At 44.2% G+C, this 283,369-nt stretch overlaps 2 protein-coding genes, 5 long non-coding RNA genes and 2 pseudogenes across 10 annotated transcripts; 4 read left to right on the top strand and 5 right to left on the bottom strand.

Moving 5' to 3' along the window:
- Positions 1 to 19,756: 19,756 nt before the first annotated feature.
- On the bottom strand, positions 19,757 to 22,452 carry LOC114231332 (uncharacterized). The gene is made up of 2 exons (XR_003617277.2): positions 22,207 to 22,452; positions 19,757 to 19,954 (listed from the first exon to the last, which is right to left on the bottom strand). It is a non-coding gene; the product is annotated as an uncharacterized LOC114231332 (long non-coding RNA).
- Positions 22,453 to 38,640: 16,188 nt separating this feature from the next.
- PROKR2 (prokineticin receptor 2) lies at positions 38,641 to 42,380 on the bottom strand. The gene is made up of 2 exons (XM_054724335.1): positions 41,887 to 42,380; positions 38,641 to 39,337 (listed from the first exon to the last, which is right to left on the bottom strand). Exons 1-2 carry the CDS (start codon positions 42,342 to 42,344, stop codon positions 38,641 to 38,643), a joined length of 1,155 nt encoding a protein of 384 aa, XP_054580310.1. The 5' UTR covers positions 42,345 to 42,380.
- A 7,421-nt stretch (positions 42,381 to 49,801) lies between these two features.
- LOC129150924 (uncharacterized) lies at positions 49,802 to 50,585 on the bottom strand. Its single transcript, XR_008557736.1, has 2 exons — positions 49,991 to 50,585; positions 49,802 to 49,950 (listed from the first exon to the last, which is right to left on the bottom strand). It is a non-coding gene; the product is annotated as an uncharacterized LOC129150924 (long non-coding RNA).
- A 22,510-nt stretch (positions 50,586 to 73,095) lies between these two features.
- LOC114231333 (uncharacterized) lies at positions 73,096 to 73,817 on the top strand. The gene is made up of 2 exons (XR_003617278.2): positions 73,096 to 73,146; positions 73,658 to 73,817. It is a non-coding gene; the product is annotated as an uncharacterized LOC114231333 (long non-coding RNA).
- Positions 73,818 to 131,802: 57,985 nt separating this feature from the next.
- Positions 131,803 to 134,568, top strand: LOC114231383 (uncharacterized). Its single transcript, XR_008557773.1, has 3 exons — positions 131,803 to 131,878; positions 133,052 to 133,346; positions 134,393 to 134,568. It is a non-coding gene; the product is annotated as an uncharacterized LOC114231383 (long non-coding RNA).
- A 1,587-nt stretch (positions 134,569 to 136,155) lies between these two features.
- On the bottom strand, positions 136,156 to 158,085 carry LOC114231382 (uncharacterized). 2 transcript variants are annotated; one of them, XR_008557772.1, is made up of 4 exons: positions 157,885 to 158,085; positions 146,053 to 146,351; positions 144,853 to 145,015; positions 136,156 to 136,192 (listed from the first exon to the last, which is right to left on the bottom strand). It is a non-coding gene; the product is annotated as an uncharacterized LOC114231382 (long non-coding RNA). The 2 variants fall into 2 exon arrangements; XR_008557771.1 differs by lacking the exon at positions 136,156 to 136,192 and having other exon boundaries at positions 144,028 to 145,015.
- Positions 158,086 to 178,005: 19,920 nt separating this feature from the next.
- GPCPD1 (glycerophosphocholine phosphodiesterase 1) lies at positions 178,006 to 240,593 on the bottom strand. Of its 3 annotated transcripts, XM_054724490.1 has the most exons (21): positions 240,406 to 240,444; positions 239,495 to 239,710; positions 233,031 to 233,107; positions 230,635 to 230,731; positions 226,514 to 226,598; positions 218,473 to 218,548; positions 216,454 to 216,495; positions 209,438 to 209,561; positions 205,055 to 205,286; positions 200,283 to 200,445; positions 199,833 to 199,965; positions 198,776 to 198,830; positions 198,072 to 198,164; positions 195,357 to 195,434; positions 194,328 to 194,367; positions 192,980 to 193,041; positions 187,692 to 187,757; positions 186,309 to 186,445; positions 185,673 to 185,808; positions 185,086 to 185,246; positions 178,006 to 179,251 (listed from the first exon to the last, which is right to left on the bottom strand). In XM_054724490.1, the coding sequence occupies exons 3-21, from the start codon at positions 233,077 to 233,079 to the stop codon at positions 179,062 to 179,064; spliced, it is 2,019 nt and encodes a 672-aa protein (XP_054580465.1). In that variant the 5' UTR covers positions 233,080 to 233,107; positions 239,495 to 239,710; positions 240,406 to 240,444; the 3' UTR covers positions 178,006 to 179,061. The 3 variants fall into 3 exon arrangements, with proteins under 3 accessions (XP_054580465.1, XP_054580467.1, XP_054580466.1); XM_054724492.1 differs by lacking the exon at positions 239,495 to 239,710 and having other exon boundaries at positions 240,406 to 240,593; XM_054724491.1 differs by lacking the exon at positions 195,357 to 195,434 and having other exon boundaries at positions 240,406 to 240,446.
- Positions 240,594 to 253,130: 12,537 nt separating this feature from the next.
- LOC103285850 (mediator of RNA polymerase II transcription subunit 27-like) lies at positions 253,131 to 253,843 on the top strand (annotated as a pseudogene).
- A 4,555-nt stretch (positions 253,844 to 258,398) lies between these two features.
- LOC114231468 (small nucleolar RNA SNORA26) lies at positions 258,399 to 258,511 on the top strand (annotated as a pseudogene).
- The last annotated feature ends 24,858 nt before the right edge of the window (positions 258,512 to 283,369 follow it).

Raw genomic sequence — 283,369 nt, 5'->3', positions numbered from 1 at the left:
ACCCGGGCCTAGGTGCACGAGGCCTCACCCGGATCCAGGGACACATGGTCTCACCCGGACCCAGGGATGCTTGGCCTCTCCCCGACCCAGGGCCACTTGGGCTCACCCGGGCCTAGGTGCACGAGGCCTCAACCAGATCCAGGGACACAAGGTCTCACCCAGACCCAGGAACGTTTGGCCACTCCCAGACCCAGGGCCACTTGGGCTCACCCGGGCCTAGGTGCACGAGGCCTCACCCGGATCCAGGGACACATGGTCACACGCGGACCCAGGGACGCTTTGCCTCTCCCAGACCCAGGGGCACGTGGCCTCACCCGGGCCTAGGTGCACGAGGCCTCATCTGGATCCAGGGACACATGGTCTCACTCGGACCCAGGGACGCTTGGCCTCTCCCAGACCCAGGGCCAACTTGGGCTCACCCGGGCCTAGGTGCACGAGGCCTCATCCGGATCCAAGGACGCATGGTCTCACCCGGACCCAGGGACGCTTGGCCTCTCCCAGACCCAGGGCCACTTGGGCTCACCCGGGCCTAGGTGCACGAGGCCTCACCCGGATCCAGGGACGCATGGTCTCACCCAGACCCAGGGATGCTTGGCCTCTCCCAGACCCAGGGCCACTTGGGCTCACCCGGGCCTAGGTGCACGAGGCCTCACCCGGATCCAGGGACACATGGTCTCACCCGGACCCAGGGGCGCTTGGCCTCTCCCCGACCCAGGGCCACTTGGGCTCACCCGGGCCTAGGTGCACGAGGCCTCACCCGGATCCAGGGACACATGGTCTCACCCGGACCCAGGGACGCTTGGCCTCTCCCCGACCCAGGGCCACTTGGGCTCACCCGGGCCTAGGTGCACGAGGCCTCACCCGGATCCTGGGACACATGGTCTCACCCGGATCCAGGGATGCTTGGCCTCTCCCAGACCCAGGGCCACTTGGGCTCACCCGGGCCTAGGTGCACGAGGCCTCACCCGGATCCAGGGACACATGGTCTCACCCGGACCCAGGGACGCTTGGCCTCTCCCCGACCCAGGGCCACTTGGGCTCACCCGGGCCTAGGTGCACGAGGCCTCATCCGGATCCAGGGACGCATGGTCTCCCCCGGACCCAGGGACGCTTGGCCTCTCCCAGACCCAGGGCCACTTGGGCTCACCCGGGCCTAGGTGCACGAGGCCTCATCCGGATCCAGGGACGCATGGTCTCACCCGGACCCAGGGACACTTGGCCTCTCCCAGACCCAGGGCCACTTGGGCTCACCCGGGCCTAGGTGCACGAGGCCTCATCCGGATCCAGGGACGCATGGTCTCACCCGGACCCAGGGATGCTTGGCCTCTCCCAGACCCAGGGCCACTTGGGCTCACCCGGGCCTAGGTGCACGAGGCCTCATCCGGATCCAGGGACGCATGGTCTCGCCCGGACCCAGGGACGCTTGGCCTCTCCCAGACCCAGGGGCACGTGGCCTCACCCGGGCCTAGGTGCACGAGGCCTCATCCGGATCCAGGGACACATGCTCTCACCCGGACCCAGGGACGCTTGGCCTCTCCCAGACCCAGGGCCACTTGGGCTCACCCGGGCCTAGGTGCACGCGGCCTCACCCAGATCCAGGGACACATGGTCTCACCTGGACCCAGGGGTGTGTGGGCTCTCCCAGACCCAGGGGCGCTTGGCCTCACCCGGACCCGGAGTCCGGCCTCACCTGGACCCAGGGGCATGTGGCCTCACCTAGACCCAGGGACATGAGGCCTCACTTATACCCAGAGGCGTGTGACCACACCCGAGCCCAGAGGCGCGCAACCCCGCCCGCACCCGGGTCTCAGCGGGGCCCCGTCTTCCCGATCCCAATTCCTGCCGGTCAATCCCCCCTCAGCAATTCCCCTGGCCATCCTTCCAGAGCTCCAGTATGGCTGCTGCAGAACTCGTCGGGCGGCGGCTCGGCGAAGCTCCGGTGCACCCGGTGCATGGTGGTGGGCCAGTCTGGCGTCGCTGCGTCGGCCCTTGGGTCTGCATCGGTGGCCGGTCGCCGAGCATGCGCACCTGGCCGCTTCCGGGGCGTTGAGATTCTTGACGGACTCGGAGGTCAGCAAGCGTGGAGTCTCCCACCCCATGTCTCATAGGGGCTCGTCTGTCCGTGCTTGGCTGCCAGTGGAGCCGTCCCCTCAGCCGGAGACCGCCGGGGGAACTGTGCCGAGCACGTTCTAGGCCGCTGTTGTATCGCCTGAGCCATAGTTCTTAAAGTGTGGTCTTTGGGTCACCGGCATCAGCATCATCCCACATACCCCTCTTTTATTCTAGTTGTAGAGCATCTACTCAGCCAGCCCTATGGTGGTCTTGGATGGTGTCTGCTCTGCTCTCTTGTCGTAGTCTCAAAGTTGTTGTGGTAGGCAACTATCAGGCTTCCGCCCTATGCCTCCATCTTGGTCCTCCTTTGTATAGTTAAGTCTTGATTGTTGTTGGTGTCACTGGGGGGGGGCTCTCTTTGTCTATAAAGGAAGAGTTGCTGTGCAGGAGACACGTTTATGGGCCGGGTCTTGGTGCAGCAAAGCTTTGGCGCTCACTGAATATTCCCGTTGAGTGTGTCCCTTATGCACATGGTTGAAATCTGGTGTCATCTCCCACAGACCACTAGATGCCCTCGTTTCTGGGTCTCCAATGGGGTGTAGATCAGCTACTGCCTTAGGCTCTCAGCAAGGATTACAGCAAAAACTGTAGTTTCTTCCTCCTGTCTGAGTGGCCCTGGAGCAGTCCGACTAGATCAGCAGATCATCTGGTCCGCTGCCAGAGGGCAGGCCACCCACATGCATAAGCCGTTGCTTGGGGCGCAGGTGTGCCTGCAAGACTTGCGGGGCAGGTCTTCAAAACGTGCGGGGCGGGTCCCAGGGCGGGGCGGGGTCTCAGGGCGCCAACAGGCCATGGTGCGGCGAGCCGCGATGGCTGTGAGTCTGGTCCTTCTGCCTTCCACGTATCTAAGTCCCCTCGTTCCGCACTCCAGCGCAGCAAACACTGATTGCTGGGCGCACCTCCGCAAGAGTCCCGCCTCTCCCCGCAGGCATCTGGGTCTCCCGGGGTTCGCCAGAAGATGGGTTTCAGGGTGATGGAGAGCTAATCTCCCTTAGGTTTGGAACAAAAGCCCCTTTCCCCCGCCACCAGCCAGACCCACGCACCTCCACACCTCATCCCCTCCTATTTCGCTGGGTGCGAGGCAACAGAACAGCCTTTAACCTCCACCACCATCTTTTTCAAACTTCTCAATTTGTACTTCTTAATCCCTTCATTTCAGTCAACTCTACTGAAGTCTAGCGCCGCCGGGAGGTGCACGGAAAGGGCGCCCGGGCCTCTGTCCGGTGCGCGGTGCGCGCGTCCCGCGGAACCAGGCGCGCGAGGGCCGCGCGGCTGGGACGGGCGCTGGGCGGCCGCCGAGCTCCAGGCACCGCCATCGCCGCGTTCCGGACGTCGCCGCCGCGGCGTCCCCCCAATTTATACTTCTTAATCCCTTGAATTCAGTCAACTCTACTGAAGTCTAGCGCCGCCGGGAGGTGCACGGAGAGGGCGCCCGGGCCTCCGTCCGGTGTGCGGGGCGCGCGGCCCGCGGCACCAGGCGCGCGGGGGGCTGCGCGGCGGGGACGGGTGCTGGGAGGCCGCCGGGCTCCGGGCGCCGCCGCTGCGGCGGCGTCCCCAGCGTCCCGGGCCGGGCGGTCTGCAGGGGCGGCGGAGTTGCGAAAGTGAGTGAGTTTCCCAGGGTTTCGCCCGGAATGGGGTTCAGTGCAATCGGAGCCAGTGCTCAGCGCACTCCGGAGCCTTTATCTCCTTCCTGCCAGTGAACTCCGGCCAGGTCATCAGCCGCCCCCTCCTCTCCGGTTCCATCCTCCCCGCAGGCGCGTGTGCTCGTGTCTCCGCCCGTTTCTCCATACCTCAGGCTTTTACGGCTTCCCCGACTGTTCCCGTGGCCTTCTCCTTCCCCCCAGCTGTGGGCATTTCAGTCCACCAACTTTCCTGTGGTTCTGGACGATGTCCGTTCTGACCTCTAGTTGTATTTTTGAAATTGTTGTGCCCGGCTGCAGGTTAGGTGTTTAACCTATGCCGCCATCTTGGTTTCTCCGAGTTTATCTCCCTTGTGCACTAAAGCTGGAACTAAAAGTCATACTGAGATGCTGCTGAGCACTTATTTCACGGCATTGTCCAGATCCCCACCTGATGCTGGAATCGTCCTCCACAGTTATCCTTAACACATTCAGGAAGGAGGAATGGTTTGTCTTCTTTCCATTTTGATTGGGAGAGCAGCTGAGTTCTACTCCTACTATCATTCCTGGCTGCGTGACCTTGTGGCTTTGGGCCAGTGGTTTAACGTCTCTGAGTTTGTTTCCTTATCTGCAAAGTGAGGATGACAGCAGTGCCCACCCTGTGATATTGTTGGGAGGACTGAATGAGTTGGTACTTGTGAAGAGCTTAGATGAGCTTCTGGAACAAAGTAAAATTTCATAAATACTAGCTATTATTACTTCCTGTCTCCTGCCCCCTTTTCTTCCTGGTCCGTGTGCTTGGCCTTTTCATCACCCCTGAGATGGTCCCACTGCAGGTGTGGAGTTGCTCTTGACTTTGGCCTTCCCTTCCCTGGACATATCTGTTGTCCATAAGTGGCTGCCCACACTGAATTCTCGTAGTCACCAGTCAACCTTGTGGAAATTTCATCTGACCAAGGGCTTTCTACCTGTTATCTACTGTTGCAAACACACGAGAGAGCAAGAGAGTTACAAAAACAGTAGGATCATATCGAAATGCCTCAGAGCCAAAAAGAGGCTCCCCAAGATGGGATGTTTTGAACATCAATAAAGATAACTGCGGTTGATTGCAACATATCAATTAAATTTATATATATATATTTTATTGATTTTTTACAGAGAGGAAGGGAGAGGGATAGAGAGCCAGAAACATCGACCAGCTGCCTCCTGCACACCCCCTACCGGGGATGTGCCCGCAACCAATGTACATGCCCTTGACTGGAATCGAACCTGGGATCCTTGAGTCCGCAGGCCGACACTCTATCCACTGAGCCAAACCGGTTTCGGCATATCAATTAAATTTAAATACATGAATTCATAATGATACTTAAAAACTCAATTGATCACCATTGGAGGAAGCTAGTAAGCCATGTCTATTTCTAAAACTAGTAAACAAAGAGAAAGAATCAAGCATTTATCCTGTTTTTTCTAAGTAAGCTGTACCATTGGTATTAAACACCAGTTGCAGAAAGATGAACCAACTAGCAACGCAGGAAGTAATCTTGAAAGTGGTAAATAAAGTGAAAGAATTAAGAGTGGGGAAACAGACCTGCCATATCTGGTCACTTGATTTATGATAAAGGTGATATCACAGTGGGGGAAAGGTTAGTGTTTTCAATAAATGTGCCGCATTAATTGAATATCAATGTGAAAAACCTATCTCACACCGTACCAAGAAAATCAATTCCAGGTGGATGAATGAAATGAACAAATTTCTAGAAAGACACAAATTACCCAAACTGACCCCCGGTAAGAGGCTACTGCAGCATCCATGTGTGGGTGCTGATGGCAGCTTGGATGAGGTGGGTGGGCTGTAAGGGAGAGGCATGGGGCCCTTGGGATATATTTTAGAAGGAGGAGCAATGGGGTTTGCTGATGAACTGGATATGGGGTGGTGAGGGAAAGAGGAATCAAGAACCAGTGTTAGATGTGAGCCTTGCCCCACAGGTGGACAGGATGCCATTGTTTCCTTGTAGGAATCTCATTACTTAGTATAGGACAGAGGTTGTTAGGAGACGTGGAGAGATTCCAGGGAGTGGGAACATAACTGGGTGCTTCAGAGAGGAAACATCTCCCCATTTCCCTCTCCCCATTTTGGAAATCAGAACTTCTCAGCAAAGTCTTATTCACCTGGGAGCTGACAGCGCTGGCCAGGGCTGTGCTGCTTGCCTTGCTGCGTTTGTTTCTGTTATCTTTGTTTTGACAGTCTCTCTTTTTCTGGCATTCGGTGGGCGTCAGCGTAATTAGGTTTGCAGAAATAACCATCGTTCTTAGTCTGCCCACCGAGTGGGATTGATTTGAATGTCATTTGCATATGTTAAATTCCTCTGTGAAAACTACTTCCTGTCTACACTGGAGTCTGAAGAACTAGACTTGAAGGAAAAATCAACTTAACTAAGTCCTTTAAACAGCTGCTTCGGTTTGGTTGGGCTTCTCTAGAAGCAGACCCTGAGAAAAAGAAGTTTATTTGGAAGTGCGTTCAGGACAAACCTGCAATGCTGTGAAGAGGTGAGACAGAGAAGTGTGTATTAATGACCAGGTTGTTTCTGGGGGCGACTGGGGCTTAATCCCCTGCAGAAACTTGGGAGACTATGAAGAGCACATTTCTCAGAGTCGTCATCACTGAGGTGACAAAGTTCCTCCCACCTGCTTGGCCAGCGGTTGAGGAGAGCTGCTGGGGCATCAGATCCTCCAGCCCACCCTACCCATTGCGCCAGAGAACACGTCTGCAGCCAGAGGTAGCTCTCAAGCAATGAGTCGCAAGCTTAGAAAGACATAGCATGCACGGGAATGGGAGGGGCCAAGGGGATATGGGTGGGCACTGACATTATCTTCTACAATAGCTTTTGGGGAAGACAGGGGTCCCTGGATCTGAGGCAGTGACTGGTTAGGCACGCAGGCTGCCTCTAAGCATGACACCAAGGATGCCGTTGTTGCCTGTGGCAGTTTCATGGTTTCAGATTCTCACAACTTATGAACAATAGCAAAATAATTTCCATGATAGTCCCAGCTCCAAAATATTTCACTAATATTTCATTCAAGTATATATTCTTACTGATTTTGGAGAGGAAGGGAGAGAGAGATAGGAACATCAATGATGAGAGAGAATCATTGATTGGCTGCCTCCTGCATACCCCACACTGAGGATTGAGCCCACCACCTGGGCATGTGCCCTTGACCAGGAATCAAACCGTGACCTCCTGGTTCATAGGTTGATGCTCAACCACTAATGACTAAGCCATGGTGGCCGGGCTAGTATTCTGTTCTTTTAAACAGCCAGCTGGTACTAGCCCATGCAGCTCCTGCAGGAAATCTGTGCCGGGGGTGGCAGATCTCCTCCAGGAATTCATGCAGACGGCATGGAGATGGTTGGCCGGCTTTCATTTATTAATACCGGGCTCATGTGGCTCAGCCTGCCAGATACTGTGACACAGATCGCCTGTTACACAAGGAAGCTGTGTGATGGGGCCAGCATGCAAAACAGCTCTGCTCACCTGGTCCTACATCCAGCAGGAGCTGTACCCAGTGTGGATCCATCCAGACATGAGGGGTCTACACCCAGTCTAGAGAATGCGTCTTTTCCCCATTTGCACAAAGTTGCCATTTGAGTTGATGGACGCACTAAGTAGGAAAACGAGTTTAGGAAAAACTGATTTATATCTGCAGTGTGTTGTTAGGTCCCATCTATGAAACCTTTCTTCCACCATTTTGCTAGGATCCCCTTTGTCTCACTGCCTCTTCCACAATCTCCACTGCTTTTTTTCCAGGTGCCAGCGGGCAACTGTCAAATGATTCTGCAGGGTGATTTAATTGGTCTTTATCCTCAGCTCTCTCATCTAAGCTATGCCCACTGTAATCTTTACTTTCTCTACCAACCCCGCCTATCAAGACGCTTGGCTAAACAAAACAACAGGTCTCACCCTGCACCTTGTGCTTGCTTCTCTGAGTTTGAGCTGCTGCTCAAAGTGCAAGCAGTTAAAATGTGTTTTCCTCATCCATCTGATACTATGGGATAAAGTGAGTTCATGGTATATTAAGAAGGCTTACAGCCACAGCTGGAAAGCGTGGTTCATTCACAGAGCGTTTGGGGTGAGACACACTCTGTTGGCCACATGAATGACAAGCAGAGATACAGACCGATTGTACAAGAAAATGTGTCCCTTCTTCCTGGAACTTCCCTAAAAGAGAAAGGATGAGAACTCTAGATCTTATTTTAAAAATTGGCATATAGCCTCAGGTTGCCAATCAGCCTCAAGCATACACTTGAAGTTATACTTTTTCTTGACTAGCATACAAATATGAGTCTCCCTGTCCTTAGCTAGATTAGCAGCATGGACAGACTGTGGAAACGCTGAACTGCCTGCTTGGAGGTGAGGTAGATTTGAAAATAAATGATGCAGCCCTGGCTGGTGTGACTCAGTGGTTAGAGTGTTGGTTTCCCTCCCACCCACCCCCACACCCCCACTGAAGGGTTGAGGATTCGATTCCAGGTCAAGGGCATGTACCTGGGTTGCGGTTTGCATAAGCCCCGGTTGGGGTGCATGCAAGAGGCAACCAATAGATGTGTCTCTCTCACATTGATGCCTCTCTCTCTCCCTCTTCCTCTCTCTCTCTCTCTCTCTCTCTCTCTCTCTCTCTCTCTCTCTCTCTCTCTCTCTTCATCCCCTCATCCCCTCCCTCCTTTCCTTCTACTCTCTATCTGAAAAGTAATGGAAAAAAATATTTTCAGGTGAGGATTAACAAAATAAAAAAAATGATTCCACAATCCCACACAACATCACACTCCAGGGGGCCTTGGGAGTTGCAATGTGTGACCATTACTCTCTTTTCCCCCAAGCATCTCTAACTCAAGGACAGTGGGACCCTGTGCCCGTAGAAGGAGAAGGTGTGGGGAGGGGGCAGAAACCAGAGAGGCTTTGCCTTCCTCCTTAGCCCTCATCTCCATTTGGCCACTCCAGACCAACTTTTTGCCTCAATGATAAGAGGAATGCACCCTCCACCCCCACTACCCTCACTCTGCAAGTCTGTCCACCTAAACACCCAACCAACCCTGGGATCCAGCTAGATGACCAAGATACAACAACATGATGGATTATGTCACAGCTCTTACAGTCGTGCTCTGGAGAATATTGACTGACAAGGAGGGGCAAACGCTGACAATAGATTGCAGACTGCAAAGAAAAAGGAAGTCCTTATTTTGATAAATTACATAGGCAGATATAAATTCCTTTGTAAATTCTCCCATATACATGACACATGCTTGTATTATACATACATATAAATCACATACACACATAAATCATGTACAAAAACACAGGGAGTGCAGACATGAGCATATTCATAACAGGTACATTGGAAGTAGGGGTGACTGGAATTTTTGGAAAGATACTATTTTCTCAGTGTTTTACATCGTTCATATTCTTTTTGTAAATAGAAAACTATATTGAGAAAAAGAATATTCTCTTTCCTACTGTTTCTGAGTGTTGACATGGATAGCAAAACAACTCTTTCTCCCAGCTGCTTCCCCTTCCACCCCGGATGCAGCTGATCATTCATACTGCATACTCACCTAAGATCCATACCGGTCAAAGGCTGAGCTGTTCTTAAAAGGTCAGCAGAGTCTGGTCAGTGTGGCTCAGTGTTTGAGCATTGACCTATGAACTGGGAGGTCACGGTTTGATTCCAGATCAGGGCACATGCCCGGATTGCGGGCTCGATCCCCAGGAGGGGGCGTACAGGAGGCATCTGGTCAATGATTCTCTCTCATCATTGATGTTTCTATCTCTCTCTTTCTCCCCTCCTCTCTGAAATCAATAAAAATATATTTAAAAAGATAAAAAGGTCAGCAGACCCGAGACCTAGGCTCCTCACCCTGAGCCTCCATCCCCACGAAGAAACTCTGTAAGTGCTGTCAGACCACAATGTTGCTCTGTAAGTCCTGTCAGAACACATCACTGGCCGTGGTTGTGGTGGACATTGCTCTTCGTTATCCTGTGTATCAGCTTAGTTGGTGGAGAAAATTGCTTTCAGTTCAGAAATGGTCTCCACTAAGTACAGCATTGTCCTACCAAATCACAAAGATGGGGCCACCTAATGCTCCAGCAAGAGCTCAGCCTGCTTTTACAACAACCCTGTTACATTGAGAGGCTTCTTGGAATCAGAAAAATCTGGATTTAAGTGCTAGGTTAGAGCCTCAGCCCTATGTGCTGTGTGACTTTGAGAAAGTTAGTTAACCTCTCTGAGATTCACCTTACCCATCTGTAAAATAGTTTCCATGAGAGGGTTGTTTTGAGAATTAAGAAAATTCATAGCCCAGTACCTGACATCTGGTCATCACTCACATATGATGATCATTATTAAGGACTACTTCTGTCACTTACTAGCTTTTGGCCTTGGGCTATCACTATCTTACTGAGCGTCAAGTTTTACATTTATAAAGTAAAACAACAACAATAACAAAAACCCAAACTTGTCCTGGCTGGTTTGGCTCAGTGGATAGAGCATCGGCCTACAGACTGAAGGGTCCTGGCTTTGATTCCAGTCAAGGGCACATGCCTGGGTTGTGGGCTTGATCCCCAGTAGGGGGTGTGCAGGAGGCAGCTGATCAATGATTCCCTCTCATCATTGATTTTTCTATCTCTCCCTCTCCCTTCCTCTCTGAAATCAATAAAAAAAAAAATGTTTAAAAACAAACAAAAAACCCAACTTACTTGGTTGAACCACCTGGGATTGGAGTGAGGTTTAAGTAAGGTGAAAGTGAGAAAATGTTTTTAACCAAACCGATGGGAATAATCCAGTATTTGGTCTGGAAGAGGAACCAGAAAGAAGATTAATAAGTCACTCTCTGTGGATTGATTGCAAAAATAGCTCCAGCCTGGCCAGTGTGGCTCAGTGGTTGAGCATCAACCTGTGAACCAGGAAGTCACAGTTTGATTCCTTGTCAGGGCACATGCCCAGATTGCTGGCTTGATCCCCAGTGTGAGTGCATCAGGCAGCCAATCAGTGGTTCTCTCTCATCATTGATGTTTCTATTTCTGTCCTCTCTCCTCTCTGAAATCAATCAAAAAATATTTTAAAAAAATAGCTCCAATTTTTCTTCTCCTTGGAGCCTGCCCCTTGGCAATGTGACTCTGTAGCTCCTCCCATTAAGAGGTGGAGGTTATTTCTCAACTCCTGAAATTGGGCTTGGCCATACGACTTGCCTTGCGTTGCAAACAGCCTTGAAAAGTGCTTGCACAATGAAGCTCTCCCTTTCATGGTGCTCTTGGGAACCCTACAACCACCACTAAGTGAATGAGCTCCCTGAAGGATGAGCAACACACGCTCTGAAAAAAGGGCCTTTATTGTCCCAGGCAACAGCCAGCCATCTGGCAGACATGCGAGGGAGGCTGTGGATCATGAGTTCCCTGCAGTGCAGGAGGGAGCCCAGCCAACACCATGGTGAGCAGCCATCCACTAGCCCAGTCCATCCACACACAGCATTGCCTCCATATCTACAAGGGAAATCTACTCTCCGAATTAGTGCTTTCATTAGTGACCAATCTACACTTTAAAACCTTATCATTTTATCTGATGTGTGTTTAAAAGCAAATGGTATAGTTTCAAGCACAGATAAGGTGCTTGGCGAGTATTTATCGACCGGATGGGTAGATGCATAGGCGAATGTAGGTCAAGGCGGGATAAAATGCTGGAGCAGGGAGTTTCTCATGAAGAACAGTTGGAAAAGGGTTTTTCATCTTCAACTCTATTGACATTTTGGTCCAGATAATTCTTTGTTTTGTGTGTAGGGGGCTGTCCTGTGCATTGTATTTAGCAGCACCCCTGGCCTCTGTACACTGGTTACCAGTAGTAAATCACACCACACCACAGTAGTGACGGCTGATAATGGCTCCATACACTGTCAGATGTACCCTGGGGAGCAAAATGGTCTCCCAAATCCCCACTGAGTGAAGGGAGACGGTTCTGAGCAGTTGTAGGGGTTACATCTGGGTAATGGTGAGCAGCTGCTCAGATAGAGAGCTTCAGAAAGGACCATGAGCAGGACTGGAAGAGTAGGAAGACTCTTTTGCTGATGCTTCTGAGGGCTGAATGCCAGAGTCATTGAGCCACTTGCCCTGATCAAGCTGGAAGCTCAGACTTAGGCTGGGACGAGCATCGAATTATCTAGTTTGTGATACACATCTCCCCTTTCTCTCCTGTCTCCTCTGGAGCCTGCCACCTCACCTCTTCATAGGCATTTCCACCCGTCAACAGACAGAGGACACAAACATGGAAGAAACTCTGGGAGCCAACATTGCTATGTGATTTAAGGGTCTGGGGAAGGGAGAGGGAGGAAATTGAAATGATACCTATGGGAATTTCAGTCTTCTCACTCCTTTGTTCCCATTATGAAAAGGGTAATTAAGAATTAGCTTTATTTCCATGAACAGTGACCTGTACCCAAACCTACAGCAGTTCCTTGACAAACGGCAACTCATTGCCAATTGTTTAGAAGATGATGGTAAAATTAGAGCAATATATGTTTTTCCTCACACAACATAGCAGAAATCAATAACTATTTGAGTACTTCATCGTAATCCAACCATCTATGAAACTCTGAGTAACATTGTGTTGTTATAAAGTCTTTTTTTCATCAGACACTTTAATATCCCTGGACACCATTACATTGTGAAGATGTTCTATAGATAAAAGATAATAAGCACGCCTCGCCTAATAGCTTTTCTCTCCCACTGTTATTCTAACCACCCTAATGCAGGAACTCTCACATTCATAATTCTTAGCAAAACAAAGTCTGCTTCCCGACTGTATAAACCACCCCATATGGGCGTGTGAAATACACTAATGAGATGCCCGAATGTAAGCATGTTTCCACAGATGTAGAGCATTAGTTGGATTTGTTTTTATTAGTGGTCTCTGGACCTTGGGGATAATAAAACACTATAGTCAAAGTTTTCTAGCAGGATTACAAGATGAAGTTTCCAGGCTAACCAAACATCCTGGCCTTGGGAGAGCTAACAAATATAGGTGACTATTAAGTCTGTCATATTAGACTATCAGTTTGCCATACGAAAGTACAACAGGCTGGGTGGCTTGAAGAACAGAAATGTATTTTCTCTCCGTTCTGGAGGCTAGAAGTTCAAAATCAAAGTGTCAGCAGGGTTGATTTATTCCAAGGCCTCTCTCCTTGGCTTGTAGATGGCCATCTTCTCCCCGTGTCTTCACATGGCCTTCCCTCTGTATCTGTGCCTAATCTCCTCTTATAAGGACACCAGTTGTATTGGATTAAACCTCACCCAATGACCTCATTTAACCATAATTACTTCTTAAACGACTCTGTCAAATAGTCATATTCTGAGGCATGGGGGTTTAAGACTTCACCATGTGAATTTGGTGATGGTTGGGGAGACAGTTCAGCCCATCAGTGACTACAGCAGGCACACCTCCTTTCTCTTCCATCACACTTCACCCACTGCAGAATGCCAGCTCCCCTTTATCAGCCATGTACCCATCCTAAGCCTCTGAGTATTAGTGGCTAATGGCTCAGAGTTGCCCCCTTCTGGGCAGAATTTTCCTTGTCCAGAAGCTTCCTTGCTGGGGAAGTTATGCCCTCTCTCCTCTGGCAGCCCACAGCTAATGACTGACTGCTATGGGGGTAAAGAGGGCCAGCCCCTTGCCTAAGGTAGGACCAACCAGGTGGTGCAGTTCACGCTTCAGAGCTTCCTGTCAACCAGGCTGATGCTAGACTCCAGCTGTGACCACATCTTTGTTCAGCTTCTTCCTCTACCTTCTGCTTTCTCACTTCCCTCCTCCTGATAATCACTCACAAAAAATAACCATGTGCACCCAAATCCTGTCTCAGCCTCTGCTTTGTTGTTGTTGTTGTTTGTTGTTAATCCTCACCTGAGGATATTTTTTCCATTGATTTTTAGAGAGTGGAAGGGAGGGGGGAGACATACAGAGAGAAACATCGATGTGAGAGAGACACATTGACTGGTTGCCTCCTGTACGTGCCCCTCGAACCTGCAACTGTGGTATGTGACCTTGACCAGAATTGAACCAGGGACCCTTCAGTCCACAGGCTGACACTCTATCCACTGAGCCAAACTGGTTAGGGCTCAGCCTCTGCTTTTAAGGGACTTACCCTGAGATGGTGAATTTCAAAGAAATCGCTCACATGCACTTAACTGGAACACTCTTCAGAAGATAATCTAATTGTTTCTTTTTTTTTAAAAAAAGAAATATTTTATTGATTTTTTACAGAGAGGAAGGGAGAGGGATAGAGAGTTAGAACATCGATGAGAGAGAAACATTGATCAGCTGCCTCCTGCACACCTCCTACTGGGGATGTGCCCGCACCCAAGGTACATGCCCTTGACTGGAATCGAACCTGGGACCCTTCAGTCCGCAGGCTGACGCTCTATCCACTGAGCTAAACCAGTTAGGGCAATCTAGTTGTTTCTTGATGATTCAGAAGGTATTCCCTGACTGTGCAGTGTCACTGGGCTCTTATAAACATCAGTTCTTTCTGCAGGTGGCAAGAATACCCTAGAACAGAGCACTCTATGGCTAGAGGCCAAAATTACACGTTTTGATTTAACAGTAGCCAAAACCCAATCTGTTGGGTCCAAATGAAGGCAAATCTGAAGGCAGAGCCAGAGGTCGGAACATCTCCAGTCAACACTGTCCACACCAATGACCACAGGGCATAACCACTGTGCTCTTACGTGTGAGCTTCTTGCTTTGGTAGCATTTTACATCGTCCATCTCATGTATAGACACATAGGATGTTGCTGCTGGGCGGGCCTGTAGTCATTCCTCCAACAATCATTTAGAGCTCTGTGATAGGTTGAACTTTGTCCCCCCAAAAAATATGTTGAAGTTCTCACTCCTGGAACCTAGGAGATGAGTGTACTTCAAAATAGGCTTGTTGTAGCTATGATTATGGTGAGGTTCTACTGAAGTAGGTGGGCCCTAATCCAAAACCCTGCACTTTTTCATTTTTTGTTTTGTTTTGTTGTTGTTGTTGCTGTTGTTAATCCTCACCTGAGGATATTTTTCCATTGATTTTAAGAGTGGAAGGGAGAGGGAGAGACAGAGAGAACCATTGATGTGAGAGAGACACATTGATTGGTTGCCTCCTGCATGCACCCTGACTAGGGCCGGGGAACCTGCAACCAAGGAATGTGCCCTTGACCTGAATCGAACCTGGGACCTTTCAGTCCGTGGGCTGACACTCTATCCACTGAACCAAACCGGCTAGGGCAAGCATGTCAAACTTGCGGCCCGCAGGCTGCATGTGGCCCACAACGAATATTTTTGTGGCCCAGCCAATATAACGGTATGTAAGAAACGTTTAAATGAAATTTTCGTAACTTAATTTTTACAATATCCTGTAATACATAATTATTAATAATGAACTACAACATTCGCTAATGACTGATTACTGTAATTGTAATGCTTTCATTTCCCTTATGCGCCTTACATGCAGGTGCACCATTTCTCTCCACTAATACTGGCAGCGAATATTTTGGCAGCCCATTGCCACATCATTAGTCTTGGACTGACTTGTTTGGTGTGCGCAACAGGAAATATTTCGCTTTCGGAGAACAAGAAAAATAGGTTTATTTGTGTTATGCTTATTAATTTGTGCAGTTATTCAGTGTCTGGTAAGTTAATGTTCAAGAAAAAAATTTAATTTTTATTAAAATGTTCTATTACTTTATGTTAACGATGACTCATTCATTTCAGCCCTTTGTATTCAGCACGTCTCTATCGAAATAAACCCACGTTTCTATGAAAATCGGAGCTTTTGTTTTTTTGCGGCCCACATACACTTAAACCTTGTTTATTTGGCCCGTGTTAGCCTTTGAGTTTGGCATGCTCGGGCTAGGGCTTCATTGTTTTGCTTTTGAAGTCATGGGAAACCTGATCCAAAACTTGACAAAATTTCATTAAACTTAATGACAAATACTTAGGATGCCTCCTTTGGTATTTCCTATTTAAGGGTAAAAGATAAAACACTCCATGCCATTGTATAATACATTGTCTCATCCTATTGGAGTAAAGACCATTAGGAGAATATATGCAAAAATAAGGTAGCAAAATTAAAATGCAGTCGTTGGCCAGAAAATATGTGGAAGATACCTAGAAAATATTTCTAAAGATGTTGAAAATTTTAAAGCAAGTTACACAGGTGGGAAATTTGCAATAGTTTGACAAAAGTACAGATGGATTTTCCTATTATGTTCCCCTTACAGTTCTTGTTAGACTCTGTCAGAAATAAAATGCAAGAGCTATTTAAAAATTTTTTTTTATTGGTTTCAGAGAGGTAGAGGGAGAGATAGAAACATAAATGATGAGAGAGAATCATTGACTGCCTCCTGCATGTCCCCCACGGAGGATCGAGCTGCAACCCGGGCATGTGCCCTGACTGGGAATCGAACTGTGATCTCCTGGTTCATAGGTCAGCACTCTATCACTGAGCCATGCTGGCCAGGCACAAGAGCTATTTATAATGAGCCATGAAAAAAGATGAACTGATGGTAGTCTCAATGCTAATGACTCTTTGAATAAAACCAGTGTTTAATGAAAATAAAAAGTAAAAAATCTGTAGTCACCAAGAATCATCCACTTTGACTTGAGAGGGGAAAGAAAGGGGTTTGGGGTGAGGATATTGAGCATCCCATAAAAAATGCATCCACCATTGTTTCAGAAGCTAGGTGCTGCAGCAGAGAGGGGAAAGCCGGAATCCTTCATTGATGTAGCTCAGTGCATAAGGACATTTTTAAAAAGATGTCTGACTCCTCCTCTCCTCCCTTTTAATCCTCCTGGGGATATGTTTTTATTGATTTTAGAGATAGAGGGAGAGAGAGAGAGAGAAACATTGATCCGTTGCCTCCTATATGCACTCTGACCAGGGATCAAACCTGCAACTTAGTATGTGTTCTGTCCAGGAACTGAACCCATAACCCTTTGGTGTATGAGACGATGCTCAACCAACTGAGCCACACTGGCCAGGGGTGCATAAGGACATTTTTAAAAGGATGAGCAGGAAAATAATTAGACTACACTAGAGTTGACTGGTTGTTTGGTGGCAAAGTTTGTAAAAGAGCTTCTAACTTAAAGATAAATTACACAATTGTTTTTTTTTTTTTTAAACAAGACAAATGTTTCAAATCTGGGAGCCTGCTCTGGAAAGACTGTGACAATGAGTAGAATTGAAATATGACACGAGAGGGCTCAGATTGGCAGAAAGCCAAGAAACAAACATGGATGGGTAATTCAACAAGGCTCACTTATCTCATGGATGGGGAGGGAAGTTGGCCCGGTCAGAACTCACTGCACAGAGATTAGGAGCATTGACCGAGCCACAAAGAGGTGGAACTTGTGCATCAAGACTTCTCCCAGAGCTACAGCATCAGGTGATATCTGACTGAGGATTCCGAAATCTTCTCCTGCTAGAGCTACAGCGTCAGATGACAACACCTGACGGAGTGAGGGTTCCTAGACCTTCTGGAAGCCGGTGTCTCTGGCTCCAGACAGACAGACAGACAGACAGACAGACAGACATAGCTCTGCACTGGAGCCAGGAACACCTCATCACTCTCGGAGTTTATGACATGCAGGACTATTACAGGTCCCTGCACGCTCAGCCATGGACACGGACTTCTGTGTCCCTCTGCTCTGCCTCCCCAGGCTAGCGCAGTCTTGTCCAGACACATTCCTGAACTCAGAGCTATCCAGCTGTCTTCGGATTGAGAGGGAGTCGAGAGACCGAATAACCAAATGCAGTCAATGTGTGGTCCTGGTGTGATCTTGGCTCAGACGGACCCACTGCAAAAGACATTTGGGGAAATCTGAATATGGAGTGGGTACTAGGTGATATAAAGGAATTATTGTTTATTTTTTTTAGGTATAATAATTATATAATGGGCAGGGAGGAAAAGTCCTCGTTATTAGAGATGAATAAGAAAGTATATGAGGTAAAATGTCATTTTCTGGAATGTGTTATAAATACTTTGGCAAAAAAGTTAAATGAAGCAAATTTGACAAAATTTTAAGAATGAGAACTACCCTATATAATAATAGCCTAATATGCACATTGTCCTCTTAACCGGGAGTTCGACCACTCATTTGCTGACCACCAGGGGGCAGCATGGAACTTGGCAGGCGTCAGCGCTGCAACGCTGCAGTGGGCGGCAGTGGAGGCGCTGCTGGCCCCGATGGGACCACGGTGGGATGGTGGAGCAGGTGAGTGGGCAGCGCCAGGCCAACGTTAGTGCAAGCAAGGCTCAATCCGTCCCGCAGACAACGACCAGCGGCGGTGGTGGAGGTTGGGGCTGCTGCCTGGCTCCCGGGCGCTGAGGGAGCCGGGTGGGGGGCCTGGCCTTGACCTATCACCCTGCAGACAGCGACCAGCAGCGGGCAGGCCCTGATTGCCTGATTGGGGCTGGGCCCCAGACTAGGACGGGGAACTGGGGGTGGGTGGTGGCGACCACCCTCCAGTGGCGCCTGGGTAGGGGGCTGTGACCTCTTGCTGGCTATCTGGGAGCAGGGGTGATGGGGACAGAGGTGCAGTGAGAATGTGGGGGTATCTCCTGAGCTTGCTCTCATTCCCCCTGCTACCCTCCACCAGGACACCAGGGCTCGCACTCCAGGGAAGCCCTCAAGCTCAGGTGCCAGGCACCCATGAGGAGCTTGCCCCGGACCCATGCGGCCTCCTCCGGGTGAGCCGGGCCACAGCCACCAGGACTCCAGGGGCCGGTTGGGCTTCCCGTGGGTTCACGCAGGAGCCGGTCTCCGAGGCTGGCTGGGAGAGAGCGCGCTGCCCAACCGGCTTCCGTGTGGCACCGCTGGGTGGCCCAGAAGCCCATGCTGCTCCCAAGCCCTTGGCATCCGGCCACACTCACTACATCTCTACGTGGGGACTTCGGTGCCGTGACTCAGGCAGAGGGGGGGCACGCGGGGGTCCGGGGGTCCAGGTGCTGCCCAGGGCCAGAGGTCAGCTGGGACCTGCCCTTCCATGCCAGACACTCACACTTTGATTGCCAGCCAAGCCTAGGGACTGCACCCATGCACAAATTTTGTGCACTGGGCCTCTAGTGTATATATATATAAAAGCCTAAGGACCATGACGCACACTGACTATGAGGGGGCAGATGCTCCATGCAGGAGCTGCTCCCTAGTGGTCAGTGTGCATAGCAGGAGCACCGCTCACCGAGCTCATGGCTGGCAAATGCTGCTGAGGCGGTGGGAGCCTCTCTCGCCGCCACAGCAGCGCTACCGACAGCAGTGCTGCAGGTGCAGTGGGGCCAGAATGCACGGGAGTGGTGCCTGGCCCTGGCTCGGGCTTCTCCCCTGCCACCTGCCACCTGCCACTTCGCGCATTGCTACATCCCTTGGGGATGTTGGACTGCCAGTTTCACCTGGCCTGCGGGGATCAGGCCAAAACTGGAGTCCAACATCCCCTGAGGGGTCCCAGATTGAGAGAGGGCACAGGCCAGGCTGAGGGACCCCACCCGTGCATGAATCCATTCATTATAATAAACTAGTAGCCCATTTGCACGAAGATTCGTGCAATAGACCTTCATTCACCTGGCTGCCTGCACCAGTTTTCTGCCGGCACTGGGGACCCAGGCCTTGGCTGTGGCCACCGCCTTCTGCCTTCTTTCAGGGTCGGGGCTTGGCCCTGGGCGGTGGCCTTGGGCTCGGCCGCACCCAGCATCCCTGCTAGGGATCGCAGGAGCTGACCCCCAGTGGTTTCCTGCGATCGGTGCAGGCTCCCCGCTGGTGCCCAAGGCTGGGAAAGCCTCGGGCGGCTTTCCCGGCCTTGGGCTCTGCCACACCCCAATGTCCCTGCAACGGTTTCCTGGTGGGCGTGGCTTGGTTGGTGGGCGTGGCTTGGGCGTAGCGAAGGTGCGGTCAATTTGCATATTTGTCTATTATAAGGTAAGATGGTTGTCCTATTAATTAATACACTTATAAAATATTTATTAAATAGTTTCTATTTAATTCATCCTCTTGAAATTTCTTTTGATTACAGCGGAAGTCTTTTCACTGGTGAGGTACTTGTAAAACAAGTTTTTGGCCATCGCTGCCATGTTCAGGAGTTTCTTCGCACTCATAGTCCCTGGAGAATCCTGTTCAGTCTCTTCCAGGAATTCTGAACCAGATGTAAGGAAAGGCTGTGATAAAAAGGGAAGGAGGGAGGAGGAAGAAAGAAAGAAAAAATCAGGGAGAGGAAAAAAAGGTATTTTTTTTCTAATTTGATTTTCCAATTATGAAGAATAACACTGTACAGCAGAGCTTTCTGTATGAAGGAAATGTTCTATATCTGTGCTGGCAGTAGCCGCTAGTCACATATAGCTACTGAGCACTTAAAGTCTGGCTAAATTTTAAATTTTGTTTAATTTAAATTAATGTGCTAATGGTTACTATATTGGACAGCTACTATAAAGAAACCACAGCCATCCTGGCCAGCATGGCTCAGTGGATGAGCATTGACCTATGAACCAGGAGGTCATAGTTTGATTCCCTGTCATGGTACATGCCTGGATTGCAGCTTGTTTTCCAGTAGGAGGAATGCAGGAGGCAGCAGAGCAATGATTCTCTCTCATCATTGATGTTTCTATCTCTCCCTCTCTCTTTCTCTCTGAAAAAAAAAAAAAGAAAAGAAAAGAAAAAGAAACCACAGCCAAACATGGCTAAAATTTCTAGTGACTGAAGGGAAATATCAGAGGTGTGAACCTTGTCACAGAGAAAGAACTGCACAAGTGTCAACATGAAGAAGTTGGTGAGGGATGTAGAGATGGCATAACTGAATGATGCAGGTAGCTGCCTTATACCAAAATGCTCTTACATTTTCTTTCTTACCTTGATGGAAGATTTACAATTCCTGTTTTGTTGCAGAATGGAAATTTAACTTGTTTCACAATTTACCTGCCCACAAAAGGTGTATGCAATATAGTTTTTGTCAGTTTAATTATATATTACTAGAGGCCTGTTGCATGATATTCATGCAAGAATAGGCCTTCCTTCCCCTGGCATCACTCCTGGCCGCCCGGGAGCCTGCAAGTCCTCGCTCCCGGCCAGAGCACTGCTCCTGTAGCTCCCTCTGCCACCTCCTCTCCCCCTCATAGCAGGCGTCCTGCCCTTCCCAGCCGCTCCACGCCTGCATATGCAAATTAACCCTCCATCTTTGTCAGGTTAATTTGCATACTCACTCCTGATTGGCTGTGGGCATAGTGGAGGTAGGGTCAATTTACATGTTTGTCTATTATTAGGTAAGATAGTTTCAAATTATTTTTCCTCTGGGAAGTTGCAGGCAGAGGTATATGCACCCCTCTTTCTTTATCCCATACTCTAGGCTTATTATTTTACTAGAGGCCCAATGTGCAAAATTTGTGCAAGGGGCTCGGCCCTTGCAGCCCTGGCTGCCTCGGCCCTCGCAGCCATGGCTTCTTCCGGACGGTCATTCCACTGTTCGGCTGTCTGGTCTAATTAGCATATTATGTTTTTATTATTATAGACTAGATGCCCGGTACACAAAATTCGTGCACGGGAGAGGGGGGTCCTTTTAGCCCAGCCTGCACCCTCTCCAATCCAGGACCCCTCGGGGGATGTCCGACTGCTGGTTTAGGCCCAATCCTGGGGATCATGCCTAAACCAGCAGTCAGACATCCCTCTCACAATCTGGGATCACTGGCTCCTAATTGCTCACCTGCCTGTCTGCCTGATTACTCCTAATTGCCCCCTGCCAGTCTGATCACCCTTAACCGCCTCTGCCTGCCAGCCTGGTTGCCCCCAACTGTCCCCCTCTGCTGGCCTGGTTGCCCCTAACTGCCCCCTGCCAGCCTGGTCACCCCTTACTGCCCTCCCACTGGCCTGGTCACCCCCAACTGTCCCCCCCATGCCGGCCTGGTTGCCCCCAACTGCCCTCCCCCGCCGGCCTGGTCGCCCCCAACTGCCCCCTGCCAGCCTGGTCACCCCCAACTGCCCTCCCCTGCCACCTGGTCGCCCCACACAGCCTGCTGTTCAGTTGTTTGGTCGTTCCTCACTAAGCCCCCTGCCAGCCTGGTCACTCCACACAGCCTGCTGTTCAGTCGTTTGATCGTCCCTCACTAACCCCCCTGCCGGCCTTGTTGCCGCACACAGACTGCTATTCGGTCGTCTGTCTGGTTGTTTTGGTCATGACGGCCCCTGGCTTTTTATATATTAGGATTAGAGTCAAAATGGGGCAACTTTAGTCTTATCTACTCAGGGTTGTACATGGCCACTAGATTTTAAGTTCTCTCTTCCCCTTTGTTAAGCCCCCTCCTCCAAAAACTATTTCCTCAAATACTGACACAAAATTCCTTTAGCAGTAAGCAAAGACTTTTGTTCTCCAATTAGAGATAAAAGCTTATGATAGGAATACTTTATAATACAAGAAACTCACGCAAGTGGATTGAATTGACGAAGCCCTCAGATTCTTTCCCTTGAAGGCGAGGATGATTGAAGAAGAGAAACCATTGGTCCCATAAAGAGGGTTGTAGGTGGCAATTTTTTTTGAAGGTACATTGTGGGGATATAGAAGACCCATATTTTCAGTCACTGTCATCACTTTGCCTTGGGCCAAATGGGAAGAACAAATTGAAATCAGTGGTGGGTATGCTTGAAGCCCTGGGCTGTGGAATTTAGAATGACTCAGTAATGACTTGTCTCTATGGAGACATTGAAAACTCTAGAACACAGACCAACTACAATATATTTCCCACCTGCTCCCTGGTAGCCTCCAGCATAGTGCCACATACATGGAGTTTAAGTGTCTGTTGGAAAAGTGAAAGAATATCACTTTTGAAAACCTATTTAAATCCTGAGCACTGCCTAAGCAGTTAGCATTTCTTTTCCCTTTAAACAAGTGAATGAGAAAATTAACTCATTAAAAACCTCCTGGGAATGAGGGAAGTGGGGGTGGGTGGCGGGGACCAACCTCCAGCGGTGCCCGGACGGGGGGCTGCGACCTCTCCCCAGCTACCTGGGGGCAGGGGTGATGGGGGTGATGAGTCACGGTGCCCAAGTCCCCATGCGGAGATGCAGTGAGTGCAGCCGGACACCGCGGGGTCAGGGCGCAGCGTGGGCCTCTGGGCCACCCAGTGGTGCCGCACGAAAGCTGGGTGGGCAGCGTGCTCTCTCCCAGCCAGCCTTGCAGACTGGCTCCTGAGTGAACCCACGGGAGCCCCACCGGCCCCTGGGGTCCTGGAGGCTGAGGCCCGGCTCACCCGGAAGAGGCCGCGTGGGTGCGGGGCAGTCTTTGCTCTTCGCTGATGAGAACTTAGTCTGAACAGCTCTTCTTGAAGTCCTATAGCAAAAGCCAATTACTAATGAAAATCAATGTGAACTATATGAGCACTTTGGAAATTAACGTAAGGAGGCTTTTCACTTGTCAAAGCAAGACATTTCGAAAAAAATAATATTTTATTGAAAGATATGAGAGAAAATCTAAATAAATGCAGAGAAATGCCATATTTATGACTAGGGAGATGCAATGTCATCAAGATGTCAATTTGCCCAGAATCGAGCTATAAAAACAATATGATTCTGGACAAAGTTCTAATAAAGTTATCCTGGAACCCAACAAGCTGTTTTGAAAATTTACATGGAAGAGTAAAGAGCCAAGAAGAGCCACAGCACTCCCGACAGCAGAACAAGGTAGTGGTGAGGTCTTTCAGGCCTATGAGAAGGTTGGAGTCATGCAGGCAGTGCGATATGGCCACAAGGAGAGAAAACAGACGACGGAACCTAATGGAAGGGCTGGAAACAGAAGCACAGGTCCATGGAAAGTTAGGATGTGTTTGGGGGTCATCGCACAAGGAAGGGATGGGATGGTTGATAAATAGCTCCTTGGCCTCATAATAGACGTTGTGCTCTATGCTTTCACTTCCAATTACCCTCACTTTGGATGATCACGGATTTGCTCTTTTTGTCTCTTCCACAAACTTGTCACACTGAGGATGTCTTAGTCCCACTCTTTGCATCACCCAATACAATATCCAGCACGCAGAATCCAGTTCAGTTTTTAACAAAATTTGGCATCTACTCCATGGGGCCACTGTGAGAATTAAAAGACTTAATTTAAGAAAATCTGCTAGAACTGTGTGTTGCATAGATTGAGCACCCCGAACTGGTCATTGTAACAGTCAGTTTATTGAGTCCTACTCTGTGCCAGGCACTGCACTAAGCTCTTTATAAGAATTATCCCAGTTTACTCCTTGCAGCAATCCCATGAGCCATGGGGAAACAGAGGCACTGAGAGGCTAGGTACTTTGTCCAAGGCCATATGCTAGAAGGTGACCATCAAGGCTTTAACCTAAGCAGTATGGCCTCCATTGGCATTCTAATGTTTTCTTAACCATCTATTACTCCACGCTTCATCCCAGTGCCTCTGTTTTGTATAAAAGACCACAACAAATATTTGTGGTGTGGATAAGCTCATCAGTGATCCCGAGTCCTCAATAAAATGTTGAAAAGCAGGAAATGTGTAACACGTCTTTGACATTTCCTTTTCATTTACTCTTTTATAAAAAATATATATATTTTATTGATTTTCCACAGAGAGGAAGGAAGAGGGACAGAGAGCTAGAAACATTGATGAGAGAGAAACATCGACCAGCTGCCTCCTGCACACCTCCCACTGGGGATGTGCCCGCAACCAAGGTACATGCCCTTGACCGGAATCGAACCTGGGACCCTTCAGTCCGCAGGCCGACACTCCATCCACTGAGCCAAACCGGTTTTGGCCCTTTTCATTTACTCTTGAAGGAGCTCTGGTGCTGGAAATGTAACCAGTGTGATCCACCTCATCTCCAAGGTGCAGGAGAAAGAAGGTGTTAAGGAAGGACAGCAGCCCCCAGTCCCCAGGAGAGACAAGACAGGCACCTGCAATCCTGTGCTGTACGGAGCAGAGTGTGTCCCTGGCCTGGCTGGGGCCTGTGTGAGTGCTGGGTTGAGTGGGCAGGCTGGCTGGCGGCTGAGCTGCATGAGCCCAGGACAGCTGGGATTCCCACTCCTAAATGATGCCTAAGCCACAATGTGATGTCACTATACACCTATCAGGAGGCTTCAATAAACTGTGATAACACCCAATGCTGGCGAGCATTCAGAACATTTAGACCATGCGGACACTGTTATTGGGAACGTAAAATGTCACAACCACTCTGAAAACGTTTGGCAGTTTCTTAAAACGTAAATAGGCAACTACGATATGACCCAGCAATTGCACTCCTGGGCATGTGGCTCAGAGAAATGAAAACAGGTTCACACAAGGACCTGGACACAAATGTTCATAGCAGCTCTATTTGTAATAGACCCAAACTGGAAACAACCCGGGAAGCCGTCAGTGGGTGAAAGGTTAAACAAGCCACGGTGCGTCCATACCACGGAGCACTAACTCCTCAGCACAGAAACGGATGACCACTCACGCAGCAACCGGGACAAAGTCCCAGAAATGTATGCCAAGTGCAAATGCTCAAACTTGAAAATTTACATACTATGCAATTTCATTTATAAACATTAAAGTGAGTATCACTTTATACCCAACCAATTGGGAAGAAAAATCCCTGGCAGAGATGTGAAGGCATCTCTCACACTCATTGTGGTGGAACTGTAAATGATAAACAGCAATCTGGCAATAGCTATCACAATTTAAAAACATATAACTGTACCCTTTAAAAATTCATTGAGCCATGCACTTAAGAATTGTGTATTTTACTGTTATACTTGAATAAAACGATACAAAAAATTTTAAATGCATCTACCTTTGCCCCAGTACCCGCCTTCTGGAAATCTATCCCGTGACTTAAAACCACCAGTTTGTACAAAAAGATTAGAACAGAGATGCTTATTACAACCTTGTTTGTTGTGCCAAAAGAGAACCTGGAGTAAAAATACCACAAGTGGAGGCATGCTTGGACGTGGCATAGTCACACTGTGGAGCACTATGCACTCAGTAAAGGGAGCATGTCAGAGTTGTACAGACAACTTGGAGATATTTTCCCAAGCAGTGAGTGAGAAAAGCTAGATGTAGAAATGCATGTATAGTGAGATCCTATTTCCATAAAGTAATTGCCTGGGAACCCTGTATATGTGTCTGTTTGTATATACATATCCATGTATATATCCTTGAATCTCTTTTTTTTGGTTAATCCTCACCCGAGGATATTTTCCTATTTATTATTTATTTATTTATTTATTTATTTATTTATTTATTTATTTTAAATTTCTTTATTGACCCATTGATTTTTAGAGAGAGTGGAAGGAAGGGGGAGCGACACAGAGGGAGAGAAACATCAATGTGAGAGAGACTCACTGATTGGTTGCCTCCTGCAGGCGCCCAATCGGGCCCAGGGATCAAGCCTGCAATCAAGGTATGTGACCTTGATTGGAATCGAACCAGGAACCCTTCACTACTCGGGCTGATGCTCTATCCACTGAGCCAAACTGGCTAGGGCTATCCTTGAGTCTCTTTACACTCATTTTTATTTATTTATTTATTATTTTTAAAGTATATTTTTATTGGTTTCAGAGAGGAAGGGAGAGGGAGAGAGAAACATCAATGATGAGAAAGAATAATTGATTGGTTGCCTCCTGCACACCCTCCTACTGAGGATCGAGCCCGCAACCCCAGCATGTGCCCTTGACCAGAATCCAACCCGGGACACTTTAGCCCACAGGCTGACGTTCTATCCACTGAGCCAAACTGGATAGGGCTACACTCATTTTTAAAGTTGAGAGGGTTAACAAGTTGAATATTAATCTGAGCTTGCTCCCATTCCCCATACTGTGCACATTCACACCCAACTTCCTTTGGGGAGCTGGTGAATTAGTCACACTGACCCCACACTGAATTCTCCAGGCTTTTGGGGTTCACAAGCCAGGAAAACTCCCTTGGCAGCACATGATTGTCTGTGTGAACACTGCTCACTTCCTAGTGGGTCAGGTTCAGCAGTTTCGGTGACTTAATGTTGCCCACGAGCAGCAGAGGCTTCTGGAATGGAATCGAGTTGCTAAATTGTCTACCCTGCCCTCGCTCCCCATGGCATTTGTCTCCACAGGCTCCTTATAGAGACACCCCCTTTCCCAGTTCCACTTAAAATACATTAAGTTTCTATTTAAAGCTGTTTTCAAACATTTTGGGATGTTCTGGGGTAAAATATAATCATGATAGTGAAAATCTGTTGAGTGTGGCACAGGGTATGCATTCTACAACCACTAGCCTCTGAGTGGCAGTGGGAGGAGGGAAGGACAGAGGAGAGGACAAAGGGGGAGTGAGGCCAAAGATGGAGCCAGTTGCTGTGGAAGAAGGGGGTGCTTCCTGACCCTATCCACTGACCCCTCAGGCTGAAGGTGCCTTTAAAAATTATATATGTAGCCCTGACTGGTTTGGCTCAGTGGATAGAGCGTCAGCCTGCGGACTCAAGGGTCCCAGGTTCGATTCTGGTCAAGGGCATGTACCTTGGTTGCGGGCACATCCCCAGTAGGGGGTGTGCAGGAGGCAGCTGATCGATGTTTCTCTCTCATCGATGTTTCTGACTCTCTATCCCTCTCTCTATCCCTCTCTCTCCCTCTCTGTAAAAAATCAATAAAATATAAAAAAAAAAAAGAGAAAAAAAAATTATATATGTATATGTGTGTATATAATAATAATAAAAGGCTAATATGCAAATTATCCCCTCAGGAGTTCAACTGATTGCTATGATGTGCACTGACCACCAGGGGGTGGTGTGGAATGAAGGAAGGCCCCAATCGGCCCTGATTGCTGGCCAGGCCTAGGGACCCTATCAGTGCATGAATTTCATGCACCGGGCCTCTAGTGTGTGTGTGTGTGTGTGTGTGTGTGTGTGTGTATATATATATAATATATAATTGATATATATATCAATATATAATTGATTTCAAAGAGGAAGGGAGAGGAAGAAAGAGATAGACACATCAATGATGAGAGAGAATCATTGATCGGCTGCCTCCTGCAGGTCCCCTCCCAGGGATCATATAACCTGGGCATGTCCCCTGACCTGGAGTTGAACCGTGACTTTCTGGTTCATAGGTCAACGTTCAACCACTGAGCCATGCTGGCTGGGATTAAGGTGCCTTTCTTACATTTAATTCCTTTGTGAAGGCCAACTTTCTCTTTTTCTTAGGGAGGACATTTAATGTCAAAAACATTTCTTTTAGAGTTGTAACTGAGTTAAAATGTAATTGAAAAATTTACTATAAAATTAATTAAAATGCAACTACACATCTATTAGAATGGCCAAAAATCTAGAACACTAGATGCTGGAAAGGATGTGGAGCAATAGGAACTTTCATTCATTGCTGATGGGAATGCAAAATGGTACAGCTATTTTGGAAGGTGGCTTGGCAGTTCCTTATAAAACTAAACATAGTCTTAGCATACAACCCAGCAGTTGTGCTCCTTGGTGTTTACCCAAAGGAGTTGAAAAGTTATGTCTCAAAAAAAAAATATGCACATGAATGTTTAACAGCTTTATTCATAATTGCCAAAATTTGGAAGCAACCAAGATATCCCTGAGTAGGTGAGTGAGTAAACAAACTATGGTACATCCAGACAATGGAATATTATTCAGCCCTAAAAGATGATGAGCTACCAAGTCACAAAAAGACATGCATATTACTAAGTGAAAGAAGTCGATCTGAAAGCTACATACATACTGTTTAATTCCAACTATATGACAACCTGGAAAAGGCAAAACTATGGAGACAGTAAAAAGATCAGTGGTTGCCCTGACTAGTTTGGCTCGGTGGTTAGAGCGTCAGCCTGTGGTCTGTGGTCTGAAAGGTCCCAGGTTCGATTCCAGTCAAGGGCATGTACCTTGGTTGTGGGCACATCCCCAGTAGGGAGTGTGCAGGAGGCAGCTGATCGATGTTTTGCTCTCATAGATGTTTCTAACCCTCTATCCCTCTCCCTTCCTCTCTGTAAAAAAATCAATAAAATGTATTAAAAAAAAAAAAAAAGATCAGTGGTTGCCAGAGGTTGGAGGGAGGAAGAGGTGAACAGGCGGAGCACAGAGAGATTTTAGGGCAGTGAACCTGTTCTGTATGATACCGCCATGATGGATACATGTCATTATACATTTGCTCAAACCCATAGCATATACAACACCAAGAGTGACCCTAATGTGACCTTTGGGCTTTGGGTAATAATGATGTGTCAATATTGGTTCATCAATTGTAACAAATGCACTGCTCTGGTGAGGGTGTTGATAATGGCAGAGGCAGGGGGCATGTGGAAATGGTATTTTCTGCTCAACTTTGTGTGACCCTAAAACCATATTTCAAGGCCACAAGACTCAGGAGTGCAAAACTGAAATTTTCTGTTTTCTAAAAATGAACTTAGACATCTTGAGTCTCCGTAGCAGACACTTGATGGCTCCATGTATTCCCTAGGCATTCCTTATATCAGTGCAGGCTAATCCTGTGGCTTCTGAACGCACCTCTTTCCCTGGGGCTTTCTTGGTTCACCCCTGATGGAGAGGGCAGGCTGGAAGTGCAGCAGGATAGTAAGTAGCTAGGAAAATTCCTGGGCAAGTGGGTTAGGGAAACTGAGACAAGAAAATGAAATAAGGCCAAATAATTTGAACAACATACAGCCAGTTAGTGAATCTCAAGACCTTTCCTGACCAAGGACACTTGAGAGCAAACGGTTTATACTTCTTCTCCCTAACCAGAGAATACATAGCTCAAATCACCCTGCCATTTGTACCAGCCAAACCCAATGGCAGATGAAGTCAGGGTTACAAATAACAAAAGCCCCATTAAAGCCATACACACCCAAGATAAAACTAAAACAGTAAAGCCCACTAAAGAATAATCCCAACTCCCCGCCCCCACTGCATTACCCTCATTTTGAGGTATCAGCATATTAAAAACATACCTGGAAAACTAATGAATATTTTGCTGAAACCCTCCCCTAAGATTCTTGCTTGCAGAAGAGAGATAAAAACCGTCAAGAGAAAGACCTGGTGTGTCTAGCTTTGACGTAGGCCCTGGGGTTCCTAAACGAGTGAACCAGATCCCTGACATCCAAGAACTTGCTTTGCTCTTGGAGGAGGAGGGGATTCCATTGAGCCCTGAAAGATGGCTCTGGCCTGGGAGAAAAGGGGGAGTATCAGTTCAAGATGGGAACACTGTCTCTTAGAGACCAGGTTTCCCGACACTCCACTCTGGCCCTGGCTTGCTCATTCATTCACTTAGGAAATATGTGTGGAGCATCTACTTATTAGAGTAATTTTCTTGGCATCATTCTTACAGGGGTATCCCTGATGGGTAGATATTTCAGCATGACAAGTCTATTTCTCACTTGAGGAATTTAGACAGCAAAGAGGTGGAGCAGGTTCAATGCTTTGGAATCTGTCTTTTCTTTTCTTTTTTTTTTAAATTTTATTTTATTGTTTAAGGTATTACAAATAGTAGTACATATGTCTCCTTCCCCCCCCCCCCCCCCACTGACCTCCCCGCAGCCTCCCCTACCCACCGGCACTTGCTCTCGTCCCCCCGCCCCCAGTGTCTTGCGTCTGTTGGTTGTGCTTATATGCATGCATACAAGTCCTTCGGTTGATCTCTTAGGAATCTGTCTTTTCTAACTGATAACTTTCTGACTTCCCCAGTTGCTCTCTAGTGCTCTGTTGACTTCAGACCAGAACTGAATCATATCTAATTTGCTGGAGTCAGAGCACTGAGGGCTTGAAAGCCCCCAGGGAAGTGAGGAAGGGTCCTTGGCAGTCCTTGGCAGTATGGGTTCCCACTCCCCCTGCAAATTTCAGGAATAGGGTTGCCGGATAGAGTTGCAGTGTTATTCCGAAACATTGTTCATTGCTTATCTGAAATTTAAATTTCACTGAACAGCTTCTATTTTAATTTGTAAGTCTGGCAGCCCCACCTGGGCAGAGCTCTGGCCTGAGAAAGACCTGGAGAGTCAGTTTCTCAGGTTTTCAAGAGCTTCTTCTCCTACAAATCTCCTCACCCTGCTGGGCCCTGCTGTTGACTCTCCACAACTAGCCCTCACGGTGGGGTGGAGTGTTGGTGGCCCAATGTGAGGATCTTAGACTGGGGACCAGCAGAGCTGGGTTCTAGACCAGGGTCTGCCACCAACAGGTTCAGTGACCTTGCACACCACAGTGTGCTTCTCTAGGCCTGATTTCCTTATTTGGAAAATGAGAGCGCTGGGGGTTGGTTCTATAGGTCATTCAAACTTCACACATGGATTTAGCTTCAGAGTGTGACTGGGACAGGAGCATTTGGTCCCTTGCCCACTCTGTACCTAGTCAGGACTGTGTGTGTGTGGTTGCCATAACAACACACACACACACATACACACACACACACACACACACACACACAGCAGGCGCGCCACACTGAAGGGTGGATGAGAGACCCAGAACTGCTCTAGATATTGCAGGAAATGGCTTAGTACGTGCTAACTGCCGTGGGTTTTGATTTTGTAGAAATGACTCCTGTACTGCAATGACAGGGGTGGGTGAGAAGCAGTTAGAGGCCCTGCCCCATTTCTCTCTGTTGGCCTCTCTTGGAATGACCCTGTCCCTATGCCTCCTCACTCCCTGGAGAAAACAAAAGTTCTTTGTTTTGTTCCTGGAACACGCAGGCTGGCAAAAGGGAACAAAAGACACAATGGCACACCATTGAGTTGAGAGGGCCCCGTTCCTGCCCCAGCAGCCCGGGTCTTAGGTCGCCTCATCTGGGAGGCCGTTCCCGACAGTCCTGGCTGTTCATTCGTTCAGTCTTGTTCTGAATCATCGGGTAAAGAGGAGGGGCAGATCTACTCAGAAAAAGGGCTGCAATGGGAGGAGAGAACAGTGCATCCCTGAAATGCCGCTTTTGTCCCTCACTCTAGGATCACGAACATGAGCAGGACAAAGAGAAACTAACTGAGAGGGGTGGACAAAGCTTGGGTGGACATATGCCGTTAAGTCTTTTCCTGTTGTGCCAGGGCTGGAAAACAAAAACGTGCATCCTCAGAGTTGCCTGGAAGACAGCGACAGCACCAGAAGGGTCGAGCTATCTGTCACCTGAAGTAGAACACTGCTGGCTTTAGAGAGGAGCTGGTGTGAGTTGTGGACACAGATGTGCTGCCCAGATCCCTGGGGATCCCTCTGCCCGGCTCTCCATATGCATGCCCAGCTGCTGTGCCCTTGGCTGTGAACACTGGCACCTGTACCTTCTGGAAAATTGTCTTGGGCAGTGGAGCCACCTTGCCCCCAAAAGAGCTACAGGGCTCAGGGAGTTCTCTGCCCTTTCCCCACGCTGCTCCTTCCCAAGGACAGTCCTGGGAGTACAGAGGCTCGACTCCCCAAGGTGGACAAAATCTGAGGTGTGATATATACCTCTGAGCTCTCCAGGGGATCAGCTAAGCCTGGGGCCCCACCTGAAATGCCCCCACTTGGCTTCTTCCCTTTCCATATCCTGCTTCTCCCACTCTCTTATTGGTTTCTCCCTAATGAATTAATTATCTAATTCGTTAAGGAACTTCTTTCTTAATCACTTACACCTGAACTCCAGTCTCAGGGTCAGATTCTGTTCTGATTGAGAAGGTGGACAAACCAGTGTTTTAAGTAGGCCAGTGGTCGGCAAACTCATTAGTCAACAGAGCCAAATATCAACAGTACAACGATTGAAATTTCTTTTGAGAGCCAAATTTTTAAACTTAAACTTCTTCTAACGCCACTTCTTCAAAATAGACTCGCCCAGGCCATGGTATTTTGTGGAAGAGCCACACTCAAGGGGCCAAAGAGCCGCATGTGGCTCGCGAGCCGCAGTTTGCCGACCATGGAACTAGGACATTCTCGTTAACACTCCAGGTTCTCAGGAAGGAAGATTATCAGGGGAGCATCAGGGTCACCAGAAGCAGAATTATCATGTGGAGAAGGCTTCTCATGAAGAAAGAAGGGTGGATGCCAGTAGATCCTGGAGGTCTGCATGACAACCTCCCACGGTTGTGTCCTCACCTGGGGACCTTTGAAGTGATTTACATGGGGACTCTTGATTTACTAGTTCAGAGCATGTGTTTTAGACTCAGCCAGATCTGGATTCCTGGCCCACCTCTGACCCTCAACAGCAGCATAAACTGGAGCAAATTATTCAGGCTCTCTGAGCCTTAGTTTCTTCACCTATAAAATGATACTAGTCATGCTTCATACCTCAGAGAGTAGCTGAAGGGTTAGATGAGTTAATGTGTGTGCCTGCCTGCTAGTGGTGACTGTGTTGATTCTGGTCGTCCCTAAATCTCAGTGTTACCATAAAACAGAAGCACACACCCTCTGTTTTACTAGAATGTTGTTCCAAGGTGGGACATGCCAACTGCTAAATAATGCAGCCAGCCTGTGATTTTTACAAGAGTTGTTAGGGCAACCATATTTTAAAAAGTCCCTAAAACGTGGCAAAGAACTTGAAATTAGGACTAAGTGACAACGAAAAGTGATGGGATGACATAAATAAACCTAGAAAGAAAGGAGAAGAAGGAACTAAGAATACAAGAAGCAGGTAGGGAAACATACTAAGTCAGGGCAGGGTATTTCTAAGTGTCCAAGTCAGGGGTGGAATCTGTCCCAAGTCTGGACAGAATGAAGGGCGTGAACTTGGAATGGGCATTGTTGCATGGTCTTGGCGGTAGCCCTTACCAAGGCTGCCTGAGCTGTTCTGTTCTTTGCTGGCACCTCCTGGAAGGAGAGGAGGAGCCATTTCCCTCCACGGAGGCCCGGCTTGGGCTTTTTAATCCTGTGGTCTTTCTCCCTTTTGCTTCCATCCCACCTGCCTGCACCTCCTCTGAGAGGGTGGGAGACATGCCTTCCTGTCCTTTCTTCGTAAGTTCACAGTATTCCTGACACCAGGAGTGGGAGAAAGTCAGAGTTGTGGTCTCACTGATAGCTGGGTGGTTGGAATAGTATGGTGGGAGCCATGATGCCATGTCCACTGCCGAGTGGACACCTTGTGATGGACTTAAGAGAAACCCCCCTGTCAGGAGGCCAGGAGAGTCCAAGTCTGGCTAGTGATAGAGCAGAAGCTACCATGGTTGCAGGAGACATGAAGGGTCTGACATTCACGTGGCTAAATTAGACTTACTATTTGAACCCAATCCTGTGTGATTGAGTTCCAGGCTCTTCCAATCCACCCCCACATCCTGCCTCTTTCTTCACCCTGATCTTCAGTCTGCTGCCTGAATCTGTTCCTTCCCTAAAAACTCTGCATCCTATGGACCCATCAGATAAGATGATTTGCTGTCCCACTTATATTCCATCTCATTTCCCCTCTTCTATGAGTTTGCTTATTTGATTCCCTAGGCCTGATACCTTCTCTCCACCATTAACTATCTTCCAGGGGTCTGCCTAACTATCCCATCCTAAACCTCTGTTCCCCATGGCTGAAAGGAATCCGTCTTCTAAATTCCTTCCATTTTTGTGCATACAGTGCCTCAATTTCAAATATATTATTTTGAGAGTCACCTTGAGATTCAAGCTTGCATCTTCATTATCTTTGTCCCTCCACAGCAGCCAGCACAGAGACCAGGTGAGTGGGTGGGAGGCCCTTTACTGCACACACTGGACCATCCCTGCAGCAGAGTTTGGTCAAAGGATTATGTCAGGATCTTGCCTAGGAGCTGGATCCAGAGCTGGGAACCCAAGGTCAGCATTAAATGAGATTCCTAGAGGTGACCTCTTTCATCCCAGCCTGTGACACAGGTCATAAAGGGATACCAACAAAGGCATACAAGGACTTTGTGCCCACATGGCCTTCTGTTCCAGGGGCTGACCTCCCTGCTTCTTCGAGGCAACCCCCTGCCTACTTTCCTGTTTAGTGATTATTTATTCTTTCTAAGTTCCAATGAATGCCTCACTTCTCACCAATTTGTTATATCTGAAGAAAGTGCCACATTTTTCCCCATACTAGTTTATCTCTGGGATAAACTGTACTGTTTCTGGAGTCCTTTAAATATCTGTAAAGGAGTAAGTGGTTCAAGCAACCATAGGAGGTAATGTGTTTGGTGGACCTCTGGAGAGAGGCTGACCAAGTGACCAGAGGCATTTAGCTCTTGTGAGGCATGAAGAATGACCTGTAGTCAGGTCAGCAGTAGTAATGTGTGTGAAGAATGCACTCTGTATCTTTTGTGGTCCCAGGCTTGCTTTGTCTTTAAATGTGAGCAAACCCTTCTCTCACCACTTGCTTTTCCTGGGGCCACTGTTGCCTGTCATCACAATATGGCATCCCACATGGCTCCAGAATCACTTTCAAATAGCTCCCTCTACAGAACATAAAATGTGTTTAGACCTCCACCAAACGGACATTTCTCTCCAGGAAAAAGAAAGGCAGAAACACTGGATTGGTCCTGATATAATTCTCGCTCGTTTCTCTGGAATCCTGGAGTCTGGGTTATGAAGTCTCTTAACCCAGATGGAATGCACTCTTTGCTTGCCAGAGGGAGGGGAGCTATCTTCTGTGCAGCTTAAGATTCTCCCATGAGGTCAGAAACAGCTTAAATGGCCCTTTAAGCATTCTTAGAGAGGGACCCCTCCTTTGGACTCAAATGGAGGCAGGCAGTTCCTGAGTTCAGTTCACTGAACCAGAGTGAGATCTTGGGCCAATGTTATGGTTCCAGCAAGGATTAGCTGTGCATCATTAAGTAAGTCATTCCCTCATTTGGAATGCAGATCTTCTTGCCTAAGAAAGAAGTGAATTGAGTTATATGCCGTTAAGTCTTTTCCTGTTCTGGTATCCTATTGGTGTGTGTGTGTGTGTGTGTGTGTGTGTGTGTGTGTGTGTGTGTGTTCTGCAGCCCAGTGGAGAAATAATCGTTAAATTGAAGAGATCAGTTTCAAAGCTATCATTTCCTCCTAGAAACAGAACTCACTTTAAGTTTTCCAATCACCTCCCATATGTCACATTCTCCCTTGTAAGTCTCAAATTGAATTTTATGCCTGAAGGGCTTAAAGCCATTTTTTGATTTCTTCAACGTGAGAATCAACTTATTTTAGATGTTGGATGCTGAAAGAAAAATCTCTAATAGCTTCATCATAAAGACATCTTTTCTTTTATTCTGACTGAGAAAATAAACGCTTTTTGCAAAATGAGATTAAATTTCCAAAATATAATAATACGTATAAGTGTTTATATATCTTAGCATATTAAAAGTATCTTAGGCTTATCATTAATTAGTCTTGAGAAGAAAAGGTTAAACACAAGTGTAATTAATTTATTACCTTAACACCAGTTAGATGAATGAACAGTTTCCATGCAAACAGCAATTTTCATTAAACAAACGAGATAATTTTAAAATGAAAGGGTAAAATGGGCACGGAGTAGCTGTTTTCTGCTTATTTGCATGCATGAATATACTTTTGGGCTGTAAACTGGAAGGAGGTACCCAAGATGAGGCTGGTGCTGATATGAGTTGCCACTGTTCTAAAATACCTTCAAGAATTCCCTTTCTGTTTCAGTGTTGAACTGTTTAGATGGCTATTACTTCATTTATATCTAAATATCTAACATATATTAAAGATTAGTGGGGCAAATGCTCAAACTCTGTGGTTAAGATTCCATATGTTAATTATTTCATTTGATAATAACATAGTACTCTTATTCACTGGAAAATCACAAATAAACACACTGACGTTTACAAAAATTGTTTCAGTTACATTTAAATGAAGAAAGGATGGTACATTTTGGGTCAAAGGAAAAAGAGATGAATTCTATTAACAGACACAATTTGTACACAGTCTACTCTTTTTTTTTTTTTTTTTTTACACAGTCTACTCTTAAAGAATCTTCTTATTAGAAGAAGAGTCACAAAGGCGGTAATAAATACAATTATTATTATATTTTTAACAATGCAGATAACCCCAAATAATTATTTGCTTGGCTTTAGAATGCAATGTGTAATTTTGTAAAATTAAAACTTACAAGTTATTTGGCTTTGGCTAAAAGGAAAATGAGTTTCCATTTTCTGAGGGTATAGTGATTGGACTTGCAGGTGTCTGCTGGGAAGTGATGGAAGAAAATGTTGATGGAGACTTCACTGTTTAGTGAAGAAACAAAAAATAATTTTACAAAACCACACAAACAACTAAATAACACTTTCTCTATAGAAAAAATAGTTTTCCAAATGGGAATGGGCCAATCCAAAACCAGGTACCATTTGTATAGTCTTTGTCTCAAATGAATCAGGAAGAAATTAGGACAAATACACACAATCACCACAGATGTATAATAATACCACCAATTATGCAGTGTTGGGGTGTGAAACATGCAGGGAAGGTTTTCAACACTTCTAGGGCCATGGGTTGCTGAAAGCCTGGTGATCACTGAGACTCTGAAGTTGAATCTTCCAGATTGTAACCCAGGACAGGGGTTCCTTTTTTGCCCCAGTGTAGACAGGCTACATTGTGAAGAGTTCAGGGTACTTTGTTCCAAACAGGGATGAAAAAGTGGGAGTGTTTCTCCATAATAAGCCAGTGAATGGTTTCCCTTGTCCAGACACACCATTCAATATCACTTATCCCATGTGCCCTGACTGGGAATTGAACCTTGACCTCCTGGTTCATAGGTCGGCGCTCAACCACTGAGCCATGCTGGCTGGGCGATCCGATCTTATTACTCATAGAGTTGAAAAGCACTTTCCAAGTATAGCTCATTTTGTAAAAGAGGATTTATTTTAGAAAAGTGGTCCAGGCCTTAGCAAAACAGCCACACAGATTATGTTCGTTGCCAGTGGCAAATTCTACCCTTTTCTCTGTCCCCTTCCTCCCTGACACTAGAGCCCTGAAATACTTTTACACTAAGGTATCAGGAACTGGATGTGGTCCTTGTTTCAGGATTATCTGTCTTCACACAAAAGAATGATGAGCTTTCAAGTATCAGTGGAAAATATTTTTTGGTTCTTTCCTTGGAAATCACACCCCAGTAGATAACCAATGGGCTGGCTATGGGGAGAATTCTTTTCTGGAAGCCAGGATCCTAGAGAATGTCCTAGGAAGGTAGTAAGAGCTGAGTGGGAAAGCCCAATGTGATGGCATGAACTCTCTTCTGAAGAGGCTGTAAGCCCCATACTCTGACAAACTTATTTTTACATTTCCACCAAGTCTAGGTGCCTTATTTTATTGACATTCCTGCACTCATGAGATGCAGAATGAGGGGAGATGGAGAGTGAGTCCAGATAATCCAGAGCATCTATATATCCAGATATAACTTGGTGATTCCAATAGCTTCTGCCATTTTGTTATTTATTTTTAAAATAGATTTTTATTGATTTCAGAGAGGAAAGGAGAGGGAAAGAGAGATAGAAACATCAATGATGAGAGAGAATCATTGATCGGCTGCCTCCTGCATGCCCCCCAACAGGGACAAGCCAGCAACCCAGACATATGCCCTGACAGGGAATCGAACCATGACCTCCTGATTCACAGGTGGATGCTCAACCACTGAGTCACACCGGCTGGGCTTGTTTTGTTATTTAAATATTTTTTTTTGCACAGGGCAGGTGATCAATAAAGGTCAGCTCCTGTTGCTCTAATCTAATCTCCTGGGTGTAGCTAGCACACAGAAGTTCAATGTCAGTAGCTGTTACTTCTGTCTAGTCTTACTGGTGTGCTTGTGCATACAGTAGGTGCTGAGCAGGTATCAGTCAAGGTCAGCTGCTGTGATTTGTGTATGGTCTCCTTCCATGTTATGGCTGAGGAGCATCCAGTAACTTGAGGGCAGAGAGGCATGAACACAGTTGCCCTTTCGCACGCAGCCTATGCACTTGGCTATCCATAAATTTTACTCTAAGTACTGGCTTTTGGATGTTCCATTGTGAAAAACCAGAGGGTCACTTCAGCCTGATACAGTCCACCTCCTCCGTGGCCGGCACGACGCTGGTTTTGAGGTCGAGTTCTGTGCTGGACTTGCTTCCGTGGTGGGAGGGGCGCCACTGGAGCCACATCATCCTCTTGAAGTACTTCATGGTGTTGTTCTTGACCGTCACGAAGCACACGGTGTTGATGATGCTGTTGCTCATGGCGATGCACTCCACGATGTAGAAGGCCGTGAGGTAGTGCTTCTCCTTAATAAACACGGCGGGGAAAAAGTCACGCACGATGGTGAGGCCGTAGAAGGGCGCCCAGCACAGCACGTAGGCGGTGAGGATACACACGAGCACCAGGACCGTCTTCCGGCGACAGCGCAGCCGCTTCCGGATCTGCTCCGTCTGGAAACCAGGGACCGCCTTGAACCAGAGTTCCTGCGAGATCCTGGCGTAGCACAGGGTCATGGTGACCACGGGGCACACAAACTCGACGCCGAAGATGAAGAGGAAGTAGGACTTGTAGTAGAACTGCTGGTCCACCGGCCAGATCTGGCCGCAGAAGATCTTTTTCTGGTTTTTGACGATAAAGAGGACCGTTTCTGTTGCAAAGTAGGCAGATGGGATGGCGATGAGAATGGACACCATCCAGACCAAAGCGATGAGGAAGGAGGCCGTTTGATAATCCATCCGTGGTTTCAAGGGGTGAACGATAGCGAGATATCTGGTGAGGGAGGGAAGCCATCAATAATAATATGTAGAACATTTTATTGAGAACATTTATTAGTTTCTTACTAACCCCAAACACACACAAAAGCGGGCAAAGTGTCTCAATAAGATCCCATGCACCTATAAATCCAGCTTCAACAAGCTTTGTCTTATTAACAACATCATTTGGCATTTGGCGAAGTGAGTGGTGTAGAGGAAACAACATAGAACTTGTGTCAAACAGATGGAATAAATCCCAGCTTTTCCTTTGATTGGCTTTGGGGTATGGGGTGAATCATTCAGTCTCTCTGAGATGTATTTCCTCAACTGCAACATGGGATAAAATGACAACCACCTTGCAGGGCTGCTGTGAACATTAAATACAATAATGTTAGCAAAATGCTTGGCATGTAGTAGGTGTTCAATAAGTACATATGGCCTATTATTATTATGTCCTAGTGGTTTTCAATCTTGCCATTTTGACCAAGAACACAATATTTTTGAAAACTTTTCATTACAAATATCTCATGCTATAAAGGGGTGGGGCCCTTTTCAAGGCAGTGGACTAGGGCTTTCTCTCTCCTCCCCTGCTGGTATCATCTTGCATTACTGAACAGGAGAGTAGGGTGGTCTGATGTGGAATCCAAGGAATCTAATGAGAAGTAAATGACTTGCCCATACTCACTTGGTACTGGGACCAGAATCCAGGTTTCTGACACAAAACTTTTACACCCATCTCCTTGGGCTTTCTCAAGCTCAGATGAGAAGGTGGGTGAAGTCACCTTGACACCCTAAAGCAAGGTGTTTGTTACCATCTATTTGCTTGGATGTGTTTCTTGAGGTCAACACTCTCCTTCTAGGATTTCTATGACTTGACATAGCATCTCTTCCAGGCCCTCTACACATGAATCTTATGCTTTTTGGCAGTAGGTAGTCCTTCTGATATTTATATGTAGTAGAACAGGCATATTTACCTGGTTGCTTTTAAGAAACTCCTGTTACATTAAAAAACATACCCTATATTATAAAGACAAAAAGATTTTAGTGGGACAAAGGGGATGAGGAAAGTAATAATTTTCACCTGAGTAAACATCAGAATCACTCAGGGAATTAGATGTAAATGTAGACCTAGCCCAGGAATTCCCATTCAGCAGGGCTGGGGTGGGGCCCAGGAATCTTTGTTTCACTGTATTAAATGGTAGCCTAGGGAATTTTGTAGTTGGTTGATGGTACATTTCATAAACCTTAGTTTTAGGGAGAACCCCAGAGTTGCAATAACAAAATTGTTTTTCCTGCAGGAATCTATATATGTAAAAGCCCAGCGACCGAATGGCAGAACAACTAGAATGACTGATCGACCATTCGCTATGACATGCACTGACCACCAGGAGGAAGATGCTCAATGCAAGAGCTGCTCCCTGGTGGTCAGTGCACTCCTGCAGCGGGAACAGCTGCTGGGCTGACTGGGATGAGCGATGCTCCCACAGAAGGCTGATACCTGCAGGCCATGCCCCCCACCAGTGCATGAATCCATGCACCAGGCCTCTAGTTTTGTTATAAAAAAAGATGCCTCTTATGTATGTGCATTTTATTATCATAAACAATAATCAACTGGTTGATAAAAAGGACAACAAACAAAAATAGCACTGAGAACTAGAGAAAAATGAAAGGGTTGAAAGGAGACAAAAGGGAAAAAAGATGATTAAAAACACATTATCAAGACAAGTCTCAGCACAGCTCACAATGATGGACCAAGAGAATGTGACACCAACTGCTCCCCTCAAACAGCCCCTGCTGGCCTACAACACTTTGCAGAAATAAAACATGTGTCTGATTTATCATAAGCTGCTATTAGAAATTTTACTTTACAAATCTATAACAGAGCAATGACTTCCAGAACATCTCATGCAAATATATTCAAATGAGCATATAAATGTATACAAAAAAAGCAAAGGAAGCTTTTCCTTCCTTTTCTGCAAACAAGCCCTGTTGTTGATTTTATAGTCGCCAGAAACAAGAGTACACCCTGTATGATTCCATTTTTATGAAGTTAAATAACAGGCTTGTGTGTGGTCGGAGGATTGCCAGGTGAGGGGCATCAGGAAGTTTTCTAGGTGATGAAAATGTTCTATATCTTGATCTGGGTAGTGGTTACAGAATAACTGGGTACAATCTATCTTGACTGAAAACTGCCCTGGTTAACTCTCACGTGACTTCTAAGTATTATGCTGCCTAAACTTTCTGCTTTTGCTTTGTGTTTGATACAACTCATGGTCATGTAACATGCATATACATCTGAAGCAACTGTGGTATCCGGGGACATAGTCCAGAGCAGTGTGTGTGTGTGTGTGTGGGGGGGGGGGGTAGGGGTGGGGGAGGGCTCAGGAGCCTCACTCTTGCTCCCATTTTGGAGCAAGAGCCACAATGGGAAAAACCAGGTCTCCTCTTGCCCCGTGATAGCTCAGCGAGCATTCACATATGAAGCAATGCGAACAGTCAGAGCTGAAGTGAGGAAAGGGGAAGCCTGGTCCAACCCCCATCTTTACCCCTGCCCAACATCCTCACCTGTCAATAGCGATGGCCAGCAGAGCATTCGTGGAGACGTAGAGCGATACTGTACGCAGGTAGTTGACAGAGGCACAGAGCACATGGCCATGCTCCCAGGAGAGCTGCCGCACCACATAGTAGTCCATCTCGAAGGGGCAACAGACTATGGCCACTAGGAAGTCAGAGACGGCCAGGTTAGCAATGAGCAGATTGGTGAGGTTCCGTAGCTTCTTATAGCGGGCGAGAGCAGCAATGAAGACAAAGTTGCCAATGCCGCAAACCAACATGATGCCAGCCAGTGCTATACCGATGACTATCTTGGCTGCGAAGAAGGTCCGAGTCTTGGTCATGTCCTCATCCTCATCCAGAGGGAGGTCATAATCATCATAAGTGAAATTGAAGGGACGGGAGGAGACATGGTCTTGGAATAGATTGAAGTTGGGTGCAAAACTAATGTTTACATTCTGGGTGGCCATGTTGAAGTTTGCAGGTGGAGTGGTGGGTGGAGGTCTCAGGATCTGAGTATGCTGAGCTTGGGGTCCAGATCTTCTGCTCTCATGAGGCCGGTGAGCCTAGCACCCTGCCCACATCTTTGGGAGAGTCAACATGCCATCCTGGATCCTGGAAGGAGACACAACCAGTGCACAACATACAGGAGAACATCTGTAGCAGTCCCCAGGTAAGGCCAACTGGACCTGGTGTCCACCCACAGACAGAACTACCCAGGGTGCAGGGGAGAGGAGACATGAGATCTAGAAACTGGGAAATCCTCCACTGGCTGTTGGGCTGTCAGGAGGGACAGGGCATAGGATGGGCTGGACTCTCCAAAGACATGCAAGAAGAATGGGTATCTTGGCCTTTTTCCCCCGCCAGGGGCAGGGACCCCTTTGACTGCCCAGTCACCACTCTCCCCTTCCCCAACAGCCTTCCAGGGGTCCTGGAAGTTTTCCAGGGCTGCTCCAGGCAGCTAGCCCAGGCACCTACGGCAGTCACAATGTGGTGCCATCCGTTAGCCAGGGACAATGAAGCCGAAGGACTGGGATATAACAGGGTCTTTCCTCTACAGCAGGGCACTGTTCCTTCTTTCCTGGCCAAACCACAGACTTGGAAATGACCAAATCTGTCTTCACATGGACAGGCTGAGTCATCTTGGGGCAGTGATTTATGCTCTCTGCGTGCCAGTCTTCTTGTAAACCAAACTCCTGCTGCCTACCCAGGGCCTGGCACATAGTGGGAGACCCATAGGAATCTGTTGAATGAATGAATGAGGATCCTAACCAGGATCCACAGGTGGAGGGGGCTGTGGGTGGAAAGGCAATCTTCAACGGCTACTCTACATTCTGGGAACCAGCTTTAGAAAGAAATCCTTTGTCTGCTTTCCCTCCCTCCTTTGTCCCCAGTTCCTCTCCCAGAATCAGCCCTGACTGGGAAGCACCACGGCCTGTCACCAAGGTGTGTGGCCTCTGAAAGTGGTAGCTGCCCCAAGACTGGGCCTAACTGAAAACAGCTCTGCTAGGGGCGGGCAAGTGTCAGCGAGGACCCAGGAGGGCCTGAGGACTGGGCTGTCCTTTATAGCCTCAAGATGCCCACGGGAGAGGAAATAAAATCTCTGAGGTGCTGAGCCTTCAGGAGGTAGAGTGTCATTGAGTTCAAGACCGCGGAAGGGTCGGAAAAAGAACGCGGACCCCCAACACCCGAAATGGGGGCTCCAGTGACCGCCTGCACCGCTTCCCCTTAGCACACCTGGAAAGACTCCAAGTGTGGGGGCCGCGGGATGCTGGTAGCAAGAAGTGGACCCAACTGGACAGGCGGTATGGCCCCGCCCTCGGAGAGGAGGGGGAGAGCTAGGGAACTTCCCCGGGGAAGGGAGGAACGGACGGCGGCGGGAGCACTACCATCTGCGGTAAACCTTCGGAGAGGTGAAGTCCAGGTCCCAGTGGCATTCGCAGACGGGGTGTCCTTCCTCCCGGTCGCCTCTAGGACTTATGGGAGGCCCCACGCCCGACAGTACAGCCCCAGATGGAGAAGCAGGAGTCACGCCCTCTTGGCTACTACGCTCGGGCGCCTCTCCAGTCCCGGGACCCCAGAGGAAGGGGGTGCACCTGGAGTGGGCAGACCCCCGTCCCATTCCACGGGATGCATCCTGTCCTTGACCAACTCGCCCAGGATCCCTCTCCTCTCCTTTCCCGATTAAACCATCCAGCGTGGCCGCGCGGTCCCCAGAGGAGCCGCCTAGGCAGAGGCGAGAATCAGGTCAGAAATTCGGGCTCCAAAAAGCAAAGCGTGCGGGGCCTCAGGGCGAGAAGGAAACTGCGGATGGGGATAGATACGGAGAGAGGGAACTTCCCCCAAAATCTTCCCCTTTCTGATCTTCTTTCAAGAAGGTGCATCCCTCCCCACGCCATTACCTGCAAATTGGCGCTCGCCCGCCAGCATCCTTCACGCCCGCCCACACTCCCTAGTCTCATTGTCCATCCTCCGTCCGGTCTCAGCGGGTTGGTGGCGAGGGGCGCTCTTCCCGCACCAACTCCTCTACTTTGAGCCATTCCGGGTGCGTCCCGAGGAAGGCTGGAGGCAAAGCAGCCTCAATCCCTCCGAGAAGAAGTGGGCGTCGGCTACCGATGGAGCTTTGGTCCGCCGTCCTCAGCGCTTACCTGCTTCCGTGCCTCCTTCCCGCGCGCTCCGTGGCCCGGTCCGATCGGTTCCCGCTCTGGGGACACGGACTTGCACTTGCAAAGGCGCAGCGTTGTGTGTGTGTGTGTGTGTGTGTGTGTGTGTGTGTGTGTGTGTGTGTGTGTGTTGGGGGTGGGGGTGTGGGGGGGTGTCTCTCTTTCTTAATTGCCCCAGCGCGCTTCCCGGGAGCGTAGCGGTCTGGTCTGGCAGCGGGGTTTGGCGCTTGCCTCTGCAGCTCTTGGAACCGCGGACCCAGCCCGAAGCGCCCCGCCCCGCGCCCAACTCCGCCCCGGGTGTCCCCGCCCGCTTCTCAGCCGAGGCAGAAGAAGGGCGCTGGGCTCCCCCTCACCTGGGGCGCCCCTGGGAGCAGGACGCACGGAGCTCTGGCCACGCTGGCGGGCATTCCCAGTCCGCGGTGTCGGCCCCTTTCCACCCTAGTGTCATAGGGTTTAGCTGATGCGATTTGGAGCAACCTGCAAGGCTCTCTGCGCCCCACACGGGCGCCCCGCGGACAGTGGCGGTGCAGGAGCTGAGCGTCGGGTCTTCAGCAGGATCCCAGCGCCAGAGTCCGCTCCCGCCGCACGGTGACTTCTTCAAGAGGAGTTCGGGGTGCAGTCCATCGTGCCCGAGAGCTGGTGCTGGGGAGACTCCTGCGAGCGCAGAGAGAGCTCTATGGGTTGGTGGTGGAAGAGGCACCTTCCGAGGAAGCTGGGGGTCGAGGGCAGAGCGAATGCTCCAAGCTCTGACCCTGAAGACCTCACCAAAACCCTGCGATGCCCACTGCCAGATTCCTCGGCCATTCAAAGGCCATCCCAGCTGGACTTCTGCCTGTCTGCTGGGAGACTCCGGAGTTCATTCATTTTAGGCAATTTTCGTGACCTCCCTGGTCCTTGATTTCCTTACACACTGAGCAAGGGGATTAAACTCTACAAAGAGCTGCTATTTCTAATGACTCCTCCCCGCGCCCTCGGAAAGCGCAGAGGGAAGTGCTTTGAACTGGGAGTTGTGACAGGAGACTGAACCCTCCACTGATATATCCCATTATTGTCCGCTTGGAATATGGACTCTGCTTTGTCAGATCTTCCCATTTTCTCAGAGAGTCTGGAATCTCTGAGATTTATACTCTGTCGGCTAAAACAAAACCTATGCTGGCCAAAGACAGCATATCTCAAAATGAACGCAGTTCTTTTGGGCACCAACTTAAAATTCCTGAAATCCTTTGAGTGGTGACATTCTGTGATTTTTGCCTTTCCCACCTTGTGTGGAATTAACCCTGCCCTCCTTCTCCCCTTTCAAAAAATATTTTCCAACTTCATTGAGATATAAATGACATACAACATTGCGTAAGTTTAAGGTATACAATTTGATGACTTGATACATGTATATACTGCGAAATGATTACCATAATAAGGTTAGTCAACACATCCATCACCAAGCATAATTATAATGTGCGCGTGTGTGGTGAGAACTTTTAAGATCGGATTTCTTAGCAACTTTCAAGTATTCCATATCAAAGTATGGAGCACTTCTTCATTCTTTCTTTTATAATTGTAAATGGCTCATTGTGTGAATATACTACAGGTTTTAAAAAATGTTTCTGTTGCTAGACACATTGGTTTAATATTTTCAAAAAATGCCTGTTAAATTATGAATTGGATTATATCCCAAATTTTAGCAGAGTGCTATACATAGTGCTATAATATAAAATTAATAGTTCTTCAATGAATAAATATACATAACATCTTTTTGTATATATGCAAATGTATTTGAATGACAATTTCCTAGAAGTGGCATTGCTCAAGACATAAAAGCATTTTAAAATTTTGTAGAGATTGCCACATTGAACTTCATAGTGGTCTAACCATTTTTCACTTTTGTAGTAAGAAGTAGTTGGTAGAGGTGACTGACGGGACTGCATTTGAATCATTAATCAAATGTCTGTCGAGATCAAAGAAGGCGATATTAAAAAGCATGATTTCTCAGGAATGTAGTTCTCTCATATCTGTCCTCAGTTCTGAATGTAGGGTGCCTTCTCAGTAATTTAAAGTATGGTAGGGAAGGGCACTGTTTCTGAGAACATTACCTCAAGGTACTTTTTTTGTGGTCTGTGTGTCTCTCTTGTAATAATCTATACTAATAAAAGGGTAATATGATAATTAGACCAGATGTCTTCCGGACGTCCTTCCTGACAAAGCTGGGCCCAGGCAAAGCCCGCCTGCGGTCCCGGGTGCCAGTGGCTGGCCAGAAGGAGGGAATCCTGGGTCCTGGGTGCGGGGCAGAGGCAGATAGGGGTGTTCAGGCCAGCAGGGGAGCAGTTAGGGGCGAACAGGCAGGCAGGAAGAGGTGGTTAGGGGCAATTAGGCAGGCAGGCAAAGGTAGTTAGGGGTGATCAGGCAGGCAGGCAGGCAGTCAGGCAGGCGAGTGGTTAGGATCCAGTGGTCCTGAATTGTGAGAGGCATGTCTGACTGCAGGTTTAGGCCTGATCCATAGGGATTGGACATCCCCCAAGGGGTCCCAGATTGGAGAGGGTGCAGGCCGGGTCAAGGGACACCCCCCCATGCACTAATTTCATGCACCGGGCCTCTAGTTAATTATAAAATTAAAAATGTACCCTTGTTGCCTAGCTGACATGGCTCTGGGGTTGAGCATCAACCTATGAACCAGGAGGTCACAGTTTGATTCCAGGTCAGGGCATATGCCTGGGTTGCAGGCTTGATCCCCAGTAGCGGGCATGTAGTAGGCAGCCAATCAATGATTCTCTTTCATCATTGATGTTTCTATCTCTCTTTCCCTCTCCCTTCCTCCCTGAAATAAATAAAAACATATTTTTAAAAAATGTACTCTTGTAGACACTTTGTTAGGTAAGCTCTTTAATTACTTTAAATATAAATGTAATTAAGCTTTATAAATTATAGTTGGAAGAGGTAGAGCATAATTAAATGGTTCTAGGTGCATTGACACTGGCTCCTCTCTTTCATTCAATCCAGCTGGCTTCCACAGGGTTCCGGAAGAGTGGCTCTGTAAGACACTCTGGTTGGCTCACTTGATCCAGGCAAAGTATTTTTTCTTTTCAGGTTTCCTGGTGCCTCCAGGGGAGAACCAGGAAGATGACAGTCCAGAGGGAGATGAGGCATCAGATAGGTGCCTGCCAGTCACACTTTCTGCCTATGGCATCCAAATTGGAAAGGAGAAAGTAAAACTGTCATTATTCACAGATCACATGATATTGTACATAGAAAACCCTAAAGATTCCACCAAAAACTCCTAGATCTAATAAATGAATTCAGCAAGGTAGCAGGATACAAAAATTAATAATCATAAATTGGTGGAATTTTTATACACCAATAATGAACTGTCAGAATGAGAAATTAAGAAAACAATCCTATTTGCTATTTACAATGAAAAAATAAAAAAAGGTACCTAGGAATAAATTTAACCAGAGGTATAAAACCTGTACTTGGAAAATTATAGGATGCTGAAGAAAGAAAGTGAGGAAGATGCGAAAAAGTGGAAAGCATATGCTGCGTTCATGGATTGAGGAAGTAACATTATTAAAATGTCCATACTACTCAGAGCAAATAAATTAAATACCATTCCTACTAAAATACCAATGGCATATTTCACAGATCTAGAACAAATACTCCAAAAATTTATACGGAACCTAAAAAACCCTGAGTAGCTGCAGCAATCTTGAGTAAGAGGGACAAAGCTGGAGGGATCACAATACCTGATATCAAACTATACTACAACTCCATTGCAATCAAAACAGCCTGGTTCTGGCTAAGAACATATAGATCAGTGGAACCAAACAAAGAGCCCAGAAATCAACCCATGCCCTTATGGTCAATTAATATTTGACAGGAGGCAAGAGCATACAATGGAGTAAAGACAGTCTCTTCAATAAATGGTGTTGAGAAAATTGGACACGTGTAAGCAAAAAAAAAAAAAAAAAAAAAAAAGAAAAAGAAAAAAAAAAAGAAAAAATAAAAGAAACTAGACCACCAACTAACACCTATACATAAGAATAAATTCAAAATGGATAAAAGAATTAAATGTAAGTCTTTGAGTCTGTCATCTTTGCATCTATCTCAAATGCCAAAGCAGTACCCTCATTGTGCCTGATGGTAGCTCAATAGGTTACTCCAGTTATGATTTTTCTCTAAGCCCTTTTAGCCTCACCTTAAAAACTATTATTAATGAAACTGGCACACCAAGCCAGGCTGGCCCTATAAGAAGTTAATGTTCTGTAATAGAAAGTTATTATACTTCAGATACTTTATACATGTGGAAAAAAATCTCAGAAAAAGATACAGCAACATGTTAACAGTGATTATCTGTAGATGGTAAAATTATGAATGAACTTTTTTTTTGTTAATATTTATTTATTTAAAAAAATATTTTTATTGATTTTTTTTTTTTACAGAGAGGAAGGTAGAGGGATAGAGAATTAGAAACATCAATGAGAGAGAAACATTGATCAGCTGCTTCCTACACACCCCCTACTGGGGATGTGTCTGCAACCAAAGTATATGCCCTTGACCGGAATCAAACCTGGGACCCTTTAGTCCGCAGGCTGACACTCTATCCACTGAGCCAAAAATATTTTTATTTTTTAATTTTTATTGATTACGGTACTACATATGTGTCCTTATCACCCCATTCCCCCCGATCCCCCATCATGCCCTCACCCCCCTGGTGTCTGTGTCCATTGGTTATGCTTATATGCATGCATATGAGTCCTTTGGTTGATCTCTCCCCCTTACCCCCACCCTCCCCTACCTTCCCTCTGAGGTTTGATGGTCTGATCGATGCTTCTCTGTCTCTGGATCTGTTTTTGTTCATCAGTTTATGTTGTTTATTACATTCAACAAATGGTGAAATCATGTGATATTTATCTTTCTCTGACTGACTTATTTTGCTTAGCATAATTCTCTCCAGGTCCATCCATGCTGTTGCGTATGGTAAGAGTTCTTTCTTTTTTATTGCAGAGTAGTATTCCATTGTGTAGATGTACCACAGTTTTTTAATCCACTCATCTGCCGGAGCCTGCCGGCACTGCAGTTCAACGGTACCTGAAAAGGGGGGTGAGGATTAAGGAACACAGACACATTAGTTTCCGGGAGGGCGTGCAGCTTGATTCTGCCGCCGCCCCGAGTTTACTTTCTCAGCTCTTTATATAAGCAGAAGCAGCGTATGCAAGCATAGAGGTCAAGGCACGGGCAGCGTGTTTTTTCCACCTCAACAGAACCCTGAGTACATACGGAACTTCTCACTCCGCTAACTTTCTCATCTTTGTTCCTGTTATGGAAAACATACTGCATTCTTGACCCTGCCACATTGTTCAAACCTAGATACGTGAAACAAAAGGTTTCAGCTAAGTGGGGAAAACAAGGTTGCTGGATTATACACCTGATTGCCTCTCACGAAACAAGGTTGCTGGATTATACACCTGATTGCCTCTCACGGTTTCCCACATCTCCCCCTTTCCTTTATAATAAAGGAACCAGGGTGGGCCTTAACTGGCTAGGGAAGTAGAGGTCTGATTCCTCCCGTGGCTCATCAGCCACTCCTTAGGCTCTTGGTATCTTTTGGGGAGGAGAGGCAGAGCCCTTTTTATATTTTCATTAGATGATACCAACCTCTATGCAAATCAGACATACCTTCAGAGGAAGTCAGAGGCGGCCAATTATTATAAGGCCTTCCCTAGCAGATGCTTTGCTCTGCACCTAGCCAGTACCCAGTCTCGCCCTGCGGCGAGATGCAGCACTCTGACTACCTGTCTGCTTCCCATGGAGGCAATCAAGCTTAAAAATATGATTCTATACAACATGTAGAGGCCCTTGTGGGCCGGCCTTGAGCTTGACCTCATGTAGGTCTGCTTGGAGAAGCGTCAAAGCGCTGATTCCTCTGCGCACCAGAAAAGGCAAAAGGCACGCTAGCCCTACTACCACGGCCCCTACTAGGGCTACGGTAAGGGCCACATGTTGAAGGTCAGAGGTGGAAGGGACCATGCGCATAAGCTGATTTAAAAAGTCCTTGGCAGTATCCGCTGTATCCACCTTAAGGGGGTCTGCGCTTTGCAGACCTAAAATCTCCTCATGTAATTTTAGTAAGTCTATGGAATCATTAGCACTGTGCCAGATTCCTGATAAGTGAGCCTTTACCTTATTCCAGCCATGAACAGACTGATTGTATGGCTGAGGTGTAACACATATCCATTGATAGTTAGCATGGCATTGTAGCTTGTTTCTTACTTTTAACCCATCTACTTCTTCCCCTAGGTACATAACCATGTCATACAAAGCATTGAGCTTCTCCTCAATCTTTTTATCAATTACCTCTTGTGTCCCTAAGGCTGTGCTAACATTTTTGGATAAGTCATTGACAAAATGAGCTGTCTGTACCTCTTGAGTAAGGGCCACAGTAGCAGCTGCAGCTGTGGCAATGAGGGTTATCAAGGCTGTGACACCGGCTATCAGCAACCCAATGAACCTCCGGGGTCTGCTGAGGACTGAGGTAATTTCTCTCCACACCTGGAGAGAATGGTCACTATACCAAGGCTCAGAGAGATTTACCGGGACCATTACAAAGGCAGGCTGGTGAAGAACAACCACCTGTTCTCCCCAAGGTATGTTAGCAATACAATTGGTTAACAGACAATTTACCTAAGTAGCATTAAAGGTCTGACCTTGATGGGAAATATTCACCTTCCCCACCAGCAAGGCATAAGGCTCTGGCACACAGGCAGTCACATTAACTGTCCAGCTAATCGCGGTCCCATTCTTGGGTGTCATTACGGTTGTGACCAGATTCTGGGCGGCAGCCAGTTTCCAGAGTAGTAGCTGGATTGGACCGCCAGCCACGCTCCAGAGTCCCTCATAGAGTCCTTGAGTCCAACTGGTCTTATTAAAGACGGACCAACTGATGATGGACGAGTTGGTGCCCTGGATCGGGAAGGCAACAGCTTGATTGGTGTAGCACCGCTCCCAAGGTACTGAATGCTCTCGTAAATCAGATGGTTTTTCACATGGCAAGATGTCTCGAGGGAGTGAGGCATTCAGTCCTGTTCCTGAGCCCCCGAGGCTCATTACGTTGATGTTCCATCCGACGGTGGAGCTGTTGACCTTAAAAGTGACCCCCTGGAGGGTGACACAGCCTGTTGCACTCACGTTCTTGGAAAAACAGATAGGAGTGCCTTCTCCTACAGCGGAAAAATTGTATGGCACTGGGCTGTGCGCCTGGAGGTGACCATTCGAAGGCCTCCCAAGAAGCTTGGTATTGTTAACATAAACCGGGACGTTGCGCCCTTCCCACACGGACACGTACAGCATCGGGGGATCAGGCACGTATGCCCAATATTCCCTTGCTTCTGTTCCGGAGCACCAGGCCAGCAGAACGAGCAGCATCACCCCACGCTTCATTCTGGAGCAGTATCGTTATCTGACCCTCCTGTCGGGTCCTGGTCCTCCCTCTCGGATGTCTGGACTGTTGCGTGGCGAACCAGCCTCTCTGGTAACCAGCGCGGCCCCTCGGCGTCCTGTGGGAAAACACAGACATGGCCTCGCCCCCAGATTAATACGGGATCGGGCCCATACCACTGTCCTGTTAGGGGATCTTTCCAGCGCACCTGAGCATAAGTGCGGGAACTACTGGCTCCCCACAATCTCTGAGCAGCTGATTGTCCATGAGCATCAAAAGTTAAAAAATTAAGGATAAAGAGAGCATGATGTAAATAGTTATGTGCTGACCTAGGGTATAACTCCCCCTCTTTTATTTTTAGCAATTGAGTTTTAAGAGTCCCATTGGCTCTCTCTACTATTCCCTGTCCTTGAGGGTTATAGGGAATTCCTGTTTTAAGACTGATTCTTAGTTGACTGCAAAATACCTGGAAATTTTTACCTGTGTATCCTGGTCCATTATCTGTTTTGATACATTTGGGCTGCCCCATGGTGGCAAAGCATTTCAAGCAATGGGCAATACAATGCTTACTGGCTTCTCCAGTTTGGGCAGTTGCCATGATAAATCCAGAAAATGTATCTATAGTGACATGTACATATTTTAATTTCCCAAAAGGGGCAACATGAGTAACATCCATCTGCCATAGCTGATTGGGCATTAACCCTCTGGGGTTTACGCCATAGGAGGGTACAGTAGTGGTAGTGGGGCAAGTACCGCATTGTTTAACTATCTGCCGCGCTGCTTCTCTAGTGATTTTAAACTGTAAGCGCAGGCTGTTGCTATTTTGATGATGAATGGCATGTGACTGCCGAGCTAATTGTTCTGGGGTAGGCTGTGTTTGGACTAGCATTGCCACTCGGGTGGCCATGTCAGCTAGGTCATTACCTTCAGAAAGGGGACCAGGGAGGCCTGTGTGAGCTCGGAGGTGGCCAAAGTAGCAAGAAACTTGCTGTCTCTGTATCTGGCCCTGGATGCTTGCAAACAATTGTTGGACTACAAGGTTAGAGGTTTCTATGGTTGGTACAGTCTCTATTAATTCTAAAGCTTTTACAACATAATGGCTATCAGAATATAGATTAAATGCTTGAGTAGGCAGCTGTTCCAGAACTACCAGAACGGCCTGTAACTCTACTACTTGAGCGGAGTTATGACCCATCTGAAAAGAGGTTACTTTGCCTGATATGTTAGTGGTATAAAAAACAGTAACTGTTAGATTTCTCTTATTAGACCCTCACAAAGTACCTTGGCATAACTATTTACCCTCTGTTTAGGGAGGCAGAATGCAAATTATTTACTCTTCCTGGCTTACTGGCCTGTATTATTTGCTTTCTTTACAATATATTTCTTCTCCTTCTTACACCTACATAACCTTTTATTGAGACATTTTTAAATTAGCCTTTAAACCTTTTTTCTATGTCTTTTAAAAATGTATAACTATGCCTAGATCTTCTACTTAGTATTCTTTATTCTTTGAAACTTCAATCCTTTAATGAATCCTAAAAACTAAATAGCCAGAATTTCTTAGATTAATATTTATGACCATACTTAAAATGTACTTTTTCAAGAAAATATAACTAGACCTTCAGTGATAAAACCAAGAGTAGGTAAAAATATTTCCTTTTGAGAGACAGATATTTTAAAACTTAAATATTAAAGATATTATATCTTAAAGTTCCTTTGCTGAATATTCTACCACTGCCCAAGAAGTACCCAGTAACCCCTCCCTGCAAGGCTCAGTCTTCATGCAAGAAACCAAGGACACCAGCAGAGCTGGTTGTACCCAGCAAAATCAACAAAAACCTATCTCTCCCTGCTCTCCCTCCCAGATTTTCCTTCTTTACTCTAAGGTCCCAGAGGATCTCAACCTTCACCACTTCTGATGTCTCTAAACATTCTCTGTCCCCTAGCCTCGGACTTCTCTATTTCAGCAGGCTAAGAGTGAATTCTACCGCCTCTATCCTTTCTACACCTGCTCCGGAGAAGTTTTAACCCAATAAGTTCCCTCTTGCTTCTCTGGATTGGCAACCTTCACAAATTAACCCTAGAATTCTAAAATTTTAATTTAATACAGTAAATTTATAAAGCAGAGCAAACTGAAACGCTTAATTATACAAACATAGACAGAAATTTTTATTACTAAGTGGGCTGATTCCCTCTCTGACAGAGAACAAAAGACTCTGAGAAAAAAGGTGTCTCAGCAGCTGCTAAAGACTTTTGCATTCTGTCACAGCAGGTCCGCCCTATCTTTAAAATTAAACAACAGAAAGAGATAACAAATACTTTTATATTTACATTTATACATCAGACAGTCTGAGTTTTTGACCTAGGGGAGGTGATCAAGCTCTCCCTTCCACTCACTGGGATATGGGAAAGTTGGCTATTCCTGCTCACAAAATTTCTGTAAATCAAAAGCATTAACGGAGGCTCCGTAATCATCTGCTCGCCGCTTGAATTCCTGAAAACTTTTCAAAAAACAATGCAGGGGAGTACAGACAGAAGAACATGAAGCAGACTGACCCATTCTAATGATAAAGACAATTAGACCACAATAACACAGAATAACAAAGACAAAGACAACCAACAGGATCTCCGGGCACCGTCGTGCACCGGGATCTGGTCTCGGAAGTAGCGCTGCGTCTAGCCTTCCAGAGACCCCAGATGAGCGCCAACAGAACAGAACCAGAAATAAGTTTCTTACCGGTAAGAACCAGATCCAGGTGGCTCCTTTCCCTCTTCTTTTAGGGTCGCCGTCTAACCCACTTCTCTCCATTTTTGTCCCTCATGCTGTTCTGCTAAACTGTCCCTCACCAGGCTCCACAAAGAGAAAGCATCCACCGGTGTTCGGCGGGGACCGTGAGCCTGGAAATGCCCTTGAATTCTCTTCCCTACCTGTTCCCAAGTTTCTAAACACACAGTTCCCTCTTCAGGAAACCATGGGCACACTTCTTTAATAAATATAATGAAGCGCTTTATTTTCTTTTGACTCGTATCAATACCTCGAGCCCTGAGCATTCCCTTAAGCATGTGCACATATAGTAAGCTACTGCTAGTCTGTCCCATTTTCACTAGCTTCTCCCGCTTCACTAGCTTCTCCCGCCGTCTGCTCTGTCACCGCGTCCCACTACTTCTTCGGACGTCCTCTTACCTTGATTACCGCGGTGCTCCTTCACCGAATCCCCTGTGTTCAGTGCCCCACGTTGGGCGCCACCTGCCGGAGCCTGCCGGCACTGCAGTTCAACGGTACCTGAAAAGGGGGGTGAGGATTAAGGAACACAGACACATTAGTTTCCGGGAGGGCGTGCAGCTTGATTCTGCCGCCGCCCCGAGTTTACTTTCTCAGCTCTTTATATAAGCAGAAGCAGCGTATGCAAGCATAGAGGTCAAGGCACGGGCAGCGTGTTTTTTCCACCTCAACAGAACCCTGAGTACATACGGAACTTCTCACTCCGCTAACTTTCTCATCTTTGTTCCTGTTATGGAAAACATACTGCATTCTTGACCCTGCCACATTGTTCAAACCTAGATACGTGAAACAAAAGGTTTCAGCTAAGTGGGGAAAACAAGGTTGCTGGATTATACACCTGATTGCCTCTCACGAAACAAGGTTGCTGGATTATACACCTGATTGCCTCTCACGGTTTCCCACACTCATCTGCTGATGGGCACTTAGGCTGTTTCCAACTCTTAGCTATTGTAAATTGTGCTGCTATGAACATAGGGGTGCATATATCCTTTGTGATTGGTGTTCCTAGTTTCTTAGGATATATTCCTAGAAGTGGGATAACTGGGTCAAATGGGAGTTCCATTTTTAGTTTTTTTTTTTTTTTTGGAAACTCCATATTGTTCTCCACAGTGGCTGCACCAGTCTGCATTCCCACCAGCAGTGCATGAGGGTTCCTTTTTCTCTTCATCCTCGCCAGCACTTGTAATTTGTTGATTTGTTGATGATAGCTATTCTGACAGGTGTGGATGGTACCTCATTGTTGTTTTGATTTGCATCTCTTGGATGATTAGTGACTTTGAGTATGTTTTCATATGTCCCTTGGCCTTCTGTATGTCCTCTTTTGATAAATATCTATTTAGGTCTGTTGCCCATTTTTTGATTGGGTTGTTTATCTTCCTTTTGTTAAGTTGTATGAGTTCCCTGTAAATATTGGAGATTAAACCCTTATCAGAGATAACATTGGCAAATATGTTCTCCCATGCAGTGGGCTGTGAATGAAATAAATTGATGCACAGAAAACTTGGATTACTTGTCTAATACAGAATCTTTATATATAAAGAGCCAGGGTCTGTAATGTCCAAAACTATTGAACGGATGACCGAACACTGGAAGTCAGTCCTGCAGTCAGTGCTCGGTGACCCAGCACTGACTGCCGAGGGGGCTGCAGATCAGGCCTGGAGAGAGGCCCAGAGAGAGAAGCAGGGTCTGATCCGCAGCCTCCATGGCAGCTGTTGATCAGCCCTTGCCACTCTTTCTCTCCAGGCCTCTCCAGCAGCCGTGGGGGCTGCTGATCAGCCCCGCCTCTCTGATCAGGCCCAGAGATAAGCCTGGATATGCTGACTGGCATAGAAACCAACCAATCAGAACCAAATCTGGGTGAACTGCGAGGAGCCAATGCTTGCCTAGGAGGTGGAGATTTTGACGCTGACTGACATAGAAGCCGACCAATCAGAACCTAATCTGGGTGAACTTTGAAGGCAGAACCTAAGGTGGGGGCTGAGGAGGGGTTTTAAGGGCAACAGCTGTTTGGTGTAAGATGTAAGAAAGCAGTTCAATTTTTAATGACCGGTTTGGTGCATATGGCTGGCTATCAGTCTAGATATAGGGATTATATATTTTTGTCTGCCAAGAGCATCTCCTCCTGCTGAAAAAGGCTCCTCCCACCCCATTTAAGCAATCCTATCCTATATAATCTACCTATACTACTAAAAGGATAATATGCTAATTAGACCAGGTCGACCAGCCATCTTCTGGATGTCCGACTTCCTTCCGGACAAAGCCATGGTGGTGGAGGTCGAGGCAGAGGCAGTTAGGGGTGATCAGGCTAGCAGGGGAGGGCAGTTGGGGGGGGGGGCGAGATCAGGCTGGCAGAGGATTAGGGGCAATCAGGTCAGCAGGGGAAGGCCATTGGTGACGAGATCAGGCCTGCAGGGGAGGGCAGTTGGGGGCAAGATCAGGCCAGCAGGGGAGGGAAGTTGGGGGCAAGATCAGGCCGGCAGGGGAGGGCAGTTAAGGGTGAGATCAGGCAGGCAGGTAGAGGCAGTTAGGGGCGATCAGGCAGGCAGACAGGTGAGCGGTTAGGAGCTAACTGTCCCAGATTGCTAGAGGGATGTCCGACTGCTAGTTTAGGCCCACAGGGATTGGGCCTAAACCAGCAGTCAGACATCCCCCAAGAGGTCCCCGATTGGAGAGGGTGCAGGCTGGGCTGAGGGGAACCCCCCGAACCCTCCTGTAGATAGGCCACTAGTAGATATATACAAAACAAAAGCAATAAATTATCCAGATATTTGGTACCATGTAAATAACATTTCTTTTTGATACTTTCAATGTTTTTAAAAAGATAATTGGGGAATGAATTAAACCAATCAGATAGTTTTGCACAAATGTTTTCTAATAGCCAAACAATTGGTTAAGAACCATCTGCTCAAATGGTTAAGTAGTGAAGAGGCTTCCCATTTGAGCAGATGGCTCTTAGCCAATTGTTTGCTATTAGAAAGGTGGACACATTGGTGAACCTTCCTTAGTCAGGGGGCTCCATCTACAGAGAAATATTAGGGGAAGTTATTCTGACTGGGCATAGGACTCACATGATTCAACTCAAAGTCACCTGAGGAGCAACTTCTCACAGGCCTTTGCCTCAGTCAAGCATCACTGGTTGCAACTTGAACCAGCCCATGCTGAGAGGGTAACCAGGAGCAGAGAGCCAGGCACATGTCATGAAACCCAAGTCAGAGCTCTCAGCTGCAGGATCATCACAGGCTTGTGTCTCCACACTCTGGGGGCTCCACCTGGTTTTCTGCATCCTCCTCTGTGTGTGTTTGCCTCTCTCCCTGTCTCAGACCCAGCACAGTCTCACTTCTCACTTTCCAAGCCCAGGAATCCTACATGCTTAGGAGAGAAAGAGGACTTAACTGACTCAGCGTGGGTTGGGCATCTGCCCAGGTGGCCCCTAGCCCACAGGGTGCATTACACAATTTGGAGAAAGCATCCTTCCTCCAGGCAGATGCAGCTCACCCACCCCTTTCCTTGTACAGGACACAACCCACACAACAGTGCATGCCTTGTCCACTGCTGGTTCACTCAGCTGTGGCTGGGATGTGAGCAGGCAGAATCACATGGTCTCCCTAAGCATGTGGGTGGGGAGATGCCCCACACCAGGAACAAAAACAGCTGTAGGGCTTTCTACCCCACTACTTTCAGGCAAATCTGGTTACAGGGGGGCTAACCAGTTTTGTGCTGGCATGTTCCATGAAGCAACTTAAGCTTGTAAGCATAGAGAACACGATTAAATTAAAGTTGATAAACGTGCTAAGGAAAAATAAAATAGAGATCACCTGGCCTCAACTTGTATCATTAAATGACAGTGAAGTATGAGATAATTTTTGAGACTTACCACCAACAAACAAATGATTTATTAAAGAAAGGAAGAGATGCTCTTCAGGTTTTCATTTTAGACATTTAGACACCTGGAATGGTTTGGGATTGTGTCTGGGGGGTGAGGTGGGGAGGGAGCAGGCATGAGACGAGGTCTCCAATAGGTCTTCTGGTCCCAGGATATCTGGCTCAGAGAAAGCAATCTGATTTTTCCTTTTTGAACTTTCTTTGAACCCACTCCCACAAACTGGCTCATGGTTTTCTGAAATCTGTTTGTAATTGTCCACCTTGTTCCCACGTTAGACATAAAAACCCACATGTATTTCAGGAAAGTGGCTGGTCTCTTCTGTATGTGTTTTCCTCCCTACTCCCCGCCCTCTCCTATGTTTGACAAGACTGGGCTGCGCCAGGAGTTCCCCGGTCCCCCTTTCTCCCTGCAGAGCAGACTCTCCTGCTGGGCCATCACTCACTCAGCTTCCCCTCTCTGCCCTTCTGGTGACACGAAATTTTCTTTGACCCCGACTGCCACTGATGGCCCTTGCCCAGCTCTTCACCATCCCTTTAGACCCAAGATAGCTGGACACATTTTAAAATGTCATTCCATTGGCCTTTGTGAAACGACAAGGCATTTTCTTCTCTTATAGTTGGAGGTCAACATATTTATAATTGACCTTAGAATATTCTTTGAGACATTGGGACTGTTCCTAGATTTTCTGTTTCAGAGTTTGCTGCCTATTTTCTGCCTCCAAATAACCCCAACTTGATTCAATTCAAGGCGATCAATACCAACTCTGGGCTGGATGGGCCAGTGGTGGCAGGAGACCAGGATGGTCACATTTACACCTTGGGTGTAATTGGGTTGATTAGTCCTGTCTGCGCAGCAGGTTTGTGGAGTTTCTGTATCTCTTCTAACCCCATCATCCTGGTGTGTTATCTTCTTGTTTGGAGAATATTGAGTTATACAACATGTCTTATGATGTACGTGTGACGTGACTTAAGGTTTTAAAAGCCTAGGGAGATAACAGTTTGGCTCATTCTAGAGGTCTTGGCTTAAAAGCTGAAGAGGATTTGTAGGAGCCAGGTTATAAAACGTCGACAAATCTCTCAGCAACAGAGGACCCTTATGGGAAAGGCACAGTGTAGATGCAATGGCTTTCTGTGTGCATGGTTTAGGAATCCCGTGGTCGAGCCATAAAATTGTTAGGATGTAGGGGCCAAGGAACTCAGAGTAGCAAGAATAGTCTCCAAATGAGATTTTTTTTTTTTTAAATTTCTTTATTGATTAAGGTGTCACATATTTGTCCTCATCCCCCCATTCCCATCCCACCCCTCTCCCCACGCATGCCCCAATCCCCTGTTGAACTTAACCGTTGGATAGGCTTATATGCATGCATACAGGTCCTTTGGTTGAACTCTCCCCCTCCCCCCACCCTCCCCCTACCCTCCCCTATCCTCCCTCTGAGGCCCGATAGTCCGATCGATGCCTCCTTGCTTCTGGTTCTGTTCTTGTTCCTCAGTCTATGTTGTTCATCATTTCCTCTAGATGAACGAGATCATATGTCACTAGATATATACTAATAAGAACTGAATGTGAGACGAGCAATAATATTTATGCTGACAGGCAAATGAATCAATCTGTAGCGAGCTTCCCCCTGGACCAACAGTTCTTTTGAGACCCAATTTCGATGTCCAGTAGTTCCTTATGTGTACATGTCAGCACTGACCCCTCAGCTCTGGATGGTGGACAAATGGTGGTAATGGAGGTCCAACTCCCTCTGGTTTGGTCTCGGCCGAACCCAGGGGCACGGCGTCACCCGGACTAAGGGCACGTGGCCTCACCCATACCCAAGGGGCGCGTGGTCTCACCCGGGCCTGGGACCCAGCCTCACCCGGATGGATCCAGGGGCGCACGGCCTCACCCGGACCCAGGATCTGGCTTCATCCAAATGAGATTTAAAAGTGTTTTCTGCCAGGCAGGCAGAGACAGAAAAGGGGATCCTTAGAGCAAAGGAGGCCATTGAGAAAACCATCACAGAGTTAATCCTCTAATTAAATAGCTGGACACCTTTTGGGGCATTTTGATAACTTTCCAGAGTTCAGGAGATGCTCATGAAGAGAAAATTTTAATTAAGCACGATTGGATAATTGTGAAGTGTGGGTGTCAGAGAACTCATTTTGCATTACCCTACTTAGACTATGAAATCGTTAGGAGTAGAAACTGGAGATGAATGAACATGCCTTCTGATGCTTTTGTAAAGGCTGTCACAGAACATGTGTTAGTGAGCGTATTCTCCTCCATCACCCAGACTGAAGAATGACTTACATCTGCTGATACACTTAGAAACAGGCACATTCAGTGGGTCTGGTTCTCTGGTGTGGCTGTACACCGAAATCACCCAAAGGAGTTATAAAAAACCCTGATCCCGAGTGTCTGCTCCTAGGGATTCTGACTTCATTGGTCTGAAGTGTGGCCTGGGGATCAGCCCTCAGACTACTTGTTATTATAAAGGAGGAAAGGTAGCTTTACAACTGTTACCCAGAGGTCAAGGGGTCAATCTTAACATTCTAAACCATGGGACGAGATGGCAGCAGGTGACCTCTGATGTGGTGCACTGAGATGGGCAGAACTTCATTTCTGTGGTTGTGCCAAAAATGCATAAGCTGAATCTTGTTATGAGGAAAAAGCCACACACATGCAGGTGAAGGGCATTGTATCAAATAAATGTTTCGGACACTTCAAAATGTCAACATTATGCCAGACAAAAAGTGGCAGGAGAATGCTCCTAGATGGAAGAAAATGAAAGAGACATGAGAATCAAATGCAGTGTGTGATCCTAGAATGGATTCAAGATCGAAAAAGAAGCTGTTAGGGGCAGGAGGGAGAAAAAGAATAGCGGGACTAGCCATAGTTGTAAGAAATATTAATCATGCTCCGTGATTGTTTTGTTCTGATTAAAGAAAGCACATTCTGTCCTGGCTGGGAGTTGTATGTCCTAGGACCTGGGAATTAACCTCAAAATGTGATCCATTCTCTTTACCTGAGAACTGCCTATCATCATGGAAAGATCAACAACCTTGTTGTTAAAACAATGGAGTCCTGGAGGTGCCCCGCCCTTTGCACCTCCCAGCCCACATTGCCTAGAATCTGTAACGATTATACCCATTCTTATTCCTTCTGTCTACTTTCCCGTGCCTTTTACTTACTTCCCCATGTAATCTTTGTCCTTTTTCTCAATATAAGCAGCTGGTTTATGAGGGAGGGGGGTTAGAGCAGATTTTTGTGGATGACCTGCTGCTCTCCCATGCGCTGACAATATTGGAGAATAAACACTCATAAAGGATTCAACCCTGTCTCTGCTTAATTGGCTCAAGTAGTGACAGGCAGCCCGGACCCATTTGTTGTCCAGCTTCAAAGCTATAAGGATATTGGTGGGGCAGTCTTGGAAAATTTAGATATGGGCTATGTATTAGATGTTATTAAACTGAAAATAACTTTCTAAGGTGTGCTAATGGTATTGTTGCTGTGTAGGAGACTACTCTTAGAAGAGACAAACTTAAATATTTCAGGGTTAACTGTCATAATATCTGCAACTTGCTTTCAATTAGTTTCAGTAGAAAACAAGCATATGTGACATGATGTTAACGACTGGTGATTCTGGGTAAATGGTATATGGATTGTGGACGAAAGGGGCCACATGCTAACCTGACAAGCTCAGGGGAGGCCTGCATGGCATCTTGCAAACTCAGAGACCTAAAGTAACCACAAAGAATGGTCTGAAATTAAACTTTAACTAAAAGCAGTTAAGGTGGGCAGTTAAGTCCTAGGCCGGTATCTTCACTGACAAGGTCAACTTTACCTTAACTGAGCCTATCTGTCTTTTTGCATCTATGATAACATATCCTTGAAAAGTCTGGGTAACTTGTAACTTCCCTTTCTCTGGACCCCCTGGGGCACAACCAAATGTGTTGGGTGCCAGGACAGATACCACAAATTCCTTCATTATCATGTTAATTGTTCCTGCACGCACCTAAGTATGTGTTCATCATTTTACTTTTTATCCAATCCCAGGGGTTTCCACGATTTGCTTTATCCCACCTCCTTAATCTATCACCAATGGTTTTCATGTAACCCACCTACGTCCCTCCTTTGATTGCAATGTATAAATACAGATGTAACCTGCCATTCTCCGGAGCATTATCTCAATTTGTTGAGGTTCTGCTTCCTGGCACATGATGACAGTTTGGCTCAAATAAACTCACAAGAATTCTTTACAGGTTTCAATGGTTTTTTACGTTAACAGGGTGTTCATATTCTAGTAGGTTTAAACTTTCAAGATAAAAAAGATTGGAGAAAACGTTTTGTACATTTGCACTAAAACTGAAATGACAAGCTTTCATTCTCTATCACGGTCTGAAATTTTCAAGTTTGCTTTTAGGCCAGCAAACAAGAACGAGAGCAAAAACCTCCGAGGTTCTCTTTTACTTCGGGCCAGGAAATCCTTGGACACGAGTCCCTGGGGAGGCTGGGGCGGGGAGAGCCCAGGAAGCATGCCTGTCCTGCCCAGGGGCATCTTCCTGCTGAAAGCCAGGCCTTCCCTGCCACCTGCTCACCGGCAGGTCTAAGAGCTCAGTTTGGCTTTTGAAATCAGTTTAGCCACAGAAAGTGCCCTACTCTTCCTTCTGCTGCCCTCGCTGGAGGGTTCTGGTTTCTCACCGCCTTGGCTCACTGTGTGTTCCCTGAGGAAGCCACAGGGAACAGAGAACTGTCATTATCACTCATCAGCCCTCCACTTCCAAAATTACTCATCCCAGATGCAGTTGGGAAACCGGAAATGGGTACTGTTCTATGAAATTTTGGTTGTCTCCATGTGGGATGGACTCCAGGCTCATGTATTCCTGTTGACTCGGCATGCACCACTTTTACATATTACTCCTAAAGAAAGACCCGAAATTGAGAATTTAAGATTTTCCTGTCTCCCACAGCTCCTTACAAGGGAAGTGCCAGCTGGGCCTCTGAGCCCCGGTTGGAGAATTTTTCCTCTCCCCATACTTTGTAGGGTCTCACAAAGACTTTCCATACTGGGCAGCTACCTCCCATTGGCGCCCACAGCTCCTAGTCTGAACAGCAGTGGCCTTGAACTGACAGAATCCGTTTTTTCCACTTTTTTTTTGGTTTTGTTTGTTAATTCCTACCTGAGGATATTTTTTCATTGATTTTTAGAGAGAGTGGAAGGGAGGGGGAGAGACAGAGAGAGAGAGAGAGAGAGAGAGAGAAAACATTGATGTGAGAGAGGCATGTTGATTGGTTGCTTCCCGCACATGCTAGACCAGGTCTGGGGATTGAGCCTGCAACCAAGGTATGTGCCCTTGACAGGACCCTTTAGTCCAAGGGCCGACACTCTCTCCACTGAGCCAAACCGGCTAGGGCTCCAGTTCTGAATTCAGTTCCAGAATATTCCTCCTATTCTATTGTAACATTTGGGTGTGGGTTTAAAATGCAGATAACAGTATGCCCTTTCTTTCTCTGACAAGAAAAGAAAATCATCAGGTTTTCATGTTAGCAAAACTAGGTAAGGGAGGTGACTCTGAGCTGGTTTTGGATGATGAGCTGGTAGCCCCGGGGAGGGCATACAATGGTAGGAAAGGAGAAGACAGTTCAGGCTGGTGGCCATTGGTATGGAGGTGTGAGGCTGCATGGAGCATTCTGGAAACCACCGGCCATCCAGTGAGGCTGGAGAGTAGGGTGAGGCAGGGGGTCACAGTGAAAGGTAACTCTGAAGAAGTGGACAAGGAATAGACCACAGGCAGTCTCACTTCCTGATACATTGAAGACTGTGGATTTCATTCTTATGGTCTTTGGTTTTCCATTTTTGCCATTTGTGAGTTGTTTCTTGGATGCTGTTACTGAAAAGGATCACTGACTATAGGCAAATTAAGAAGAAACAATTCAACATAATGTTAAAAAACACTGAAGCATGTTTTAAAAAAAGAAATGAAATAATCTACACTAATAAAAGAGTAAGATGCAAATTGACCATACCTTCACAACGCCCACCAGCCAATCCGGGGTGAGTATGCAAATTAACCCAAGAAAGATGGCGGGTTAATTTGCATACACAAGTACCGAGCGGCCGGGGTGTATCATCACCATGGTGATGATGCAGGTGTTCCACAGCACCACAGCCACTCCAGGCTTCTGGGCAGCGTGGGAAGGCAGAAAGGTGGCTCCAGGAGCGAAAAGGCGGCTCCGGCTGGAGCTAAGGCAGTGCTGGCAGCCAGGGGAAGGAAGGCCCATTCTTGCATGAATCTTCGTGCCTCGGGCCTCTAGTTGTTTCATATCAGTGAGATGGTATTTTCTTCACTTTTATCAAAGCTCAAGGGTAGAAAAGCTGTGTCACCATATCGCATCAATTTATTTTCCTAGTCTTTCTAAATTCAGAAATTCCTGACTCACAGTACATACTGGGTATGGCAGCCAACGTTTGGCAGCTCTTTCAGACAGATCTGCATATATGGACTGAACAGAGACAGGCATTCTGGAGGATTCTCCTGGAAGACCACATCCAGCACTTTGTTGGATGAAAGTCAATAGGAACGCGGTCCTTGAGGCTGGAGAGTCAAGTGTTTCCACCTGGGAGCGAGCTGTGAATGGATTTGTATCTACTCTTTGGTTGAATTTAGCTACAAAGCATTTTTCATAGACTATTTGTAACCTTTGGATGTGGTTTTAAAATACAAATGATAGTATGTTGCTGATTTCTTTCTCTGACACTAAAGGAAAAACATCAAGAATTGGCAAAGAATCAAATGCACAAGGATTGAGCCATTTGTACAATTTGTTTTAAAGTTATTTTTCTTCAACACTCAGAAGATATGTGTTACTCATGTGACTTCTGCAGCCAAGTTGCTAAAGACAAACGTGTGTCCTTTGTAGCAAACCTGCTTTCCACTCTGATTGATTTTGAGTTTTGTGTTTATCTTATATTTTCTTTTTCTTTTAATAAGCCCTGGGAGGAGCCCAGGGCTACAAATACCTTCCCAGTGTCGATGATTGATTGGAGTGGACATGCTCATAGCCAGCCCATTCTTCGTCCTTCATTGACACACAAGCCAAGTGACCCACCACTCAGCTAACCTTTTGTTTTGAAGTTTCACCATATGTGCATGTATGAATTAAAAAAAATTCTATACGCTGAGAGTCTTTACTCAATGCTGAGAAATTCTTCAGCAGTATTTTTGCACGTTTTCTCTGTTTTTTTTTTTTTTTGTGTGTGTGTGTGTATGTGTGTGTTTTTTTTAATCTTCCTTCTTTGGGTTCATGTTGTTGTTTCTGCTTTCTATAATCTGGGCCTTTGCTTATGCTGTTTCCTCTCTCTGGAATGCACTTGCCACCAAACCCTCTACCAATTTCCTTCAAGGTTCAGTTTAAATAATTCCTCTTCCATGAAACTTCTTTTGACCCCTAACTGGATACACCCCGTTCTCTGGTCATGCAATATCTTTTGAGTCTCTATTGTGTGACAGCCTCTGTGCTAAGCACTTTAACGTGTTGTTTTGGTTTATCCTCAAAACAATACATTGAGGGAGGTAGTATGATTCTCACTTTCCAGTGAGGACACCGAGGCTGCACACAGCCGTAAGCTAAGCTGGGATGGGACCCAGGTCTGGCTGACTGCAGGGCATGCTCGGCTAACCACCCTGTTCCAAGGTCTCGGGAAAGGCGATGTCCGAGTACACCAGACCAGGTCGCTTAGTGACCGTTAAACATTTGGAGAGTGTTGTTTGGCCAGTGCCACAGCTAAAAGTTGCTTCTGTCCTGAAACTGTGATTTCTGTGGCAACTGGGAAGTCTTGTGGCCCTGGCGACTCTCAACCCAAATCACTCTTAGGCTTTTGGAATGAGCGCTGGGCCAGTACTTACATAACTGAAGAGTAGTAAGATTGGGAGGCAGCAACTGTATTTACATTTGAAGGATTATTCATGCAGTTCTCAGGGAATATTGGAACAGTTTTACACTTCTCAGATAATTTACAAATGTCTTAAATGTCAATATGCAAAAAAGTCGGTGACATTTGAAGAAGCTCTCCTTGTTTATATCTTTACTAGAGGCCTGGGGCACGAAATTCATGCACTGAGTGGGAGTGGGGGTGGGGGGAGGTCCCTCAGCCTGGCCTGCACCCTCTTGCATTCTGGGAGCCCTCAGGGGATGTCCAACTGACAGCTTCGGCCTGTCCCCCTTGTGGAGCGGGCCTAAGCCAGCAGTAGGATATCCTTAGCACTGCCTCGGAGGTGGGAGAGGCTCCCACCACTGCTGCTGCTCTTGCTAGCCATGAGCCCGGCTTCTGGCTGAGCGGTGCTCCCACTGTGGGAGCGCACTGACCATGAGGGGGCAGCTCCTGCATTAAGTGACTTCCCCATGGTGGGCAGTGCACGTCATAGCGACCAGTCATTCTGCTGTTCAGTCAATTTGCATATTACTCTTTAATTATATAGGATATAAATAGAGAGAGCCCATAATTCCTTCGAAATTGTCAAACCCATCATTTATGGAACAAGGCTTGACAAAACAGCTGGATTTTGCTAGGATGAACATTTTGTGTTAGCTTGATCTACTTTGGTATTTTGAAGAGTTGTGATATTTTTACAAGATCTGTGATGCTGATTATATGATAACAAAATGCTCTCTCTCTCTGCGATTTTGTAAACAGGTCTGAGAATAAATTAGGGGGTAACCACCTTCCAAATGCAGACATCAAGGGTATGGCTTTTGTTTCCTTTGGTGTTGAGGTCAAGGTGGGCTTTCTCAAGACTGGGTGGAAAAATGGAAATGATTAATTTCCAAGGTGGCTTTGTTTTGGGTGGGTGGGAGGGGATGTGAGAAGGACAGGCCATGCAAGGGGACAGTCACCTGTACTACCTCCTTAAGAACACGCTCAGCCTGTCTGCCTAAGCTGCAACCCCCTTCTGAAAGGTTCCTATATAGGAGTCAGTGTTATGTTGTCCCCCAAAAGATATGTTGAAGTCCTAATATCTGATACTTGGGAATGTAACCTTATTTGGAAATAGAATCTTTACTGACATACCAGTAATCAAGTTAAGATTAAGTCATTAGAGTGGCCCCTCATCCAATATAACTGGTGCTCTTATAAGAAGAGAGAAATTTGGATATGGACACATACAGCGTGTAGACAGTCATGTGAAGATGGAGGCAGTGGTTGGAGTGGTGCTGCCACAAGCCAAGGAATGCCTGGGGCTACCAGAAGCTGGATTAGGCAAGGAAGGATCCTGCCCTAAAGGCTTCAGAGGGAGCCTGGCCTTGTCAAGACCTTGATGTAAATCTTCTAGCTTCCAGAACTGTGAGAGAATACATTTCTGCTCTTTTAAGCCAGATAGTGGTTGCTTTGTTACAGCAGGCTTAGGGACATAATATAGTCAGAGACTCTCAACACTGGCTGGTATTTAGAAATACCCGGGGAGCTCATAGACAATACCAATGCCTGGTCCCCCCCTTTCCTAGACCAATAGAATTTCCATGGTATTAGCTTTGGGCTGGATATTTTTTTAAACGTCTCCTCCTTTTGGGTAGGTAATTCTAATGTGCAGCTAAGGCTGAGAACCACCATAAGGTAATCATTCTTTGTACCCCAGGCCCCTACTAATGAGGCCAATGACTGGCACCTCTGACCCACAGGTAGGTACGCTCTGGCCTTTGAAGTGGAAGAACTCTGCCCAACAGGAGCATCCTATGCAGAAAAGGCTGTGTTCTGACCCAGTCAGATCTTCTCTGTTGGGGAATTAGAATGTAAGGTATAGAAACAGTATCAGCAGATAGTTGAGAGGCACCCAATTGGAGAGAAGGCAGTGAGCACACACTCAAGGCAGGAGAAACCACTGGCACGGACATGGGGGAGTAGGAGAGAAGCTACAGAGAAAAGTAGAAGTGGAGGTGTTGAGTCTGAGCTTAGAAGACTTCCCGAGTTGGTAGAGGGTCCCCAGAGCTGCCCTGGGATAAGCAGCTCAGCCGCAGTGTCTGCACCGGGATGAAAGGGGCTCCATTCTCCGCAATCTTGTCTCTCTGTGGACCAGAAGCAACAGCATCCTCTGGGAGCTCGTTAGAAACACAGGATATTGGGCCTTATCCTTGACCTCCTTTCCACAAGATCTCCGGGTGATTCATTTGCTCCATAAGTTCGTTAATCTCAGGTTCGCAAGGCCTAGCGGAGTGGCTCCTGTTAGTATTTCCTGAGCTTCCTTCCTCCCTTCCTATTTCTCCTTATAAAAACCGAATCACCTGAGGGAACCTGAGTGGGTCTCTGTTTTTGTTATAACCTGAAAGGTCTCCTTTTCCCCATGAAAGGAAGAAATACTTTTCTGTGTAAGAGATGTATAAAGTTGGAGCGATTTTGAAGATGTGTCTGGGTGTTAGGGATTGCTGCCGACTGCCTGTGCCCTTTGTCTGGCACTGGTCCCGCAGAGGCAAAGCTTTCCAATATCTCTAGTTCAGTGGTTCTCAAAGTGTGGTCCCTGGACCAGTTTCAGCATCACTCAGGAATGTGTTAGGAACACGAATTCCCAGGGTTCACCCAAGACCTACTGAATCAGACACCATGGGGGTGGGATCCAGCGATCTGCACTTTAAGGAGCCATCAGGGGATGCTGGTGCAGCGTGGCACTTGAGAACCATTTTTCTGGTTCATCGTTTCATTCCACTGACTTATCTTCACAACAACTGGACAAATGACCTGGGAATGTCACATCTAAGCCGTTGATAGAAATACTGGTGGGAGCCTGGCTGGTGTGGCTCAGTGATTGAGCATCGACCTATGAACTAGGAGGTCCTGGTTTAATTCCTGGTCAGAGCAAGGTACTTGAGAGAAACCAGTTAGAAAATTATGGCAGTGGTGATGGGACTGGAAAGAGAAAGGTGGTTTTAAAAGCTATTTAAGAAACAGAGGCCCTAGCCGGTTTGGCTCAGTGGATAGAGCATTGGCCTGCAGACTGAAGGGTCCTGGGTTCGATTCCGGTCAAGGGCACATGCCTGGGTTGTGGGTTCGGTCCCCTGCAGGGGGCGTGCAGGAGGCAGCCTATCAATGATTCTCATTGATGTTTCTATCCCTCTCTCCCTTCCTTTCTGAAATGAATAGAAATATACATTAAAAAATGCTGTTGATAATCCTAAACTGAAAAGGACCCAAATGCCCACAACAGCAAAATGAATAAGCAAATGGATGTATATTCTCAACCCTAGAATATAGTGATGAGAATGAATGATTTATAGCTACAGATGTAAAATGTTGAATGGAAGAAGCCAGGAACAAAAGAGCACATATTATAAGATTCCATTTACATAAAGTACCAGGCAAAAGTCATCTTCGTTATGAGGAGTCAGGCTTTGCACATGGGGCTCCACCTCCCTGGGACACTGTCCCCACCCCAGCCTGTCTCCTCGCTCTTTCTGGTCCAAATCCTACTCATCCTGCCATTCTTGACTTAGATGCACCTTCTCAGGTGCCTTGCTCTCTCACCTCAGTCAGAAGTCACCTGGGAGGGAGAAGTGCCTGGAAGGAGGCACAGGGGGGCTGGTAAGGTTCTGTTTCTTGCTCTGAGTGCTCAGGACACCTGTGTGTTCATTTTGCAAAACTGCATCCCGCTGTACAGTTACCATCTGTGCACTTTTCTGTATCTATGTTATTATACATCCACAAAAAAATTTAAAAATACTGGTGGTTGTTGTAAATGTTTGAGTCCTGATGTAATTTTTCTACTGCATATTTTTTACAGCCTATAATTTGGGGTTTTGGTCCAATTTCTTGTTTCCAATGCATGGGATCAGAAACCACATGGTTGTGTGAATTAATTTCCAAAACCTCACTTGGAACAGAGTGTTGACATTGGAAAAATATGTTCTAAAATATATCTGCCTAATGTTTCTGAGTAAAGTTTTGCAATAAAATTTATTTTTCAATCCACAAACAATTTCACCAGATTGTTTTTTCTGAAATAGTGGTCTTACCATGTTTTTTGCTTGCGGGCCCTCTTAGATCACCTTTGGAATTCTGTGGAAGAGAAAATGTGTGATTATTTGTTCTCCATAAGCCCACTCAGTAAACACATGGGCAAAGCGTTTTGAGGAAGCAATTGTATTGAGTTAGAGGAACATCTAAAGGATGTTATAAACTCAAAATGAAGACATTTACAAATCATTACAGCCTCTTTCCAAAAAAACACACAAATACTCATTGCATATGCATGACCTAACCTGCATTTTAGATAAGTAATCAGAAAAGAAGGTGAAACAGGAAAACATACCGACATAATCAGCATTTATTCGAACCCAAACTGTCATGGTGCAGCCCCTCTGTGTTATAATTTACAAGGTATTTGAAGAAAGAACAATGACCCCTTTTGTTCTTGCGAGTTGCAAGGCTTGGTTTCATTTCTATTAACCAGATTGAGGTTTAATGGAAAATCCTGCCACCACTCTGTCCAAATTAGACTCGTGTGGTTTGAGATTGAAGGAACATTCCAGGTCCTTTTGTGTGAGCTGCTTCTTGGACAGGTAAAGGGAAGCCCACAGAGGCTGCGGGGCCTCCCCACGCCTTGCACCCGGTTAATAAAAGAGCTTGGCTGGACTCAGTCTGTGCACTGGCTGCCTGGGCTTTTCCCGGGGACAAGCTGAAAACTCAGCACGAAGTGGGCCCCGGAGGGGAGGGAATGGAAGTGATGAGAGCCCCAGGTGCCTAAAGAAGAGCAGGCTACTGTCTGAACCCGGATGGGCTCAAAGTGGAAGATTGGGGCATTCCAATCCTGCCTCCTGAACTGGTGTGTGTGTGTGTGTGTGTGTGTGTGTGTGTGTGTGTGTGTGTGTTTTCAGGTGCATATTCAGACTGGACCCCTTTCTATCCACTGCGAATTTTCTTCCTCTTTCCAATTTTCTCTACTTATGCAATTCAGAGCATGAGATTTTGACAGCTATGTGCCTGCCAGGCACTTAGCTAGATGTTGGGGATTTGCCAGTAAACAACGCTCGCTGCCACTACCCTCATGGTGTTGAAGAACAGATGTTAAATAAATCATAACGAGGGGGAAATGCAGGGTGATGAGAGATGTAAAACAAGGTTTTGAAGCTGGTCCAGGGTGACAGAGAAAAGCTCTTCAGGTTTTCTCTAAGCTAGGAAGGGCAGGATGAGTTGGCGTAAGGCAGAGAAGACCAGGGGCAGCCGGGCTGGGGACAATGCCCCCGTCAGATGGAGCATCACGAGTAAAGCCTGGACTCAAGAGACAGTGTCACCTCCAAGGAGACCTCTGAGTCTCTGTCCCTCAAGCCTGGACTATGTGACACCAGCTTTAGGGGAAGCAGTTCTCTCTTCTGAGAGATTTTTTAAAAAGATGTATATTTTTTTATTTTATTGATTGCAGAGAGAGGAAGAGAGAGGGATGGAAACATCAATGATGAGAGAGAATCATTGATCAGCTGCCTCCCACATGCCCACCCTCATGTGAAAGCTGAGAATGAAGCTGACACGGAAGAAGGCAGGACTGAGAGAAAGGGGAAGTCCTGACCTGGGTGTGCTTGAAGCCAAATCCACCCTGAATCTTTATAACATAAATCTTTGGGTTGGGTTTTCTGTTAGTTGTAAAAAACGAATCCCAAATGTTACAAGTGCCAATTCTGATCAATTGCTAGAGACCACCCGTAACAATGTGCTGGAGGAGGATCCGGAGGCCAAATCCTGGTAGAGTGGAAAAAGTAGGGCTGGTGAGTGTTTTCATAGGAGTGGGAAGGGGAGTGGTTCATGCATGCTATGTGTTTGCTATCAATGATGATTTAAGGTGGGCCGTGCATGTAATTTAAAATTTTCTAGTAACCATATAAAAAAAAAAAGAAACTGGCCCTAGCTGGTTTGGCTCAGTGGATAGAGCGTTGGCCTTGGGACTGAAGGGTCCCAAGTTTGATTCTGGTCAAGGTACATGCCTGGGTTATGGGCTCGATCCCCAGTAAGGAGTGTGCAGGAGGCAGCCGATCAATGATTCTCTCTCATCATTGATGTTTCTATCTCTCTCGCCTTCTCCCTTCCTCTCTGAAATCAATAAAAATATATTTTAAAAAAAGTAACTGAAGTTAATAATATCTCTTATTTAACCTAATATATCAAAAATATTATCATTTCAACACATGACAAAAGGACATGTTTTCATTGATTTTTTAGAGAGAGGAAGGGAAAGAGAGAGAGAAACATTGATGTGAGAGAGAAACATCGATTGGTTGCCTCCTGAGCCCACCCTGACAGGGAATCGAGCCCACAACCTAGGTATGTGCCCTGACTGGGTGAACCTGAAACATTTTGGTGTACAGGATGACACTCTGACCAACTGAGCCCCCACCCAGGGGGACACTTAGCCATATTTCAATTTCTCATTAGCTGTATGTGGCTACTGTTGCAACAGCACAGTTCTAGAACCACAGAATGTTGAAATTAGAAGAGACTTAGAAACAGCTTCTACCACCACCTCATTGTACAGCTGGGCAAATGGGAGCTGAGAGAGAAGTAAGTTTTTAAAGCACATGAGTAGTTGTAATGACTGTCTGTGGAATAGTTCCTTCCCCTCTAAACATTAAATCTATGTAGTGGGTGTGGTAGACAGAATAATCCAGCTTTCCTCCCCAAAGATGTTCATGTCCTAATTCCTGGCTATGGATGTGTTACCTTACATGACAAAAAAGACTTTGCTGGTGTGATTAAGTTAAAGGTCTTGAGATGGAGATATTATCCTGGATCATTCAGGTGGATCCAGTGTAATCACAAGAGGGAGGGAGGAGGCCAAAGTTAGAAAAAGATTGGATGATGGAAGCAAAGGTTGGAGTGATGCACTTTGGAGAGCCAGCGGGAACACAACCCTACCTACACCTTGATTTTAGACACCTCACTTCTGACCCCCAGAACCGTAAAAGAATAAATGTGGGCTGTTGTAAGCCACTTAGTTTGTGGTCATTTGTTATGAAGAATACATTGGCTCTGCTCAGTGAATTGAAGAAATTTGTTCCCTTGATGGTTTTAGAAGGAAGTCAGTGTCCCCTGCAATAGGACTACTCAACTTCACTCTGGAACATTCAGAAGCAAGCACAGGGGGCCAGTTCCTGCACACGACTCCCCATTCCCCTGGGGTACAGCTCTCACATCCCAGCGAAGCTTCCACCAGTAAAAGGTGACAAGATGGATCTTTCCACTCTAACTTTGCCTTTGGCAAATGGTTTGCAACCTTTTGGTGGGTTCCAAGTCTGGGCTGGGGAAGGGTCTCTATTTCTTGCCTTTGTCTAGGAGTTACTATGGAGGACAAAAAGCAAATGCTCTCTGGCATTCCTGAATAAACACACACACACACACACACACACACACACACACACACACACACACACGACAAAAAACCAACATAATTCCCATCTTTCTTTCCTTTTATTAAATGCCAAAGCACAGCTAGAGAACTTTAAATGTGACATTTTCATCATCCAATTTACCCATTTGGAAAATGCAGTTTAATAAAGCCAGCTGGATTATTTGTGAGAGCACGAGGCAGAGAGTCAAAGGACTTAGAATCAACCAAGAATTAGCTCAGAATGACTCCTGGTCTGTGTTTCTTCATTATCAAAAAGAAAAGATGAATTGGGAGTTCCTTTTTGGCTCCCAGATTTTACTATTTTAATTGTATCTAGGAGGTTTATTGCTGGTTGGAGGAACAGTCATCATCGAAACTCTATGCCTTGATTTTAGACACCTCACTTAAGACTTGGGGTGCCCCCAAAGCCTAATTTCTACTTTAGAAACACTTGTCAACATGCTTGACTTCAGTATTGTTTCACAGAATCATACAATATTTAAGGGGCCATTGAGACTGCCCATCCCAACCCCCCCCCCCCCCCCCCCCCGTGTCACAGTTAAGAAAACCAAAGCTCAGAGAGGTTAAGTGACTTGCCCAGGTCTTGGAACTAAGAATGAGGGCTCCTGATTCACAAGCCAGAGCCCCTCCTACTCTCTCATCGACTCCCTAATATTGTGCTATGTATAAGTCTATAGTTCCTCTTCAGAATAGCCAGGGGGCGCATGCACCCCTCCAGTCCATGCCAATGCAATGGCGAGGAAGGAGGGAGAACGGTGCTGGGTGAATTGTTGAGATGACAGGTCTGTGAGGCTTGGCTGTCTGCATAGAAATAAATTGGAGTGGAGGCTTGGCCACCTTTGCTGCACTGGTCATTGATGGTCACAAAAGGGGACTGCCTCCAAAGGGGACTGCTCTTACTAATTTTGAAGCTTAAATTCACAGATTGGGGGCAACCAGCTGGGGAGAGGTTGAGTTCTTCTCTGAAGGGTTTTTTCTTTTTTGGCTCTTATGTTCACACTAGGGACCCAGTGCGCGAAATTGCGCGAGACCTAGACCTGGCGCTTCACAGGACGCAGCGTCAAGGCACCTCCTGGTGACAGGTCTTTAGTCGTTACAGCATTACGACCACCGGGGTTTTATTATGTAGATAACACTCAGGTTTCCCTATAAGAAACTGGCAAATAAAGACAAATAAATCAGCCCTGGCCAGTTTGGCTCAGTGGATAGAGCGTCGGCCTGTGGATTGAGCGGTCCCGGGTTCATTTCTGGCCAGGGGCACATGCCTGGGGTTGCGGGCTTGATCCCCAGTGGGGGGCGTGGGGGAGGCAGCTGGTCGGTAATTCTCTCTCATCATTGGAGTTTCTCTCTCTCTCTCCCTCTCCCTTCTTTTCTAAAATCAATAAAAATATATTTTAAAAAAAGACAAATAAATCAGTTCCAAAATATCAATTTTCCTCTAAGAAATTGGCAAATAGAGAAAAACTCAGGGAGTCTCTCTATGCTTGCTCTAGCTCTGAAGCACCCAGGTTACCTGATGACTCAAGGGAGGGCCAGAATGCCACGTCCATCCAGGCTTATTGCTGGCAGTCACAGGTAGCAGGAGGCATTGACTTACAACCACCACCCACAGGTGCCAGGAAATTGTATTTCACCTTTCCTGCCTTACACAAAAATCAATTTTAGGTGGATGTTGATCTACTAGTAAATGTGAAAAGTAAAACAATACAGTTTCTAGAAAAAAAAAAGAGAATATTTTTTATATCCTTGGGATTAGAAAAGCTTTCTTAAACAGGTTACATATAGAAAAATTGGACTACATCAAAATCCAGAATATTTGTTCACAAAAAGGCTATTCAAAGAATAAAAAAGCAAGCCACAGAGTGGGAAAAGGTGCATGTAATATTTATATCCACTAAAGGACTCATATCCAGAATGCATAAAGAACTTCTGCAAATTGATAAGAAAAAGTTGGACACCCAAACAGAAAAGTAGGCAAAGAATTGAGTGGGCACTTCATGCCACGGTGACCAAGGCCAGGTCTTGTGTTGGGGTTTCATCTACATAACAGTTTTGGGCTAGCATCAGTGGGAACACGTCATCCATTTCTACTGAGTGTGAGTCAAGATCAGTGGATCAGTTAGAAACAAAGTCTGGCAGCAGAAAAAGAAAGGATAAACAAATGTTCACTCAAGTGTTTAGTTATTTCTAAAAAGAGCTGAGTGGTTTTAAAGGTGGCGAGTGATGTTTTATTCAGAGGACAGACTGGGAGGGAGAAGCAGAGATGACAAGTGTGCTCTGGATGGATTAAGGTTATTGGTTACAAAGGGAGGCAACATTGTTATTTAACTATCAATTTTTCCCAATATGCCAGAAATTATCTTGCTTTTTGACCATTTAAAGTCACGATGAAAATATTTAGATGTCAACTTAATAGTGTTTGGGTGGGGGAGATAGAGTTTTAAAGAATTGTTTAATAGGTTTACAATAAAAAAATTGAAGACCAGCCTTGGCCTGTGTGCTCAGTGGTTAGAGCGCCATTCTTCGCACCAAAAGGTCATGGGTTTGATCCCCAGCCACAGCCTGGGCATGTGTGGGAGGCAACAAATCTATGTGTCTCCTCACATTGATGTTTCTCTCTCTCTCTCCCTCCTTTCCACTCTCTCTAAAAAGATAAATGAAAAAATATCCTCTAGTGAGGATTAATAACAACAACAACAAATTGAAGACCAGGGACCTAAAACTGGTCTAGAGTCCAGAGTGGGTGCATGTGGGGTCTGGCACATGCATGGTAAGTGCAACCCAGATGTTTCTGACTGATGAACAAGTTCATCTTCCTCCCTCACCACACATTTTGTTGTAACTTCCAGAGTTTATCAAATTGGATGATAACTCAGTTGCTTTCATTTTCTGACTCATCACCCTCTAGAGGGCAATTGTCTTTATAAATTTACCTTTTGAATAAAAATTAAAGGAATCAGATGAAAAGGTCAAATGTTAGGAGGTATATGGTAAAAAAACCCAAACAATGAAAGCAATAAATTTAGTATTTAAAATTGTGCTTTGAGAAAGTGGCTTGGGGATGAGAGAGTCACTTAAATTTTACTCTTTATTAATACAATCTTAATTCTCCCCTTAAACATTAAATTTGCCATTATCCTGCCTAGCTAATGAATGGACATTTGGATCAATTAAACAGTTACTAAGTAATTATTATCATATATATTATTTTTCAAAATACATCAAAGTACACTTTTCTTTTGACAAATCAGAAGATACTCCAAGATTTTGTGTGCTTTGGGACCTTTGTTATGAATGCAAATTATCGTTGTCTTGTAGAGCTATGCAAAAATGTTCATCCAGATAAATAGAGTGGCAGAAAAATTCATTTTTTTGTCAAAATGGAGACCAGAAAAGGTTAGCGGAAGCAACCAAAGGCATACAAACCATTACATGAAGTATTTACACCAAAATCAGGGAGCATTTTATAAGGTTTTGAGTTTTAATGAATAAAATGGGCTTCTTGCCCTTGCCAGTGTGCTCAAGGGTTAGAACATTGGCCCACACACTAAAGGGTCATGGGTTCAATTCCCATTAAAGCACATAACTGATTGCAGGTTTGATTCCCAGCCCTGGTTGGGGCGCATTTGGGAGGCAACCAATCAATATGTGTCCCTCACATTGATGTCTCTCTCTTTCTCTTTTCTCTCTCTCTCTCTCTCTCTCTCTCTCTCTCTCTCTCTCTCTCTCTCTCTCTCTCCCCCTCTCCTGCCCTCCCTTCCACTCTAAAAGTAAGTAAGTAAGTAAATAAATAAATGACCTTCCCCCGCTGCTGGCACCGGCTTCCCTCTGGCACCCGGGGCCCGGCTTCCCTCGCAGCCCTGGTTTCATCTGGAAGGTCATCCAGAAGGATGTCCGGAAGGACGTCCAGTCTAATTAGCATGTTACGCTTTTATTATTGTAGACTCTTTACATAAAGAAACAATAGATGTGTGAGGATTTAACAAGACAAAGGAGCCTAGGTTTGGGGGGCACATGGTTCATGAGGAATTGAAGTAGAATGTAGGCTTAGGGCAGTAAATTGGCAAATTAACAAGCATTTGTGCACATGGGCTTCTCAGCTCTGATTCTCTCTGGCAATGAGGCTGCATCTTCATTAATTAGTTTGCTTGTTAACCCTTCTGTAGCAGGAGGGCAGCTCTCTCCTAGAGATTTATTTTCTGCAGTTAGAGAGACAGGAGCGTGAGAGAGAAACACCACTCCTGCTGCTTCTCAAGTGATTTTAATTCTAAATAATCAATATGCCATCGTGGGATATTTTCAGGCCACTGCCCTGAACCCCAACAATGGCAATGGTATGGTGAGGGGGAAATAACATGCAAATGAAGTGAACAGTGCACCCAGCCTGTGGAAGGGCTGGGGAGGAACTGGGACGGGTGTACTTCAGGAACAAACAGGAAGAATACGCTAGGGCAGTGGTCGGCAAACTGCGGCTCATGAGCCGCGGTTTGCCGCTCTGTTGACTAATGAGTTTGCCGACCACTGAGCTAGGGGCTTAATCACAAGGAACAACAACAGCCTGTAATTATTGGAATCGAGAGTTTTCAGTGGTCGGCAAACTCATTAGTCAACAGAGCGGCAAACCGCGGCTCGTGAGCCGCATGTGGCTCGCGAGCTGCAGTTTGCTGACCACTGCGCTAAGTATTCAAGGGTTATTTTGAGTCCGCGTGCTCAAGGGGAAGCTGATCTTGCTTTCCAGTTGAATGTATTCTTAGAGAATATAGCTATAGGTCTGGACCCACTTGGTAGAGACTGGTCTACTCCAGCCCTGTGCTTGAAAGGAAACTCTGGAAGTCGGGAATGCAGACCTGACACTGACCTCGTGCTCTGAGGCAGGGTTCTTGCCTGACCTGGAGGGCTGGATCCACCCAGAACAGGAAGTAGGAGAGGGAGTCAAAACAGCAGGTCTAGATCATTAAACAAGACTCAGGTGGCCGTTGCATCCAGATGGCCTTTAGGGTTTAAAGATGCAGCTGGGGCTGTCCGTGGCTGCCCACAGCCCATCAGCACTCGCCCTTGCTTCGCTCCAGGGGTTTCCTCCTCAAGCCCCCTGGCTCTCCATTTGCTAGCATGCTTGGCGCATGGCAGGGCCGGTCATAGTCGCGGTGGTCGGTCCTCAGTGGAATGATGGACAACTCCGGCGTGGGTTGTGCAGTCTCCCAGAGGCCCCAGCAGGGCTGAGCGCCAGTTGCGCACAGTGAACACCTTCATACTCCCTGTGCTGGCTTCCTCTCCTGGGTCTCACTTCCTCACGTCCTGGGACCACTTCCCACATGAGCTATTTGCACTCGAATCTCCATCTCAGGGTCAGCAGAAGAGGATAAGCTCCTACATGGGGGTCCAGGGTATTGTGGCTTCAGAGCCTCCTTTGTCTCACAGGCACATGTCGGCTCGGATGGACTCTCCTGGTAAGAACTCCCTTCGCAGCGCTGTGCCCGCTGTTTGCTTGGGCTTCAGCTCCTAAGTGCACAGTTGAGGAGATACTCGGCTCTCAGTCTTTATTTATTTATTTTTAAACACAAGTCAAATTCCTGGCCCATAGACTCCAGGTCATTGCTGTTATTGTTGAAGGTGAAATGGTGCTATAGAAACTAGGAATGTGTGACCTGTGTCTGAAGATGAACCAGAGAGGGAGGAAGAAGCCACCCGGCTCTTAGTGGTCTCAGGATGTGCCTTGGAAGTTTGGTTTCCTAGTATTTTTTCCTCCTTCGGTGAGTCGTGGGGCTTTTTCTGAGCTGGGTGGGAAGAGATAGGGTTGTGAGTGTGGGCATCTGCCTGAATACTCTCTAGGTCATTTAACCTACTAGTATTTGTCTTTTGTCTCATTTTTACCAAAAGTCACCTTGGAGAAAGGAGAGGGAATGTTCTGGTAAATCAAAGGCTCCAGTGTGGAGGGCCCAGTTACCTGACATCTCCCGCTGCCCCTCCTGACCAACTTATTACCTGCTTCGTGGTGCTCCATCACTCTGTACCAGACTCCCCTCCTGCCTGTGGACTGGCTGCCCGCACTGCCTGCCTGCATTCCTCACGCCACACGCAGAGGGGCAGTAAGAGCCTGGAGTCCATCGGGAGACTGGCTTCCAATTCCAGCTGAACTTTTTATTTTATTTTTTAAATCTTTATTATTGAGCCGAAACCGGTTTGGCTCAGTGGAGAGAGCGTTAGCCTGCGGACTGAAGCGTCTCAGGTTCGATTCCGGTCAAGGGCATGTACCTTGGTTGTGGGCACATCCCAGGTAGGGAGTGTGCAGGAGGCAACTGGTCTATGTTTCTCTCTCATCGATGTTTCTAGCTCCCTCTCCCTTCCTCTCTGTAAAAAATCAATAAAATATATTAAAAAAATCTTTATTATTGAAAGTATTACATATGTCCCCCTTTTCCCCCCATCGACCCCCTCCAGTCCCCCAGCTGAACTATTTTGAGCTATGTGACCAAAAGCAGGTTCTAGGCCTCAGTCTTCCCGTCTGTAAAAGGGGTAAAAATAGTACCTACTACCCTGCAATTCTTGTTTTAATTCTTTTGAAGAATAACATACATAAGCATGTAACACAATAAGTGTATAGTCAGCACATTTTCGCCACCTGAGCACACCCAGGTAACCAGCATCTCTAGATCAACAACCAGAACGTTCCAGAGACCCTCACTCCCTCCTCCCTGCAGTACAGGGCTTCATTGAGATTAAATGAGCTAATGTTTGTAAAGTCCTTAGAACAGTGCCTGGCATATAGGAGTTTGTCAGAAAATAAGTTAATTAGAAGGGAACTGTGGCTTCCTGAAGCTGCCGCTTACTCCATTTTAGTGAGAGTAGAGCTATCGTGCAAGTAGGTCCCTCTCTCTTCATTCAGTGCCGCGGGTATGATGAGTTAAGAGTCTTCAGAAAAAAAAAAAAAAGGCTTTAGAATAATCAATTATTTCCTTATCACAGAGGACCAGATGGCATAGTACATAGCCAACAGCTCCTGTGGAATGCCAACAATTTTGCTTCAATGAGAAAAGAGATATGCAATTAGGTTGCTGTCACCCTAACAAAGGGCCAGATGCACGGCAGCCAGAGCCTCCCAGGAGGAGCCTGCGCAGCCTGGGCCAGGTTAGGGGCCAGAGTCAGCGGTCTACGGTCAAGGTGGGGTGGGTGTCCTGAATGTGGCTTCTTTTGTCCCCTGCACATCCCCTGAGACACACGAGGAACACTGGCCTGGGGAAGTGTCTGTAGAAAAGGCCAAAGTGAGTTGAAGCAGGGTTGGGAGGGTTAGCACATGCACAGCCAACTTCACACACAGTGTTTTAAAGCTTACAAACAGAAGAAGTGGTTCCACCACTTATGGTGACTGTATTGTACTTCTAGTTCACCTCAGAATGCATCTATGTTCCTTCTCTTGTCCTTGTGACGCAAAGACACACAAAAAGGACAAAAACAGCAAATAAATTAAGCCATTTAAAAGAGGGGAAATGAGCGCCAAACAATCTATTTCCTGGAACACATTAAATTCAGGGGAAATAGTAGGTATTCTGTCCTACCATGGCTTGGAGCCACCTATAGCGATCTAAAGACACCGGGGAGGAAAGTAGGAGGTGACCAAAGATATTTCCTGATTTGAGGGGAAGGTGGGGGGGGAGGGAGGGGGCGGGCGGGCGGGGAGAACCAGTGGGCAGGAGGCAGCCAGCTCCTGCAGTTGTTGGTACATCCTTTTTTTCTGGAAGGCATGTAAATATTTCAGAGGGAGATATCCTAGTAGGATCTACACAGTAACAGCCACAATTTCAGAAAATTTGTAGCATTCTTTGGGTTGCAAAGATATCCTTTTTTTCATTCCTAAAACCTGCTGATTTCTTCAGACAAGGGTAGGTAAGATTTTTTAGAAATTAATGAATAATTTTGCTTTTGAAGTTGTAGGTCCATGGTTTATCCTCTGGAAATCAAGACAGTTTTTATTAGAGTCAGAGTCCTCTCTGGGTGTGTTTCAGAGGCCAGAGCCACTTCCGTGCTGCAGCGCGCCATCACCACCCTGCGCAGGGCCTGTGTGTGTCCCTGTTGGAGGAACTCAGTGCAGAGAGAGGCCCAAACGGGAAACCAATTGGGAACATCATAGCTGCTCCAGGCCTTTCGTCTGTCAGCCATAAAGAACCTGAATGCAGTCCCCTTACCTCTTTCAGAATTTTTTCTCATCAAAAAGAAATGTATCTTGCCTTTAGTGTGTGTGTGTGCTTGTATGTGTATGTGTGTGTATATGCGTAAATGTTTGTGTATGTATGTGTGTTTATGTGTGTGTGTGTGTGAGTAAAGGGAGAGGAGCTAGAGAGAGTGCTTCATTAAATTCCCGTGTATGCCTAAATTTTAATAACTTGGGCTTGCAGGTTCCACAGAAACAACCCATACATAATGTCCAAAACCAATTTCGTTAAAATGCGTGCCTTATACTGCACACGAGTTATTCTAATTTCAGATCCTGTGCAAATGAACAGTGGCAGCTGTGGGCCGGAGGGGAGTTTATGTCATATAGCTAGTGGAGCTGAAGTCCTTATTGGATTGATAAAGATAATTCTCAGGTTTCTATTATAGCTACATTCTATGTTAGTGAAAATATTAAACCATTAGCTTATCAAATTTGTAAAATTCCACAAGGATTTTGTGATCTCCTTGCATGAGTTCACTGGTTGTTCCAAGTTTCTTATATGATGTGTTCAGTTTAGATTAGTTCCTCTTACCCCTTTGGCATTAGGCCCTTAAAAGGTAGGTAGATGAAAATACAGTTTATAAAGATTTGTAAGGCTATGAGGACAGTGCCTAGACACAGCTCAAATGATCAAATGGTGAACATGGGTTTCCAAGTCTGTCTGCATCCGTATCATCATCCAGTGTGCTCTCCTAACCGAGTGAGCACGGCTGTCTACTGCTAAGCACCAAGACACACAGCTTAGATGCACCGAGGCTTCCTCAGGGAAGACTACACAGCCAGATGCAGGTCCCACCAGTGGCAGGTGAATCCTCCCATGCCTCCCAGTGGGAGGTGGCTGCCAATCCTCCTCCCCTGATTCTGAGCTGGACTTAGTGACTGGCTTGTCCTAGAGATTGCTGTGATGTTCTGGAACTCCTGAGACTAGGTCATAGGAAAGCCTTTGGCCGCTCAGAACACTCACTCTTAGACCCAGATGCCATGGAGGAAGCTCAAGAAGACCTTTAGAGTCGCTCACGTGGAAAGGAACTGGAGCCCCAGGATGCCAACTCAGGCTGAGCTCCCAGCTGACAGCTAGTGCCATCCTGACAGCCACCTGAGTGAGCCATCTGAAAGTGGATACTCAGCCCGTCTAGTGGCTGATATCCCATTAAGAAGAGATGAACTTCGCCCTAGCTAGTTTGGCTCAGTGGATAGAGCATCAGCCTATGGATCAAAGGGTCCCGGGTTCGATTCCGGTGAAGGGCATTTCCTCAGTTGCAGGCTCCTCCCTGGCCTGGGCCCTGGTCAGGGTACGTTCAGGAGGCAACCATTCGATGTGTTTCTCTCACATCGATATTTCTCTCTGTCTTTCCCTCTCCCTCTCTCTAAAAATCAATGAAAAAATATCCTCGGGTGAGGATTAAAAAAAAGAAGAAGAGATGAACTGCACCTGCCAAGCCCTGTCCAAATTGCAGATTCCTGAGCAAAATGTCAGTTGCTATTTTAAACTATTGTGGTGTTTTTTTAAATATAGCAAGAGAGGACTGGAACATCACCCAACAAGTCTGGCCCACAGTGTGTTAGAATTTGGTTGCCACGATTGGTCTTTAGGGGCATTTAGGCTTTATGTCCATGGGGCTCACCAGCTTCTTGTTCTGCTTCACTCCATGGAAAGAGGTCCACTTTGTCAGGCAGCTTGGAGCATGCTGGTGAGTGGGTTTAAGCACCTTCATCTTTTGGATCAGGAGGTAGAGGCTAGAATTGCTGTCTGGAGCAGCCAAACTCCTCCCACAGTTGTGCTTCTATGGCCTACTCAGCCTTCTCGGGGAGCGCATAGCTGCTGAGCAGTCCCTCCTGGGGTGGAGGGTTCTTCTCTGAGAGCTGTTGTTGAGAGCTCCTCCTCTGCCCTTGCCAGCTTGCCCTCCACTCTCTGGCTAGAATGAACTACTTGTCCAGACCCTTGTGCCCGCTGTGTGTCCTTCAGAATTAGACACCGCTCTGCACTGGGTAAAGTGTCTGACTGGCCTACATTGTTGAAGCGCTTGTTTGCTGGAATCCTGGAGAAAACTGAATGCATTGTCTAGACCAGTGATGGGCAACCTTTTGAGCTTGGTGTGTCAAACTTCGCCAAAAAACTGAGCATAACTCGGGTAGTGTGTCACTTTGAGGAAAAAACTAACTCCAAGACTCTAGTCGCAAATGTTTCATCCTCAGGAGCAGCAAATGTTTCATCCTCGGCATGCGGCCGCGTGTCATCAGAAATGGCTACGCGTGTCAGTGCTGACACGCGTGTCATAGGTTCGCCATCACTGGAGACTGAAGGTGCATCTTAGAAGCTCTAGACATCACTGAATTGCTCAGGGTAGAATCTGTAGCCAAAATGTCTACTTTCATAGGATTACTTTTTAGGATTCATCATCACCACTGAATTGAGTTGTGACTTATTCTGTTCCACCTGGTCCTGAGTTCCATACTCTGCCGAGTGAGACCATACTGAATTTGCCTGCATGTGGGGAGATGCAGGTCTGGGAATAAGGTCCTTCTGTGCAAGGTCCCGGCTGGGGTGGCCCTGTCTGTGTGTCCACTTACTGTACTTTTGCATGATGTGATGGGACTCTGGGAGCCATGTCTGCAGAAGGTCAGAGGAACTGCTGACATGTTGGGAATGACCACTCTGTCACCTCTCAGTGGACAGGGTAAACCAATATACTTAAAATGAAAAGTACACATGCGCTTCACACTAGAAACTCCACTCCTGGGATATTTTTTTACTGGTTATATACTGTAACTTTTTTTTTTTTACTGGAAAAATGTTTGAAACATCATGAATTAATAGGTGATTTATAGAATCTATAATATAACTATATCAATAAAAATAAAAAACAAATGGATTAAGTAGTCAAGTTTAAAAAAGCAGAAAAAGAACAAAAATAAGCCAGAAAAAGCAGAAGGAAGAAATTAATAAGGATGAAAGCAAAAGTTAATAAGAAAAATGTTTTCTTAAAAAAAGATCAGTAAAACAAACTGCTAACCTAAATAGTAAAAAGAGAAAGCAAACAAACATATACCATTAATGTCAAAGGGAAAAACCATCAAAGCAGGAAATTAAAAAAAAATCATTAAGAGGCTTCTTTGCACAACTCTGCAAAAGCATTTGAAAATCTTGATGAAATTAATACATTTCTAGAAAAATACAATTTACCAAGTGACACAAATGGGGAGGTATAAAAAGCGTGCCACACAATCTTCTATGAGAGATAGTACATAGAAAAAATAATCCAAATAAATTGCCTTTTCCCCTCAACTCTGCAAAGGGAAGAATCGCAACTGCCAACACCTCTTCTCAATTGTTTAGCAAGTATTGGGGTGAGTCAATGAAAGGGAACCTGCTCATAAACTTCCGAACTCCATCATAGTGAGAGGACAAAGAGCTAAAAATATGGCAGTTTTATCATTCCCCAAAGAACCCTAAAACTAGAGCCTCATCCCCCCACTTTCTCCTAGGGAAGAGTCTTTCACACTGGGAGGACACTAAGTTGATCTACATAAATGAATAGAAAGAGAGAGGAGACGGAAGAGAGGAGTCAAATGGTGTGGAGACTGGGGTACAAGGAGATGCCTCCAAACAGTGGTCATGTAAAGGAAGTGAGTAAGGAGAAGCAATACTTTTCTGGAGGTGTGGCTTGTTTGTTTATTTATTTATATCCTCACATGAAGATATTTTTCCAGATTTTTTTTTTTAAGAGAGAGTAGAAGAGAGAGAGGGAAAGACAAAGAGAAATATTGATGTGAAGAAACACATCGATTGGCTGCTTCCTGCAGGGCCTGACTAGGCTCGGGATCCAGCCTGCAACCAAGGTACATGCCCTTGACTGGAATTAAACCCAGGACCCTTTGGTCCACAGGCCAGTGCTCTATCCCCAGAGCCAAACTGGTTAGGGCCTGGAGGTGTGGTATATTTATATCTCTTTCACACAGATTGGATTTTGTTGTTGTTGTTGTTACTAGACTCTAATTCCTGGAATGGGACATTACTCAGAGATTTGACTACAAGAGTCCCACAGTTAAAGGGATTCATACAACAACCTCTGTGAGTACCCACCAGGCAAAGATGACCAGATATAAGTTTTCTCTCTTTACCGCGACCAGCACTGCTTGAGAGCGGATGAGTTCCTGAGTAGGGGTGGCTGGGATTGAGAAAAGGAAAAGACAGACAAAGAGACAGTAGGGAAAGCTGAGACTGTGTGGGACAGCTGTCCTCGGATGGAGAGACAGTGACCCAGAGCTGGTGCAGTGCGTTTATTATATACAATATGATTCCAGGAAGTTTTACTAGAGTTTAAGACAAAGGAAATTATGTGAAATCATTGTTAAAGATCAAGCTGCAATTCTTCATTCTTGTGGCTTCTTTGTAATTGTCACTCCTGGCTGAGCCTGGATAATTGTGTCTGTTCCTTGCGCCTGGCTGAACTTAAATAATGAAACCCACCCCCTGGTGCCTGAGCTAAGGGTCAGGCTGACAACATACATGCATCTGGCATGGTATGTTTCCAGGATGTGGCTCTGCCGATGTCACTCGACTCAGCCAAAAATCAGCTCGGGTGCCTTCCCAGGCGCTCTCTACAACCAGGTACACTTCTGTAGTCAAAGATAGGTTAGGTTTACTAAGGTTAGTACAGCAAAAAAGGACTTACACCGAGGCTTCATTCAGGAATCATGGGGCACCCAGGCAGGAGGGAGCTGGGAGGAGCTTGAGCTGGGGGTTTACTAGTATAAGAAGGACTTAAGAAAGCAGGACCAAATAAATGGCAAGTAGGCTGTTTTTCACTTTCTGAGGAGGTTATGGACTTTGCTACTTCTCAGTAGCAAATTCTTGTTCTAGCTCATGTTCATTCCAGGCTGAGTTCATCCATCAAAATAAAATTGTTTCATGGAATATAAGTGCAACATCATCAGCTTTTCTTTTTTAATTTGTTATGATAGCCTGTGCCAGGCTAAGGCTAGGTGCTTCTTGCCAGCTCTTCTCAAACTGGGATATGCACACTGATCACCTGGGAATCTTGTCAGCAGGTCTGGATGGGGCCTGGGAGTTTGAATTTCTAATAAATAAGTTCTCTGTCAATGCTGATGCTGCAGGTCCACAGAACACACTTTGAGTAGCAATGCTTTATAAGCACCACCTTGATTCAGCCTCACAATAAACTCACATGACAGAGCCTCTCACTCCTGGCTGCGCCTGGTGGTGGGGGGTGTAAAGCCTTCTAATCCTCCAATGCAGCCCATACCAATCATGTCAGTACCCCTGGGGGTGAGACCCAGGTGGCTCTAGTACAGGCTAACGTTGAGAACTGCTGTATGCACTAGGTAAGACTACTCTCACTTTACAGCTGAAGAAATGAAAACTTGGGGAGAGTAATTACTTTATCTTGAATCCTATACAATCAGTGATGGAGATAGGATTGGAACCCAGGGCTGCCTGTCTCTTAACCACTGCTCTCTCTGGCCTCCCACGGAGATACACCAGCTTGCAATCTATTCTTGTGTTAACACACATTAAACCTTCAGAAAACAGCCGGAGCTCACAGATGCCTCAGCACTTAGATTCTAAGGATGATTTATGACCCGCTAGCACTAGGAGGGTAGAAAGCTCTCCCCGGGGCTGAAGGTGACTACTGCTCCCTCTGACCTAGCATATGCCATGAAATGGACTATGCACCTTTGGTTTCCTGGCTCCCTAATAAATGCCGATCAAACAGAGTATTTTCTCTTCCATTGAGGTTTTAAGTGTAAGAGAAAGCCAGGTGCATTAAGTCAGTGTAATTAGCCCTGAAATGCTTGTGATTGAGGAAGTGGGTTGAGAGAGAGAGAGAAGAGAGAGAGAGAGAGAGAGAGGCCCTCGAGACCCTCCAAGGCTTTATCAAACTGGAATTGTAAAGCCCTAGGCTGAACAGCAGCCAAAGTCTGCCCCTTTTCTGATGGGAAGCAAAGGATTCCCGAGGGATGGATTATGCTGGCAATGGCTGGGCGTATTCTCCCATCCAGGAATTCATTAATGAGGGCTTAGCTTCAAACGCAGATAACAGGAATTCATTAATAGGGCTTAGCTTCAAAAGCAGATAACAAGCTCATCGAAAGGGGAAGGGAAGCCCTGAAGATCATGCTGCCTAATGAGTAATGCTGGGGAGAGCAGGTGAGAAGTAGAAGAGTCGGAGTGATGGGTGTCTTGGACACCATGGTGCTGGCAGACCACTGGCTTTGAATCAGAGTCAATAAAGAAATCCCAGGATAAGGGCATAATTGAAAGTCAGTAATGGCACAAGTCTCTCATGCCAGCCACCTCTCTCAACCTTCTTTGCCTCATCGTCATCTCGTCATCCCAGAGACGGAGGCCCTGCCCACCAAGAATGCCACCAGGGCCCAAGGCCAAGCCAGCTGGCTGAGCAGGGCAGGGATAAGGGGCTTGTATGAGAGGCCTCCCCTGGCCCACATGCTCTCTCAGAGAGAACACGAAGATGCATTTTTACACTCGAGAATCACACTTTCACTCTATGTGTGAAAATAGGTATTTGGGGCATTATAAGATGAAATTTTGTCCTGTTTGGCCTCATAAGCTCTGCAGGTTGGGAAGAAAGAGTGAATATAATCATGTCAGGTTTTCTTTCTCCCCATGTGAAATCCTGCTGCTTTCTGATGTCCAAGTGCTGGCTCAAACATTTTCCTTTGCTCACTATGTCTTCAGGGCTTCGATTCTATTCAAAAAAGAAGGAGGCCTAAAAGACTTGTCCCGAATGTCACCTTTGTGGCTCTTCGGTTGTGACTCTCCTGTGAGTAACAGAGTTTGGAAGCAATTTAAATAATGATATGTCACCAAGGTGATCACCCACCTGTCTTCTCAATTCTCAGGTGTCCAACCGCGATGGACCCTTTCTTTTGGCAGTTCCTCTCTCTTCCACCCTTCTCTATCTTTTCATCCTTCCAAAGATTCAAACTCATCTCTCCCTTCCAGTATAAAGAACCATTAAGTTCCTACTCCAACGTGGGTCTTACTAATTCTGCAGCTTCTGGTGGCCTCTGATATGAATCTGAGGTACCTGGTCTCTGTCAGGTACAGGAACTCAAAGTCCCGAGGTGGGAAGGAGAGGTTGTGAGGTGTGTGTCACCTCCACTCCAGGTAGAAAGCTTTCCCTTTTTCCTGAGAGCCTAAAACTCATATATAGCCTACGTTGCTAGAGGCAGCTTCTTGTTGGAAACCCTTATCAGATGTACATAGTAGAGTTATCTACCCACCTGCCCCATTACATTACAAAGTCCTCTCTCAGGAGCTTGATAAGGAAACGCTTTATGCAAGATTAGGCCTTCCTAATGCATAGACATGTTCCCCTGGCTGGGAGAAAGGGTGATGAATAAGATAGACGAGAAGGTGTTCTCACTACAGATAGAACGTCTTTTATTTTATACAGACACTGCATTGCTCCCTCATCTCTAAGCCTGGCTACCCCACTGAAATCACCTGGGGAGCTAGTAGGAATTCTAGTGCCCAGGCTGGACCCCAGATCTTTTGCATCTGGATGCTTGTGATGGGACCCAGGAATTAGTGGCTTTTTGGACAGTGGTTTTCAAATTTGGCTGTGCATTTAGAATCTTTTGGGAGGCCTTAAAAAATACGAATGCCTGGTCCCACCCACAGAGATTCTGATTAATGGATCTGGGATGCAGCCTGGGCACAGGGGATTTAAACACTTCTCCAAGTGAATCTAATACACGGCCAAGGTTAAAAACCAATGCTCTAATGGTTAGTAACCATTTTCTTCTTCCAGTATTTCCAGCCTAGGAGCCAGCTGAGAGAAAACTTTTTGCTCGTAACTCAAAACAAAACAAAATACCAGTCATCTACTGGTTGATATATTCACACTACTCTTTTTCCCCCCACAATAATTCACACCCCGAGTCTACAGGCAATATGGAGTTGTTGGGCAGAAAGCCTGCATTTAGTGACTTTATTCTACCAGCCCCTCCTCTCCTTGAGCTCCAGCCTCCTGCTCTGAGCCACAATAAAACCATGAACAGCAAATAAGAACAACCTGGGTCCTGAGTCACTCTTACTAGACTTTCATTTTTAATTGAGTTCTAATAACTGGGTTGCTGGAAGAACTCAGATAATGCAACCTGTCTGGACTTCCACGAAAGGACCCTATCACTCTTGAAGATGCTTATGAAAAAAAATCGATCTTGTTTATGGGATCACATGAGTTGGTAATGGGACAGCAGGCTGAAGAAAAGGACTTTAGAGGTCCGTAAGCTCAGTATATTGACTAACTTTACTGTCTCCACATCCAGGAAAGATGAAGGTTTGTTAAAAATCATAGGGGAAATTTCTTAAAAATCATCTTAGAATTCTTAACTAGGTAACTTATTGAAAATAGAAGGTGAGACTAGAGATCCATTCTAGTCCTAGGATTCTCTGTGTCTGCATAACATTTGCTCTAATCATATCCATGGTGGGAGAAAATATATTTAAGGAAAACATAAGACTTAGGAAGTTTACATAGTTAATCTAATGAGACACTTATGTAAATAATACAATTATTCAAGGAGGCATGTGTATGTAGAAAAATATATTGAGAAATAGGAGTATGGGTTTATTTAGACAAATATATAGGCAGAGTCAATAGAAAGGGTCTTTTAAATTTGAAGTGGTAGATTAGATATCAGATTGCTGATTCCTAAATCCTGTAATTTGCTCATACAATTCTGACTAGGTGTCCTCATCACTTTGTCATTATTACTAAAAAAATTTTTATTGACTAGCCCTGGCCAGTGTTCCTCAGTGGATAGAATGTCAGCCCACACACTGAAGGGTCACAGGTTTGATTCCTGGTCAAGTTTCGATCCCTGGTCCTGATCGAGGTGCATTCAGGAGGCAACCAGTCCATGTGTCTATCTCACCTCTCTCTCTCTCTTTACCCCTTCCTTCCACTCTCTAAAATAAACAATGGAAAAACTATTCTCATTTGAAGATTAACAAAAATTAAATATTTACTGACTAATGAAGCAAGATATTGGTTCTGGAGTAAGCAAGACGATAAGACATGATTTCTGCCTTAATATCTTCCCCGACTAAAAATCATTTTAAGAAATCACATAGCAAACAGGTCTGCCCATGCCTTGTGATGAAAAGGATTTGGTGGTGGTGCTGTCAAAACTTGTGCTGAAATGGATCACATGGCTTCCTTCCCTTTATTAACCTTGACTACTCTTAAATGATAGTACTAATTAAGTGGCTAAAAAAGCAAGCAGTGGAAAATAGGACTGAGTTACAAAAGCATGGAGAATCCTGAGGGATCAATTACATCTCCTGCATAATCACCAATTGACTCTAGACCTAAAAGAAGGGAATCCCTTATGTCCAACCTTCTTTAAACATGACATCAATTCACTTGGGGAACAGATCTCTTTAGATGTCTACATGGTGGATCAAGCCAATTAGAGTGTAAGGTTTGAGACCTCCTCTGGGGAGGTCTCTCCAAATTGGCTTATTGCAAATTGCCTAGCAGGAAAGAGGTGGGCATCAGCTTCTGTTACTGTCCCACATCCCAGCACTCCCACCATGTAGAACACATGTGCCAGCTTTTGCAAGAGTCTAACACTGTCTGGATCAACAATTAAGACAGAGTCCTAAGTTAGGCTAAAGTCTAAGCAAAACTCTATGGTGTCAGGACCATGGCTCCTTACAGCTGAATTCCATACCTCCTAGCAGAATAGGCACCTATTGGTGACCTATTGGTGTTCAGTAGACACAATTTCTTACTCTCTTTGTTGTCCATTACTCTCTAGAAAGGTTCGGGGTTGCTTGTGAAATTTGGGGTATATCTACCCTAGTGGGGGCGGGGGAAAGACTCAGATGATGGTATTGACTTTGTCCCTAAATAACCTCATGACCTTAGTCAAGCCATCTGAACTCTCTGTAGTTAGCTTTCTCCTCTGGACCTTGTACACACCTTCTCCTTTCTGTCTACCTTACAAAGGTATTTTGGTAATCAAGTGGATCAAAACATATGAAGGTACTCAATTACATTTATTTTTGTGTACATGGAGTCTTTTTCATAGCAGTTCCTCATAATATTTTTAACAATGAATAAAGTGATCTCAAAATTTCTGTCTTGCCCTAGCTGGTTTGGCTTAGTGGATAGAGTATCTGCCTACGGACTGAAGGGTCCCAGGTTCGGTTCCCGGCCAAGGGCACATGCCTGGGTTGCAGGCTGGATCCCCAGCAGGAGGCAGTTGATCAATGATTCTATCTCATCATTGATGTTCCTATTTCTCTCTCCCTTCATCTCTGAAATAAAAAATATATATATGTATATATATATATATATAAAAATATATATAATAAATATTTTAAAAAAATTTCTGTCTTAAGCTCTTTCATTTCTAGGCTTATTGTGTGGTGTGTGTGTGTGTGTGTGTGTGTGTGTGTGTGTGTGTGTGTTTTCTTGGAACCAGATTTAGGGTGAGAGAAACCAAAGTCCATGGACATCCTTAAGTTTTGATTCTTAGAGTTACCATACCTACTCAATGATCTAATTATAGATGCCTACTCACTGACACTGCCCACCTTCCCATAACTCAACACATGGAACATCTCTCTTTTCATCCTTTTGTCAAGGCTCTTCCTTTTATCTGGAGTGCCCCTCAATCCCTTCCCAGCATAACTGAATTCTACGTCCTACAAGCATCTTCTTTTAAGCCATCCCACAGATGGTCTCTCTCTCCTCAGAACATCAATGTTGCTTAATCTATATATATAAAAGCCTAAGCGACCATTATGACCGGTTAACCGAATGACTGGTCACTATGATGCGCACTGACCACCAGGGTGCAGATGCTCAATGCAGGAACTGCCCCCTGGTGACCAGTGCGCTCCCACAGTCAACCTCCCGCGGCCAGCCAACCTCCTATGGTCCCTCTCCCCCAGCTGGCCGGCCCCGATTGGCCCTGATCAGCCCCCTCGGGAGTGGGTAAGATGGCCTCAATCGCTGGCCAGACTGAGAAACCCCACCTGTGCATGAATTCATGTACTGGGCCTCTAGTATAATTATAACTTCAGTATGTGAATGTCTTGTCCATCCAATGATATTGTAGTAGGCTCCATGAAGATGAAGAACATAACTGACCCTTCTTTGGGGCCTGCCTAGTGAGAATCACATACTCACATATGTGGAAATTATAAAATTCCCAGTTTCCAATGGACCTTAGTTGGCATATTTGGATAATCATAGGACATCCAAGATAATTTTGCATATAAAAAGGAGTGATAAGCTGTATAAGTCAGTGCAGTTGAACAAGTACCTCAAGGACATGGATAAGGTCCCCCAAACAGTTGTCAAGCACCTTGACTGCCAGGGGGAGACTCAGTGAGAACCCAGAGCTATCCCCAGGCATGGTGCTGAAAGATTAACTTTGAACTTGCACTAACAAGAGATTTTGGAAACAGAATCTAAACAATGAATAAGAATCATTTTTGAGAAGGTTCTTTTGGGTTGTCCTTCAGGCCTCTCAAACTTTACCCTCCATAACAAAATTCATTTTCTTCTAGACATCCTGTTCTCCCTCTTATGCTTCTAAGTCCTGGCAGCCCTGTTTCTTTCTTTTCTTTTTTAAAAATATTTTTTTTATTGATTTCAGAGAGGAAAGGAGAGGGAGAGAGATGGAAACATCAGTCATGAGAGAGAATCATTGATTGGCTGCCTCCTGCATGCCCCCTACTGGGGACCAAGCTCACAACCCAGACATTTGCCCTTGACCAGAATTGAACCAGGGACCCTTGAATCTGATGGTTGACACTCTATCCACTGAGCCAAACCGGTGAGGGCCCCTGTTTCTTAAATAGCTTTTAAAACCACCTTTCTCTTTCCAGTCCCATCACCATTGAGTAAACAAAACCTGTCTATATTAGCTAGACCAAACCCAGGCAGAGTGAAGGTCATGTCCATGTTTAAAGAAGGTTTAGGAAGAAAACATGTTATTCACAAGGCAGGGAGGGTGGGGAGGTACCATCTGCAGATGATAGAAAATTGAGTTTTTTATAAAAAATGACAAAGAACATTGCTCAGAATGCCTACTTGTCACAGATGCATCTCTGTGGGTAAATAGGATGTTCTGGTTATTTTCAGTTGGCTTCTCTACCCAGCTGTGGCCTTGGGAGGCTGGCCTGAATGGACCGGATCCATGGGTTCCCTGGCCCTCTGACTACACCTTGGGGTTAGATAATAGAGAATATAGGCAGGAGATCAGAGGGAGAGAGGAGAGTGAGGTTGGATTATTGATTCCTCCAGCTCCTCCCATGCTCAGGGACCTGATGTAAGGCTACAGTTTCTGCACTGCGGCTTTGCCACTCCCCTCCCTCATTCCGTCTGGGCTGCAGGTAGTAGCAGTGATACTGCTCTGTTCCCCAAGTTACCCAATTTGAGTGTGCCATCTGTTTCCTGCTGAGTCCCTGAACAGAGCTGATATCATTAAGTATTCAAATCACAACCCCCTCGCCCCAATCTCATCTTCAGCAAAATTATTTTGTTTATAAATTGGCTTCACATGTGAATCCATCTATACGGAGAGAATGTACTGGTCATGTTGACACAAGCATTCTGTTCTAACTGGCATTTATACTCCTTGTTGTTAATTAAGAAATTGGTATTCTGATTTTATACCTTTTCATTAAATTAGTTTTGTTAGTGCAATTCAGCCTGCCTGGGATTAATCAGTCTTAGGTGCTGCCAAAACCAAAGGTCTGGGCTCAGTCCACCCAGAGGATAGTACCCTTGGAAGCCTCTGGTGACCATCCACTTCCACCCCCATCCCCTTCCGCACCCCCAAGCCACTTAGCACTTACAGTCCTCAATCATGTCATGCTTCATGCCTCTGGGGTTTTCTCCAGGCTGTCCTCTCTTTCTCTGAAATTCACCATTTCATCTCCCGCACCACTCCTACACATCCTCCAAAGCACTGTTCAGGCAACACTTCCTCTGTGGAGCCTGCCTTCTTAACCTTTTCTGGAAACAATCTGTTTAGCTGCTATTTACTGAGTACCTTTGTACCGGGAACTCTGAGATGACATAAAAGTGACTCAGACAGTTCATGCTTTGCAGTTTCATAGGTGAGATGAAACGATGTAAAAAAAAAAAAATCCTATCTAAATGACAGGTAAGACATCTGACAGAAACGTGCATAGAACGCTGTGGAGACTTGAAGCGGGGAGGGGAGGGGCAATGGTGGGCAGGTATCAGGGGAAAAAGCTAACTGTAAGAGGTGGCATCTGACTTTGTTCATGAGTGAATGGAACAGGCAAAGATCATAAGGAATACAAAGCCTTCAGGGATTTCAGAGCAAAGAGTCTGGGGTCTGTCAAGCTTGTAATTGGCTTTTTTAAAAAAATGTATTTTATTGATTTTTTACAGAGAGGAAGGGAGAGGGATAGAGAGTTAGAAACATCAATGAGAGAGAAACATCGACCAGCTGTCTCCTGCACACCCCCTACTGGGGATGTGCCCTCATCCAAGGTACATGCCCTTGACCGGAATTGAACCTGGGACCCTTCAGTCTGCAGGCCTGATGCTCTATCCACTGAGCCAAACTGGCTAGAGCTATAATTGCTTTGTGAGTGGCTGCTTAAGTATAGTAACAGATGTCACATCCAGGACATCAGCTCTCCCACTTCGATCTCAGTTGATTAGAGCAGCACTGGGTATGAGACCAAAGGGAAACCATGCTACAGGTTGACCAGAGACATGGGAGAGGCCTGGCGTGAAAGCAGCCCTGTCGTATAATGAGCCAGAGATGGCCTCTGTGTATTAACCCTCATATTGTATATATCTTCACAGCAGGCTGAGCCTCCTTAGCTCAAAAGCCTACAGGCACTAAACTCGAAATTTTGCATATCCAATTATTTTTAAAATAGCCAAACAAGCAGATGTTTAGCTCTCCTGCTTTGCATACCCCATGAAACCACAACCAGCATCTGCTGGCCATTGATAAGACAGAGCCTTAGGGCTGTAAGACCCCAAGCTGCTCCTGCCCCTCAGAGCTCTCTGACCCAGAGATTCCCACTATGCTGCTGGGTGACATCACCCAGACAAGTAAGCCCCCTCGACATTCCCCCTCTCCCTTGAAACTTTCCTTACCCTCCTCTCTTTCCAAATGGTGGTCCCTGAGCCATAAGCCTCTGGACAGTCTCATGACATAAGGGACTTCTGCTCTCGTGCAAACCTACCCAAGACCTGCCGATAAAGCTCTATGTGTTTACTGCCTCTTGTACTTAGATCTTCTTCCTTTACCAGCCTCCAAATTTCTCAAACCTCCTAAAAGCCCACACTAGATCCTGACTGGCCCAACTCATCAGAGCCTTTTTGGGGGGAATTTTAATCTGATGGGGAGAGGCAATGAGCAGCTGACAGCAGGGAGCAGAAGCAGAAAGTCATGCAGAGAAAAGGAGGCAGGAAGCAGGAGCCATGAGGCAGTAGGAACCATAAAGCAGAGGGAAGGGGCAGAGCACTCAGTGTCAGCAAAAGACAAAATGCAGACGGACTAGGATGGAATGATTGTAACGGTGAAACACCCAGGTAGAAAGCTATGGGTACGTATAGCCAGCTAGAGAGGAACAAAATAGTATAGGAGTATCCAAATGGCATTTCAGTTCCTGAACCACATTTTGGTCTTCTCAAGGTCAGGCAGTGTCCTAGTTCCAGTCCTGCCATGAGGACATGCCATTCCATGTAAATTCCATTCTAATAGACAATAACACCTTTCCCAAGGCAACCTAGTATGTCTTTATTCTTCAGATCCAAAAGAGCCAGCTCCCACATAGACTATTGGAAGAACATGGACAAAGTCTGGAGTGGGGAACTGCATGGTGTTTTGGGAAATCTCAAACAATTTGGTATTTCTAGATAAGACAGTGCAAATTGGAGAATTAATGGAAATGAGATTGGAGAGGTGAGTGAGTTCAGGTCATGGAGTCCTTGTGTGTGCTCTTTGAGGGTCCTTGGCATCTTCCTTCAAAGAGCCAGTGGACTTTTAAAGGCAGTAGTAATGGATCAGATTCGAGTTTTCATTGGGTCACTCTGGCAACAGTGTAGGAGGAGTTTGAGATAGGCAAGGCCAGAGGCAACTAATCATCTGGACAGGAAATGATGAGAGAATGCATAGCAGGGATAGAGAGGAGGGAACATATTCAATAAATACTCAAGATGTTAAAGCAATAAGAGTTGGTGAACTATTAGGGTGAAAGAAAGATAAATCTGTGATGGATGATTCCCATTTTTCAGATTTTGGTACTGGATGAATGGTATGCCATTGACTAAGAAGAAAGAGCAACTTGGGGTGGGGAAGGGAGGAAGAAGAGGAAAAAGATGTGTTTGAGGACGTTCAGATGTGCATAGGACATTCAGATGGAGGAAGCTCAATGCATCTGGGCTTCAGGGCGAGTCCTAAGTCACATCTCAGCAGTAACACCATCACTCAGACTCATTCGTGTACTATTGAGTCTGTTCCCTAATATGGGCCCATCACCCAAACCTCCTCCCTCTCCCAAAGCCTTCCTCTGTCCTCTGGTATGCCAGCAAAGTTTTCTGTCATCAAGACCATCTCAAACCATTACTTCTTCCTAGACTTAAATAGGCTCTCCCCCAAGGATTCTCTTTCCCTCTCTTCTCAAGAGGAGGCTGGGTTTTATTTCTTATTTTTCTCTCACACAGCACTAGTTCTTCAGGGCCAGGAAATGAAATTGTTCTTCTCCATTCCCATTTCCACATACCGACAATTTCTTCTGGAAAGTTCTTGTTTCTTTGAGGACCACTCAATTTTCTCTCACCTCTTCTTCATTTTTATAATTCACTAACATCCTTTTTACTTTCTCTCATTTGCCAAAGAAGTTGAGTTTTGTTTTCATGGTATCCCTTTATTATGGATGATTTCCACTCCCATATGAATGAAAAATCTGCCACCCTGGATCCTCCTTTTCTTGACCTAATCACCCCCAAAGACTTCTCTATTTCAACTTGGACATCCATTCCTAGGGTCAAACCCTGCATCATGACTTCTGGAATGACAACTTCAAACATTCTATTCTATAACCACCGCTTCCCAGCAAAGACTCTACTGAAACTATCTTTTGACCTTATTAAAAGCTTTCAACTTTTGACCTTCACCTTTTATTTCTATCCAGGGCTATTGCATAGAATGCTAGGTTAATTTGTGGGAAAAGCTAAAAGTATGGGGTTGTATTAATTTAAAAAAAAATGAATCCATATTCCAGAGTTCATCTTGGTTGTTGGGAAAGGGAAGTGTGGGCACTGCAGGGAGATGGACATCACAAATAGGTGGTTTCCACCATAGCCATGGCAGGAAAGCAGGACAAATAGTGAAATCCCTCACCACTTATTGTCGGCCTGCCTGCAATGTTTTTTGGCTCAATCACTTGGCACTCAACTATACGCTCTTTAATTTTTTACATCTGTTTGTCTGGAGTCTGGTCATAGAAAGCCTCATGGGCCTGTACTACAAACAATGGATTCCGGATACAACCTCTTTCTGCAAGGTCTTGAGAGAATTATTTAACTGCTCCTGAAAATGTAAATAATAGTACTGACCTCGTCAAGTTGTTATAAAGATTAATGAGATAATAGATATAACACATTTGGTAAAACTTTAAAATGTTTTAAGAATGTATGGCTACTGTTTCCCAATTACATTTGAGAATAGAAATTGTGTTTTGCTTGTGTGATTCATCAAGCATGGTGTTCAAATAATATTTGTTAAATGAATGAGTGACCGAATTAATGAATGGATGAGTGAGTGAATCAATAAATGTTTAAGAGCAAGTTGAGTCTCAAGGCTTTTGATTACAGTCCCAAAAGAAGAATTGGCTGTCTTATCTGGTTAACACCATTAATACTATTCATTCATTCGCTTATTTGACAAATACATTCACTGCATATCACATGTCTGCTAGCATGTGTTCCTTGTTACTACCTCATTCAAAACTGTGTTTGAGGAAGTTCTTTTGAACTCCATCTTACAGATGAGGAATCTGAAGTACAGAGAAGTTAATAACTTGGCTCAAGGTCATATAAGTAGGCAGTGATAGCACTTGATATACAGATAGGGGTCCTAGACATATGCAGGAGCCAACATTGAGGAGTGCACTCCAAAGGGTATGAAAAGAGGGAACAACAGTTTCTAACAACAGTTTCTAAATGCACACATGCTGACCAAGTGAGGGCATAGGACAGTCAACTTATAGTCCATTAGGCTTGGAATCAGAACGACAGTTATCTTAGGTCATGTTTTTCAGGAAGCAGACACTAAGACAAGAATTTGTGTGCTGGAAGATTGACGCCTATGAAGGAGTGAAGAGGACAGGGTGGAGCAATTGGGTAGAAACACAGCTTAATAAAGGCCTCAGCCAATCTCATGGCTGGCTCTGGAGCCAGAAGGCCCTTGAGTTGAGATGAGGGGTAGGGCTTTTATACTTCTGCTTGGACCAGTCATTGGGTGATTGATGTCTCTAGGGAGGGAGTATGACCTTGGGCAAAGCAGCTTCCCAGGGAGGGACTGAGCTGTGAGCCCTCAGCAGGAGACACTTCAGCAGCTTGGGGATTAAGTGCCTTGATTCTGTGGTGGATTCTGGGCAGTGAATCACAGCATCCACTGCAATATACAGATAGGGCTCCTGCATATGTCTAGATAGGGCCCTATCTGTCTATCAAGTGCTATCACTCTCTACTTACTAGTATATGACCTTGGGCCAAGTTAAGAACCACAATGTTATTAACATTTCTAAAGCATAAGTGTAGTAACCAGCCTGGGTTGAAGAATTTGGATAGAGATGGGAGCATGGAAAAAAGCAGAGCTCCAGGGACAAGGGCTGGCACTATCCATAGAAGACTTGTACCATGCATTCCCAGGATTCTCTTCCAGAGATAGCTGAGAGGGCCATCCCAGCTTTCCTGTTATCCAGACCAAGCTCCTTGCTCTAGGCCCAAGCTCCCCAGGAGGCATTTGGGCTTCCCATGTTGCTAGGCTGCAAAGACCAAACGAACGTGGTGGCGTTCTGCCCTGAGAGGTCAGCTCCTCTGACTGTGCAGGCATAAGTCCCATTTCTGAGTCTGAGACAATGAGAAGATCAAATTTCTGAGCTGGCAGCCACATCAAGGAGATGACCCCTTTGTGGGGAGCTATGTGAGAGGTCAACATGCTTTTCCTAGGCCTTTAGCACAGATATGGTCACTCTTAAGTGACTCTGGACCCTGCAGAGCCTGGTGGCATTCTGGTGAAGCCAACCAGGCAGGTAACAGGGATTATAGTGAATACATGGGGTAAAGGAGTCCAGATAAATAGAGATACAGCCGAGCGATGACCATGGAAATCCACATGTGTGCCAGTGGTTGAGGTTAGCATGGAACCACTGAGTTTGTCAATGTGGGACTGAGCATTAAAAATATGAAGGAGCTGAAACCGGTTTGGCTCAGTGGATGGAGCATCGGCCTGCGGACTCAGGGGTCCCAGGTTCGATTCCGGTCGGGGGCGTGTGCCTTGGTTGCGGGCGCATCCCCAGTTAGGGATGTGCAGGAGGCAGCTGATTGATGTTTCTCTCCCATCGATGTTTCTGACTCTCTATCCCTCTCTCTTCCTCTCTGTAAAAAAATCAATAAAATATATTTTTTTTTAAAAAAGAAAAAATATGAAGGAGCTTGAGTTTTATTTTTTTATTTTTACATTTTTTTATTGATTTAACAGAGAGGAAGGAAGAGGGATAGAGAGTTAGAAACATCGATTAGAGAGAAACATTGATCAGCTGCCTCCTGCACACCTCCTACTGGGCATGTGCCCGCAACCAAGGTACATGCCCTTGACTGGAATCGAACCTGGGACCTTTCAGTCCGCAGGCCAATGCTCTATCCACTGAGCAAAACCAGTTAGGGTGGAACTTGAGTTTTAAATGGGCAGGACCAAATTACTTAATTTAAAGGTTAAGTAAGTTCACTTTGTGCAAAAACCCCAAACCTAGCCCTGCTCATTTAATTCCAGGGGTGTCCTTGCAGGGGACAAGGGCATCTCACAAAGTTCACAGCAAGAAGATAGTCCATGAGGACAGAGAAAGGGATATGAGATACCCTGAAATGGAAGGAGGAAGGAGGCTCTGTAAACACATCAAAGCCATTTCTTCCTAAGTGATTTTGAACTCAGTGCTTTTGCTAATACTTGTGGGGACATGATGAAGCAATAGAAATAACTCATTGATATTCAATGACTCCTTACTAAAGCTGAATCTTATACACATTTTTGAAAGAATCATGAACATTATTCAAAGACCTCTAGAGAGCACATTAGGATATTTGGAAATGTAACAGGAAGCAGAAAAAAAAGTTTAACTGAAACATGCAAACTTCAGATGCATTAGTGTTATGGCAAGCAGCCAGATTATCCCAATTACGTCCCTAATTGGGTCCATCAATAATTTATAACCCACCATTTGTGTCTGGGGCAAAGGATTTCTAACAGCAAATGCTTAAGTAGCTGTTAAGGTCCTAATGACTTCCAACTCTGAGTTCATCAGAACTCCTGTAGGCTATGATTCCAAGGCCCTTCTTGAAATAATTTGGTGGGAATTACTCAAGAATGGAGAGGAACCGTTTTCAGTGTCTCATTGGAACAGATTGTTAGCGAAGAAATGAGCTCACCTCTCTTTGCTTTTAAGTTTGCCATTGGCTTCAGTTAAGGTTGAAAACCAAATCCATGAAAATCAGAAATAAAACCGAAAGCAAAGCTTTGAGTTCCTCTGATTAGCACTCAGACTTCTGAAGCAGAAGCTAATTTCCCCTTTCTGATAGTCTGCACTTGTTTCAGGTGTTTTTATGCTGCCTGGTGATTTTTTCACAGCTTTTTTTGGTCTTCTTTAACTTTTTTAGTTTGAGTATATTAACATATGTATAGTACAGTGGATGAAGGGCACACTTCTTAAATACAGAGCTCAATAAATGATTTTGCAAATGGATCTCCCATGTGATCACCACCCAGATTGAGAAATGGAACATTCCAGCTCCCCAAAGGCTCCCTTACTGCTTCCCAGGGTGCTTGGTGCCTCCGTGGAGTCAGCTGGGGAATGAAACCCAGATGCTTGGATGCCATAGGATTCATGTGGAGTCCACCGCAAGGATCCACTGAGGATGCTTCCTCCTTGAGATCAACAGCCCAGCAACTATGGGCAGACCATTTTAGAATTCAGGTGCCCCGCGGGGCATTTGATGGTGAGGTGCGTGTTGGCCCAGCCATGGGGGAAAGGCCTTCTTTGCTTCCTGCCAAAAAACGATGGAGTCCCTTCTCCTGGGGCCCCGTCCAGGGAAGCCACAGCTCCTCTGTCCAGAAGCCTATTAAATGTCCTGTAATCCCCGGGAGGCACTTGCAATCGCCGGAAGGCACTTGCATGACCACAAAGGACAAGTGGCAGCCTAGATGTTTGGTTTGGCCAAGGGACACCTTCTGCCACTGGTCACTTCTGGAGAAGAACAAGGCTAGGGGTCCTACTTTGTCAAGACCTGTGATGCAAGATTTCAGTTCTATGAATGAAGACCTGTGACGCAAGATTTCAGTTCTATGAATGAGTATTAGTACAGGGTTGTGCTTGGCAGGGGGAAACCTCCGTTTTCTCTTTTACACATGGCTTTTGACCCTCGGGGAAGGGGTGGCTAATAGCTCATATTTACTGTACATTTTTTAAGTGCCTGGCACTGTGATGAACACTTCACATCAATAATCTCATTACTCTGTAACTGCATTGACCAATATCTTCATTTTAGACATAATGAAAGAGAGGGAAGACACAGCTACTAAAAAGGTTATTGGGGTGATCTCTTAGTAAGTTATATAATGTCTAATCACTGGGTTATTCCCCTGAAACTAACACAATATTGTATGTCAACTGTAATGGAAAAATAAAAATTATTTAAAGTTAAAAAAAAGTGGCCTCAGACTCCAGAACTTGCAATCCTGCCCCAGGGCCTTAGCGTTTCCCCAAATGGCCCACTGCTTCCCACACAGAGTTCCCAGGGAGCACCATTCATTCTCAGTGCCTTCACACAGACAGGGGGACTGGCTCTGGGCAAGGAGAGGAAATACGCTTCACCTGACTTATGAGTTAATTAAATTCCTGAACCTGGGCTGCAAAACCAACACTTCATAAATCAAACCTTTACTTCCCAGAGGCACAAAGTTTTATAAATGGGAGTTCTGTTTCTGGAAAACCATTGATTTCACAAAAATATAAAAATTGATGATAAAAATAAAACAAAAAATGCAACACACACACGACAAATATTTATTTATTTTTAAAATATATTTTTATTGATTTCAGAGAGGAAGGGAAAGGGAGAGAGGGACAGAAACATCCATGATGAGAGAGAATCATTGATCGGCTGCCTCCTGCATGCCCCCTACTGGGAATTGAGCCTGCAACCTGGGCATGTGCCCTTGACCGGAATCGAACCTGGGACCCCCCAGCACACAGGTTGACACTATCCACTGAGCCAAACCGGCTAGGGCACGACAAAGATTTCTTAATTAGAATAAAGCAAATAATAGAAAACATGTTATAAACGTTAAATTGGGTGGCCTTTTCTGCAAGGGCTGGATTAACTAGGGTAACTTAAAACATGAGCTAAATGAGATTTAGAATAGAGATGTCTTCTACCTTTTCAAGTAGAATCTCCCTGGAGCAAAATTAGGCATTCTTTATTGTTCCAAGGACTTTTGAACTGAGCTCAAATCAGGGGCGTCTTTCTTAAAACTTGCCATGGCGTGAAGGCACCTGAATCTTTGGACAGTATTACTGCTGCTTCGGTCATCTCTTCTGCTTTGTTAGAAGTTGTTGGGTGACGAAACCAAGATGGCGGCATAGGTTAAACACCTAACCTGCAGCCGGGCACAACAATTTCAAAAATACAACTAGAGGTCAGAACGGACATCGTCCAGAACCACAGGAAAGTTGGTGGACTGAAATACCCACAGCTGGGGGGAAGGAGAAGGCCACGGGGACAGTCGGGGAAGCCGTAAAAGCCTGAGGTATGGAGAAACGGGCGGAGACACGAGCACACGCGCCTGCGGGGAGGATGGAACCGGAGAGGAGGGGGCGGCTGATGACCTGGCCGGAGTTCACTGGCAGGAAGGAGATAAAGGCTCCGGAGTGCGCTGAGCACCGGCTCCGATTGCACTGAACCCCATTCTGGGCGAAACCCTGGGAAACTCACTCACTTTCGCAACTCCGCCGCCCCCGCAGGCCGCCCGGCCCGGGACGCTGGGGACGCCGCCGCAGCGGCGGCGCCCGGAGCCCGGCGGCCTCCCAGCACCCGTCCCCGCCGCGCAGCCCCCGCGCGCCTGGTGCCGCGGGCCGTGCGCCCCGCACACCGGACGGAGGCCCGGGCGCCCTCTCCGTGCACCTCCCGGCGGCGCTAGACTTCAGTAGAGTTGACTGAATTCAAGGGATTAAGAAGCACAAATTGGGGGGACGCCGCGGCGGCGACGTCCGGAACGCGGCGATGGCGGTGCCTGGAGCTCGGCGGCCGCCCAGCGCCCGTCCCAGCCGCGCGGCCCTCGCGCGCCTGGTTCCGCGGGACGCGCGCACCGCGCACTGGACGGAGGCCCAGGCGCCCTTTCCGTGCACCTCCCGGCGGCGCTAGACTTCAGTAGAGTTGACTGAAATGAAGGGATTAAGAGGTACGGATTGAGAAGTTTGAAAAAGATGGCGGCGGAGGTTAGGGGCTGTTCTGTTGCCTCGCACCCAGCGAAATCGGAGGGGATGAGGTGTGGAGGTGCGTGGGTCTGGCTGGTGGCGGGGGAGAGGGGCTTTTGTTCCAAACCTAGGGGAGATTGGCTCCCCATCACCCTGAAACCCATCTTCTGGCGAACCCCGGGAGACCCAGATGCCTGCGGGGAGAGGCGGGACTCTTGCGGAGGTGCGCCCAGCAATCAGTGTTTGCTGCGCTGGAGTGCGGAACGAGGGGACTTAGATACGTGGAAGGCAGAACGACCAGACTCACAGCCATCTCGGCTCGCCGCACCATGGCCTGTGGGCGCCCTGAGACCCCGCCCCGCCCTGGGACCCGCCCCGCACGTTTTGAAGACCTGCCCCGCAAGTCTTGCAGGCACACCTGCGCCCCAAGCAACGGCTTATGCATGTGGGTGGCCTGCCCTCTGGCAGCGGACCAGATGATCTGCTGTTCTAGTCGGACTGCTCCAGGGCCACTCAGACAGGAGGAAGAAACTACAATTTTTGCTGTAATCCTTGCTGAGTGCCTAAGGCAGTAGCTGATCTACACCCCATTGGAGACCCAGAAACGAGGGCATCTAGTGGTCTGTGGGAGATGACACCAGATTTCAACCACATGCATAAGGGACACATTCAACGGGAATATTCAGTGAGCGCCAAAGCTTTGCTGCACCAAGACCCGGCCCATAAACGTGTCTCCTGCACAGCAACTCTTCCTTTATAGACAAAGAGAGCCCCCCCAGTGACACCAACAAAAATCAAGACTTAACTATACAAAGGAGGACCAAGATGGAGGCATAGGGTGGAAGCCTGATTGTTGCCTACCACAACAACTTTGAGACTACGACAAGAGAGCAGAGCAGACACCATCCAAGACCACCATAGGGCTGGCTGAGTAGATGCTCTACAACTAGAATAAAAGAGGGGTATGTGGGATGATGCTGATGCCGGTGACCCAAAGACCACACTTTAAGAACTACGGCTCAGGCGACACAAAAGAACTATGGCTCAGGCGATACAACAGCGGCCTGGAACGTGCTCGGCGCAGTTCCCCCGGCGGTCTCCGGCTGAGGGGACGGCTCCACTGGCAGCCAAGCACGGACAGACGAGCCCCTATGAGACATGGGATGGGAGACTCCGCGCTTGCTGACCTCTGAGTCCGTCAAGAATCTCAACGCCCCGGAAGCGGCCAGGTGCGCATGCTCGGCGACCGGCCACCGATGCAGACCCAAGGGCCGACGCAGCGACGCCAGACTGGCCCACCGCCATGCACCGGGTGCACCGGAGCTTCGCCGAGCCGCCGCCCGACGAGTTCTGCAGCAGCCATACTGGAGCTCTGGAAGGATGGCCAGGGGAATTGCTGAGGGGGGATTGACCGGCAGGAATTGGGATCGGGAAGACGGGGCCCCGCTGAGACCCGGGTGCGGGCGGGGTTGCGCACCTCTGGGCTCGGGTGTGGTCACACGCCTCTGGGTATAAGTGAGGCCTCAAGTCCCTGGGTCTAGGTGAGGCCACATGCCCCTGGGTCCAGGTGAGGCCGGACTCCGGGTCCGGGTGAGGCCAAGTGCCCCTGGACCCGGATGACGCTGGATCCCGTGCCCGGGCGAGGCCAAGCGCCCCTGGGTCTGGGAGAGCCCACACACCCCTGGGTCCAGGCGAGACCATGTGTCCCTGGATCCGGGTGAGGCCGCGTGCACCTAGGCCCGGGTGAGCCCAAGTGGCCCTGGGTCTGGGAGAGGCCAAGCGTCCCTGGGTCCGGGTGAGAGCATGTATCCCTGGATCCGGGGGAGGCCTCGTGCACCTAGGCCCGGGTGAGGCCACGTACCCCTGGGTCTGGGAGAGGCCAAGCGTCCCTGGGTCCGGGCGAGACCATGCGTCCCTGGATCCGGATGAGGCCTCGTGCACCTAGGCCCGGGTGAGCCCAAGTGGCCCTGGGTCTGGGAGAGGCCAAGCGTCCCTGGGTCCGGGTGAGACCATGTGTCCCTGGATCCGGATGAGGCCTCGTGCACCTAGGCCCGGGTGAGCCCAAGTGGCCCTGGGTCTGGGAGAGGCCAAGCATCCCTGGGTCCGGGTGAGACCATGTGTCCCAGGATCCGGGTGAGGCCTCGTGCACCTAGGCCCGGGTGAGCCCAAGTGGCCCTGGGTCTGGGAGAGGCCAAGCATCCCTGAGTCCGGGTGAGACCATGTGTCCCTGGATCCGGGTGAGGCCTCGTGCACCTAGGCCCGGTTGAGCCCAAGTGGCCCTGGGTCGGGGAGAGGCCAAGCGTCCCTGGGTCCGGGTGAGACCATGTGTCCCTGGATCCGGGTGAGGCCTCGTGCACCTAGGCCCGGGTGAGCCCAAGTGGCCCTGGGTCTGGGAGAGGCCAAGCATCCCTGGGTCCGGGTGAGACCATGTGTCCCAGGATCCGGGTGAGGCCTCGTGCACCTAGGCCCGGGTGAGCCCAAGTGGCCCTGGGTTTGGGGGAGGCCAAGCGCCCCTGGGTCCGGGTGAGACCATGCGTCCCTGGATCCGGATGAGGCCTCGTGCACCTAGGCCCGGGTGAGCCCAAGTGGCCCTGGGTCTGGGAGAGGCCAAGCGTCCCTGGGTCCGGGTGAGACCATGTGTCCCTGGATCCGGATGAGGCATCGTGCACCTAGGCCCGGGTGAGGCCACGTGCCCCTGGGTCTGGGAGAGGCTAAGTGTCCCTGGGTCCGGGTGAGACCATGTTTCCCTGGATCTGGGTGAGGCCTCGTGCACCTAGGCCCGGGTGAGCCCAAGTGGCCCTGGGTCTGGGAGTGGCCAAACGTTCCTGGGTCTGGGTGAGACCGTGTGTCCCTGGATCCGGGTGAGGCCTCGTGCACCTAGGCCCGGGTGAGCCCAAGTGGCCCTGGGTCGGGGAGAGGCCAAGCGTCCCTGGGTCCGGGTGAGACCATGCGTCCCTGGATCCGGGTGAGGCCTCGTGCACCTAGGCCCGGGTGAGCCCAAGTGGCCCTGGGTCTGGGAGAGGCCAAGCATCCCTGGGTCCGGGTGAGACCATGTGTCCCTGGATCTGGGTGAGGCCTCGTGCACCTAGGCCCGGGTGAGCCCAAGTGGCCCTGGGTCTGGGAGAGGCCAAGCGTCCCTGGGTCCGGGTGAGACCATGCGTCCCTGGATCCGGGTGAGGCCTCGTGAACCTAGGCCCGGGTGAGCCCAAGTGGCCCTGGGTCTGGGAGAGGCCAAGCATCCCTGGGTCCGGGTGAGACCATGTGTCCCTGGATCCGGATGAGGCCTCGTGCACCTAGGCCCGGGTGAGCCCAAGTGGCCCTGGGTCTGGGAGAGGCCAAGCATCCCTGGGTCCGGGTGAGACCATGTGTCCCTGGATCCGGATGAGGCCTCGTGCACCTAGGCCCGGGTGAGGCCACGTGCCCCTGGGTCTGGGAGAGGCTACGCGTCCCTGGGTCCGGGTGAGACCATGTGTCCCTGGATCTGGGTGAGGCCTCGTGCACCTAGGCCCGGGTGAGCCCAAGTGGCCCTGGGTCGGGGAGAGGCCATGCGTCCCTGCGTCCGGGTGAGACCATGTGTCCCAGGATCCGGGTGAGGCCTCGTGCACCTAGGCCCGGGTGAGCCCAAGTGGCCCTGGGTCTGGGAGAGGCCAAGCGTCCCTGGGTCCGGGTGAGACCATGCGTCCCTGGATCCGGGTGAGGCCTCGTGAACCTAGGCCCGGGTGAGGCCACGTGCCCCTGGGTCTGGGAGAGGCCAAGCGTCCCTGGGTCCGGGTGAGACCATGCGTCCCTGGATCTGGATGAGGCCTCGTGCACCTAGGCCCGGGTGAGCCCAAGTGGCCCTGGGTCTGGGAGAGGCCAAGCGTCCCTGGGTCCGGGAGAGACCATGTGTCCCTGGATCCAGGTGAGGCCTTGTGCAACTAAGCCCGGGTGAGGCCACGTGCCCCTGGGTCTGGGAGAGGCCAAGCGTCCCTAGGTACGGGTGAAGCCAGATCCTGGGTCCGGGTGAGGCCGTGCGCCCCTGGATCCATCCGGGTGAGGCTGGGTCCCAGGCCCGGGTGAGACCACGCGCCCCTTGGGTATGGGTGAGGCCACGTGCCCCTTAGTCCGGGTGACGCCGTGCCCCTGGGTTCGGCCGAGACCAAACCAGAGGGAGTCGGACCTCCGTTACCACCATTTGTCCACCATCCAGAGCTGAGGGGTCAGTGCTGACATGTACACATAAGGAACTACTGGACATCGAAATTGGGTCTCAAAAGAACTGTTGGTCCAGGGGGAAGCTCGCTACAGATTGATTCATTTGCCTGTCAGCATAAATATTATTGCTCGTCTCACATTCAGTTCTTATTAGTATATATCTAGTGACATATGATCTCGTTCATCTAGAGGAAATGATGAACAACATAGACTGAGGAACAAGAACAGAACCAGAAGCAAGGAGGCATCGATCGGACTATCGGGCCTCAGAGGGAGGATAGAAGAGGGTAGGGGGAGGGTGGGGGGGAGGGGGAGAGTTCAACCAAAGGACCTGTATGCATGCATATAAGCCTATCCAACGGTTAAGTTCAACAGGGGATTGGGGCATGCGTGGGGAGAGGGGTGGGATGGGAATGGGGGGATGAGGACAAATATGTGACACCTTAATCAATAAAGAAATTTAAAAAAAAAAAAAAAAAAAGAAGTTGTTGGGTGACTGCCATGTGAGATTTCGTCATTACAGTGGGGGGTCTTAGGATGAGAAAGGATATAATGATGGGAGTGCCAGTTCCTGTGATGGAGAGTCAGGGATCAGCCCGATGCTCACAAAGCCTCCAGGGCAGCGCCCCCCCCCCCCCCACCACACACACACACACTTGGTCTCTGTACCTCTGCCTGGCTGCCTGGGAGTCCAGGATCCTAGGCAATAGGGTTAGAGGTGCAGTAAAGATACTTATAGGATTAGGGGCAAATGAGTGAGGGAAGTGGAAGGGGTGGTTACAGCCAATGGCTATCTTATTTTTACTGTCTGTCCAAGGCAGTCAGAGTTGAAAAACAAGTGCTTCAAAGGATTGACGGCCGCCCTGCTCGTATTTGTAAGTGTACGGAATCACTGTGGGTCTTGTTAGAGGGCTGATTCTGATTTGGCTGGTCTGAGGTGGGGCTTGAGACTCTGCATTTCTAATAGGCTCTCAACGGATGCCAGTGCTGCGGGGCTGAGGCCTACACCTTGAGTAGCAAGATTCCCAGACAGATGGAGCAGTTGTTCGTGTCTTGCCTTTACTTTGTGCAAAGGTGTCTCTGCCCTAGGCAATACTTCCCTTGGGTCCCTATCCAGAATCACTTAATCTCAGATCATCAGTGTTTTTACTCTTGGTAGCTTTATATTTGGTCATATTAATTAGCCCATTCAATATTTAAGCCTTCTCTGAGTCAGAATAGAATACGGCTTTTTTAAGGGGCTCTGTTGAAATTTTTTAGGCTTCTCCTGCAGTATGGCCTTTTCCAGACTTGCCCCCTCCTCCTCTTATCCCCAGAAATTTCACTCTGATCATTTTCATCCTTTGTTCTTTGACTAAAGGCTTCCCCTGTCTGATAAATCTGTGCTTCAATTTGCCTCTTCTCCGGTTGTTGATAAAAAACTGACCCATGTTGGTGATTTTGTGTCATTTTGGGCGTATAGGAAATTTGAAGTAAATGAGTGAGGTACACAGTATATTTCAGATGAAATTCTGGGGCTGCAAAACCATGCTTATAAAAAGTAAATGAGTGAATATGATTCGGGCTGGATGAAGCATTGGAAGATTAATCACAAGGTGGCAGCTGGCTAAAATCTGACGCAGAGTTAACAAGCCAGATCTAAAATGCCTGCTGCTTTGGGAGATGCCCCTGTGATTTCTCATCACAGATGCCTGAGGGGACATCCAAGTGGGCACTGACCTCCTCCTCTGTGTCCCTAGCATAATTACAGGCCTACCTTGGACGTTTGTGAGGGTTGGAGAAAGAATGCAAATAGAGGCCCTCAAACCATTTGTCTAAATATTTAAAATTATAAATCAAGCTAACATACTGTAAATAAAATGGTCTATCTTCTATGTATCTCTATAGTCACTTGAAAGGCCAAGTTTAATGTCAGAATTCTTGGATTCCTTGGATTTCTGAACCCAAACATGGTGGTGCCAAGGTAACTGACCCCTTGCTTGTGGCTCCCGCCTATTCCCCTTTTCTCCACTCTCAGCTGCATCCCACACAAAGGGGGACCTGCTCGCATGTGTCTGGACATTCCCGCCTTGGGTCCAAGCTCCTTCCACACCCCTCCTAGCAGCAGCCCTTGGCTACTCCTCAAGCCCAGGGGAGTGCACACCGAGGGTGTGGTCTTGCCCTGGAAGGAGGCCCTCAGGACCCGCTCAGCTCCCTGGGGGATCAGGTTATACTGGAAGGTGAAGGAGGAAGGAATTGTCTAGTTCAGGGTCACTATGAAGGGACACATCTCCAAGGATTCGGGGCTGAGACATGCTTCTCCTGGGACATCCACAGGCCCTGCTCTGAGTTGGGTTCTGCTCTGTGAAGCAGGCCAGGCCCCATCTCTTGGGCAAATCCATACAAAGATTTTCGAGTTTGCTCTGTTAAAATTGGCAATTAGCTCTTTAGAGAAATCACTGCTGCATTTCTGGCATGGATAACAGTGCAGGGCTGGGGGGGGGGGGGGGGCAGGAACCTTCCCTGTAATTTGATTCATTTTCTGTTGGAGAGAAGCACAACCTTCTACAGTGGCTGATGGCTTAATTGCCACATGCATCTCGTGGGGAGCCCTTACTTGGCACCTCTAGGCTTGGTTCCCTGGCCCTGGGAAGCAGCTGACACCTGGAGGGGCCGGAAGTGTTGGTGGCTGCCACCCAGCAGTGAAGGATGAATTGGAAACATTCCTCTCTTGCTCCCATTTAAATCACCTCTTTGTTTTTAAGGACCATGTGATTTGGTGATATTTTAGCCACCAGGGACTACACCTTAATTGTTCATATATTGTATCCCCTGTACCAAGTGCAGTGTCTGGCACAGGCCAGGGGCTTAACAATGTCTTTTTGGTAAAAACACACAGTTCTCCTGCTAGCCGATTTGGTTCAGTGGATAGAGCGTTGGGCTGCTGACTGAAAGGTCCTGGCTTCAATTCCGGTCAAGGACATGTACCTCGGTTGCAGGCTTGATCCCCAGCCCCGGGTCGGGAGGCAACTAATTGATGTGTCTCTCTCGCATCGATGTTTCTCTCTCTGTGTCTCTCCCTCTCCCTTCCACTGACTCTGAAAAATCAATGGAAAAATATCCTTGGGTGACAAACAAACAAAGAAACAAAACACACCGCTCTGGGCTGGTCCTTTGAGAATGTCTTCAGAATATTCCTAGTCTCCACACTCTACACTTTTCCATCTTGGTAGACTGCATCATTTGTCAACAAAGATTCCTCTTCCCCGCCCCTGTCTGAGGTGGAATGCACTTCTGCACCACACTGATGTTGGAATCGGCCTACTGACTTGCTTTGGCTAATGGCCTGTGAACTGACGTGATGCAAGCAGAGGCTTTAGCAGTGATTATATGATCTTACTTATTACACTTTAAATGCAGTGATATAAAAGACAATGTTATGGTCTGTCAGTTTCCTTTTTTCACGGCCAAATAATTCTACAGAGATAGTGGAAATAGTGTCTGTTTATCGGCCATATGTGCCGAGTGGAACATGCTGTAAGAGCAATGCTTTGGAAATTGCCTGGTGAACCACTTGGCCTTGACGCTATTAAGAAGACAGGACAGTGTGTGGTGAGGTGTACGGCTGGCGACAGAAGGGGTTGGGAGGAAGCAGCGTGATTGACATCATGAGCACTTTGAGGATGGGAAACAGATCATTCATCTGTACAAAGTGTTCTGTTTCAATCTACCCACGTATGAAAGAAGAAACTTATTTCTCCTCATCTGGCCCATTTTTTCATGACCCATTTGGGGGCCCGTTTTTTCACGACCCATTTGGGGTCCCACTAAATTCCTTTGGCCACACTTATGCCATGGGCTCCTCAAGCTGGAAGGCTTTGAGAAAACACCACCCTTGCTAAACCAAAGGCTCGTGAAGGAACACATTTAACATTATTCTTCTTTGTTTCTCCAGCACCTGTATGGTTCAGTCTAAAAGAACATAGTCAAAGCAACCAAAAGCAATGTACAAATATTCAAGTTCATCCCAGGTACTTCTCACACACTATAAGAGAGATCCAAGTCTTCAGCAGTACTTCTTCCAACCCCTGTTTCCTTCTCTGTCAGCGGCCTGCAGTACCCCATGGGGGATGACTCCCCCTCTTTTCCATAGCTCTCTCCCAAAAAGCTCATCCTCCCATCACCCCCATTAGTCACCAGTTTTTTCCTCTCTTTGCCCATTCCTTCCCAAGACCAGTCTAGCAAACCCTCGAAAGATGGGGACCTACCTAGTGGACCACGTCAGAATTCCATTGAGCAGACAAAAGCAAGGAGAAGCTGGGACACTCTCACACCATCACCTAAATTTGCCCAAATTCGAGCAGCTAAGACACAGTAGGAAGCTCAATAATTATTTGTCGAATGAATGATCCAATGAGTCATGAAGACGCTTAGTTCCAACCTCTCTTTTTCAAATGAGGCCCAGAGAACTGAAGGGACTTGTCCAAAATATCCCCAAGTTAATGGCTGAGTTAGAGCAAGAACTCAATCTCCTGACATAGGCTCTTTCCACCATGGCTACTCTGAGCTGTTATTAATGTTTCTTATAGATGGAGCTGTTATTAATGTTTCTTATAGATGGAGGTACAATTTATCATCTGCACTTGGGTACTTTTAGGGGGAAAAGGGATATCTATATATAAAAGCCTAAGCAATGTTATGACCGGTTGACCGAACGACCAGTTAACCAGTCGCTATGATGCACACTGACCACCAGAGGGCAGATGCTCAATGCAGGACATGCCCCCTGGTGGTCAGTGTGCTCCCATAGCCAACCTCCCTCGGCCGGCCAACCTCCCGTGGACCCGCCCCCTGGCTGGCCTTGATTGGGATTGGGCAAGGTGGCCCTGATCCACCCCAATTGCTAGCCAGGCCGAGGGACCCCACCCGTGCACAAATTCGTGCAACGGGCCTCTAGTTGTTAATAATTATCCAATAACAATAGGTGAAAACTAGGGTGGTCCTGGGCAAACTGGGATGCATGGTCACCTCATCTGTAGGTCTTGGCTCATTGGATGACAATGACTTTGAAGACAGAACTCCCATCCTGCACTTCTTCATGTTCCTCACAGTATGGAGGGCCGATTTGTGGGCTCCACATTGCATTGCATTGGAAAGAGTCCTGCACAGAGAATGGTTGGGATTCCGCTGTGGCTCTTGGAGAGATATTATAGAGCTCAGATGTGCAACATGTTTGCAATCAGAACATGTGTTTTTACTGAGTTTTACTCATATTGACACACTGCAAACATGAGGTCACAGGAGTAACAGGCTTTTGAAACTCTTCAACCCTTTGGCCTTAGACAGCACAGCATCTGAGGAAGAGAGAGGGAGAAGCAGAGAAGGGAGTGAGGGTGGGAGAAGGAACTGGAGGGGAAAGCAGAAGGAGAGGGGTGGGAATAGAGAAAATGTAAGAAAAATAAAGAGGGGAAAGAATGGAAGAACAAGCAAAAGGGAAGAATGAGTAGCAAGAGGGAGTAGGAAGTCTTGAGTAAGAGAGAGAAAGAGAAGGGTAAAGAACAGGAGGGCCCCACGGGAAGGCAGCAGGATAGAGTAAGCTGAGGCTCCCCCTACGATGCTAGTGGGGGATGAGGCGGAGCGGGTTTTGGGCCTACTTATCAATAGGCTTTACACTCACTTCAGGTCAATCTGATAGATAAAAATCTGCACTTACAAATGAATTAGTTTTATCACCGAATGCTACAGAAGGATGAGAGTAGATGGCATCCCCCGTTTTTGCCTGCCCCTTGCCCATCCCCCTCCTCCATTAGCAGCACCTAGATTTTCCATAGGGAATGCGGTTCCTCAGGCTCAGCTCTGTGGTTCAGATAGATCCCTGGTGGCCGCATGACCCAAGCCTTCCAAGTGGAACACTCTGGTCCCTGGTCTTTGTGAAAGGGTCAGGGCAGGACAGTTTCTATTTCTGTCCTTTAGTCTTCTCTTCCCCTCTCTTTTCTCTTTCCTTCCTTCCTTCCCTCTCTTTTCTTCTCCTTCCTTCCTTCCTTCCTTCCTTTCTTCTTTCCTTCCTTCCTTCCTTCCTTCCTTCCTTCCTTCCTTCCTTCCTTCCTTCCTTCCTCCATCCCTCCCTCCCTTCTCAGTGTTGTACTATGTATCTTTGTCAAAATCTCTGTCCCTTGGTCATTATTAGCACCTTTAAAACATGAATCTTGCAAAGTACGATTAAGAGACAGAGGGGCGTCTCCATCAATGAGCTGGGTTGGAGATTAACCCTAGCGGTTGTAAAGGCTTTAGACAGATATTGGAGAGAATTTCATCTTTCCAACTTCAAAACAACCTCTCAAACCTTCCCAAGAGGAGGGACCGAGGCCCTGCTTGTTCACTGCTCTTCATTTTGCCCCCAGGAGGCCACAATCTCCACCAGCTCGTATAGTCTTTTTTGGCCCTGTCTGGCCTCTTCTCACTTTCTACTTGCTCGTAGGCCAGTGGTTGGCAAACTCATTAGTCAAGAGAGCCAAATATCAACAGTACAACGATTGAAATTTCTTTTGAGAGCCAAATTTTTTAAAATTAAACTATATAGATAGGTACATTGTTATTAACTTAATTAGGGTACTCCTAAGCTGGCCTTTGCTAAAAACTCAAGGGGCCAAAGAGCCACATGTGGCTCGCGAGCCGCAGTTTGCTGACCACTGTTAGGCTAAGCAGGCCCAGATTCCTCATCCTGCTCCATTTTGACCCTTCCTTCAGCCAGGGGATGGTCCATAGGGAGCTGGGATGGAAAGTCAGACTGCATGTAGCTTTCACTGAAACAACATGTTCGGGAAAAGCTAGTCATATTGGTTTCCATCTGCTGCACCTGCAAGGGTCTAAGGTCAGACACTCATGCTGGGCGTGGGGCAGTGGTAGTCTCAGAACAGTGGTGATGGGGCCCTGAAACTGACCATGAGGCCATTGTAAGCTTCTAAATTTTACAAATGAAAAATGCAGAGAACGAGAAACTTAGAGCTGCAAAGGCCGTAATAGACCCTGTGATCTAGTTCTCTCCTTTGACCCTGTGGTTAAGGGAGTTTCCAGATCACATAAGCCCTTTAGTAGTGGAGCAAATGAGTGGAAAAAACCCCAAAACAAAACAAAACAAAACAAAAAGACAAAAAACAAACAAACAAACAAACAAAAAACAACCAGAGGCACATTTACACAATGAAATACTATGCAGCTGTAAAAAAGAAGGAACTCTTACCCTTTGCGACAGCATGAGTGGATGTGGAGATTATTATGCTGAGCAAAATAAGAGCCAAAGAAAGACAAACACCATATGATTTCACTTATATGTGGAATCTAATGAACAAAATAAACTGATGATGCCCAGCTGGTGTGACACAGTGGTTGAGCATCAATCTATGAACCAGGAAGTCAAGGGTTTGATTCCTGGTCAGGGCACATGCCAGGGTTGTGGGCTCCATCCCCAGTGTGTAGCGAGAAGGGGGTAGCCGATCAATGATTCTCTCTCATCATTGATATTTCTATCTTTCTCTCTCCCTTCCTCTCTGAAATCAATAAAAAAATATATTTTTAAAAAATAAACTGATGAAGAAAATAGAACCAGATGCCTGGATACATGGAACAGACTAACAGAGGTCAGCCAGGAGGGGGTTGGGAGGAACTGGATAAAGAAAGTGAAGGGAATAGTCAAAGAACATATGTACATAGCCCATGGACACAGACAAGTGTGATGAAGGCCAGGAGAGGGGTGGTGGGGGCTGGGTGGAGGTGGACAAAAGGTGTGGGAAATGGAGGACATCTGAAATAGTGTCAACAATAAAAAAAAAAAATAACAGCAGGGTTTTTATTAAGCAAATTTCAGGGTGCCAAAGGGATATTGTACACTTTATTGCACTTTAAAAATAGGAACTGCAAGTATTAAAAGAGCAAAGTATCACATTTAATAATTACAGTTTGAGGCTTAATCATAAATTACTACATCTACATATATCATGTACTTGTAAAAATAACTATTAGAGGAAAATTTATGGAAATATAAATGCTGAAGTATAATTAGTTTTATCTGCAACAGCTATCTGTTGCTTTTGTTTGTTAATCCTCACAGAGGATATTTTTCCCATTGATTTTTAAATATATAAATATATGTATATATATATATACATATATATATTATTATTATTATTATTATTATTGATTTCAGAGAGGAAGGGAGGAGGGGAGAGAGAAACAGAAACATCAGTGATGAGAAAGAATCACTGATTGGCTGCTTCCTGCAGATCCCACACTGGGGATTGAAACTGCAATCTGGGCATGTGCCCTGACCAGGAATCAAACCATGACCTTCTGATTCATAGGTCGACACTCAACCACTGAACTATGCTGGCCCAGCCCTATTGATTTTTTAAAAATATATTTTTATTGATTTTTTACAGAGAGGAAAGGAGAGGGATAGAGAGTTAGAAACATCAATGAGAGAGAAACATCGATCAGCTGCCTCCTGCACACCCCCTACTGGGGATGTGCCCACATGCCCTTGACTGGAATCGAACCCAGGACCTTTCAGTCCGCAGGCCGACGCTCCATCCACTGAGCCAAACCGGTTTCGGCCCTATTGATTTTTTTAAGAGAGAATGGAGGGGAGGAAGAAAGGGGAAGAGAGAAAGAGACAGACAAACATCAATGTGAATGAAACGTACCGATTGGTTGCCTCTGCCCGTGCCCCAACCAGGGCCTAGGCTGGAGATCAAACCTGCAACCCAGGTACATGCCCTTGACCAGGAATTGAACCCAAGACCCTTTCTTTGGTGCATGGGTCTACGCTCTAACCAGTGAACACACTGGCCAGGGCGCTACCTGTTCTTAATTATCTCGTAATCAACCTGGCTTTGCCTGAGTTCCCAGAGGAACAGGACATTATATTTATCTTAAATTCATTTAAATAAAAACCACTCAAGAACATATACCCAACACAAATACTTTGGGGTTACTGAATATCAAAAGCCATTTCAGAGCTGAATTCTATTTAGTGATCTTCTCCTTATTAAAAAAAAAAAAGTTTTAAGAGCCGGTTTCTAACATAAACAGAAAGTATTCCATTACTTTCTAAGATTCCCAGTTAGTTCTCAAATGCCCCTTTTGACTTCCTTAACTCTTCTTCACAAACGAGAGAAAGGGTCGCGATGTAGCATGACCCCTCTGATAGGAGTAGGACTGTTCCTTATTGACAGAAAGGTGTGGTCTCCTTGCTGGACAGCTGCTTGCTCAGGAAACTCTCTCCAGTTGCTTCTCTGGGAATCAGCCCACAATTAACCTGCAGCTTCCCATTTATTTCTGTATTCAGGGCTTGACCTTTGACACAGACTTCTTTTAAAGATATCTGGAGTAAATCATTCTAACCCTATTCTAGAATGGACTTTACATTCCTTTCCTTTACCAAGGGGGGAAGAAAAAAAAAATACAAGGATATGTGCAGGCACAAAACAAAACGAGAGAGCTGTGAAAAGAAAGACGCTGTGAAAGTTGGCAATGCACGGAGCAGACGGCGTGGAGGAGAGACGCTCTGACCACGCTGCTCCTCTAACACAGGGCTTTGCTGGTAAAAACCTTCGGAAGCGCTTCCTGGAACAAACCCATGTTAGGAATCTCTATTCTGTCCACAGACAAGACAGACACCAAGTCAGTTCCACCTCCAGGGTGTTTCCTGAATATTTCTCTGCTGTTTTGTAACTGAATATATTATACAGGTTAAAGCATTCCCTATCTCAGCTTCTACACAGAAATTTGAGTTGAACCTAAAAGAAAAGCAATTCTCAGTTTGTTTGTGGGTCTGTCGGTTTTGCAGAATCTGAGGAGAAAAGGATAATTTGGTGGTAAATGAATACTCCCCTTCCCACCTCCTGAAGAGAAACTTGTGCACGTTTCCTCCTAGAAATACCCTGGATGCCGTCTCACTCTGTCCCAGGCCCCAGGACTGTCCTCTAATCACCCTATTTTTCTTCCTAATGAAGAGCCGCCTCCTCATTATTTCTATTTTTTCTAGACAGATATGTGTGCTCTTGGCTAATCAGCCATTCCATTACCAATGTAGTACTTTAATATATGCGGTTGAATATACAAACCACTCTGCCCGAGGACGTGTTACCACTCCTGAGGCTCAGAGTCTCTCCAGGACAACCCAGGTCACTCCAGTCACCGGCAAGAACGGTCCCCAAATCAGTCTTCTGCCAACTTCATTATAGCCCATAATTAATTTTGACTGACTGTTTCATGACTTGGAAGAGCTCAGTTTTGAGACCGAGGCTGGGGACTTAACATCAGCAAGTGCTCATACTGCTGTGGGGGAGCTGGGTCTCAGTGCTAGTCTATTCCACAGTGTTTATCTCAAAGTGGGGGGTATTATGGACTGAATGCTTGTCCCCCTGCCCCCCCCCAAAAAAAAGTCATTTGTTTGTTTGTTTGTTTATTTAGTTGTTGTTAATCCTCACCCAAGTATATTTTTCCATTGATCTGTTAGAGTGGAAGAGAGAGGGAAAGACAGAGCGAAACATTGATGTGTCTCGGGGAGGAGCCTGCAAGCAAGGTACATGCCCTTGACCGAAATTGAACCTGGGACCCTTCTGTCCACAGGCCACTCTATCCGCTGAGCCAAACCGGCTAGGGCCAGCTGATGAAATTTGATCCCCAATGGGATGGTATTTAGAATTGGAGCCTTTAGGAAGTAATTGGATTAGTGCCCTTATAAGAGAAGACAACTCGACCATGCTGGGCATCCTGGCCTCAAACTTCCAGCCTCCAGAACCGTGCAAAATACATTTCTGTTGTTTATAAGTCACCCCGTCAAAGGTATTTTTTCAGAGCAGCCCACACGGATTAAGACAGGGATAAGGCTGAAATACTGCTGTTCTGAGAACTTAGGCTCCTAGTACCATGCAGGGTTAGACCCCTTCTTCAAGGCAGCACTGTGAGCTGGGCATCATGCCCATGTTACAGATGGGAATTGGTGGCTCAGGGAACTTAAGTAAACAGCCAAGCTCAGAGCCAGGATTGGGATCCCACCTTCCCAAAGCCCACATTTCATCACTTTTTTTCATATCATTTCAGGGACCCAAAGAAAACAAGAATCCCCTGTGCAAAGCCACTGCCCCGCTCCCTGAGCTGGCCCCTGACGCTGCCCGTAGCCAAAGGACCAAGCTCTTAGCTCAAATAGAAGGTCCAAAGTTTGTCCCCATTCTCTGATCCATGCATGAATGTATCTGCCCTTCTGTCCAGAGCCCTTGACCCTCTCGCCACTCAACTTGGGCAGCCAAGGCTTTGAGGGGGCAGCAGAGAAGCCTGTATATGTCCCATGTTTCTTTGGGTGGAACTGTACCATGAATTCCTACCATCCCACAATTATCTCATATCTGTGACTCTGACCTGAGACACCAATAGAAGCTATTGTCTGCCACACTGGCCCTTGTACACACAGAGTTGAACCATCTGCTGGGCAGTTTGCCCATGCCATGTCTTGCTGTCGGCAGCCCATATTTATCTACAATGGGCCCCTCTAATACAAAGGAAGGCTTTGCTGGAGGCCAAGGAAACACAGAATAGGAATTAGGCTTGTGCCTCCTTCCCTGGTTTTCCAAGATGCCTTTACAGAATCCCCAACCTCCTGACACTTGCAGACTATCAAAGCCCTTCCCTTTCCCACAATGGTAGTTACAAACATCGGATGAAGGTAAAGCAAGCTGGGAAACTTGAGGAAGTGACCCTGAGAGCTATGTGGGGAAGAGGCCAGGCCAGCCTCTGATCCTTTCCCCGGTCTCATGAGCAAGGCAGGACAGGGCTGTTATTCCCACTTGGAACCAGGAGATGACACATCTTGCTGAAGGTACAAAGAGAAAAGGCTTAGAATGAGCTTCCCTGGGACCTCGCTCTCCTCTCTTGCACTCATCCTGCTGAGGATACATACAATGAAACACTGGCATGGGACAAAAATAGACCCTGTGCTGAGAGAATTACTGCTCTCACCTGGGTTGTCATGTTGTGAATTGAAATGTTGGGTGCAGAGGCTTCAGACACAGTCCTCTCTCTGGGCCTTACCAGGTACCCCTCCGCACTCCTGCTTCCATCAGACCTCTCATCCTTACTGCACAACCCCAGGGGAACTATCCAGAAAAGTGTGAGCACAGCACTTGGCACTCCTGGTGTGGGAGATGTCGTGGTGTCCTCATCCTCCATGGATGCACCCAACTTCTGTACTAGGGGCTTAGCGACCCACTGCTGACCAGGACCCGTTCCATACATCTCATCTTCAACGTAGCTGTCAACTGTCTGCCAAGAGGAATCTAAATAAGCATTCTCCCTTCTAGACAAAGTGGAAAAGAGCAGCAGCCAAAGCAGGACTCCAAGAGGGGAGAGTAAAAGGTAATGACCAGATATGACAACGTGGTGATGTTGGACCCAAGAAGATCCAGCATCAACCTTGTCAAACCCCCTCCTGTGCCCAACACTGAGGAATCAACACACGGAGCTCAGAGCTGGAGCCTGGAGATTCCTCCCCAGTCACACCAGGAAGCCACAGGAGGAGGGCTTGTGTTTCTTGCATAATTGTAGAATTTCAGGGCCAATTTGTTCGGTGCTTTCATCTTCCGCAGGTCTTGCCATGTTCTAGTAAGCGTAGAAATAGTTGATGGTTTTACCTTGAAAAAGGTACATTACATTTCTTTTTAATTAAGTTCTTAAGTTCCTTAAGCTAAATTGTTGATGAGACCATCTTGATCTGAAAGTCACATTCACAATGGAAAAGACCATTTGGTAGACTGAGTCTTTTTGGTCAAAGATGGTTAGCAGCTTCTTTGAAATGTTATCACATCTTCATCTGAATGGTGAGAGGTCCATGTCCTTATGAAAAAAAAAGAAAAGCATTTTTTTTCTCCAAATTCTTTTTATGAGAAGTTAGTGCCTTGGACATCATGTTCACTTCCATTGAAGAACATCTTTTGATGAGTAGGAATAGTTTTTCAAGCAAGAATCTGATGTTTTAAGTCCAATAACTTGTTCCAACAGTATGTCAAATTCTAGTATGGAGAGAATTTTTACAGACGTGGGAGTTTTGGTGTTTTTTTTTTTTTTTGCAAGTTTTATGGGTTTTTTAAAATATATATATATATTTTTATTGATTTCAGAGAGGAAGGGAAAAGAAGAGAAAGATAGAAACATCATTGATCGGCTGCATACCCCCTACTGGGGATCAAGCCTGCAACCCGAGCATGTGCCCTGACTGGGAATCAAACCATGACCTCCTTGGTTCATAGTCGATGCTCAACCACTGAGCAACACCAGCTGGGCAATACAAATATATATGTATTTAAAAGATACCTTAAACGTATCAATTTCAAAACATTATCCCATTGGTTTTCTTGACTGAGCAGCATTTTTTTTTTCTGAAAACACAGGAAATTTGAGGTTAAAGAAAGGTTTTCTTGAAAATAAATCCTACATTTCTAAAATGCAAATCAGGCAGGACAGATACGACTGACAGCTACTTGCATCGATTAAGGAGGAATTTCTGAGACAGTTTTCATGAAGTGGCAATTTTGCAGACAATGTGGAATTCAAAACCACTATGGCGAGTTAGGCTCCGATGTGCCAAGCACATAAAACAGCACCTGGCAGTTCCTCCTTGGAGGCCTCCTGTGCCAGCATTTCACTTATAAGGAAAGTCTTTTTTTCAGCACTCTTCTGAAACACTTTAATTTGACACTATCTGAAAGTGATACTTAAGTTGTGGGAAATCACATTTAATTGCAGCAGTCTAGTTGCTATTATTTTACTGCTGCTCCGATTTCTCTCTAAGCTCTCAAAGACCCCATGGGAAAGAAAATATCCCTGAATTGGTGTGCTCCCTTGCTTAATGACTTTGTCCATCTAGGCCAATGATTTGGACATATGCTAAAGTAGCAGTAGTCATATCATAAGGTCAAGGAAAGCTAAACATCACAGCTCAGCGCTAAGAACTCAGTGTTTGTTGCCTGTGTTTTTATCTCACTCTTTAGGATGTAGCTTCCTTGAGAGTCTAGATCTGTGAGCCACTCTGTATCCACAGCACCTGCTTCTCTACCTCAGTAATGTTTGAGGAATGAATTTATGGAGTGACTACGAACCACGAGGCTCTGACCTGGGGTGGAGACACAGACAGAGAAGACAGTGAACCAGTGATCATACATAAGACAGGGTGGCCAGGCTGCTGAGCTTCTGTTTTCTGAGGAGCTCTGTGTGGGGACTGGGCTGGCCCTCAGTAGTCATGACCACGCTTCCCCACAGCAACTCCGTGATGCAGGGAGAGAGGAAGAAACTGAGGTTCACAGGAGTTAGGGAATGTGCTCAGGTTTTCATAGCTGCTTGGTGGTCAAGTTGGGATTGAAAGCGAGGTGTCTCCACAAATACCATATGATTTCACTTACATGTGGAATCTAAAGAACAGTATAAACAAACAAAATAGAAACAGGCTTGTAGATACAGAGAACAGACTGATGGTTGCCAGAGGGGAGCGGGGGTTGGGGGAATGGGAGAAAGAGGTGAAGGGGAAAAAAAGGAGGTGAAGGGATTGAGAAGTACATATTGGTAGTTACAACATGGTCACAGGGATATAAACTACAGCCTGGGGCAGATAGTCAATAATCTATAATAATAAAAGAGTAATATGCTAATTAGACCGGACGTCATTCCGGACATCCTTCCTGACGAAGTCGGGGCGTAGGGAGGACAGCCCAGGTCCCAGGTGCCAGAGGGAAGCCGGTGCCAGCAGCAGGGGGAAGGAAGGCCTACTCTTGCACAGATTTTTTCATGCATTGGGCCTCTAGTATTGTAATAACTGTGTATGATGCCAGGTGGTTACTAGAAATATCAGGGGGTACACTTTGTAAAATATATTAATGACTAACCACTATGCTGTACACTTGAAACTAATACATAATAACATTGAAAGTAAATTGCAGCCCTAGCCAGTTTGGCTCAGTGGATAGAGTGTTGGCTTCTGGACTGAAGGATCCTGGGTTCGATTCCAGTCTATCCCCAGTAGGGGGTGTGCAAGAGGCAGCTGATCAATGATTCTCTCTCATCATTGATGTTTTGATCTCTCTACCTCTCTCCCTTCCTCTCTGAAATAAATTAAAACATATATATATATATATATATATATATATATATATATATATATTAACAGAGGCATAAAAAGGAAAGTAAACTGCAATAGAAAATTTTAAAAATTGCTTCTAAAAAATAATAAAAATAATTAAGAAAGGAAGGAAGGAAGAAAGCTAGGTCTCTCCAGACCATGATGGAGGTTGTGGTGCCATGGAGGTCAGAGAAGAAGGCAATGACAGTCATTGTGAATGTGGCAGAGGTAAGGCAGAGGAGGCACCCAGAAATGATGAGAAATCAAAAGGTTTTCTTTATAATGGTTAAGGATGGAAGGAACCCTCAACGTTATCTAGACCAACTTCAAAGGCACAGAGAAATAAGATAAGGTATTCTAGATGGTACTACTCAAAATATTCAAAACAGTATGCCATGATGAATTGGCTGGGTCAGAAGAAAGACCCTTTGTTGGTGTCTGCCTAGATAAAACAGTGGATTTTGGAATTTTGGTTGAGAAAGAACATAAGGGGATTCTAGAAATGATGTCATATTGAGGTTTTCAATTTGGGTGCGTCAATATTAGCTTGTTGGGAAAGAAATGCCAGATGGCCTGTTAACTTTAGGGCACCCATATCCTGAGAGTAAGGTAGAAATGGCATCTGACAACTTCCACCAGAGCAGAGGGATGTAGGGAAAGACCATACACAGTGTGGGTCAGCAGACTAGGGCTCACTTTCTAGTCCCCAGTTCTTAATTTCCTCATCTGTAAAAGGAGGGACTTGTCAAGATCTTGCTAATATCCTATAGTGGGTTTTAACTTTATTTTACACTAGAGGCCCGATGCATGAAAATTCGTGCAAGAATGGGCCTTCCTTCCCCTTGCTGCTGGCACCGCCTTTGCTCCAGCCAGAGCCGCCTTTTCACTCTGGCCTAGAGCCACCTTTCCACCTTCCCACGCTGCCCAGAGGCCCGGAGCAACCGGGGGTGGTGCGGAATGCCTGCGTCAACACTATGGCGACAACGCAAGCATCCCACCCTGCCCCCAGCTGCTCGGCGCCTGCATATGCAAATTAACCCACCATCATTGTTGGGTTAATTTGCATACTCACTCCTGATTGGCTGGTGGGCGTCGCAACGTTTCAGTTAATTTGCATCTTACTCTTTTATTAGTGTAGATTACTTGATGCAAAAAATTACCATTACCTTTTTTCTAAATCTGATATAGCTTTTCTAAGTCTTCACCCTCCTGGATGGAGAAGAATTTTTCTTCACTTATGTTTTCTAGGAGGCTCTGGATCTCATGCAGTCTAGAATGTTCAGGTAAGGATGCCTTGGTTTTCTAAACACTTTGGTTTCTTTCCTGGGTCCATGGTTTGGGCCAGATTTTCCATTCTCCAGCTGAGCTTGGAGATAGCATTTTTGAGGTGTCTGAGAATATGAGCTCCCTGGCTACCCCATTGAAAGTTCAGCCACCCTCTGAAAAACAGTAAAGAGAGGGGTTTGTTCTCTGCCATTCCCAGAGCTCATCCTCACCATGGGAAGCAATGAAAGCCTCTTTCCCCTTCCATTAGATCCATTCCTACCCCTCCCACCTGTGGCTTCTCTCTCCCCATCACACACTGAATCCATTACTGCCATATGCTTAATTTTCCCAACACATAGGCCATGGGTGAAGAATATCTTCTGGCCCTGGCTGGTTTGGTTCAGTGGTTAGAGTGTCAGCCCAAAGACTGAAGGGTTGCAGGTTTGATCCCCAGTCCCGGTCGGATGCAGGAGGGAGGCAACCAATTGATGTGTTTTTCTCACATCAGTGTTCTCTCTCTCTTGCCCCCCTCCCCTCCTTCCCTTCCACTCTCTCTCTCTCTCAAAAAAAAAAAAAAAAATCAATGGGAAAAAATATCCTCGGGTGAAAATTAACATACAAACAAACAAAGAAAAAAAGAGAATGTCTTCTGGGTGCCTAAGAAATTCTGCTCTTTGGTTGTGTGCTGGACGTGGTATTTGTAAAACATTTGCTGAAACCATTTGAGCTAAAGGCCTTTCTCTGAAGATTGTATTTGCCTTTGGAAAGGACCTTGGGAAACTAGCAATCCAAGATCACATTCATTCACGTTCAGGTACTCTTTACAAGGTTAAATTTTTTAACAATTGATATAGATGTACAGGTGTCTCCCAACTGAATATCAGTCTAAATACCTCCAATACTTAGAAAGGTTAAATTCTTTTTTTTTTTTTTTTTTTTTAAATATATTTTATTGATTTTTTACAGAGAGAAAGGGAGAGGGATAGAGAGTCAGAAACATCGATGAGAGAGACACATCGACCAGCTGCCTCCTGCACATCCCCCACTGGGGACGCGCCCGCAACCAATGTACATGCCCTTGACCGGAATCGAACCTGGGACCTTTCAGTCCGCAGACCGACGCTCTATCCACTGAGCCAAACCGGTTTTGGCAGAAAGGTTAAATTCTTATTAATATAGTTATGTAAGATATTGTCCCCAATTTAAAACAACAATCATTCTATTGTCTCTCATGGTTCCAGTGAGTCAGGAACTCAGAAGCAGCTCCCCTGCGTGGCTCAAATTCAAGGTCTCTCAAGATGTTGCAATCAAATGCCAGCTGGGGCTGGAGGCCCCACTGCCAAGAGGGTTCACTTACAAGGCTGGCAAGTTGGTGCTGGTTATTGGCAGGAGGCCTTGGTTCTTTTCCACGTGGGTCTCTCTACAGAGCGACTTGTCTGTCCTCAGAGTGGTGGTTGGCTTCCTCAGAGATGGGGATGTAGAGGTCAAGGCAGAAACTGTAAAACCTTTTGTAACCTAGCCTCGGGATTCACACATTGTCACTGTCACTTCCACCATATTCCACACCCAGGGATTCGGTATCCAAGGGAGCTGGGCAGAGCATGTATACCAGGAGGTGAGGTGAACCGGTGGGCTATGATGGAGAATGACTGTCACGTGCAGAAATCAGGGCTCACATCCAGGGCTGTGCCATGGGGAAAGCCCCTGTGCCTCCCTGTGCTGCCCGTCCCAAGCAGCCTCTTTGAATTTGGGGTCCTTCTGAAAGAGTGTGAGCAGCATGGTGTGTAAACTGATGATGGTAAGGATGTCCTGAGAGAGGCAGAGAAGCCTGGAGAGCGGCATGAGGTGAAAGAAATGGGGGCACTGAGCAGAGGACAGGGCAAAGGAGAGTTGGGAGGGGCCAGGTAACTGCCACCCACTGTACACTTTGCTTTTTGCAGCCCCTGGTGTCAACGACCAGAAGGTCTCTGTGCATCCTTTTAAACCATTACCTATCCTGCAAAGCATCTATCGGTAGGTTTGGGTTTTCTTAGTCAGTGCCAGGATCTTAGAACAAAAACGGACTTGTTCCTTTCCCAGAAAGTCTGCACCTACTGGGTTAATCGATTCTCAAGAAACTGTCCATGTCAATCCCCAGGGTCTGCAGAGCGGAGCCTCAGTAGGAAACACTGCAGTGGGCGGTCCAGTGGTTTTCTCCAGTTTATTTATACCGATACTTAGTGTTTCTTTGGTGGTGTCTGTGCTCATTATGTAAGCTCTGAACATTGAAGCCCTGCGGCTTTCGTAGGAAACACCACCGTTGACTCACTGTGGAGAGATACATAAATACTGTTCTTAATTCCAAGTACAGTGACCACTGGGATCATTTTTCAGAAAATAATTTTTATTATTTTAGAAGGTAGGCCTTGAGTTGGGACTTAGGAAGGGCAACGATTTCCTTGGAGGTCTCAGCTCTCATCAGTAAGTTTTTCTTTACTTTTCTTTCCCTTTATATGGCTTTATTCATCCTCCCTGCATTTCTTTTGTTGTTGATGATGCTAAAGTTACCAGTATATGAAACTTTTGGACTCACAGTCTGGCAAGTAAATAATCATCACTTACTCACCTGTATTGTTATTTTCAAGCTTTTTTTTTTTTTTTTTACAAATATTTCATTTAATGTGTGTTATAACTCAAAGCACATAGGACAAGCCCCCTCCCCATTTTACAGATGTGAAAGCCAAAGCCCCAATATTTGAGGTGCTGTAGGGCTGGTTAGATCCAGAGCGGAGTCTGGCCTCCCATGTTTAGGACTGTCCCTCCCCAGCTGGGCCTGGAAAACATAAGGTATGTTATGAATACATGCATTCACCTATGGAAAGTTATGCTGGGGCGGCGGGAGGGGAACCACTACCCCAGATTAAGATAGGCTCTGAGGGGCTGGTGGGCTCTCTGCTATTTTAGAAATTATTTTAAATCATTTTTTGTGGTTTCCTTGGATTTATTTATTTACTAGAGGCCCAGTGCACAAAATCGTGTGTGGGTAGGGTCCCTAGGCCTAGCCTGTGATCAGGGCCATCTTCCGCCTGCTCACCAGTCCCCAGTCCCGCCCTACCGCTGCCACCCACCCCGGTTCCCCGTGGTTTCCCGTTCACCATCCAATGATGGGAGCTTGCGGGCCACGGGGAGGGACCAAGAGGTCGGCCTTTCCGCCCACTCGCCAGTCCCCAGTCCTGCCCCACTGCCACCCACCCCAGTTCCCCGTTTGCCATCTGGCGATTGGAGTCTGTGGGCCGGGGGGAGGAGGGACCGAGAGGTGGTCAATGCACCTCATAGCGACTGGTCGAGCGGTCATTCTGGTCATTACGCCATTATGGTTGCTGGGCTTTTATTATATAGGATTTTAAAATATATTTTTATTGTTGATAGTATTACAGATTAAATCATTTTTTTTCTTTTCAATTAAAGAAATGGGTCAAACAGAGAGAGGATAACAGCAAACAATTTAAGAACCAATCAGATTTATCAGAGCTGATATTTTGCCATAGGTGCCTGAAATTAATCCATCTGTCTCTCTTATGAAATAAAAGGTGACACAAATAGCTCATTCTCTTATCCCACCCCTTTCCTTGTCTCCCTCCCAAGGCTGCCTCCACCCTCCCCACCCCTCACCAATGCTGCTGAATTCTGTTGTGCGTTGCTCTACCTTTATACACACGAATGAGTCCTGCCTGCCTTTGCTTTTCTGAATGTCTCTCTCTCCTGGTTGTTTGTGGGTGTCCCAGGAAAATGCGGGAATGGCCAGAACATTGGCGGTTCCTACTGCAGTAAGTGCTGTTTCCCATGACTGCGGTTCCCTCATTGAGGCAGAAGGCAGGGGACTAAGCTTCCACGTGGACTAAATTGCATGGCCATTAACAAGGAAGTTTAGAAGAGACGATGACATCCCAGAACAGGCCGGAACTTGAGCCCAGCCATTTTACAGAAACCAGTGCCAGAGCAGAGAATGATTTCCTTTAATGTCACACTTCCACAAGCTGGTAAAGCGGGGACCAGCTCAGGGCGCATGATGTCTTTGCACCAAGCACATTGTCTTGATCAAGTTTCACTCTTCATCCAGCAAACAACGGGCCATCGATTTGGTGATTTTCTTGCCTCTGTTCCCTCGGGGGAAATGCCAGCAAACTGTAAACGCCCATGCCCTGACTGGCCAGCTGCTTGAGACTCACGTGCCCCTATCTAACAGCACTGAGTGCGGAATTTGAGGGAAGATTAAGTGAAAGGGGTGAAGAGCCTCCTCGGGATCCTTTTGTCTGGAGCGCCCTCTGGTGACTGAATGTGAGGCAACCCTTCTAATTCACCATCTGAGATGCAGAGCGTTGTTTTTACTGCTCCACTGGGAACTTGCTCCTTCCTCATCAATGTGCCCCGGTGTCCACTATGTACAAGACACATTTACCTCGTACCGCATCCCTGGGATAACTGGCCCCAGTCAGTATTTTATTTTTTTTACATTGTGACTGGAACTGTGGGAACCCAGGAGGAGGCCTTGTTTGGACCCTTAAGGAATGGGTGAGACAGGCAGGCAAGCTGACCAGACTCAGAGCTAGAGTGGCCGAGACTGGACGAAAGTGAGCCAAGGGCTGGGGGATGCAGCGAAGGAAAGGAAGTGTCGGCCACAGAGATCCAGGAGGTCTTCCTGAGGAAGCCTTGTCCGAGTTCCCAAGGAGAAACAGGATTTCTGACGTGAGAAGGGGTGTGGCCAACTCCTCCCTGTATTCCCTTCTCTTGGGGCCTTGCTCTTCTTCCTCCCTCTTCAGTCACCACAGCCCCAGGCATTCTCCAAATCAGGATTACCCCTAATGTCCACTTTCTGGGAGAGAGTTGGCCGTCCTTGCGCTTCTTCCAATGGAAGAAGGCCAAAGCAGTGGTATTTGGGAAAGACTGTCACTAATCTCTCCTTCAATGGACTCACTAGCTCAGGGAACAAGTCTCAGTTGTTAGCCACTGGCCTCTAGTTTCCAGCAGTCCTGAATCTCCTCGTGGCTCCAGGTCTCTCCAGCCGGGTCAATTTGGGTAAATCACATCACCTCACCTCTCTGGGGCTCAACTTCCTCATCTGCTAAGTGGGGACTACAGAAACACTTCACAGGGTGATTGTAAAGATCTAGTGGGGCGATCCCTACTAACTCTTAACCTCAGCAAATGAGAGCCATTATTGAAAAAATAAGTGTTCCCAGATTATTTGAAACAGCTTAAATATATATGGATTAATTACTGAAATCCACAATACCTGACCAAAACAAATTGGTTGCTCAATGTAAGAATTAGAGTGCAATAGTGGGGGGAAAGTACAGTTCCCTAATTTTTCAGCACATTAGGAAGAAAAGGTGTTTTAATCTGTTCAGGCTACTGTAAAACAAACAAACAAACAAACAAAAAACAATACCAAAGACTAGATGGCTCAAACAATAGAAGTCTATTTCTGAAAGCTCAGGAGGCTGGAAATTTCAAGATCAAGGTCATGGAGGACTCAGTTTATGGTGCAAACTCTCTTCTTGGCTTGTGGATGACCACCCTTCAATGTATCCTCACGTGAGGAAGACAGAGATAAAGCTGATGTCTCTTCTTAAAGGGAACCAATCCCATTGTGAAGGCCCCACCCTCATGACCTCATCTAGGCTAATCCTCTTCCAAAGGCCAGAACTCCAAATACCATCATGTTGTGGGGTAGGGCTTCAAAATATAAACTTTGAGGGACACAATTTATCCTAATCCCTGGCATTCCCTAAAGTGGCATTCCTCTAATACACCTTGGGCTTCTGGGACTAGTAGCAAAATGAGATTTTCCTAGCTTTATTCTGACACCTTCTTGACCTTTTTAAAGGGTCCTTTCGAAGAGGTGGCTCCTGACTTCTTGCTACATAGCTACTGTGCATCCTCTCTCCAAGCGTGAATATATTTTTGGGCCCTGCAGTGTTAAGCCAGAAGGAGCCTTGAGTACAGATAGTGTCTGACCCTGTGCACCTTGCCCCCAGGCATTCCTCATCCAGCCTCCCCTCTTTCCTGTCTGACATCTGCCTGTCAGGCCCTCCTGGCTCCCAGGTCCTGTCTGTCTCACAGGCACCTGGTGATTGGGTAGTTGGTTGCCAGTTGGTCAGGTGGGCCATGCTTCCCAGCCAATCAGGATCATCGGCAGTTGGTTCCCTGGATTCAGAATCAGTTAAACCGACAAAGCCTCCATCAGACGGTCCAGTGTCTCAGTAAGTCAGGACCATCTGTGGATCCCGGTCAGTCAGTCAGGAGGGCAGTTGCTGGAATGTTCCCAGTCAGGTAGGCGGCCAATGGTCTGCAGGCCAGGCCACACAGGGACAAGTGTGAGCCTGCGCTGGGCCCTGGAGAAGTGCAGACACCTGGTGGCTCATGAGTGGGCAGAGGAGCTTGTGAGGATGGAGAGTCACCCTCTGCCTGGAAGAGGGGACAGCACTCAGCAGGCAGCCCTCCTGAGTCAGGTGTCTTCCAGGGGCTGATGCCTCTTGGGAGCTGAGGGCAGGCCTCCTTCAGAGCCCACTGCTGCCCTGGGAGGAGGAGCAGCAGCTCTGGGCACAGGGATGAGGAGAGGACCCTGGGGTCTGAGCTGCTGGGTGGAGAGGGGCTGCCTGTCCCCTGGGCAGTGAGAAGAGCACCCACCATGGCCCATGTTGGAGATCATGGTGTGAACCTGGATTTAGGTTCGACCTCATTCCCACTGGGGCACAGATGGAGGGGCCATGGGATCTGTGGCCTTGTAGGGAGGGATCCTGGTGCTGAGCTCTTTAGGACTCAAGTGCCCTCACCTGCTGACCTCCGGAGCCTGTCCTTGGAGGCTGTGCTACAGGGGCCTTCATACACATGACTTGACAACAGAGCCACCCTCTGCAGGTGATATGCCCTGCTTGTGCCTCTGTTTCCCTGCATTTAATGCCAGGACCAGCTGCTCCATGGGGGGACCCTGTTGTGTTGTGTGACAGCATCTCTCAATGGGAATAAGTCAGGATCAGGAGTGATTAATGTAATAGGCTGAGAGCACTGCCTGGCCTCTAGGACCACCAGGCACGGTCAGAGTGTGGGAGGAATTGAGCAGCACAGGGTATCCCACCAGCAGGGCACACATGCCCATCAGTGATGACCAGGAGCCATCCCAGGATGTGGAGACATTGAACTCTGTCCTCTGTGCAGGGAGATCCCATTAGCAGTGTCTTTGGCAGAGGGGAGAAGGAAGGGACCACAGCCATAGCCAGGATGGCCAGGGACCCCTCAGCCACTGGGCATGGTGGGTGCAGTGCCCAGGGCCACAATCTTATGGGGCTCTTGAAAATAGTCTCCTGTGCTCATCAGAAGAGTCACCTGGGCCCTCAGGCCAAGGGGAGGTTTGGAAAGTTTCCACAAACAGAGAACAATCACGCAGACAAAGCCGCACTGAGACACCACATTCAGACACAGCTGCACTCTCCTTCCTCCCTGCAGCCCAGAGGCGCGTGAGTTCCATTGCAGTGGCTGACAGCTGACATGCTCCCTGAGCACAGGGACCAGTGTCGTCCTCAACACGTCTCAGCTCAGCAAGGACAGGGCCCGAGGCCCAACCCCACCTGCTGCAGGGCCATGGCCACACGGAGAGCCACACACACATCACTGGGCCTGAGGCTGAGCGGCTCAGGGAAGGTGACAGGAGTGAAGGATCTGGTCACCAGGCTCAACTCACTCAGAGGGGTGGCTAGGCTCCTCTGCACAGCCCACTCCCCCGAGGGTCTTCAGTGGACAGGTAAGGATGAGTCTCTCACTTGGGCTCCTCATACTGCAGGTGGACAGGCACTTCTGTCCTAGGCACCAATTTTTCCACATAAATACCTGATGTCTGCCATCCAGGCTGCCCTAGCATGCGCAGCCTCCCACCAGCACACCTGGGCAGGACCCTGCCATGTAGATAACAGAATATGGTCACTTACTTTACTGCCTCTTAGGGAATCACAGTCATGGAAACAAAACTTCTATTAACCCATTGGGTGTGATATTATTTTTTACTAGGGGCCCGGTGCATGACATTTGTGCACTGGGTGGGGGTGGGAGGGGTGGGGTGGGGGTCCCTCTGCCTGGCCTGTGCCCTCTCACAGTCCGGGACCCCTCGGGGAATGTCTGCCTTATGGCAGTCAGACATCCCCTGAGGGGTCCTTAGTGCTGCCTCAGAGGCGGGAGAGGCTCCCACCACTGCCACTGCGCTCACCAGCCATGAGCCCGGCTTCTGGCTGAGAGGTGCTTCCCCTGTGGGAGCACACTGACCACAAGGGGGTAGCCCCTTCTTTGAGCGTCTGCCCCCTGGTGGTCTGTGTGCGTCATAGTGACTGGTCATTCTGCTATTCGGTCGATTTGCATATTAGGGTTTTATTATATAGGATAACCCTCATATGTTTGAAAAGCCTGATTCTAAGAAAAGAGTGAAGGAATTGCAAACATAAGCATCAGCAGGTAGTCCCCAGGGCTGAGCGAGTTCTTGCTGATTCTGCTGCAGCTGGTGCTGGGCTGTGCTGCAGGCATCAGGTGGTCAGACTCCCGGAGGGACCATCAGGAAGCGCCTGGACCCATGTGACACTGCCCAAGCCAGTGGCACTGGCCACTGTGCCCAAGGAGGGGAGGAAACACAGGGCTTTTCCTGACACCTGCATCTCCCCACAACCTGCACCTGGACAGATGTTAGCCTCTCATTTTGAACAGAAAATGAGAAATTCAGACAAGGTCCCAGAGAACCAGCGGAGTCAATAGGGTTAATGGGAGCCCTGGAGCTTTTCACACACTCTTTTTGCCAATTAACAGGTGTTGATTGGTTTGGATGCTGATGGAACTAAAGGAGACGGAGGCATGGCTGGATCCCTCCTCCCACAAGTGGACCAGGCCCCTCTGTGGCCTCAGGTTCAGGCTCCAGCCCTGAGGGAGGCCGTGGGTGCCCACACCAACTCCCACCTGGACCAGGTCAGGCCTTGGAGACTCCAGGGAGATTCTGCCCCTTCCGGCTTCCCCTGGGAACTTCTGCCCAGAGGGTGCTTTCTGCTGCCACCTGGTCTTTGCCCTCATTTCTGCCAAGAAAGGGCCTGGACTCAGAAGGGAATCTGGAATCTGCACACAGCCCCTGCCCTTAAGGCTGGGTCCATTGTGAGCCCTCAGGCCTCGACCTCTCCTCCCCCTCCCCCTGAGCAGGGAGGCCCAGGGGAGTGTGAGCTTGGCAGAGAGCAGGGGCAAGAAGTCCAAAGAACCAGGACTTGTCAGCTGATGCTCTTCAGATGCTGAGTTCAAAGGCCAGCTGGGCCGTCTGCTCGCTGTGTGCTGTCGGGTGGAAGGTGATCACAATCATCGGAATCATAGCATCTTCTCTCTCGCTCAGTGCTCCCAAGACAAACAGGATTTGGTGTAAGCCCCTATCGGTGCCATTCCTCAGAGCGTGTGATGGGATGGCCGAAGGTACCCAGAACTCCTGCTGGTTATATGAAAGGGCGAGGGGTGGGGGGGCATGCTTGCACCCTGACAGCCTTGCACATATACACATAGGCCTCAGAGCGGCCAGAGTCACAGGGATTTGGACTCTTGGCAGAACTCGTGATTCTCCTGCAACACAAGGATGGGAGCTGCACTGGGGGCCATTTCCCACTCACCCCCCTGTGTTCGGGAGAGCCTGCCGTGGCCTCCGGGCTTCTGATGAGGGGTAGGCTTCCCCCTGGAGCAGAGCTGCAGGATATAGAACTGCTCGGCTGCAATCTAGAACTGCCTGTCAGCGGTGGGTATCCCCAGCCTGTCAGTGACCTGGCCCCTTGTGTGTGTGTGTGTGTGTGTGTGTGTGTGTGTGAGTGAGACAAGGACTCAGGGAGCCAGCATCATTGGCTAGTCATTCTTCCTTTCACATGGTGATGGAAAACAAGGCTCTACTGCCCGGTCCACCTCTGCCAGGACACCACAGGCTCCCTATTTAACTTTGTCATCGAGAGTGATAATGCAGGTGTGATGAGCAGGGAGGCGGAGAAGTACGGTGTGCGGAGGTGGGGGGGGGGGGCTCCGCCCAGGACGGGGAGAGGTGTGCCGCAGATGCCAAGAACAGACTAAACACGCCAGGATTTTACTAGGGAACATGCCCGTTTGAAAAGAACAACATGAGAGAGCTTGGAAAGGCTGGGAGCTCCCTCAGACCTCCAGGCGAGTCTCATCCTCAAGGGGGCGAGGAGGGAAGATGGGTAGGCGCACCCTAGACTGTTCAGTCTATGGGTCCACAGAGGGACTCTGAAACACGAGTCCGCAAGAAGGTTCCGATCTCCCAGCAAGCAGTCCGACTTGGATCTCACCACACTTGGTCACCGGAGGGGAGCTGTTGGCTTGGCACCGGGGCCCACGAGGACACGAAACGCAGCAGCCGGCCTGGGTCACCTATGCTCTCAGAGGAGGTGGTGGGCCGCAGGGACGCGGGTGCAGAGGCTGGGACGGCAGAAGGAAGCATGGCTGAGAGCGCCCAGAGGTTCCTGTGCTCCGGTGTCCAGAGCTGGGGCCAGCCAGGGAACGCCTGCTAAGTGTTCTGGGAAGTAAGTTCTCCTTCTGGGAGCACGAGAAGACTTTCTTGCTGGTGGGAGAGTTCTAGAATGGAAATAGGCAGGTGGGGCCTGAGCCTCCTGGGACCCAGGCCTTGAGTCCTAGTCAGGAAAAAGGCTATTTCCTATTTATTTAAAAATATTTTTATTGATTTTTAGAGAGACAGGGAGAGAGGAACATGGATCTGAGAGCATAACATGGATCAGCCACCTCTCGTGAGCCTCCCAAGCCAAAACCTGGGCATGCGCCCTGACTGGGAATCGAACTGGCAACCTTCTGTTGCGGGGGGCAATGCCCAACCAACTGAGCCACATGGGCCAGGGCTAATTATTCTAAAATCCAAGCTATATATTCACATTGAACCAATGCACCAACCACCAAATAACACAGAAAGCTCCATTTCAGAAAACAGCCACTCTGTCTGTCCCTCTTTCCTTGTTGCCTTCAGAGACCATCTTCTCCTTTTTGAGCCGAGTCACAAAAATCTTATGCTTCTCGCACCATGGGCTGGCGACTCCTTCCGTTCTGTGAGCGCTTAGATCTAAGCCCAAGTACTGCCCTGCGACCTTGTCATTTCACGCCTTTGCTCCTCCTGATTTGCCCGTCCTCAGTTGTATCCGAGGGGCTTCTGGCTCTCCCTTTGCATTGCTGCCATCAGGTGTGTTGGATTTGGGCTCTGTCCTGTTGATGCTCAACAGCAGATTCCCGGGTACCTACCTGGGTGCTTGGAGCTGGTGCTGACTTGTGGGCCGGGAGGGGTGGTGATAGGAAGGCAGCCAGAATTTGTCAGAGATACAGGATAACATATTGCCCTTCCCCTTAAAATTAAAAACCTGCATCAGAAGGTGATTATTCATTGAGCCTTATGCCAGTTACCAATTTATTGGCTTCCAGTTCTTAATTTATACTTCCATATCTGCTGTGTGATGAATGGGATTTTCAGCAGCTGTCCGTGACAGTGAGCACGGTGTTTCCTGACAATGCTGAGTTTACTAGTAGAGGGTGCTGGAGGAGCATTGCTGGTTCTGGAAGCCCCCATGGGCATGTCTTTTGGGTACCCTCTCTCATCTCCAACCTACAGAGTTCGCTTTACATCATCATTTTATTGTAGCTTAATTAATCTTTTTATTAAACTTCCCCTATTTAAATCGCTGTGTGGTTTCTGACTCCTGATGGAACCCAGACTTATAGAAGCATTTACTACACACTTAGCCCCTTTATAAGCATGTTATAAGCAGTTTCTTATTTCTCCCTATAACTCTGTGATGGAGGTGGTTCTGTGGGTCTCATTTTTGGATGGGAAAACCGATGGCCATTGATATCTAGTAACATGACAAAGGATAAGCTGGAAAATGTGAGGTGCTTGTTAGACAACCAAGTGGAGATCGTAAGAGGCAGTTGCCTGAATGAATGAAGGCTCAGGAGAGCAGTCAGGGCTGGAGGTAGGAGTCGGCGTCACCAGTGTGCAGAGCCTGTGCTCAGGAATCTGTACATTCATCCCAAGTCCTTTACGCCACCACTGAGCAGCCAAGATGGAAGCAGCCCCACTTCACATGTTTATGCTTTTTAACCTTTTGCACTCGGATGTCGAGTGTGACTCGACACGGTTAGCATTAGAATAAAGGAATCGAGAAAAAGCAAGCGAGTGCAAAGGGTTAAAAAGCATATCTTCCTAAAAAATACTTAGTTATGCTTCTTATTACTGTGCAAATCTGAACACAATGCCAACTGCAAGAGGAAAGTGGTACCTGGATCTTAGCTGGGTGATCAAAGTCCAAGCTGGAATTCCCTCTGTTTTCAATAAGGAAATGAATGGGAACTACTAAAGAATCCTTTAAAAAAAAAAAAGTTCTGACCATAACCACTTATTTAAAAATATATATTTTTATTGATTTCAGAGAGAAAGGGAGCAATAGAAACATCAATGATGAGAATCATTGATTGGCTGCCTCCTGTACACCTCCAACTGGGGATGGAGCCCACAACCAGACCATGTGCCCTTGACTGGAATCAAACCTGGGACCCTTCAGTCCGCAGGCCAATACACTATCCACTGAGCTAAACCGGCTAGGGCATAAAGAATCCTCTTTACCTACTGTCACAACACCAGTTCCATTCACGCACAGGCCCATGGATAAGAGATGGCATCACTTTCAGTGCTCAGAGACCCAGCACTGCCACGTGGGCGGAAGCGGGGTAAGGGCAGGAGGATTAGTGAGCAAAGGGAGATTGGGAATCATCATCTTTTGGATCCAATTCCTCTCTTCAACTTTCCTTTGCCAACAGCAAGCATTTGAGAGCTGGTTTACGCTGTAAAGGCAGGGGAACCATAGATGGTGTTTGAGCTGGTGAAGGCCCAGGCAGACTGGAGGCCTGGAGGAGGAGGGGGAGGTTGCACCAACTCCGAAGAATGGGAGGTTGCTGAGGGCAGGACTCAGGGCTCACTTACTTCTAGAGAAGTATCTACTGACCTGTCTTGGGTAGAATAGAATGGGAAAGAAGAGGATGAGATAAGATGGGATAGACTGAACTCAAAATCTAAGGAAGAGGGTAGATATAGGAATGGAAAGGGGAGGGCTGGGAGATTCCAGTGGCAGAAATGGCACCAGTGAATCAAAAGCCTCTTTCATTTTCCTCTTGCCCACAAACAGCTAGGCCATAGGGTGTGATGCTGCCCTTTTTGTCACTGAAGATACCAGTGGAGGGATCTGTCTCACCTACTCATCCGTTTTCAAATAGTCCACAGTTAATACGTGCTTATTGTGACATCACAATGAGATTTGGAATGATTAGTTATGTTGCATTATTGAGCACTGGTTACGTAAAACAGACTAAAATCATTTATATAAAAGTTCTAGGACGTCCTGATGCAGGAAATGTATTCTGTGAATTTATCCAAAAAGTGTGGTAAAACTGTAAAGAAAAACAACTAATGAATGAGCATAAAATTCAGGGTAGTGGTTACTCTGGATGTGAGGGAGACATGTTTGAAGGTAGAGACCCTGAAATGCCGAACCAAAGGGCCAGTGGGAGGGAGACCCAAACTGTAGAGAATGAGCACAGAAGAGGCTCCTGGATGCAAAATTGCAAAAGCAGCTTGCAAAGTGCATCCGTCCAAGAAGAGGGAGTTGCAAAGCCAAACCACACCCCTTCCCTGCAAGATGGCGCTGCGTGGGGTGCACAGGTCTGGTGGCCCTTGTTTCCTCCCAATGTAGAGGAAGGAGCCCAGTGAGGCTCCACAGACTAGCCACATTGGCAGGATGCAGTCTGTCTGATGGAGAAAAAGTAGAGCTGCTTACTCTTGTGCCTGCCACTGTTGGCAAGGTCTGTCACTCTGGAATTGGGGGTATATATTGATCTAGTAACGTTGGAAAAACAGTTTGACCTTACCCAGCAAGGTTAAATGTGGATCCCTCCTGTAACCAGCAATTCTGCTCCTAGATATACAAAAGTGTCATTCTCAAGCTGCTAAAAACAATTTTCATAGAAATAAATGGCTTGTTGTGTTAATATTTTATTTCTCATTAATGAAGGCAGCAGCATAATTTCAAAATTCAATGAGGACATGAGGCTTTTTATATAATGTATGGAAAAATACTAAAATAAAATTGCTAAGTTTGATACAAAATGGATTACTATCCCACAGGACTTGGTGTTACCTTCTTTATAGAATACTTAAAAAATCAACACACCTTACCAGTTTTCAACAAGTTAGCCTTTACCATTAGGGAGTTATAAAACATTAGAGCCCCAATAAACAGTGAAAGTAAGTCAACAAAATTTCATTCTAAGATAGACAGTTGACCTTCAAGTAGACTTAATAAATGTCACACAATCATCTTTTCACTTTACTTCACATTTTTGAATAATTATGCTAAGTAGCTACATGATCTATAGCAATTCTTGCACACCTGTCCCTCCGGACACATTTCCAAGATTGTTCAAAACAGTATTATCTTCATTAGCAAAATTTAGAAACCACTCAAATGTTTATTAAGAAAGCTATAGCCCAACTGGTGTGGCTCAGAGGTTGAGCATCGACCCATGAACCAGGAGGTCAAGGTTCCTGGTCAGGGCACATGCCCAGGTTGCAGGCTTGATCTCCAGTAGGGGGTATGCAGGAGACAGTCGATCAATGATTCTCATCATTGATGGTCCTCTCTCTCTCTCTTCCTCTCTGAAATCAATAAAAATATATTAAAAAATAAAATAGAGAGCAATAGACAAATAATCTTGACCATGAAACACTTTAGGAAAGTGAGTAAACTACAACTACATATGCCAACATGGAATAATTCCACAATGTAATTTTGACATTGACTTTTGGGTAGGCAATATGTCTTACTTTAGTCAATATAATTATGGATATGACCCAAACAAAAACTAAAATGAACTTGCATGTTTGGTATTGATCTCTTGTGCTTCTTTTGCCATCCAAAGAGCATGCCTCAGGGAGCCATAGGTCCAAACAGATCAGAGATATGTGGTCAGAGCCTAGATCCTGAATCCAATCCCAGCAAAGCCTCTCTGGCCCGCAATCACACAGCCATGCAATACGTGCTTATTGTGACATCACAATGAGATTTGGAATGATTAGTTATGTTGCATTATTGAGCACTGGTTACGTAAAACAGACTAAAATCATTTATATAAAAGTTCTAGGACGTCCTGATGCAGGAAATGTATTCTGTGAATTTATCCAAAAAGTGTGGTAAAACTGTAAAGAAAAACAACTAAAGAATGAGCATAAAATTCAGGGTAGTGGTTACTCTGGATGTGAGGGAGACATGTTTGAAGGTAGAGACCCTCAAGGATAATAGTGGTTTGTGACTCAAGCTGAGAGGTGGGCACACAGTTCATTTATTCGTACTCACTATCACTTACTATACATATTATGAAATTTCTTGTATATACTATATATTTTAGTTTCCTCCAGATAGGTTAAAAAAAAAAAGACACACAAAATCTTGCATCACAAAAAAATATATTAGAGCCTTGAATATAGCCCCCACAAAAACTTGTACAAAAACTTAGTACCATGTGCTGGAGCCTAGAATGTATTTGCAAAGTAACATATATTGATCTGTTCCTTGGGGAATTTTGTTAAATGAGTAAGCAAATAAAATTTCTTACATGCTAAAAAAAAAAAAAACAACTTAATACCAGTAAACTCATTCTAATAGGCGTTATCAAAAGATGATCACTCAATGTAACCAAAGATGGAACCAGAAAAGGGAGAACAGGAAACTCACCATCAAACATTAAAACATGCTGCCACAAGGCAAATGAAAAGTAGGACCAAACATTTCAGTCAACTTAGAGTTAATGAAGTAATCGCCTCTGAAAGCGAGAGGCAAATGTAGAGATACGAGAGACTACGGAAGAAATATCGGGGTTAAAGGATGAGATGAAAAGAGAGGTGAAGGAGATGAAAAGGTCAAATTACTAACCATACTTTGTTCTGAGAGCAGACAGTGGGGAAGGAGGAGGAAGTTCTTTGGGTGCCACATAGAGCTGCCTGCCTCTTAGAAGCATGTGAATTTGTCGCTTGGATTTTGAGAACTGATAAAAAGCACCCTTTTCTACCCCCACCCCATGTCTGAGGCCCCTTGGCCCTATCCCTGCAGCAGTGCTCGAGCCTCCAGTGCTGACCCCACGCCGACCCAGGGGGTTCGTTCTCAACAACCTTCTAGCACCCAGTCTTCCCTCCAGCCAGTCCCAGCTCTGCGTGCTGGGGCCACATGAACATCAGGATTGTCTAAACCATGCTTACACTTGTTGCTCAGCATAACTTTGATCCTCAGCCCCCCGTCCCCCTGGGCACTGCTGCTCTCTGCTCTTAAGGTTTGAAGACCCTCAACTCAGAGCCTCAGAGCCCCAGGCCCATTTTGACTCCCATGTTGCCACTCCCAGGGTCTGGCCCCTCACCTCCAGGCTCCATTTCCTCTGATTCTGTTGGTCACATCTGGACATCCAGCGTGAACTAGGATGAGAGGGGACGGGGCAGTAGTGGGAGGTTTATTTACCATCACCATGAAAACCTCAGCTCATCTACAATGGGGGGAGGGGGTCTCGGAGGTGCAGGTTCCCACAGCCCTTTGGGCTCCTCCTCATCCCGGCTCATTGGGACTGTTGGGCATTAGGAATCTGTGGGGGAGAAGACAGCCCTATGTTACTGAGCCCTGGATTCAAGGGCTTACCACGCCGCCAACTCCATGTGACCTTGAGAAGACAACCTTCTCATAGTAAATGAGCCCACTTTTTATTTTAACCTCTCAAGTATGGGCTCTTTCCTGGCTCCATAAGGAACAGTGGGAAGGTAAAATGGAGAGAGAGGCAGCCCAGCTGAAGACAAGATTGTGGAATGGTTTTCCATGTAGCATAGACTCTGATTGTAAGCAGACCCTGGGAGCTATCTGTGGATGTCACAGAAGGAAGGAAGGGGAGCATGGGTCTCACTGAGATCCAATCAAAGTAGGAGCTGCCCATTGACCAAACTGTCACTGAGAGGAGATCAAAGTCATGGGACATGGCAGAGGTCATCTTGAGCAGAGACAGACACTCTGAAGCCCCTGCCCTTTTTCTGACACATTTCTTTCCAACACCCTGCAAATGCGAGTCCACTGTTGAGTCTCTCTGGAGTCACGTGGGCACTGGGAGACCTGGGTAGCCAGGGTGGGGATGGCTGCTTCAAGAAGACAAGAGGCCATGGGGATGAGGCAGGTGGCAGGCAGAGTCTCAATGTAAAGCTCAACAAATCAGGTCTAAGCTTTCTTCAGGGGAGGGTCATGTCCCAGTGGCCACTTCTTCGACTTTGATGAAACCCACTTAGTTAAGAGATACTTGGACACTCCTTAATCAGCAAGGCATTGAAAAGAATTGAAAAAACAGACAGCGAAATACTCCTGGAGAAATATGAGAGGACATGAGAAAATGAGTCTTCAAACGTAAGTGCCTAGGCGCGTTTAGACTTGAACCCATTGGAGCTAAGAAATATCAAAGCTCACCGTAAACGTGGGAGACCTCTCAGGTGGTAGAACCACAGACAGAGAAGACGAGATTGGATTGGTATTGGTGACACCACCAGAGATTCCCAGACCTGGCAAGTTTTGTCTGAAGTTTAAGGAAGCCTATAATCTTTTTTATCTCTTTTTGGCAAACTCCACAAAAAGACAATATCAGGGGATCAACAATGGATTTGGCAGCTCAAAACTGTCACCAAGGAATGAAGAGGGGCCAGCCAGCATGGCTCAGTGGTTGAGTGTCAACCTATGAACCAGGAGGTCATGGTTCGATTACCAGTCAGGGCACATACCTGGGTTGTAGGCTCCATCCCCAGTGTGGGGCATGCAGGAGGCAGCCGATCAATGATTTCTCTCATCATTGATGTTTCTCTCTCCTTCTCCCTCTCCCTTTCTCTCTGAAATCAATAAAAATATATTTTTTTTAAAAAAAGAAAAGAAACAGAGGGAAATGTTGTAAATATCATCAGATTATGAAAAAAAGACAAATCAGCATGGCTCATTCAAAGAAGCAAATTCCAGAAAAGAGTGGGCGGAGGTGAGCTTTAGCTCTCCGGGGAGAGGAGCCACTGGAAGGTAGTTACTCTGTAAAGCCCTGTGAGCAACCAGCCAAGGAGCTGCAGGGAAAGTAAGAATGGAAGAGAACCGAGTGAGCGGATGGAAAGTCATGGCCCAGCAAGAGAAATACTTCAGTCGTTAAAACCTGTGGTACTGTCTCCAGGATGATCTGGTTATGAAACCTTCCAGAGAGACGCCCTCAAACCCAAATTTGCAGTTTGGGCCAAGACTGACACAGGCCAGGGGCCCATCAACCCCAGCCATGTTCCGGGTGCAAAGACCTTCTCCCCTTTCAATGAGAGAGCCTGGCTTACATTGAGTTTGGGTCTGAAGATGGGCCTTCACTTCATTTCTAGGTGATAGTAACTTGATTATGTAAATGACACGCATTCCCATACTTTTGTTTCCTGTCATTCAAATCGAAGAGGCACGCCAATAACCTCTCCTGGCGAGTCTCCCTTGGGAGTTGGACCCGCTGGCCATGTCAAAAGGACTCTGACTTGGCGAGTCTGGAGGGAACTAGACATGCCCAGCAGGGTGGCTCCTGATGAGAGCCCTGGACCTTTACCTCATTTAACGCTGGAGGCTGAGCATGAGGTGTGCATACCAGGAGGGGCAGCCTCTCAGAGGTCAGCCTCTCCAAGTCTCTCCCGACAGCTGATTGTGAGGAGTCTGTACACTAGATCAGTTTGAGACCCCCAACTAGTCAGCAGAGTTGATTCTCTTGTTGAGGACGACACAGGCACAGAGAGGTTAATAAACTTGCCCAAGAGCACACAGCGAGCAGGCAGCCCAGCTGGCCTTTAAACTCAGCATCTGAAGAGCATCAGCTGACAAGTCCTGTTTCTGTGGACTTCTTGCCCCTGCTCTCTGCCAAGCTCACACTCCCCTGGGCTTCCCTGCTCAGGGGGAGGGGGAGGAGAGGCCAAGGCCTGAGGGCTCACAATGGACCCAGCCTTAAGGGCAGGGGCTGCATGCAGATTCCAAATTCCCTTCTGAGTCCAGGCCCTTTCTTGGCAGAAATGAGGGCAAAGACCAGGTGGCAGCAGAAAGCACCCTGCTGGAGCAGAGTTTCCAGGGGAAGCCGGAAGGGGCAGAATCTCCCTGGAGTCTCCAAGGCCTGACCTGGTCCAGGTGGGAGTTGGTGTGGGCACCCACGGCCTCCCTCAGGGCTGGAGCCTGAACCTGAGGCCACAGAGGGGCCTGGTCCACTTGTGGGAGGAGGGATCCAGCCATGCCTCCATCTCCTTTAGCTCCATCAGCTTCCAAACCAATCAGCACCTGTTAACTGACAACGAGAGAGTGAAAGGCTTGAGGGCTTCATGACCCCTACTGGCTCTGTTGGTTCTCTGGGCCCTTATCTGCATTTCTCATTTTCTGTTCAAAATAGAGGCTAACAGCTGTCTAGGTGCAGGTTGTGGGGAGATGCAGGTGTCAGGAAAAGCCCCATGTTTCCTCCCCTCCCTGGGCAGAGTGGCCAGTGCCACTGGCTTGGGCAGTGTCACATGGGTCCAGGCGCTTCCTGATGGTCCCTCTGGGAGTCTGACCACCTGATGCCTGCAGCACAGCCCAGCACCAGCTGCAGCAGAATCAGCAAGAACTCGCTCAGCCCTGGGGACTACCTGCTGATGCTTATGTTTGCAATTCTGTCACTCTTTTCTTAGAATCGAGCTTTTCAAACATACAAGGGTTATCCTATATAATAAAACCCTAATATGCAAATCATCCAAACGGCAGAATGACCAGTCACTATGATGCACACAGACCACGGGGCGGGGGGGGGCAAAGGCTCAACGCAGGGGCTGCCCCCCTGATGGTCAGTGTGCTCCCACAGGGGAAGCTCCTCTCAGCCAGAAGCCGGGCTCATGGCTGGTGAGCGCAGTGGCAGTGGTGGGAGCCTCTCCTGCCTCTGAGGCAGCACTAAGGACCCCTCAGGGGATGTCTGACTGCTGGCAGGCAGACATCCCCCAAGGGGTCCTGGACTGTGAGAGGGCACAGGCTGCACTGAGGGACCTTCTTCCCCCCACCCCCGCCCAGTGCACAAATGTCATGCACCGGGCCTCTAGTAAAAAATAATATCACACCCAATGGGTTAATAGAAGTTTTTTTTCCATGACTGTGATTCCCTAAGAGGCAGTAAAGTAAGTGACCATATTCTGTTATCTACATGGCAGGGTCCTGCCCAGGTGTGCTGGTGAGAAGCTGCGCATGCTACAGCAGCCTGGATGGCAGACATCAGGTATTTATATGGAAAAATTGGTGCCTAGGACAGAAGTGCCTGCCCGCCTGCAGTATGGGGAACCCAAGTGAGTGAGTCATCCTTACCTGTCCACTGAAGACCCTCGGGGGAGTGGGCTGTGCAGAGGAGCCTAGCCACCCCTCTGAGTGAGTTGAGCCTGGTGACCGGATCCTTCACTCCTGTCACCTCCCCTGAGCCGCTCAGCCTCAGGCCCAGTGATATGTGTGTGTGTGGCTCTCCGTGTGGCCATGGCCCTGCAGCAGGTGGGGTTGGGCCCTGGGCCCTGTCCTTGCTGAGCTGAGATGTGTTGAGGAGGACGCTGGTCCCTGTGCTCAGGGAGCATGTCAGCTGTCAGCCACTGCAATGGAACTCACGCGCCTCTGGGCTGCAGGGAGGAAGGAGAGTGCGGCTTTGTCTGTGATTGTTCTCTGTTTGTGGAAACTTTCCAAACCTCCCCTTGGCCTGAGGGCCCAGGTGACTCTTCTGATGAGCACAGGAGACTATTTCCATGGGCCCCATAAGGTTGTGGCCCTAGGCACTGCACCCACCAGGCCCAGTGGCTGAGGAGTCCCTGACCATCCTGGCTATGGCTGTGGTCCCTTCCAAAGACACTTCTAATGGGATCTCCCTGCACAGAGGACAGAGTTCAATGTCTCCACGTCCCGGGATGGCTCCTGGTCACCAGAGATGGGCATGTGTGCTGCTCAGTTCCTCCCACCCTCTGACTGTGCCTGGTGGTCCTAGAGGCCAGGCAGTGCTCTCAGCCTATTACATTAATCACTCCCGATCCGACTTATTCCCATTGGGAGATGCTGTCACACAACACAACAGGGTCCCCCCATGGAGCGGCTGGTCCTGGCATTAAATGCAGGGAAACAGAGGCACAAGCAGGGCACATCACCTGCAGAGGGTGGCTCTGTCGTCACGTCAGAACTAGGCTTTGGCCCATGGGTAGGAAGGCCCCTGTAGCACAGCCTCCAAGGACAGGCTCCGGAGGTCAGCAGGTGAAGGCACTTGAGTCCTAAAGATCTCAGCACCAGGGTCCCTCCCTACGAGGCCACAGCTCCCATGGCCCCTCCATCTGTGCCCCAGTGGGAATGAGGTTGAACCTATATCCAGGTTCACACCATGATCTCCAACATGGGCCATGGTGGGTGCTCTTCTCACTGCCCAGGGGACAGGCAGCCCCTCTCCACCCAGCAGCTCAGACCCCAGGATCCTCTCCTCATCCCTGTGCCCAGAGCTGCTCCTCCTCCTCCCAGGTCAGCAGTGGGCTCCGAAGGAGGCCTGCCCTCAGCTCCCAAGAGGCATCAGCCCCTGGAAGACACCTGACTCAGGAGGGCTGCCTGCTGCGTGCTGTCCCCTCTTCCAGGCAGAGGGTGACTCTCCATCCTCACAAGCTCCTCTGCCCACTCATGAGCCACCAGGTGTCTGCACTTCTCCAGGGCCCAGCGCAGGCTCACACTTGTCCCTGTGTGGCCTGGCCTGCGGACCATTGGCTGCCTACCTGACTGGGAACATTCCAGCAACTGCCCTCCTGACTGACTGACCGGGATCCACAGATGGTCCTGACTCAACTGAGACACTGGACCGTCTGATGGAGGCTTTGTCAGTTTAACTGATTCTGTCTCCAAGGAACCAACTGCCGATGATCCTGATTGGCTGGGAAGCCCAACTGACCAACTGGCAACCAACTACCCAATCACCAGGTGCCGGTGAGACAGATAGGACCTGGGCGCCAAGAGGGCCTGACAGACGGATGTCAGACAGGAGAGAGGGGAGGCTGGATGGGGAGTGCCTGGGGGCTCATCCATAGGCTCTTGGGCTCATTTTCTATCTTCTCCCTTTTTAAAAAAGGGCTTTGTTGAGATATGTCTCATAGTGTACAATTCTCCCATTTACAATGCACACTGGTTTTTAGTATATCACAGAGTTGTGTGTCCATCACCACAATCTAATTTTAGAACACTTTTATGACCCCCCCAAAAAAAATTCTGTACCCACTAATAGTCATCTCTATTCACCACAACTCCCCAGTACTAATTGACTTGGTTTTTACAATTTGTCAATTTGGACATTTCATTTAAATGGAACTTATATCCTGCAGAGGGTGGCTCTGTAGTCACGTCAGAACTCAGCGGGAGGGGCCAGGCGGGGGCACAGAGGATGGGCCGAGACCCACCCTTGTACCCATGCAGCCTTGCGGCCCTTAGTTCCTTTCAAGGTGCATGAATTCATGCCCTGGGCCTCTAGTCTATAATAATAAAAGCATAATATGCTAATTAGATCAGACTTCCTTCTGGATGACCTTCCGGATAAAGCCGCGGGGACGAAGGCTGAGGCAGAGGTGGCAGAGGCCCCCGGCCACCATGACGGGTGGGGGCTGAGGCAGCCGCTGCCGCGGTGGGGGTTTAGCCCCTTACATGAATTTCGTGCATCGGGCCTCTAGTATGTTTACATTACTCTTGAATACTTTGGACTGGAATTTCTGGGTCAAGTGGAACTCTACAGTCAACCTTGTGAGGAACTGACAACTTATTTTTCAAAGTGCATTATCATTCTCACCAGCAATATGTGACCAGTCCATTTTCCCCCATGCAGACAGAAAGGCCTATTACTGTCTTTTTTATTATTGCCATCCTAATGGGTGTGAATTGGTATCTCACTGTGGTTTTGATTTACATTTCACTAGTGACTAATGGTGTTGAGCATCTTTTCATGAACTATTGGCCATTTGTATATCATCCTTTGAGAAATGTCTATTCAAATCCTTTGCACATATTGTTGTTGAGTTTAAAAAATCCTTTATATAAAACTAGAGGCCCAGTGCACAAAATTTGTGCATGGGTAGGGTCTCTAGCAGCTGCCAGCTGCCGGCCTCCCTTCCCCCAGCTGCCTGCTGCTACCACCGGTTAGGGCCTCCTTTCGCACTTGCCTTGGCCTGGCGCCACCCACTCACCTGCTCCACCATCCCGCCGTGGTCCCACTCTTGTCGGGGCCCATCAGGGCCGGCAGCGCCTCCACTGCTGCCTGCTGCCAGTGCCACATTACCAACACCAACCATGTTCTGTGCTGCCCCCTGGTGGTCAGTGCACATCTAACTCCCAGTTGGTTGAACTCCCACCCATGGGGACAATTTGCATATTAGCCTTTTATTATATAGGATGGATGAAAGTCTCATCAGATACATAATTTTCAAATATTGACATTCACTCTGTGAGCTGTCCTTTTACTTTCTTGGTGGTGTTTTTGAAGCACAAAAATTTAAATGCTGATGAAGGCCAATTTATCTTTAGTCACTTGTGTTTTTGGTGTTTTATTTAATAAAACACTGCTTAATCCAAGGTCACAAGGATTTACTCTTATGTCTTCTAAGAATTTTATAGTTTAGCCTTACATTGAAGTCTTCAATCCATTTTAAATCAATTCTTGTGATTTATTTTATTATTTTATTTTTTAATATTTTTTATTGATTTTTTGCAGAGAGGAAGAGAGAGGGATAGAGAGTTAGAAACATCGATGAGAGAGAAACATCGATCAGCTGCCTCCTGCACACCTCCTACTGGGGATGTGCCCGCAACCAATGTACATGCCCTTGACCGGAATCGAACCTGGGACCCTTGAGTCCGCAGTCCGACGCTCTATCCACTGAGCCAAACCGGTTTTGGCCAATTCTTGTGATTTAAAATGGTGTGAGGTAGGGGTCCAACTTTATTATTTTACCTGTGTCTGTCCAGGTGCTCAGCATCATTTGTCGAAAAGACTGCCCTTTCCCCATTGAATTGTTTGGCATCATTCTTAAAAAACTCACCATAGGAAGAACCAAGATGGCGGCATAGGTAAACACCTGAACTGCTGCCTCGCACAACAATTTCAAAACTACAACTAAAAGACAAAACGGACATCATCCAGAACCACAGGAAGGCTGGCTGAGTGGAAATTCTACAACTAGAAGGAAAGAGAAAAGCACACTGAGACTCACAGGAGCTGCGGAAGGCAGAGGTATGGAGGCACGCTCGGAGAGGGCTGGCAACTGAGTACGCTGGCTTTCTCAATTGGGAGGGAGACAAAAGCTCCTGACTGCTCTGAACTCCAGTTCCGGGTGAGACTCTGAGGACCCAGACTCATACAGGGAGAAACTGGACTGTCTGGCAGCAGGCGAAACTTGAGGGCAGCTTTCTCTCAGAGGTGCTTGCAGTCATTACCAAGGGACACTGAGACCCAGGGCCTCTTAGGACAGGGCTGACGGGAAGCCATTGTGGTTTGCTCCGCCCTGAGATCCCGCCCCATGAAGCCATTGCTGCTTGCTCCGCCCTGAGACTCTGCCCCATCCAAGCTGAGTGCAGAGGCTTTTGCATATGAATGGCCTGGTCCTTTGAACTCTAAACTTACCTAACAAACTGCACCTGAGTCAGTGAGACCCAGAACATCCAAAAGAAGGCCCCAGGCCCCGCAGCAGTTTGCATTGCTTCACAGCTGGGCCTCATCTGGGCACCTCCAAAACGCAAACAAAGAAGAAGAATCTGCAGATATCTCCATAGCTCCTGCTGGGTGGCTGCAGAGGCTAAATTAACCCCTCCTTGGTGATCCAAGAGCCAGTGTACCCAGGGGTCAGAGTGGGACCATCCAGATTACAACTCCTTAGATCCATAAGGGACACACTCAGGGGGGCAGACTCAGTGAGCACCAAAGCCCCACTTGTAAGTCTTGTCTCATAAGGGTATCTCCAGCACAGAAGTTCTCCCATCGTAGACACAGCTGATCCTCATAGCCAATTGGTTTGGAGGTCAATTCCTCCCAGTGATACCAACAACAATCAAGGCTTAACTACAACAAGACTGTGCACACAGCCCACAAAGGGGTGCACCAAGAGTATCCACCTCAGGTAACTGGGGAGGCAGAGCCACTGGACCCTATAGGACACCTAGCACACAAAGCCACTCTATCAACTCAGGGAAGCAGCCAAAATGCGGAGACAAAGAAATGTGTCACAAATGAAAGAAATGGAGGAAAGCAAATGACTGGATATAGAGTTCAAAACCACGGTTATAAGATTTTTCAAGAATTTTCTAGAAACCGCCGATAAATTTAGTGAGACCCTCGAGGATATGAAAAAGGGCCAACTAGAAATCAAGCATACACTGACTGAAATAAAAAAATAATATACAGAGATCCAGCAGACTAGAGGAACGCAAGAATCAAGTCAAAGATTTGAAATACAAAGAAGCAAAAAACTCCCAACCGGAAAAGAAAAAAAAATATTCAAAAATATGAAGATAGTGTAAGGAGCCTCTGGGACAACTTCAAGCGTACCAATATCTGAATTATGGGGGTGCCAGAAGAAGAGAGAGAGCAAGATACTGAAAACCTATTTGAAGAAATCATGACCGAAAACTTCCCTCACCTGGTGAAAGAAATAGACTTACAAGTCCAGGAAGCACACAGAACCCCAAATGAAAGGAATCCAAAGAGGACCACACCAAGACACATCATAATTAAAATGCCAAGAGCAAAATACAAAGAGAGAATATTAAAAGCAGCAAGAGAAAAACAGTTACCTACAAGGGAGCACCCATACGATTGTCAGCTGATTTTTCAACAGAAACTGTGCAGGCCAGAAGGGAGTGGCAAGAAATATTCAAAGTGATGAATAGCAAGAACCTACAACCAAGATTACTCTACCCAGCAAAGCTATCATTTAGAATTGAAGGTCAGATAAAGAGCTTCACAGATAAGAAAAAGCTAAAGGAGTTCACCACCGCCAAACCAGTATTATATGAAATGCTGAAAGGTATTCTTCAAGAAGAGGAAGAAGAAGAAAAGGGCAAAGATAAAAATTATGAACAGCAAATACATATCTATCAACAAGTGAATCTAAAAATCAAGTGGATAAAAAATCTGATGAACAGAATAAACTGGTGAATATAATAGAACCAGGGACATAGAAATGGAGTAGACTGACAATTCTCGGGGGGAAAGGGGTGTGGGGTGTGTGGGAAAAGACTGGACAAAAATTGTACACCTATGGATGAGGACAGTGGAGGGGGGTAAGGGCAGAGGGTGGGGTGGGAACAGGGTGGAGGGGAGCTATGGGGGAGAAGAGGAACAATTGTAATAATCTGAACAATAAAGATTTATTAAAAAAAAAAAACTCACCATAAATTCAAGGGTGTTTTTTTCCCCCTGTACCCTCAATTCTACTCCAACGATCTGTGTCTATCCTTACTGCCAGTCCCACACTTTTCATGAGTGCAGCTTTGGGATAGGTTTTGAGAGCAGGCACTTTATTCTTCTATACCAAGTCTGTTTGGCTATTATGTGTTCCTTGCATTTCGGCATGAATGTTAGGATCAGCTTGTCAACTTCTGTAAAGAAGCCAGCAGGAATTTTGAAAGGTATGAATTTGAACCTGTAGATTGACGGGGGCTATGGTGTTAGTCAGGGTTCACCAGAAAAACAGAATAGGAATGTACATATATATATATAGAAAGAGATTTGTGATTTTTAAAAAATTGGCTCACATGATTATAGAGGCTGTTGAGTTTGAAATCTGCAGTCGGGGCCAGCAGGCTTGAGAATAGGAGAGCCCATCTTGTAGCTCTAGTTTGAAGACCAAAGAGAGCTGATGGACAGTTCCAGCCCAAAGTCGCCGGCTGCAGCGCCACGAGGGCCGACGGTGCAGCTGAAGTCTGCAGGCTGCCTTTGCTCAGCCACCCCTCCAGGGCAGGCCCTGTGTTGGAGGGCATGGCTGTGAAGCAAAGTCTCACTTCCCTCCGGATCTGAAACACCCAGGACAGTGGAGAATTCCCGTTTCTGCTCAGGCCCGAGGCCCCTTCTTCTGAACTGATACACCTACCTGCACCACTGCTTGGGGCAGCAGGGGCCACACACCTGTGTGCAGGCAGGGAGGTGGAGCCCAGAGGCGTCTGCGCCCAGGAGTGTCTCTGGACATCCACATGCACGACATAGCCGACCGTGTCCCCAGGGACCCTGTTTATCACTGAGAACCTGCGGTGTCTGCACCCTGACGCAGAGCCTTAGACCCCACCTCCCCTTCTCAAAGCTCCATGGGCTTTGCCTGGCACGCTGCCTGTGGTTGTTACTATGCCAGGAGGGGGCAGGTGCCAGGAACCTGCTATCAAGCAGGCCCTTGAAATCACAATGCTCTCCCCAGATGCTCTCACAATGCTGGCCCCTGGCACCGGCGGGGGGGTCCTTTCCTCGGGTCTCCGGGCTGGAACTGAAGGTGAGAGCCCTGCGGAAACCAGGTGGTTGTCATCCTGGCTGCAGACAAGGCCCGCGTGGGAGCGTGCCCGCAGGTACTGCTGCCAGGACCTCACTCCCCCTGTCCCTGAGACAACTGTTTTGTGGTGCTGAGTGAATATCAAGAGGTTTAAGTCCTCTCCTCCCGATCCCCCGTCATTGCAAAGGCTGTCCTGGGTGAGGTGCACCAAAGCTGGGTCCCCTGTCTGGAGACAGGACAGGCCCTACAGTGTTATTCACACTCCACACCCCGAAGTGGGCAAAACCCCTGCCCACTCCCTGGGAGCAGCCCCCATGAGTCATGTGCTCCTAAGTGCTGCACCCAGCTCTGCTTCCAGGACCCTAAACAAAACACTGGGGGGAAATCCGGTGTCTCTCTCTCTCTCTCTCTCTCTCTCTCTCTCTCTCTCTGTGTCTGTCTGTGTGTGTGTGTGTAGGGCAGTGGTCGGCAAACTCATTAGTCAACAGAGCCAAATATCAACAGTACAACGATTGAAATTTCTTTTGAGAGCCAAATTTTTTAAACTTAAACTTCTTCTAACGCCACTTCTTCAAAATAGACTCGCCCAGGTCGTGATATTTTGTGGAAGAGCCACACTCAAGGGGCCAAAGAGCCGCATGTGGCTCGCGAGCCGCAGTTTGCCAACCACGGGTGTAGAGGAACTAAACGTGTTAAGATGGAGCTGTGGGAATGTGGTGCAGTGAGGGCCGGGGTGGTCACCCCAGGGACCACGTGCCGAAGTTCAGGGTCAAATGAGAATAGGAGGGCTGGCAGCCACGGGAAGAAGGGTTGGGATGGACTGGGGTTCTGAGAGCAGATGGGCTTGAGCCACAATTGTTCCGAATTTGTTGTTGTCATCTCAAGGAATTTGCCCGTGACTGGAACAGGGAATGGAAAGTGGGTAGACCTCGGGGCAGGATTAACATCAACAACAAAGTGTGAAGAGAGGGATAAAAAAAGAAATGGCCAAAAGTAGGTCCCTGGGTAGAAAGGAGTGTAAGTGGAGAACTTAACCACGCGGGAGCGGGACACAGAACTGTCCGGGCAGCTCTGCGGGTCCTTCCGATGCCGGCCCTCTTCACAAGCGTTTGTGTAATTTGGAGGTTGTGCGCATCTTCACGTTTCTACCTGAATTCTGATTTATTTTATGTTTTTATTCATTCAATGATTTAACAAGTATGTACTGAGTCCCTAAGTGCCTCACATGGTTCTGGACCCCCAGGCGCAGCTTTGGAAAAGGCAGATGCAATCCCTGCCCATGCAACAAGATTAGTTCTCTTTTTGCCTCACATACACAATTTGTATGGTTTTTCCCTTTGAGAGGGAGGGAAAACCAGCAATAAAGAAACAGAGTGACAGTGGGTGGCGCAAATGACTGCAACTAAAAACTTTTGGAAGGCGGGACGGAGACTTATTCTTGTGAACCGTGGTACACTACCTGTCACTGTCGGCCGGGTAAAAAGTGAAGGATGAAAGTTAATGCAAATTTTAATGTATTTGCAAAGAAGTCAAATGGAAGAGACTCATTTACACTGAGAAGGGTGCCACCACTTTTGGAAGAGTTTGGCCTTATCCACTGAAGAGGGAGGTGCAACTCTGGCAACTCCGGCTCTGCCTCTCCACTACCAGAGAAAGCTTTGCACGTGCCCCGGGAGATCCTGTTCATGGAAGCCAAACTAAAGCAACCTGACTGTACATGGACAGAAGAATGAATAAACGAGTCGTGGTCGAGCCATCACAGTGGACTCCTTCATGGTGGTAAAAACGTGCAAACCAGCACTCTACGCTCCAATAGGCAAGAAAGTGCAAACAAGGTTAATAGAGCAGCAGAGGGAGCCCGTGCAAAACTCTCCACTGTATCTCGGCAAACACACACCCTTGTAATTAACCTACAAACAAAGGCAATTGACTGAGAATCTCACATTCCAAAGGGTGGTTCCGGGATGTGGCTGGGGACGGGCAGCGGCCTGCAGACGGCACCACGGGGCGGTTCTGGAGCGGAATAGCTACCGCGGGAGAGACTCTGAGATTAGTTCTCTTTTTGCCTCACATACACAATTCATATGTCTTTTCATGTTGGCAACTGCAGTTCATTTTTTAAGATGGGAAAAAACACACTCACCCAAACACAGAAACCTTGGCTCCCACGATAATTTACGAAAATCTGGGCCACAGCGCTCCATCCTCCTCCAGACGAACATCCTGCTGAAAACGGATTTGAGAAAAACTGCCCCGTTCAAAAATAGGTAAGAAAGTGCCGGAGAGAGTACAAAAACGCTACAAAAAGAAGAATGGAAAAGGACGGGAAAGGAAAGCAAGGCTTACTGAGAACACTCACCAGAAAACCATTGCCTTAGAGCAGAGACAACTATGACCCAAATTGTTGCAACAAATTACAACTCAGCGAGGGTGAGATCTCACCGCGCCCAGAACAGAAGGGGGACAGCAGGACACCTTGAACTGGAGCTGGCAATGGGGACAGGACGTGGGGAGAGGAAGGGACTGTGAGAGAAGAGGGTTGCAGCTTAGCTCACAGAGGAGAAAGCGGTTTTCTGAGGGGGAAAGGCCAGGGGAGGAGGCTGCTGTTTCCTGAAATAAAACCCTTTAGAAGTTAGTAGTTCAATCCATGTGAATGAACGAATTGAATTTTAAAAATAGATACCATGGGGGGATGAGGACAAATATGTGACACCTTAATCAATAAAGAAATTAAAAAAAAAATAGATACCAATAGAAGGGAGCCTCTTTCCTGGCCACCACCCAGTGCTGAGCCACTGAGGGTGCTCCTGCAAGTCTCAGGCCTCTGCTCACACAGCACCAGGCTGGGAGAGCCACCTTCCCCCCAATACTCCTCCCCACCCCCACCCCAGGCCCTTCCAACGTCTTCCGTGGACAGAGCCCTTCCTACCTGCCCCGATGTGTCTTCCTCAGATGGTCCTAGCGCTGGCCACCAGGAAAGAGCCAGGAGCCTCCCTCAGCCTCACCTGCTTCCCAATTTAAACTGCTGGGACCCCCAGAGGTGGGGCACAGACCTTCACCCCCCAACTTTGCAGGGGCCTGAACCCTCACCCCTGCTGAAGGAGATCTCCTGCCCCCATGGCTGCTCAGCTTCACATGCCCAGCTCAAATCGGGACCCAGGTAACAGAGACTTGGCCGACAGCAGATGCCCTCTCACCGCAACAAGACTTGATGGAGATGTCTTGCACCCATGATCCGGGGAACTGGGGTCTAGGATATCTAAATCCAGCCTAGCACCAGGAATGCTCAGGGCCTACTCAAGAAGGCAAATAATCCTCTCCACTAATAATTACAGGGTAAAACAAGATAGTTGTTAGAGTATTAAATTTGACAGTAAAATAATAGTCAAGTTTTCAGACTAATTTAAATTGGCCAATAAAAATAAGCAAATACTCTAGAAAAATCAATTGTACGGGACAAAAAAGCTGTTACTAAAGTGTTAACTAAAATTTTTATTGGTAGTTCATCTCATGGTAAAATTGCATAACATATAATGAACCTAAAGCAGTCACATTTTAGTGCAAAAAAGTAAAATTTAAAAGCTATCAAGATTACAGCATAAAATTTCCAAAAGCCTCCCAATATCTAAACCAAAAAAGGGGGGATAGTAGAAGAATATCATGTAAGGAAAATTATCCTGCAAATAAATTACATCTAGAAAATTTTTACTTTAGAAAATAACTTTCATTTGTAATGCTAACAGCAAGTCACCCAGGTAAAACATACATGGTGTCAAAACAAGCCAAAGGAAAATCATTTGGGCAAAAAATGAAAAAGGATTGCAAGTCAAATTTATAGAAAATATTCCTTTATTAACTTTTGGTCGAGAATATGTTTGTATATTTTCAGAAAACAACTCCGAGACATGTGGATTCCTGCAACAGAGAGGAATTGACAGGAGTGCTCCAGCCATGAAGTCAGAAGAGAAACAGTCCAGAGATGGAAGACGCCGACGATGCCTTGCCATACTAGCAGTCAGCAGATATGCGTCATTGCAGATTGCCCAGGACCGAACCAGAGAGGGTCGGACCTGCAATAGCACCATTTGTCCACCATCCAGAACTGAAATATCATTGCTGTTATGAACACATTAACAACTGTTGGACAAAGAAACCGGGACTCAAAAGAACTGTTGGCCCAGAAAGAAACTCACTATAGACTGATTCATTTGCCTCTCAGCATAACCATTATTGCTTGTCTCATTTTCAGTTCCTATAAGTGTATTCCTAGTGTCACACAAGCTCACTCATCTAGAGGAAAAGATGAACAACATAGACTGAAAAACAAGAACAGCATTGATCAGACTGTCAGACCTCAGAGGGAAAGTAGGGGAGGGTGGGGACAAGGGAGATAGATCAACCAAAGGACTTGTGTGCTTGCATATGAGCCTAACCAGTGATCACGGACAACGTGGGGGGGGGAGGGGGGGAGGGCTTGCGTGTGGGGGGGATTGGGAAGGGAACAGGGGGAGGGGGTTGATGACAAATATGTGATACCTTAATCAATAAAGTAATTTAAAAAATAAAAAATAAAAAAAATAAACTGCTGGGACCCCGATTTCCTGTGATCCCAGTTTCTGCAAGGTCCAGAGACCTCACCTTTCATTTTATGATTTCCCAAGGCTTGGCCACTCACCTGGGGGCTCCATTTCTCTGCTTCTGCACATCTGGGCTGTCAGCCTTTGGTTGTGTTACTCTCTGAACTTCTTTACTCAGTTCTTTCCTTTTGGTGCAAAGTTGGGACGTGTAATTGACTTCACTCTTGACAGACAGTAGAGAGAAGCAGGAGCTGGAAGGGGGAAGGACAGTAACTGGATTAGTCCCCCTCAGAGTGGGAGTTGGGCTGGGACAGGTTTGAGAGGCAATTCCCAGAATGAAGTAACCAAGGGAGGGGCAGTGATGTCATAAGGGTCCCATTGTGACACCCACTCACACCTCAGGAGGGAGCGAGGGTTGGCCAGGAGGGCTCAGAAGGGAATACAAGGCCCGTTGCCCAGCCATCTACTAGAAATCCTGCTCTGGGTAGAACTCACCAGGTCAGCTAACAGCTCCAGGATGCAGCAGAAACATGTTCCCCAAATTACCACTAGATGGCAGCACGTGCGCACAGTATTCAAAGCTCCTTCACCAAGAGAGAACGTTGCCCTTAAACTGTCTTCCAGTAACGCCCCAGCATCATGGAAAATCCTACACTTAAAGGTTCATGATGAAGCATGTTTTTATGAGAATGTTTTGCAAACACATCTTGAAGTAGATACATAGACTCAAAAGATGACAACAACCGTGTTGTTAGAATTCTTCCTTTTGGTATAGAATGTGTATCTTGCACCTGAAACCAGAAATCAATTATTCTTTTTTTAAAAAAATTTAATATATTTTAAAAATATATTTTAATTGATTTCAGAGAGGTATAGAAACATCAATGATGAGAGAGAATCATTGATCAGCTGCTTCCTGCATGGTCCCCACTGGGGATGGAGCTGGCAACCTGGGCATGTGCCCTGACCAGGAATTGAACCATGACCTCCTGGTTCATTGGTGGATGCTCAACCACTGAGCAACACTGGCCGAGCAATCAATGATTCTTAATAAAAGGACTTGTTCAGCACAAGTTTCCTGTTTGGGCTCATGGCTTGAGACTGGCTATGCTGGACACTGTCTCTGAATCTTCTAACTACTGCTGTATACATTTTGCAAATTTAGCCCGATGCTGGGCACATGTATTATGCATTAAACTTTACTGCAGCTGCTGGAGTAGCAATTATTCTTATTTTAAAGGCAGGTAAAGTTAAGATTTAGAGCCGTAAGGAACCTTGGTAATGGCTCAGAGCTAGTAATCTCCAGAGCACTCTACCGGGCCTCCCAACACTCCTCCAGTACACGATGGCTCCTCCAGGTGGCGCTCATGTGTCAGTTTTTACTGCTTTGGGGTGGTGGAAGTCTAGGACCATACTCTGACTCAAGGTCTTCTTTCCCTTCCATCAATAATATTTTGTAAATAATAGGATCATATTCCATCCAATAATAATTGAGAATACTTCTTAGCTAGGCATAGTGAGAATAGTAACTAGCAACTTATCAAGAAAAACTTAAGATTCTGTACATAGACACTTGATGAATTTTTTTCACTTCAATAATCGTAGGACTAAAATTACATTGGTACCCAAAATGCCATGGGTTGGCAAACGACTCTGGAAGTGGCAGGTCACAGGTAAGCATATAGAGCTGATTTTGTATGGCCCACTTCCAGCCACATAGCTAGTCTGGTGTTGGGCAGGGGAGAGGTGACAGGTGACATGGCTGGACATGGATGGCTCCATCTTTATTTTATTATTTTTTTAATTTTGGAAAGTTGGCTTTTCCTAATTCTTACTTATGACCATGATGGGAGGGATTAAGATGCTCTATAAGTACTTAAGTAATAGAATGGTGAATGGATGAAAAACAGGTAGATAGGGGAAGAGGGAGACAGGCTAAGTCTATGGGGGGGGAGGGGCTCCTGCCTCCCCTCTGTCACTCCAGGCTGAGCAGTTCAGACTCACCCACCTGACTTAGGTACCGACTTGGTGGGGAAAGGAAAACAAGCTTTAGTTTAGTATAAGGTAAATAGGAAGCCAGAATCAATTGTCTCTCTAAATCATTATTATTGAAAATGCCAAATCCACGTAATGTAACTATGGTTTACAATATGCATTTTTACTTGAAAGTTACTAAATGACTAGATCTTAAATGTTCTCACAATACAAAAGAAAAATAAGTATGTGACGTGATGGAGATGTTAGCTAACACTATGGTGATAATCATATTGCAATGTGTAAGTGTATCAAAATCAACATGTTGTGCACCTTAAACTTACATAATGTTATGTGGCAATTATATCTCAATTTTAAAAAGGAAAATATGCCAAATCCTATCAGAGAATATTTGGATTTTCACTTAAAGTAACATCTCTAATCTTTGATGTATATACTTTTGATCTGTGTGGTTTACATAAGTTATATAGAGTTAATATAAAGCCTTCAAATTAACCCTGTAGGTTGGGCATTATCTTTCTTTTACAAACCAGGAAAATTAGGTCTCATGTAAATTTCCCAAGTGATATATGTAGGGAATAATCGAAGTAAAGGTCTTTTGTGCCTTTTTAAGAACAGGAAAATACCATGTAGGACAGTGGTTCTCAACCTTTCTAATGCCGCGACCCTTTAATACAGTTCCTCATGTTGTGGCGACCCTCAACCATAAAATTATTTTTGTTGCTACTTCAAAACTGTAATTTTGCTACTGTTATGAATCGTAATGTAAATATCTGTGTTTTCCGATGGTCTTAGGCTCTACAGCAGCGGCTCTCAACACTCAACATTGACTGCCTCCTGCACGTCCTCCTGTTGACAAGACACAGCGTTGAGTGTTGAGTGGGAAGTGATCAGGCAAAAAGTCAGGCTTTGGTGGGTGACTGTGACCACAAAGGTGGTGGGAGAAATAGTCCTGGGAAAGAGAATGTCCGGGAAAGCAGCAGTGATGGCAAGGAAGACACCCAGGTGCCTATATATATATTTTTTAAAAATGCTGAAAACACCCACACCTTGAGAGTGTGGCAGGGAAAGAGGTTTTCTTCCGACCTGCACAGCCCTACATGGCAGCCGACAGCCACATGTGACTACCGAGCACTTGAACTGTGACTGGCGTGGCTGAGGAAGTGAATTTTTAATTGAATTTAATTCCAATTAAGTTAAAAACTGAAGCAGTAGGAACTATTTTTCTGTTACACACAAGTGTATTGTTTTGGTAGGACTACATTTCACTTTAACCACTGAAAATCCAAATCTAGATATGTTCTAAGTGTAAAATACACTCTAGATTTCAAAGATAGTATAAAAAGATGTAAAATATCTCGATAGTATTTTTCTACTTTTTTGTGTGTTGAAATACGTTGGGTTGCACCAACATGCTTTTGCATGCTGGATCTATTGTGTTAGGTGAAATATTTTATTAAAATTAATTTTACTGCTTCTTTCTATTTGTTTTAACGTGACTACTAGAAAACGAAGAATTACAGTGTGGCTCACATTACATTTCTTCGGGCAGTGCTGGGTTAGGGACAGATGATGAAGGGAACACACAGAGAAGCGGTGGGGGACATAGAGCACTCAGCTGACAACTGGCAAGGGTTCCAGGGGCTCGGAGGGTAGGCAGGGTTAGAGAGGCAGGGGCACAGCCAGTGGGGACAAGTGCCTTGGGGCTAAGGGGTCCCCAGGGAACCCTGGGATTCTTGTGGTACCTGGAAGAAGCAGAGACAAAAGTCATAGAGTCCTACCTTTCTCAAGGCAAAACTGATGACAAGGCTGTGGCTTTTTGGAGGTAAGGAGATGATCCAGTTCTAATCAGGGACCCCAATTCATACTTTGCCAAGGGAGGAGGCAGGAAAAGCAAACATGTATTTTTTAATTAATATGCTTTTATTTATTTCAGAGAGAGAGAGGAAGGGAGAGGTAGAGAGGGATGGAGACATCAATGATGAGAATCATTGATTGGCTGCCTCCTGCACGTCCCCTGCTGGGGATCAAGCCCACAACCTGGGTATGTGCCCAGAATGGAACCATGACCTCCTGGTTCATGGGTCAATGCTCAACCACTGAGCACACTGGCCAGCAGCAAAAATATTTTGAGGGAAGCATCCAACAAGATTTGGATGGATTGGATGTGGGGTGTGGGAGTAACAAGGGGACTCAAGGGTGATTCCCAAGATTGGGTCTGAGGATCTGGAAGCATGGAGTTGCCTTTTATTGAAAAGGGAAGACTAGAATGCTGGGTGGTACGGGGAGGAAGATACCATGAGTTCACATGGGGACGGATATGTTAGGTTTGAGGATCCTGCTAAACTTCCAAGTAGAGACCTTGATGAGGAAATTTGCCAGAAGCCAATTTCAGCATGTCAGCAGGGCTGAATCATCTGGGAATGGCTAAAGGCATTTCCCCAAACCTGAAAAGGATACATAAATTGATTACTTGCTGCCAGACAGCTGAGGGCATCTTAATCTACATGTTATTGCCTCCTACTGGCCAAACACCTGAACAGCTGAAGGCAGTTTCTCCAAAACCTGATAATCTGACAATGGATTGTGTATACAAACCCTACCCTTTGATGTGTATATCTCTACCTTGTCTTAGGACAAATTGTGTTAATAAAAAGCAAGGGGTGCTGAGACAAGGAGAAGTTAGTTCCTTTAGCTAAGTCTTCTCTGACTCCCCACGATGCCTTTCAAAATTATGTTTTGTCTTTGGACTCTTATTTAATTTACGCACAGTGCCTTCTCCAGGTTCCTGAACCCTTCTAAATACCGGATCAAGACCACTGGCATTAGAGATTGGCTACAGGGGTCTGCAGTTCACAGAGAGGAGAGTGGAGGTATAAATCTGAGGGTATGTGGCATCTAGATTGTATTTAAAGCTATGGGGCATAAATTCTAAGATCAAAGAATTCTGGCTCAATTTAGTCATTTCCCTACAGCTTAGTGAATAACCATGGTTTAGATAACTCCCAATTCTTTTCTTAGGGTGCAGTTTTCCTTTTGCATAGATAACATCTCATTGACATTTAGCTCAATCTAATATGACCCTGACCTCATACTGGGAGAAAGAGAGTACAGAGATTCAGGAGCCAGATTGGTGTTTCTCCAAACTATGGCTACTCACTATGAGCTTGCCTTTGCTCGCCCTGCTCACTAGTTGCTCCTGCCTCACTGCAAACATTTTTCTATATACCTGGAATTTTGTTAGAAAAATTAAAATGTTAGATAAGAGTCTTTTAAGCTGAACCAGCCATATCACCTCAACTGGAAAAAGTGATTCCCTCCCCATTAGGCCAACTGGTGAAGAAACATAGAGCTTTTTTACATGGAAATTAGCCAACAGCATACACTGAAAAAAAAAAAAAATAAAGAGAGAGAGAGAGAGAGAGAGAGAGAGAGAGAGAGAGAGAGAAGGAAATGACATCAGATGGGTCTGCCCGCCTTTCTGCAGTTCCTTGGTTAGTGAAAACAAAACACAAACAAAGTCTTGATTATCACATGTAACCCTGGGTTGGCTGTGCATTTCTTTTCCCTGGGAACCTCCATCTCCCACTCAGCCTGCATCTGGGTGCACCCCTGGGAACCGCCACTCATGGATGTAGTGGGGAGTCATTTAAAAATGGTGTCCAGGTTAGAGAAAGGATCAAGGACCACGCACTTGCCGAAACCGGTTTGGCTCAGATAGAGCGTCGGCCTGCGGACTGAAAGGTCCCAGTTCGATTCCGGTCAAGGGCACGCACTTGAGCTGGGAGCTCCTAGTTCCAATGAGCTGACTTGCTGATAAGGAAACTGAAGCCCAGGAGGGGAACTGACTTGCTCAAGCTTAAAAACTGGTGGTGACAGATAAATGGTGATGGAAAAAATAAAATGAAATAAAAGAAAGTAAATAAATAAATAAATACAGTGGTGACAGAATGGAAACCAGAGCCCAGAATGCTTTCCCACCATCTCTTTGAGCTTTTGGTTACAGAAAATTGTAAACACACACAAGTGGACAAAATAGTATAATGAACCCACATTTCGTCATCACTCAGTGACAATTTTCACCATTTTGCCCGTGTTGTTTTACCTCTTTCTCCTTCTATTTGTGCTGGATTATTTTAAAACCATCCAAGACCCCATGTCATGCCTCTTGTAACCACTTCATCATGCTTCTCTTACTGATTGGAATATTTTTAAAAGAAAGAAAAACACATGCCTTTCAACATGCAATAAAGTTAACAATAATTCACTTATTATCATCTAATACTGTCCCTAATTATCTAAAAGTTGTCATTATAATTGTGTTCTTTGAATCAGGTTAAAAGGGTCCACATGGCCCTAGCCGGTTTGGCTCAGTGGATAGAGCACCGGCCTGTGGACTGAAGGGTCCAGGGTTTGATTCCGGTCAAGGGCACATGCCCGGGTTGCGGGCTCGATCCCCAGTGGGGGGCGTGCAGGAGGCAGCTGATCAATGATTCTCCATGTTCTGGGTTTGGCTTTTTACTTCCTAAGATGTTGTCTATTTCCCACAGTGCTCTTGTTCCCTGCACTTCCTGTACATGGGCAGTCAGGTCCAGGTTTGCTCAGGTTCAGTGTTTTAGGCAGAAAGAGATGAAAGGAGGAATGTGGACTTGCTCTGGCTGTTCACCTGGGGCAGGGGTCCTCAAACTTTTTAAACAGGGGGTCAGTTCACTGTCCCTCAGACCATTGGAGGGCCGGACTATAGTTTTTTTAAAAAAAAAAACTATGAACAAATTCCTATGCACACTGCTAAGTCGGCTGCTAAGCAGGACAGGCAGCGGCGGCAAAAACACCCGGCGGGCCGGATAAATGTCCTCGGCGGGCCGGATAAATGTCCTCGGCGGGCCGCATGTGGCTCGCGGGCCGTAGTTTGAGGACCCCTGACCTGGGGCATATCATGGCTCCTAAACACCTGGTGAGCTAAGACTGCTCTGCCGGTCAGGTGGTATTGGCCTGACCCCTCCATATAAAGCTCCCATCAACTCTCACACTGTGGATCTAGCCTCATACAATGTCCATTGCCTGAACTTATTGTTTCATCATAGCTTGCAAGATAGTGATTTTTTAGATTCTTATTGATTTGAGAGAGAGAGAAAGGGAGAGGGAGAGAAGAAGAGAGAAGCATCGATATGATTGAGAAACATCTATTGGTTGCCTCCTGTATGTGCCCGGACCAGATATCGAACTCCCAACCTTTTGGTGTACAGGACGATGCTCCAATGACCAATTGAGCCAACCGGCCAGGGCAAGATGGTGATTTTTAAAATTCTATCATTCCTTTTGCTTCTCTTAGCTGCAGTTCTTCTATAAAGGAAAACGTTTCCTTATAAAGAAAAGGGTATGGCCTGGCCAGTGTGGCATGGTGGTTGAGCGTCGACCTATGAACCAGGAGGTCATGGTTCAATTCCCGGCAACGCCCTGCCCTAGACCTGTTAACATCTGTTTTCTGCCAGTAGGGGGCCATGTGAGGCTTTCCGCTGCTTCTCCTGACACTACCCATTCCTTCGGGGTTACCTGGCCTTTCCTGGAGCTAAGCGTTGTGCTCAGTAGGAGCCGATCCTAGGCACCTAATGAGACATCTTGAAAGTTCTACTGAGTTTCTTTATTTTTATTTTTATTGATTTCAGAGAAGAAGGGAGAGAGGGAGAGAGAGAGAGAGAGAGAGAGAGAGAGAGAGAGAGAGAGAGAGAGAGAGAGAGAGAAACATCAATGATGAGAATCATGGATCGGCTGCTTCCTGCATGCCCCCTCTGGGGATCGAGCCTGCAACCTGGGCATGTGCCCTGACTGGGAATCGAACTGTGACCTCCTGGTTCATAGGTCGATGCTCTACTGAGTTTCTATAGCCCCTTTCTTTGCAGGCTTTGGAAGCTCTTCGCATGCCCAGATCTTACACTTTGTTTTTTGTTTTGTTTTTCCTCTTAACATGACTGCTTCAGAACCACATAGGCAGAAACAGAGAGAAAGGACATTCTGGAGGACAGGAGACAGATCTGAAATGTTACAGTGAGTGCCCGGCCCTGGTCTAAGTGCTGGGGTTAAGCTCTGTCGTGGGGAGAAGGGTGGTAGGAACTGAATTGTGTCCGCCCGCCCTAACCCCCAACATGACATATTAGGAGATGGGACCTTTGGGTGATTAGGTTTAGAGGAGGACATGAGGGTGAGCCTTGCAATGGGACTAGTGCCCTTGTAAGAAGAAGTAAACAGTAAGATCGCTCTCCTGTGTGCATGCAACGAGGAAAGGCCACGTGGGACACGTCAAGGAGACCCTGTGCAAGCCAGGAAGAACCTTCACCAGGAACCGATCATGTGGCACCCTGATCCCAGACTTCCCAGCCTCCAGCTCGGTGAGAAATCCGTTCCTGTCGTTCCAGCCAGCAGGTTGGTGGTGCTTCATACAGCAGCACACGCAGAATAAGACAAAGGGTACAGAAATCAAAAGCACAAAGCACTGTGCTAAGAGCTACAGGTGGGGCGACGATGCCAGTGGGTTCTAGATAAACCCTGCTCTTGTGCAGGCTGCCCGGTGCCCTGGGGCCCGAAAGTAGCTGGCCTGGATGTAGTTGGCCTGGAAGGGCAGGCCACATGGTTCATGGAAGGCTGCCCAGGAACTGGCAGGGGTGGGCGGAGGGGGGAGCTTTGCGTGTGGGGCTTTGCTCATTCTTGGCACCATCTGGCTTGATCTCATCGGCACAGATGCAATCTGGCTTGACAAAGAGGTTGGTTTGGCTTAAGGTGACTTGTCTGAGTAATATTAGGGTGAGAATAATTCGAGGTTGTTATCCAGGGAGCCCCCTGCTTTCTCCCAGGGCATGCAGGCCCCAGGTGTGACCCGGCACCAGGTAGGCTGTGGCTGGAGTCTGAGCAGCATTGGCCTTGTAGACCCCACGGGAGTCCTCTATGGCAGGGCATCACGAGGGGTCCTTGGGAGCGTCCCAAGTCCCAACCTTAAGCACTTCCCACTTGCAGGTCATACCACAATGATCTCTAACATCCAAGCAAGCACCCATCTAGTGCTAGGCTAGGTGCTATGTACATTTCTATAACCCACACCATGCTCTGCCAGTTTGGGACTAGTACCCATTTTCCAGACTAGGAGACTGAGGCTCAGACAGAGCCACACAGGTGGAGACAGGATTCCACTGTATTTGATGCTGTTGATGTTAACCCTCATGAGGGGGTAACCACACACTCACTGCTGAGGCTCTAGTGCCCCCCACAGCACCATCAATGACTTGGTCAAACTCAGCATATCTTGTGGATGTCACTGGATTATGTAAATTCATGAGCAGTCCCTGCACCCCAATAGTACCCCACAGAGAAACTGAGGACTCAGCAATAGACGCTGCAGTGTTGAGCCCTGCCCATACTGGACCTACTCCATCCAGGACACATGGCAGGACCACAGCAGAGGGCTTGTTGCTTCCACTTTATTTATTTATTTATTTATTTATTTATTTATTTATTTATTTATTTATTTATGCTTCCACATTTTTAACATCACAAACTGTCGGCTTCCTTATTTCCTAATGTCTCCCATTTTAAAAATAATTGCAAGAGGTGCAAACATTTTTGAGACTTCTCCTGAACTCAAACCTTATCAATGTGCCAATAAAAGTGCTAGATCCCACTCCAAACAGTTTTGTGACCCAAGAGATGCCTTTGGAGAGGAAGAGGGTGCTGGTTCTTAGTTTACCCTGCTCTACTAGTTTTTTAAAAAATATATATTTTATTGATTTTTTTACAGAGAGGAAGGGAGAGGGATAGAGAGCTAGAAACATCGATGAGAGAGAATCATCGACCAGCTGCCTCCTGCACACCCGCTACCAGGGATGTGCCCGCAGCCAATGTACATGCCCTTGACCGGAATCGAACCTGGGACCTTTCAGTCCACAGACCGACGCTCTATCCATTGAGCCAAACCGGTTTTGGCTCTACTGGGTTTTTAAAAATTCCAGACAAATATACCCAGCTGCCAGTGGGACTTCCCTGTTGGGTGTCCCCCACCACTTAGACACAGGCCTGGAGGGGAATCATTCTATCGCTCCCATCAGCGCTCGGCCGATCATCCACCCAGTTACCCAAGCCAGAGACCTAGAGTCCCAGTCAGCATGTCCCATTCCCTGTTCCCTCACACCGTGTACCACATCCACCGGCAGATCCCCGGCCCCCTCACTCCTGCCAGGCTGGTGTTGAGGGCGCCATTACTGCTGAGTGTCCAGCAGCCTCTTCTCTGGACAATGGGAGAAACAGTGCCTGCCTGGCTGGGTGGCTGTGAGGAGTAAAACAAACACAAAGCAGCAACTTCCTCTTTCCTCCATTAAATATCCACCCATTCGATAAATATTGGGTGTGTGCATTATGTCCAGATCAGCGAGAGCGGATTATTTTGTGTACACTCCAAGGGCTTGTGGTCCAATAGAGGGAACACATGAGAACTCACTGACTAAAGGTCCCAGGTGCTGAAGTAGACGCCTATGTGGAGGGAGACACAAAGGAGGAAGCCAGTGGCCCATTCAATCCAAGGGAATTGGGAAAGCGTTTGGGGAGGAGAGATGGGGAACTAATAGGTCAAAGCCATTAAGCAGACAACAGATTGAGCTAGCACAGGAGAGCCCATTTGATGCAGCCCACACCTTCTCCAACGAAGGAATCAGAACCTGTTTGCTGCTTCTGCTATCGCTGCCTCCTCTGTTTGACCTCCTGCAGGTCCAAGTAGGAGAGGAAACCTACTGCCCGGAGTCCCTGGGGGTCCAGATCTGCTGTTTTGACATTTCTGCTGACTCACTCACGGTGGCTTGCTTGTATGTTTGGTGACCTTTTATGTGGACTAACACTTGGCTTACTTTCAAGGACTTCCCAGGGACCTGGTGAGAGTGACTCCTTCCACGTGAAACCTGCATTCGATTCTGCAAGGTGCCCCAGGCTACCAACCAGGAAGCACTTGAAAATTATTTCTCTGTCGGAGGTGTCTTCTTTGTTTTCTTTTTTGATCGTATGATAGTGTAAATGCAAACCTGGAACCTGTGTGAGGTTAGACCTATGATGTGAAATTTTAGGGGAGACTTTTCTACCCCTTAACTCTGAGCAGAAGCCCAAGACAGATAGTGACTTGCTGGTAGTGGTTTGTTTTTGGTTTCTTTTGATCACGCTTTCACTCAAACTGCAACCTTTTGGCTGTAGGGTCTGTTCCATTCTCCTACCTTGTACGGGCCAAAGACAGTATCTATCTCCCTCCACATGGCTTTTGAAACCCGGTCTCTAGTTTTCTGGAATAGCAGACTCTACAGGGCAGCTGTGGCCTCAATTCTGGCTTTCTCTTTTGTGGATTTTTCTTGCTTTATTGAGAGTTTGTCTATTATTTTAAATGTGCTTGTTTTGTGGGGGGAAGTTGTTGCAGGGTATCTCATCTGCCATATTGCTGAAAGTGGGTTTCCATGAGAAATGAACAAAACCAAGCCTTGATTTTGGATTTCCAGGCTCCAGAACTGTGAGTAAATAAATTTCTCTTGTTCACACCACCCAGTGGTGTTGTTATGATAACCCTAACAAACACAGTGCCTATCAGTCAGCTTCAATGATCATTAATATTCTGCCTTTGTTTCGTATTACCCACTCCCCAACATTCGCTTAATTTTTTGCTGAATTATTTTAAAGCAAATCCATAGCATCACTTTACTGGTAATTACATCATTATCTATTTCTAACAGGCAAGAACTTTTTTTTAACACAGCCACAGTCTCCATGTGGCTTTTGACTAAAAATCCCATTTCTCGGGATTGATTGTGGGTACCCTTCACATGTGTTCCACGTGGCCTTTGGGGAGGGAATGGCATCTGTGGTGGGGCTTTTTGGCCAAGTCCCATCACCACTTCACCTTATAACAGGCCAGGCTTCTGCTGCTCGCAGCACCTTGCTGTCCCCTCACCCGTCAGCAGCTATCTACTAAAGCCCCCACTTTCACCAAGTCCCCTGGACTGAATGGAGATATGCAATTTGCCTACCTCTGTTTTCCTAAGAGTTTATTATTAGTATATTTTAAATTCTCACCTGAGAATATTTTTCCATTGATTTTTAGAGAGAGTGAACGAGAGAGGGAAAGACAGAGAGAAATATGAATGAGAGAGATACATCGATTGGCTGCCTCCTGCATGAGCCCTGATCAGGGCCCAGGCTGGGGAGAAGTCTGTAACCGAGGTACATGCCCTTGACCAGAATCAAACCTGGAACCCTTTGGTCGCAGGTTAACACTCTATCCACTGAGCCAAACCAGCTAGGGAAAGTTATTCTATAACTGGAAGTTTGTACCTCTTAATCCCCTTCACCTATTTCATCTGCTGAAAGTAAATTAATGGATTGGAAGACTCAATCCAACTACTCTGTGTATGCTATGTAAGCTACAACCAAGGCATTCCTAGGGTTACCCACAGGGCCAGATTGGTGACCTCAGATCCAGGCTCCATTGGTTGAGGACACACAGAGCTTTGGTCTCTTTAATATGCAACTCCCAAGAAAGTTTCTGACAGTTTAAGAACTAGAACCAGCCACAGGAAAAAGAAATGGCCATTGGTTGTCACCCATTGGCTAACCCAAGGTAGATGATGCTGTTTCCTCTCCAATTATCAGCCACGTGGAGGGGTCACAAAGATCCCCAGTGCCAGAGAGAGGTGAGAAGACAAGGAATATTGTTATAGAGGATGTGAGGGGTTTCATGTCATGAGGGAGGAAGAGGTGAGAGATGTTGGGGAGACAGGTACATGCTACAAGTGTCAGGAAGCAGGTTCTGAGGTGGAAGTGGAGTCAAATCCCTTTTTGGTCAGCTGGTTTCTTCACTGTCTTTGGGGCTGGGTTCTGAAATAAATTTCCTGTGTGAGTTTGGGATCTGCTCACTTACTGGATCAAACAGTGCAATCATGGGAACTCAAAAGACAAGGCAAGTGTGTGGGTATCCAGCCTTGAGACATGCCATCAAAGCAAGATATAATTTTCCTTTACATCCTGGGCTCAGACACATAGGAAACAAGGCAATAACTGTCAGGTCAGTAAGAGACCGTTACTCTGGGAATTCAGGGGGGAAGGAAGGGCACCATCCTATAGGCTGGGGTAGTCACAAAGGCTTCAGGTCATTGAGCTGGTCTTGTAGAAAGGATAAATAAAATAAAACATGATGAAAACAAAGACACCAAGACTGGGCTCCTATCAATAAATGTTTTTTGTTTGATACATGTGTAAGGAAAATGCAAGCTGCTGAGCTGTAAGCATAGTATATAAAAACTATATTTGAAAACTTATGCTTGTAGATGCACACACCGTAAGGGTCCATATTCTATCAGTCAAGTTTTCCTGAGTGTAAGCAACAGAACTGCCTCTTAAGAAATTTACCAGAAGAATGTAGGGGATCTCACAAAACTGAAGGGAAGGCCAAAAAGAGCAAGGTCAGAAAGAGCAAGGATCAGGAAGATCTGATGGACTTCACTGCAGAACCCACTGAAATTGCCCCGTAAACATCGAGTCTAAACTGTTCTATCCTCTGGTTGCTCAGATTAATATACAATGATCCAGGAGCAAGTCCAGAGTCCAGTTGGTTTGGCTTTGTTCATGTGCCCCCAACTTTTGGCTGGGGGAAATGAGTATATTTTATTTTTCATTCCCCAAAGATTGTACCCAACAGGGGAGAGAGAAGTCCCAAAAAGGCAATGCCACTCCCAAAAGTAGGTGGGCTGCTGGGCAGCTGAAGAACCACAAATCTCCACTACACACCACATTAATTCTGGTTTCCTCTGGGGAGAAGGAACCTACAACACAGTCCTCTGGGATGGTGGGATTTTTAACACCGTATAATGATTTGGTAAGTTTATGCTAAAAAATAAATCTTTGTTCTAAACACACAGGAAAAATGAGCAGACTACAAAAAAGAGAAAACTACATATATACATATATGCAAACACACACACATACACACACACACAATCTCCTTGAACCATAAATCCAAATTATGCCACCAGGTAACTCTGGTTTGAGGTGCAATATCCCCAGTGTCCTTATGGGCATTTATTACCAGTTTTAATCATATACCTGGATTTATATTGAGGTCCTGAAGCTCATAGGGAAGCAACCACAAGCCCATCAGAGAGGTTGGAAGAGTGAAGAAAAGAAAACCATAATCTTACAGAATACACGAGGAAACTCAATGTTAAGATAGCCAATAAAATCAACAAAATCAGAACAGGAATTCATTCCAGAATATCCTGAAAGGGTCAAATAAATTATGTTGAGAATATTTAGAGATAAATGAAAGTTATATTCCCATTAAGAAAGAACTATAAATTATTTAATAAAAATGAATTAAATAAAACCAGGTGCACAAAACCAATTAGAAATTATGGAAACAAAAATATAGTTTAATATTTAAAATGCAATTAACAAAGTAAGGTAGATATAGTAAAGAGTGAATAAGTGAAACGGAAGACAATATTGAAAAAATCACCCAAAATGCAACACACACTCCCCCCTCCACTTACATGACTAATAGATATTTCAAATATTTTTAGCCAAGGCACCTCGTCTTCAAATCACATCTTTATTAGGATAAGCAAAACAGGTCAAAACATAGTCATTCCGGTTGAAGTGGAGGTGGTTGGACTGACCTGTGTTATTAAATGAGCATTAGGGTATAACTTGGTAATTCCATTGTTCTCTTGGACATTGCTACAATGATGCATTTTAAAAAAACATATGTTAGCCCGACTAAATAATGATCATGTTGAAGACAGAAGCTGCTTTATTCTCCCATCCAAGCTCTCAACAAGTATTTGATCTCGGTTATGGTTTAATGAATTACAATGTAAGAAAATTCAGTTCAATCACACTAGCTAGCAACTAAAAAATAAGGTTTGTGTTTAAATTGTTAGGGCACTCCAAGGTCAACTCTATTGTTCCATTGTCACAGAACCGGAACTATATTTAACAGAGTTAGATTCAACTCAAGAAGAAAAGGTGCACAAGAATCCAGACTATGTAGAACTCTAAAAACTATATTTAAGAGCAGCAATTAATGAAATAGTAAAAAAATTTGCTCAATACTACTAGAACCTAGTATATATATGTAATGAAAGTGTAATATGCTAATTAGACCAGACAGCTGAACGACCTTCCAGATGTCCTTCTGGACAACCTTCTGTACGAAGTTGGGGCTGTGAGGGCCGAGGCAAGTTGCCACGGCTGTGAGGGCTGAGCCACTTGCATGAATTTCATGCATTGGGCCTCTAGTGTATATATATATTTGGCAATCTAATCAAGAATGCAGCCCCTCACCCAAAGAAAATATTAACAAAAAAGTGGTCACACCTAGGGAAGATTTTATGCACACACTCTTTCTCTCACTAAATACAACACATTGCTTTATGTATGTGTTTGTGTTGTTTCTTTAAGTCTAGGAAAACTGGATGGTTTTCCCAAGGAAATATAAATTCAATGAAAAAGTAGGGAACATGAACAGACTATAACTAAAGAAGAAATTTTAAGTGCAGTAAAAAATACTTAAAGGCTATCCAAAGAATCTGTTAAACTACATACAATAGCATAAAAAGCTAGTTCATCTCATTTATGAGTATAGATAATAAATACTGAACAAATTAGCACATCAGTATTAGTCATTCATAAATAGGTTTTATATAAATTAAAGGGTAATTCAATATTAGAAAATATGTTAGCTTCAGTCACTCCATTAAAATTAACAGATAAATGAAAAACTATGATTGTTTTCTAAATCTTTGAAAACTCATTGGGTAAATTCAAAACCTATCCCTTGGGAGTGGGGGAGGAAACCAAGAAAAGGAAATTTCCTTAACTTAATAAGGCTATCCAGAAGAAACTTCAGCAGCCATCACACTTATTTCCCATGACACTCAGGAAAGAAAGAAGGATGCTACAATTAGCTAATGAATAAGACTTTATTAAAAATCAGAAAAATGCATTTTCAGATAAAATGACTAGCTGCCTAGAAAATCCCAGACTTAAATAACAAACTATTTTGACTAACTGAATTCAACAAAGTTGCTAGAGTAAAATAAACATAAATTAACTGCTCATTATTAGTGAAGAATGTACCTAAGGAAATATAATAGGAATTTTTAAAAAAGCAATTCATAGAAGCATTTTTTCTTCAATAAAGAAATAAACTTTAAGTATTCAATACCTAAATGAAAAAAAAAAACAAAAAACAACTCGCTTTACTGAAGGACATAAAAATTCTGAATAAATGGAAATACATATTCTGTTCTGGATAGAAAGATTTCATATTTTTAAAAATATTAATCCTTCTCACACATTAATCTAGAAAATCAATCCAACACTGATCAAAATCCCAAGGGAACTTTTCTGGCCCTTGGTGAGTCTTATATTAAACAAACAAAATGGGTGGAAGACAATTTTTTGAATCAAAAGAACAAATGGGCACTTGACCTACCACATACCATAATATAACACTGCATTAATCTCAAGTTTTCAGGAAGAGAAAAATCGTGGAAAACTTGTCAGCACCACTTCTGGAGACGTAGAGCACTGGAGATGGGGTGGAAGCAGCGACGGAGGAAGGGCTTAGTTGAGGTACATTAAATGTGACACCCATTAAGTCTCTAAGTGGAGATGGACAGACAGCTAGATGTGTGTCCATCTCCACTTAGAGGTTGGGAGAGGTCTGGGCTACAGAGATACTCTTGAAATCATGGGATGCCACAGAACTTTTACTAGGCTTTTAGTTTTCTTCCAGTGAAATTATATAGTTTTGCTTTGCAAGTAAGTTTCATCTCACCCATTCCACCCACACTTCAGTTTGGATCAGTTTAGTAGAGGATTATATAATTTAACCTTTGTACTTTTTTTTAATTATTGCTGTACTATACTTTCTTCACTATTTTTAAATATTTTTATTTTAATGTCATTTCCTCTTAAAATCAGTATACTTCTATCTCCTATAAGGATGCAAAGCCTCTGGTACTCAAATGTCTTCTCCATTGTTGGAATGGCGTCTTTATTTTCCCTGAATACACCGTGAACACTACCCTGGCCTCTGAGGTCACAAAGGCTATAACCCAAATTGGCTTCACAGCAATTCTGATCTCTTCTCCACTCAGGAAGAGCTTGAGGTTCATGAAGTCTGTTCTACCCCAGGATCTCTCCTCACCTCCAACACACTCGATCTTAGTCATAGGCTCTCTTCCATTTTAAACATTCAAATCTATTTCTCAGACTATATAAACCCACTAAGAGATTCTACTTGAATTTCCACTCATGAATACAAAAATAACGCAATATTTCTAATATAATTTGTTTTCTATACCAGAAGTACATGATCCAAACCTAAAATGCTAGAGTAAATAAGTCATATCCAAATTAAATGAACAGGACTCCACTGTCAACCTGGAGTACCAAACCAGCAATAATGTGAACGACAACATGCAGGTAAGTTGTGAAGAGAAAGCGCCAAGATACAGAGGGCAATGATGGCCCATCGGAACTCATAAGACAGCCACCCCACAGGGCACATGAGCCTTATCCAAGGCAGCACTTCCCAGAAAGGGCAATTAGGCAAGTGGAAAGGAAAACCATAACTTATCCCCATAATTGTCCTCACTTATTTCCGTATATGTCCTCATTCAGCATGAGGTAGAAAACTGATTTTTAGTAAATCAAATATGTGAGCTCAACCAACCAGGGCAGAATGAGAACTCCATGTGTCAACATGCAAATACACATGAACACACATGCACATGTGAGCACACACTCAACAATATGGCCAAGCATGCCATATAAAATTGAATGTATACTGTGAAGCGATCTGAATTAAGAAACTAGGGTTGTTGCCACCGCCATTTATTTATCTAGTTCATACCTAAGTATAGAACACTACAGTAGAGCTGGAAATGCAAAGAAATCCCTGCCCTTAAGGGGCTTACAATCTTATTAGGAAAATAACAGGCACATAAGAAGCTGGACTTTAGAAAGCATATGCTAACAAATGCCACAAGAATTCAGAAGGCAGCATAGTGTAAGAAGACAGCGTAGTCCCAAAACCCAGTTCTAGTCCCAACATGGTCAGTTAACTTCTCTGGGTTTATTACCTCAGCTGCAAAGTGAAGTAGTGAGATTGAGGCTGTCTGCATTTGTTTGCATCATGATTCTGATTAAAAGCTGAGGAAAGTTCTATGGAGTAGGTGGCACCTGAGCTGGACACAGAAGGAAGACAGAAGGCAATTCCAACAAGGACAGAGGGCTGAGGTAGGCGTAAACATGGGTTTGGAGGGGAAGACAAGCGTCATAAGGAAGAAGGGAGTGAGGTAAAGGGTGGCCATGGTAGCCCTCAGGCACTACTGACACAGAAATGAGCTGTATTCCTCACACTTACATCCATCAGTTACAGTACGTAATTCCAGAGAGTAGGAAATACCAAAGAATGGCAGCATTTTATCAGACATTTCACTCAATTTCCAGAAAATATAAAATAATTTAACATTATACCTCTATGACATCATTAAACTGTTCCAATTGTCAAAATGTAAGTCAAAGTTTACATTCTTAGTGAACATAACTAAATCTCTTAATTCAAGGGGACATTTGCTATGAATTATTTCAATAATTCCAACATTTGTTTTCTATGTTCCATTTACTGTGGAAATAAAAATGAGTAAGGTAAGCTTCCTGCCCTAGAAGAGTCCGCATCCTGGTAGGTAAAGCAAACATCAACTGTGCCTACCCAGAATGTCCTGTGATGCACAGGATCAACGTACAACCACACGGCTAGAGTCCAGAAGACAGATTCATCCCTTCTGAAGGAGCTTCGCAAGGGCTCAGGGCAGAGAGGTCGATGGCTCAAGGAGAAATCAATCTGGCAAGAAGAAGGTGTTTGTGGGCAGCAGAGGGCACACGGCTTCCAACAGGGAGCGTGATGTGGTCAGGGCCTAGCACGGTACAGTGTAGCTGGAGCAGAGTGCACAAGGCAAAACAAGTGAAATGGAAGCCTGGACTTAGTCCTAGAATAATGGGGAGATACTGCTTACTATCTTTAATCATCTACAGAAAAGTGAGCAGTGATGCTATAAGCTCTTCTCAGCATGTTCAGCCCTAGCTGGTTTGGCCCAGTGGATAGAGCATCAGCCTGAAGAATGAAGGGTCCTGGGTTTGATTCCAGTCAAGGGCACATGCGAGGGTTGCGGGCTCTATCCCCAGTAGGAGGAATGCAGGAGGCAGCCGATCAATGATTTTTCTCTCATCATTGATGTTTTTCTCTCTCCCTCTTCCTTCCTCGCTGAAATCAATAAAAACATATATTTTTAAAAATTACACTGTTTAGGAAACCCCCTAACCCACATCTCCTCTCCTCCTCCTTCCCCCATTCTTTCCTTTTATGATCTGCAAGTTTTCAAAGTGGAGCTGGAACATGAAAGGCATAGGGGAGGAGCCAACGAACAGGACTAGAAATGCACACATTTGGCTAATCAAGTTACCACAAGGTAATGGTAATTGTTTTGTACAAGTCTGCAGATGAGGAAAACAAAAAAATTTTTTTTCAGGAGTTTTCTAAAGGCACCTAATACACACCAAAATGTTGGAGAATCTCACTTAATGTGGGGGGGGGAAATATTTAGAACCCTGGCAGAAGACTCCATTTCTGAAACTATTTTCCATTAAATATCAGTGTTACAAAAACAATACCATACAATTTCAAAGCCTATCTTCACACAATTAAGATCTGACCAAAATTGCATTGCTTGGCTTAAAAAATAAAAAGATACAATGTGTAATTCCAAGTTGTAGGTTTGCAGCCACTACCAAAATACGTCAATACATGAATAAACTGTCTAGTGAAGAACATGCAGTAAAAGGTAGATGGAAATAAATATTCATCTCTTTAGGGTAGACTCTAAATTCCAATTTCTGATAATATTATAGAACCAATTCTACAAAAGTAACACCTTCTTGCAATTTCATTTTATAATGAAGAAAATAATTCTGTGCGTTTTATTTAACATTCATTCTTAAATTACAGTTATGCCAAAAACAATCAGCTTCTAATGAAAGAATCCTTAGCATAACTCTCAAAACATGCCTATACATTTAGTCGTATCTTCTACATTTCTAAATAAATTACATGCATGATATACATTAACCAATAAAGAATACCAATATGAGAATTCAGGACATTTATTTTTTTTTTGCATGGAGATTTAACTACTGTATAACACACACAGCACACACACACACACACACACACACACACACACAAAACAAACCCATAAAGCAACGGTGTGTAGTAGGTAGTGAGAGAGAACTAAAATAAGCGTATTTTAAATGCCTGCAAACAGGCTTTTTTTTTTTAGGCAACAAAATATTTATTTTCAGTCCTTGACACCTTCTCACACTTACCTAGCACCACAGATGCAAGGACTTACGGTAAACGTGTATAATCTCATGCTTAAAACCTAAAGCATGCATTGAGTAGAATTTATACATAATGATCTACTCTACTAAGTATGCAATACATACTTCTAACATTTTATACATTAAATTACCCTGCAGCGTTTAAAAAATTTTTAACATTTATGCAAAACAATTCTTGAAACAAGTTTTCAAGGGTCACCTCTAGGCTGTTTACACAGGCATTGGTTTGGTTAAATGGAAAAATGGCAGCAGCCTCAAGGTTCATATTGAATGAAAATGGTAGATGTGCATGTCAGTCCATGTAAAAAATACATATATACACAGATGGCACAAAGATTTGTGCAGTTGGAATCACCAGTGCAAATGCATGCATTTGAGGTACTTATTTTTCTCATGGTCAGGTATAATTATGCATAGTCATGTTCCTCAAGTGCTAAATATTTCAGACCTGATTGAATGAAAAACTGTTAAGAAGAGTAAATATGAAATATTTATACAATTAATTTCAAAGTGCTATGCTTTTAATGGACAGTTGTTTAAATTATCCATTTACATATATAGTTTAAAATATTTACCAACCAATACATTTTCTCGTTGTAAAGAGGCTGACTGGTAATTATACCTGGCCAAGTGATTTAAATAGCATACTTGAAATTCTAGCAAGAACTGTAGTGAAACAGTAAAATACTTCATTATTGCTTCATTGGACTGAGAAACTAAAAGGCATAGATAAACAATGCTCATGAAAAGTGAATACCCAGAACAGCAGTACATGCCCCCAGATGGCCTCTGCCCCATAAAAACTAAGCACTGTCCATGCTATCAATGCCGTTGGCATCCACATGGATACCAGGCTCCTCACACAAAGATGAGGGAGCAAAGTGGCTAACAGTGGGACACAAACAGCTCTTAAGCTCTGGCAATTCTTGCTTCAGGCGTTCCAACTGCTCCACTTGGAATATATTTGGCTGTTCAGGCATCCAATCATATATCCTATGATGAAACAAACACAAAACACATAAAATAGGGTAATTTGTGTTTACTTAAGACCAGTCTGACTTAACCTTTTTTAGAAGAATTTGTTTACAGAATGCCTAGCACATCCATATTACAAGAATCTTTTTTTTTTTTACAAGAATCTTTTTTAAAAAAGGATGTATAAGCACTAGTTTGACAGGGTGTCCCCCAAAAATGTATATACACTTTAACAGCTGATAGCGCAAATTTTAAAATGAAATGTATTTTAATAAACACTGCTTTTTTGTAATTATTCAAAATATGTGTATACATTTTTGGGGGGACACCCAATACTTAAAAGTATTTCTCTTCTCCCCGGACTTTCTGATAATCCAGAATAGCAGCATTTCCTTTTGTACCCTGGGTGCAAAAGAGCTGATTAGAAGGCAACTGAATCAGAAAATGAAATCTGTAGCTTACTGGTGATTCTTCAATTATCTTCTCTCCAAGTCAATCAATTGGCAATGTCTTATTTTACAGACGGGAAGTTATTTAGAGGCAGAGCTGGAATTAATACCCAATTCTGACTTCAAATTACAAAGACCAAGATGAGAACTTCTCACTCGGGTGAGAACCATGCTAAAGTCGTGCAATATTGGCAGATATACCCAGTCACCAGCACAGAAAAGCCCAAGGTGATGGTGGCAGCACTCTCACTGCGTATCAGCAGAGAGCATGGCCGTGCATGCCTAAATGTGAAAGACAGGCAATTTACAAGAGTCACCACAAGGCAGTCTTTATGATATCACAGTGGGGGAAAGTTTCATAAACAAGATAAAAATATGCATTGACCTTATTAAATATGTGACTATTATAAAACAGAGACTTTCTGTTCATTAAAGACATATAAGACAATGAAAAGTGACATCTGGGTCAAGGAATCAGACCCAACAGAATCATCTAACTTGACTTTCACTCATACTCTCCCCCACTCCCTCCCCTACCCCGCCCCTGTTAAAAATAAAGCAAAGGGATTTTAAAAAAATTTCATGAGTATGGGAAAAACCAGAGACACAGCAACAAACTTTTGGAAGCTGGAAAACAGATGAATAATAAAGTGTTTCAGTTAACAGGATAGAAAAGGCCAAGTCACAAGCCAGTAATGGAAAAAATGCAAAGGTTGAGTTAAAAGCAGCACCAAATTTCTCCAGAACTGGGAGTGAAAGGGAAAGGGGCTGAAACAGGGAGGGTGGAGTGAAGACTTTGAGCAGCACCAAGTTAAATCCCTCCTAACTCCCTGTCCTGAGACTGCCCCTCCCCCACACTAACAAAAGTTATTTCAAGCATTAAACAGAAAATCTCTTGGAATAGGGGACTCGACCAAGTGAGGGTTTGGACATTTTACAAAACCTCCAGCAGCACCAGGGAATTAGAGATAGTACATATCTATAATCAATGCTACACAGAGACATGCCCTCCCTTCCCCAGCTGTCTGACCTCACTTGGCTCCAAGAACCCTGGCAGCCAGGCCCACATTCTCTACGTAGATACAGATTCTTCTAGGAGCAATCTGATAAGCCAAAAAGTAAATTTCTAAATCTAGTGATATCAGTGGTCTGATCAAACAGGCCACCATAGTGAAATCCAAGTTAACACACTCCAGCCTCCAACAAGCTTTTTAGATTCCAATTTCTTAGGAGAAGCAGCCAAAGATTTTCAGACATCTGAGGAAAACTTCTAACAGGTGAGTAAAAGAGAAGAAAATTCCAAAAGAACAAACAAAAAGTTCTGCTTTCAGAGAAATAGTACTTTCATAAAATGAAAACAGGATGTTAACACATACAGAAAAAAGAGCATTAGGGAAAAAAGACAGTCCTTGGAAATGAAAAACAAAACAGTAGATGTGAAAACCTGAATAGAATGGGTAAAAGCTAAGGCTGCAGAAATCTTTCCAAGTGGAGCAAAAAGACAAAGGTTAAAAAAACCTCAGAAAAATGGAAGGGACAAAAATCCAAGAAGCAACTCATGAAACTTGTTGCATTTTCAACAGACTAAAAGGGCTAACAACTGCCCGGCACAATGGGTGAAACCAGACCCATAAAACCCATCTCTATGAAGTTTTAGAACACTGGAGACAAAAAGAAACTGACAGGAAACAAAGGAACCATATGTGCGGGAACAGGAATCAACATGGTTTCTCGATCCTCAACAGCAACATTGGACTTACGAAGGTAACAGAGAACTATTTCTAAAATTCTAAGGAAATGATTTCTAACATGGAGTTTTATGCCCGGCCACAATGCTTGCAGAAACATTTAATCTGTGTGCACTGTGTTGCTATGTAAAATACATATCTAATTGGATTGGGGTCAAAAAGGTTTCAAAGTCATTGCTCTAAAGAAACTTTACAAATGTATTCTAGACCCGGTCATCAATATTTACAGCAAATGCTGTGATAGCAGAAACTTGGCAACCACCAAAACGTTCTTAAATAGTAGAATAAATTGTAGTAGACACATACAACCATAAATGTTCTATAGCCATGAAGAAGGGCAGATTATAGCTGCATGCAACAAAATACAAATAAAGATTAAAGCCATGCAAAACTAAATGGTATATTGTTTAGCAATAGAATTAAAAAAAATGTTAACGAGAATAATAATTTGATAATTAGTTATATGTGAGGGAGGAGATAAGGAACAGAGTTAGAAAGAGGCTCATGGGGGACTTCATAATTTAATAATAATGTTCTTTAAATGTGTTAGTGTATTTTTTAATTATTTGAGCAGACACAGTAATTTTTTTTATAAAAAGAGGGACACTGCCAAATTTACTCTATGAAGCAAGTATTATCTCCACACCAAAAATCAAACCATTCGAGAAAGGTAAATAAAGGCAATCTCCATCATTACCATAAATGCAAAAATTCCAAATATCAGAAAATCAAACGTACCGGTTTATATGATAATATATCATAAAACCATGATGAAATGGAAATCTACTGTGTGTTAATTCCTTTGTAAAAGAAGAGAACACATTAGTTTCTGATTAACTAAAATACCCATCCTTATCATAATTCTCCCCAATGTTAAATGAATGAAAAGACTATGAATCAATAATCATTCAAAACCTTCTATATAATGTCTAAATTTGATAATGAAAAAATTATAGCATAAGCACATTAAGTACCAGAAGAAACAGCTAAAAAAAATTAGGGCATAGGAACTCAGCTAGAGACAATGAAAGGGACAGGTGTAGGGGATTGCCTCTTTTATTGGTGGATTAATTGATTTGAGAGAGAGAAACATCGATTTGTTGTACCACTTATTTATGCATTCAATGGATGATTCTTGTATGTGCCCAGACCAGGGATCGAACCAGAAACCTTGGAGTATCAGATGATACTCTAACCGACTGAGCTACCCGGCCAGGGCCTGCTGCTTTTTTATTGTAAATTGTAAGTCTTACAGAACTATTTAAATTTTTAAGCAATATCTATATCTATATCTATATCTATATCTATATCTATATCTATATCTATATCTATATCTATATCTATATCTATATATGTATATATGTATATATGTGTATATACATATATAATGTAATTTTAAGCTTTATATGTATACATACACACATAGTTATGCATACATATATATATATATATATGTACTGCTTTGAGTAAAATTAAAAAAAAATTTCAAGGATAAAAACCAGTTCTAACACAATCCACCTCACCTGTCATCAGACTCTAGCAAGAGCCCAGTGCTGGGTGTCTCCTCAAAACCCTCCACACCTTCAACACAGTCCTGTCCTGATTCATGTTCTAGCTTCTGCCTAAAATGCATATCCTGTCAAAACAAATTTAACCACACCCCCAAATCCATCTCAATGCTTCCTCTTTAAAATTATTCTTATTGACCTTGGGCCAATTTTCTTTAGGGCTATTTATATCGCATAGCATCTTCCTGTTCTCAATTACATGTCAGTATTTGGCTCCAAACAAGTAAGGTCCTTGAGATGATGGGTCTGCCTAAAATGTGTATACCCTACAAAGTTATACATGGTATAACCTGACAATACATTTTCTTGCCTGAGAATAATTACAATCATTCCTTCTTCTTCCTCAAACAAAAAAAAATCTTCAAATTTTTGCGAAAGCAAACACTTCCTTCAAATTGTTGATTTACAATTTTATTTTTCCTTTAATTAGTTGGATATATTTATTAAAAGGCCCTATGAAATCTGTTGCGTAAAGCAAAATTAACCAAGTAGTTAAGAAGAAAGGCAAACATTATCTGGGCTGCAATTTTAAAACCAGACTCATTCAGACACAATGGTAAAAAAAAAAAAAGTTTTATTAAGAAAGTGATATAACTTTATAGGACAAGCAGTAATATGAACTAAATCCAAGGAAGGTATTTTTTTAAAGCAGGCCTGGTAAGAAGTTCATCACTTACTCTTTGCATGATGCTGCTCGAGTATTAGCAAGCAGAGTAAATAACATCCTTTCCAACCCCACATGTCTTTATACTAAGCAACCTTTTCATTTCTCAGATTAGCGACTCAAACTTACATCTAAACACTCAGGGAACTTATAAAAAAAGAAAATAAAAAGATTTGTTCAACAAATATTTGAAGTCTACTCTGTATCAGATATTGTTCTAACCTCTGAAGATGGAGCAATGAACAAAACAGGCAGAGTCTTGCCCTCATGGAGCTTATGTTTGTGTTGGGTATATTGGTGGGGGAGGCCAGGCAGAAAATAAACAAGTAAAATATTATGTCAGATGGTGGTAAATGCTATGGAGAAAAGTCAGAAGTTTGCTGTGAATGGCGGTTGTTATCTGAATTAGGATATTCAGGGAAGACTTTACTGAGACACTGACATTGGGGGTGGTGGGGAGGAAAGGACCCGGAATTTTACTCTTAGGTTTTAAGCAGTAACATGATCTGACCTAGATTTTAACAGGCACCCTCTGGCTGTTGTGCTGAAGACAGACAGCAGAGAGGCATGGGTGGAGGCACTGACCAGTGAGAAGGCTTTCAATAATGCATGTTGGAAATGAGGTAGCTTTCGAGTGACAACAGTAAACATGGTGAGTTGATGGATTCGGGAAATATTTGAAGATAGAATCAACATGATTTTGTTTGATTGGATTTGGGATATGAGATAAAGAACAGAATCATGAAAGACTCCAAGGATTTGGCCTGAGAAATTGGAAAGACAGAGTTATCATTTATACTGAAATCGGCTAAATCTATAGCTAGATAAAAAAAAGTACAGACAGCCAACCAGCATGGCTCAGTGACTGAGTGTTTGTTGACTTACGAACCAGGAGGTCACAGTTCAATTCCCGGTCAGGGCACATGCCCGGGTTTCAGGCTAGATCCCTAGCGGGGGGCGAGCAGGAGGCAGCTGATCAATAATTCTCTCTCATCATTTATGTTTCTATCTCTTTCTCCCTCTCCCTCTCTTAAATCAATAAAAAAATATTTATATATAAAGAAGTTTAGATAGAGGTCAAGGGAAAGATCTGAGTTGGAGATATAAAAATTAAGGAATATATAAAGGTATGAAAAGCCACAGAATTGGATAAGATCATTAAGTTGGTGTAGACCCAAGTGGTCTGGGGCAGAGAGCCACCCTCACCCTTAAGGTAACTCAGAGCCCAGTCCCCAGAATAAGCTTCCCACATGATTGTGGTATATTCCAAGTATGAAAAATTCCATTTACAAATGTTAAGATAAACCTCAGGCTGAACTACTGAATTTTAACTTAACTAAGTTTAATAGTATTTATAATGTTATAAAGTGAAAGCTACTTTTTCGCTAACAGTTCATGAAAGTTTTTCATGAAAAACAAATACCTATCATAAATTAGACCATTAACTCCAAATTCCTTCAATTTCTTCCTGTTTTCCGGGTCGTTGGTATCATCACCCCAGCAGAATATGACTAGTCCCTTAGCTTTTGCCTCTTGAATGTAGGATGGGTTTCTGAGCAGATCTTCAGTATGTGCATTTATCCCCTAATGGAAGAAAAATAAATTACTCATGAAAAAGTAACTTACTGACTGCAAATGCTAAATGGTCATATTCTAAATCAGTGCTCTCCAAAGTTGAGTGGGCAGGAAAAGACAATGTACAATTTTTTCTTACATAACTTATATTATCAAGCAAGTGTACAGTCCAGCCATTTTAGACAAATCATAAAATCCACTCAACTACAAAACTTACTTAATGTAGGCATTCTAGGAAATATATATATATATTTTTTGTTCAAGTAATTGCTTTTGATTCTGAGATCTAATACTCTCATTTTTAAGTAGAACTACCTGCTTGTTATACATAGGTCAAAACTAACCAATTAGATGTGTAATGGAATATGAAACTTTATTTCTGCTCTATAACACATTTTTAAAAAATGAAAATTAAGAAATTCAAACATAACTTACCAGCAGATTTTCAAACTGTGCAAAACTCATTGCAATAGCAGTTGTCCGAGATCTGAGGTCCATGAGTTCAGGGTAAATATCAGACTTTCCTTGAGTCAAAAATAATATGGGATATTTGTTCTGCTTGTGCCGAACCCTAAAAAAGACAATTTAAAAAATGCTTTTCATTGGGATGATAATTATAGTATATTGTTTTGAAACTTTAGAAAATATATAAAGAATCCTCCCCCGCAAAAGATAGCATAATCCCATTACTGAGATATAATCACCATTAACATGTACATATTGCCTTTCAGCCAAAAAAATAAAAAAAATTTAATTTTTCTATACAAGAGCTAAAATATGCTCAGAAATGGGCAACAAGAAAGCCTTTAAGGGCTTATAATTTGGTAAGGAAGATGCTACATGCAATACAGGGTAGGATGTATTGACCTCGGGACCCAGTGGATATGGAGTTTACAGGAGTGAAGGGCATCCCAGCAGGTAGTCCTGAAGGGAAGTGAGAATATATAGAACTTTTCTGAGAGGATAAATCAAGGGTAAAGTCTGGGCACTTCCCCACCTCCAACCATAATCTTTGTACACTAAGTCCTATCTACAGTAAGAGTATACGAGGAAAAAAGGACTATTACTCACATTGTGCAAATATCTGCATCAAATGAAGAAAACACTATTCTTCTCTTTCCAGAATTTTCTAAGACAGTTTTTAAAATGATATCCAAAAACAGATTCATGTCAAAATATGTTGATAAGTTACCATCCCACATTCCATCCTATGTAGAAGAAGCAAATAGGAAAACAAAAGCCATTAACTACTCTGGAATCACAGTGCTAGAAAAAAAAATCTTGAGAACACCTAGTCCAACTCTTAGTTTACAGATGAGAAAAGCAAAGACCTGAAAGATGAAATGACGTGCCCATGAACACACCGCTACTTAGCGACAGTGCAGCTATCATAATTCAGGTATAGAGACACTTATATGCAAAACAATTATACCATTAATAGACTTTTGTTTTAGTAAGATAAATAAAAACGAAAACTGGAAATTTGCAATCTACTGTGACTTTTAAAATAGTTTTATATATTCTTCATAAACTTTAGGACAAAAGGGTTCCACTACATTTGCTAACTCACTGCAAACAACAACAAACCCTGGGAAATATGAATTACTAGTTAAATTTCTCATTCTTTGGATCTTAGGACTATCAAGTACCCTCATCTGATACATTCAATAGTTGTTCTCCTCGACCAGAATATAGGTTCCAGGAAGGCAAGGCTTTATTCTTTCACTACTTGATCCCAGCACTCAGAAAATACCTGGTCTTTAACAGCTTTTCAATATATAATTATTGAACAAAACAATGATTAAATCTGGGAGTGATTTAAAACACATTTGCAAAAATTTATTTTCCTGGTTAATTATTACTAGCTACTAGCACTTAATAGAAAACTGCTTAGGACATTATTATGCATTTAGATGGGGAAGATAAAATAAAAACTAATCAAAGTTATAGAGTTCTGACTGTCCAGTGTTCTTATTGTTCACCTATGAGCATACCCAGAAACCACCGATATAAATGTGCACATGAGACACATGAATATGGAAATTTCTACTATAATACATTCATCACTACTTTTAAGTAGCCACAAATTAGTATAAGCATAAAATATGCTTTATTGCCTGGCCAGTGTGGTTCAGTGGTTGAACATCAACCCATGAACGAGGAGGTCATGGTTCAGTTCCCAGTAAGGGGTGTGCGGGAGGCAGCCGATCAGTGATTCTCATTATTAATATATCTATTTATCTCTCCCTTCTTCTCTCTGAAATCAAGAAAAACATTTAAAAATAAACAAATAAAATATGCTTTATTAAAAAGGTCTAAAAGCACTGTGCTAACTGGAAGAAACCACAGTAAGTTTTCATTTTCACTTACTCCATTAAAGCAAAAAGATAGGAATGAATGTGTTTAAAAAACAGAGGGAAAGGGAAAGAAGAGAATACACAAAGAATGACTTACCCTTTGTTGGCAGATCCACTTTATTTCTATGTTATACCCTACATCTTCTGGCAAAGACTCTAAAACCTAGAGTTTTATTTGTTGGTGGTGAATTTTGTTTTATTTTTGGTGAAATGAATGGTAGAATAAGAGGAAAAAAGGAAAACAAAATTATTAAAAAAAGCAATCTGCAAGAAAACATATCGCTAGTAAGAGTAAAATGCTTTCAGCATTAAATCACTGGCTTTTCTCATACTCAACTGACAATATCACTTATTAAATTAAGAGAGTCAAAAGAAATTAAACAGCAAAAGCAATAGTCTTAGGTAGTATCTGCGATAACTGATCACTACTACCTCAAAGATGGATCCTTAACCTAAAATTCTTCTCACTGTTACTACTGGACATCCAAAGTGAACCACAATAAACTTATGCAGCCTCAAGGATTTAAGAAGACATTTGTTGTGTTTTCTGAATTTAATCAAGTATATCAATATACTAATACTAAGGTATGGTTATATGAAAAACCATGTTTCCTAACTTGTTTTGAAGGTGGTGATGCTTAACAATATCATGCTGATAATTCCCTGAAAAGATGTTATCTCCAAATGAAAGATTATGCCAAGGCTCATAAATAAGGTTATGAATATATAAATGAATAAATAATATGGTGTCAACTTATTTAAACTAAGTTATCTAGACATTTTGCAATAAGACCATTTTGGCAGCATAAGTAGAAAATAAAATTGAAATTATGAAGCCAAGTTATTACCCTACAAAGAGCTGACTTGATTAGTCTTCAAACATGAAGGCTGGGCAAATACAGAAACATGTACAGGGCAAAATAAATTTGAAACAGATTGTGTTTTTAACTTCAATTTATATCAAAAGTTTAGAAACCATTTAACATAGGTAATAAGTATGATGTCTGATTTTATAACAGCAAATAAAGCACACTAAAAAGACAATGTAATAGTAAGAACATAGCTTGGGAAGCCTGGTGACCTGGGATCTAGCCCTCATTCTATACTAACCAGCTGAAAAGTACAGTACCTAAAAGAGGTTGTACTCAATTTTGTGAGGGGTTTTTTACTTTTTTTCCCTGATATCTTTAACAATATTAATTTAACATACCTGTCACTATTTTTTTAAAATATATTTTTATTGATTTCAGAGAGAAAGGGAGAGGGAGAGATAGAAACATCAGTGATGAGAGAGAATCATTGACTGGCTGCCTCCTGCATGTCCCCCACTGGGGACTGAGCCTGCAACCCGGGCATGTTGCCTTGACTGGAATCGAACCCGGGACCCTTCAGTCCACAGGCTGACCCTCTATCCACAGAGCCAAACCAGCTAGGGCACCTGTCACCTTTTTATTGGACCAACACAAAATTCAAAAAAATAAGAAAAATAGTATAAACTAGTATATTAATAGTATAAACTAGTATATTAATAGTATAAAATAGTATAAACTAGTATATCAATAGTATTGTTAAACATCAAATTTGCAGAAAGATCCTTCTTTAGCCCTAGCCAGTTTGGCTCAGTGGAGAGAGGGTGCGACTGCAGACTGAAGGGTCCCTCCCAGGTTCGATTCTGGTCAGGGGCACATGCCTGCGTTGTGGGCTCGATTCCCAGTTGGGAGCATGCAGGAGGCAGCCAACTAATGATTCTCTCTCATCATTGATGTTTCTATCTCTCTTCCCCTCTCCCTTCCTCTCTGAAATCAATAAAAAATATATTGTTTTAAAAAAGATCCTTCTTGGAAAAACCAAGATAGCGGCAAACACCTAAACTGCTGCCTCGCACGACAATTTCAAAACTACAACTAAAAGACAAAATGTCTATCACCCAGAACCATGGGAAAGCTGGCTGAGTGGAAGTTCTACAACTAGAAGGAAAGAGAAAAGAGCACTGAGACATGCACAAGCGCTGAAAAACTGAGGTACAGAGGCACACGAATTGGGCTGGTGGCAGGCGATTGGATGTGCTTTTTTCAACCCCAAGGGAGACAAGCTCTCGATTACTCTGAAATCCAGTTTCTGGGGAGACGCAGGGGACCCAAACTCCTACGGGGAGAAGCTGAACTGTCGGTCATCGGGTTGGAAAGTGAGGGTGACTTTCTTGCAGAGGTGCGCCCAGCATCATTGTTTATTGTGTTGGGGCGCAGGATGCGGGGACTTGGAAACCCGGAAAGGCAGAGACGGCTGACTGGCAGCCATCGCTGTTTGCCACGCCCTAGCCTAGTGATGCCCTGAGACCCCTCCCTGCACAATCTACAAACACACCCAAGCTCCGCGCAGCGGCTTTTGCATATAAATGGCCTGCCCTGTCGCAGGCTTAACCAAATAAACTACAGCTCCAGTCAGACAACTCCAAAACCTCCAAACCCCAAGCAAAGAGGAGAAAACTGTAGTTCTTGCTGTAGCTCCTGCTGGGTGGCCTCAGACAGTAGCTGACCTGTACCCCATTGGAGATCCAGAAGCTGGTGTATCTAGTGGTCTGTGTGAGATGACACCAGATTTCAACTACTCTCATAAGGGACACATTCAAGAGGCAGACTCAGTGAGCACCAAAGCCCCACTGGAACAAGTCCTGCCCCATAAGCGTGTCTCCAGCACAGCAATTCTTCCGTTATAGACACAGCAGGTCCTCACAGCCAATTGGCCTGGAGGTCAATTCCTCCCAGTGACACCAACAACAATCAAGACTTAACAACAACAAGGCTGTACACACAGTCCACAAAGGGGTGCACCAAGAGTGTCCACCTCAGGTAACTGGAAGGCTGACCCATTGAACCATATAGGACACCTAGCACACAAAGCCACCCTACCAACTCAGGGAAGCAGCAAAAATGAGGAGACAAGGAAACAGATCACAAACGAAAGAAATGGAGGAGAACAAACGAATGGATATAGAGTTCAAAACCACGGTTATAAGGTTTTTCAAGAATTTCCTAGAAAAGGCCAATAAATTTAGTGACATAGGTAAACACCTAAACTGCTGCCTCGACGATATGAAAAAGGACCAACTAGAAATTAAACATACACTGACTGATATAAAAAAATATTATACAGAGACCCAATAGCAGACTAGAGGAACGCAAGAATCAAGTCAAAGATTTGAAATACAAAGAAGCAAAGAACAATCAACTGGAAAAGAAAAAAGAAAAAAGAATCCAAAAAGTTGAAGATAGTGTAAGAAGCCTCTGGGACAACTTCAAGTGTACCAACATCAGAATTATTGGGGTGCCAGAAGAGAGAGAGAGCAAGATACTGAAAACCTATTTGAAGAAATCATGACCGAAAACTTCTCCCACCTGGTGAAAGAAAAAGACTTACAAGTCCAGGAAGTACACAGAACCCCAAACAAAAGGAATCCAAAGAGGACCACACCAAGACACATCATAATTAAAATGCCAAGGGCAAAAGACAAAAGAGAAAATATTAAAAGCAGCAAGAGAAAAACAGTTAATTACCTACAAGGGAGCACCCATACGAATGTCAGCTGATTTCTCAACAGAAACTATGCATGCCAGACAGGAGTGGCAAGAAATATTCAAAATGATGAATAGCAAGAACCTACAACCAAGATTACTCTACCCAGCAAAGTTATCATTCAGAATTGAAGGTCAGATAAAGAGCTTCACAGATAAGAAAAAGCTAAAGGAGTTCATCACCACCAAACTAGTAATATATGAAATCCTGAAAGGTATTCTTTAAGAAGAGGAAGAAGAAGAAAAAAAGTAAAGATAAAAATTATGAACAATACATATCTATCAACAAGTGAATCTAAAAATCAAGTGAATTAAAAATCTGAGGAACAGAATAAACTGGTGAATATAATAGAATCGGGGCATAGAATGGGAGTGGATTGATAATTCTCAGGGGGAAAGGGATGTGGGGGGTATGGGAAGAGACTGGACAAAAATCATACACCTATGGATTAGGACAGTGGGGTAGGTAACGACAGAGGGTGGAGTGAGAACCAGGTGGAGGGGAGCTATGGGGAGAAAAAAGGAGAAACAATTGTAATAATCTGAACAATAAAGATTTATTAAATTAAAAAAAAAAGATCCTTCTTTATACTGAGAAGACTGTACTTGGCCTTTTTGGGGCTTTGAAATGTCTCTGTGATCCCATTATTGTGATGTCAAAGTGAGTGACTAAATGTGTATGTGTATGTGTGTGTGTGTGTGTGTGTGTGTGTGTGTTGAACTTATTTGACTGAGCAAATACTGTCAAACCTTTCACAAACAATTTTTTAAAAAACTTTTTTCCATTCTATAAAATCATAAGTTTAGGAGTCATGAGATTTCTAAGAACTAAATGATTTCAGAATTCTGGAATAGAAAGAATGATTTTACTTAGCTGGGCTTCAAAAATATCTGAAAAATTATTCAAATCATGTTTTAAATGCACTAAGACAAAAATAATAAATTCACCAATAAGACAGTGTCCATTTTAGGATTTCTCTTGTAGCATCCTTTCTGTAGGGTGAATAATCGTGATAAATAGAAATGACCTATTTTTGCCTTAAGAAATCTCCTATAGGTGACATCACCAAGAAAAGATAATGGAGAAGAGCAGGAGTTAGGAAATGGAGCCAGTAGAATAAAAGGCAGACCCAGCATAGCTAAGGAGAGGGTCTGGTGCCCGTATAGGCTTGCCCGATACTGTCAGATAGATTCCTGTATAAATTGTCTCGTTTTAAAATACTCATGCTATTTTTTGTTATACTTTCTCAGAGTAAATTCTTTAAATCTGTGTCTCATTTTATGTAATGAGGGTCCTTATTTTCTTTGGAGAATCCAATTTCACCCCCACCCCCACTCCTTGTTCCATGCCCTCTTCTTCCTTTTTATATACAGAAATATGTGAATTTCCTATTCTTATCAAATTAACCGAGGTCGGAATATGTATTCATTTAAGCAGATAAGTTACTATCTTTATTTTAAAGTAGCATAGGTATACCTCATAATATATCTTCTCTATAACACATCAATGATGACAAGTTTATATTAATACTAGAGGCCTGATGCACGAAAATCATGCAAGAGTAGGCCCTCGCAGCCCGCCCCCCCCCCCCCCCCCAGCCACAATGGTTGTTCTGGAAGGTCGTCTAGAAGACTGGAAGATTGTTCTGGAAGGTCGTTCCACTGTCCAGTCTAATTAGCATATTAGCTCTTTATTATATAGGATTGCCTTTTATACAACCATATTAGTACCCATTTAAGAGACTAAAATTAATTATTCAGATATAACAGAATTAATGAGATAGCCTTACCCTAGTTTTCCTAAGGAACTTACCATCTTAAGAGAAGGAAATGGCTGATTTTCAGATAAAGAATTTTCTTCTTCAACCACAGATTCTGAAAAATTTAAATTATAAAAACTCAGTAGATAAAAACTAACAAACAAACATTTTTATCACTAAGATCTCTTCCTAAATTTGTAGGCAAAAAAAGACATGCTAAAGTAATTATGAAATCCTTGCATATATAGTGTTTAAAGGCTCTTATATTTATTATTTTTAACCATTAAACCCCTGGTTTTTAAAATAAGCATCCTTTCTGAAGATTAGTATGCAACATTTAACAGAAACACCATAGTTTGTGGTCCAAACAATGATTTTCTTATAAAAGTTGTAATACTTCTTTTAAAAAAGGTAGTCACAAGATGTGATTTGTTATTTCTTAATGGAATTAAGAGCTATGTCATCTTGCTAAGACTATCTGAAATATCAAAATCATCTCAGAAGTTAGAAATTAAGAGAATCTATAGCCACTAATGTACTTTGGTTACCACTACATTTAATCCAAAATAGATTCTAGGACAAAAAAAAATTAGTATCAAGCTTTTCTTTAACAACAACAAAAAGTCTGCTTGATGTGGCTGAGTGGTTGAATGTTGACCTATAAACCAGGAGGTCATGGTTTGAATCCTGGTGAGGGCATTTGCCCAGATTGCAGGCTCGATTCCCAGTGTGGGGTGTGTAGGAGGCACACAATCAATGATTCTCTCTCATCGTGGATGTTTCTATCTCTCGCCCTTCCTCTCTGAAATCAATGGCTTGAAATACATAAAAACATTTTCCCCACTCTATAGAGGTTTACATTCTAGTTGAAGAGACAGGGCATATGCAAAAATAAAGGTTAACAAAAAGAAAAGGATACACTAAGCCTCAAATGAATGGCATAGACTATTATGTCCCATGGGAGGAGAAAGTAAAGTGGAATTAAAAAAGGGATTTTGTAGGCAGGACAAGCTTTGAGGAACCTGAGGCACAGTAAACTACCCAAGGTCACAATTGGTAAATATTAGGTAGAGCTGCCTTCATTTTCCTGGCTTCTATGCTTGCTGTATTCTTCTCATTTTGTAATATGAAGAATGTTGGAAATATTGAAAGGTACAAAATAATAAAGACCTCTGATCATAAAGGTAAGAAAACTCTTAAAAGTAAAAAATCATGGTTACTATACAATGACATATATGCACTTGAAGATTAATATATGTAAAGCTTTCATGTTTATAAAATTACTTTTGGATAGCCCTGTATTATATTCATTAAAATGACCAACAGTGTGTCAAAATGGATAAGGAAATATTGTATATATGCTAACTATGAAATGAAAACCGTTTCCATATTTTTACATACCTTTTAGATCTTTAGATTTTAGTGCAGTCACGTGAGTGAGCTAGAAAACACACACAAAATGCAATCATTAGAAAAAGCCTTAGTTTATGAAGAACTTTAACTTGAAGAGCTAGTTAGAGAAAACTATAAAATGTAGAACTATAAGTTTAATAAGTAAGCTCTAACCACTATATATATATATATATATATATATATATATATATATATACACACACACACACACACACACACACACACACACACATATATACACATACACACACACACATAAATATGTATATAATATGTTCATACATACACATAAAATCATAATCAAATATCCAAGTAGGGAAGAAGAATATAAAGATTCTTAAGTTAGGAAACTTATACTCAATCAACCATTTATCTAGGTATCCAATGGGAATAGAAAGAGGGATCATATAAGATTACATGGAATAACAAAATATACCAAGATCTTAGATAGCGACCTAAGTATAAAACCAACAACAGCATAAAAGGCCAACTGTAAAGTAGTGAGTTATATAAAGAAAGCAGAACAGAGGCAACCTAAAATTATGGATGAGAAGGGCTGACAAAGACTTATAGCCTAGCCCAGTGGTTGGCAAACTCATTAGTCAACAGAGCCAAATATCAACAGTACAACGATTGAAATTTCTTTTGAGAGCCAAATTTTTTAAACTTAAACTTCTTCTAACGCCACTTCTTCAAAATAGACTAGCCCAGGCCGTAGTATTTTGTGGAAGAGCCACACTCCGGGGCCAAAGAGCTTCATGTGGCTCACGAGCCGCCGTTTGCCGACCACGGGCCTAGCCCCTTGATGTATGCAAAAACCAAGGGGTTTCATGAAAACAGAGAAGACAGATGGATCGGCACAAACACATTCTTCCTAAAAGAACAGAAAACCAAAGCATACACTTTATGCATGCTGACTATATTATCTCCATGTGCAAAGAGAACACTACCATATACAGACAGGTACAGATAGTCTTAAAATGAAAGATTATTTACATTTTATGCTAGTATTACTACCTTTAACAACTGGAGTTGGTCAAATGTTAATTCCTTTACTGGAATTTCAAATAATTCAACCGGATCAGCCTCAAATTTCTAAATAGTAAAGAAAAAGAAAAATAGGCCCAAAATTATTACTGAATGTTTACCCCAGACGGGACTAATACCTTAATTTACTGAATGACGAGAACAATTATTTGATGACTACAGTGAGCCCATGTAGAGGAGCCCTTCTTACCTAACTACACCTCAGCTCTTTCTGGCTTTTGTTTTTAATGTAAGTGGTAGTGCTTGGAAGAAAGAAAACAGCTGGGAGCAAGCTATAGCACTGGAGACTCACTGAAAACAAAGCCAGAGGTTCAGTGATTTCCTCTATTTCCTGTCATCCTCTATATATTTTATTCACCATATAACGAAGCCACATGACTAGGCAATCAACATGCAAGTACTATGTAAGAATTAATTTCTGTCAATAAGCTTTTAACCTTTTCTAAACCTTTTAGACTTAAGTTTGGTTAAGAATAGCCACAGAAATAAATTGTTATTAAAGATGTCTGATTAGCTATAAGTGTAATACTTAACAGGAACTCTATTATAAATGCTTTCCCCTTGAGCAAATCTGTTTTTATTAGATTTTAATATCATATCAAGTGGCACACTGATTAGGCACCTTTATCTTAATAAAAGTTAATGTACCACCAATAAATCATCAATCCAACAAATACAGGGCTGGGCAAAAGTAGGTTTACAGTTGTAATACAAATAAATAATAATACGTAATAAAAGAATAAACTGTTTTGCATACTCAAACTCAAAACTGTAAAACTACGTTTGCACACCCCTATATATTAAAATCTATTATTTTTACACTCGTTTATATACATATGGTATGAGCTTATATATGCATATAGTTTTTCTGTGAGAATATATAAGAAATTATTAAGAGTAAGGGAATGTGGCCAAGGGGAAAGGCAAATTTATATTCATGTCATAATCTTATGAACTATTGCTTTTATTGAAAAATACCAGCTTAAAAATTAAAACTAAAAATATACACAATTCATTATTTTCATTCCCCAATTAACTCATCTAGATTCAAATTAAGAGCAAAACAAAGAAACTATTTTTTTTTAAAAGGAAAAAAGAGCAAGACAAAATCTGATGATAAAGGGGAATCAATAAATCAATAATACCCTTCAACTAACTCTAATAGATTTTTATTTTTTATTCTTTTAGAAAAATTGTTATTGTTGGAAGTATTACATATGTTCCCAATTACCCCCCCCCCCCCCCCGATCCCATCTAGTGCTAATACATTTTTAGAAATTAGAACTAGATTCATTAACTGCCATCTTGGTTAGTAAGATCCTTTACCACTTCGCCCATTTCTTCTTATTTCACTTTGTATTAGTTTCCCCACAGCAAAAACAACCTGCTCCATTTCTGTTACATTATTTTACTTTTTCATCTAACAGGTGCATCTCCTTCCCTCCCTCTCCTAATACGTTTCACAGAAACAGAAAGGTCCTTTTCTATACATCATAGTAATCCCAACCCAAGTGACTGATTAGAATCCACTAGCAGGCAGAGCCAGGTGCCTTGTCATCTACTTACACAACATGCAGGGTCTGCTACAGTGTTACACATGTAAGCCAACTAGCCTTAACTTCAAATCAACTCAGTGGAAAATAATACTTAAAACCATTAAAAAGAAAAAAGTTTTAAAGAAAATGCTAAATAACCCCCAGTTGTGTAAGTCCCTAAGAAATCACTTGGTTAATTTGTATACTGAAGTTTAGGCAGTTGTGATATATAATTATCACAATTCTGTTTGTACAACAATTACAATTTTTAAGAAATTATATGCATTTTCAAATCTCTATCATGCCCTCCTTTCCACTCTCAAAAGTCTCAGGCTTACCTTATCTTTGGCCCACATAACTGTACCTCTTGCCTCTATTCTCTGTCTTCTTTAAATTCCCCCTTATATCAGATATCAAATTATTAATCTGGAAGTTTAGTTCTGAACACTTCCCTTATTGGCTCAAAACCCCTTCACAGAGGCCTCCACTATCTGGCTCCAAAGCACTTCTAATTGTGGTTTTCATTGTGGTCCTTCCCATTTCAGCCAAATCATACTAGCCTATTTTTGAGAAAGACCTTGAAGAAGAAAAAGAAGGGAGCCTAGAAAACAAACACTCTGGTAGCTTCCTCTCCTGCCTCAATATAGAGACAATGGCAGAGTGATAAAGAAACCACCTAAAATGTTCTTTTGTTAGATAATTAGAGGCCCAGTGCACGAATTCATGCATGGGTGGGGGTCCAGCCGGCCTGCCCCAATAGGGGCTGATCAGGCTGGGCTGGCGGGGGAGGGGCTGTGGGAGGTTGGCTGCTGGCCTGGGGGAAGGGGGGCCCCTGTGGGAGGTCAGCCGGGGGGAGGGGCTGCAGGAGGTAGGGGGGGCAATTGGGGCCCTGATTGGGCCGTGCGCATCATAGCGAATGGTCCTTCTGGCGTCTAGTCGCTTGGCTTTTATATATGTAGATATAGATATAAAAAAGCCAATTCAGCAATTTAAAGAACCTACTCTTGGAGATTAATATTCCTATCTCTCAATGTTGTAGGAGCTTGAGAGAGACAGGGATTGGCAGTAACTCACCAAGAAAATTAATTGGCCAACTCTATTTAATAAATACTTATCAATGTATCTTATAAACGAAAGAATTTCAACATACCTTTTTCATAGTCAAACAACATGTGAGGTCATGATATACCACAGGCACAAAATCTTTTGAAAGATGTACATCAAATTCCACAAAGGCTGCACCCTGACAGAAATAAAGGAAACAAGTATTTTAAAAAATATTTATGTCCTTCTACAAGGACATAAGAAATCTATTGTTGACTATAAAATCATAGACTTGTACAAAAATAAACAACAAAAAACTTTGCATGAATTTAATGCTACACTTTAAGCTTTATCCTAAAAAGTAATCTCTTCTCTTAAAACCATTATAAGTATTTTGCTTTTTCAATAGCACAGCAATTTTTTCCTGGAATCAAAATAGGAAAGAAAAGGTCTTAATGAAGTCCTCTCTCAAAAAGCAGATACCCTGCAAGTTCTCTAACAGGGATCTTCATGTGTGTATGCCCTGACCAGGGATCGAAACCACATCCTTGGCTTATTGGGAACATGCTCTAACCAACTGAGCTACCCGGCCAGGGCTAATTCCATTGTTTTCATCTCAATCTGCACCATATACCTAAATACAAATGTCTACAGTTGCTTCACTGTAGAAACAGTGAAGAAGAAGCAGAAATACTCCCCCTTTTAACCTATTAATGCAGACTGGAGATATCCCAGATCCACATTTATCTACTTTTCTATCTTTGGACCACAACAGTTCAAAGTTGTTTGAAGAAAGAGAGGTTCACTTACATGACTAGCAGCATTTCTTAAAGAAGCAATAGTATTTTCTTGAACTTTAGCAAGCCTAAAAGAGAATACATAGAAATATAGTTATCATATATTATAGAGAAGATTAAGAAAACAAATAAAATAAAGAAGCCAGCTATATATTCAACAATGGAAACAGTACTTATTCTCTACGTTGCGATTAATTTTGCCATCCCCAAAATAAGACTGTGACCATCACTTGGTTGGTGTGTGCATTAATTCCATAAATTACAAGTGTTTACAAGCATATCCTATGCCAACCCAATTTCCCCAAGTGAGGTGACCAATTAAGGAAAAGAACCCTTGCAATGGCATGAAGTAGTAGAGACACAGAAACTTGTTCCTTGTGATGAAGCCTCAGATTGACTTAATACTGGCAGATGGGGGCAATGGGAAAAGGCTGACACACCAACAGGGTGGAAGTATGGAAAGTATATTGAGAACAGGTGAGGAAACAGACCAAGAGAGGGCAACATGCCAAATTCAGGACCACAATACAGGCACACTGATGTCATCTGGCTGACTCATTCGGCATTAAGCTTTTCCTCCTAGCTTTCTAGTTTGTTTGTTTGTTAATTTAATAAAGTATAGTTGGTATACAATATATTAGTTTCAGATATACAACAGTGATTATATTTATGTCTTGTGATATGATCATCACAATTAGTTATTATGATATTATTGACTCTTATTCCCTTTCCTGTATACTACATTCCCCAGGCTTCTTCATTTTATAACTGGAAGTTTGTACCTCTTAACACCCTTCACTTCTTTCATCCATTCCCTCACTCTCCTCCCCTGTGGGGGTTGGCTTTCTTATTATCAATCATCAATTCAATAAAATATTAAAAAACACTTAACCAGAATCTTAGAAGAGAGTTAGTCTCTAGTTAATCTGAACTGGGAATCTCAATTACATATTAAATTTAAACTCCAGGGTAAAAATAAAAGAATCATTTGACCTTTGGTCAGTCGAATTAATTTAACATTATCAAGTTTGAGCTACCAAATACTAACACTGCTCAAATATGCAACATACTTAGCAGTTGTTGTAGAATTCCCTGCACCCCGATGTCCAACATCCAATGGTGTTCTTGGCTTCCAATACTTGGAAAATGAAGATTTCATGTCACAACTGTATCCCGGTAATGGCTTAATAATTATATAGTCAACTTTTGTAGGGAAAAAAAAGGGGGAGGAACAAAAATAAAGACAATTAAAAAGGCCATGATGAGATCAATTATATTTAAATACCACTCAAACTAGCTTTATCAATCTCTATCAAATAGGAAAGATATCAACAAGTCAAAACTGATTCAAAGTAAAGCTTCCAGAAAATTCAATATATATATCCTGTTGTTATATTAATGTTCTAAGATAAATCATTAATTTAATCTATAACATTTTCAAAAGCCAATTTGAAACTAATAAAAATTTTAACTTAACCTCTGCTTCTTTGTGAAGGGCCACACTGCTTCTCCCGGCTTACCTCTCACTTTGCCTATTGTTTTTCTGGAATTTCTGCTCATGATAGGAAGAGTGAGGACTCCAGCACTTTTCCCACTCTCATCAATGGTGGATGATAAGAGACATGCTGTACCCACATGTCCAGGAAGAGTATCACCCTGAACTACATGTTCACCGAGATCTTCCTGAAAAAATGAGGTTTAAAATAATCTGAATTCTTATACTTTAATATTTTCCATTTAAAGATCAAAACACTATGGAGGAAGATCAGTAAGAAATACAATTACATTTATATCCATGTAATTCTTGGAGCATTTTTTGGTAGTGAACAGTACATTTTTTTGCATATAATACTTTAAGACTTTATGCGTTACTTTATTAATCATAACTCTGCTGATCTGCACTTCTGATCCTCTAATATGTATTAGGTGAATTTGAAGCACTAATTAAAAGTCAGTAAGTAGCACTAGCTGGTTTGGCTCAGTGGATAGAGTCTCGGACTGTGGACCAAAGAGTCCCAGGTTCAATTCTAGTCAAGGGTACATTCCTCGGTTGCAGGCTCTTACCTGGCCCGGGCCCTGATCAGGGCATGTGCAGGAGGCAACCAATCGATGTGTTTCTCTCACATAGATATTTCTCTCTGTCTTTCCCTCTCTCTTCCACTCTCTCTAAAAATCAATGGAAAAATATCCTGGGTGAGGATTGAAAAAAAAAAAATTATTAAGTATTTTTATATTCAAAGACTAAGGTATACTGCCCTAGCCAATTTGGCTCAGTGGATGGTATGTTGGCCTGAGGACTGAAGGGTCCCAGGTTAAATTCCAGTCAAGGGCACATCAATTATATTTAATTGCAGACTCAATCCCTAGTAGGGGGCGTGCAGGAGGCAGCCAATCAATGATTCTCTTTCATCATTGATGTTTCTATCTCTCCCTCTCCCTTCCTCTCTGAAATCAATAAAATATATCCTAACTAATATGCTAATTAGACCGGACGGCTACCAGAACAACTGTCCAGACGACCTTCCAGATAAAGCCGGGTCTATGAGAGCCGAGGCATTCGGGGTTAAGAGTTGTGGTTAGGAGCGATCAGGTGAGTGGTTAGGGGTAATCAGGGAGGCAGGCAGAGGGGTTAGGGGCAATCAGACAGGCAGGCAGAGGCGGTCAGGGGTGACCAGGCAGGCAGGCGAATGGTTAGGGACGATGAGGCTGGCAGGTGAGTGGTCTCAGATTGCAAGAGGGATATCCAACTGCAGGTTTAGGCCCAATCCCACAGGAATCCTGCAGGGCCTAAACCGGCAGTAGGACATCCCCCGAGGGGTCCCGAATTGCAAGAGCGTTCAGGCTGAGCTGAGGGACTCTCCTTTCCCCCGACCCTCGTGCACGAATTTCGTGCACCGGGCCTCTAATCCTTTATAATAAAAGGGTAATATGCAAATAGACCAAATGGCAGAACAACCAATCAATTAAAGCATAATATGCTAATGATATGTTAAGGCTGCTCAACTGCTTGCTATGACGTGCACTGACCACCAGGGGGCAGATGTTCCGACTGGTAGGTTAGCTTGCTGCTGGGGTCCGGCCGATTGGGACTGAGCAAGTTGGGCTGGACATGCCCTGAAACCCTCCCGCGGTCCCTCCCCGGCCCGATTGTGGACCAGTGGGGACCCTCAGCCTGGCCTGCACCCTCCGGGACCCCTTGGGGGATGTTGGAGAGCCGGTTTCAGCTCAATCTTACAGTCCACTCCCCTTGGGAGGGTGCTAGACGCAGGGATCATGTCTGGCAAGCGCTGCTGCGGCAGCATGAGCCTCTCCCAATGGGGACTGATTAGGCACGAGCCCGCAGCAGGCACAGCGGGGCCAGGATGAGTGGGAGCGGCAGGTAGGAGCTGCAGGTGGCGTTGGACTGACTGCAGGTTTTGGCCCGATGAGGCCACCCAGAGGGATCCCACCCATGCACAAATTTGTGCACCGGGCCTCTAGTTTACACTAATAGAAGAGAAAGATGCAAATTGACCATACCTCCGTGATGCCCACCAGCCCATCAGGAGCATGCAAATTAACCCAATAAAGATGGTGGGTTAACTGCATACGCAGGCACGGAGCAAAGACTGAAGGCTGAAGGTTTGGCTCCGCTGCGGCCCAGGTCACAGGTACTGGAGGAAAACCAGTGCTGGACGCCAGGGGAAGGAAGGCCTATTGCACGAATCTTTGTGCAATGGGCCTCTAGTATATATATAAAAGACTAAGGTATACCTGTAGTGAGCTTTTAATGTATAATATATTTTATGAAAACACATCCACACAGATGACATAGAGGGATGGTAACTCTCCAGGAAATCGAACACTTTGAAATTAAACTGAGTAATTTTTTTTTTAGCAGCCTATTTTATAAATAAAACTAGAGTTCTGGTGCACAAAATTTGTGCACTCGGGGGGTCCCTCAGCCCGGCCTGTGCCCTCTTGCAGTCTGGGAGCTCTCAAGGAATGTCTGACTGATGGTTCTTCAGACATCCTTAGTGCTGCCATGGAGGCAGGAGAGGCTCCCATCACCGCCACTGCGCTCGCCGGTGGTGAACCTGGCTTCTGGATGAGTGGCTCTTCCCCTGTGGGAGTGCACTGACCACCAGGGGGCAGCTCCTGCGTTGAGCGTCTGCCCCCTGGTGGTCAGTGTGCACCATAGCGACTGGTCATTCTGCCATTCAGTCTATTTGCATATTAGCCTTTTTAAAAAATATGTATTTTTATTGATTTCAAAGAGGAAGGGAAAGGGAGAGAGAGATGGAAACATCAATGATGAGAGAGAATCATTGATCAGCTGCCTCCTGCACATCTCTCACTGGGGATCAAGCCCACAACCCAGGCATGTGCCCTTCACCAGAATCGAACCCAGGACCTTTTAGTCCGATGCTCTATCCACTGAGCCAAACCGGGTGGGGCCAGCCTTTTATTATATAGGATAGTATTTCCAAAACTGCTAACCAAATGAAAGAGAAGTTAGACTGTTCAAGGGATTATTGAAAAGTAGGTCCTGCCCAGTGGGTATAGTTCAGTGGTTGAGCATCGACCCATGAACCAAGAGGACCCCAGTTCATTTCCTGGTCAGGGCACAAGCCCGGGTTTCTGGCTTGATCCCCATTGGGGGCATGCAGGAGGCAGCTAATCATGATCCTCTCTTATCATTGATGTTGCTCTCTTTCCCTCCCCTTTCTTCTCTGAAATCAATAAAAATATATTTTTTTTAAAAAGAAGAAAACATTCAACCAAAACTTCATATTTTTATAATAAAATCCTACAGGTCATATTACTTAGGTAAGATCTAATTATAGTTTTTTTTTGTTTTTTTTTAAATAAAAGTATTTTTGCCCTAACCGGTTTGGCTTGGTGGATAGAGCATCGGGGGCCTGCGGACTGAAAGGTCCCAAGTTTGATTCTGGTCAAGGGCATGTACCTTGGTTGCGGGCACATCCCCAGTAGGGAGTGTGCAGGAGGCAGCTGATTGATGTTTCTCTCTCATCAATGTTTCTAACTCTCTATCCCTCTCCCTTCCTCTCTGTAAAAAACCAATAAAATATTTTTTTAAAAAAAGTATTTTTAGTTATTTTTTGGGAAAAATACTGTAAATTCCATCTAATGCAAAGTAGCTAAAAAGCCACTCACAAAAGCTATGTCTAAAGGAATCATCAAATTAAACAATTCAAAGATTATAATTTTAATTACATACAACAAATGTTACTCATTGGGTTTAATTCCATTCTGAATTGTGCCATTTTCAAGAAACCGTAGCTACTTGCTACTGCTGGGCAAGGCATATTCCCTACTCTCAAAGATTTAAACTTTAGAAAAGTAAAAATGGGAGTGAAAGTGCCAAAAAACAAGGATGTAGGGCAAGCGATACACATAACTACTGAGCCAGGCCCAATAGAGCAAAGACCTCAGGGGAGGGCTCGGTATTATTTGTGGAGAGCATCTGAGCAGTAGTGAACTAAAGCTCCAGTATAAGTGTCAGTATCTCCAGAAATTTGGCAGCACAGACTCTGAACAACGTGGCAAAATTTTTATAGCAACTTTTTTTTATTACGTATTTACAATATCAAATAAAGCTGCAAAAAAGTAACCATTGTTACAATAAATTCTTATAATAAAATGCCTCAATAAACCACAGACTTTGGTCATAAAAAAGACTCAATCATGCTAGTTACATCAGGTTGCCCAACAGTTATACAGCCTGCCTGTCTCTCTATTCATCCTTGGAGGTTCCTTTTGATATAAATCATTTATATTTAGAACAGACACAGACATCAAGACATCTGGTCTTGATTTGAAACCAATTTTGCTGAAGTTCTCAATTATATTCTTAACTAGAGGCCCAGTGCATGAATTCATGCACAGGTGGGGCCCCTCGGCCTAGCTGGTGATCAGGGCTGACTGGGGCCATCTAGCCCAATCCCAAGCAGATCAGGGCTGGCTGGCCAGCTGGGGCGAGGGACTATGGGAGGTTGGCCAGCCTGCGTTGTCTGCTCCCTGGTGGTCAGTGTGCATAATAGCAACTGGTCGACGGGTCATTTGGTTGACCCATCATAATGGTTGCTTACGCTTTCATATATAGAGATAGTACTTGTGTCTGTCAACTCTTAAGTTTTTTAAGCCTGCTAAAATATATAGAAGATTAAGCATCTAAATGCTGTACAAATCATAGGTTTATATAAATCAGACTACAACAAAAATGAAAATATATGCAAAAATAAGTTCATGCCTGCATTCCTTCTCAACCCCAAGTTAAAGAATTACTCACCTCAAAAAAATCAAATATTAGTTCCAAATTATCTGGTTCCATTGTCTGTATGCTATACTCTGTCCAACGATCAGGCTGTAAGCCATACCCACAATCTGGCTGTGAATGCTTGCACTTGAACTCAGTGTCGCTTATTAAGGATATCTCCAGGGTATTGGACATTTTGTGAAGAAGAGTGGGAGATACCCTATCATCATCATCTTCCTCCAGACCCTCTAGTGTCAGCTTCACTCTAAACAAAAGGAAAAAATAATAAATTTCAAAAAGTGGAACTAAAGGAAAACTCATAAAAATGTTATCTAAATGCTAAAATTTAGAAGTGCTTCTTGAATATGCAAAATCTTCAAATAATAAAATACAAGGTGGAGCAAAGTAGGTTTACAATTGTGAGTACATGAAACAGAGTTTATTTTTGTATTACTTATTATATTATTTTCCATACAGCAACTGTAAACCTACTTTTGCCCTACCCTGTATATTACACAAAGACTATATACATTATAGGTTAAGGCATTAGCTATATTTTATAAAATACTGATGTTTTAGCCCTAGTTGGTTTGGCTCAGTGGATAGAGTGTCGGCCTGCAGACCGAAGGGCCCTGGGTTCGATTCCAGTCAAGGGCACATGCCCTGATTTTGGGCTCAATCCCCAATAGGGGCTGTGCAGGAGGCAGTCATCATCACTGATGTTTCTATTTCTCTCTCCCTCTGCTTTCCTCTCTGAAATCAATAAAAATATATTTTAAAAAGCACTGATGTTTTAATCTACATATATTTCTGTAAAGTATTAAAATGAGACAAATGCTCATTAAGCCTAAGGCTGTTTCCATTAATTCTTTAGTTTTTAAAAAATGAATCTAAAAAGGTATTTACTTTTCTAATAGCACATGATCTCACTCATCTAGGGGAAATAATGAACAACATAGACTGATAAACAAGAACAGACCCAGAAACAAGGAGGCATGGATCAGACTGTCGGACCTCAGAGGGAGGGTAGGGGTAAAGGGGAGAGATCAACCAAAGGACTTGTGGGCAAGCATATGAGCCTAACCAGCGGTTAAGGACAACAGGGGGGCGGGGGCATGTGTGGGGAGGGGTGTGGGCTGGGAATGGGGGGGATGAGGACAAATATGTGATACCTTAATCAATAAAGAAATTTTAAAAAAAGTATTTACTATTACCCTCCATCTATACCTGGCCATCTCAATTTCTTTTGAGAAGTCTCACAAATGCCTATGTATAAAACAAGCACAAAATTGAGCCATATTCTGCCAGTGTGCATTACGACTTAAGAGTTGGAGATTATAAACTATTTTCCCCTTTCTTCTATCTTACCACAGTGAGTTGGGGGTACTCTGTGAAAAGTATATTATTAAAGAAAAACATTGTATTAAGTACATATATTTGTCTGTATGTATCTTTTATGTGTGTCTATGTACTTTTTTAAACAAAACAAACATATAAACTAAGAGTCTAAAACTCTTATAGGCCTCATAGCAATGAAAACAAAGACCAATTACCCAAGCCATAGGGCCAACTGAAACTAATCTACTCCCAATAAAAGGCAATTACTTGCACGGAGCACTTGTAATGCCAAAAAGTACTCAATTCCAGAATATACAAAAATGTACCAACTGAAATGAACTTAAACAATTTTAATATTATTAATGTAGGAAGCAATGTTAATGTATACAGCAGCGATTTTCAACATTTTTAATATCACAGCACACATAAACTAATTAATAAAATTATGCAGTATACCAAAAATATTAAATTGTTTGCCAGTCTGACCAAAAAATAGGTATGATTTTGATTCATTCACACTGGACGGCTATTGTTGTGTTGGCTAGGGCTATCTTTTTTATTTGACAATATAAGGGAAAAGAGGTGAGTGCCCCTGACTAAACAGTCAGGTATTACATGTTTTTAAAATTCTGCAGCACTCTGGTTGAAAAGCGCTGGTAAGAGTAATAGCTAAGCTCCAAAAATGTTTCATTCTAGATTTAAATGGGATCTGATTGATAATAAAAATAATGGAACTGTATTAGTGGGATCTGCTTTCTCTGCATGACTTCCTGTCTCCAACCACTGCTGAGCCTTATCACATAGCCACATAATTCTGAAGTCTTCCTGAGCGGACATCCATATAGATTATTCAATTAGTAATACTGTACTAATCAAAAGTAGCACTTCAATAACCAAAAAAACCCATCATCTCTTCTCATAAACCAAAGCTCTTAGGAATAATTCTGGACAACTGATTCTATTGATGAACCTGAAAGAAGAAACATCCTCTATCAGGGCATATGAAAAGAGACCACAAATGGACAGTAATGAACAGGCAAGAAAGGCATGGAGATAAAAAGGCTATTCTGTCATCAGTAATGTGCATCTACCCTCCTCCCTCACCCCCAGAAAAGAAAGAAAAGTCATGTTTAAAGGGATCTATGAAAGAATTTGTTAAAGGGGTTCTTCAAATAGCTATATAAATGTTATAGTCTATCATAAAGAGACATTGCTTTCCATTTACTGCTGGAGTCAACTGAAAGAGAAACTTGTGCTTAAAATTTTATAATAAAATAAAATAGCATATTTAGTGTTTTAGTTAAAATGCATAAGCTGTTGCTAAGTTTTTAAAGTCCTTATAACCTTGCAGTTAAAATTATTTCCTATACCATGAAGGTTTAATACAACCTTGGGGGGGAGGAAAATGGTCAGAACACCAGTTTTTAGCTATGCATGATTATTCCAACAGGAGTCAGCCCAGGCGGCCATGGCTCAGTGGTTGAGTGTTGACCTATGAACCAGGTGGTCACAGTTCAATTCCCAGCCAAGGCATATGCCCAGGTTGCAGGCCCGATCCCGGTGTGGGATGTGCAGGAGGCAGTCAATCAGTGATTCTCTCTCATCACTGATGTTTTTATCTTTCTCTTCCTCTCACCTTCCTCTCTGAATTCAGCAAAAATATATTTAAAAAAATATGAATCAGTTGCTAATATGTAGAGCCCAACTAAGTATGGTTATATGAAAATATTCCAACTTAAGCCTAAGCAACACTATAATATATACAAACACTCAAAATAATTTCTAGAAACAATAAGGGGTAATAGGAGTGGGGGAACATATGTAATAGTTTTAACAATAAAGATTTATTAAAAAAAAAAAACTGCAAGAGAACCAAGCACTTTGGAGACTGAAGAAAATACAATTTTGAAAAATATGTATAGAAAATAAGTGAACTTTTCATAGAAAAAAAAAAAAAGAATGGTACAGGACTCAGTATATATTTACAAAGCAATTAGAATCCCAACCATTAATATCTATGAATTTCTTAATAAGTCCTATTAAGCCCAATCAACCAAGGCTTCTACTGCTACCTTTATTTCAAGGTCTTATGCTAATGAGACATTTTATAGTTGTTACACAATTTATTTGCTTCCTTTAACATTCAAATAAGATATTAAATTATATATGACTAACTGGTTAGAGAATCTTTGCAGTCAAATGGATCTTGCAGATCAACCATGTGGTCCCATAACCTCCATTTTTTCTGAAGCAAAGCAGAAGCCTAGAAATGCACAGAGACAAGGTACACCCAAAATCCTTTACTCACTCTCAGAAGAGCCAATGCAAATAACTATGAAGTATTACATACCCTTTCCCTTATATATTGTATGATTGGGATAAGTTTTATAATATTTAAGCAGTTATGGTAAAACATTTATGGATTTTGAAATTACAGTATTATTATGAATTATATCCAAATGACAGAGCTGCCTGGGTCACTAAGAAGCCAGCTCACTCAAAGGTATATATGTTGACATTACAGAAAAATAAAGTTACTCACCATTTAAGTATTCACATAAAACTTGACATCTATTTTTAAAATTAATATGTGATTAAAAAGAAACTAATATGGAACTGCTATGATAACTGCTACCTTTCTTCATGGAAAGGTTTTCATTTGTAAGCTACAGGAAAGTTTAGGGCACTGAAGGATATTTCCAAAAATCATTTTTCTGTTTACCCTCATTTAGCACAAAATAATTTCTCTTATATCAATTTAAAACAAGCAATTTATTGCTACACTAATAAATTTTAAATGGTCTAAACCATACAGAAGTATAAGCTTGGAAATCATTTATTTACATAAAAACACAGTATTCTAGCTTCAAATTTAGAGATTACCAATAACATAAGTACATGTAATTGCAGCAATTAGAGACAGGGAAGCAGTTTACTCTCCTAAGCCCCTGTAGTTAATAGAAAACGTGACATTAAAAATGTGCTCTTTTTTAGTTTATACACTTAAAAGCCTAAAACCAGAAATCTATAGCATTAGTGAAAATAAATGGCCTAAGTAACAAATACACATGGTCATACCTAAATCTAGATTTTTTAAATTTCTTCTTGGTTATAGAGACAGGAGGCTTTTCAGAATAATGCAAACGTAATCTTATTTCAGTCTGACACGTCAGCCATCCCGAATCCAAATTCTCAACACCATCTGGCAAGTAAATAGAAAGAAGAGTAATTATTATACATATTTTTAAACAATCCAGTAAGTACAATACACAATGACAGTTCTAGTTCACATTCAGATTTTAATATACTCAGGTTATGTCACCGGTACTTCTCTCCAAAGCAAATATACACAGAGTCTTAAATTAGTCATTAAAAAGGAACTTTTATGTGAAGGGGGGTGGGGGGAGTTAAATGAATGTTAACAATAGCCATAGTTTAACAACTTAAGTAAATACAAATATTCTAGTTAAACCCATTATTGAAATAATACACATTCATTTCAGAATGAATCCGTGTTTCAAGATGACTTCTAACCTACATTTGTTCCATTGGGAATTACTATTACACTTTCAAATACTTCACATGAGGTTTTTATTCAGCTGAAACTAATTATACGACTAGTGCCAGGGACTGAAATATGAGATGGTAAAAATAAAACTGTGAGTCAATTCTGTATTCTCACATTTATACATTCTGCCATAAATGTCACAACTGAGATAATACTGTATTAGCACTGTTTAACTTGAAGTTTCCTACTAACATAGGTAACACATTTTTCAACGTACTACTGAACTATCAACTGCTTTGGACCTAAGTTTTTAAATAGGACTATATATATATATATATTTTATCTAGATACATTTATCTTTAGAAATATAACTTTAAAAATGTTTAGTAATTAGCAAATTTTAAAAATAAAAAGAAACCACGCGAGTGTGTGGGGAGAGGTCAACGAGGGGGGAAGGACATATATAATACTTTCAACAATAAAGAATTTAATTAAAAGAAGAAATATTTGGTTAGAAATAAAAAAATAAAAATAAACCACCATTATTTCTTAATTTTAAACTATTTCCAGGAGTAGACAAAGTTGGAGAAATGGCTTTCCATCCTAAAAGCTAATAGCCCACTGTACACCATAAGCGTCTGTAGATGCAAGGAGCGGACCTTCCTCACATGCCACGCATGTCTATTAAAAAAAAATGTTTTCCCTAAGTGGCAGCCCTGACCAACTTTAAAATAATTTTTCTTGAGAATTTTCAGCTGAAAATATTCAAGAACACCCGAACTGTAATATATTTATTTTTATAATATCCATTGCAAATTGATTTTTTAAAATTAAATTCAAAATATCGTGGCGTGTGGGGATGGTTTCCGTTTTGGATGCATGGCAGTTAACTGGCTAAAGCTGAATTTAGAACAACAATAAAAATTTCCATGCAGTTATAACCATATATAGTAATTAACAGATAACAGCAGAAAAAAACGAGAAAACTATTCCTACATAAAGAAAGCTCTTGCCCTAGCCCGTTTGGCTCAGTGGATAGAGTGTCGGCCTGTGGACTGAAAGGTGCCAGGTTAGATTCCGATCAAGGGCACATGCCCGGTTGTGGGCTCAATCCTCAGTGAGGGGTGTGCAGGAGGCAGCCGATCAATGATTCTCTCTCATCATTGATGTTTCTATCTCTCTCTCCCTCTCCCTTCCTCTCTGAAATCAATAAAAATATATTAAAATATATATATATATATTTAAAAAAGCTCTCCAAAATATGTAACATAAATACCATCTTTTCTAAATAAAGAGGACAAGACTATAAAACACTAAAGCTATTCAAGTATTTTAGACTACCTGATGATATAACACAAATAACCTCAAATAAAATCCAAATTCCTATCCAAACACTGCCAAAGCATGTACATTTCTAAAGTGTATAAACACATGTCCCTATTAAACCACAACCAAAACATTCAAACCTGTTCCTTCCTGTTCTGAATAGGAAAGCAACTGGTTATCAGCAATTTATCTCTGGTTCAGTCAGCAAAAGCACACATTCTGCCCACTCCTTTACACAGTAAAGTATTTAAAAATGAAAACGCAACCAACTGCATTTAAGGAAAAATAAAAATGCAATTTAGCATAATGCTGATAATGCTAACACATTGTAAGAGTTCAAGTCGCTGAAAACTTGAATTCTCAAAGTGTTTACTGAAGCAGAATATACAAATGAATAACATTTTCAACATATTCAGAGGTAAAAGGATTTTCTAATGTGCTAATTAAATGTTAAAGACTAAGTCAGAGCCGTGCCCCTGGGTCCGGGCGAGACCAAACCAGAGGGAGTCGGACCTGCATTACCACCATTTGTCCACCATCCAGAGCTGAAAAGTCAGTGCCGACATGTGCACATAAGGAACTGGTGGACATTGAAATTGGGTCTCAAAAGAAGTGTTGGTCCAGAAAGAAACTCACTACAGACTGATTCATTTGCCTGTCAGCATAACTATTACTGCTCGTCTCACATTCGGTTCTTATAAGTATATTTCTAGTAACACATGATCTCACTCATCTAGGGGAAATGATGAACAACATAGACTGATGAACAAGAATAGACCCAGAAACAAGGAGGCATCGATCAGACTGTTGGGCCTCAGAGGAAGGGTAGTCGAGGGTGGGGGTAGGGGGGAGAGATCAACCAAAGGACTTGTGTGCATGCATACGAGCCTAACCAATGGTTAAGGACAACAGGGGGGTGGGGGCATCCGTGGGGAGGGGTGGGGGGTAGGAATGGGGGGATGAGGACAAATATGTGATACCTTAATCAATAAAGAAATTTAAAAAAAAAAGACTAAGTCAGAATTACTAGAATATTCTGCTTAATCTGGATTTTACCATAAATGCACATATAAACATACAAAATGCACAAATTAGCTTAAGAGTAACGTTTCACACCTTAAATGTTTAGAACTGCTAATATCATTTTCAAACATAATACAGTTGGTTCTGGGGTTATGTCGGAGATCCGTTCCTAAGGTGCGACGTAATGCGATTTTTGCCTAAGTCGGAACCCACCTACATAAGCACCTACGTCACTCACATGGAGAACATACAAAGCAGTAATGAAGAGAAACAGTAAAAAAAAATTTAAAAGAAAGATAACAATTCCTGATCTTTACTTGTGGTAAACAAATAATAAAAAAACATAAAGCACTTATGTACATACGTCGAAATGACGGAACTTTTTAAAAAATATATAAATAAATGGGAGATGGCGACATAACCGCGAAACGATGTACGTTGAGTTCGACGTAACCCGAGGACTGTCTGTAGTGTTAAAAAGTGATGATATTATTAACTCATATAACTGAAATCACCTGTCAAAAAACTTAAAGCATAAGAATTATACAGGGGCCCAGCCAGTGTGCTCAGTGGTTGAGCATCAACCTATGAACTAGGAGTTCATGGCTTGATTCCCAGTCAAGGCATTTAATTCCAGGTTTCACTCGATCCCCAATGGGGTGGGGGGACACGAAGAGGCAGCCAATCAATGGTTTTCTCTCATCACTGATGTTTCTATTTCTCCCTTACTCTCTAAAATCAATAAAAATATATTTTTAAAAAAGAATTATACATGGTGGAGCAAAAAGTAGGTTTATAGTTTGTATAAAAAATACAATAATCCTATATAATAAAAGCCCATGATGGAACGACCGGTCGACCAGTCACTATAACGTGTACTGACTGCCAAGGGGCAGATGCTCAATGCAGGAGCTGCCCTCTGGTGGTTAGTGAGCTACCACAGTGGGAGTGCTGCTCAACTGACCGGAATGAGCAGCTGCTCCCGCTGTAAACCCTGGGCCGATAGGCAGGAACCCGGGCTATGATTGTTGCCTCCTCGCCCCAGGTTTCTTCTCCTCGCAGAGCTGACCCTGGAAGCTGGGAGGCGGGTTTGTGGCTGCTGCAGGACTGAGGCCTACTCTGCCGCCTCTCAGTGCTATTGTCCCTGGGCCCGGCCCCGACCGGGTCCCCTGGAGAGCTGAGTGCTCTGGCTCCATAGAGGATGCCAGACCAGGGAGCAGCTGCTAAAAGGGCAGGTCCACAGCTGCTCGGCTGACCGGGATGAGTGGCGCTCCCATAGTGGGCTGATCCCCACAAGCCATGCCTCCCCCCCCAACAGTGCAATAATCCCGTGCACCGGGCCTCTAGTCTATCTATACTAATAAAAGGGTAATATGCTAATTAGAGTGGGTGTCTTCCGGACCTCCTTCCAGACAAAGCTGCAGTGGCTGCAAGGGCCGAAGGCAGGCAGCCATGGCGGTGGCTGCGAGGGCTGAGGGCAGGCAGCCATGGCAGCAGCAGTGAGTGAGTGATGGGGGCAGTGCCTCCTCCTGATCGGCTGGTCGCCTCCCACAGAGGACATCCCCTGAGGGCTCCCAGACTGTGAGAGGGGGCAGGCTGGGCTGAGGGACACCTCCCAGCCCGGTACATGAATTTTCATGTACCAGGCCTCTAGTATATATATAAAAGGCTAAGTGTCCATCTGACTGGTAACTATGGCGTGCACTGACCACCAGAGGGCAGATGCTCAACGCAGGAGCTGCCATGATGCGCACTGGCCATTTAAAAGTAAACGGCACCATGGAGCTGGCGTCGATAAACCAACACTCGGCTTCCCCCAAGTGGGACACAGGCCCCACAACCACCCTGGAGTGACGCCCCACCAAATCACAGCCAATGCTGCCAAGACCCCATGGCACAAAATGCAACCCACAGCCCAGCCCAGCCCAGAAACGGTTGCAGTGGGCGCCAGATAATGACGTCACGTAACAACGCCCTGCTTCCTTTCCCTAGTGACCAGCCTCCTTGGAGTTTCTTCAGCCCAGGAACCCGACTTGCTTTATAGCCAGGTGCAAACATTTTACAGTTTAGCCAAATGTTTGTGATGCAGTTTCCCATGCCTCATCTCATTTGATCCTTACAGAAGTCCTGGGTAGGTAGATAGGAGACTCGGTAGAACCCTATTTTCTTTTCATTAGCAAGATGCGAATAGAGATATTAAAATACTTCTAATTTTTTTTTTTTTTAGGTTGAATGAAGAGCTGGTTTTGTTGTAGATGCTTAAGACACAAAATCAAGTTCAGAGAAAGAGAAGACAGCTTGAATTTAACACAGATGCTAAAAATGCTCTTTTAAGATTATTCAAACTGTTTTTAAAGTTCAGACAGATCTACAGAAAACCCTGTCAACTGTGATCCTTGGTGGTAGTTTCACCATTTACAAGGAGGATATCATTCCACACACCCTGTCACAGAGACTGTCCTAGCAGCAAAGACCACGTGTGAGGGCCGTTCCATTAGGTCCCAGTGCTATTTACCGACTGGTAGTCAGGTGGCTTCCGTTGAAGTGGGACCAACTGTTGCTGTTGCCCAGTGGTGCTGTGCATGTGCTGTGCAGATGCAGGTGTAGTAGAGAACAGAAGTGAACTCCTTGTCTCCTGGGCTGGTCACTGTGAGAAAGTGTGCAAAGGCAATTGAAGGGGTTGGGGGTGAAGGCTGGGCTTACTTCGTGTCGAGTGACACTGGGCAAGTCTTCTTAGCCTCATCCGCCAGATGATGGGCCTCTGCATCCAGGTCTCCAGGCGCAGGCTCTCCCTCCTTCCCCAAAGGGTTATAACCACCCCCACGAAGAGGCTTCTGTCACTTGCTTGCAGGTTGTGGGGAGGCCGGATGAAGTAGAAGGCCCTGGGCTGTCTTCTTCCTGAGGCTTCATAGAATGGCTTCTGTAGCATTTCCCCTCTTGCATGTTGTCCCACATTTCAATCTTCCTTCTCCTTTTCTCTTCCTCAAGCTATCGTAGTTTCTCCTTTGTGCCTTTCCAATTGGGCACTTAATTCTTCCTGTATTTTCAGGTGAACGGCTGCTAACGCCTCCTGTCATCTCACAACATCATTGGGTTCCACTCCAACTGCAACCCTGTCTGTCTGCCTCTGCCTGGAAGCCCTCAGGTGGGTGGAGAGCTTCTGAAAGACTGCCAACAGGAGGATGCAGCCAAAGACCACGTACCAGCCAAAGACCATGTACCAGCCATAGATAGCCAGCAGGGAGCCCACAGTGACATTCAGGAAGTGTAGCCCCTCTGACTGCAGAGTCCAATGCAACGACAGCTGCTTCCTGACTTGCTCTATGGTGGCTGCAGTGCTGCCAGGTCGCGCCATGTCAGCTCCAGCTTCTGGCTTTCTGCCCCTACCTAATTAATTTCCTTTCAATGTGCACAAATCCGTGCACTGGGACACTAGTTAATAAATCCTATATAATATAATAAAGAGCTAATATGCAAATGATCATCACGCCATAACAGCTCAGACACTTAACACTGGGAGAGAGGAATGGGGACCAGCCAAGCTGTAGCCCAGGAGAGGAACAAGCCGCCTGCCCCCTGGTCCCGGGCACCTGCAGCTGCAACCTGGGCAAAGCCACCTGCCCATGGTCCCCTGTGGCTGCAGCCGGCCTGGGCGAAGCTGGCCTGAGTCCTGGGTGCCTGTGGCTGGCTGGAGGGAGGGAAGCGGGTCCCGGGTGCCTGTGACTGGCCAGAGGAGGGAATCCTGGGTCCTGGGTGCGGGGCGAGGCAGAGGTGGTTAGGGGTGAGATTAGGCCAGCAGGGGAACAGTGAGGGGCGATTAGGCCAGTAGGGGAGCAGTTAGGGGTGATCAGTCAGGCCAGCAGAGGGGTTAGGGGTGATCAGGCAGGCAGGCAGGCAGGCAGGCGAGCAGTTAGGAGCCAGCGGTCCCGGATTGTGAGAGGCAGTCGGGTATCCCCTGAGGGACCACCACCCTGCCACCCCGCAATGCATGAATTTCATGCACCGGGCCTCTAGTAATAATATAAGAATAAACTCTGTGTTTCGCGTACTCACAACTGTAAACCTTCTGCCCCACATGTACTGGAAACTATTATTTAAGAGAATGGCATTTGTTTCTTAGATTTAGCCTCTATTTCCAATATCATACCCTTCATATTTCCCTCTATCTGTTTCTAATGAATGTTATGTAACATCTCAACCATATCAGTAAAAAATTTTAAAGCTCAGTCTCACTTACTGTGGATTCCAAATTGTCCATCGTCAATAATAATTTCACTTTCTAGAATTGAAGGAAAATAGAACACCTAGTTAAAATTCACGATGTATATGGACAACTGAGAAATTACCCACCTTAAGCATTTTTAAAAATATGAAATCTAAAATTTTAAAGCAGCCCAAAGTGAATAAGCATATTTATTGTAGCCCTCAATAAAGAATTCCCTTTTAAGAAGGCTATCAAACAATCAGTTCTTACATACTTGGTGATTATTCACGATGTTACAAGGAAGAGAAAAGGACTCCTCAGATGGTGCTCTAGAGGCACGGGACAAACTTCACCCACAATTTGCTGACAGGTTGCTGGACAACAGTATCTCCTGGTTCATTTTTCAAACCAAAGGTCTTGGCACAATTAAAATGCTTATTCTTATGTAATGCATATTCTGAACTTATCTAAAATGTAATTCTCAAATCTCCACTATTTTCTATAGCCAAGCTAAAAGCTTTACAAACAGCATAAACTTACCTGTATACTTAGAGCTGTGAGGAACTATCAAAACAGTAAGTTCTAGCACATGCCCTTCTAACAGAAATTTCAACTAAATGAGATAAGCTACTAAACCCCACCCTCAGAATAACATACTAATTCCCTGTTCTTTCCTTTCCTGTTTACTTTACACATAGGTCTGAAATATTTGTCAAAATTAGTGTGATAGTTCCCAAGGAAGATTCTCTGACAGATTTCATGGAGCTCTTAAGTTCAGAGCTTCTATTTTTCAAAGATATAAATTTCTTTTTAAAAGATCAGAAACAATCATCCTACTTCTCACAATAATACAATATATTTAACTGCAAGATGCTTCAAAATGCAAATTATTTTAAACTACTCAGTACCTAATAATTTCCAACCTCAGTATAGAACTATTATAATTCTGAAATATGCTATCAGAAAAATCCTAAATACAATATCAAAAATGTATTAAAACATATAAAAAGAAAATCCAATAAAGAGGATGAAATGAGATAGCTGTTTAAACAAAACGTGTCTACTATAGGGTAAAGCAGAATCTCTCACTACTTTCTAAGCTGGTAACTAGAAAGCCATTTATTATCTTTACATTCTAATTTTCCTTAAACACTGAAAGGTGCAGTTCTCAGCAATGAGTCAATTTACAGATGAATCGATAATTTAATGTATGTGAAATGAACTTCAAGTTTTAATCTTAGTATGGAAAAGGAAATTTTAAAAAATACTTGTGTAAAGAGAAATGCCTTTTTAGGCATAATAAGAAAACGGAATAATGTTTTTTATAAATTGATCTGAATATCAATTTTAACATAGCCAGCAAGGTACTTAAATAAATAAAGAGGAAAATATGTCTGCTACAACCAAGAAATTTGAATTTATTCATACAAATTTATTCAAGTATTTACTATTAAAAAACCCCCACACAGAATAAATAGAATAACTTGCTCTATTCTCACTAAAGTTAAAAATGTAAGAATCTTTGTTTTTGCCCTGGCTGGGTAGCTCAGTTGGTTAGAGCACCATCTTGATATCCCAAGGTTTCGGGTTTGTTCCCTAGTCAGGGCAGTACAAGAATCAACCAATGAATGCATAAATAAGTGGAACAATAAATCAATTTCCTCTCTCCTTTCCTCTTTCTCTAAAAGAAAAAGAAAATTATCTAAATTATCTGAGCAAGTATCTCTCTCTGAATAAATTATCTGAGCAAGTAATCAATAAAGCCATGGATGCTCAGCAAAGAAGAATGTTACTTTGTAAACTTTGTTGCTACTCCAAATAAAAAGTCGACAATAAATTAACCCTTCAAAATAAAAATAATTAAGCATTTCTAATAGTTTATAGAGAAAGGCAATTAAGAACTATTTAGTTTTGAAAGTAAGATTCATGATATGCTAAGTGAAAATTGACCTTAAACTTTAGAATAAAAATTTATTAAATCCCACTAAGCCATTGTGCAGCATATTAGTAACTTATGCATATGCCTCAAACAGATGCAGTTAATGCCCATACCTAAAGGGGTTATTGATCGTGGTTGTAGATGAGTCTCCCACTTGTGAACTATGACTTGACATGGACCACCGATAGTCTGCAATTTAAAAGTTAAATGTCTGCAATAATTTCTTATATCTTATATTCTACCCATGACTCCATTAGATGTTTGCGGCCTAAATTAATACTACATATGAAACCAAAAGATTCATCTTGTTAATTATCAATATTATACGCCCCTAATCAGGAATGTACTAGGTCACAAATCATGATGAGTGCTGGAAGAAAATGGGGATGAGAGAGTAAACAAAGAAAAATGGGATGAACTGGTACATAAAACCGACTTAAACCCATTCTTAAATCTGCCTACAATAATCAATTTTTTTCAAAGAAATTTTAATTTTTAACTGATATTTTGTCCTAAGTTAAAGTTAACCATAAATATAGTTTATGTTTGGTATTTCAGCCAGTCAATGGGGTGTTACTGGATAAAGTATCTCATCTTAAGTAACTCTTGAGGTGTTTGGATAAAGCCTAAACTCTATGATTATAGAATAGTAGAAACAAGTACTTCAAGATCAACTATCACAAGTTACTCAAGAAATGTGAGGGCATAATACAGTTCTTTACTATATACATTTAAGAATAGTAAGTAGATAACAGGAAGAACATCAGATTTCTCCTATCACAGTAACCAATGTTTCTAAAGAGCTCAGGAAACCCTAAAAGAAAGGAGACACACACCGGTAAATTTGAAGAACAAATTTGATAAAAGTGAAACTAACATCCAGTTTTACTTTCTTATGCCTTTGAGTTTCTAAATTCAAACAGTGTGATAACTCCTAATATTGTTCCCTATTATCAAGTTCTTTTACTAAGAAAATAAAACTTTATGTCGATAACATCTACACAAATTTTAAAACAAGAATGAACCTACCAATAAAGATTTCCAACATATAAGAGACTGAAGTATTAAATGCTTCCTAATTACTCTTTAATTACTTTAAAATGACTAATTAAACTTATGTGTCAAAATTAAACTCTTAAATACATATTTTAAAAGCAAATTTTGACTGTAACCTTCATGTCTTCTGAAAAATGTAGTAAAATGCAGGGATGCAAAAGGGAAAAAACAAAAGTCACCCATTATCACACCACTTAGGGTTAATTACTATCAACATTGTCATACATAATCCTCAAGCCCTTTCCTAGGCATATCTAAACATACTATTAAAAAGCCTGAAACATGTAAGCTTCTCTCTATACATCTTTAGGTAGCATTAAATACTCTCCTATAACATGTCATAGGATTTCAATATTGATATTTGTAAAAGTCGCCAAGTGATAACAAATAAGTAGGTAACAGATTAGGCACATTAGGTAATTAAACCCAAGAGATAATTCTGCCACTTAATATAACCAGAGAGTTTGGCTGGTGTGGCTCAGTGGTTGAGCATCAACCTATAAACCAGGAGGTCACTGTTTGATTCCCCGTCAGGGCACATGGAGGTTGCAAACTCGATCCCCAGTAGGTGGCGGGCAGGAGGCAGCCAATCAATGATTCTCTCTCATCTTTGATGTTTCGCTCTCCCTTTCCGAAATCAATAAAAATGTATTTTTGCCCTAGCCAGTTTGGCTCAGTGGATAGAACGTCAGCCTGAGGACTGAAGACTCCCAGGTTTGATTCTGGTCAAGGGCACATGCCTGGGTTGCAGATTCAATCTCCAGTAGGGGGTGTGCAGGAAGCAGCCGATCAATGATCATCTCTCATCATTGATGTTTCGATCTCTCCCTCTCCCTTCCTCTCTGAAATCAATAAAAATATATTTTAAGTAATAATAACAAAATAAATAAAAATAAACAATAAAAATATTTTTAAAAAATAAAGTTTAAAAATCATTTTTAAACTTGCAAACTTTTGGAATTTGAAAACTAAAATAGCACTAGATACTCATTCAAATCACTTATCCTGGGATAATATGGAAAATGCTCATTTTCTCTAGACCAATGGTCGGCAAACTGTGGCTCGCGAGCCACATGCGGCTCTTTGGCCCCTTGAGTGTGGCTCTTCCACAAAATACCACGGCCTGGGCGAGTCTATTTTGAAGAAGTGGCGTTAGAAGTTTAAATTTAAAAAATTTGGCTCTCAAAAGAAATTTCAATCGTACTGTTGATATTTGGCTCTGTTCCCTAATGAGTTTGCCGACCACTGCTCTAGACAAATACCTTCTTGTTATAAGGTTTACTTTACTTATGAATTGGCAGACTGGGTAGATGTTTTTAAAAAGGTAAATGTGAAACTGCTCATCTTAAAATATGAATTTAACTTCCTTAAAACTAAAAGGAGAAGATGCATTTAATCCTACATTTCCTAGATTTTTTTTTACTATAACTTTTTCCTGTTACATTTTTCCAGTTTTTTTAAACTTCAAACTTTCTAATCTTCAAGAGATGCAAATTGCATACAAAAATAGGAATCATGTTTAATAAGCAGCCAGAAAAAACCTATTCCTCCCATGTCCCCAACATACTCTAACCAAAAGGAAAAAAAATCCTCTTCACTAAAAGAGGGTATAGGTTTACATTCTTATAGAAGTTACTAATCAAAGGTAACTTAAAGGGTGCCATGAATATATTGTCTCAACAAGGATTAAAAAGTGGGTAGAAGAGCCCTAACTGGTTTGGCTCAGTGGAGAGCATCGGCCTAAGGACTGAAAGGTCCCAGGTTCGATTCCGGTCAAGGGCACATGCCTGGGTTGCAGGCTCGAACCACAGTGTGGGGCATGCAGGATGCAGGTGATCAATGATTCTCTCTCTCCCTCTCTGAAATCCATAAAAAAATAAAAATAAAAGAAAGTGGGTAGAGGGAAAAAAAAGATGTTTTTATTTTAATTGATTTGTCAGGGGAACTTTACCATGCACATAAGAATAACCCTGTTGATTAAGTATTTGATAGGGTATATGTTTTAGTAGTAATTTTAATTAACTCTATCCTCACGTTTTAGTTACAGCATAAAACAATTTGGGCTTGAACAGAATGGAGTATTTGAGGAGTAGTCCAAAGGGCCAATTCAACAGATGACTTACAATTGTGTCTACTAGCATTCACACTACAAATCTGTGTTGTTTGGTACACAAAGTGTTGTAATATTGGGGGGGGGGGGGGAAGAACCAAGTTTTAAAATACCGTGAATTTCCAAAATTGTTACAACTACTTTATTAAACTTTAGAAGGTCATCTTAAATTTTAGCTTACTGAAGTTCTTTTAAATTTTTTTAAAAACCTGAGCATTGATATATTAAAAATCTCAATAGTGACTCCAAAACATGCAATCCTTTTTAAGGCTCTATTCCATGAAAAACAATCTTCAAAATCTTAGGAAAAAAAAGAACAGCTCTCCCTTCCTCGCAGAAATCAATAAAAATATAATAAATAAAAGAAAAGAACAGCTCCATTCTATAAAAGGCTGCCACAATTTTAAGCATTTGGAGTTAAGTGGAAGGTGTATCTTTGGAGAAAAAAAAGAACAGTATCAGTCCAGGACAGTATTCCATTAGCAGTACTGGTAGAGTTATTTCACAATTTAGCATATATTAAATCAGATGATTGTTGGAATGTTTTCAAGCATGCATACTAACAACAACAACAAAAACAACAACAAAAAAGACACCCCAAAACTATGTTTCCACATACACACAAAAGTCTTACTGATTGCTTCTCAAACTATTATTGACATCACTCAGCTACATCAAGCACTGAGAGATATTTAAAAGATTATCAAAAATGTAGACTGAAATTTTTGTTTTAACAAACCACCAAACAAATTATCAAATACTCATGTAATAGCACGGCTTTTAACTATCATGAAAAATGTAAATGTGCACTTTTAAAATTTTGCTAATTGTTTTCTTACACTATTTTGGGGAAAAGGTGCATATAAAAGGATCTCTAAAGAATTTTTATCTATGCTGTCTGAGGCCAGACCAGTTACTTAAGCATCACTATCCTATCTAATAAAGAGGAAATATGCTAATTGAACCTCACACCATCACAAAGATGGCAGCACCCACAACCAATAAGGAGGGAATATGCTAATTGACTACCCCACCCTCAAAGATGGTGGCACCCACAGCCAATAAGGAGGGAATATGCTAATTGACTGCCCCGCCCTCAAAGATGGCAGTGCCCACAGCCACAAGATGGTGGCGCAGGCAAGCCTTGGATGGCGGCTGCCCAGAGGCCCAGGGCCAGCCCAAGGTGCAGGCAAACCTTGGATGGTGGCTGCCCAGCTGCCCAGGGCTGGCCTGAGGTGCAGGCAAGCCTGAGATGGTGGCTACCCAGCTGCCCAGGGCCGCTCTAGGCTCAGGTAACCAGGGCCGGCTGAGGCCTGCGCTTCCGGCAGTGGTAGCAGCAGAGGTGTGATAGGATGTCACCTTCCCCTGATCGCTGGGTCACCTCCCACCCCTGAGGGCTTCTGGACTGTGAGAGGAGGCAGGCTGGGCTGAGGGACCACCTCCTCCAGTGCATGAATTTTCATGCACCAGGCCTCTAGTTTTTAATAAGACCATTAAGGAAAATGGTCACCTAGGAATGAGTACAGCAAAGGTAGGTGGATAGATATCTCTATACGATGGTTCAAATATGAAGTTAACAGCTGAGGGTATTTAGCATTTAGAATTTTATTAATAAACCACTGGCAATAAATAGTTAAACTGAAACTAAAAGAACACCATCCATTTACAATAGCATCAAAAAAAAAATAAAATAAAATATTTAGGAATATATTTAATTCAAATGTGTAAGGCATATACACTTAAAATTACAAAACAGCCCTGCCAGTGTAGCTCTGGCTGAGCACTGACCCATGCTGGGGGTTGACCCATGCCTAGGGTTGCAGGCTCGATCCCCTATAGGGGGCGTGCAGGAGGTAGCCGATTGATGATGATTTTCTCTCTCTCTATCCTTCTCCTTTCCTCTCTAAAAAAAAAAAAAAAAAAAAATCAATAAAAACAGCCCTGATCAGTTTGACTCAGTGGATAGAGTATCAGCCTGTGGACTGAAGGGTCCCAGGTTTGATTCCGGTCAGGGGCACATGCCCAGGTTGTGGGCTCCATCCCCAGGAGGGGGCGGGCAGGAGGCAACTGATCAATGATTCTCTCTCATTATTGATGTTTCTCTCTCCTTCTCCTTTCCTCTCTGAAATAAAAAAATAGATATATATTTTTAAAAATCAATAAAAATATATTTAATGATAAAAAAAAAAAAGAAACCAAAATAACTCTGGGCTGTTCCAAATGAAAATCAAGAGAAATTAAGAATAAAATAAAAGTTTATAATGAATCTAATTATAAGTGAATGTTAACACCAATAAAAATTAGAAATAGCCCTAACCGGTTTGGCTCAGTGGATAGAGCATCGGTCTGTGGACTTGGGGGTCCCGGGTTCGATTCTGGTCAAGGGCATGTACCTTGGTTGTGGGCACATCCCCAGTGGGAGGTGTGCGGGAGGCAGCTGATTGATGTTTCTCTCTCATCGATGTTTCTAACTCTCTATCCCTCTCCCTTCCTTTCAGTAAAAAAATCAATAAAATATATTTTAAAAAAATTAGAAACAGTGTGTTACTGCAATAAAGGGCTACATACTCTGAGATGAAGGAAATAGTTCAAAGACAATATAATTAAAAATTGGCTAACGTTTCTGTATGAGGTAACTACGTTAATTCTAGCCACAGTAAGAAGGGGTGGAGATGGATTAAAAAAATGTTTAAATTGCATGTTAACTCAAAAATTATTTTGGTGAGGATGTGAAATTAATGGACTATGCAGGCTCACACCAATGTTCTCATTCCAGGAATATCTACTACCTTTGTTTTCTATGTTTATATAACTTAATATTTTGATTTGTCACCTATAAAATTATCTTAAAATTCAACATATTAACACTTTATTCTAATTCTACAAAGTATAAGAGAACATGTAGCTTTGAAAAGTTAAGAGAAAAAGGACTGCAAGACTCAACTTCTAAACTAAAAGGAATATGCCAGAAGAAGCAAAATATAAGAGAATATGAATGGTGAAATTTTACATTATTTACAATAAAATAGTAGCAATGGAAGGGACCTAAGAAATTTATAGTTCAAACCCTTCATTTAAAAGATGAGGAAGCTAAAGTCTAAAGGTCAAGTGACAAGATCACAAGATTTTTAGCTTGGGCTCTACAACTGCTTTAGACCACCTTCTAAAACTTTGACCAGTAAAATTAATCTTATTACCCATTTCAGCTTTTTAATGCTTTCATAATTACTTTGCTTTCCTATTATTCTTTATATTTATAATGCATATATTCCAATAATTTACACCATTGCATGATTTTAAGATTCCTTGCACATTAGTTTTATCATTTGACAATGCACAATTGAGACAGTTTCATAATTACTTTTATTAAAAAGTAAGTTTCGTTTAAAAAGCGCCACCAACTTACAAAAAAAGTGTCCCTTTAAGTTTGCATGTGGGGGGAAAAACCCTCTAGCCATATGCATGGGATTTTATGTAGGTATTTACTCTATTCCATGAAAAACATACTTACCATGGCAGCCCCTGCATCACACGGTACATGTGTACACGATACAGAGCACCTACTTAAAGAAACACACTCACCAACACATACTGTAAACTTTTGCAAGTATTACAAGGGGAAAAGCTTGTTTCTTACTGTAAGCAGACTTCTTGCCAATTTTTTCAAAGGCATTTTGGACTGATTTGCTGCTTTTGGTTACATTTTCAATGAAGAGGAGAAATACTGTAGATTGGCTTAATTTAACCTGTGTTGACAATAGTCTTACTTTAGAAAACTATGCCCAAAAGATTAATTATGATTTTTCTTGTCCAAATGCCCCTTTAAGTAAAATTTAGTTGATTTCACATGTTACAAATTTCACATACCAGGATCCACAAAAAAGCTTTCCATGAGAGCTGTGGATCTATGTGTCTATGCATAATTGTTCAATATGTACTGAAGAACTATGCCATGATGCATAATCCCTATACTAAGAAATGTTCTTAAGTCATAAAGTGAGACTATTGTCAAGATAAGCCAACAAAATGATTAACCATAATGTAATTTAAGTTTAATTACTGAGTATTTACAATATATTCTCAGAATAAACGTAATAGGTGCAAAAGACAGCTGAAGTGGGTTTGTCAGTTTTCTTTTTTTTATAATGGTGGCTAAGAGAATGACGTAACAGTGGCTGCTTGCATTTTTCATATGTAACAAGTATTCCATGACCCTAAAGGGGAAGAAATTTTCTTAAAAGTTCTAATCCACGTTTTGTGTCCTAGGCTCCTGCCTAAGCCCTTGTTCATATGCAGCCCAAGTGTGCTCAAAGGTAAAACTCTGAAGGAAAAGAATCCTTTCAGCAAATAAGTATCTTTTAAAAAGAGGAAAAGAATCAACTTTTTTTCTAAATACAAAAACACTCCCAAAATAATAAATCATTTTGAGCAAGCAGATTTAGATTCAATATACTCCAAAGGCATTCAGGAAAGATCCTGGTCTGTCAACACCATTGTTGAAAAAATCTAAGAGAAATTACTTCAGTTTTTAAAGAAATTAAACAATGCAGCCACTAAGAGACAGCTGCTGTGAAATAATTTTTAAAAATAATTATTCACTAAAAGCTGGCTATACACTCCTCTAAATATACCACTTCACGATTAAAAAACAAGAAAAACCTTGTAACTGGTGTTTAATTAGTTTGCAAGAGTTACAGAAAATGCATACCTACCTATCAAGAATATTTACTTATCATTAAAACCTATATCATGATAACAATACTGCAACATACTTACTATTAGTCTTTTAAAAATTCCATTACAGACATCGGCTGTCTCTGAAGTGGCTACTTCCTTGCTTTTTGTACTAAAATGTTATTAATCTAGAGTTCTATTTTCTTTATTTGATCAATACAAACTCTTTTTACTTTTAATGTTTCCAAACTTAAATTAGTTGCTTTTGAAAGAAGTCTGATAAAGAAACTGGAAACTAGGTGAAGAAAACATACCTTTGGTTCTAAAAAGCACCCTTTGAAGTAGCGATACTGAACTGATTCTCCTCTACTGAGTACAATGGTTGCTTTCCAAAACATGCTGTGAGGGGAAAAAAAAAATTAAAACAGCAGCATCAATACCAAACTAAAATGCATAAAGATTTCATAATTCATAAAACGCCTCAAATAAGGTCTGTGACCCAAAGTACTTATTTATTCCTGCACAAATTTACTCCAGGCCTAAACTGTACCAACCACTGGAAACACATTGATGAATGAGGCAGAAAGAGCCCCATCTTCAAGAAGATTGCTTTCTTGTGTGGGTAAACACCAAACAACATACACTGTAAGGGCTATTTGAACTTTCTGATGTGACAGGAAGTGTTGGAGGAGGCTTTTGGATGGGAGGTCTCAATGAGGAAGAACTGTGTTAGCTGAGACCTAAATGATGGGAAGAAACCAGCCATACAAAGAGCCAGGAGAAGTATTCTAAACAGAAAAAGCAAGTAGTGCAGAGGTGGAAACCAGAGTCAGGCTTTCCTAGCTAGAGATGTTACATGGCTGCTAAGAGGCTTTGGGGCCAAGGCCAGCAACTCATGTTCCCAATTGTCCCTTGTTCTAACTGTCCTGCCCAGCCTCTGGCTATTCTCCTAGCCAAGCAATCAGTATCTGTATCTTACTTGTTTCAACCCAATGTCCTCCTCTGAACTATGCTACTCTAAAATTCACTACAATTCATGATTAGAAGTGGTTTTTAGCTTCAAACCACAGACCAGCGGTATCCAAAGTGTGGCTCCAAGGATGGTCAGTATCACCTAGGAGCTTGTTAGAAATGCAAATTCTCAGGCCACACCTAGACTTATTAAATTAGAAAGTCTGGGAGGGGGGCCCAACCATCTTTAATTTAACTGGTAACTCTCATGACAAACACTTAAGTTTGAGAGCCACTGTCACAGACCATTACCCAAACGTTAATTCCACCTGAACAGCTCAGTGAATAAACGGCAGCTCCAAATGTTCTTCCATGACACCAGATGGCTAGCACTGCTCCCCACCTGGCTCTTCCAAAACAGGCTTTAGGCATTATCCTCACTGACTCAATTGTAGTTCCTAAGAAATATACACAGCCAGCTGTCACCCACAGTCTTAGCTTCAGCTATCAGAATAATATGGTAGTTTAAAAATACATATACCCTGACTTTTTCCTGGGAGACTCTGCTTTCATAGATCTGGAGTAGAGCTTGAGCATATGGAATTTGATAAAATCTCATAGGGCACTGGATATATGACTGGTTGAGAATCACTGCTCTAAAGCAAGGATAGCAAATTACTTTTCCCTGATAGGCTCAGAATCATTTTCAACACAGGACTCCAAGCAAACTCTACCAACTATTAAGGTGAAGTTTATTTCCCATCTCTGCTACCCCCAAAAAAAAAACGGGGGGGGGGGGTGGCGGCAAATTTCCAGTACTATTTCATCCATAAAACAGTAAGCTAGAGTGTATAAAACTAGCCCCAGATGTGCACACTAGAACTGGTGGGAAGCTTTGAAAAATATACTGTGGCCCCTCTCTAATGCATTATTTCTCAATATCCAGGAATAAGGTCTAGGGATATATATATCTTTTTAAAGAATAGTTTATTGATTTTTAGAGAGGAAGAAAAAGGGAGAGCAGAGACATTAATGTGAGAGTAAAACATCGATTGGCTACCTCCTGCATGCTCCCTACCAGGGATAGAGCCCAAGACACAGACATGTGCCCTAAGCAAGAATCAATCTGGCAACCTTTTGGTGCACGGGACGATAGCCAACCAACTGAGCCACACTGGCCAGGATTAGGCAGGTGTATTTTTTAAAAGCCCTCAGAAGTTATTTTAATGTGTACCCCTGGTTAACAACCACTAAATAAAGAAAAGAGATGGAAAGCAAAGCAATTAAGTCTTTTTCACTCTAGTTCTCCAAGCAAATGTAGCAAAGTTAAAAATGAACTAGCACTGCTCAGTGAGGGCAAGAATGAACATAACATGATGAATTTAAAAATAGACCAGGCAAGAGGGGCAGTGAGAAGGTTTAGTGCACCTGCCTGATTTTGAATTGCCCTCAAACCCTTCCCCAAAATCTACAAGGAGAACAAGTAAAGTCAAAGTGACTCACGTTTTCTGCATTGTTAGGAAACAATACCAAGACCTTCAAATTAACTGTATGTAGAGAAAAAAACCCCAACAGAGCTCTTGTCACCACAAGCCTGTAGGTATGAAAAGGCTTAAGAGACTCTGTGAAAAAGGGGTACAGAACACTTAGATGCGAAGGCCACCTTTACAAGAAGATATAATTTTGTATTATCTACTTCATTTCTGCTTGTGAAGCTCTGTTTATCCGCTATATATGAATCAATATATTTCAGTGTATGCCAACAATGTGAAAAATGGCTGGTCTCATAATATTTGTTAGGTGTTACCTCACTTTATTCACATCACTTTGATGAGGCTGGATGAAATGGACTTAAGATAGGTGACGGGGAAGCACAAAAGTTCAGAGCAGCCCTGACCGGTTTGGCTCAGTGGATAGAGCCTCCGCCTGCGGACTCAAGGGTCCCAGGTTCGATTCCGGTCAAGGGCATGTACCTTGGTTGCGGGCACATCCCCAGTAGGGGGTGTGCAGGAGGCAGCTGATAGATGTTTCTCTCTCATTGATGTTTCTAACTCTCTATCCCTCTCTCTTCCTCTCTGTAAAAAATCAATAAAAAAAATAAAAAAAAAAAAAGTTCAGAGCAGAGGGGTATTTTAGGAACAGTTCAGAAAAATACAGGTTTCACTTCATAGAACTGGCTGATCCGAAAAATCAAGGAAAAAATAGCCACTTGAAAGGACTCAACATCCCATTCCTCTGTGATTCCAATATCATTTCTCAATGGAACTTTACTTGTGGCTAAGAAAATGTGTATGTACCCCTATTACTAGGCTCAGAATTAGAATGACAAATAGGGACAAGGATGTTCTATATATTTTTTATGTTTTTCTTTCCTTAGCATACATTAGGGTATTGTTTTATTTTCCTTTGCTTTGCCATCAGTGCTTCTCAAGCCATCTGCTTCGAAGGCCCAGTTTTTGTTTGCTCGTTTGTTTTACCCAACCTGTCCTGCAACAGTACCCACTCAACAAGGTGTGTCCATGGTCACATGCATGGATGCCCTAGCATGTCAAACTGCTATAAACATTTCCAAATGCTTGCTCTCAATGTGTATATTTCTCACATCATGCACTGATTAAAAAAAAAAAAAAAAAAGGTTTTTGTCTAGCACTAGTCCACAGGCCCCATTTGCTCCATAGGAAAATAGAATTTGAGCTTCATAATCACCAAATTTGGTATTTCTCCCTAGGGGTATTGCATGTATTTATATACTATTAGAATCTCATCTCTCCTTACCACCCCCCCACCCCCCAACACACACACACACAACTCATAACATTTCCAAACATTCCCAAGTAGAGAAGCACCACCTTTGTTGACACTCACTGATTCTATTCTAACCCCTTTACTGTGTAAATGAGGTAACCGAAGCCTAGAGATATTAGATGTGCCCAAGACCACAGTTAACTGCAGAACTAAACCGACACACAGATCTACCTTTCCCAGCCCAAGGCACCAATACACCCATGCTAAGTTTAGTGCTGTATTTAATGTTCATAGTGAACTCATTTCATTACATTAGCTAAACTATCTAAACAAGTATGTGTTCCATTCTGTTACTTTTAGTTAATACTATACACATCTGAAAAATTACTTTAGAGCAAAAATTAAATCTTTTATCAAGAATATATACTGAGAAACCAAAAGATGCTGCCTAAAAGTTAAAAAAGAAAAGAAATAGCAATATAAGTCTATTATTTAGAAATGTGGTGGAATCAGAAAAACCAACCAAGAGTTGAAAATGGTTGAGAGGTAGAAACTGAGGAACATAAACTTTTTCCTCACAGCAAACTTTGTAAAGCTATTTCACTCTTTATCATCTACGTACATGTGATAACTGTGATAAAAATTAAAAGAAGAAAAACATACCAAGTCATCTTAGATGGCCCCCAATTTATAATCTGAATATTGCAATTATTCTGTAACCTGACATTTCGATGCTTACCTTTCACCTGTCTCGTTCTCTGGAAGGAGAGCCACAGCATTTTGAGGATTCCAGTTTCCCAAAGCATCACAGCTTCCACATATAGCAAAAACTTCTCCTAAAGAAACAGAACACCAGTTACAGTGGCATAAATAGAAAAGTTTCCACTTTTAGTTTTAAAGATCAGTCAGTTGTATTAGTTCGACCTGATGCAGAGTACCCTTCAGCAAAGATGGAGGACCTTCACTGGAAACGTGGGTTTAGATTCAGGTATTACACAAGCATCTGCGTTATTAACCTGACCCGCATTTACATACCCAAAGCCAGAGAAAAGAGGGATGTGGAAGAATGAACTTTCCTTCATTTGTTCAACTATGTGTTGAGCCAATAAAAAGCACCAAGATGACTAAGTAATCAAACCATAGTTCTTGCCCTCTAGACAGCTTCCAATTTAAAGGGGCAATCGCTAAATGCAGACAAGTATTCTAAAGAAATAATAATTTATATTAAATTCAAACAGTAGCTATTAACAAGTTAAAGATCAAGAAAATTATCTATGGGACAGAAGCAATGTAACAACAATAAATACCCTAAAAAAAAAAAAAGACATTGAAAAATCTAATACACCTTATAAAAATAATGACTTGCATCAGAACACTTCTCATCAATGGACAAACCAACATATAATTATCTATATTTGCTAAATTTCACTTATTTAGCAAAAGTCTGCAAGGCGGATGTGGCTCAGTGGCTGTACATCGACCTATGAACCAGGAGATCACAGTTTGATTCCCCATCAGGGCACATGCCTAGATTTCAGGCTCTGTCCCCAGTAGGGGGCATGCAGGAGGCAGCTGATCAATAATTCTCTCATCATTGATATATCTATCTCTCTCCCTCTCCCTTTCTCTCTGAAATCCATAAAAAATCCTATCTAATAATAGAGTAACATGTAAATTACCATAACTCCACTACGCCCCCGATTGGGTGGCGGGAGGCTGGGGGGCGGGACTCGGGGTGGCCTATCCGGCCATTTAGAGGCACGGATCCGCTGCCACTGAGGGGGGCTACCCTGCTGTTGAGAGGCGCAGGGGGTGGGACTCCCACCCCCTGTGCCTCTCAACGGCCAGATCCGCTGCCTCTCAATGGCAGGGTAGCCAGGTGTCCGCGGCAGCCCCCCTCAGCGGCCGCGGACCATCAAAAGTGGGGGAGCTGGGTGCCTGTCCGCTCAGGCACCAGGCCTTTCAGAAGTCTTGGGGCGACGGAGGCTTCTGAAAGGCCTGGTGCACCAGTGGACAGGCACCCAGCTCCCCCCTGATCGAAAGCGAAAGCGTGTAGGGGACCCTACACATGCATGATTCAATCATGCACTGGGCCTCTAGTATATATATATTTTAAAAAGTCTACCACCTTTCTGGATATAAACACACAGAAGTCTTAATTGACTTATATCAACACTTTTTGAATTAATATAATTAAAATTCATAAAGAAAAATATAATGAACTGAACCCAAATGATGAAGGTCAAGACAAATTCCTCCACATTCTGATAGTAGCTCGGTTTCTAGCTTTAGGCACTACTCTGGAAAAACTAGAATTACAGTTGGTTTAGCCACCTGCATGAGCATTTTGTAAGCTTGGGCTATAAAACTTAACTAAAATTATAGGTATGAGAGTCATTCAGGAGTTTTCAGAGTTCTAAATACACCTGTGTAAAGCACAGAGTGAGTACAAAGATTACATGTCAAAATATTTGAAATACTTAAATCCTTTAAAGTAACCAGATTTCTTATAATAAATTTAGGTTATCATACCTTCCCTGATTTTTATTTTTTAAAGGATAAATAGGGACCTTAATCTAGTTGAAAGTATGGGAGGTTACAGTAAAGAGAGGTAAGTGGGGCACAACACAGATCTAGAGGAAATATTTTGAGAAAATCCCAATGGTTCTAGAGAAGAAATGCAACAGATTTGAGGAACTGGCTAGTATAGCCAGAGTATATTAAACAAGGAGGTATATAACCCCGGTACAATACTGTTTTGACATGCTATCTTACATAAAAATTATTTCACACTGCTTAAGTAGACAGCAAAAAAATACAATGAAGCTAAGAATAAAAATTTATAAATTGGGAACAAAGTTATCTTACCCAAGTATTTTTCCAATTTCTTGCACTAGCAAAATTTCCCTTGTTTTTATGCTATTTAAAAATCATAGCCCGATTATCTTTGTCATATGCAAAATTAAATAAAATCACAGCTTTCTTTGAAAATATGAGTTTTTTTGTTTGTTTTTCCCTGCATTTACCATGCTCCAAGCACATTTCTGGTACCAGACAAGCCATAAAGATATTTTTATCTAACAACAACTCCATATTTAAGATAAACCAGGTAAGAAAAATGCTCATTTACAATACCTGGAAACAGAGTTCCTCTTATTTCAAAGGTAACCTGAGAAGGTGTCATTCTGATGGATTTATTTGAGGATGTCGGGCTAGGAAGAAAAAGAGAAGATGTCATTTATAATATATGAAAATATTAGCTCTAGACAGCTATACAAAAACAAAAATGAATCTTAACTTGTGAGCAAAAGACTTCACAGACTTTATATAGAGACTGAATTACTTAGGAAATATCTAGCAAGTTTTAGGGACTGTAATGTTACAAACCCGTCCCATAAGAATATATGGACCATAAAAATTGCAAAGCAAATGTGACCTTTCCCTCTCCTCCTCACCCCATTTTTTTTTTTTTTTTAAGGATGCAGATTCTCTTGTCACATACTTTCTCTTCTGATAAGCAGCTGTTCTAAACTCAACCTATCTTTCCTGGCCAGGCCCATGTTTATGGTGGAAGGAAAAAACGATAGAGAAAAATAGAGGCTCAAGAGAGGATTTGTATCCTAACAGAGAGATTTTAACTTTAGTAACAAGAAAACAACCAAAAAACAAAATATCACCCACTGAAACAAACTAGTCATGTTCTGCAACAAGTTTGAGAATGTGCTTCTTAGTAACTAATGACAAACAACCAAACACCTCCCGCTACAAGTCACTCTTCAGATTTTCTCTTTATTATCCTTAGGACCATCAAGTCCAGTTCTGCAGACTTAAATTTAGAGTATCAACTTTGCAATTTATTACCAAACCCTGTATTTGATTATATATATATATATATATATATATATATATATATATATATATATATATATATATATATATATACACTAGAGGCCCGGTGCATGAAATTCGTGCACGGAGGGAGATTGTCCCTCAGCCCAGCCTGTACCCTATCCAATCTGGGATCCCTCTCACAATCCAGGACTGCTGGCTCCCAACTGCTTGCCTGCCTGCCTTCCTGATTGCCCCTAACTGCTTCTGCCTGCCAGCCTGATCACCCCCTAACCACTCTGCTGCCAGCCTGTTTGCCCCCAACTTCCCTCCTCTGCCGACCTGGTTACCCCTAACTGCCCTCTCCTGCAGGGTTGATCACCTCCAACTGCACTCCCTTGCAGGCCTGGTCCTTCTCAACTGCCCTCCCTTGCAGGCCTGGTCCTTCTCAACTGCCCTCCCTTGCAGGCCGGGTGCCTCCCAACAGCCCTCTCCTGCTGGCCATCTTGTGTCCACATGGGGGCAGGATCTTTGACCACACGGGGGCAGCTATATTGTGTGTTGCAGTGATGATCAATCTGCATATTACTCTTTTATTAGATAGGATAGAGGGGTGGGGGCCAGCTGGTTTGCCCTGAAGGGTGTCCCTGATCAGGGTGGGGTTCCCTTGGGGCGTGGGGCGGCCTGAGCGAGGGGCCTGTGGTGGTTTGCAGGCCGGCCACGCCCCCTGGCAATGCAAGTGGAGGCCCTGGTATCTGGAATTTATTTTCCTTCTACAATTGAAACTTTGTAGCCTGGAGCAGAGCCAAGCCTGAGGCTCCCTCCGAGGCCGAGGCCGGCAGCCATTTGTGTTGGGGTTATAATTGAAACTTTGTTGCCTTAAGCGGCCCGGCCAGGGTGTGTGGAAAGCTTTGCTTCCTCTGTTGCCGGCGGCAACCTGGCCTGCTCTCTCAAGCTCCATTCTGCCGCCATTTTGTTTGAATTTGTTTACCTTCTATAATTGAAACTTTGTAGCTTGAGTGGAGGCTTAGGCCATCCTCTAATTTAAGTACCTGAGGGATGATAGGAAATAGGTTTCTTTTTAAATATACAATGTCAATTCTCAAGAAGGTTATAGAATTTAAATATAGAAAGAACATGCCTTGGCTGGGTGGCTCAGTTGGTTGGAGTGTTGTCCCATACACTACAAGATTGCAGGTTCGATTCCCAGTCAGGGCATATACCTAAGTCCTAAAGAACTTTTCATAGTCATTCATTCTTCTCTTTCCCCTTGGCTCCCTGTGAACACAAGCACTACACTGCAATAGTCATTTAATAAATACTGCTACCACACTTCTAAGACAAGGCAGTGTGATATAGATCTATAGTAGTGATTCTTACTGGAGGCATTTTTTTTTTTAATTTTTATGAAGTGAATATACAGCTTATTTTTAAATTTTTCAATTACAGCCAACATTCAGTATTATATTTCAGGTGTACAGTCTAGTAACCACTAGACATTAATATAACTTATGAAGTAATCCCTCTGATTGATAAGTCTAGTACCTGCCTGTCACCATATATAGTTATCACAATTGACTACATTCCCTATGCTGTCCCTGTGACTGTTTTGTGAATACCAATTTGTACTTAATCTCTTCACTTTTTTCATCACCCTCCAAATGTCAAGAGACATTTATGGTTACCACAATCAATCCGGGGAGATGTTCCTGGCATCTAGTGGGTAGAGGCCAGGAGAGCTGCTAAACACCATAGAATGCACACCGAACAGCTCTCCACACATAACTGTCCAACTCCAAATATCAACAAGGCTGAAATTGAGAAACCTGATCTCTAATTTGTATCCACAGGGGGCAGCTATGGGGATTAAGAGGGGAGGCTCACCCTGGTTGTATGGCTTAAGTTTGTTGGAACAATGTCCTAAAGTAGCAGGATTGCAGGTTCGATCTCCAGTCAGGGCACATATAAGAATCAACCAATGAATGCTATATAAATAAGTGGAATAATGTCAGGAGCCAAGAGTTGGTCAAAGGATTAACTCTGACCTTCAGTAAGTTACTGAAACTAGGCCCACTTCCTCTTGCCTGAGGACAAAGCATTTCTTCTGTAGCCGGCCTTCAACTGCCACACCCTTTATCTATAGTTATGACTTTAGCCGATTATCTAGGTCAGCCCCCACCCCTCCTAGGCATCCACCCTTCTAGAAATCACATATAAAGAACGCTGTAAAAAATAAAATTTTGAGGCTTGATCAGAAACCCCTTTGTCTTGCCTCCATTCTTTTCGTCCCTTGTCTGTCTCTCATTCTCTTAGGTGCGCCGCCTCGGTATCCCCGTTAGAAGACCCCGCTGGCCGGGGCAGAATAACAAACGCGTCTCTCTCTCTTAAAAAAAAAATCAATAAATAAATTTTCCAAAAAAAATTTTTAAAGAGTCCAGGCTCAATGTTAGCTATAAACTATATATCATCCCATTTACATAAATCATAAAATATAAATGTTGAATATATATAAACAGGACCATCAGTCAATGTGGTTTCATGTTATACTTGTATAAAGACTTCCCTATTTAGCAACTTGACCACTTCATTTAGAAAACCCAAGACTCTGCACTGGAGAAAAATCTGTCCTTGATCAAAATAGTTTCTAAAATATCTAATCTACTTTCTTTTTTTGTTGTTGTTGTTAATCTTTACCCGAGGATATTTCCAGTGATTTTTTTATTTTATTTTTTAGAGAGAGAGAGAGAAGGAAAGACAGAGAGAAACATCGATGTGAGAGAAACACATCAACTGGTTGCCTCCTGCGCACTCCCAGGGCCCTAATCTACTAGTACTTTCTAAGAGTAAACATGATCTATTTAAAGCACATACATCCAGTTCTAGCACTGCTGAAGAATATCCTCAATCTAAAAATACCTTGATTGTTAACCCCTTCAAATAACCTATTATTATCCAAAATCTTAAGTTCTCTTTTGCCCTAGCTGGTTTGGCTCAGTGGATAGAGAGTATCAGCCTGCGGACTGAAGGGCCCCTGGTTCAATTTGGGTCAAGAGCAAATGCTAGGGTTGTGGGCTCAATCCCTAGTAGGGGGCGTGCAGGAGGCAGCCAATCAATGGTTCTCTCATCATTGATGTTACTATCTCTCTCTCCCTCTCCTTTCCTCTCTGAAATCAAGAAAATATATTTAAAAACATATATATTAAAAAGTTCTCTTTTAGCCGAAACCGGTTTGGCTCAGTGGGTAAAGCGTTGGCCTGCGGACTCAAGGGTCCCAGGTTCGATTCCGATCAAGGGCATGTACCTTGGTTGCGGGCACATCCCCAGCAGGGGGTGTGCAAGAGGCAGCTGATCGATGTTTCTAACTCTCTATCCCTCTCTCTTCCTCTCTGTAAAAAATCAATAAAATATATTTTTTAAAAAAAGTTCTCTTTTAAAATGACATCTGATATGAATCTGAGTATATAAACTGAGTACAAATATTTCCTTTTCTAATTAATAAAATGGTTTATTGAAGCATTGCAATCTTCCATTTAAATTTATATCAAAAAGAAACCTTAAGGCTAGCAAAAAAGCTCAAATTTTATGTTATTGAATTAATTTTGAGACATAGCAAAAGCTCCATTATCCAGCAAAACTGAATAAACAACCTCAACCTCAACCAATAACATACTTTCACCCAGTGTTTACTACCACAGTTCTTAACTAAGAAGAGTCTTATCCACATGATTATAGTACACAGTTATTCAAAATTGATCAACTAATAGGTGAATACTATTTTAACCAATTTTAGGGAAATCAGATGTAATTATTCCCATGCATTAAATTTAACAACTGATACAAAATTATCTCTAAATTTCTACTGCATTAAATGAGAAAATTATCTAAATTTAATTTAATAAAAGGGAAATCAATTGGTCATTAAAATTGAGTCTCTTATTCTTAAGGTTGTTTGTAAGAGTGACTATAGTAACTTGGGTGGACACAGCTGCAGTAAACGTACTATAAAAGCACAAAGGTAACGCCACAAAACTTCCCCAAATGTCAACAAAGCATCATCTTCCACTTACATTGCCAAAAGTTTAATTTCCACCCCATCTCCCCCAGTTTAATTCCATACCAATAAAAGCCGGGAGAACTGCTGCTGCAGCAGTTTACTTGATCGTGGACAGAAGCCAAAATTCTGGTGCAGGATTGAAGCACCCAAGCACCAGCTATCACGAAAACAGTGGTGACTAAGTAAAATACTGTTCTGTGGTGAAAACACAAAATTTACACACCCAATAACACTTCCTCTTCATCAAAAACAAAACAAAAACCTTCAACAGGGGGAGGTCTTCCAAATATACATAAAATAAGATGAAAAATGCTACATACATGAGCTGACTATGTATGTAATTTTATATATCATTTAATCAACTCACCTATCATTCTTTTATAGACTGTGCTTCCTGACAAGGTTTTGGTTTTTAAATATAACCTCCATTTCGTGCTTTTAGATAAATATTAAACAGCATTCTTACCTGAGATTTTGAGTAGCATTTAACACTACTTTAATATTTTTTAAAGGCTCAAGCAACTAGCAAAATGACATTGCAACTTACATTTTAAAATATTTCTGAGTTTACACTACCTAGCAAAATAAATGTTACTCTCTTCTTTTAGTCAAAGAAACTATTCCAATATGTGACCTTACTAGTTTACCAGCTTAGGGGACAAAAAGGAGATTTAGGCAAACCAAGGTATAAGAACATTTTAACTTAGAGCTAAATTAAAGACATATTTTTAGCTAAAACATGTTTCTCTGGCCAAAAAGAACATCTCTCACTGTTTTTCCTTTCCCCCAATTTTTTTTTTTTCAAAGAAAAAGCTGTTTCTGATTCTCTTTGCTCTTTCCTAGACACCAACAGCTTTGGGTATCATAACTGGCTGTCAGAAAGGACTATATGAAATGCCTACATTTTCCTGAGTTAATTTCTATTCATTCGGTGGAGCACCATTATGATCCCACTACTCTGACCACAGGATACTTTGAGCCAATGCTTTAGTAAAATGTATGCAGACATGAAGAGATTTTTATTAAGAAAGGATTTCTGGATTTCACTAAGCCAAGTTAATTCCTTAATCACTTTCTAAACAACGCAGTAAAGTCTTTCCAAACATTTTCCTTTTTATATGTATTTCATATATTTTTCCTGGTTAAGTTATAAACAAAGATTTGATTCATCAATCTGCTTTTTGTACATAAAATTTTACTCACTTTGCCACTGTGAGATTTATTTTGTGGCCATTAATTCTTTGAGTCCAACTTTTCTAAGTCTTATTTTGTCTAGAATACTGGTTCGCCCTAGTCCTTTTTAAAATTAACTTGAAAAAATTTTTTTTAGAGAGAGAAAGAATCAAACATCAATTTGTTGTCCCACTTACTTATGCCCTTATTGGTTGCTTCTTGAATGTGTCCTGACTGGGGATCACGTGTAACCAACTGAGCTACCCGGCCAGGGCTCTCCAAATCAAAAACAGATAGGACCTTGTGCAGTTTTGCCCTGTTTATATTGCGTTATTTGTAGCCAGCACATTAGGAGTTGGAAAAAGTACTGATAACTTGTGTTTGCTTTTTAGCTAAGTCACAACTGTCAGAAATGTAGCAAGATGGAGAAACATGAAGGGGAGGAGTAGAGGGTAGGAGCTGGGGAGGAAAACGGGGACCGTGAAAGACGAGTATAAAGAAGACATCATAAAAAAAAAAAAAAAGGAAGAAAAAAAAAACACACCAACATCATCAGGTCCAAACATCCTGCCTGATGCCATCAGTTCCCCTGTGTTGGTGCTACATCAGACTCAACAGCTGCCTCAAGGTGAAAGAATGCTCTCCAAGTCATGACTGAATTCAGGGCAGGCTTCCTTTGGATCGGGGCAGTGGGGTAGCAGGGGGGGCTGGCGAGGCACCGAATGGATGAGGGCTTTCTCCCAGATCTCATCAAGGCAAACTGAGGAGCGTTGGAGAAAGCAGAGCTTTGGAGAAAGCAGAGCTTTGGCGAGAAAGAGCTGCTGTCTCAAAACTGCATCGAGGGCACTGCAGTCTACCTATTCCTGGAACCTTTTCCTAGGAGAGTAAGGCACTCTGGTTTCTTGGAATAACTGGCGTATCCAAGCGTGGCCTAGACCTCGTGGTGAGGCAATTTCAGAAAATGCGCGGTTGTCAAAACGCCGTGACTTCGGGGTGGATGAAGAGAGCGGTGGTGGGCAGGGGCCCGCGGTGGGTGAGGGTACTGCAGCTGCATTTTGGTGTCTTGGTTCCTTAACTTGGCCCTTCGTCTGCTCCCGGGGGTCCTACGCTCTCTGCATTCCGGTTTATCGAAAAGACTTCACAATTTTTTTCCAGAGAGGAACTAAGCGCTAGGCAGACAGCCCAGCGGAAACGTGGCAGCAAACAATAAAAGTCGAATCAAGATGCTGCCCACCGACTTACCGAAGGGAACGTCCAGGCCGGTGTTTCCCCGGCAGGCAGTGCCCGGCCCGGGCCGGGGGACACAGCCCACCCCTCGACCCCGCCGCCGGTCCCGGCGTCCCCCCCCGCCCCGCCGTGTCCCCGGGCCGGGCCGCCCTGACAGCTCGGCTGCCACGTGAGTGGCCGCCCAGGCCCCCGCACCGAGCTCCCGGCCCACCCGGCTGCCCGTCTCACCTGCCGGGTCCGCGTCCGCGGGTCCCCGCCGCCGCTGCCGCCGCGCCCGAGAGCGAGTGCCGCGGGCCGAGCTGCCGGGCTCCGGGCGTCCGCGCCTCGCCAGCGCTCCCCAAGGTGGCCCGCGGCGTCGCCCGGCTGCAGAAAGCGGCTGCGCTCAAACCGGTTTCAGCTGCTCCAGACCAAACCGCCAGGCCACCCCGCGGGGCGGAGCCGGACGGGCGGCGGGGCGGGGCCTTGCGTCACGCCCGGCGCCCTCCCGGCCAATCGGCGGCCGCGCGGGGTGGGGCGGGCTTTGGGTTCCTGGAAAGGAGTGGCGTCAGCGGCAGGGGTCGCCGGGCATCCCCGGGCTCCCGCGGTCCGAGTTTTCTGCCGACCCGGAGCCGCAGCGCGCAGCGACACAGAGGAGACCTAGCCCTTGACCATAGACGCGTTCCTGGGTCCCAGAGCCTAAGATCACCAAGTGTGGAGACTGGAGATGTACATCTGAACTGCATTTTTCCCCCCGTTCGAAGGTGAAGAAAATTAGCAGGCCAGATGTTTTCTGGAAATTTTCTCTTGCAAAGCAAGCACATTTGGACCACATTTTAAAGTTGAAAGCGAGGGTTAGGTGACTTAAGGCAGTTGAGAATTTATAGCTTTGGCAAAGCAAAGTAGGGTGTAAAGCCAGCGGCATCGTTTGGGAGCGGTCAAAACTGCAAGTCTCAGGACCATCACAGACCTGCCCAATCAAATCTGCATAACAAGATCCCCAGGTTATTTTAGGCAAATTAAACTTTAAAGGAACTTTTCTGAAAGCTAGAAAGATCCTCTGCCAAAGATGTAGTCGTTTACTTATTTGAAAAAAAAAAAAAAAATCGGCCCCACCAAAACACAAAACAAAGTTTTTTTCTCTCCTTTGATGGTCTCAGGACAATTGATCAGCATTTGCTAGGTACCTAACTTAACTTACCTTTCCAGCATCAAATTTAATCTCTGGCTAACCATTAACATAAAAGCTATGTTAACAGATTCCTGAAATCAGTGACATACTGAAAATTAAAAAGAACCACTTTTGTAGGGAATATTGAAGGACGCATAAGAGAGAGAGCTTGAGTTGTAAATTGGTTGGAATGAGCCTACTGAGGTGTTTGGTTTAGATGAGCTTTAGCTTTAGACAGCTTCTAGTTCATGACCACATTTGATATCTGAGCTTGAATTAAATCCCTGGACATTTCTGATGATGTCATTCATTCAGTTAATAAATAATTATTAAGTGCCGTCTTTGCTATAGGCATATGATGCAATGGCTTGTGTGTGTGTGTGTGTGTGTGTGTGTGTGTGTAATACACTAGAGGCCCGGTGCATGAAATTCGTGCATGGGAGGGGGGGCGGTGTCCCTCAGCCCAGCCTGCACCTCTCCAATCTGGGATCCCTCTCACAACCCAGGACTGCTGGCTCCCAACCACTCGCCTGCCTGCCTGCCTGATTGCCCCTAACCACTTCTGCCTGTCAGCCTGATCACCCCCTAACCAATCCCCTGCCAGCCTAATTGACACCTAACTGCTCCCCTGCAGGCCCGATTGCCCCTAACTGCCCTCCCCTGCCGGCCTGGTCACCCTAACTGTCCTTCCCTGCAGGCCTGGTCCCCCCCCCCCAACTGCCCTCCCCTGCAGGCCTGGTCCCTCCCAACTGCCCTCCCCTGCAGGCCTGGTCCCCCCCAACTGCCTTCCCCTGCCGGCCTGGTCCCCGCCAACTGCCCTTCCCTGCAGGCCTGGTCCCCCCCAACTGCCCTCCCCTGCAGGCCTGGTCTCTCCCAACTACCCTCCCCTGCTGGTCTGATTGCCCACAACTGCCCTTCCCTGCTGGCCTGATTGCCCACAACTGCCCTTCCCTGCTGGCCATCTTGTGGTGGCCATCTTGTGTCCACATGGGTGCGGCCATCTTGTGTGTTGGAGTGATGGTCAATTTGCATATCACCTCTTCATTATATAGGTTTTTTAAATTTTTATTTCAGAGAGGAAGGGGAGAGGGAGAGAGATAGAAACATCAATGATGAGAGGGAATCATTGATCGCTGCCTCCTGCACACCCTCTACTGGGGATGGAGCCTGCAACCTGGGCATCTGCCCTTGACTGGAATTGAACCTGGGACCCTTCAGTCTACAGGCCGACATTCTATCCACTGAGCCAAACTGGCTAGGGCTTGTGTGTGTTTTTTTAATCCTCACCTGAGGATATTTTTCCATTGATTTTTAGAGAGAGGAAAAGACAGAGAAACACATTGATTATGTTGCCTTCTGCACTCAGCCCTGACCAGGGACTGAACCAAGGAGAAGACTGCAACCGAGATACGTGCCCTTGATCGGAATTGAACCCAGGACCCTTTGGTCTGCAGGTGAACACTCTGTCCTCTGAGCCAAACCAGCTAGGGCCAATGCAATGGTTTTTTGATGACACTTATTTTAATTCCACATTTCTTTTTTTTTTTTTTTTACAGTTGACTCCCATGATCCTATATGTTTTATTTTGTACTCATGCAAGAATTATTCTGAGACAGTGTTCATGTTCTTCACCAGATTCAAGGAGGGGTTCAAGATACAAAAACAACATTGAGGACCTCTGGAACCAGAGGTCTCACATTTCTTTTTTTTTTCTTTTTCTTAAATATATTTTTTATTAATTTTTTACAGAGAGGAAGGGAGAGGGATAGAGAGCTAGAAACATCAATGAGAGAGAAACATCGATCAGCTGCCTCCTGCACACTCCCCACTGTGTATGTGCCTGCAACCAAGGTACATGCCCTTGACCGGGAATTGAACCTGGGACCCTTCAGTCCGCAGGCCGACGCTCTATCCACTGAGCCAAACCGGTCAGGGCTCACATTTCTTAAAGAATTAAAATTTCCTCCTAATTATGTACCATTATCTGTTAAAGTCTGCTGTTGCACATTTCCTAATAGCTTGGAGTTTATTTTATTACTCTGCTGTTAGTCATACTACAATGATGAATTTCTTTCATACAAGTTTGCTTCCTTTAAATGTTTATTACAGATCTTTATTTTCCTGTAATCACCATTTAGTCAAACAATTACTTGCCTAATGTGCATAGGTCAAGTTGATGGACCTAATCCATGCTCCTTCCCTAAATCCTACTGTAATGACAGAAGTATTATACATATTTGAAGGATGCCACCAGCTCTGTTTTGGGTTGATTCTTCTCCCAGTAATATTCAGTATGACTTGGATAAAAAAAAGGCTGATTGTTTGTACTTATCTCTTGATCATTTCTTGAAAATATTATAAGTATTCTCCTGAAATATTCCACAATTGCTCTACTGTCAGACTCAAAACACTATCAATTTTGTGTGTTTCATTTACCTCACTAGCAGTTCTGCTCCTCAAAGGTATAATCTGCTAAACTGACAAGCTCAGGGAAGGCCTGCATGGCAGTCTTGCAAACTCAAAGATCTAAAGTAACCACAAAGGATGGTCTGAAATTAAAACTTTAACTAAAAACAGTTTATAGTGGGTAGTCATTGTTATTGTTATCACATTACTTGTTGACTGTTAACTATCCAGTACCCATCTAAATAAAATAAGCATATGTCTATCATTTTACTTTTTATCCAATCCCAGATGTTCCCCCCACTTTGCTTTCTTCCACCTCCTTAATCTATCACCAGTGGATTTCATGTGACCCACTTATGTCTCCTCCTTTGACTGTAATGCATAAAACAAGGTGAAAAACTGCCATTCTCTGGAGCATTATCTCAATACATTGAGATTCTGCTTCCCAGCAATTGTCGACAGTTTGGCTCAAATAAACTCACAAAAATTCTTTACAAGTTCAAATGTTTTTAAGTTAACAAACCCATACCTTTCATTTCTTCTTCATTAGTCTATGTCAGTGATGGCGAACCTATGACACGCGTGTCAGCACTGACACACGTAGCCATTTCTGATGACACGCGACCGCATGCCGAGGATGAAACATTTGCTGCTCCTGAGGATGAAACATTTGCGACTAGAGTCTTGGAGTTAGTTTTTTCCTCAAAGTGACACACCACCCGAGTTATGCTCAGTTTTTTGGCGAAGTTTGACACACCAAGCTCAAAAGGTTGCCCATCACTGGTCTATGTAATTTCCCAAATTACAGTATGCACTACTTATTCTTCATGTAGGTGACATAATAGTTATAGTTATTTGCAATTGATTTTTCTTTCATATAAAAATTAATCCTATATGGAGGAAACCAAGGAAATTGATGATTTCCAAAGCTGTTTAGGTGCCTCAAATGTGAGCCTTTAAACTAATTTCAAATTGGCTGCAGCTTTTCTGGTGTATTGCTTTCCAAGCTCTCAAATGCATCATAGGGTCAAAAAGTCTGGAGAGGAAAATATTCAAATGGCAGGGTGAAAATGATCTTTTTCTTCACCAGCACCATGGGAATTTAAATACCATATGTTTATATTTCAGGTGAAGTTTGAGAAGGCACCAGCACCTAACACAGTACCTGCTGCTCCCTAATGCTTACATCCCTCCCAGGCCTTCACCAAACCTCAGTTCTATGAAGGAACTACCAGTTTCATCAAATCTAAGAAGTCTACAATGAGACAATACTAAAATTTAAAAAAAGTGCTGCCCTTTAAACTATGCCATAACACTTTCTTACAACTTAGAATGTTTCACTTTACTTACTAAAAGTATTCTTTTACACCTATGGGGCATAAATATTGTTATGCATGCATACTAGTACGAAAGAAAATACAAGTGAAATAATTTGCTTAGGTATTCCTCAAACTTCTTCACATTGATAGTTCAACCCTGGATAATATTGCAATGTTCTTGTTTTTCTAAATAATATTATCCAATAACATTAATGATAAAATATTAGCATATTTTAAGTGCTCAAGTAATATCCCTGGGAGTTTCTCCAAGCCAATGATTCCCATTGGGCAAGTTTTCATGACATTACTATTTTTGATCCCAAGAGAAGATATCAATGAAGCTCTATAGACAATAGCCAGTACTCCTCCTCCATCTTCAAAGGGTCCTCAAATGGTTTGTACACTGAGACACCCAGGGATTATAGTCCTTAGTCATGCCAGCAGGAAAAACAGTCACATTCAAGTAAGCCCAGGGGATGACAAGTATGTCAGGACAGCTGCCTGGCCACCAGTGATTTTACAGGTTAAAATTATAAAAGGAAGACCTTAGAATGGGTGAAATAAGGTAATAGCCATCTTAATTCACTGAATTATGACAAACTAATTGCATAGGTAGATAATTAACCTACAGTTATCCTTTAGATTTCCCCAGCAGAGAGCACCAAACTGAGGAGGGTACCCACATAACATCTAGCTGTGAAAAGCAGTGGGGTGCTCTCTGCCAGGGAGTGGCAGCTGAAAGTTTGGGCATACTCTTAAAGGGCCAATGCACAAAAATTCCCTGTGGAGACACCCACCTTGTGCTCTGGCAGAGGGAGGTTGAAGTGGACTGGAGCTGTGAGAAGAGAACCCAAGACTGGGGACTCGGGGGATAAAGCTCAGAAGGCAGACACCCCAAGTTTCCTGGGCTGAGTCATTTCCTCACATAGTGGAGGACATCTTTCCCTCATAGATATCTGCCTTGCCTGGGGGAAAGACAGTCAACACACCCTATTGGAAAACACCTTGCCCTGAGGCCACTTAAGAGAGTAAAAGTAACAATTAGCCTCTAGGCAGGAGCAACTGCCCCACCCTGTTGAAAAAACTCTCACCACACCTGAGGATGATTACTTGGGGGCAATTCAAGTCGGAATCCTATTAGTCTGTAGACAGAGGCTTTGAGTCTTTGCCTGATTCAATTAGACAGAAACAGCCTTTAACACTGTCTTGCACTAGAGATTGAGAGGTATAGAGGATCTACCTAAAACATAGTCACAAACCCAAATAGACAACCAAAATGCGGAAACAAAGAAACAACCCCCACATGGAAGAACTATCGAATTCTCCAGAAGAAGAGAGAAATGAAGCAGAGATAAGAAATTTATCTGAAATAGAGTTCAGAGTAATGATGTTAAAAATGCTCAACAGTATGAAAAAAAAGATATAGTAATTATGAAAAAAGAACAGTCTGAGATAAAGAATGGCATAAGACAAATAAAGAACACATTGGAAGGAATACACAGCAGATTAGGGGAAGCTGAAGATCAAATCAGTGAATTAGAAGACAGAGTTGAAAATATCACTCAATTAGAGAACCAAAAAGAAAAAAACAATTAAAAACAGGAGGACAGCTTAAGGGAGCTGTGGGACAATGTGAAACATAACAATATTAGAATAGTAGGTGTGCCAGAAGAGGCAGAAAGGAAGAAAGGAATAGAGAAGGTGTTTGAAGAAATAATGGTAGAAGTAAAGGAAAAAGTCACACAAGTTCAGGAGGCACAGAGAACCCCAAACAAGAAGAACCCAAACAGACCCACGCCTAGACACATCATAATTAAAATGCCAAAAATTAAAGACAAAGAGAAAATTTTAAAGGCAGCAAGAGAAAAGAAAACTATTACCTAAAAAGGAGTTCCCATAAGGCTGACACCTGATTTCTCATCAGAAACTCTATAGGCCAGAAGGGAATGGCATGAAGTACTCACGGTAATGGAAAGCAAGGAACTGAGGCCAAGATTACTACATCCAGCGAGGCTATCATTCAAAATAGACAGTTAATAAAGAGCTTCCCAGATGAAAAAAGGCTAAAGGAGTTCATCAGCACCAAGCCAGCATTACAAGAAGTGCTAAAGGGATTGCTGTAAGGGATTGCAGAGAAGAAGAAACAGAGAGAGAAACCTAGCCATACAGAATTAAAATGGCTATAAATAAGTACCTCTCAATAATAACCCTAAATGTAAATGGATTAAATGCTCCAATCAAAAGGTGTAGGGTAGCTGAATGGATACAAAAACATGACCCAACTATATGCTGTCTATAAGAGACCCACCTCAAAACAAAAGACACACACAGGATGAAAGTGAAGGGATGGAAAAAAAATCTTCCATGCAAATGGAAAAGAAAAAAAAGCTGGAGTAACAATACTCATATCTGACAAAATAGACTTTAAAAGCATCATGCTAAGTGAAATAACCCAGTTGGAGAAAGATAAATATCATATAATCTCACTCATTGGTGGAATATAATGAACAACATAAACCGATGAACAAAAATAGAGCCAGAGGGGAAAAATATATATACTAGAATACAATAGAAGTAATCCTGTTATTGGCAGATTTTTTCATATTTCCTATAACTTTTGTGATATCATACTATGTTAGTACAGTTTTGGTAATATTATTATACTTAAAACCCTTCTATTCTTGAAATATTAATGTTTATTGCATGTAACATTGTATTTAAAATAGTTTTTCTTGAGATATTAATGTTTATTGCATGTAACATTATTATACATAAGATCATTTTTCTTGAAATATTAAGGTTTATTGCATGTAACATTATTATATTTAAAATCGTTTTTCTTGAAATAAAAAAAAAACTGAAAGAAAAGAAAAGAAACAGGGAAAGTTCAAGTCTTTTGCTGGGCAAGAACAACTGAGGGAATCAATCAGGTGATGACATGGATAGATATAGAAACAGGCTTGTAGCAAATATCTACTCCTGGACTACAAGGCTTTAAAGGGCAGCCCATTATTGGGCTCCCCTCCCCGTGAGGGGAGTCTGAATCTGCTTGTAATAATTTCCCTACACTTTTGCTTACATCTTCTGCGGAGCTCATTCTTTGGCATTGTGAGACACTACCCTGGGAAAAACCCTCAGCTCACCATTCCCGTTATCAATTTGACGTAATTGCAGATCTGAAGAGTGTCTGTCCTATGGACTCTTTAGGAGTCCAGAGGGTGTAAAACTAAGAAACAAAAGTTATATCAGAAAACACTGCCCTTGCTGGTGTTTCTAAGTGGTTAGAGCATTGGCCTGAGCACCAAAGGGTCTTGGGTTTGATTCCTGGTTAAGGATGTGTACCTGGGTTGCAGGTTCCATCCCCAGCCCTGGTTGGGGCACGTGGGGGCGGCAACCAATCCATGTGTTTCTCTCACATAGATGTTTCTCTCTCTCTCTCTTCCACTCTCTCTAAAAATCAGTGGGAAAAATATCCTCAGTGGGATTAATAAAAACAAAAAGAAAACACTGAACTGAGCCTTTTTTTTTTTTTTAGTCTGTCCCTCTTATTATTTTCTTTCTAAATGCCTTCCAGTCTTGTGCATTCTGCATTAATATGAATTCCCCAAGGGAATTCCCTTCACTGCTCAAATTGTTCAATAATTGACTGGCTGCCATTGTATCATTTTAGTGAAAATATCGATGACTGCAGACTAAGCTGCTCTTTTCAGAACATATCCTTACTCTGAACAAAAGAATGCTAACAGCACTGCTACCACACACCAGGCTCAAAAACCCAGCTGCTCGCACCAAGCTGTCAGTGGGCCAGAGAGAGCTGGGACGGAAGTCAGGAAGGCAGAGGTTCTTGGCAATGGCAGTGTATTTATTACGTGGATGGTTTAGATGAGGAAATTGGAGGCAATGAATCTGCTTCCCGATCTACTGTCGACTTGCTCGCTCACCCCATTCCTTTAATTCCTTTATTACTTTACCTATCAAATGAAAATGAGAACTAAAACTTTGTTGCTTTTATCTGTTATATCTCTATTTTTCCCTCCTGTAATTAAGCCCTAATTAGCAAGGACTATATATTATTAGTAATCTTTGCATCTCAGCATAATACCTGGCACATAGCAAGTATAAACATGCTCATAGAAATCACTGAAAATTTCAGGAAAAGGTATTAAGTGTTGGTTCTAGATATCAATATTTAATAATAAACAATGCTGCATGTACCCATTGGAGAAGCAGGGGTTCAGTTGCAGTGGGTTCCACTGCATGGCCTGCTCTTATACCCACATTACCTTGTCCTATAGGAGTACCGCTCTGGTTATCAACAATGACATTTAGTCAAATGACCTATCTGACCCACAATGGTGGAAATATGGCCCACGTAGTGATTTTTCTAAAATTAATTTTGAATGCACATGCTAACCCAACACAGACGCCACCACTCTGTTACTCATCCATTGTCCTAGTCATACATTTTATTTATTTATTTATTTTTTATTTATTTATTTATTTATTTATTTACTTATTACTAGAGGCCCAGTGCATGAATTTGTGCATGGGTGGGGTCCTGCTGGCCTGCCCCGATCGGGGCCCATTGGGCCAGGTTGGCTGGGGGGAGGGGATGTGGGAGGTTGGCGGGCCAGCCCCACACCTGATCGGGGTTTGGGGGACCCATCAGGGGAGGGGCCAGCCAGCAGGAGGGGTTCCAGGCAGTTGGCAGGCTGGCCCTGCCCCCTGGTCAAACTCTGGGTCGAGGGGACAATTTGCATATCATCCTTTTATTATATAGGATTATTTTTTATCTTTATTGTTGAAAGTATTACATATGTCCCCTCCCCTTTTTCCCCCCATTAACTCCCTCCAGCCCGGGCCCGCCACCCACCCCAGCCTTTCACCACCTAATTGTCCATGTCCATGGGTTATGCATATATATATATATATATATATATATATATATATATATATATATATACATACATACATATATATATGTATATATATGTATATATATTTATATATATTTATATATATATATATATATATATATAATACTAGAAGCCCAGTGCATGAAATTCGTGCCTGGTCGGGGGAGGGTGCCCTCAGCCTAGCCTGTGTCCTCTCGCAATCTGGGACCCCTCGGGGGATGTTGGGCCTAAACTGGCAGTCAAACATCCCTCTCGCAATCCGGGACGCTGCATGCACCAGTGACCACACTTTTCATATAGGTGAAAGGCATCTTGCTGTTGTATGGGCAGCTACATTTTTTTGCCCTGAGTACAAAAAGTAGTACATAATATGATCCTTCTGAAGCAGTAGTACCATTTTCCCCATCTTATGGAAAAACTGAAGCAGAGAGAAATTAAGTAATTGGCTTTGTCACACAGTTATAAGTGTCAGAATCAGGGCTGACCACAAAATGTGCAAGCCAGAGTCCATGCATGTCATTGCTGCATCATTCTGGTTTTTTTCAGAGTTAGAATAGCCTTGCCAGGTTTTAATTTTTAAATCTAAGAGACTGTTCCCAATATATAGGGTAGGGTCCCTAGGCCATCAGGGCCATCAGTGCAGTGACAAGTGGGTGGGGCAATTGGGTGGGCCCCCTGCTGGCATCCGCCTTGGCTGGCAGCCTGGCGCTGCCTGCTGGTCAGCCCCGGCCCCCGATCGCCATTGCTGGGCGACTGCCCCATGGTGGTCAGTGTGCATCATAGTAACCGGTCGTTCCGCCAGTTCCACTGTTCAGTCGATTTGCATATTAGGGTTTTATTATATAGGATATATTTATTGGTCTTTGGTTGATTAACTCCCACCTATCCACCCTCACCCACCTTCCCTCTGATATTCCGCACTCTGTTCCATGCTTCCATGTCTGGATCCTCTCTGTTCATCTGTTTATTTTGTTAACTAGTGGCCCAGTGCACGAAATTCATGCACATTAAAAGGGGATTAATTAGAGGAAATAATTTAATATTGCTCTTTCTCTATAATAGAAGTGTCAGAGATGAAAGAAAAGTAGTAAAATGTATATGAAAACCTTCCTCCTGTCAGAGTCTGGGGCGCACCACGGAACCCAGAGTCAAGTCCCCGCCTACCCACATGTGCCTCAAAATTGTGTGAGACCCAGACCTGGCAGGGCACCCCCCACATTGGGCTAGATCCAGACCCAGCCAGTCCCACCCTTGTCAAGCCCCGCTGGGCAGGGGGCATAGCCTCAGGTCCCCTGGCCCGATGCCAGGACGGGGTGTGTGGCCTGAGGTCCCCCAGCCTAGACCAGGGCGGGGGGCGTGCCTTGAGGTCCCCCGTCAAGCCCTGCCAGGTGGGGGGCAAGGCCTGAGGTCCCCCATCAAGCCCTGTTGGGAGGGGGGCATGGCCTGAGTTCCCCCGACCCAGCACTGAGGGTGCACCTTGAGGTCCCCTGTCAAGCCCCACTGGGTGGGGGGCACAGCCTGAGGTCCCCTGTCAAGCTCAGCCAGGCAGGGGCACAGCCTCAGGTCCCTTGGCCCAGTGGTGGGGCGGGGGGCGCAGCCTGAGATCCCCTGTCAAGCCCTGCCGGGCTGGGGTCCCCCGGCCTGGCACTGGGGTGGGGGGAGCAGCCTGAGGTCCCCTAGCCCAGCACCAGGATGGGAAGCGCACCTTGAGGTCCCCTGACAAGCCCCACGAGGGCAGGGGAGGGCGTAACCTCAGGTCCCTGTTGATTGCTCATTAAGGCTCCTTATGGGAACTTGGCCTCAGCTGTGGGTGCAGCCATCTTTGTGATGGAGTGATGGTCAATTAGCATATTCCATCTTTATTAGATAGGATTAGATTCCACATGAGATCATGTGATACTTGTCTTTCTCTGACTGCCAGTCATACATTTTATATTCCTATCTGGACCAGATAGTCCTCTCAGTTTCGATTCCAGGACAACAGAACAAACTCTTAATTATCTTAGTCCTGTGGAGTTAAAAGGAACCTGGTCTGCCTTTCACGAGAATAAGTACATACCATGGCTATATTCCTTATTGCATTTTCCTGCTAAAAGAGCAAAATGTAAGTTCCAACCCAAGGGGCATGGAGAGAGAGTGGGAATTACCCAAACCATTTGGGATTCATCAGGGTTACCATAAAATTAATTAATGTGACTATACATAAAGATGCTAAGACATAAAAAAAATAAAAGTAATCAAAATATTTTCCAAAGGAGGAAAAGAAAAGTCCAATAACCCAGAATGATGACACTTAGGATTCTGGTACAGAGGAAACAAGAATGAGAGTATGTGAAGATGTTAAAACAAAAGTATCATTTTTTGTTTCCACTGAAAAATTTCAGTAAAATCAGGTAGAGATCTGCTACAGGATAGTAAGAAGTTAGGAAAATTCCAGGACAAGGGGATTAGGGAAACTAAACAGCAGTTTCAGCTACATAGTAAATCCTATCTTCCTTAAGCCAAGAACACTTAACAGTAAATGGGTTGCCCTAGCTGGTTTGGCTCAGTGGATAGAGCATCGGCCTTCGGACTGAAGTGTCCTGGGTTTGATTCCAGCAGGGGCACGTGCCCAGGTTGTGGGCTCGATCCCCAGTAGGGGGGCAGGAGGCAGCCCATCAGTGATTCTCTCTCATCATTGATGTTTCTATCTCACTCTCCCTCTCCCTTCCTCTCTGAAATCAAATTTTTTTTAAAAAAGTAAACAAACAAACAAACAAAAAACAGTAAATGTATTATGCTTCTCCTCCTCAACCAGAGGGTAAATAGCTTAAATCACCCTACTCAGGGGGACAAATAGCAGAAATCCAATTAGTGCCATTTGCCAACCACACACAAGGACAGACAAATTAAGACTTCCCAGTGAGCCAAAGTAGCCCAGCCACGGCTTTCCTCTTACTTCTTCTCTTCCCTTCCTTGTTCCACTGTCCTAAGTGTGTTTTGCTGTGGTCAATACATTCTTGCTTGCTTTTCTACACTTTTGTCTCTTCATTGAAATACTTCTTCCAAGAAGACAAGCACCAAGGTCTGGACTATGGCGGGGTCTGGGACAGATGGGCTGAGCGTCGGGGTGAACCTGGAGGCCTTCTCCCAGGCCATCAGTGTGTTGACTGCCTGAAGGGGGGCATGCGCAGCAAGGGGACGCTGGAGGGCCGGGAGAAGGCCTTCATCGCACACGTCCAGGACAACCTGCGCTGGGCCAACGGGGACCTCAACGAGCTGGAACGTCTGAGCAATTTGCTAGGCGAGCCGAGAGCCATCCTCTCCATCACAGAGGCCTGTTGAGGCTGCATCCTGGGCAGGACAAAACTCCTCTCTACAGCCAGCTCCCTGAAGCGTACACATGTCCAACAAGTCGCAGTGCCATGCAGGTCTGGCATCCGGCCTTCTGCATCAACAGTCCTCGAACCGTCCTGCTACCCAGATGGGAGTGTCTTTCCTGAAATGTCCATCCAGGTCTCCAGACCCATTGGCACTCAGCGGTGCTCCTGGTGACCTTGGGCGAGGTGTTGAAAGCGATCGCCGTCAGGCGGAGCCTGTTCATTGATTGAACAATAGTAAAGGGGTACCAGGAAAACGTCTACACAGAAGATGGCAAGCTGGATATATGGTCCAAAGCCAACTACCGAGTGTTCTACAAGGTGAAAGACATGCCACCACTGCCCTGCTCCACCCCACCTGCTGGATGCCACGATCGGGTCCTTCAGGACCTGGCTGAGAAGTTGTTCCAGGCGCCGAGTCAGCGCTGTGGGCTGTGTCTGCAAGACGGCCTCCCCACCACATGGAGGGACTTCCGGACCCTCGAAGCCTTCCATGACACCTGCCGGCAGTGGCAGTGACCCTGCCCCTTCCCAGAACCCCCCCCCCCCCGCCCCAGCAGTGTGGGGGTCAGATTGCTCACGGCCCTCCCCTCTGTGAGACAGCCTGTGGCTCTGAGGCGGAGCCTCCGGGAGGAAAGACTCCTGGACGGGACACCTGGGTGGGCGTGTGGAAGGCAGAGCAGGCTTAGAACCCGGGATGAAAAGTTAGCAGCGTGCTCTGGGGTAGCAATCCGGGGAAATCGCCCGTCTGGGTCATGTTCTCAGTCGTTTCTATGAGCCTGAGTTTCCCCCACCCCCCAGCCTCTTGCCCCAGAGAATGGCCCCATTGCCCTTCTCAACACAGTGCTCCAGGGAGCTCTTACAACAGACTGGGTTTGCAGGAAACACAATAGCTCTCCCTGTCTAACCGTGAATTTGTCCAACTCAGTTCTCCCTCCGTCTCTCTTGCAGCATTCGTGAGAGGTGTAATTTACTAGTATCATGTGTCCCCGTGCGTGTCCCATTATGGTTATTAAACGCCCTGGGCTTTGACTGCATTCCTTCTTAGGACACCCACTCCAGAGAGAACTATCACAGCACCCCCAGTGACAATGACATATTATTCCTGCTCTAATTTATTTTAAAAAGTAATTTACATACATTGGTATGCAACCTAAGCTTTCATCCTGATCCAAACAGAAGTGCTTTCAACAATTGCTCAAATGCTTCATTATTAAAAAAAATTATATCATGTGCTTGGACAGCCATTCATAAATCATATTTAAGCCACAACCAGAATGCTGCACCCCGATTGTTAGCAGTCAGAAGTATTTTAATTTTTTTTCTTTTTTGCATATTGGTACTTTCTAATGTTCTACCATGAATATCTATTGCACTTGAAATGGAGAAAACTGCATACCAGGCAATGTACTGAGAATTTTTCGTGCATTATCTTATTAAATCCTCCCAACCACTTTGCAAAAAAGGAAACAAAAGCTATTCAAGTTAAATAACTTGCCTAGTTCAGCTACACTACCTGGCTTTATAAACTGACTAGCTTTCCCGTTGCAGGAAAATTCCTGCAATGGGATTTCCTGCTGCACTCTACCCTGCCTCCGTTCCTCCCTTGCCGCCCGCCTCGCCTTTTCCTCCGGCCCTCCCGCGTTTCCCTCCGCCCCCGGCCCCGCCTCCGCCCCGCCCTTGCCGCCCGCCTGGCCTTCTCCAGTCCGCCCGCGTTTCCCTTCGGCCCCGGCCCCGCCTTCTTCTCCAGCCCGACCGTGTTTCCCTTCGGCCCCGGCCCGCCTCTGCCCCACCCTTGTCGCCGGCCCCGCCTTCTCCTCCAGCCCGCCTTCGTTTCCCTTCGCCCACGGCCCTGACTTCACTCCTCCCTTCTCCTCCCCCTGCCCCCTTGGCTTGCTTGCTTCTTCAAAGCTTTACTCCCCTTTGCAGCTCTTGGCTTCTTTGGACACTGTCTTGATATGCAAATTAGCCGCCATCTTTGTTGGGACAATTTGCATACTTGTCCTGATTGGTTGGTGGGCGTGGCTTGGCTGGTGGGCGTGGTTTAGGTGTAGCGTAGGTGCGGTCAATTTGCATATTTGTCTATTATTAGATTAGATTATTTTTTTTAGGCTTTCAACTTTATGGTCTATAAAATATAGGTAGTATCTATCTCATCAAGTGTAAGGATTAGAAAAGAATGTCAAGTATGAACGAGATCTTATGTGAAACACCTGGTATAAACAAAATTTTTAAAGTTCTCTACAGATGTCAAGCACAACTATTAAGACACTCCTAAGCAATAGCGTGCAGAAGCTAACTTGAGTGTCAGATGCGCACATCTTCCAACTTCAAGTTCATTGTCCTCAGGTTGGTGATTTGAAATTAGCCATGGAGTCAAAATAGAGCAAACATTGCAAACCAGGGCCTTTCCTCTTGGAGAGCTGATTGCTGGCTGCTTACCAGCACGCCACAGCTCCCAGACTGACAGTTGATGGATTTACTAGTACTTGTCTGACTCAAATTCAGCTTTTATTATTTATTTTGGGGGAATGATTCATAACTTGGCTCCGCAAATCCCGAGGCCTATTTTCCCAGCTGGAATGTGAAGGAATTCCAAGAATGGCGAAAAAAGCTCCAGAAAAAGATTTTTTTCCATTTCAGCTTTTTCAATCTGATTATGGAAACACAATACACCCCACATAAGGTCTTCGGGTGCTGATGTGCACTGTTTTGTTTTTATTGTTGAATCTCTATCCTGCCTGTTATTGCCATAAAGAGCCCAGATTAATACTTTTTTTCTTCTTCCAATTATAAGAGAAAGTCTATTTAGAAAGTTACAGAGGTAGTAGAAGTGAGCCAGCTGGGCTGTGTAGGCTCCAGGAAACAAGTTACAGAAGCAAGAGAAGGGCCCTTGGAGCTTCGGAGAGAGAAAGGCAAAGGTGATGCGCCTGGGGTGGGGGCAGAAGAAGGGGGAGGGAAAGGCTCAGGAGTGCTCCAGAGAGGGAGAGCACGCTCAGATTAGTAATTTTCCTGCATGGCCCATTTTGTTTGGCATATTTGTGCCTTGGAGTTGCTAGTTTATTAACCAGACAGTGTTCCTTCTCCTGTGGAACCATATCTTGTAAGAATGTCTGGCACGGAGAAATTAAGATATTTGACCAACATATGGCAGTATTGGTCAACATTATTTCAGTGGTCAATGTTCAACCATGAGAAGCTTCCATTTCTTCCATGATCAAATATCAAGACTCCTTCATTATGGCTGAAGAAATGAGAGTTCATTTTTATTAGAGTTCATTGTGCCCCCTGAAACTCAGGCTCGAGCCAATGGGGAACTGAAGGTGAGTCTTCCTTCCGCTCGGTGTCTTCAATCCACTGGCCACACTCACTGGCCTTACTCCAGTGGGTCTTAGACTGCAGGCTTTCCTGCATTAGACATGTAGGTCCAACTGCCCCACTCCTGGATGACAAGGCTGGGAAGCAAAGCGAGGCTGATCAGAGGGAAGCCAATCAGCTTCTCTCAGCAACGTTGGCCAGGATACTGTATTCGTTTCCTAGGAGTTCTGCAACAGAGTACCACAAACTTGGTGGCTTAAAATAACAGGAATGTATTCTGTCATAGTTCTTGAAACCGGAAGTGCAAAATCAAGGTGCCAGCAGAGCCATGCTCTTTCTGAAGGCACAGGAGAGAATCTGCTCCATGCCTCTCTCTTAGCTTCTGGTGTTGCCAACCATCGTTGGCATTCCTTGACTTGTACATGCATCACTCCAATCTCTGCCTCCGTCCTCACATAGCATTCTCTCTGTGTGTCTGTGTTCACATTGTTCTCCCTCTGTGCATGTCTGTCTCTGTGTTTCTTCTCCTCTTCTTCTAAGGACACCGGTCATGTTGGATTAGTGACCACCCTAATGACCTCATCTTGGGTACATCTGCAAAGGCCCTATTTCCAAATAAGGCCATATTCACAGATATGGGTTTTCGAATTTGAACATATTTTTAAAAATATATATATTTTATTGATTTTTTACAGAGAGGAAGAGAGAGGGATAGAGAGTTAGAAACATCGATGAGAGAGAAACATCCATCAGCTGCCTCTTGCACACCCCCTACTGGGGATGTGCCCGCAACCAAGGTACATGCCCTTGACCGGAATCGAACCTGGGACCCTTGAGTCCGCAGGCCGATGCACTATCCACTGAGCCAAACCGGTTTCGGCTGAACATATTTTTTAAAGGGAGAGAAAGAGAGAGATAGAAACATCATTGATGAGAGAGAATCATTGATCGGCTGCCTCCTGCATGCCCCTCACTGGGGATGTAGCCCAAAACCTGGGCATGTGCCCTGACTGGGAATTGAACCATGGCCTCCTGGTTCATGGGTCAACATTCAGCCACAGAGACACACCAGCCAGGCAGGATGCATTTTTATTTAAAAAGAAAACAGAGAAAATATTAATGAATTTGACTACATTAAAATTGAGAATGTAAGCCCATTAAAAAACACTATAGAGTAAAACATGATAAAAATTAGGGGGGAAATATATAATGTAAATCTAAGAATGAAAAATTAATCATTGACCTATACTCTTTAATAAAAAATGTCACTCCATTTTTCTTTGTTGTTGGAAGACAAAGAAAAAAATATGTTTTAATTAAAGGAGACGAAAGAGACCTGACAGTTGAATGTAACATATGCTCCTGGACTGGATCCTGTATCAGAAAAGAAATTTCTCGAAAGGACATTGTGAGACAAATGCTGAAAGTGGAATATGAACTGTAGATTAGATAACAGTATTATATCAGTGTTAAATTTATGAATTTGATATCTGTATTGTGATTACATAAGAGAAGATCTTTGTTCTTAGGAAATATGCCCTGAATTATTAAGGGGTAAGAGGTGCTTGATCTCAGAGAAAGAGATATTAGAGTGGTGGTTATGAGGGCTTGGAGGGTGGGGAAAATGGAGAGGTATTGGTCAAAGGGTACGAACAGTTACAAGATCTAATGTACATGGGGATCTAATGTACAGCATGGCAATTATGGCTGATAATACTGTATTCTATACCTGAAAGTTGCTAAGATGCCCTTTCCTATGCCCCTTTATGGTAAATGCCTTAAGAGGCTAACCCAGAAGGGTAAAGTTTCCTTAAAACCCAGAAAAGAGACTGCGTAAACTCCTCTTTGGATCCTGTCAGAGTCACTGCTGAAGCAGAAGAAAATTTCCTTTCAATTTGAGCACCTTTGTGATATTTTTACATAGTATATAGCATAGTGATACATTTAAATTTAACCTTAGCTTTGATGATACATTAAGGTATGCTTTTTAAAATCTTCTGGGGATACCCTCTAGTATTTTCAAGTAGATAAGGGAATTTGGATACTTTGGTTTATCTTTGAAGATGGAAAAAAATCCAGATGATGGAGCATGTGTACTCAAGGCTTTTTCTAGACAGCCTTTGAGACAACTGAAAAGAATGTATCTGGAAGTTTTTTGTTGTTTTATATCTGTTGAAAATGTCATTTAAAAACTTTTCTTTAAAAAAAAAGAAGAAAAAAAAAAGAAAAGAAATTTGCCCTGGCAATGTGGGTTAGTGGTTAGAACACTAGCCGGTGGACCAAGGGTCTAGGGTTCCATTCCAGGTCAAGGGCATGTACCTGGGTTGCAGGTTCCATCTCTTGTCCTGGTCCGGTGCATTCAGGAGGCAAGCAATTGATGTGTCTCTCTCATATCAATCTTCTCTCTCTCTCTCTCTTCTCCCTCCCTCTCTTCTACTCTAAAAATTAATGAAAAAAAACCCTAGAGTAAGGATTAATAAACAAACAAACAAGAAAAATAAAGTTGCTAAGAGAAGAAATATTTTATTTTATATTTATTCATTTAATATTTATTTATATATATGTATGTATATATGTATGTATTTTTTCATCACCATTTATCCCCCATACATTTTCCTCCACCTACTTCCCTACCAAGAGAATAATTATTCAATGTTTTCACCACAAGAAATAAATGGTAATTATGTGATGTGGTGGAGGTGGTAGCTAATGCTTTGGTGGTAATCATTTTGTAATATATAAATGTATCAAATCAACATGTTAAACACCTTAAACTTACACAATGTATATGTCAATTATATCGTTGAGTGTGTTGACCCATGAATCAAGAGATCACGGTTCGATTCCCCATCAGGGCACATGCCCAGGTTGTGGGCTGAAACCCCAGTGTGGGGTTTGCAGGAGGCAGCTGATTAATGATTCTCTCTCATCATTGATGTTTCTATCTCTCTTTCCCTCTCCCATCTTCTGTCTGAAATCAATAAAATCATATTAAAAAATAAAAAAAGAAGGGGAAGAAGAAGAGAGGGCGGAGGAGGAGAAGGAGAGAACAGGAGAGAAGTGGGTAGGAGAGGAGGTATCCTGAGTCATCGGATAATTTGCAGAAATCAAATACAATTATGGTATACCCTAGAATCTAGGGCCTAGATCAATGCCTCTCAAATTTTAAGTTATCTTTACCTTAGGAGGGGATTTGTTAAAGTGTAAATTTTGATTCAGCAGGTCTAGGATGCTGATGCTACCCCAGCCTCTTAAGTAGCAAGGCTCACCACAGTCCAGCCACAGGGGAGCAATGCTCAGGGAGTAGGTCATTCTGTAGGCCTTTAGCATCCATCTCTCCTCTGATGCTATTGGGTTAGATTATATATTTTTAGGAGCTTTAGATGGTGGATCACTAACTAAACTTCAAGGCACCTAAAATCATAGCCCTAGTCACTGCACAGGACCTGTTGCTGCGATCTTGGGTCTAAATTGCCTCCCCAGCAGGCAGAGACCAGCTGATAATCCACACCCTGCAGTTATACAATTGCTTTTACATAATGAGTCATGAAAGCAAACCAAAAGTGGGGAAATATTTGCATAGAAGGTGAATGTCCAACATCAAGACTATATTCAACATTTGTTCCAATCGCATTTACCTTTTCCCACATCACATCTGTGAAGACCTTGGATAAATCACCTAACTACATATGCTATTTCTACAACTAGAAAGCAGAGAAAATCATATTTACAACCCACCAAAGATATTGTGAAAAAGTAGGTTGGGTAATCTTGTTCCAAAAAAATATTTTTCTGAGAAGCTGGATGCAGCAATCACAAATACAGAGATAAAGCTACAGATTTCCCAAGTCAAGTATAAGTTAGGCTGAACTAAATTATACCATGCCATTTTCACTTACACAAATGTTTCTTTTGAGGTTGCAGATCCCATACAACTTGGTCATTTGGGAAAATGTACCAAGTTTCAGTTGCCAAAAGGATAGTTATTTATATTAAATATTAGAGGCCCGGTGCATGAAATTCGTGTATGGGGGGGGGGGTCCCCCCCGCAGCCCAGCCTGCACCCTCTCCAATCCAAGACCCCTTGGGAGATGTCCAACTGCCGGTTGGATTGGGCTTAAACCGGCAGTCGGACATTCCTCTCACAATCCGGGACCACTGGCTCCTAACTGCTCATCTGCCTGCCTGATCACCCCTTACTGCCCCCCTTGCCAGCCTGGTTACCCCCAACTGCCCCCCACCCCCTCTGGCCTGGTCACCCCCAACTGCCCCCCCCACACACACGGGCCTGGTCACCCCTCATTAACCCCCCCTGCTGGCCTGGTCACCCCACGTGGCCTGTTCGGTCGTCTGTTCGATTGTGATGGTCGATTAGGCTTTATATATATAGATGTATAATTATAGCTTAGAATTTAAACAACTGCAATGTGATATATGTATTTAAAAATGTTATTGAGCAAATAAATGAAAAGACAATTAGGTGAAAGTTTATCTGAACAGTTTAAAACTTATAAAAATTTATTTTACTTAATAAGGATTTTACCTTCCAAAGATATTTATCTGCATTGTACTTGTTGCCATAAATATCTACCTATTTAATTTCAAGATGCCACCCTTTTAATAATAAAAGGATTAAAAGCTACTAACAAGACTCCCTATAGAAGAGACATATTGGTCCCTCTTTATTTATTTTTTTAAAAGTATGTTTTATTGATTTCAGAGAGGAAGCGAGAGGGAGAGAGATAGAAACATCAACGATGAAAGAGAATCATCAGTCAGCTGCCTCTTCCTTCCTGAATGGAGCCTGCAACCTGGACATGTGCCCTGGGAATCAAACCGTGATCTCCTGATTCATAGGTCGACACTCAACCACTGAGTCATGCCGGTCAGGCCATATTGGTCCCTCTTTAAATTACAAAAACAACAACCCAAAACCCAGCTTTATAGGCATCTGCATATTCCCCATCCACACCCAGTCAACACAGTCATGGGATGAATTCGTGGGCTCTATCTGTTTTTATTTGCATCCATCTAGTAAATCCTATCTTCCCTAAACCAGGACACTTAAGAGTAAATGGTATGCACTTCTCCTCCCCAACCAGAGGGTAAATAGCTTAAACCACCCTACTCAGGAGATAGATGGCAGAAATCCAATTAGTGTCATTTACCAACCACACCCAAGTTAAGGGAGTAAATCTCATTTTGGTAAATCAACATAAAGCTGATGAATATTCTATTGATCCCCCTCGAAGAGCTCACCTAAGCCCCCAGCCTTTAAAAGCCCTCTCAGGAGCACACCAGGCTTTCTCCTACCCTCCTCATCTCCCCCACCCCTTCTGTCTTCACATGCATGCTTCTCCTAAGTTAAGGGACCCCAAGAGACTTGCAACCAGGCAGCAATGGGCAGTGGCAGTTCATCCCAGGCAAACCCCCTGAACCTGTCCACAAGGTATTCTTTTCTCTGACTCCTTAGTGAGCCAAAGCAGACCAGCCTCGGCTCCTTTCCCCAGCCCTTCCTTGTTTCACTGCCCCCAGCTTTAATAAATGTCTTCTAAAATTCACCTGGACTCCTGTTGTGAAATCTTTCCTGCATGAAGTCAAGAATCCATACACTCCTGGCTGGTCCTAGGCAGACCTGTTCAGGGCCGCGTCCTTTTTCTGGTAATATTTTCTACCCCTAAGTTTTTAGGCTTTGGTGGATGTGAGTAGGTATTTACATTTGATTGCCTCTGCTCTAAATCTTTTGAGAGTTTCTACATATTTAGTGGATTTAAAAACCCACAGTCATGGGATGACATTTTAGGCTCTATCTGTTTTTATGTTTCTCACTTTTGTTTTGCAAAATTGTAGCTACTTACCAGCCAGAATGGCTTCAGGCCTGTTTCAATGGTTTGGGAGTGGTTGTTGTGGAGTTTGTAATATATCAAAAAACGTTGACCTGGCTTTTATAGATACACCAGGCAATAAGACTCACACTTTGTTCTCCAATTAGAACAGCCCCAAAATGGGTGATACATCCCACAGCACACCCCACACTAGAGATCGAGCCCACAATCTGGGGATGTCCCCTGACCAGGAATTAAACTGTGATCTCCTAGTTCATAGGTGGATGTTCAACCACTGAGCCATGCTGACAGGGCACTTATTGGCTCTCTTAATAGCAGGTCCCTGCTTTCTGAAAATAAATTCCCTTATTCTTTTTTTTTTTTAAATATATTTTTTATTGATATAGAGGAAGGGAGAGGAAGAGAGAGAAACATCAATGATGAGAGAATCATTGCTTGGCTGCCTCCTGCATGACCCCTACTGGAGATTGAGGCTGCAACCCGGGCATGTGCCCTTGACCAGAATCGAACCCAAGGCCTTTCAGTCCCAGGCCGATGCTCTATTCACTGAGCCAAACCGGCTAGGGCAAATTCCCTTATTATTGACTAGTTAGTAGAAACCATTCACTTGATAAGCCTAAGGACAATCAGTTCCAAACCCTCTTCTCTAATTTCTTAAATGCCATCTCCTTGTTAACCAGAGGCTCATATTCAAAATTAATCATCCTGCTTTCTCCTACCTCACTGGGAATAAGCATTTTCATTATTAAATGGTCTACTTAACATTCGAATCTGAAGTATTTGCCATAGGAAGTCTTCACCAAAATCAAGAGCTACCCCAAGAACAAGGAGGTTGACCTGACAAACGGGAGTCATCAAAGCGACCAAAGACCATGACGGGAAGCATATTTCAGGTGGTTTTGAAAGCTTCCAGCTCTCTCTTTCATGATCAAGAAAACATTAACAATTAGAGGATGTTGATGTTTCTTCTGTGGATGAAAATGAGATTCTATGGAAAGTAACCTTATAGGGTGATCTGATAATAAGCTCCTAACTGAGCAAGTCCTGGTGGGTAGTCATGCCTCAGGCATATAACTTTTTTAGTAATGGGATTCTCTTTGCCTTAAGAAAACTCTGTTCACTGTTTCTGTGCATCTAGTTTAACACACCTTTGAATTACCCCCTTTCTGCCCTGGCCGCTGTGGCTCAGTGGTAAGAGGGTTGCAGGTTCAAGCCCCAGCTGATCAGGGCACATGCAGGAGGCAACCAATCCACCCGTCTCTTTCACATCAATGTTTCTCTCTCTCTCTCTCTCTCTCTCTCTCTCTCTTTCTCTCCCTCTCCCTCCCACCCACTTTCTAAAAATCAATGGAGTCCAGCTGGCGTGGCTCAGTGGTTGAGCATCAACCTATGAACCAAAAGGTCAAGGTTAGATTCCTGGTCGGGGCACATGCCCAGGTTTCGGGCCCAATTCCCAGTGTGGGGAGTGCAGGAGGTAGCCGAACAATGATTCTCCTTCATTATTGATGTTTTTATCTCGCTCTCCCTCTCCCTTTCTCTATGAAATCCATAAAAATATATTTTTTTAAAAAGAAAAAATGTATATTTTTTAAAAACCAATGGAAAAATATCCTCAGATGAGGATTAACAACAACAAAAATTCAAAAACTAAAAAAAATAAAAATATCCTTGGGTGAGAATTAACACAAATAAATAAATAAATAAATAAATAGCAATAAAAAACTGTTGAAATGCCCCCTTTCGGGTCCCTCCTTCTAAAGCACGACCACCCTCAAGAGAGCACATGATGTTAACTGTCCTGTAATTGGATTCCTGCCTTGCTCTCTCCCACCTTCACGTAATCTTCCTTACAGTTCTCTCCTTAATCTTAGATGCATAAAAGAAACTTCAAACTGTTCTTCAAAGCATTTTTCTCAGTGTGTTGAGATCTTGCTTCCAGGTATCCTCTGTTTGGCTCAAAGAAATTATTATAAAAATTCTCTACAGGTTTGGATATTCTTACACTGATACTTCTTAAAAACTAAGTACCTAGCAGTGCTATAAATGTTCTTGAAGGCCTATTTGAAGCAGGGCAGGGGGCTACAGGGAAGTTCAAAAGACTAAGATGGGCCTTGCCCTATTGGATGTGACCATCTCAGCAGGGAATAACTCAAGTGCCTACAAATTACAAGAAAAGGCACAAAAGTATGGGTGAAACAAGGTGGCCAAGAGTTCAGAAGAGAAAACTGCTAACGGTCAAACATTAACTTAAAACAATTTTTTTAAAACAATTTAATTTTGGGGGCAACACTGGCCTAGATAACAAGTCTTTGGGAACCATACCTTTATTTTCTGGATTCCTTTTTTACTTTTTTTCCCCAGTTTTTTATTTTTCCTCTTCTTTTTTTTTTTTTTTTTTTTTTTTTAAATATATTTTTTTGATTTTTTACAGAGAGGAAGAGAGAGGGATAGAGAGTTAGAAACATCGATGAGAGAGAAACATCAATCAGCTGCCTCTTGCACACCCCCTACTGGGGATGTGCCCGCAACCAAGGTACATGCCCTTGACCGGAATCGAACCTGGGACCCTTGAGTCCGCAGGCCGACGCTCTATCCACTGAGCCAAACCGGTTTCGGCCAGTTTTTTATTTTTTATTTATTTTTTAATTTCAAGCAAAACGATTTTAAATATAATAATGTTACATGCAATAAACATTAATATCTCAAGAAAAATGATTTTAAATATGATAATGTTAATGCAATAAACACCAATTATTTAAGAAAAATGATCTTACGTATAATATTACATGCAATAAACATTAATATTTCTAGAATAGAAGGATTTTAAGTATAATAATATTATCAGAACTGTACTAACATAGTATGATATCACAAAAGTTATAGGAAATACTAAAAATCTGCAAATAACAGGATTACTTCTATTATATTCTAGTATATTTTTCCCCCTCTGGCTCTATTTTTGTTCATCAGTTTATGTTGTTCATTACATTCCACCAATGAGTGAGATCATATGATATTTATCTTTCTCTGTCTCATTTATTTCGCTTAGCATGAAGCTCTCCAGGTCCATCCATGCTGTTGCAAATGGTAAGAGTTCCTTCTTTTTTACTGCAGCATAGTATTCCATTGTGTAGATGTACCGCAGTTTTCTAATCCCCTATTTTACTTTTAAAATCAAACCTAGTCTCATTAAATGTCCACTTATCACTCATTGCGTTATTGATGTCTCTTCATGCCACGTGGCAAAGTATTAATCTTGCAGATGCCCTACTATTCACTCCCTCTGATCCTGAACTTGAGAAACTGAACTAGAGAAAGTCACACAGCCAGACAAATGGCTCTATTACAAATTAATGTTTACCAGTCTTGACAAGGATTCCTAGTGTTCTCTGATAAATTCCCTTTTCATTATTCTGATTATCTTTGCTGCAAAACAAACCATTCTAAAACTTAGTGGCTCAAAACAATAATTTTATTATCTCAGTTCTGTTGGCTGATTGGGCTCAGCTGGGAGGTTCTTGCTCAGAGTTTCCTGTGTAGTTGCAGTTAGATGATGGGTGGGGCTGGAGTTGACTGAAAGGCAGACTGGACCAGATGTTCAAGATGGCTTCTCCACTTGCATGTATGGGATGCCTGGAATATCTGGAAGCTGTTTGGGCATCTCTCCTTGCAGGTATGTCTCCAGATGGTTATCTTGGGTTTCCTTCCAACATGATGGTCTAAAGATAGTCAGACATCTAACATGGTGACTGGCTTCCCCCAGAGTGGCTATTTTAAATCTACTACCATCTACTTCAATGGAATATTTTTTTAAAGGAAGGGAGGAACGCCCAGCCGGCGTAGCTCAGTGGTTGAGCATCAACCTATGAACAAGGAGGTTGTGGTTCGAATCCCAGTCAGGGCTTATGCTCAGATTGTGGGCTCAATCCCCAGTGTGGGGCATGCAGAAGGCAGCCAATCAATGATTCCCTTTCATCTTTGATGTTTCTATATCTCTCTCCCACTCTTCCTCTCTGAAATTAATAAAAATCTTAAAAAAAGGGTGGGGGGAGAAGCTCTGATAAGAAGTATAGGTTTAGAAGGGGTTGCATTAACAGGACCTAGTTAACTATACATTAGCAACTTCTGCCCTCTTTTGCTTTCCAAAACACAATATGCACAGAAAAATTACACCCTCTTCTTATCCCCTGCCTTGAAATTTTTATGCACTTTTTCTGCTTTCTAAAATGTATCAGTTACAGATTTCAGTTTAAAACAACTCTCCGTTGAAGGTTATGAAGCTGCTTTCGGTAATTTAATCTCAGTGGTGTATTAGTTATCTATTGCTGTATAACTCTAAAACTTAGTGTCATAAAACAATGCTCATTTTATATCATGGTTTCTGTGGGTCTAGATCTGATGGCAGGCTGCAGTAAGATGTCAATTGGGGCTGGAGTCATCTGAAAGCTTGACTGGGACTGAAAGATCCATTTCCAAGATGGTGCTTGCACACAGTTCTGGTTATAGGAAGGAACCTTCTGATCCTTCACACAGGGACCTCTCCATGTATAACTTTACCTTTCTCATGACAAAGTGCTGACTTCTCCCAGAATATGCAATCCAAGGGAGAGGCCACGGTGCTTTCTGTGACATAGCCTCCGAAGTCATTCTCTGTCATTTCTATAGATATCGTATTGGTCACAGAGGTCAACCCTATTACTGAAGAAGGGGATAATCAGGGGCATCAACACTAGAAGGTGGGCATCATTGGGGGCCATCTTGGCAACTGAATTCAGTTAAGCCAAGGAAAAGATAATGTTGAGAAAAGAAGAGTCAAAGGAAATATGTAATATTGGAACTAGGAGATTTTAAGAAAAACCAAAGCACTAATTTGGGTTCTGGAGCTAGGAATGGGGTAGATACACACACACACACACACACACACACACGTATTTATTGACCTCTGACTTCTCCCAAAATATGCAATCCAAGAAAGAAAGACAGAAACATGATAAGAGAATCATTGATTGGCTGCCTCCTGCAGGCCCTACACTGGGGATCAAGCCTACAACCCGGGCACATGCCCTGACTGGGAATGGAACCATGACCTCGTGGTCTTGGTCAGTGCTCAACCATGGAGACAGGCTGGCTGGGTGAGGGGTAGAAAGTCTTGAGAGCAGATAGTCCCTCACACATCTTGCCCAAGATAGGAGGTGAAACAGAAGAGAGAAGAATACAGACCAATTCCTCTTCTTTCAAAGTTATTCTTACACTAACAATAGGAACCCAGCTGCTCCTGACCTTAGAAGGTCCTTTTCAGTTTTTGGCTGAACTATAAGGGGAATATTTCTCCTGAATAATTAATTGGTTTTATGAACATGGAAAGATATTTTCAGCTTCTAAGAAGAAATCAGGGTCACCTAAATGATATCTTTATTCAGCAAGGACACAGGCTTTCAGGAAGTTTACTTTTGTCAACGTAATTAGTAGTTACTTTACAGGACAATAACGTCCAGGTTTCATGCTAGGATGAAAGGAGGTGATTTTCCGGTTAGTGCTAATTGAAAATTGAAGCAAAGAGAACTTTGCAATCAAAACAGGAAGGGAAACCAGACGGTAATATGACAAGACCTTAGGGTTTTGTTCTTTTACAGCAAGTAGGGAAGCAAAGTTTTTTAACCACTTTCATCAGAGCCAAAGTACTTGGAAAAATGTCCTTTACATGCTGTCTCTACTTCTTCATCTCTCTCACCCTCTTTCCCCCTGGCCTGGCTTTGCCCCCACCATTTCATCAAACCTGCTTTCATCATGGTTAACAACAACTTCCTTGTTTCCCAATCAGATGGACACTTTTCTGTTTTGTTTTTGTATTTGCTGATTTCTAAGCAGCACTGATCCAGTTGACTGCCCTATAAAATTTCTGGAAATATTGCTCCTGATTTCTGGGATACCATTTTCTTTTCGTTTGCCATCTCTTTGCCATTTATGTAAGTTCTTTCTCCACTAAATGTTGGGGAATTCTGAGCATTTTATCTCATCTTTCTATGCTCTTTCTCATGATCTTTTCCAATCCCATGGCTTTGATACCATCTAGATGCCAACAATGTCAACATTAATATTATCATCCTTAATATCTTTCTGGAACTTAAGATTCCAACTACCTACTTGATATTCCCACTAAGGAATTTCACAATGTGTCTCCTGGTACATTTGGTTCCTCACCTCCCAAACCTGTTGCCCCACCCTTATCTGTCTTATAAATGGTACCACCTCTCTTTAGTTGCCCTGGTGAGAAATTTAATTGTATCTTGATCCATCCTTTCTCTCACTCTCTATATCCAACTCATCAGACATGCTGGTGATTTTATCTCAAAAGCCCATTTGAAACATATCCATCTCCTTACCACTCAATCACCTTGCCTTATCCAACCCATTCCCTACACAGAAAAGATGTTGATCTTAGAATAAAAATCAGATTATGCCACAATCTACTTAATATCATTTAATGGATTTCTACTATACTTAGAATTAAATATAAATTCGAAGTCCCTCTAAGCTACTGCAGTACCTATACATCTTCCTAAGCTCATTTCATACCACTCTCTCTTTGGCTCAAGGTATCAGTCCTGTCCAGCCTCAAGGCCTTTGCGCATGCTGTTTCTTCTTCATAGACACTCTTCCCATACTCTTCTTATGTGGGTTCTTCCTTTTTCTTTGGATCTTAGCTTAAATATTGTTCACTGGAGATGTATCTTCTGACAAGTCCATCTGAAGTAATCCTCTTTGCTCCCCTTATTCTCTTCTTAGCTCCTTTTCATCATCGCAGTTATTCCCATAGTTAAAATGCCAGCCCAATTTTTCCACAAATGAGGACATTGGGAGACCTTTAAGAAACTTGTTAGATTTGAAATAAATCAAAGGCAACATACACAATGAACAACTTCTCTCCTAATTGGGGATCTTGATTTTGCTGTGACAAATCACCCCCAATAGCATTCATATCTAAAAATTGTTAAGGTGAATCTGCATCTTAAACCAAAAAATAAAAACATTCTTGAGACCCCATCAGTGAAAAGTGTTTAGCTAACCAGTTCCTGTTTTTCTGCGGTCTTGGCCCTTAATGACACAGCTACATTCAACTTAACATGCAGAGCCTGGAAGAATTTTCTCACAAGTCTCATTTCCTGTGATTCTCATTGGAGTTTATTGTTGCTCTCTTTTTTCCTCCTCTAAGACCAAAGTCCTGTGAGATAGGCATTGTCTTGATAGAATAAGAGAAGGTTTGAACTCAACTTAAATTGTTTTGTATGAGTGAAACTCCAGGTTAGATTCTGGTTCCTTAAAATTTGTACACTGATAGAAAATAACATGTCTAACTTCTCATTTTTATGTCTATGGCAAGACTGTGTCATATACACTGAACTGACAACAACTGTCCTAATAATTTTGCACTTGAAGTTGTTATTTACTTGGTTAAAACATACTCAGGAATTTGAATTATGTTCTAATACATTAAACAGCTTTTCTCATGTTTTGTCAATAAGTCACAAAAATATTGGGTAAAATCACTAGCAAGTTTTCAATGGAATGTAACCCACTTTCCAACATTCATAAAAGCTATAAATCTCCTTTGTTGAGTTACAGATCCTGAAATCCTAGCTCACAAAGCAGCCTAGATTCTGTTAGGTGAATTAAATCAAATGCCCCCCTCCCCCCAACAAAAAATGTTTCAAGTGCTTCAAAATAAATCACAAAACAATTAGTGGATACATAGAATTCTCTTGGGGGGGAAGCGGCGGGGGGGGGGGGGGGGGGGGGGAATCTATTTTGCAGGGAATAGGCCTGTGTTAGTAAATCCTCTTCAGACAACTAAAATGACTTTTGCACATAGAAAGTGAGTCACCAGAAGCCACAAGGTCAAAGATCCCAGGCTCATCCGTCTCCGAGGAAACTTCGAGGAGGAAATGTGCCCAGTTGTTCACACTTGTTTCTGAGGAGGACAGCTTATCTCAGGCTAAAATGCTTTTCTATTTTCTCCCGCCACTTTAACACAATCCTTAATCAGGATCCAATTAAAATTTTAAAATGGTATGGAGAGAAGCATTTTTGCTTTGTTTCTTTGAATGCTAAGGATCAGGTGATTGAGCTAAGAGATTGTTCTAAACCATCTAAGCATGCTGTTTCTGTTAAGACCATTTTCTTGGCTGCTTCTAAAGGGAGTTGTTTATACCGAGTCCTGCACTGAGTTGCACAGTTTAACTTCTACTAGGATTTAGAAAGTTACATTACTTCGATCTCTAATTCACAGTGTCTGCTGAACCTCTGGAGGAAATTATAAGATGCCACGAGTTACAAAACACCCAGCTCTCCTTTTATTTCTCAACAAATGCAGATAAGGTGTATTTCTGCTTTCAATGAGCCTGCAAAATTGGCCATCCCTGAGCATGGTGCCTTCTGCTTTAATTGGGTCCTATGGGCCTCCTTCAGACACCTCCACTTTCAGGAATTGAGGCATGACACACAGTCAAAAGATTACAAAACTGGAAGAGAGACCTAGGGATTATTTTCTCCAATGCTCTAATTTTTTGTTAATCCTCACCTGAGGATATTTTCCCATTGATTTTTAGAGAGAGTGGAAGGGAGGTGGAGTGGGTGGGGAGGAGAGACAGAGAGAGAGAGAGAAACATCGATATGAGAGAGACAGATTGGTTGGTTGCCTCCTGCACACACCCCATCTGGGGCCTGGGATGGAGCCTGCAATGGAGGTACATGCCCTTGACTGTAATCAAACACAGGACCCTTCAGTTTGCAGGCCCATACTCTATCCACTGAGCCAAACTGATGAAGGCTCTAATTTTTTTCATCATTGACCTATCTTTGATTTTAGAGTTGATAAAACAGGGTAGAACTTTCTTACATTCTCATTATATAAATGAATTAATTTGAAAATAATCACAAGACATTTGAGAAAGGAGATCTGAAAGAAAGGAATTAGTTTTCCTACTCGGAGATATACCTGTCAACCATACCACTACCCAGGAAGAAACTCAGGATGATGCTTTTGTATTCTGGGGGTTCAGTCAGCACTGCTAGCAGTTGTTATCCATGGAACAAATATATAGTAAAACTTGACTTTTACTGTGGTGACATGGGTACAGATTCTACCACTCTCCTCCCTTGACAAGTGACACTGTCTGGCCTCCCCTTTCTATGCTCCTTATCCACTTCAGTGGTCCTTTCCAGTCCTCCCATCAAAGCCTGTTCTTGAATAAATTCACTTTAGCACAAATGCCTGATTATGCTTTCTGACAACACTCTTGGATGAATGTGTATTTTAGCAGGAGGAAACACTTTAGGCCGAAAGAATGAACCTCTAATTGTGGGATGTGCCAACCTCTCACTTTAAAGAAGAGAGATCTGAGACTATAAGAGGCCAAGGAGAAATGCCTGCTGGCTGGTGGTGGGTTGAAACTGGAGCTCTTGGCTTCCCATCCCACACCACTCTCCTTTCTTGCTACCCAGATATCTTGCTATCATACTTGATCTTGGGTCCGCATCATGTCCCTCCCTGAGTTGTACATGGCTCTGAAGCGCTTTTTTTTTTTTTTTTGGTCTGGATCAACACCTTGCGGGGTGTGGGTGTCAGGACTGTTCTTGAAGGTTTTAGCATTTGAAGTCCCTTCAAAGAGTCCAATGTGGACATGGGTCCCTAAGTCCTCATCTTGAACTCGAAACCTCCCTACCAGTATAGTTGCAGATATAATTTTATGTCCTATTGCCCATCAGGGAACTGAAGACTCCTACACACACAAACACACAAGGAGAGACATTAATTCTCAGACTGTGCTGGGAGAAGGAAGACATTTTCCTAACACATCCTATAATTTGCACAGTTATCTCTCCCCACTGAATATAAATTTTTACATTTCTATATAAGGTGGTATTCATTTCTTTCCTTAATCTGCCTTGCCCTCCCCTTTCCTTTTCAAGTTGTTTTCTCAGGCCTGTTTGGAATATGAAGAAGGTCTGTGACTGAGCTGCAGCCTTTCTCAACAACTGCTCTCAGCACAGAAAGACCAGCTGAAGCTCTGAAACAAATACTGTATATTTGTGTGTGTGTGTGTGTGTGTGTGTGTGTGTGTGTGTGTGTGTGTGTGTGATTACGTTAGGCTATTTGCACTAACTATATTCTATTTCTTGTTTAAAAAACAAGTCTTGTGAGCCAAAGGTGCATTAAAAATATCCATTATCCACAGTAAATAAAGAGTCAAAATTGTCAATTTCCACATGGGATTCTCTGTACCTTTGTGAATGCATTGGAGAGGTTTCCCAGAAACTACAATACAGATAATGATAGTGCTTACCTCACATGGTTGTTGGGAAGTTTCAGTGAATTCACATATAACACAAGCACACACATATCTATAGTAATAAAAGCATAATATACTAATTAGACTGGACATCCTTCTGGAGGACCTTCCAGACAAAAGCTGGGGCTGCGAGGGAAGCCCGGGTCCCAGGTGCCAGAGGGAGGCCAGTGTCAGCAGCCGGGGGAAGGAAGGGCTACTCTTGCACGAATTTTGGCAATCAGGCCTCTTGTAACCTATAAGTAAAATGTTAAGCCTGGTACCTAGCATATAGCCATTGCCCTGAACATTTATTATTATTATTATTATTATTATTTTATTATTATTATTACTAATACACACATCTGTGATTTTCACATGAAATTTCAGTTGTTTTTTTAAAATATATTTTATTGATTTTTTACAGAGAGGAAGAGAGAGGGATAGAGAGTTAGAAACATCGATGAGAGAGAAACATCGAATCAGCTGCCTCCTGCACCCCCCACCCCCCACTGGGGATGTGCCCGCAACCAAGGCACATGCCCTTGACCGGAATCGAACCTGGGACCCTTCAGTCCGCAGGCCGACGCTCTATCCACTGAGCCAAACCGGTTTCGGCAAAATTTCAGTTTTTAAAAATGCCACTGCTTAAATATTGATGATCTCTACTCTGGACTAAGCTTCATACTATAAATAGAAGGAAAGTCCCAGATGTTGTCCAATAAGGACCTTTGTACCTCTGAGAAATCCTGCTTGAAAGAAACACATGGCCTTCCATTATATAAAGCAGCCACAGGGGTCCTGGCCAGTGTGGATCCGTTGGTTGGGCATTGTCCCATGCACTGAAAGATTTTGGGTTTCATTCCCAGTCAGGGCACATGGAGAAGACAGCCAATTAATGTTGATGTTTCTCTCTCATCGATATTTCTCTCTCCCTCTCCCTCTCCCTTCCTCTCTCTCTAAAAATCAATAAAAATATTTAAAAAACAAATAAATAAATCCACCATGAGGTTTGGAAACCACATGAATTGTTAACATCTGCAGGATGCTTCTGATATGCTGGAAGAATTGATTATTTATTCTCCAAAACAGCCCACAAAGTAGGTTTTCGGGTTCCAGTATCATCAGTGCCATTTTACAGTTGGAGATCTTGAAGTTGACTTAGAAAATAAAGCGAATTTATTGGTTCACAGGTTGAGAAATCCAGAGGCAGGCTGGCTTCAGATGTGACTGGTACAGGTGTAGTTTGAGCCAGTGGCTTCTAACCTCCACTTTCCTGTGTTTGCTATAATTTCAGCAAACTTCTCTCATCATCTTAAGGTGTCTGTCAACTACTCAAAGGCCACATGATTCCTTGTTCACATCCAATGACAGAGAACATCTCTCTGGTAAATCTTTTGGAAAACTGGGAAAGCTTCTTTTTCAGAGCCTTCATCAGACCTCCTCTCATTGTCTCATTGCCCTAAATCAGAAATCACTGTGGCCTGGGGATGAAGGAGAGGATGGATTTATCCAAATGCCACAAGCCTGAGGCTGAGTATAGAATAAATCACCCCCAAACTGCATTGCAAAAAGATGGGAGGCAACTTCTCAAAGCAAGTTCAGGGTGGTTGCAGATTTTTATCCCGGGAAGCAGATTCTGAGATGAGCATTCACGTGCAAATGTATTAGGGAGTGCCCTTGTGAGCAGCGCCCATGGGAAGGAAGGAAAGGCAGCAAGGCTGAGCAGAGGGAGAAGGCAAAAAAGTCTCAACAAGCATTTGGCAACTCTGCAGGGACCTCTGTGGGATGGCCCTTCAGAGGTATCTTGAGTTGGAGTAAGATGGGTGGGTGTGAGGAGACTCAGCTTTCATATACTCCCTGCCCAAGAGCTAGATAAGAAGCATGGTCCAGAGGGAGCCGCCTCTTTTATTTATTTTAAGTAGGTTTTTATTGATTTAGAGAGAGGAAGGAAGAGGGAGAGAGAGAAATAGAAACATTGATGAGAAACATCAACGTTGATTGGCTGCCTCCTGCACAGCCTGTACTGGGGATTGATCCTGCAACCCAAGCATGTGTCCTGACCTGGTATGGAACCAGTGACCTCTTGGTTCAACCACTGAGCCACACCAGATGGTAAGGTGACCAGATTTCAACATTGGTAAAGCGGGACACCATTGACTGGGGTGAGGAGGGGGTTCTTGATTAAAAATTTGGTCTATGTGGAGCAACAAAAATTTTCATAGAACGCAAAAATAGTATTGTAATATATTTTTTTAAATTTCAACATAAATACAATTTACAAATATAATAAATAAGAAATTATGTATAGTATTATTTTATTCTTTGGCATATTTCTCATTTGAGTGAATTTTTTTTAGTAGATTGCTGTCGTTGTTTAAAAGGTCATGAATTTGCCGTAACGTAAGTCGTAAGTGTCACTTTCAAGGCCGGCGCTAGACTTTTTGCCGCCACTATAAAATATAAATAATACAAGTACTGCCTGCTAAATTCAAGAAAATTTATGTATTTATGAAATAAATAAATAAATAACTTACCTAAATTATCTGAATAGCTGATTTGTAATGACATCACTTGTTTAACTAGCTTACTAGCATGCAGTACGATGTGTATCGTCTGAGAGACAGTTACAAAATGTTTTCGTCGTTGCCAATCCCCAAAAATGTCATTGTTCATTAAGTCCAAACAATGGTGGTCGAATTCTAACAACTGATCAACAATGCGAACTTTGATAAGCAGTTCTCGATAATCAGTTTTCAACAATTATTTGTTATTATTAAAGTTTAACATTATAAAATTAACAAAAATAATATAAAACTCAGATCCTGGCTAAATAGCCACATGGCCGCCGAAAACCATATATTCCCTTCCCGTTCTCCCGCCGTTCCCTAGCTTGTTGTGCATTCTTTCCAAAAATCGGGACTTTTTTAAAACGCTGCGGGACGCGGGACAAATTGTTAAAAATCGGGACTGTCCCGCCAAAAGCAGGACATCTGGTCACCTTACCAGATGGGCAAGCTGCCTATTTTATTTTATTTATTTTTATTTTTAAAAATATATTTTTATTGATTTTTTACAGAGAAGAAGGGAGAGGGATAGAGAGTTAGAATCATCGATGAGAGAGAAACATTGATCAGCTGCCTCCTGCACACCTCCTACTGGGGATGTGCCCGCAACCAAGGTACATGCCCTTGACCGGAATCAGACCTGGGACCTTTCAGTCCACAGGCCGACACTCTATCCACTGAGCCAAACCGGTTAGGGCCAAGCTGCCTCTTTTTAGAAGACAATTCCTAGAAAGACACTGGGCTCTCAGCTGACAAAACTTTCAGCAGCTGGGAGACTAAGACCTTCTGGACGGAAGAGGAATCTGGGCCGTGCATCCCAGGAATCATGAAGCAGTCGTGGGGAAGAAAACAAGTCACCCATCTTCTAAGAAGCAAAGCCCAGGTCTGCATGCAGGCCTTTAGACAGCATTGCCCCTCATTGCCCACTGCTCAGTGTGTGCCGATTTCTACACACTGGCCACTGTAGAGCGTTTCTGGAAAGAATCCCAGACACAGTATCTCAGTGTCAGCTGCTCATCCCGTGTGTCGGGTGAGTAACTAGAGGCTGAACGTGAGGAGGAAACCAGTGACGTTACACTTCACTGAGTGGTTAGGGAGACAAAATGTCTGGCCAGACTCTAACCAGAGAACTGTCCAGTTTCAACAAATGAGGAATAATGAAACACTTGGGAAGGTTACAAAGAAGTCACCACAATGACGAATGTTTTTCTGAATCAGCACAGTCAGGAAGGAGAAAAGACGGCAAATTGGGCCTTGGTGGTTTCACAAAATGAGATGATCCCTCATTGGGATGCAAACTTCAGCGTGCACACACAGAAAAGTTATAGTCACAGCCTCCTTGGGGCAAGTATGCCAAATTTTTTCATTCCTGACAAAATAGTCAAAATCCTACAAATATTAGGTTCGTGTTAGCCATTTTATCTCAGATTTTTTTGGGTTTTCATAGATAGTGAAATTAAAAACACACCTATGGGAAGAAAACATCCTGGCCACGTTAGAACACCTGGCGTGAGGGTGCAGCCCTGGCCTAGCTTTAGAATGTCAGTCCATGAAAGCTGCATTCAATACACTACTTACTCCTGTCTGGTTCCCATGGCAACAGCCACGGAAGCAGCTTCAATGAATAAGAGTGAATGTGATCAGCTGCCAACACGGAAATATAAATCCTCCCCTCGTTGGTTTTTCAGCATTTCTCTCTCCGACATGTTCTGTATTACAAAGCAGGACTTAGAATGCTGCCTGTATCTCCCTTCTCCTACACTCACCAAATTTCAATGGCAAAGCCCCCTCTCCACTGTGTTTTCAGTGTAGAACACAGCAATGGGGAGTGGGGAGACTGCACACCTTCTAAAAGATGAAGAAAGTAATTTCAGATAGTTCCCTACCCATCCATGTCCCTCACTAAAAGCACCGTTTTTTTGTTTTTTGTTTTTTTTTTCTTTCAGATGGTAATATCTTTTTTTGTTGGCGTGAAATCAAAGCATATGGGTGTTTAGGAGCAAGACAGATTTCCTAAGTAACACAGAAGCTATTTTTAGAGGATCTCAGGAGGGGGAAGGTCTTGGAATCCATCTAAGCTTAGATCTAGCTTTGGTACAGTATGTCTCACCGGGTGCGTGTGTACTAACACTTTACTTAACTGATTATAGGCTTCCTCAGATGCCCTCAGCCTCTGTGCTGGATGGAGCCTGGGGCTGCCAATTGAGCATCACACATTCTCCCTCTTATTTTCCTATAAAGCCCTTGGAGAATCCTACAGTGAGGTCAGATTGCTGAAAATAACCGAATTGGTGGTATATGTAGGCTGTATATAATACAATTGGGTAAATTCTCTTTGAGGGGACAATGTCAGTAGCAGTTTGCATCCCAAGTTTGTGGTCTGGGGTAAAAGAGGCAGACACATGCTTTGTGGTCCAACCAGTGTGGTAAGGGATGTGCAGTGGGTAAATATTAAGTATAATAATTAAGTGGAAAATTTTAAGTAATGTTTTATAAAGTGTGAACTCTGGATCTTGATTCAAACAAATAAACTTACATTATTTGGGGGATTATTAGAGAAATTTCAATACTGATGGAATATTTGATGATATTCCATCATCAACAAAGTTGAGTGGTGGGTGCATTGGGGTTCATGATAGCTTCTCTCTACCAAGGCCTATACTGAACATGAATGGCACATAACCAGCCCTGGTGGGGTAATCTGAGGTTTTCTGGAGCAAGTGTCTTCTCAACTGAGACCTCAAGGATAAGAGGGGCTAGCAGGCACAAAGCAAGGGTGACAGAATGAAATGTAAGATGTTGGGTAGATAAGTCTTCTGGGTAGAGGGAACCACCTGGGCACAGGCCTGAAGGTGAAGGAGAGTCCTTCCTCTTTCCGAGCTGCAGATTCCATCATCTTTCCCAGTTATTATTGCTTCATGAATTGCAGGTTATATACTGGCTAATTTAAAGTTCCATGAGACAAAGGAGGGGCTTCTTACTGTTTACTATGGACTGTGTCCCCCACAAATTCATATGTTGAAGTCCTAACACTGAATGTGACTGCATTTGGAAATGGGGCTTTTAGGAGATAATCAAGGTTAAATGAGGTCATAAGGATGGAGTCCTGATGTCATAGACTCAGTGACTTTATAGGAAGAGGAAGGGAGCGAGATTGCTCTCTCCACACACAAGTACAGAGGAAAGGCCAGGTGAGCACACAGTGAGAAGGCAGCCATCTGCACGTCGGGAAGGGAGCTCTCACCCAAACCCAACCATGATGGTGTCCTGATCTCAGACTTCAAGAACTAAACTTCTGTTGTTTAAGCCACTGAGTCTGTGGTGTTTTGTTATAGGAGCCCTAGTAGATTAAGACATTCTTCCAAGTTCCTCTCCATCCAGATAAATCCTGAGCTGGGACAAACCTTAGACCTTTCAGAAGTTCTTAATTGATTAATCATTAAAGACCATCAACATGATACCCCCATAAATAATCACAGCTTCATATTTACATATAGAAATGTTTTTCTCAACTACCATGAAGCCAAGCTACTGTGTAAGGAGCTGGCTCTATTTCAGCAATAACTATGTATGATAATTCGATGTTAACATAATAATGCATCTCTCCAGTTTCCCCTGATGGATAGGTTTGTGGGGTTTTCCCTTCCTGAAAACTCTGAGTTATTGCATAAACAAGCTATTCTAGCTCTCAAGGTTGGGTGAGCTGCACAGGATATTTAGGGCACATGTTTACAAGAAGATAGCCTTCATTTATATTGATGCAATACATGTTACCTTCTGCTGACTACCTTTCATAGAGAAGGCAACTATTCAAAACAAATTGCCTGGCAAATGATGGTCTTTGAAAATTTGAACATCATGTTAAAGTTGATTTTGTCAGTGTCCTACATGACAGACTAGTGACGTATGTTTCGAAGTCTTTAAGGCCAAGTAATTGAGCCTTTTAAAGAAGCAGGGTGAGAAGCACCAGCCTCTCTGGTAAGGTCCCAGGGGAGCTAAGAGCTTGGTTGTTGCCAAAGAGTTTCCCCATCACCCTTCTTTTTTTTTTTTTTATATATATATTTTTTTATTGATTTTTACAGGGAGGAAGGGAGAGGGATAGAGAGCTAGAAACGTCGATGAGAGAGAAACATCGACCAGCTGCCTCCTGCACACCCCCTACTGGGGATGTGCCCGCAACCAAGGTATATGCCCTTGACCGGAATCGAACCTGGGACCTTCCAGTCCGCAGGCCGATGCTCTATCCACTGAGCCAAACCAGTTTCGGCCCCATCACCCTTCTTGGTACCAAAATCACCTCTAGTTGTCCTTTCCTCTGGATATTACATCTTACCTAATAATAGACAAACATGTAAATTGACTGTACCTCCGCTACACCCACAGCCAATTAGGAGCAAGGATGCAAATTAACCTGACAAAGATGGTGGGTTAATTTGCATATGCAGGCACTGAGTGGCCAGGGAGGGTGGGACACCTGCTATGAGGGGGAGGGGGAGGTGGAGGGAGCTACAGGAGTAGTGCTCTGGCTGGGAGCGGGGACTTGGCAGCTCCCGGGTGGCTCGGGAGCAGGGACTTGCAGGCTCCTGGGCGACCGGGAGTGAAGCCAGGGGAAGGAAGGCCTATTCTTGCACAAATATCGTGCAACGGGCCTCTAGTCTTCTATAACAGCCCTCTATTAATATGATTTTACGTTCATACATATAAATCTGTTCCATGAAAATCAAACTCAAGAACTGTCACCTTCCTATATATTCTTAAATGAAACTAAATTTGGTTCAACTCTATTGGCTTTAGTAGTAGAGGAATCCAACCTTAGACTTTTGGTGAAGAGTTTCCTCTCCACTCACTTAGATTTGTACCTTCACCCAGGGCTTACTCAGTCCAAATATTTTGCCATCAATTCCGTTGGAAGAGTGGAGTTCCACAATCCCCTCCATGGTCTCCACCCCTCAAGTTCAGGTAGGGGCTCTTTGCCAAGATGCTCCTGAGAAGCATCTAGGGTCCCAAACCCTATTCATATTCGCAGCCAGCCTCTTTGGAGGCCCTAACTCTGCAGATCTGCAAATATTCCTAGTTTTCAGGAAGACTAACACTCTCCAACCACACTATATCTTTCCTCCTTGTACATCTAGTAGATGTAACTCTATCCTTCAACAAAAAGTTGCACTGTCACCACAATCAAGATATGGAACATTTCCACCACCCCAAAATGTTCAGACATGTCCTCTTCCCCAACCTCAGGCATCAATCAATCACTGACTGGTTTTATGTCTATACAGATTTGCCTTTTCTAGAATTTATAATAAATGGATTAATACTGTGTATACTCTGTTATGTCTGGGCTTATTCCTAAAAGGCAACATGCATTTCCCTGCCACTTGATATGATTTCAGCCATGTAACTTGGTAAGGACCTCCGTCAACCTGAGACTTGCTTTGGCTGAATGGAAGTGATGGCAGGACAGTTTTAAGCCTAGGCTTCAAGGAACCTTGCAAGTTTCCACTTGCTGTCTTGCATCTCTGCCATCATCCTGAGAACTTGCCCAGACGAGCTCACGGGAGGCTGAGAAGCACAAGGAGTATAGCTGACCCGCTTCAGTCAACCAACCAGCTGGCCCCAGGCATGGATATGAGCCCCTTAGCTGATCCCAAGTTAACCCCAGATGCATCATTGCTGAATGCCACTGAGGTTTTGTGGTTGTTTCTTAGGCATTGTCATGATGACGGGTAACTGATATAGGGAGCAAGGACGCAGGGAAATGTGGTAAGAGGTTATTACAGTAATTCAGGCAAGGCATGAGGATAGAATGAAGGTGGTGAGAAGTGGTAAGATGCTGGATATCTCTTAAAGGTATAACTGCCTGGATTTGCTCTGGTATTGGATATAAAGTAGAGAAAAAGAGAGGAGTGAAGAAGGGTTTGGGCCTGAGCAGCTGGAAGGATGGGATTGCTATTAGCCAGGATGAGAAGAAACTGTAGAGGAATAGGTTTGGGAGGATATCAGAGGACCAGTTGGGGCATTTGGGATTCTGGGGAGAATTGATATATGTCCCCTATAACTTGGGGGTGCTCTTGAACTTAGAGATCAGCAGTGCTTTTTGAGTAAAAAATTCTGAAACAGGAAACCTGATGAAGCAGTCTGTACTAGATGAGCGTGCCCCAAGAGGAGAGAGGGTGGGGCAAGATTTTCCCTCACCCTGTTTCCCTTAGGCAGAGGGCATGAAAGAGAACCTCAAAAGATCCCCAGACTCCTTATGAAGGAGCAGAGAGTAAAGTATGGGCTGACAAGAAGGGGTTGCACACGTTGTGCAGCAAGGAGATGGGCCGGGGGGCCTGGAGGCTGGCACAGCTGAGGGCAGACATGACTGCCCCTGCCTGAGGGGGTCTTCAGCAGAGCTCACCAACTCTGTGGAGGCCACCAGCAGCAGGGCCAGCCTGAGGGAGCCCTCCTAGGAAGCCATTCACAGGAGGAGGTCAGAGGTCAGAGCCTCCTCTCCTCCTGAGTCCCCTCAGAGAATCAGGCTGGAAAGAGAATTGGGGATAGGGAGGGGGAGAGTCTGGAGCATAAATTTCCAGGGTGAGTTTAACATTGTGAAGATCTTCTGTGTTAACTCATTGTTTGGTAGAATGTAACAAGTTATTTAAGCTAGTTTGAGAGAAAGGGGGAAATTTATTACACCTATATTGGCATAACTCACAAACCAGGAAGCAGATGTTGGAGGGCTTCAGGAAGGGAGGGAGCCTACAACAGGAAGCCGTCACTCAAGGTCTGATTCTCTCTCTCTCTCTCTCTCTCTCTCTCTCTCTCTCTCTCTCTCTCTCTCTCATCTTCAGACTGGCTTTCTCTGCTTCTCCTACACATGTGATACATTATGACCTTGCAAAACTCCCAAGTTCAAGCCCTTGTCTCCTGCAGAAACTGACCAACATTCTGTCTGTTCCAATATGAAAATCTTGGAGAAAGAATTCAATTGGCATGTCCAGGTGTCCACCCAGCCTGAGCACTCCTGGGATGCTGAGATCGAATTGTACTGGTATTGTTTCAGGTTTCCCAAGAAATAGAGCGGAAGTCAAGGATGTGTATATAAGTGGTTTAAGAGATGATCCAAGGAAGCGCCTGCAGGGGAGTAGAGAAGCAACATAGGAAAAGGAAGGAAGCCATGGATATGTTAATAAAAAATGGGCAATTGGGTCACTCCCACTGGTACCTCTGGGAGAGTATGAAGAGCACACCTCAGAATAGTCCTACCTGAGGAGTCAGGTAGCTCAGCTATTTATCACCAATTCCCCTCAGTCATCGGTTGAGGGCTGCTCCCAGAGCTGTTATTTCTCCACCTGCCTTAGAGTTAGCTCAGGTGAAAATCCTAAACACTTGTACAGAAGCATTTGGTGTGAATGCTGAGAACCAGATGGTCCAGACACCAATGGCATCTGCTATAGATACCATTCAGAAACGGGAATGCTCAAAAGAGCATGGCTGAAAGTGTGATTAGAGAAAACAGAAATTTTAATACCCTGTTAAAGGTCGAACCCTGGAGTCAGAGTAAGACCACCGGAGGCTGCTGATTGATTAAAAAAAGCAGGCAAGGATTTATTGAACTGGCCAGGACGGCCGCGAGAGCACCACACACAGGTGGCCACACTCACGACCGCGCCGTTCCAGGTGTAGGCAGTCCTTTTAAAGGTCTAAACCACAATAATTTTCCTTTGTCCTGCTGGACATTGGAATGTGGCCCTATCTTGGGAAAGCAGGTTTACAGAGGCAGAGTCAAGCAGAGTTAGTAATCTTTAAAGGTTATCTACAGTTTCTACTCCTGGAGCTACTGAGTCAGTGGGAATCAATCTCCTGCAGTCCTGGTCCACAGGCACAGGAAAATGACCTCTGTGAGTCTCCAGGTCTCAGTCTGGAAGCTGAGGTAACTACCCTATTGTTTAAGCAAGTAAGTGTGTGCAGAAGCCAGAATAGCAGGGTTAAAATTCAAACAGCAGT

This window comes from Eptesicus fuscus, chromosome 12, assembly GCF_027574615.1.
Source record: "Eptesicus fuscus isolate TK198812 chromosome 12, DD_ASM_mEF_20220401, whole genome shotgun sequence".
NCBI classification, from domain to species: domain Eukaryota; kingdom Metazoa; phylum Chordata; class Mammalia; order Chiroptera; family Vespertilionidae; genus Eptesicus; species Eptesicus fuscus.
This window is presented reverse-complemented; position numbering and strand designations above follow the sequence as displayed.

Coding starts and splice junctions, on each gene's coding strand:
- PROKR2 (XM_054724335.1), bottom strand. CDS start 42,344: ATGGCCACCCAGAATGTAAACATTAGTTTTGCACCCAACTTCAATCTA. Junction 39,338..41,886: donor CTGGCCATCGCTATTGACAG/GTGAGGATGTTG, acceptor CTCCCTCACCAG/ATATCTCGCTATCGTTCACC.
- GPCPD1 (XM_054724492.1), bottom strand. CDS start 233,079: ATGACACCTTCTCAGGTTACCTTTGAAATAAGAGGAACTCTGTTTCCA. Junction 230,732..233,030: donor AAGAGGAACTCTGTTTCCAG/GTATTGTAAATG, acceptor CTGTTTCTTTAG/GAGAAGTTTTTGCTATATGT. Junction 199,966..200,282: donor AACAATAGGCAAAGTGAGAG/GTAAGCCGGGAG, acceptor TCCCTACAAAAG/TTGACTATATAATTATTAAG.